At 47.3% G+C, this 286,197-nt stretch overlaps 7 protein-coding genes across 15 annotated transcripts in view; 3 read left to right on the top strand and 4 right to left on the bottom strand.

The window, feature by feature from the left end:
• CHD1L (chromodomain helicase DNA binding protein 1 like) overlaps positions 1-17,535 on the bottom strand; it is a 36,367-nt gene extending 18,832 nt beyond the window's left edge. The window contains exons 1-11 of the mRNA XM_048818403.2: positions 17,324-17,535; positions 13,892-14,004; positions 12,922-13,025; positions 12,315-12,429; positions 9,875-9,906; positions 7,581-7,662; positions 6,138-6,300; positions 5,649-5,804; positions 3,500-3,592; positions 2,881-2,977; positions 1,602-1,675 (exon numbers count right to left, since the gene is read on the bottom strand). Of these exons, the coding sequence (XP_048674360.1) occupies positions 1,602-1,675; positions 2,881-2,977; positions 3,500-3,592; positions 5,649-5,804; positions 6,138-6,300; positions 7,581-7,662; positions 9,875-9,906; positions 12,315-12,429; positions 12,922-13,025; positions 13,892-14,004; positions 17,324-17,420 (1,126 nt within the window). The 5' untranslated portion in view covers positions 17,421-17,535. The remainder of the gene's footprint in view (positions 1-1,601; positions 1,676-2,880; positions 2,978-3,499; positions 3,593-5,648; positions 5,805-6,137; positions 6,301-7,580; positions 7,663-9,874; positions 9,907-12,314; positions 12,430-12,921; positions 13,026-13,891; positions 14,005-17,323) is intronic.
• Positions 17,536-19,059: 1,524 nt separating this feature from the next.
• LOC125621522 (uncharacterized) lies at positions 19,060-49,383 on the top strand. 2 transcript variants are annotated; one of them, XM_048818371.2, is made up of 20 exons: positions 19,060-19,291; positions 19,478-19,534; positions 24,628-24,665; positions 30,269-30,409; positions 32,307-32,369; positions 34,012-34,132; positions 34,676-34,768; positions 35,939-36,099; positions 36,427-36,512; positions 36,947-37,030; positions 38,758-38,820; positions 38,983-39,060; positions 39,189-39,277; positions 40,197-40,233; positions 42,222-42,370; positions 42,551-42,613; positions 43,006-43,081; positions 43,722-43,806; positions 44,047-44,134; positions 47,161-49,383. In XM_048818371.2, exons 1-20 carry the CDS (start codon positions 19,133-19,135, stop codon positions 47,269-47,271), a joined length of 1,842 nt encoding a protein of 613 aa, XP_048674328.1. In that variant the 5' UTR covers positions 19,060-19,132; the 3' UTR covers positions 47,272-49,383. The 2 variants fall into 2 exon arrangements, with proteins under 2 accessions (XP_048674328.1, XP_048674337.1); XM_048818380.2 differs by lacking the exons at positions 19,060-19,291; positions 19,478-19,534 and adding an exon at positions 24,093-24,492.
• A 1,908-nt stretch (positions 49,384-51,291) lies between these two features.
• TMEM39A (transmembrane protein 39A) lies at positions 51,292-82,509 on the bottom strand. Of its 2 annotated transcripts, none has more exons than XM_075118952.1 (9): positions 82,014-82,509; positions 62,154-62,347; positions 60,991-61,213; positions 57,694-57,777; positions 55,890-56,044; positions 55,039-55,387; positions 53,949-54,136; positions 52,951-53,071; positions 51,292-51,789 (listed from the first exon to the last, which is right to left on the bottom strand). In XM_075118952.1, the coding sequence occupies exons 2-9, from the start codon at positions 62,264-62,266 to the stop codon at positions 51,556-51,558; spliced, it is 1,467 nt and encodes a 488-aa protein (XP_074975053.1). In that variant the 5' UTR covers positions 62,267-62,347; positions 82,014-82,509; the 3' UTR covers positions 51,292-51,555. The 2 variants fall into 2 exon arrangements, with proteins under 2 accessions (XP_074975053.1, XP_074975055.1); XM_075118954.1 differs by lacking the exon at positions 82,014-82,509 and adding an exon at positions 64,555-64,582.
• A 28,157-nt stretch (positions 82,510-110,666) lies between these two features.
• Positions 110,667-194,214, top strand: B4GALT4 (beta-1,4-galactosyltransferase 4). Of its 6 annotated transcripts, XM_048818263.2 has the most exons (9): positions 110,707-110,816; positions 145,158-145,306; positions 159,063-159,417; positions 166,006-166,495; positions 168,373-168,605; positions 177,786-177,973; positions 183,324-183,446; positions 192,625-192,729; positions 193,492-194,214. In XM_048818263.2, exons 4-9 carry the CDS (start codon positions 166,222-166,224, stop codon positions 193,631-193,633), a joined length of 1,065 nt encoding a protein of 354 aa, XP_048674220.1. In that variant the 5' UTR covers positions 110,707-110,816; positions 145,158-145,306; positions 159,063-159,417; positions 166,006-166,221; the 3' UTR covers positions 193,634-194,214. The 6 variants fall into 6 exon arrangements, with proteins under 6 accessions (XP_074975022.1, XP_074975020.1, XP_048674220.1 ...); XM_048818256.2 differs by lacking the exon at positions 159,063-159,417; XM_048818283.2 differs by lacking the exons at positions 159,063-159,417; positions 183,324-183,446.
• Positions 149,619-154,263, top strand: LOC142068847 (uncharacterized). Its single transcript, XM_075118948.1, has 2 exons — positions 149,619-152,930; positions 153,599-154,263. The coding sequence occupies exons 1-2, from the start codon at positions 152,567-152,569 to the stop codon at positions 153,883-153,885; spliced, it is 651 nt and encodes a 216-aa protein (XP_074975049.1). The 5' UTR covers positions 149,619-152,566; the 3' UTR covers positions 153,886-154,263.
• Positions 194,215-198,302: 4,088 nt separating the features above from the next.
• LOC125621427 (beta-1,4-galactosyltransferase 3-like) lies at positions 198,303-215,949 on the bottom strand. The gene is made up of 6 exons (XM_048818292.2): positions 214,879-215,949; positions 207,694-207,929; positions 205,839-206,029; positions 204,552-204,674; positions 200,633-200,737; positions 198,303-199,097 (listed from the first exon to the last, which is right to left on the bottom strand). The coding sequence occupies exons 1-6, from the start codon at positions 215,114-215,116 to the stop codon at positions 198,935-198,937; spliced, it is 1,056 nt and encodes a 351-aa protein (XP_048674249.1). The 5' UTR covers positions 215,117-215,949; the 3' UTR covers positions 198,303-198,934.
• On the bottom strand, positions 215,287-284,191 carry LOC125621438 (galactosylgalactosylxylosylprotein 3-beta-glucuronosyltransferase 1-like). 2 transcript variants are annotated; one of them, XM_048818310.2, is made up of 9 exons: positions 283,867-284,191; positions 265,579-265,661; positions 264,879-265,017; positions 258,235-258,438; positions 256,470-256,618; positions 253,049-253,584; positions 250,672-250,968; positions 249,977-250,084; positions 215,287-215,372 (listed from the first exon to the last, which is right to left on the bottom strand). In XM_048818310.2, the coding sequence occupies exons 5-8, from the start codon at positions 256,579-256,581 to the stop codon at positions 249,998-250,000; spliced, it is 1,032 nt and encodes a 343-aa protein (XP_048674267.1). In that variant the 5' UTR covers positions 256,582-256,618; positions 258,235-258,438; positions 264,879-265,017; positions 265,579-265,661; positions 283,867-284,191; the 3' UTR covers positions 215,287-215,372; positions 249,977-249,997. The 2 variants fall into 2 exon arrangements, with proteins under 2 accessions (XP_048674267.1, XP_048674259.1); XM_048818302.2 differs by lacking the exon at positions 215,287-215,372 and adding an exon at positions 240,464-245,753 and having other exon boundaries at positions 283,867-284,189.
• Positions 284,192-286,197: the final 2,006 nt, after the last annotated feature.

Genomic DNA, 286,197 nt, shown 5'->3' with positions numbered 1-286,197 from the left:
GAAACGCTAAATAAAAGCCTCTCTCATGAGAAATAGTTGGCATAAAGCAGGGGTGGGCAACCTATGGCAGGCTTGCCAAAGGCGGCACGTAAGCGGACTTTCAGTGGCAATCGCACTGCCTGGGTCTTGGACACCGGTCAGGGGCGCTCTGCATTTTAATTTCATTTTTAATGAAGCTTCTTAAACATTTTAAAAACCTTATTTACTTTACATACAACAATAGTTTAGTTATATATTATAGACTTATAGAAAGAGACCTTCTAAAAATGTTAAAATGTATTGCTGGCACGGAAAACCTTACATTAGAGTGAATAAACGCAGACTCGGCACACCGCTTCTGAAAGGCTGCCGACCACTGGCATAAAGCCTCATGGATTGAAATGAAAGAAAATATCTCATGTCTCAAGAACATGTCTGGTAACATTGCCAGAAATGATGGGATCCTGCTTACCCTTGCACTTGCACGATTTTCAAGGGGACATATTGCTAACAACGGTTTTCAGCAATAAGTTCATTTCCTGGTGTAGGCTACATGACCTGCTTTTTATTGAATTCACAGTGGTGTAAATCAGGAATACATCTACTGATTTCACTGGAGTTTGGATTTATAGCTCTGCAGCTAAGATCAGAACATATGTGAGAGTCCTGAAGCACAGGGCTCTTCGGAGCCAGCACCACTACAGGATGACTTTTGCATCACGGCACAGTGTAAAGCAAATAGCATTGTATCACCATGAAATGTCAGGGTGCTATAAACCAAGTTCAGGCCCTTGGGTAATTAGCTGTAACTCCACTGAAATTAACAGTGTTGCACTCACTGACACAAGGACTGAATATATCCTATGAACACTAAACCTGCATTCATTTAGTTTAAGGTATTAGAAAGCAGAATCTTACCCTAATCATATAGCAAAGAGGATGGGGGAGTGAGGGAGAGGGTTTGGCCTTCGCTTGTCTTTCATTCAAGGATTTCAAAGCTCTCTGATCTCATTGAACCTCATAACATCTTTATTATCCTATTTTCACAGATGGCAATAGCATAGGTGCCAACTTCTCCTGGTGTCGGTGGGTGCTCAACCCTCCGCCCCATCCCGCCCCTGCCCCATTCCAACCCCTTCCCCAAAGTCCCCGCCCCAACTCTGCCCCCTCCCTGCCCCTATTGGACTCCTTCCCCAAATCCCTGCCCCGGCCCCGCCTCCTCCCCTGAATGTGCCGTGTTCCCCGCCGCCCCTGCCAGAGCTTGTTTTGCGGTGGGAAGCGCTGGAAGGAGAAACAGGGATGCGGCACACTCAGGGGAGGAGACAGAGGTAGAGGCGAGCTGGGGCGGGGAGCTTGGCTGCTTTTTCCCCATGGGTGCTCCAGCCCTGGAGCACCCACGGAGTCAGCGCCTATCATACTGAGGCAGAGAGAACTAAAGAGACTTGCCCAACGTCACACAAGCAGTCAGACACAGCAAGAAAACTCCTTCTGCCTACTAGAAATAAGTCCCCAGTATTATGGTCCCTCCTCTATCATGCAAGGATCAGTCGGGTACAGCATCACTGTAGCTGACAAAAGACAAATATGCCAAGACAGCTGCTCCAAGAATACAAGTATTTCACCTCTATAGTCCATGTAGTCTTGCAGAACATCCAGCATCCGAGTCATCTGAGAAAACAGCAAGACCCGATGACCACTGCAGAAATAAAGTGAAATCCCGTAACTTCAATGTACCTTTTGTAGCAGAGAGATAGACAAGGTTCCCTTAGTTTAATATAGAGGAGTATTTTTAATCCAAGCATTGTGTGATTTCAGTTTCCTCAAATGTAAAATGACTTGCCAAGATCACAGAATGAGTTAGTGGCAGAGCTGGAGCTCAGGTCTCCTGACTTCCAGACCTGTACCATGTGCCTTATACTGTGACAGCACTCTATTCAAGCCAGTTGATACTGTCTAGCATCATTTTTTAGGTGCAGCAGGCCCATGGGTCCTGAGAGTTTTTGTGGCACAGGACCTGGGGACGGAGAGACACGCACGCATCCACGCACGCACACACACACACAGTCTCGCTCCCCAACACTGCTGTACAGCAGAGAAGCAAAATCATCCCAGCCACTTTAAAAGTTTCATTTTTGCTTTAAAATGTCTGTTTAAGCACTTCCTAAGGAAGCTGTCAGAGGGGAACTGCATACTAGTTAAGATTCTCTTGTTTGGTATCACTCTGCATCATGGAGGAGGAACTGTCTCACATCCTGCACCAAAAGGTGATTTGAAGTGTGTCCTGGTTTGGTTAGCTCTCTCCTGGGTGATGATGCAAGTATCTAAAACTTCAATTCCAGATTCTGAAGCCACCAAAGTTAAGTTCCAGAATCTGGGTCAGGATCTTAAATCCCACATCTTTGGCATGTGTGTTTTCCAGGCTTTGATTTGTCCCAATTCTTAGGTTTGGGGATCCCCCCCCCCATGACTATTTTTCATTTTGACTGCATATTTGTGTTTCCTCGGCCCAGAGGAACCGAAGCACAGCATGAAAGTCTGTTCTCTTGGAATCTGTGGCCAAAACAGAAACATCAGACATCATGTAAGATAACTTGTTCTTCCAGGATTTCCAGCCCAAACTTGGAAGACAGAAGAGGTTTGAATAAATACAGAGAAGCAGCCAGTATTCTGGGCTCTTTAAAAGGAAGCTTCAAACCTTTTAAGGTTCCTTGGTCATCCTTAATGTAGCTGCAACATTGTAATTACTTCTGTAGAGAGGTCAGTAATTCAGCATCAATCAACTGGAACACTACAGTGTTCATTTCTTGGTGTATGTGAGTAACAGTCATGGATAAATTAGTTTGCTCTTCCCAGCAAGGCTTATCTAGATTCCCACAAGTAAAGCACAGTAAAACCACATACCCAGCATACAAGAAAGAAAGGAGTTTGTCTAACAAGCACAGTTTCCCACTGGCTTCGATGAGGTGGTCTCCAATTTCGAAGGGCTCTGGTTCAACACCTGGAAGGGAAGAAAGTCTCAGAAGCAGTGCCAGTAGTAGACCAACGATAGCGAGGGCCTCCAGGGTCACCCCAAGTTACCCCAGTGTCGTGTATGGTAATTCACAATTTGCACATCTGTGGCTAAACAAAACTAGGTAATAACCTGGATTCCGGCTTCAAAACTGACAGTGCTTTGCTATCTAGTAGGAACACTATAGTAATGATTCCATGTCAACAAACTAGTGTGAATGCATTGCTAAGGCTGAGAAATCAAGCACTCAAAAGAAAACAACTGCAGAGTTAAGGCTGAAAGCTCAGCCTTGACATAGGCTTATCCTTGAAACAGAGTCCCCTTTATATATCACTATTAGTCAATTAATATGGATTGTAATTTATCATACAACCTTACATACAATCTTCAGGCTTGACTCAATTTTTAAGTGTCAATGAAATCTACAAAACAAGCCATGTTTGAAGAAAATTGGCTCATATCCTATGATAATTTTTGGTTACTTTCAAACAGAGAAGAGTTCTTTCTCACCACTGAATAGGTATGGGTGGGCTACACACTTTCGAAGCTGAATTAAGACATTCTGAAGTTTAACCTTCCTCCCTGCTTCGTTTTCAAATGCATCTGAAACACAAAAATGAAACGGCAAACCCATTCAACAAGAGCTCTGGGGATACACTGTAAATGTAGTGACTGGAATTATCTGGACACCGAGCATAGCTCTACAGGGAAAAGTCTCAATGGTACACTTTACTGTTCAAATTTAGGTTCCAAATTTAACACACTCCCTCTTCATGCACCAACTGAGTTTTTGCTCATATTTTCTTGGTCAAATATTTACCCACTTTGGCAGAGGAAACACTGAAAAGTGATATCTTGTTGGAAATTTTTCCCTGAGACCCCCAGTTAGAGAGCCACAGTCCTTGCCACTTCACACAGCTCAAGGATTTAACATTTTCCAAATTAACAAATCAAGTTACTTGGTATAACGCATGTGGGTACTGGAAGGAAAAGCTGGCAACAGCGTCAAGATCTGCACAGCCACCACCTGTGTTCTCTGGCGCTGCCAACCTTACTTCCCAGCTCTGCTCAGAGTCTGCAAGGGACCAGAGAGACAGGCTGGCCGGAGGAGGGGAAAGAGGCGAGGCTCTAAGAGGGTATGGCATGTTGAGCTTTCCATAAGAAGCTTGGTGCTGCTGTCTCAGCTCTTGACAGCAGAACCATAGGGAGACTATGAGGATGAGGGCCAGAAGAATGAGTGGGCCTGTAGGGAGAAGTGATGCTCAGCGGGGCTTTGGGGAGGCTGTGCGGAGGTTACAAGGGGATGTATGGAGGAGGCTAAGAGTGGAAGGGGAAGAAGATTGTGCGTGTCTGTTGCAGGGGTGGCCTGGGGCAAGCACATTCCCTCTGCACTCCCCATCAGCACTTGAAAGGCTCCCCTGGCACTGTGGCCTCAGCTCTCTGGTGCGCCGAGCAGTAGCACCAGATGAGCGGAGTGTCTCTGCAAGGTCATTAGGACAAGCAAGGGCTTCTCCAGTGCTACGTAATAGATAGCCTCTGCAGACATGTGCATGCTGGTAGTTTGTAGATATAAGGACCCAGGGACTAGAAGCTGGGTCTGCAGAGCCTGGGACACCTGATATTCCCACAGTGCCACTGGGAGGCCATGCAGAGGTACAGCCCGGGAGCACTATGGAGAGTAGGCACCGCAGGAAGTGCTGCCAAAGAGACCCAGAGTGATGGTACCCTGCAGCCCCCTGACTGGCCCAGCACCCTATTTAACCCCAGGGGTTCCCCCGGGAAGTTGTCTGGACAACCACATGGACTTCACCCTGCTGCAATGCCAGACTTTGCTTGATCTCCTGGTCTCCAGTCTCTGACTCCAGCCTGACTCTGACCTGGATTCCTGACTCTCCATTCTAACCCGGTACTACCTCTGGCCTCTGACTCCAGCCTGATTTTGACCCTGACTCTTGCTTATTGAATCTGGCTCTTGAGATCCCTCCACCTCCTGCGTGTCGACTACCGTCCCTGGTGGGCAGACCTCAGCCCAGCTGTAACCGCTAGGCCAGACCTCCTGCGCCTTCGTCCCTCACAGCATAATGTAGCATTCACACAGGAAAGTGTATAAGATCAGAATAAGGAATGAACATCTGAGTGTAATTTAACAGAAATGGTGTGCTCATTTTGATTGGTTATATATTAGAAGTACAAGGGAGTTTGTTATGAAGGTGAAGAATCTACAAGGGTGTTTGGGTGGGTGTTAACACATGTGACTGAAGGATGGTTTACCTGGTGATACTAAAGATATTTCTGAAGATCTTTAATTGTATTTTAATTAGAGGTCGGCCCAAACCGGAATCCTGAGATTGACTGCTTCCACACTTTGGGAAAGTGCAGATCCAAATACCAGTGGACCAAACCAAAAGCCCAGAATCAAAACAGCCATGAACCTTAGGAAAGTTTGCAGCAGGCTTTAAATTTTGAGGCTCAGACTAATCCCCAATTTTAATATTACTTGCTTATCAAATGATCATTCAGAAAACTGAACTCAGCACAATCATTCAGAGCATGCTAATGCATCTCCTATTTCACTACAAGAGCGCATGGATTTACAAAAGGGAACTAATTTGCTTTTAAATAAACTGATTAGGTCCAACCCCCCAAATGCTCTAATTACCTAGATCTTTCATCAAAATAGCCTTGTAGTATTTTCGCTGCAGGGCTGACATCCCATGATACAGAACCACTTCCACCTTCTTAGGCAGCTCTGCCGCGACCTCAGCCTTCACCCTCCTAAGCAAGAAGGGCTGCAGAAGACTGTGCAATTCTTTGGCTATTTGGAAAAAAATGTTGCAATAAATGAATTAAGTGTAAAGGAATGTCTCTAGCACTTTATTTTTTATACAAACATTAATGAAACCTCACCCCATCTTGTGCGATGTAAGTATTTTCCCTATTTTATAGAAGGAGAAACTGAAGCAAACGTGGCTGCCTAAAGGTAGGTACCTAAACACATATGAAAGCACCTACATGCTGATGTAGGCCGCATTGTTTCATAGCTAATCAGTTTCAGAGAAAGCAAACCCCAAAGTCCCAACACCCAATCCCCTGCTCTAACCAGCTTACAGCACTGACCCTCAAGTACGTTTTATGACTCATTACTTGCCTGGCTTGCTCTCCTTTTCAATCCCACAGTAACACTGAACAAACTCTTCCACTTGCTCTTTAGGGAAGATGTCAGGCTCAATAAAACTGAGCAGGGAGTACAGCTCACGGAGACTGTTCTGAACAGGAGTGCCGGTGAGCAGGAGACTGAAGCCCACTGAAAACTGAAATAAGCAAAGACAAAGTAAAATGAACTACAACATGCAAGTGGAATGAAAAGTCACTTACCACACAAACCCCCTTCACTACTCTCCCACACAACCAAAATCTGACAGTTAGTAGAGAGGTACCTGCAGAACTCTGCAACTTCAGTGGAAGCCAGCAAACTCAAGATCTGGAGTAATAAACAAACTTACAGGGCCTGATTCTCCTCTCAAGCACTCTGGTGTAAATCAGGTGCAACTCCTCTGAAGTTAATGGAGTGACACCAGAGCACAAAACATGTATGAGCAAGGGAAGAATGAAGGCCAAATATGGTGCCATTATACTCTTGATCTCTGTCGCACGATATGCACAAACCATGTGCACTGTGTTAAATAACTAGAGCTGGTTGGAACATTTCTACAAAAATCAAAACACCAAAATGAAATTACACAAAATCCACACTCTGCTTTCCTGTTTTCAGAGCAGCTCTCATAATGTTGATATTTATCTGCACTGTGCTATTTGCAGCATTCCCTGTACTTAGACTGGGGAACACGGCTATCACTATGGCAAGTTTAATACTTCATAAAATTCCCACCAAGTTCAAAAATTGGACCTAGGTGAGCAGAATGAAGGTGGGATTGGGGTTATCTTTTAGCATTAACAATGACCATTCTGGAACTAGAAACAAAACTGATCAGAAATAATAGAAAATATTGCCGTGGGCATATTGGATGTGCTCCTACTGGGGCAGATTTGGTTCTGGCACACCTAGGTAAATGGAGAACAACTCCACTGACTTCAATGAAGAGAAGTGACTTAACCAAGGTCACATAGCAAGACCATAGAAATAGACCTGAGGAATCATGACTCATGGTCCCCTGCACTCACCACCGGACAAGACTTCCAAATTCACGGTTACCTCACTTTGTTGTTTTTAATAATTCATATCAGAAATACAGACTCCTGATGCAGATTGTCACCTGGCTGTGATTTAGTTCCACGCCATTTACGGCTTCTTTATATTAATCCTTTTCTCACATTCCTCAAACTTCTGAAGCCCAAACGTGAGTCAGAATGTGAGACAAGTTCCCTGTTCTAATCCATTGGCAGCATAGGGCTCAATCCATCTGCCACTGAAGACAATGGGAGCCTATCTACTGACTTTGAGAGGAACTGGATCAGGCCCACAGATGAACAAACATGATGAGGGCTAGTGATGACATAAATAATGAACCCGTACCCTTTAAAGGGGAGAAAAGTCCTTTAATAGCTAAAAGGTTGTTGGGCTCTTTTTTACCTCTGAAAGGGTTTTGTGCAACAGTGAGTTCTGGTTTTTCAACCTGTGGGCTTCATCCACAACCAGAGCAGCCCAGTTAAACCTGTAAAATAAATTAATAAAAAGTACTGTTTTCAGTTAAAATTCAAATAATTCTTGACAATATGAAGAGGTCAGTATTAGCTGGTCTCTCTACATCTATACTGGAGATGGCCCTCAACCAAGACCCAGGATCTAAAATCCTCTGAATACCGTAGGGGGCGGAGGGCGGAAATCAGATCTTCATCTAACGTTTGCCACTCATGTGTATTTCTTGGTGTAATGGATACCTCATAGCAATCTATATTTCAAGTTGTAAAACCTTTTCCATTCTCCCCTCTCATTACTCTCTGCAACAGTCACCTTTCAAGCCTGAAACTTCCCGGGGCTGTGTGTCTGCCTAAAGATGAACTTTTGGGGATAAAATGAGGGTGGGGACATGGGGGAACAGTTCAACTGCTTTTCACGGAGTAAAAAAAAAAAAAAAATTACACCTTTTTTCCATTATAAACAAATATTCCTGAGAACTATTTTTGAACAGCTGGGGTAGAAGCCGGCCTTTTCGCAGGTTAACAGACCTGACCGAGAAGTACGTCACAGCCTTGTTATGAAGGAAGGCGGCTTTCCACTTGGCCAAGTGAGCCTTTGAAAATCATGCACTGAGGATATACAGTATATCATTTGTTTTGCTAAGCTTGTAAAGCACACTCTTAAGGCAGGCTGGACTGCATCCCCACCCACCTCTGTAATGTGCTCCGAGATCTACAGATGAAAACATGTGAAGTATTATTATTATTAGCCATATTTTTCAGATGGAACAATCCAGGCTCAAAGAATTTGAGTGACAGTTCTTGAAGGGGAAATGAGGTCTCGTGGGTTAAGCACTGGCCTGAGAACCAAGAGACTGGTCCTGAGGCTGATGTTTATGTGATAACAGGCAAATCACTTAACCCCCCCGACATTCTTTACATACTGCGCTGATGGTGTAAATTACACAGAACGGTACGGAATTAAGCAGAAAGTCATTTGGAACGAAGAGGACTGAACTGCATTCTCCGTGGCTTTATTTTTTTTTTTTTTACAATACACACAAAATGTTTCATGGTGTGTTAATTATCAGCTCAAGACATGGATTCTACGATGTGTTCATCAAGCCCAGTATCTTGCCTCTAGAAGTGGCTAATACTTGGTGCTTCAGAGGAGCCCCATCATACACCTGACTAGTTATGAACTGAGGCTGAAGGGATGGGGTGGGGCAGTTTTGTTTTGTTTTGTTTTTTTTTTTAACTCCGACTGAGTCCCTGAAGCATTCATCAGATGGGATTGCCTCCAGAATTCATAACTAAGTGTTTGTATTATAAGGCATCAGCATTGTTGTTATAAGATATCCAAATCCCTTCCCAAGTACAAGTGCAGCATTATGTAAAATCTTCTGTGATCATGACAGAAATACCTGCCGCTGATTGGTTATACTAATAAAATACAGATCTCACCAGAAAGTGAAATAACTACTCAAAGAGCAGGATCTGCTGGACTGGCAATGTGATGTGATACAGTTTAGGTTATGATCCTAACCATACGATTATGCAGTTCACTTTCGTCAGAGTTTGTACCTGTAATCTAAACCAGTGGTTCTCAACCCACACGCGGCCCAGCTGTGTGCTAAAGGTTGTCTGGCCTGCACGGCAGGGTCTGGAGTCAGGGCTGCTGCCTGGCTCCACACAGCAGGGTTCGGGGTCCCTGCTGCCTGCCCCAGCACCTGGGGCTCCCCTCCTGGCTCCACTCTGTGGAGGGGTCTCTGGGCGGGGGATGCTAGGCATAGGGGTCTGTGGGAGGGTTGTGGGGGCACCGTGGGTCTCAACCTGCGGCCCACAATGATAAATAGGTTGAGGACCACTGATCTAAACCAATGCAGCCACTTTTACCAGAATATTACTCTATGTACTATCTTCTATTGGTGCTATTGCTTGCTCCCTAGGAGCAAAAATCCACTCAGTCCTTTTATGCCCGTTACGTGTGACCAGTGCACAACATTTACTTTTTCATCTGCTTGAAAATTGTTCCTTTAGCGGCTGGGGGGGAGGATTGCTCATGTACAATGTGGCTGAAGGTGAAAAGATCCTTCATTAAATGTTGCTCGAAGAAAAATTCTAATAATCAAAGAAGAGTGCAATGACTCATGTGAAACAACAGAACTGGGACCTCACATCAATGTGCCTAAACAGACTGTTGACAGACCTACTGTATAAATTCTAGGAAAATAAAAATAAACTCACAATTTTAGAAATGCTCCATCTTTCAGGCATATCTGTAATCAAACAAAATCAGTGTTACACACAATGCCTTATAGTTACATAGCACCTCTCAACATAAGATATCCTAAAGTTATTTACTAATATAACAAACTGATATATAAACAGTTCACAGACAAGGATCACTTCACCAACCCTTGAACTGCAGCTGCTTCTTGAGTGGAATATGGCAGCTACTTAACAGCATACAACAAGACTACACAACAGAATAGGAGAAAAAGTGAAAGAGAATTGAAACTGCAGGAAGAATTTAGAGCAGGGGTGGGCAAACTTTTTGGCCCGAGGGCCACATCGGGGTGTGAAACTGTATGGAGGGCCGGGTAGGGAAGGCTGTGCCTCCCCAAACAGCCTAGCCCCTGCCCCCTATCCCACCCCCACCCATTTCCCGCCCCCTGACTGCCCTCCTCAGAACCTCCAACCCATCCAACCCCCCCTCCCCCAGCTCCTTGTCCCCTGACCGCCCTCTCCTGGCACCCCCCGCCCCTAACCGACCCCACCACCATCCAACCCACCCCATCCCCTGACTGCCCCAACCCCTATCCACACCCCCGCCCCCTGACAGGCCCCCCACATTTCCCACACCTATCCAACCCGCCCTGCTCCCTGTCCCTGGACTGCCCTGCCCCCTATCCACACCCCTGCCCCCTGACAGGCCCCCCGACACCTCACCCCCTATCCAACCCCCCCTATTCCTGACCACCCCGCCCCCTGCTCCCTGTCCCCCCGGCTAGCCACCAGCAAAGCAAGCACATGCTTGGGGAGGCACAATTCCAGGGGCGGCATTCCAGCTATCCTGGTTTTTTTTTTTTTTTTTTGGCTTGGGCAGTTGTGCTCTCGGAGCTTGGGGTGGCAAATTTTTTGCTTTGGGTGGCAAAAAACCTAGAGCTGGGCCTGCCCCCCAGGACCTCCTACCCAACCTCCCCCAGTCGTTGCTCAGAGCGGCAGGAGCTCGCAGCCCCGCTGCCTGCGTGGTGGTGCAGCTGCAGGGGAGGAGGAACAGCCAGGAAGGGGCCGGGGGTAGCCTCCCCGGCCAGGAGCTCAAGGGCCAGGCAGGACGGTCCCACGGGCCGGATGTGACCCACGGACCGTAGTTTGCCCACCTCTGATTTAGAGGATGGAACGTAATTAATGGAGTTGCAATTTGGCCTAGACACCCAAATTGCTCTTATGGAAAGAGCCCTGGGATCTATAATGACCACAAGTTGCCAGGACCTTAGTTTTAGGTCTCATCGGAAATACAATACAAAACACAAGCAGAAAAGCTCAACCAAGAAATATTAAGAGAGACTCTCAAGCTGGGGAAAATGTTCAGCTCTCTCAGCAAAGTCTTTTCACTTCTGTCATGTTTTCTCACATAATGTTTCTTCCCACATTTGAGAACTAGTGATGTTATCTACCTCCCCTCCATGTTTCATTTTTCCTCCTCATTGACCCTGCATTAAAATAAGTGATAATGATGAATTTGTGGCATCATAATTACTTGCTAATGTCACAAGCACACACACTGTCCACCTTCAAAAAGGAGGAGAAGCTGGGCTGTGTCAAGAAGAAAGCCCTTATTAAAAGCACAGACCTCACCACTGGCAACAGCAAGCAAAGAGAAATACTAGTCAAGTGAATTTATGCATGGATAGGTAGGACTTTCTAAAGCTTGCTCCAGTGTGAAAGTCCCCCTCCCTTTAGTGCCCTCGGGATAAGTATTCTCATAGCACAGACAGGATCGAGGAGCGAGAGTGGAAAGGTGGGCAGGGTCAGAGGGGACAGCATGGGACAAATAGATACAATCTAAGGGGGAAGAGAAAGCGAGAGACCACAAAACAGGGGAAGCAAAGGGGCAGAAGCAATGAAGGAAGGTCAGAGAAATCAGATGGTGGAAGCTAATGGGGACCTTTCACCACTACTAGATTGATGTAGATGTGTTTGTTTATTTTTTTAAAATGGATTGAACGAATGGTGCTAAATCATTCCCGTGAGGAGCGATTTATAATGGAGAAGATTTTTATTTTCCCCTCAGGAATAATTAAGCAACAGAACACTGTTTTAATAACTGCAGGAGAGGCCAAAGCAGCGACTAAGACCAATCTAGTTCTGGCTGGCGCCAATCCTGCTCCCATTGGCACCAGTAAGAGCAAAACTGGGTCCTAATCATGGACTCTGTTCAGCACTCCTTATTTAGCTCAGACGCCTATTACCTTCAATGGGAGTTTCACTGGAGAAAGGACTGAGAACAGGGTTCTATCTCAGTAAGGAATGTGGAATAGGATCCTACAGCAGCCACTGAATGGGACAAAGGGGAAGGTAAATACAAGCAGAAGCTTCCACTAAATGTGATTGTTCTGAGGCTCCAGCTCAAAATGAACCTGTGTCCTGCAAGCAAGTAATGCTCCTGCCTGCTGGCAGGTACCTCATATGTAGTGAGCAGCACGCGGAAATGAGAATGCGCTTTCAGGTCCCACTGCAGCTTGGCCCTTTCCTCCTTGTCTCCTGCATATGCCACATAGGAAAGACCTGGAGCAAATCTGTTTTCATTATAAAAAAAACAAAGTAGAGAGCTAGGCTGAGACTTTCATGTAAATAAAGGACGAAGTCTACTTTGAACCCAGACTATCAAAGAGTGTATAAACCAGAGACGGGCCCAAACGGCAAACTCAGATCCAAATGCCTTGAGGTTTTGGAGGACAGGGTTTGGATTCAAGTCTCTGACTCGAAACCTACCCAGATGCGTTTGGAGCCAGGCTGGATCATATTTTGTGGTTCTGATTGGAGGATTCCAAAAATCTTATGAGAATGGCTACTCTCTCATGACTCCTGATGCTCAAAATGGGAAATCTTGTGATAGCTACCAGTCTCATGGGATTTCCACCATTTTGAGCTGAAAAGTCTTATATAAAGGCAGCAAGATTTTGGTTTTGCCAAACCTGAGCCTCAGCCCTGATTCAGCCTCCAACCTGTACCCCGAGATCAAACCTAGCGCTAAGATATAAGATGATAATATAATTGCTGAGGCTTACCTCTCCAGCTCCTCCTTCCAGTTGCTCAACACGGATAGAGGACAAAGAATGAGAAATGGCCTTTTGTTTAACTTTCCAGTCAAATAAACAAGCAGAGCAATAGTCTAGAACACACATAGACAGACAAAGAGGAGATTATTTTCCAATGACTAGAAATGGACTCAAACCATTGCCCTGTATCTAAACACACCCACAGCCTCCCAGCTGGCCCCTGCAGGTTCTCTACAACAAAACAGGACCAAAAATAAATAAATAAATAAAAATCCAAAATCAAAAGAACTCCAAACTATGGAAAAGTTTAGGTCTGAATGCCACAACTCAGACCCAATAATCCCCTCCCACAAGAATCTTCTCTCCCACAAGGACAGAAGAATATCTACTCTATGTCAATGTTTAAAACAATTCACTTGTTATTTAAGATGCATGGAATATTGTCAGATTAACATGCATGTCAGACTCATTCTCCAAAACTTGCAAGACTTATTTTGAAAAATGTTGTCACAAAAAATCAATATGAAAAATCTACAAGTTTCACTTATCTCTCTGACCCTAGAACTGAACTTCATAAAACTATCTACCCAGACTTGCATCAAAATGACATCACCATTACACTGATAGTATGTTGTTTTTACAGCTTAACAGGGGGGGTCTCATGTATGGCCATCATTACTTTTGTCCTCAATGTTCAATGCAATGTCTCCTGACAGAAGATCATTTTGCCTTAAAATAAAAATAAAATAAATAAAGTCCTTACTGAGTGTTACTCAGGCAAAACCTTTACTGAGGTCAAAGGGAGTTTTGCCTGAGTAACCACTAAAGGAATCAGGATTTAGGTTTTAATCCTTGCAGTATGCACTTCAGAATTTGATCCTTGGTTTGATCATTGGTATTTTTCTTCCTCTCGTAGGAATCACTGGGAAAACAGAAATTTGGCCAAGTTGTTTTTCTACATAGTAATGAAAAAATGCACCTGACAAGTCTTTCCGAGACCCATCTCATCACCCAGGATGCAGCCGCGCTGAATTTCGTAGCACTGTACTAGCCACTTTAGTCCTTCCATTTGGTAGGAACGGAGTTGGATACCTAGAAATAAAAGTAAATGGTGTAAAGCTACATCCTACTGCAATGCACTTTACATGGCATTATATCCAGAGACTATCCAGAAGCTGAAACTGGTGCAGAATATGCCTGCCTGACAACCCAGAGCACATAGCATAGCATCAGTACTTCACCGATGGCATTGGCTGCAAATACATTTTCAGGTGGAGTTTAAGGCACTGGTTTTCACTAATAAATCCCTAAATGATTTGGGACGTGCCGGCTTGGTAGATCACTTCTCTACAAATGTCAAACTGCTGCAACTGAGATCAGTGGAGATGCCTCAACTGGCCTCAAATTAAACAGGAGGAAAATTCTGGAGTGGAATTTTCCATGATGGGTCCTCAACTTTGGAACTCTTCCCCCTCCCACCCCCAGTCTGTTAACCTACCATATTGCTCATCTTTTCTCGCTGGTGTTTGGGGATGGAACACATTGAAGTTTTCTGAGGGAATACTGAAGGTGGGGTATTTTAGGTTACTATAATTATTGGCAACAAATTGAGGAATAAGGTAGTCAAGTAAAGTAGTTCTCAACCAGTGGTCCAGGGCCCCTAGGGGGCCTCACGCAGGTTTCAGTGGGACCTCCGAGTAGGGCCAGCATTAGACTTGCTGGGGCCCAAGGCAGAAAGCTGAATCCCCACTGCACGGGGCTGAAGCCTAGGTCCCTGAGCCCTGCCACCTGGGGCTGAAGCCTGAGCAATGTAGTTTCATGGGGGCTCCTATGGCATGGGGCCCCAGGCAACTGCCCTTCTTGCTAACCCCTAACACTGACTGGCTTTTATATGCAGAAAACCAGTTATTGTGGCACAGGCGGGCAGTGGAGTTTTTATAGCATGTGGGGTGGGGGGGAGGGGAGGGGGAGCAGACCTCAGAAAGGAAAAGGTGGAGAACCTCTGGTCTAGTAAGTTTACTATTACTGGTGCTTTGTTATTGTGAGTTTTATGCATTGTAAAAAGCACCTGGAGCTTTCTGTAGGGATACTTCTTGCGATATGAGTTTTAACCAAAATAGCAATAAATAAACCCACACACTCCCAGATTTCTTTAGCATCCTCCTCTGTAGTCATCAATTGTGCTACATGTAGCTTTGTTCATACTCACTGAAGACATTAATATAACAGACTCTTGATAAGGTGATTTTATTGAACTGTCTTTCTGTCTGCCTACGTTGGGGAGGGAGGATGATTTTGTGGTTAAAGCACAGAACCGGGAGGGCAGAAGAGCTGGGCTCCATTCTAAACTCTGCCAGAAACTCCCCCCATAGTATAGGCCAAAGTCACTTTGAACACAATTTTCAGGATCCTTAGTTGATTTGTTACCCAGCTTGAGACATCTAGGCCAAGATTTTCGAAAGTGGGTGCCTAAAGTCAGGCCATGTATTTAAGTGCCTAAATGGGGATTTTAGCACCTCAGTGGTAATCGGATATATAGTCAGACACCTTAAAATGCAGCCTCGTTTTCAACTCAGGCCATTTATTTAGGGGCTCACATATGGATTTAAGTGTCTAAAGTCAGGCTTAGACTCTTGAAAGTCTTGGTCTCAGCATTTACTATGGTGTGTTAATCATTTCTAAGCAAGCTATTTGCCGGATTTTCTTTTCTTAAAAGAGGGTAGGGCCCAGTAAAGGCAAGTACTGTTTTGTAGCCACCCCTGCAAAGAAATTTATATTTATAGTAACAACATAAAAACAAAAATTAAGGACGCCTGTATTCTTTTCTTCAATGTCTTGGCTTGGATACTGTGACCCCTTAATTCCTTGCTATAATGTGTGAAACCTCTCCCACTGTCTCTGCGAAAGACCCAGAGAATGGATTGAAATATAACTCCCAGCTGTGATGTAGAGTGTGCAAACAAGCAGACTGGAGAATTGCTCTGCAGTAGATTATCCCTTCACTAGCACCTGCCGTCAAAGGAGCAGAAAGCACCTCGCACCTGTTGAACAAGCTTCCGCACCTACTTTGAGGTAGGTGAGAATTATCCTCATTTCACAGATAAGGAAACCTAGGCCCCAACAAGTGAAGTGACTTGTCCACAGGAAGCATAGTAGAAGAGTCAAGAGTGGAGTCCAGGAATTCCAACTCCTATGCTCTAACTAGAAAGTGAAAAAGCAGGTTGATGAACTATAACCTTGGAGGGTTAGAGATGTAACAGGTGGATAAGGGAACCATTCTCTACAGTAGGGAACAGAGAATAGTAGCAAATGTAAAGTCTCATATCCAAACCAGCCTCCCTCCAGCAAGTCTCTATATTATTGTAAGAGTTTAGTGTAAGTGTTAACAGATTGCAGTTGATCAGGACCAAGAAAAAAAAAATAGCATTGTGGCAGATGTTATTTTTTTCAGAGAGAGCAACTGTTAGAAACACTAAGAGAACTGGAATATTAAATGTGGATGTATTTCATTTCCGCAATTCCCTAACATTACAATAATCTTCTTTTTGGAAATGCTGATGGTGGAAAAATAGTTGTTGCTTTCTAGGGTATTGTTTTAGGAAGACAAAACCACGTGGCTGTTATTTTTAGAGCCAGTCACCCTGCCAAAATGAATGAGTGTCCCCCTTTTTAAATTTACTTCCATGCGAGAGGAAGGATTTTGCCATGTGTGTTTCAGTGAGATATGCAACATTTCAAACTTTTTTTGTGTGCACATCTACTTTCTCCAAGCTCAAGGGAGCTGGACAGCTTCCATGGGAAGAGATAAAGAGAGTACAGTTTATTTGATTAAAAAAAAAAAAGTCTTAACCATAAAAATGGGCAGAGTTAACCAAATTCTAGTTTACACCTGTGTAATCCCAGAATAACTCCACAGAACCGAATTCTGTTCTTAATTACAGCACTGCCTGACTGACTAGGTTAGCTAAAAGAACAGGAGGACTTGTGGCACCTTAGAGACTAAAAAAATTTATTAGGGCATAAGCTTTTGTGAGCTACAGCTCACTTCATCAGATGTGTAGACTGGAACATATAGTAAGATTATATATATCTATCTCTGACATACACACATACACAGATATGTTGGAAGTTACCGTACAAACTGTGAGAGGCTAATTGGTTAACTGTAATGGAATTTATTTAGATTTCCAACAATGTAACTGACAGCAAACCCTGCCCCAGGTAATGTATTATTACTATCCAGTTCTAAGCCACCTCTCACTGCTTTAGGGAGAAGCACTGCTTGCAGTCTCACCCCAGTTCACACACCATGTGCCCAGGGCACTGAGACCCTCAGGATCAGCAAATCCTTAACTTACTTTACCCTACGAACAAGTAACTTCTTCCAACAGCTCAAGCCATCCCCACTAACCTGTCAGACCCCATTGGTGCAAGTCCTTCTCTTTAACGCCTGGCCCGCCCGTCCTTGCTGTGGGTTTATTGCACAGGGCCTGGAAGAAATGAGACATCGCGATCTGCAAAAACTCCGCCCTTAGGGTGCTACCCCCTTGGCTCCCCGCAGCGCTGCTCTCCCCACTAGGCCAGCAGGAGTTACAGGAAACCCCCTCTGACCTAGCAGAATGATCCCGGAAGGATGCAGGGAAGAGTAATTATGTCATTGGCTGATTGAAGCACAGTCTCGATGCAGCTCCTCCCTGCAGTCTTGGATTGGCTGGTTTCACAAGAGGACTTCCCTTATTGGGTAGACACAGCTCACAGCTGTTGATTGGATGAGTGGCTTTCCACGGTAAACATCTGATGAAGTGAGCTGTAGCTCACGAAAGCTCATGCTCAAATAAATTGGTTAGTCTCTAAGGTGCCACAAGTACTCCTTTTCTTTTTGTGAACTGCTGTAGTATTTTTCTTGGCACAAGCGCCTGGGGTGCTATTTCCATGCAAGCTAGCTTTGTAGGTGTGCAAAACCATAGCTGCTGGAACTAGGGGTAGCGTTGCTCCCCCTGGCTTGAAGTGGTTTCCATCATACAGGGTTTTACAGTTTGGTTCAGTGGCTCTCAGCACCCCTGTGCAAAGCTGCGTTAGAGATTCAACTCACAACATAGCTGTTTAGGAGGGGAATTTGCAAAGCCCCAGGGTTCTCTGCTTTCTCACCCATTCCAGGTTTCTTGTCTGACGTTTGACATAAAGAGATTAAAACTCGCTTTATAACACACTGCATTTCTCTAGCCCTTTCCATCGGAGCATCCCCAAATTCATCAACTAGAAACCTAGTCATTAAAAAAGTCACAAGGAAAAACGTTTAAAACATTAATCTTTGTGACAATTGTATTTACTATCCTTTTTCTCTGTTTTTATAGATTTTTCTCTCCCCTGTTACTGTGGGAAAAACACATAACGGAGAAAAGTGATAGGGCCTTGAGCCTGCTAACAATTGTGCACCTACTTAGCTTTATACATGTGAATTGTTCCACTGAGATCAATTGGTCTTCACACCATAACGGTAATCAGGTGGTTAATCGAAGGATTAGGGCTATGAGAAGTTTTGAACACAAGTATAACTCAAAAGGGTTGGGGCATAATTGACTATGCAGAGGAAACGGTGAAATCGACTGTGAGCGTGCACTAAGTGCCGCCTACTGCAGGAAGGAGAGAAATTGGGGATTTTTTTTTCATTTACCCCTACAAACCCCTACTACGTTCACTCCCGCTGCAACCTGCTAGTGCAATCCACCACCCCGCGTCCCCTTCAACCTCCGATGAGCAGCCGCCCTCTTCAACCGTCTCTGTGCAACCGTGCCGCGGACCGTGCCGTATTATATGCCCTCTGTGCAACGCAAGCCCACCCCCGCTGCGTTCCCTTTCCTGTGCAACCCTCACCCCGCTGCACTCCCTTATTATCCCTTCCCTTTGCAACCCCCCGCTGCTGTTCCTTTGCCCCCCCCCGTGCACACCCCCCCCGTGCATGCCCTCACCCCTTCCCTGCGCAATGTGCACCCCTACTGTGCAAACTCCCAGCCGCAGACCTTTCTCTCCCTCCTCCTACAATCGCCCCGCCCAGTGCCGCGCCCCACTGCCTTCGCTCTTCCTCCCGTGTCAACCCCTCCCAATTGGCTCGGTATCCCTTTCCTGTGCGACGCGCCTCCTCCTCGCCCTCCCTGCAAACTCCCCGCGCCTCCCCTGGCGCGGCGCCGCCCCCAGCCCCTGAGGGCTGCTGCGGATCGTCATGGCGCTGCCGCCGCTGCTGCTGCTCTCGCTGGCGGCCGCGCTCCTGCTCTTCTATCTGGGCTTCGTGCGGCGCCGCCCCGGGACCCCCCGCGCCGCCTTCCAGCGCCGGGAGCCGGGCCGGGCCGGGGACAGCGGTCACCAGCCCCCGCGGGACGCAGTGAGCGCCGGGCCGGGCTGGGGGGGCTGACCCCCGGCGGGGGAGTGGGGTCGGGCAAAGGGGGCTTCGCCTCCCGCCCCGGCGGTGGGGTTGGGGTGTCTCCCCCGGGGGCGACGGGGCGGGGAGGCTCCATCCCCCCATCCCCGCCCGCAGCACTCCCCCCTCTCTCTCTCTGTCTCTCCCCAGTGGGGTCCCACGCTCTCCGGCTTCCCGCTGCGCCTCTTTGTCCATGTGGCTAACACGGTGAGTACCTGCCCGGTGCTGGGAGCCCCAGCCCTAGAGGTGCTGGGAGGCGCCCGCCCCGCCCCAGTGAGAATGGGATTTGGCACCTGTGTCATTTGCCAGCTGCTTTACAGCTGTTATTGCTGACAGCCTCCCCTTCTCCAGGGAGGCAGCTCTGAATTAACCCCCGCTTGCTTAAGAGAGGGGAGGAGCCCAAGTAAGGAGACCTTCAAGCTTTGTCTTCACGAGGGTGAAGACTATTTTTAAAACCTTTATTAACGCTAACCTCTGTCAAAATCCTAGTGAGGACAAGGTAGCTGTAGAACTACAATGTAGGGCAAAAAGAAAAGGAGTACTTGTGGCACCTTAGTCTCTAAGGTGCCACAAGTACTCCTTTTCTTTTTGCGAATACAGACTAACACGGCTGTTCCTCTGAAACCTGTCAATGTAGGGCAGGTCAACACTTAAAACACTGCAGCAGATGGCTGTAGGGCTTAAGTGAAGATGCTCCTAGGCAGGATGGGAGAAAGCTTTCCCCTCAATGTAGTTAATCTATCTCCCCCAGTGGTAGCTATGTTGGCAGGCAAAGCTCTCAGGTTGACACAGCGCTATCTGTGTTGGGGAAGGGGGTGGGGGGGGGGTTAGGCCAGTATAAATATGTTGCTCTGGGGTGTGGATTTTTCACACCCCTGAACAATATAGTTATACCAATATAGGTCTGTAGTGTAGACCAGACCTTAGTTTAGACATGCTAAAAATAAATCTCTTTTGCTTCCTGTAGACATGGCCTAAATGTTTAGTTCTTAGTTTGTGATAGACTCAGGATTAGAAATCAAGAGATTCTTACCTTCCAGTGCTCTGACCACTTAACATCACTTCTCTAATGCCACCCCTAGAGGCAGTAAGGGATGCTGTCATCATGACTCATTGGCATTAAATAATAAAATCATAGAAATGTTCACCTGACAGGGACCTCAAGTCCTGCCCCCTACACTGAAGCAGGACTAATTAAACCTACACCATCCCTGACAGGTGTTTGTCCAACCTGTTCTTAAAAACCTCCAATGATGTGGATTCCACAACCTCCCTTGGAAGCCTGTTCCAGTGCTTAACTATCCTTACAAGTTAGAAAGCTTTTCCTAATATCTGACCTACATTTCCATTACTGAAGATTAAGCCCATTACTTCTTGTCCTATTTTCAGTGGACACAGAATAATTGATCCCTGTCCTCTTTATGACCGCCCTTAATATATTTGAACGCAGTTATCAGGTCCCCCTCAGTTTTTTTTTTCTCAAGACTTAACATGCCTAGTGTGTTTTTTTTTTTTTTTTAACCTTTCCTCATAGGTCAGGTTTTTTTAAACCTTTTATTACTTTTGTTGCTTTCCTCTATACTGTCTCCAGTTAATCCTCATCTTTCCTAAAGTGTGGTGCTCAGAACTCAATACAGTACTCCAGCTGAGGCCTCACCACTGCCAAATAGAACAGGACAATTACCTCCTGGGTCTAACGTACGACATTCCTGTTAATGCACCCCAGAATATTAGTCCTTTTTGCTACTTCAGCTCATTGTTCACTCATACTCAGTTTGTCATCCATTCTTACCCACAGATTTTTTTTTCAGCAGTATTACCATCTAGCCCCTTTTTGTTGTGCATTTGATTTTTCTTTCTTTAGTTTTTTGTACTTATCTTCATTGAATTTTATCCTGTTGATTTCAGACCAATTTTCCAATTTGTCAGAGTTGTTTTGAATTCTAATCCTGTCCTCCAAAGTGCTAGCAACCCCACCCACCTTGGTGTCATCTGCAGATTTTATAAGCACACTCTCCATTCCATTATCCAAATCATTATTGAAAATATTAAATGCTATTGGACTGAAGACTGACCCCTGTGGGATCCTACTGGATACACCTTCCCCGTTTGACAGCAAACCATTGATAACTACTCTTCTGAGTAAAATCTTTCAACCAGTTGTGCATCCACTGTATAGTAACTAAATGTAGACTATGTTTCTCCAGTTTGCTTATAAGAACGTGATGTGGGACTGTATCAAAAGCCTTACTAAAATGAAGATATAACTCATCTACTGGGTCCCCAAATCCACTTGGCCAGTAACCCCTTCAAAGAAGGAAATTAGTTTGCTTTGGCATGATGACAAATTGATGTTGGTTATTCCTTATAATCCTGTTATCCTCCAAGTGCTTACAAACTAACTGTTTAATAATTTATTCTAGTATCTTCCCAGCTATTGAAGTTAGGTTTACCAGTCTATAATTCCCTGCGTACTCTGTGTTCCGCTTCCTTAAAGATAGGTACTGTATTTGACCTTCTCCAGTTTTCTGGGACCTGACAGATCCTCTTTGAGTTCTCAAAGATAATTGCTAACAGTTTCAAGATGGCTTCAGCTAGTTCCTTAAGTACCCTAGGATGAATTTCATCAGACCTTGCTGACTTGAATACATCTAATTTACCTAAATCCTTTTAAACCATTAAAACTGTAAGAGTGTTGTAAATATCATTTATGATTTGCACTGCAGTACTCTAGCAGCCCTAGTCTGGGATCAGTCCCCCATTGACTTAGGTGCTGTGCGTGCGCGCGCACGCGCGCGCACACACACACACACACACACACGTCAATGCCCCCAAAGCATTTAATAATTTACTTTCTGCATCTGACAGTTGCACTTTCTGATTCTCATGTCCGATTGATTGATTGATTTATATAGTACCAGTCATCTATGAAATGCCTAGCAAAAAGTTGTCATTTGGGTTTCCAGCACTGCAGGGGAAGTTTTATTTGTTTGTTTTTGTTTTTTCATTGGAATAAGAATAAAAATTGCCTTGTGGAAAAGCCATTTCTTAAATGTATGTAAACTCTTGCATGTCCCTTCTTTTTAAAACAAATTCTATGTTTTAGTCCTAAACCTAGTCAGTGGGAGGACACTGACGTGTGTTTTACAATTTAAAACTCCAGTATTTTCCCCTCACTGTTTATAATTGCTGCTTGAAAGAAGAAAACTGGAATCTCTGTTGCATGGGACCAGATCCAGCTAGCTTCACTCACACAAGTAATCATGTTGAAGCCAGGGGGCTAGTCACATGAGTAAAAGTGATCAGGATTTGTCCATTTCTGCAACTCATGCCCTGTGATTCTTTGAGAGATCGCACAAACCTAGGCTCCTGTAACAAGAATGGCCAGTTTAACCGGTTGACTGTCTGAGAAGTACTCTGATCAAGCTTTACCGGTGCTGGTAGGTAAACAAAGCAGTGAACATTGCCAATTTGCACTGGGAAGTTCACCAGTCCAGTTACCTAAGGTTTGTCAGTGAAAACATTTTGGAATAAAACAAACTTCACCCTTTTAGAATGGCCATTTCCCTGTTCTGAGCAGGTTTAGAGGACGTTTATTTAAAACACCAGTAGCTGATCTATACTACTATAATGTGGGGTGCTTTTAGAAGGAAAAAAAAAAAAAGCTCCATGTGGAGACAGGCATTCTCCAGGGCCCCATGACTGGTAAATATTTGCTTACAATACATTCTGAACTCCTTCGGGAAAGCCTGCAGCTGAGGCCAAGTATAAAAACCCCTTTCCACAGGGAAAAAATCATGACCATTCCAGCTGTTTATGACTTTACCCTCAGCAGATGAACCTGAGAATTCACCGTCCAAACAGTGAAATCTCACCTCACCAGTTTCCTGAGAATTTTTAAGCTTTTCTTGGTCCATTGATTTATTCCTACCTCCCAGGCTGCTCCTGATCTCTTCTCTGATCCTGGCACAGCCATGTGATTCGTGCACAGCAGAGTGCTGATAGTAATAAGTGACTGACCCCCAGTTTAAGGTGATCTTGGTACGTGACCAGACAGAACACATTTGCCATTGCCTCAGCTCCAGAATAGGTTTTTGTAACATGTTTTGCCTTTACAACATATTGGTGTAGCAGCTTTCTTTTTAAAGCTATGTACAAGAGCTATTGCCAGAGCGACATAAATTACATCTCCCGTCCCCCTGTTTAATTGTGTGGCTTGTTCCTGAGCATGACAACTACAGGGAGGGAAAACTAGCTACAGGGAATTTTTCTTAATGGAGCTGTCTTTATGGCTAAAGCACAGGACTGGGAGCGAGGATTCTATTCCCAGTTCTGTCACTGTCTCTGTGTGCCCCGGGCTAGTCACATTGCCTCTCTGTGCTTCAGTTTCCCCATATGTAAAATGGGAATGAAAATATTTCCAAACCTCAGAGGAGTATCTTAGGGGTTTAATCTTTGTTTACATTTGTAAAACATGTTGATCTCAGAAGGAAGGAGCTATTGTAAATACAAGTTAATAATTTAGTCTATTGATCTTTTCTACCTTTTTACCTAAACACAGGGAATAAGATGCCTGTAGAAAATTTCAGCACATTTTTCCCTACCCTGAATTCTGTCAATAATTAATTCTTAAGCTCACTCTTGCCCTGTTAAATCAGGGCAGAACATGACCGATCTCTGGAATCGTTAATATTGCCACATTAGCAAAGGCATAAAAATAGAGTTTGAATGCCTTCGTTCCTAGTGTGGAACATTTACATTTCTAATGCTTTACTGAGATCACTAGCTTTGACGAAGGGGAGCAGGTTCACTGGTATATCAGGGCAACAGAGTATTAATGGCATTGTGAAAGCTCCTTGCAATGGATTCAATAAGCTTCATAACTCTTTTATTCAGAGTTTGTTTTGCAGAAAGCTACAAGGATTGTGGATGGAACTTACAGATTTCTTGTGGCTGACTTAACTTTTTTGTTTCTTGTCTGTGAGCACATGGCTTTTGGGATTGTGCCTCTCTGAGGGATGGGTACTGATATGTTTTGGCTAATGAATTGAAGGAACATATATCAGGAATGTTCAGGATTCTGTAAACGTGGACCAAATCTATGGCCTGAAGCCGTTTGACAGTTTCCCTTTAAGTACTGCATGAATGGAATTCTCATATCTTTGGTTTGTATTACAATTTCCTTATAGCATAGAGCTCCCTACAGCAAGCATTCTCAGTTGCGGGAGAGAGGGGCGAAGGCAGAATTGGCTGTAAACGAATTCTATCTGTTTTTCATCCTCTTTTCTTTTCTTGTCTAGGCTTTCGGGCAGTTTTGTGTAGTACCGCTTTTATTAAGGTAAGAATGTGTTCCATATCTGCACTCTGAGGTTTTGCATTGTTAACAAATCTGGGGTATCAGCAGTGACCTCTTTAAAGGGGAAGTCGATGTAATTTGGGATTTTCCTAGGGCCCTGAAGAGAGTGGGCAGAACTATTGAGCAGAGACCCTGGTATTTGCTGGCTTTTTAAAAAATTTTCTAATTTGATGATATTCAGATTTTCTATCAGGGAAGATTTTAACCCTTTCTTTTCACAGCCAACCTTATGCTTGGAAACGTCCTTTGGGTTGCCTCTCTGCCGTCTCATATGTTCTTACTAAAGAGCAATCTCATCTTTCTCAAAGTTCAAGTTATACTGATGTTTTTTTTGGAACAGCCGTGTTAGTCTGTATTCGCAAAAAGAAAAGGAGTACTTGTGGCACCTTAGAGACTAACCAATTTATTTGAGCATGAGCTTTCGTGAGCTACAGCTCACTTCATCTGATGAAGTGAGCTGTAGCTCACGAAAGCTCATGCTCAAATAAATTGGTTAGTCTCTAAGGTGCCACAAGTACTCCTTTTCTTTTTACTGATGTTTTTGTTCACCTCTAGTAGGGGCAGGAGAGCAATAAGGGGCTGTGACAGATCTCTGAGGTACAACCTGAAACTGGGGGACTGCTGTGCCCCCTTAACTCTCCAGCCTGGGCTGTCTCTCATGATGCTTTGCCAGTGACAAGCAGCAAACCCCTCCAGATGTTGTGATCACTCAGTCAACAGTATACAGGCACACACCCAGCTAAATTGCACGAATGCCCTCTAAGCCACTTATGAACTATACAGATGGAGACACCAGGAAATCCCCCCAGCTTTGTACCCCCAGAAATGTACCCTCTTACACTGCTTAAGACCTTCTCTTGAACAATGCAAGCTCATTAATTAGACACTTCATCAAAGGAAATGGACATGCACCAATCTTTGTAATCTGAGCAGATTCCCCAAGCATTCTAGATAAACTCACTGGTTAGGATTAAACATTAAAATAAGTTTGACTACAGAAAGAGATTTTTTTTTAAGTGATTATAAATTATAGGCATAAAGGTAAGAGGTAGTTATGTAAGAAATAAAAGTAAACACACATTCTAAATACTAAACTTTCAGTCTCAGTAAGATTTGAATCAAACAGCTTTTCTCACCCCCACTGGATGTTGCTGACAGGTTATACTCTTCATACGCAGGCTGAATTATCTTCTCAGCCTGGGACCAATCTTTCCAGTTCAAAGTCTCTCCTCTTGCAAACATTCTTCTTGCCTTCAAAGTAGGTGGGGAAGGAGAAGGGTAATCTCATGATGCCACTGCTCTTTATTTTATACTCTCAATTCACTAGCCCAAACATGTCTTAGTGGACCTTAAGTCACAGAGTTGAGCAATCATCATTATGTAGTGCTTGTGCAACTATCTCTTATTGAATTGGAAATCTTATTTACAATTTCCCTGCTGGTCAATGGGCGGTGATGGTCATTTAACTCCCACCTGAGTGTGGGTCATCTCCTTTGATGCCACTGGAGAACAAACAGGGGGTGACTCCCAGACTTGCAACATATTTCAATAACAACCATATAGCAAAATTTTATAACTCCGTATACAATGATGATGTACATATTTTTGACAGAATGAGTTTCAGCAGATCATGACCTTTCATATGCATGCTTTGTATGAAATATAACCATATACAGATGATGAATATGGGGGTTACAGGGTGCTACTTTGAGGTACAATGCATCATGGGTCACATGAGAGTCAGAGCCAAATTGATAATTAATTCTCTTTGAAGTGTTCAGATCGAAGGTTTTGGTTTAGTTTATTCCAGACCTTCCAGTTGCCTTTTCAGTGTATTCAGTCTTGAACATGCCCTTAATTGTGTGCACTTTAATCTGAAGAGGCAGTTGTAATTCAAGCTCGCAGTGCAGTCCACAAGTATTGCTTATAATTTGGTGGGCAATATCTTGCAGATCCCAATACATTTTAAGGTTCTTCCCTGTAGGGCTAAGAACACTTTAAACATGCCTGGTTTTAGGTAGGATCTACAGTGTGGTCTATAAAAAGAAAAGGAGGACTTGTGGCACCTTAGAGACTAACAGATTTGTTTGAACATAAGCTTTCGTGAGCTACAGCTCACTTCATCGGATGCATGCAGTGGAAAATACAGTGCGGAGATTTTATATACACAGAGAACAAAACAATGGGTATTGCCATACACACTGTAACAAGAGTGATCAGGTAAGGTGAGCTATTAACAGCAGGAGAGAGAGAGAGAGAAAAAAACCTTTTGTAGTGTTAATCAAGATGGGCCATTTCCAGCAGTTGACAAGAATGTGTGAGGAACAGTATGGAGGGGAATAAACATGGGGAAATAATGACAGGTTTCAGAGTAGCAGCCATGTTAGTCTGTATTCGCAAAAAGAAAAGGAGTACTTGTGGCACCTTAGAGACTAACCAATTTGAACATAAGCTCAGATAAATTGGTTAGTCTCTAAGGTGCCACAAGTACTCCTTTTCTTCATGGGGAAATAGTTTTACTTTGTGTAATGACACATCCACTCCCAGTCTTTATTCAAGCCTAAGGTAATGGTGTCCAGTTTGCAAATTAATTCCAATTCAGCCGTCTCTCATTGGAATCTGTTTTTGAAGCTTTTTGTTGAAGAATTGCAACTTTTAGGTCTGTAATCGCGTGACCAGTGAAATTGAAGTGCTCTCCGATTGGTTTTTGAATGTTATAATTCTGGATGTCTGATTTGTGTCCATTTTTTCTTTTACGTAGAGACTGTCCAGTTTGGCCAATGTACATGGCAGAGGGGCATTGCTGGCACATGATGGCATATATCACATTAGTAGATGTGCAGGTGAACGAGCCTCTGATAGTGTGGCTGATGTGATTAGGCCCTATGATGGTATCCCCTGAATAGATACGTGGACACAGTAGGCAACGGGCTTTGTTGCAAGGATCAGTTCCTCAGTTAGTGTTTTTGTTGTGTGGTGTGTGGTTGCTGGTGAGTGTTTGCTTCAGGTTGGGGGGCTGTCTGTAAGCAAGGACTGGCCTGTCTCCCAAGATCTGTGAGAGTGATGGGTCATCCTTCAGGATAGGTTGTAGATCCTTGATGATGCATTGGAGGGGGTTTAGTTGGGGGCTGAAGGTGATGGCTAGTGGATGAAGTGTGGTCTAGAGATACTGAATACCTCCAAAAGAAATGCAAATTAACAAGGACAGAAACTGTCACGCTCTTCTACAGTGGATCATTCCTTAAAATCAGGACCCTCATGGACGTTTCCTTAATTTGCCTCCTGATTCCCAGCCCTCACCTTCCCTGTGGCATCTACAGTACTTGATTGCACAAAAGTCACATTAGGACGGTGTTATGGAGACAAGACAAAAATAAACTTTCTTTTGTAGGATTAGTGCAATTGCTTGAATATGAATACATGCCCTCATTTTGTGTCTGTGTTGCTTATTTTCTCTCTGGAAGTGCAGGGCTTTCTAGGACCAAATCTCCTCTGCCTGCCTACAGGTCTCCGTGTTCTAATAATCTGTCCAAGTCACTCTGCAGTTTGGATCTGCTCTCCTTGCATGTTTTGCTCCCACTCCAATTTCAGTGTCACCTGCAGATTTAATCCTTATTTGAATTCACATCACAGAAGTACCTAACGAAGGACATGGGAGTGTTTGAGTTTAGCTGGTGGGGGGGAAAAGCCTCTTCATATCCTAAAAAAGGAATCCCGTACTGGACTATAGATAGCAGGAAGTATATTGCTTGGAGCTTGACTGATGCTTTGGCATTTTTGAGACAGGAGCAGCTTCACGGACTGTCAGGATTCTTAAGTGAGAGACTCTATTTCTAGAGTTGGACAACTTTGATTAACAAAAGTAAACAAAGCAGAGCCAGGATAAGGAACAAGCGGGAAGTGGGGACCTTATCTGTCAAATGAAAAAGTACAGAATGCATAGGACAAGGGGCTTTGATACATTTCTAAAGAAGCATAATATAAAGAACCTTCTTAACCTGGTGGTGGTCTGTCTTCAGCTATATGCAATTACCTTTTTCTTTGCCTTGCAAAGACTTTGATTTTGATTGTAGTTCCTCTTGTTCTGCTTATTCTCAGGCATAAAAAATGGAGCACCAATTGCAGAAGGGCTTCCTACATCTGCCAGACTGCTAAAATGTCTTGAGTTTTAGCCACACATACCTGCTTTTGATGCTCATCTTGATATATATCTCAGTTTCACTACTAAAAAGAAAAGGAGTACTTGTGGTACCTTAGAGACTAACCAATTTATTTGAGCATAAGCTTTCGTGAAAGTGAGCTGTAGCTCACGAAAGCTTATGCTCAAATAAATTGGTTAGTCTCTAAGGTGCCACAAGTACTCCTTTTCTTTTTGCGAATACAGTTTCACTACTGTGTGTTATCAACATTGGAAATGGGGGATCCTGATGCTTGAGGATGTAGGCCATGGTATATATGTTAATTTTTTTTTTTTAACTCCACATCACTTGAAGGTGCTTGTACTTCTGTTTTTGACCCTTATTTTTGTCTTGGGGATGAAATCCTGGCTAGACTGAACACAACTCCCATTGACTTTAATGGGGCCAGGATTTTTCCTTGTGTTACGATTTGGGCGTCTGCAGGTTGATGGCTAAGGACTTGACATATTTTAGGAAGTAGGAGGAATTGCAAAACAAGCAGACTGGGGTAGCTGGGATCCCACCATTTAGGAATGGATCAGGAAATAAGTTGTAAAAGAGGAGGAGAGTTGTACAGAACAACTGGTGTATACCATGTGGACATCACAAGATGGATGCAAGGGTATGGCTCTCTGCAACCCATTTGACAAAATGGCTGAGTGGTCATTCATGACTTGTTCTTCAGCTTTAACCTGACTTTGCCAGATTGCGCAGGTAAATATTCATGACAGGCACAAAATCTGCCTCAGTCTTCGTACAGTGATCACTGGAAGGAAAAATATTTTATTCAACCTAGAAGGAAAAATTTTACTGTTCTCAGGTGAGAAGAACTTTACAATGCTAGTTAAAGCTGATGTCTCCTTTGACAATTTTCATTGATGTGTCCAGCTGCAGAAAGGCATAGATATTGAAGACCTCCTTTGTCATCACACTGTGTTCCACTATGAGTGCAGAAGCAGGCTTTGATCACTGGGGATGTTCGTTTCTAAATGACATTGGTTTCTTCCTGGGACCCTCCTTCTCAATAGTAAGAGAATTGTGTGGGCATCAATCCATGGTGGTGTGCTGTCCTTTATAGAGGATACGTAAAAATATAGATATAAAAGATCTGCTCTAGGAATTATTTTGGGGAAGTGTTATGGCCTGTGTTAGGCAGGATGTCAGATCACAGTGGTCCCTTCTTGGAATGTACAAATTAATGAATAACCTAGTAATCCTTCTGCTCCGCTTCTGCAGAGGAATGTGGTGACAGAGAGAGAATTGTTTTCTAGTAGTTCTGCAAAACAGTGCACATTGTTCAAAAGGAGAACTCTCCAGAAGCATTTTCCTTTTAACAAAGTGTTTGTGAATGAAAACGTTAGGATGGGGCTTACATGCTCAAGCAGTGACTCTCTGTCTCTCTTGCAGGGTGAATAACTTCACTCTCATGCACTATCTTGATATCCATGAAGACCCCACGTTTATTCCAGAGGTTGCTGCTGAGGGAAGAAAGGAAAAGCCTGAGACTAAAAACACATTGGAGATTCTCAAGCAGTTGATGGAGACAAGGTCAGCATGATGTGCAAGGAGTAGGGGGGTTGTATGTATGTATTAATGGAATACTGGGTCATTATGTCATTGTCAGTAGTCTGGACAAGATCAGGTTTCCCAAAACAAAGGGACTTTCTGTATGTCTTAAACAGTGGCCCCAGTCATAAGGAATTTTTCCCCCCATCGTTGCTTTCTGAATTCTAATGTGCAGCATCCTTTCCTTTCCAGTTTTTGTCCTTACTCAATATCTCCCCATGCTATCTCTGCACCTTTGGATACCGAAAGCACCCCTTACTTCATTAACCGTTGTCTAGACTGGGGGGGAAAACTCTTTTTTGAATTTAAGATGCATTTGAATTAAGTACTGTTTGTGCTAGGTACTTAAATGTTTTTAGACCATTTATAGCAACTTTAAAAACATGTTAGCTGCTCATAGTCATAGAATCACAGAATAACAGAGTTGGAAGGGACCTCTGGAGGCCATCTAGTCCAACCCCCTGCCCAGAGCAGGACCAATCCCAACTAAATCATCCCAGCCAGGGCTTGGCAAGCCTGACCTTAAAAACCTCTAAGGAAGGAGATTCCACCACCTCCCTAGGTAACTCATTCCAGTGTTTCACCACGCTCCTAGTGAAAAAGTTTTTCCTAATATCCAATCTAAATCTCCGCCACTGCAACTTGAGACCATTACTCCTTGTCCTGTCATCTGCTATCACTGAGAATAGTCTAGATCCATCCTCTTTGGATCCACCTTTCAGGTAGTTAAAAGCAGCTATCAAATCCCCCCTCATTCTTCTCTTCCACAGACTAAACAATCCCAGTTCCCTCAGCCTCTCCTCATAAGTCATGTGTTCCAGACCCATACTCATTTCTGTTGCCCTTCGCTGGACTCTCTCCAATTTCTCCACATCCTTCTTGCAGTGCGGAGCCCAAAACTGGACACAGTACTCCAGATGAGGCCTCACCAGTATCGAATAGAAGTCAATCCTAAGCTCTACCCTGGGCTGCTGCCCTTCCCCCCCATCGAGTATGTTAGCTGGGTTGACTATGACCAGTGAAATGCCTTTTTAAAAGGTGTTGAAACTTGTTGACATTAGGTTCTGATACAGTTTTTAAAAGCATGTAGTTCCAGCTTACTAGGTAACATGTTTAAAGGCAAGGCCTTAATCACCCACATACTTAGGAAAGTTGTATGTTTGCTTAGAACATACACTGGTCAAATGCAGATTTGTCTGTCTTACCAATTAACCTGTTTTAACTGATTTGTACATGTGTGTCTCGATATTCTAACATATTCCATACCAGAAAATAAAGAAAGCAATATATTAGATCCTTTTTAGGCTTATGGCATGTTGAATTATTCTTTGTGATGTGTTTTAAGTGTGAGCTTTTTGGGGAAGGAACATGGTTTTTGTATAGTCTTCAACATGCCTAGCATACTGTTCGTGCTATGCAAATAATAATACGAATAGTAATTTCTCTGTGGCAAGTTATTCCTTAAACCTTCTTACAGACTCTGGATTTCAGTTGCTGACAGTTCTAATGTGTGCCTATCAGTGTATTTAGGTTTTTTATTTAAAAAGACTTACGGCAAAATATTCAAATGTACCTAAATGATGTGAAACCCTTAATTCCATGACTCAGACTGTTATACCATCAGACCGTTGTACCATTATATAGCGAGGGATTTCTTAACAGCTAAAGACCTCAGCTGTTGTTTTCAAAGGGGCCCAAAGCAGTTAGTTGAATTTCATTTGGATTTTGGCAAAGAAGGTTTTCTGGTTGTTACACTGGAATCCGAAGTAGTAGCTGAAGCTTTCCTGGTCAGGACCTCATCACACCCTCGTTGGCATTGTGAGTCTCGAGGAAGGTTCTTCGGCGGCTGACCATCACTTTTTTATTTCTCTCTTGGCAGGTCTCATCCTGCCAACGCTGGGTTCAGTTTCAAAGGGATCCAGGACTATCTGAACTGCTACCGGTAGGTGAGATTAAATGATTGGTGGAAAGACCTACAATATTAGGGCATCTTGTCTTCCCTTTTCCCCTCCATAGCTTGATGTGGTTCCCTGTACCTAATGGATCTGTGTTAGGAATTTCTCCCCCAAAATTTGGCCTACTACATGTACCTCCTCTTAACTTCATCCCATCACTACTAGTTCTTCGCTCTAATCTGAATAAATCCTCTTCCTAATTGGTTTTTACACCTTTCCAGTAATTGCAAACTCTCTCAAAGTGCTTCTAGGTGGGAGACCTACATCTGAGTTCCTAGCTCTCTGGCTTATCTGTAGTCTTCTCAGTGAAGTAGGAAAGTGGGGGAAGATTCCTTGTTTCACTTGTTGTTTTTGGGCGGGTGGATGGAAGGTCACCACAGTGAAGAGCCTTTGAGGATCCTGAAGAACCTCCACTTACTGTCCCTGCTGCTTGTCCTCCCGGTTTGACACAGTTCCACCCAGTGAGTGTGAACAGACCAGAGGTCACTGGAATAAAAAGGTCAAAACAATTCTAGGGAGCAGTGACCAGAGATTGGCCTGAACAAAATTCTCTCCCAAACTTCTAGGAGCTGTGTGCCTTAGGCCCATCTCTGATGCTAACACAAATTATTCCGTCAGAACAAATGGAAAGGTGGGGCCCACCCCATGGCTTGTGGTGTGCGCGTGCGTTTGCATGCCCTAACCTCATGTAACCTGTCTGTGCATCTCAAGTGTATGCATCAACCTCGTATCTAAGAGCCAGAATTACTGGAAGTGTTACTTCAGCCTTTCCCCCTTAGGGTACACTGACATTCTGAAGGCTCATTTTTGGGGGTTGATCATGAAGGTGATGATGTGAGGCTGTTTGCAGCCTTCATCATCAGTAGGAGACCTGCACAAAAAGCTGACTTCCATGTTGTGCTCTTGAGTTCAGCCCACCCTCTGGCCAAAGCAAGTTCCACTGCCTTGGACCCTTCGCCAAGAAAGTGTAATGGTTCTGCCTGTAGCTCTGTCCTCTACAACACTCCTGCTGATCTTGGTGTTCCCAGGCTTCAGACAGGGTTTCCAGCTCCTGTCTCTCTCTCTCTCTGGGGCCGGGAGTGCTGTGGAGACCAGCTCTCATGGGGAAGGAAGCATTTCATGTTGCTCACTAGAACTAGCTGTCTAGGGAGTGTCACTGATCAGCTCCTGATTGATTGATTGGTCCCTATCCAGTTCTCTGCCCAAAGGGTGATGGCATAACACCTTCCTGCCAGAGGATGCTTTCCTTCAGAACTATGTCTGGAAAGCAGAGAACCATCCCAGGAATCACAGGCGCTGACTCCGTGGGTGCTCAGCACCCACCAGCAGCCCTGCGGATCAGCTCCTCCCCCTCTCCCCCAGCGCCTCCCGCCCACCAGTGGCCCCGTCAATCAACTCCTCCCCCTCCCAGTGCCTCCTGCCTGCTGCGATCAGCTGTTTGGAGGGGGGCAGAAGGGGGCAGGAAGAGGTAGGGCGGGGTGGGGGATTGGAGGAAGGGGTGGGGTGGGGCCTGGGGCAGGGCCTGGGGCAGCGTGGGTGTCGAGCACGACCTGAGAACACAGAAAGTCCGCACCTCTGGTGGGAATTGTAATAGGATCCAAATCTCTAAACTCTCCTCCTATTTTATAGGACTGGGGAGTTGACGCCCTTCCAGGTTGCTAAGAATATTATCTCCTCTCTGGAGGACTGTGAGAAATCCAGCCCCCCTCTCCGAGCAATTGTGCAGTGGGACCGGGAGCAGATACAGAAGGTATGTCTGCCTTTGGTGGGAGTGGGCTTCCTCCTCCCTAGAGTGATAGCAGCCAATGGTCACCTGAATGGGCACACTTTCCCTGCAGAAGAGGATATGAGCGACTAAGGCTCTTGCTCTCATCTGCTGCATAGATGTTCTGAGATCCTGGGTTGTGACTGCTGGAATGAAGTGTGAATATTTCACCCTTCTCCCCTGTTTTCCTCAGTCCCTCCCTCTCAGGGCCATAAACGACTCGATTTCACTTACTCCAGGGGGAGACTAATATTACAGCAGTTGCAGTTCCTACTGAATGTTGCTTAAACCAGGATGTGTTTCTTTGGTGTCCACACTATTTTTCCCACCCTGTGTCTCCTTTTGCTCCATGACCTCCGAACCTAGACATAATCGATCAGTAGCTTCTCCCCTCTCGCCCATGGTGGAAGGGCTCGGGCCCATCATGGGGAGATCTCTTTGGGTTGTATTTAGTTTGCAATATTGATCATGTCCATCTTCTCAGGCATATCCCATTGTCCAGTTAAGAAAATCTTTCTCTCTTTCCAGATGGCTGAAGCCTCCACTACTCGTTACAGGAATAAATGCCCCCTTTCTCTTCTGGATGGAATCCCAGTCTGCTTGAAAGAAGAGATTAAAGTTGTGAGTTTCCCTCATGGTTGGAGTGTTGTATGGCCAGCTCACGCTGTGTAAGGCTATAAGCACTTGTGTATCCTCCAGCTGAGGGACACTCAAAGGAACTTAAAAGCAGTTCAGTTTAAAATGCATAAAAGGAAATGTGTTACACAGGCCAATCACTTTTTTTTTTTTAAAGTATCTCACTGCTTCAGGTTGTTGTTGTTGTTAAGGCAAACATCTCGGTAAGAGATTTGAAAAAAGGTATACGCATTTATGGGAATAAGAGTAGAATCTGCTGTTACAGTAGCTAGACTAAAACAGGAAGACCAGCCCTGGAATATGAGCATATAAAAAGCATATTCCATATCTGGTATTCGAATCGTAACTTCTAACAGCGTGGAGGAGGTAGGAGGGGGCTGGAGGAGGAAAAGAGATACTACTACTTCTGACAAAGCAGAAAGTCAGTAAACTTAATCCTAGAGTTGGAGGATGGGATTTCCAAAAGTTCTCAGCATTGGCCAGACTCTGGCAATTGGAGTCTTAACATTGCGGGGGGGTGGAGTTAGGACTTGAGTTCGTTGGAAAATGCTAGTTCACTGAAGCAAAATGTTTTGCCAAACACAAGTATGTTTCCATTGGAAACCTGCTGGTGTTCCAAGCTCCACAGCTCTGACGGGGCGTCTGCCAGCCCCAGTGGGAGCCAGGGCTCTGGAAACTGGCAGGTTCCTGGCTTCACAGTGTCAGCCCAGGCAGAGCCATCGTTTGCCATCTGGCCAGCAGGTTGGAATTATCATTGATTCTTCTATAGCGCTCTCCACCCAAAGATTTCCAAGCCTTATTCAAAACTGGGTCACTGTTACCTGACTGTCTACATAGTGTTAGTACTCTCCCCAGCCTGATATCTAACTAGTGCCTGTACAGAGCAGTTAGGGAAACAGTAACTGTTCGATTTTAGGTTTTCTGATTTCAAGTAGCCCCCAGAGAGAGCCCCAGCACAAGGAAGACAGTACCCTGCCTAGCGGTAAGGCTAAAAGCAGCCATGGTACTGGCCCAGCTCAGATTTCACCATAATGCCTTGAGCATCTGGGCTAGATGGGCACTGATTCCTTAAAGTTCTGTTCTGCTGTTGGGAGAAGAAGTTGCTGGATCTTATGTGTTCAGTACACCTAATGCACTCTTCTGTTTCTTACTAAGGTGCCTTACCACCACCGAGCGGGAACAGCATACCTTGGGACAGAGCCAGAGACTGAAGATGCTACAGTGACCAGGAAGCTGCGGGAGGCTGGAGCGATCATTATTGGGGTCTCAAACATGCATGAACTAGGGACTGGAACCACTGGCTGTAACCCCAACAGGTAAACAAGTCACGCACACTCCCCCATCCCTCCTTTTTTTGGTCATTCAGGTAAATTTAAAAACCCCTCAGTCACGTAACTCAGCTGTTGAACATTCTCACATCTCACCCGCACAGTGGCAAGGAGAGCATCTTAGCCGTGTGAAGGTTTGAGTGCCTGGCGGGTCGGGGGGGTCTGAATCGAGGCAGCGGGATGCCTAGAGAGTAGCGCAATGTGCCTGGTGCGGGGGAAGCTAGGCTTCTTCTGAGACTTGATTTTGGTTCCTCCCCTGCCCTAAGGTGTGTCCAACCTTTTTGAGAGTCTACGCTGTCTTTTTATCTCCTTCAGATTCCATGGCACCACTAGGAACCCGTACAACCCCTGGCATTTCACTGGTGGCAGCTCCAGCGGCTCAGCTGCTGCTGTGGCGGCAGGTGAGATGTACTGAACCCAGCCGGCGGAAAGGGCCGCTTCAGAAGTTGCTGGAGCCTTTGGGGAAGATTCTGGGATGTGGCAGAAGTTTGGTGGGTGGGTGGAAAGAGGCCTGCGATAGATGCATCAGGGGTGTTTTAGGAGCCGGGCAGAGAACAGAAGATGGCAGAATCCAAGGGGAGGGGCCTGGGAGCACGAAAAGCCAGCTGGAGGAAATAGGCTTTCCATGCAGTGCTTTGTCTGGTGTAGAAGCTGCTGGTTTGTGGTTGGGCCTCTGTAAGGGGATTTGGAAGTCGGTGGGTATTGCCCTTCGTAGAGATGGGCGCTTCAGATGTACCATATGCCCTCTCTTTCCTGTTAAAGATGCTGGGAAAATGGTGTGGGAAGGGCTGTATACAGTCTTTATGGTCCCATGCAAAGACACATTTCTCTGTAGGTCTTTGCCCATTGGCTCTTGGCACTGACGGAGGCGGCTCTGTGAGGATTCCCGCTTCTTTCTGCGGTGTCGTGGGGCTGAAAGGTATTGCCCCCTTTACTTGGCTGGGGATCCTGCGTTTCCTTGGGGATGGTGGGAGCCCACACAAAGGCCAATACCCTCCTGAGCATGAAACTGTTCCCCAGCCCTCTGCAGGGTTGGGATGATAGGGCCAGTTCAGCTTGTGGCTGTAACGAACTGTGACAAGGATTTGACTTCTGAGATCTCTTGTATTTCACTTGTGACTTTAAATTGTTGTTCAGAAACTTAGAGCTTGTGTGACCATGCATCTTACGGATTTTAATTAAAATGAAAATAATCATTTGCAGCCAAACGGGGACATACCAGCTAGGCAGTAAACGTCTCCATGAGTCCAAATGACAATTGGGTCACTCTGTACTCTAGCCCCTCTTGTCTGCTAGCCCCGGCACAGTGACTTGCCCTGGCTGAAGGAGCAGGAATAAGTAGATGTCATTCTGAGCTGGAGAGTGGGGACTTGTTTTTTTTGGAGGGGAAGGGGTTAGAAGGGAAGGAAGCCACAGCATGAGCCCCACTAGCTCTGGGTTCAGGGTCCAGAGGCATCTCTGACATGACATTGCTGGGCCCCATCCTGTTAAGGGTTTGGAATGTACACCATGAAAGTTGTCTCCCTCCGCAAGCATTGAATTTGCCCCTTCTTTCCTGTACTACTCCAGGGAGGAGAGAACTAAGGGGGCAGAGAATCACCAAGTTGTAAATCCATCTACCTCTGTTGGAGATCTTCTGCAAATACCCAGGATTGATTTACAGCCTGTAAATAAATCTTTCCCAACCTAGGAATTCTGTAGTTTTGAATAAGGTGGTCACCCCAGCCCTGTATCTCAAGTTAGGGCACCAGTTACCACTGGATTAGTAAACCCAAGTGAACTTGTACTCCTTTCTCAGGTGGGGCAGGGGGCATGTGTAGCAGGTTATGGCAGAACTTGTCAGAAGTGGGTAGGGAATACTGCTAAGTAGGAAGGCAGTGTTACTGGCAAATAAAGTTAAGCACGTGCATGAGTAGTCCTGTTGACCTCAGTGGGACTGCGTATGTGCTCAAAGTTAAGCATGTGCGTGTTTGCAGAAGGATCTTGGTTCCTAGTAGAAAGGTGGGGGTTAGTCACTTCTGCTCTGTAAAGGCTCCCCAAGGATCTAGAGCTTGGTTTCCAGAATGTTAGTTCTACTTCCCCCTGAGCACATGCGCTACTGGTCCCTCCCCTAAAGTAAACTCTTCCCTAACTGAAAATTGGACTGGAGGCCAGTCTTAGGAAAGCAGCCCTGCTGTGGGCCATCTGGGAGTGGCAGGATGGAACGTCCTACTGTAGGTCTCTTCCATCTCTTAAATGTTTGTGCTGTAATCAATGCTAGCTTCTAGCTGAAGCAAATCCTAAGCCAAAGATTTAGTGTCGTGTCTCCTCCCCCCTTCCCCCCCGCCCCCCAAAACACACACCCCTTGCATTCTTTGGAATCTCCTCTGTGAAGGGTTCTGAACCTGATTGACTTGATGAAGAAATCCAGTCTAGAGCTCTGCGGGACTGATGCCATCTCACTCGAGGCACACAAGAAGAGGAGGGTTGAGGGTATTTAGTCTCATCCCCTTCTAGGTTAATACTAGAGATGGACCTGAACCAAAACCCAGATCCCAAACAAGGAACTTTAGGAAGACTGGGTCTGCCGAGCTGCCCAGCACTGGTCTGTCTCCAGTTAATACTGTTTGTTCCTCCATCTGACCTCTGTGTCTGTCTTGCTTGAAGGTACATTTGGGCGCATCAGTTGTCACGGCTGCCTTCCACTCTCCTACTCCACCGTCAGCCTTGGTAAGAGGGCTCTCGCGCCACCGCTGTGACTTCACACGTGTGCAAGCACAGGGAAGACCCACAGCAGTTGCAAGCCCCCGCATGAGAGTGCGTGTAACTGGGAGTGGGTGTGTCCTGCTCACCTCTTGTCATGTTTGTAACCATTTCATTTATTCTGGACAGGCCCCATTTGTACGTCAGTGACCGATGCAGCCATTGCGTTCAGCATCCTAGCTGAGCCAGATCCACTGTACCCATATGGTGAGTGAGCCTATGTCTCTCCATTATCCCCCTTCTCCCTGCCTGCCTCCCCCATGCTAATGACCTGTTAGATATCTCGCTGTGGGTAGGTCCCTGCCTGACGGTATCTTCTTGTTTGTCCCTTGCAGGACTACAGCAGCCAAAACCATCCCTGTCTGAAATCCTCACCCCTGACCTTAAGGGCTTAAAACTGGGAGTGAACTGGACTTTTTTTAAGGTGCCTGTTGTCTCTTTTCTTTATGGTGCACTGTGTCAGCTGTCGGAGCTCCTTCAATTCAGCCATCCCCTCCCCTAGCCTGCCAGCTAAGGATTGATTGCCGAGGTCTTTCTCCTTGCTGCCCTTAGCACTACAACCTGGTCAGAAACTTCACAACGAAAATCTTTTTTGAGGGAAAACACGGTTCCACTGAAATTAAAATTTTCCAGAAGAAAACACTGATTAGGATGAAACTTTGTACTTCACTGAAGCAGCATTTTGAATGGCAACATTTTGTTTGTTTTGGTTTTTTTTTTAAACAGTTTTTAGCTTAAAATACCATGGCAGAAATGGAAATATCAACATTAGGAAAGGAAGCATTTCCGTTTGCATTATGCTTCTGAATTGACATTTGTGAGAACGCTTCATTTGGTGAAAAACTTCAGTATTTCAGCTTTTCACCCCAATTCGGGACAAAAACAAGCCTTGAAATATGGGGATTTCTCACAGGATGGAAATTCCGTTTTCCAGCCAGCTTTACCCTGCGCCCACTGCCTGTCTCCAGAAGACTGCTGAGGTCGCGTTCCTTCCACCCAAGCCAGACGGAGGGGGGCTGTATACTGGGCTTGATGCTGCAAGGAAGGGTTCATGTGCTGCGTTAGCTGTGCCATGGCTCTATTTTCCTCCCACTCCTCCAGAGCAGCAAATGCAGGGCTGTGTGGTCTTGGAGCTGGGGCCCTCAAAATAGCCGTGGCGTGGGATGTGTTGGATTTACGCCCAAGACTGTGTTTCAAGGAGGAGAGGAGCATGTGGCCTTAATTTAGTGCTCAGGATGGTGGGGAGGCTGGTGTTGGGTTCAGCCAGGGGGAGGAGGGGATGACAATTGATAAAGGCCCTCGGTTGGTTGGTTGGTTGATTTTTTTTCTGTCTTGTCTTTCAGGCTTGTGATGCAGAAATTTTGAAAGTCTGCCAAAAAGGTAGAGCAAATGTTTCTCCATTTCTGATCGCTGCTCCCCCATGTCCCCATAAAAAGCTGCAGTAAAGGATAGAAAGGCCCCGGAGGCTCCAACCTGTGGCAGCCTGCAGCCTTGTTAGTTTGGAGGATAAATGTGTTGTCTATTGGGGGCAGCTGTCCATCACTCAAACTGTATCGTGTTCTCTTGTCTCTCACTTGAGGGGTACTTCTGTTCGTGTAGCTCACGTTTGAGTTTTGGAATTGTAACCTTGGCTAACCTAGCTCCCGCTGGCTGGCTGTAGTGGCCATGGTGCCCTGAATAACCTTGATCTTGCTGGAGTTTTAAAGCTAAGTAGGTTTGGGCTTATTTAGTTCAAATGGGAGCCTTGCCCACTCCCCCACCATTGAAGCTGGCCTTCTAGGCTGCTTGTTCCTTTGCTGTTGGATAACCCAGCATATGCGCCACCATATTTACAATATAATCGTATAGACTTGTCTTCTGAAAGCCTTTCTAGGTTTGCATGGTCTGCTAGCCTAGTGTTAGCGCTTTGTTGCGTGGGAGATGTGGTTGTGAGTCCTGCTCCTGTCAACCCACTATTTGGGACTTCCTAGACTACAGCCAAATCAGCTGTGCTGCAGGGATAGTATCTTGGGGGGGCGGGGAGGGGGACTTCTCAAATCTTGTAAACTAAGCAAGGAAACTCACCATGTTGTAAACTCACCATGTTGTAAACATCACTCATTTTGTAAACTCACCATGGCCTGTGTAATATATGTCATCCACACATCAGAGTTTAGCTGCTGACCAACTCCTCCGGAGTTTTTGTTGTTGTCCTGAGTGCATTTATCCTGTCTATTTCCAACTCCTATTGTGACTGTATATATAAATACTCTTGCAGTGTCTCCCTGTAAATTCTGAATTCAGATTCTCCCTTGCAGTCCTCAGGACCCCCCTCTGCCTCATAACCGGCATTCAATACTTGGATGCCAAGATGACAGCCTCCTTCAAAATACCAAAGAATTTTTGCTTAATTAAATGCAGCATCAAGATTGAGTTTTAGCTACCCAGAAACGAGGAAATTCAGACCTGTTTCCCACAGCAGATTTAAGCCTGCTCCCTTGTGTGTAGCCTCGAGATGTCTTTTGCTGTCATACATTGGGGGCAAATTGTCAGTATATTAATTAAAATGCACACTGTGAGGTGGTCTGAATGCATGAGGGACTCAAACTCCACCTACATTACTACAGGTTGGAAAGCAGGTCAGATGTTTTAATAATATTCAGCTCTTGTATAGCATTGTACAAACACCAATTCATATTTGAAATGTGTGCATGCCAGTGAGGCGGGTAAACTGCCTTATCCTCATTTTACAGATGGCAAAATTGAGGCTCAGATAGCTTGAGTGAATTGTCATGGACCTGTAGTGAGGCTGCAGCAGTCAGGGACAGGGTTCATGAGTCCCAACTCCTCTTTCCGTGTCTGTAACCAACATACATGCAACCACTTAGTGCCCACTCAATTTGCAGCATCGTGTTGATTTAGTCTTTGACTTCAATTTCACGTTGTCCTTTCTGAATGCTCTTTGGATGAGAGCCTCCGACTAGTAACATTGATAGCAACCTCACACTAGTCTAGCATTGTGCATCCCAGCAGATCTGGAAGCACTTTGCAAAGTCAGGGAAGCGTTATGATGTCCTTTTTACAGACTGTGTAACTGAGCTGCAAGCAACTTACCCACGATGTAGTAAGCCAGTGGCAGAGTTGAGAGCAGACCCTTGAGTCCTCACCCCTGGGCCCGCTCTGTCACGTGGGTAGCTGTGATCTAGTGGACAAAAGGCCTGCAGTTTTTTCCTGTAACTAGATGCAGCCAGGTGTTATTGCCCATGCACTGTGTGATCATATGAGCAAAGAGCCTCTTCTCATGTGAGATTAAATCTCGGCCATCTCACTGTAGCCTTCTGAACACGAGGAATAGTGCATTCCTTTTGCTCCTCCTGCTTCGTGCTCAGCTGTAGAGCACCTGCAGGCTTTAGGTGCCTCTGTGGTGGATGTGCCCCTGTCGGAGATGGAGGAGGTGCGGGTGGCACATGTGATCTGCATTCTCAGCGAGATGAGGGATTACCTGCAGCCTGACTTCAACGCCCACTTCCAGCAAATGGTAAGCGCAGATGTTAGCATCAGCCTTACTTGTATCAAGCCATCTGTGTCAGTCACTACTACACATGAGTGGATGGGCTCATGGTGTGTGGGATCTGGGGCTTTCTCAGCCTTTGCCCTGCATGGGAGTGGAAACCAGCTGGAGTGCACAGCCCTCACCCACAGTTCCTTTGTGTTTCAGAATCTGGAGACTCGGCTCAACCTTGCTCTGGCTTCCCAGTTCACAGCTCTGGATTATATTAAGGTGAGGAGCATGCTGTGGAAGAGGGGGAGAAGGCAGGCAAAGAAGAAGGCTTCTCCTAGCCTGGTGAGGTGGTGTGGAGGAGACAGCCCACTTGGGAGCTCTCTGCACCCAGGTAGAGAGCCATGGAGAGACGTTACCCAGCAGTGCTGTCCTCTGCATGAGAACCGACGTAAGCTTAGAGGGACCCAGATGGGGAGGAGTCATTTGGTCTCATCCTCTTGCATAGGGTCCAATCAGTGAGTCTGTGGTGGTGCTGGCTCTTTATCAGGGAAGGAGGCTGTGACCCCCGGTGACAGAGATAGGCACTGCTAGAGGACTCTGTACATTCTGTAAATTGGTGCCTTCTTGGTACATCCCACCTTTGCACTGATACCAGCTCCTTCTCTTTGCAGGCAAATCGGCAGAGGACTCGGAGCATGAGCTTTCTGCGAGAGATCTTCGCCAACGTGAACTGTATCCTCACCCCAGGTATCTGCTCTGTGGGCTGGGCATGGGATTTACTGTGGCCTGGAGTGAGACTCTTGGCATAAATGTGCACATATGTTTGATGCACTTGGCTTCCAGGGTTAATGTTTAATCCATTTGAACTTGCAAAAGTATACCTTTTATACCTACCGTGAGTCAAACATTCTTACTTTGCTCTGCCCCAGCTCTAAGGAAATGTGACTTTAAAATTGCTTTGCAGACCTGCTCCCTTTATGTTTCACAGTCAGAACTTCTCATTTTGCTGACTAAAATAGGAATTGTAACACTCCTGTTAACTGAGCTGTGCTGGCTCTGCAGGGTTACAAGGGAGGGAGTAGGAATCGATAAAGGGAGCTGTAGCTTACGCTCAAATAAATTGGTTAGTCTCTAAGGTGCCCCAAGTCCTCCTTTTTGCGAATACAGACTAACACGGCTGCTACTTTGAAACCTATTATCTGTTGTGCATCATCAAGAAACTCCTTTTCTAGTTGGAAAGTTGTTCCTGATGATGCACAAACCAAAAAGAACTTGGCTCGACTCCAGGGATGAGGTAGAGCAAACGTGTGCCTTAAGGGAGGCACAAGGGGGCTGAACTGTGCCTGCAGGAGATGGTGATTGTTGGTTGCCTGTTTCTCTCATGCAGCCACCGCTTGCACTGCCCCAAGAATCCACGACGCTGACCTCTTGACTGGGAACAATGACGTTCTAACGACACTTCGGACCATGAGGTGAGAACTCTGCTGTTTGCGCTGGGCAGTAAAATGTGTTTGTGGTCAGGCTGTATGGAGAATGCTGGGGAAGCTCACAGCTGCTCCGTCCCTGCCTTTGCCACCTGCAGTGGCTACAGGAGCACTGGCTGTCGAGCAAGAGAGATCGCAGCTGCTCCAGTTTCTGCCTCTTCACATAGAAATGACTTCACTGCAGTCCAACAGTGAGCGTGCAGGTGACTTTTCCCCACTCTCTTGCAGATACATGCAGCTCGGAAACTTTACAGGCATCCCGGGTCTGGTGGTGCCAGTCGGGTACACTGCCACTGGGCTTCCCATCAGCTTTCAGGTAAACACTTATCCCCTTGCTAATGGTAGTATGAGAACTGCCCAGACCACACTACTCTGCAGGTAGACAGGTGTCTCGTGCTGGGTCCCCATAGCCAGCTTATAAAGTGGGTGGAATTTGGTGCCTAAAAGTCTAAGCTTCTGCTCTTGTCAATAGACCTAATACAGAACTATGTATTCTGGGTCATCAGGAGAATGTGAGCCCAGGGGCCAGCGGAAAACACTGGATCCCCCTTCGCTTCCCCATGTCCTCCTCGATTGTTCTCCTGGGGTCTGTCCCTCTCCCATTCCTGTTGCTTCCTCTCCCTTTGCTCTCTTGTTCCCACCTTCACTGCGCCCTTTATTTGTCTCTAGCGCAGTGAGGTGCCCCAACTTTTCCTGTCATGCCCCCCCTTACCAGTAATGGATGTGTCCACGCTCTCACTCCTTTACTGCGCAGTCCACTCAGCAGAGGAGCTTGGGCTGAAGGTGGGGATGGGGGAGGAGCTGGGGCTAGAGGTGGAGCTGGCCTGGGGGCAGAGAGAGTGAGGGCAGAGCTGGGCTGGGAGCGGAACGGGGCGGAGCAGAGCTGGGGCTGGGGCCAGAGCTGGGTTGGGGGGTGCTCCTTCACCACTACCATGGAGGCTGGCCTGGGCCCTACCACATGGCCCCCCGAACGTTCCTGTCACCCCACAGTTTGGGGACGACTGTTCTAGCACCTTCCCCACTGAAATGAGCGACTGGTGTCTGGGGGATATATAGGGGTACGCTTCTAAAATCTGACCAGGAAGGAAGGCCCACTAATTAGGGCTCTAGCCTAGGACTTGGGAGACCAAAGTTTAATTCCCTGCTGTGCCACAGACTTCCCATGTGACCTTGGCCAGGTCCCTTAGCCTCTCAATGCCTCAGGTCCCCATCTGTGACGATGGCGTTAATAGCACTGCCCTAGCTCCCAGGGGTGTCGGGAGGATAAATACATTACAGAATGTGAGGTGCTCAGGTACTACAGTGGTGGGGGCCACATAAGTACCTTTGCTAGATGGATTTGTGGCCATGCTCCCAAGAGTCCTGCTGTGGATTCTATTTCTGTTGTCTTGGGTGGAGTGAGGAGGAAAAGACCGTGACAGGAGGGAGCAGAGATGGTTGTGAGCGAACATAAACTTTTAGTCTAGGCATGAAGCTGTACAGGGTCTGCTTCCCCATTTCAATCTGCACAATAGGGATTTGCCTCAGCAGAGCAGGGGGCAGCTCTGCATATTATTTACAGTACACGCCTGTTCCTCTGAATGGCCTGGGGGACATCCCAAACTTGCAGATAACCAGGTGTTGGGAGAAACAGAAATGCTGTTAAGTAACATAGGGCTAGCTGGGGTCACCCTGCACATTCAGGTAAGCAGGAATTTTGGGGTCAAGGGAATTTGGATAACTGGAATTACACTGTGCTATTATTCGTACTGGGGTAGCACCTAGGAGCCCCTGTCAGGAACCAGGACTCCACTGTGCTGGATGCTGTACAAACACCGAACAGATGGTCCCTGCCCCAAAGAGCTGGCTGACATGTGCTGGAGGGCTCCTGAAACCAGTGGGAACAGTGTCCCTTGGCATTAGCATGGGTGTCTTCAGACCATCTAGCATCTTTGCAACTCATGCTGCTCAAAACAAGAAACTGCTGGAGACTCTAGCCTCATCGCAGTCAACTGCAGCCTGCTGCTTTGGCTGGCTGGTTGTCTGTGACTACAGGTCCCCTGCTGGCCCTCCCCACCCCAAAAGAAAACCGAGAGAACCCATCACATTGCTTGCGAGAGGAGGAGGAGGAAGCTAGGATTTGGAATCAAGTGGGGAGCCATTCCGAGGCAGCGGTGGGAGGATGTGCCGTGGGCTGCAGATGGTGTAGACTAGCTGGTATTTGGCGCCTTTTAGCCTGGTAAGGCAGCAGCACCAGCTGGGGTTCTCAGCCAGGACTGCAGTCTAATCCCTGCCCCATGTTAACAGGAGGCTTGTGCCTTGTGGTGGTTCTTCATGTTGCAGTACTTAGTGCTTCCTCCCGCTAAATTGCTTCCATCCCTCACTGTTCCTTGACTCCTTGCCCATCTACACCTATTCCTGTCCAGCCTCTCTGAACCCCATGCCAGTGGCCCCCGCTGCGTTGTGAAGGTGCTTCCATTCTGCTTCTGTTCTGAGGATGGGCAGGCACATGGAGGACAGGCCAGAGAGAGGGGTGGTTCCTGGTATGGGGTTGGCAGCGCCCAGGCAAGACTAGCTACAAGGAGTTCCTACCTGACCCTATTTCCCATCCATAGGGTCTCACTCTTTCAGAGGCCTCGCACCAGAAGCACACACCTGACCCGCCAGCCGGAGCATCATCCCTAGTTCCCCAGTCACAGTCCCATCTGACTCGGGCACAGGCCGAGTTCCTGACCTGCCTTCCCCTACTCAGCAAATCCACCTCCTGAGCCATTCATGTAAAAGGTCCTCGGGCTTCAGAGCCTCACACACAAGGGGGTGTAGGAATTCCTGCATCCCAAGGGAGGTCAGAAGCACGGGGACAACTAGGAAGGCATCATGGTGCACAGAAACAGGGGCTACGGGAAGGGACAGTCTTTGGGAAAGAGCTGGATGGGGCCCTGTAATTGTTACCTCCAGCAGACAACTGCAACACCTAGGGCCAGCCCTGCTCCCAGCAGACACAAGCCTACTTTCCTCCAGGGACCACCCAGTTTATTAGGAAGCCAGTCATCTCCCAGGAGAGGGCATCCTCTGTCTGTTTCAGCCTGTCTCTCTAGAAAGCTCCCATTTTTCTCCCCACATGTCCCTGGTGGTGGTAACCTTTCAGTGTTGGGACCTGTGATTCCCAGGTGTCATTCAGCTGGGTGCTAGCTAGATTCCAGAGGGTGGCTTCAGCAGGATCCTGACCCCGTTGCTGAGAGGGTTACAAGATTATTCATTGTGTCTGTGCTATTCCTGCTGGTGAAGCCACCCCTCGAGCTTTCTTACCAAGCAGTGCTCTAAAGCCCTGCGGGTGACGGTGACTGTCTCTTCCACTCGCAGGTCATGGCAAAGTGGTGGGACGAGGCCGTTCTTTTCCGGGTTGGCCTGAAGCTGGAGCAGTTCCGTGACATGACCAGGAAGCCGGCCATTTATTACGACATCCTTGCATGATGGGAGCCTCAGAAAGGAGATGCTATGATTGTTCTGGTCTGATCCGACTGAGTGTTACTGGGGAACGGAGTGGCTGCTTTTTATGTTGATCTCAACGTGGGGCGGTGGCAGAAGCAGGGCTGTTTACGTAGTGGAATAGTAGTTTGTTCTAGGATGATATTTATTCCCAGCCAGGGTTAATGCTGCCCTCAGGTGCAGGGACTGTAAGAGGATACCAGTCTATATATGGACATGGGGCTAATGGATGGGTACAGAAACGCCCATTTATTTTTGTAGTTAGGTTAGGTTTGAGGTGTTACATGGATAGGACCAGCCAGGGACACGCTCAGCATGACCTCCTCCATATGGGCTGCACTAGTAAAAATCAGCGATGGGTACTCAGCTCCCACAGCCTTCCATGGGAGGTGGGAGAACATCCCTGGCCCAGTGCAGCCCATGGTCCTTGAGTAAATCCTTTTGCCCTAGTTACACTATAGAAAGGGGGAATGAAACACTGCACTTTCCTGCGTGTTGTGTTTTCTGTTTTGTTTGGGCAGGGGGCAATCTTTGGGTGGGGGAGGCAGTATCCCTGCTGCAGCAGGAGAGTTTTTACACTCAGGATAATTTAATAGGATCTGTCTGCTCCTGGAGCAAATAAGTGGTGCATATGAAGTGTCGTCATAGGACCAGTCTCTCTTGCAGTGTATGTGATAACTAAAGAAACTAAACACAACTCTACAAGAACATAGGAAAGTGAAGTCTTTTAAAGCTGCTTTTAGATTTCTCCTGCTTTGCCGTCTCTGCTGGCAGCATAACTTGGCATTCATTGTTAGTGTGGGTTTTCCCTGGGGAAACTGGGCAATGTTAGGAACTAAGCCCTTCCTAGAGCCTGAGGTTGGGGTGCACAGAACTGCAGAAGCCCAACAAGCACGTCTAACTGCAGCACAGCAGTAGGTAAGATAAGGGATAGAACTACCCAGCCCTTGTGACCTAACAGCCAGCGCCTCCTGCTAAGACACTCGCTAAAGAGGAGCAGTCAAAGCACTGTAAGGGGAACTAAACTCTGGAACAAGGAGATGGCAGCTGTCCCTGTCTAGGAAGGATTTTTACTGGTCCACCCTGTCATGCATCAAAAAAGCACACAAAGTGAACCCTGTTTACCACATTCAGTCACTGTTCTTGTTTCCATGAAGGAGCTAGGCCCTAAGGCCAGTCCTGACCATTGACCACAGCCTATAGGAAAACCACCTGCCTTTAATCTCTCATTGGTGCCTACCTCCTCTACCCCCTGGGATGGCTTGAGGCTTGTGCCTGCCCATTCCTGCACTAGTGCATTCAGCTCAGTCACTTTATCAGAGCAAGAAAAGGCCTAGCACTAAATCTGAGTAGGTGGTAGGGCTTCCAGCTGAGAGACTAAAGAGACCAGGCTCTTTATGTACCCTCTTCCCTAACACTGGCCACAGATGCACTTAATAGAGGGAAACTCCTGGATTCGTTCAATATATTCTTCCTGCTACACCCTCACTTCCAGAAGGTTTTAAATGTAAAGTTGTTTGCAGAAGCTGCTGCTGTGCCAGAGTAGGACAAGAGCCATGCTCCCATTCCCCTGACTAGGAAAGGTGGAGCTTTCACTGCAATTAGCCCAGGGAAGTTTTGTTTAAAAAAAAAACAAAAACAACCCTCAATCCATTTTAATCTTCAAAAGGATTAAGGCTGTGGGTTTCATGGTATTCAAATGGAAAAGCACCACACTGGACCCTATTGTCTCATCTGTCTTCAGTTCCTGCTGGGAAACAGCAGCAGCCACTGCTAATTGCTAGCATCATGGGCAGTTTGAGATAGTGAAACAGCGTTGGGTCTCTGACTGTGTTTCAGTTCCTCTTTACTGTAACTACCTAGCTAAGCAATGAGAACTAGGCTCTGGTATCTTCTGCTGAAGAGCAACTGCCTTATCACTGATCGATGAGTACTTTCCCTACTGTAACTTTAATTCTAGTTTGGTACATTTCTGTGGAGGGGCAGCAAGTGTATGTGTATTGCCTAAAGGCACGAGGAGACTTTACCAGAATGTCCTGCATTGGGATGGTTGTGGATGATTTATTTTCACTCAAATAAACAAGTTTGTTCTTTTAACTCTGCTTTTTGTAGCTGACTGAGGGTCCCTAGTTGCAGTGGTGGCAGATGTAACCTCAAGAGGTTGCTGTGAAGAGGGGTGGGGGGGTGTTGGAAACATATTTGCTCTAATTCAAATTCATGTAAAGAATGTCCTAAGACCCCAGTGATGGGAACCTTCTAAAGGCATATTATAAACTGCCAGCAGCACCTGTGGGGCAGATGGGACCTAAACTGCTTCAAGTCCACTCCAGTGCCATTGGAGTTCAAGACCTGGTTTGAGTTTGGCCCATTCTCTAAACCAGGGGAACTCCTCTTCTGCTCTGCAGAGGAAAAATCAAACCCGTTGATGTGGAGGGGCTCCTATTCCCCTCCCCACCCCTCAATGCTGTCCCAATTTTTCACACTCGCTGTCTGGTCACCCTACCTCAGCCTCTAGAAGAAAATGAAGCACAGGAGCCTTTGCAAGTGGCCACTGCCTGAGGGCTAGATTCACAGAGTGATTTAGATGCTTAACTGCCACTTAAGTACTTAAAATCCAAAATTTAGATCCTCAAAAGCCTCACTCAGCTACCTCCTAACCTTATCGGTGCCCAAATTCCCCTGGCATCTAAAAATCTGTGCACAGCTTCCTCAATCTGGGCACCAGAGGCCCAGGAGGCTCCTCAAACCAGGTATTACCCCCCCGGCTTGATATAGTAGGTGGGCAGGAACAGGAACTTGGGCCTCCCATGTCCCAGAGGAGTGCTCTAGATAGCCTTGGGAAATTAGACTTATTGGTAAATCTCAATTTCACCAACACACACACACTGATTAAAAAAATACTTCCAGTGATGAGAACTGTAATTTAGATAGGCAAAGTAAGAAAAATCTCTTGAATTTAGCAGATTGATTGAAGGCTATTTACTCTATTTTGACAGGTGGTGTTGACAATTTGTGTGAACACCTAAAAGCTTCAACTTTCTGAATCAACAGCAACTCTTATTAAATAATTGTCTGACACCCCCCATAATTTTGCACAACTCTGAAAATGTAAATAGATAAAAGTGCTTAAAAAAAACCAATCACTATTATCCAGTGACATTGTAAAAAGAAAAATCCAGTGGTGTCAACCCTACTTGTTAAACACTAGCATCACTCATTCTCCGGCCTTACTGACCAGTCCATTATTTGTACAAAGTGGTATGGCATCAACAGGGAGTATGGCAAGTGACCAACAGCATAAAATCCCAGATGGGCGAGATGTAGGTTCAAATCCCTGCTCCCCATCAGGCAGAGGGAGATACTGAACCTGGGTCTCCCCCATCCCAGTTAAGTGCTCTTACTCCAGGGCTAATATGGCACCACTATCACTGTTTTTTGTGATGAGCTAGGCGCCTAACTAAAGGAGAAGGGTCATGATGAGAGGTAGGTGCTTCCCTCCAACCTGGAAAGAGGTGCTCATGTCCCTTTGCGATGGCTACTGTTTCAGCTTGCTGCCTCTTATGGATCCCATTTTGGGGCACCTAATGCAGGGCTGTGGATTCTACTAGGCACCCGAGCACCTGTTAGGCAGTGCAATGCTGAATTTAAGTTCCTTTGTGGATTTAGTCCTAGCTTCTGTGCTAAGCCCTGCCACCAACCTTGACCTGCTAGAGCAAAATGCTTTTTCTCTTTATGTCGCCAGAGGGGCATGCATGTCCCAGAGCAGCATGTGCCTGTGCACTAGGCTCTTGGTACTAAGCAGTCAGAGGAATTCCTCTGGCAATCCCCTGGTTTTAGTTCCCTTTGTTGATTAGTCTCCACGACTGGGTTTGTTCACACTTCCATAGTAGGAGACAAGTCCTCTACCTGGTAACAGACTCCTCCTGCTCCCCAAGACAGGGCTTAAGAGACAGTGGCGGTGCGATTGTGTGAGCAAAGCAGACACAGTGACCACACGCACAAGCCTGTTGCTTCACATAACTGTATGTATGGATATAGATAATACGGTATATACACACTGATTTGATAGATATATATAAAATAACACCTTGTTTATAAAGCGACATTTAATTGCCACTTGCCCCCTTCCCACCCCACAAAACAATAGTATACAAAATATAAAATATCTTAAATATTTATAAACAGCGCAAGAAAAAAATAGAACTGTACGAAAATAGGTTTTCTGAGATTCCCTCCCCTTCCCCCCCACCCCTTGGTGCATCTGGCAGGTTAATGTGCCTTGAGTCCGTAGCTGTTGAGGGGGTAAGAGTAGGCCCTGCCCAATACTATCCGGTCCCGAAGGAGCTTAAATAAGACATAGTAATTGCAGAAGAGGATGAGGGCCATGGAGAGGGTGTGGTTCCACTTCTCCGAGCGCAGCAGGGAGTACAGCTGGTAGCAGACGACGCTGCCTTCGATGAGGATAAGCAGGTTGAGCAGCCGTAATGGACGGTGAAAGAGGAACTGCAGGGGGGAAAAGAAAAATCAGCATATTTGTGGTTTGCTCTGGTAAAGAAGCCGACAGAGTATTTTTGTAGCAGTTGTAGGGCCTCGGGCATTGGGGTAAATACTCTGTAATGTCCAGATCAGCTGCTAGCCGGCAACCAAGAAAAATGCCCTGGCAATCTGGATTCCCTGCTTTGAAATGTGTTACTGTGCGGGGCAACAATGCTACAGCGATTCTGGAGAATGGCTAAGGGGCACGTGCTGCTGCTCTGGACTTGACACTGCTTTCCGGTTAGCTGAGCACTGTGAGTGGAAAGCCCCTCTCTCCAGAACCAGCAGAAGCAATTACCCAGGGCTGAAATCCCTTCCCCTTCTCACCCTGACTGATAGCCACAGAGAGTGAACTCTCCTCATTCAATCGTTGGCCTTTTTGCTGTGACTGCCAACAAGAGTGCCCATTTGGGACACAGTCACATCACTCCTAGGAGCTGAACTGAGATTCACCAGTGTATTAAACACCGGCCCCAAACACATGCATACGAACCTAGGTGCACACTGCAACGGACAATACAGGCTCCATCTCTCCCTCCCTCTCTGCCCTCAAAGTACCAGAGCAACTCTGCATTTCAATTCTTTTGCCATTTTCAACTTTCAGGGCAGCAGCAGCTGCCGCCGGGCCACATCTAGAATTAAATGTCTGCAAAACTACAGGGGGCCATATATTTAAAACAAAACTACTTGAACCAAGAGAAAAGAAAATAAAGGGGACCTATAATTAGGAAAGAAAGCCAGGCCTTCTGGGGACTCAAACTAAAAGCAGTCCAACCACCTTAAGTCTTATTCTTTGCTAGTCACTACCCTGCAGTTGTTTCAGTAAGAGGTTTAGCACCAAGAGTGCAACAAATCGATGAAGTATGTGTTCATGGCAGAAATGGAGCTCTGTATCGAGTGCCAGTCTGCAATGCACATTAGAAAACTTTAGAGGGCCCTGAGATGAAGAGCAGGAAATTAAGAAAAAGGGGGGACCAGGCCCCGGCTTTGCTGGATTAAAGAATCCAATTTATTCCTTCCGCCTGACTTTCAATTCAGTCTCATCTCCACCTGCTCTGCTGCAGCAGTGCTCAACCCCCCCTCCCATTCCCCCTCCCAGGAGGACATATCAGGAGAAGAGATACTTGCATAAAAGCGGGCGTGGGAGACGTCTGAAGGCACTGCTACATTATAAGGCCCTACGGCCTTGTACAGGCATCGACTGTGCCGCACCAGCACGCCCTGTGGCCAGATCGTACTTTCTGACCAGCTGAGGAGAAAAAGAAAGACGTGCCATTAGCCTACAGGAGGCAGCGGGTGGTGATGGGAACGGTGGGGTGTTCCCTTGATCAGCTCAAGAGCTCATGTCTCGTGAGAGAATTTCAGTGCACTTGTCAAAAGCAGGTAAGTATCATTATTCCTTTCAGGGAAACAGAGACATGGAGTGGTGACAAGATCACACACTGAGTCTAAGACGAAGTCAGGAATAAGACCAAGCAGAGCCCCATTAATAAGGATAAGATATCACAGATTCTGTGACTTCCAAAGACCTCTGTGACATTTTCCACCTCAGCCCTGGGGCAGCAGGGCCGGAGCTCTCAGCCTTCAGGGGACCCCTCACCAGCTCCAAGCCATGCAGCTCCAAGCCGCCGCAGGCAGCAGGGGGACCCTGGAGCCCTGAGCGAGCAGGTGCTGGGCCTCCCCACAGCAGGGCTTGGGCTCTCATCCTCCTCCCCAGGCTTCAGTCATCCCCTGTCAGCCCTCCCCGCCACGTTATTTTTAATAAAAGTCAGCCCTCCCACCACAAGAACCAAGAGCATCTTGCATTAGCGGCAGTGGGGCTGTTAGGCAAACATCCCACCACCCGGTCGGTGTGAACTAACTGCTCTGGGTGGTTGCAAGAGTGACAGAGAGTTCCAGGGGAACAAGAGCCACTGCTGCCAGGGCACTGCCACGAGGAAGCTGACAGCGCTCAGAGGGTGGGCAGTGCTGGCCCTGGCAGTGCAGACAGAGCAGAACACCCATGACCTTTCCATCTAATCCTAGGAAGAATGGAGACGCTTCCTCACTGTAAACCCAGCAGCCGCATCTTAGAATGCCCTCGTTTAATGGGGAGAGCGCACTGACCCCTCCCGGCCTGCACTTACATGTGCTGTGGGGCGTTGCTGTATGAGCCGTGTTCTAGCTTCTGCCACTTGCCCAGGTGGGCGGCTGATCTGTGCAGCAGGTCGCAGTACTTGGGGGGCAGCAGCTGCGTGGTGAGCATAACGAAGGCGTTGATCCACACCATGATGAGGTGCTCGCAGGACCAGCGCATGTCGTAGTACTGGGTGCTCTGCAAGAGACCGGACGGGAGGTTAGCGCCGCTGGCATGTCACAGCAGAGAGCATAGGGGGGTGCTGTGTACAACCAGCAGACCAGCTCCAGACTTCACAGGCATGCACTGCCAGGCCAGTGAGTTTGGAGGGTTACCACCTAGGAGACACCTCAGAGTTCCTTCTCCTGGGCCTAGAGGAGAATGGGCAGGGGATGATGCAGCCTGTGATGTACTTGTGCATCTCCTCCCCCAGCAGCTGATACCAGAAGGGTAGCTGAGCCATGGAGCGTACATGGACCAGGGTTGCTCCATGGATTGTGGAGCCCTTTCCCTTCATTGCAGCAGATTAATGATCAGACAATCTTAACAAGCTCCAGTCGCACAACAATGGACAACAGAAACTGGGCTGACGGTGAAAGTCCCCGATTTCTTAGTTCATAGGCACTGAGCCCGGCACAATTTAGAGAACCAAAACACAGCCCTGGCACCAACACTGCAGATCTTTGGTTCAGGTCCAGACTTCCCTGCTGGCCCTGTTCTACAACAGGTCGAACCAAAACAGATCCAAACACACGCGCCCCAACCTTTGGCGAAACTTGGGAGGTGAACATGGCAGCTAGGGCCCACTTGTGGCATGACCACAGTTATCTGTCGGTCTGGGGAAGAGAATGGGGGTTAGTAAACGGGGGGAGGGGACCACGGGTGCATCACGTGTATGGCAATACCTATCCGCCAACCAGGAGCGGTACTAGTGCATTCCAGATGCAGCCACACTCCACCATCCAGGCTGCCAAAAGGGGAGACAGAAAAAAGGGGGATTAACCAGTAATCTGGCACGTCAACGATTTCGTGCAAAACTGAGGAGGCAGCAGCGAGGAGGGGGAGAGCCGGGGAGAGCGCCCAAGGTGGACAACAGCTACCTTCACGAAGCACAGCGGCAGGAAGGCCACATAGTAGGCACTGAAGAGGGAGTTGAAGAGAACCTCCTTGATCCTGCGGTTGAAGTCCGCTTTCAGGCACTCCACCTCATTGCGGATGAGGTCCGGGGAGAGGGGACAACTGTGTGAGGGGATGGCCGTAGGGTTATTGAACTGTTCTTTCAGGGACTCCCGCAGGAGCGAGAGGAAGTCTTTGGGTTTAACCAGGCTGCCTATGCCTGAGGTCCCGTCATCCACCATCTGATCCTGCACCAGGTAGCTGCAGTCCGTTGGGAGGGGCTGCGCTCTGCTGTCTTGGTGGAAGCAGCAAAGGGGAACGTAGACACCGAACCTGTGGGAAAGGAGGGTGAGATGGCTGCTGACCACACGCGAGACCAAGTGCCATCATTGAACAGACACAAGCGCACTCCAGGGAGAAACTCCACGGAAGCCAGCGCTGCCTGGTACTCAGAGCCCAATGGTCTCCTCCCTATAAGAAACGGAGCCTCTGCGTGGAACAGAGTTGTCTCTCTAAAATTCTTGGCTAGGAGATCCGTGAGCCCACATCTGAGGTTCAATAAACCCACTTACTACTAACAGTACATCCACCACTTCTCTCCATGGCGCCAGAGCTAATGGCTCTCCTCTCCTTCAGACACCTTCTACCCCACACACTCCTACCCAACTGGAGTTCAGAAGCCAGGAACTCCTCTAACCACACACCCCTCCAACATGGGTCACACGTCAGCAGTTTTTCTCTGTACAACATTCCCAGCATGGCTGAGGCCACGCATTTCCCACCTCCACTGGGGCTCATGGCCCTGTCCTTTCCCCAAGGTAAGGGCAATACTCACGGGTAGCCCAAGAAGAGGAGGTTGAGCACAGAATGGCTGCGGAAGAGATTGACCAGAGTCCAGCAGAGCACCCAACCGCACAGCGTGAGCAGCACCAGGCGCGCCATAATCAGTGCCATGTAGTGAATCACTGACGTTGCGCCCACCTGAGAGGCCTGCAAATTCAAAACCCAGAAGAAAGAATTACCTAGTGCCATGGTATGACTATGTGGCAGGCACTTGATGGGGAGAAAGAGGGTCAGCAGGATTCCAGCTGAAGTGGAGTAACTGCTGCCCTCTTCCCCAGGAACAGAGATGGCGAGGGGTGTTGGGAGGTAGCTCTTCGAGCCCATTCGTTGGTTGGGACAATCCAAAATAATAGTGACTATTTAGAGCCCAGCCTGAACCCACTGCAAGTGACAGGCCAGCACGTCCCTGCAGCCCGCAGCTTCCCGCAGCTCCCATTGGCCGGGAACAGCGAACTGCAGCCACTGGGAGCTGCAGGGGGCCATGCCTGCGGATGGTCAACGTCAGCAAAATGTCTCGCGGCCCGCCAGCTGGTTATCCTGATGGGCCACATGTGGAAGGTTGATGACCCCTGTGCTAGGTTACTCCTAGAACAGGGCCTTTTAAAGTTGAACTGCAAAGTAGGGAACAAATATTTTGTTAGCCCTTTATTGCTCCATGATGACGAGACACATGTTGCATCTTGAACATTCTCTCCCCCTACTCCAGTATATTTACAGACTGCAGTCTTTCAAAGAGAAGATGCATTCAAGATTACAATAAAGGAATTATCTGTGGTCTCTGAAGAGGTCAAAGCAGATTACATTAAGAAAAAATTCTTAGGAGTCAGCAATTGAGCAGGCCATATAAGAGATTCCTCAGCAAGGGGTTTCAAGGCCCCATTATCATAGAAATCCAAGAATGGTCTAGGGGAGGCATTACTGAGGACGATATCTTAAGTGGAAAAGATAGAACTCAGAGACGGAGAAGAGCTTTTGAGGTCCCACTTAATCCAGTCTCCTGCTGAACAGGGCAGGATTGCTCCCTACTGTACATTTTCCAATGTTTTGTCTGTCCCAGCTTTAACTATCCCAGTGGCTAGAGCTTCCAACACTTACTTGTCTTTTCATTTGCAAAACTGTTGGCGGCCCAAGTGATCTTTCCCAGCCCAAACTTGGACCACTTCTGCCCTCAAATACACAGACACAATTCTCAGTAAAATCAAGGAATGTTGTGCTCCTGGGAGGCTTCTGAAAAGCAACCAGAGCTGAAGAAGAGCAGGTCTACCAGCTATGCACGCTTCCTATTTCACTAACTTCTCAGCCTTTATTTTATACCCATTTTAGCCATGACTTTGAACTCCCTTGAATCTCTGACATTTCCCTTGTCTGGAAATCTCTTATTTTCCCCTCTAGAATATCATCAGAATTTAGCCTTGGCTGAGCAACCTATTCTTTCCTTCACTGCCTCAACTATTGCAATTCCCTTCGCTGCTCCTCCCAAATGCCAGCAGCCAGATGACTCCCACAGAGGAAGTGAGACCATTTCACCTCCTTCCAGTTCTCAAAGAGAGAACACAAAGGCCAGGATGCTCCTGAATGCTACAGGGCAGGTGGGAGCCAGGGAGCAGAGCACAGCCCAGAGGTAAAGGGGGAGTTCCATGGGCACCATCAAAGCAGCGTGCTCAGCCCTTCACAGCCATACTGAGGTGTTGGACATTTGGGCTGTTCCTCCCCACACATGAATTCACTCAGCTCACTAAAGACCTCTCTAGGACAAGTATCTAGACGTGGTAGAGGAAGCAACTGCAGAATGTTACCTCGGAGATGAGGGCCCACACCAGCCTCCGTGCCAGCATCACCGTGATGAACGCTGCCAGGTGGTAATCAATGAGGTGAAAATTCTAAAGGAGGAAAAAGAAAAGGTTTTCACCAGGAGAAGGCACCAGTGAAACCTACCTGGCGGGGGTGGGGCTGCTCGGCTGGCTGGAGTGGGGAGAACCAGGAGCTCAGATGAGTAAGCATCAAGTCTGCCAGTTGTGGGGGGAAGAGAAGCTAGCAAATTTGTCACACCGGATCCGCCCGGGGAGTGAGGAAGCAAGACATGCACCATACACAGGTCCTGGCTCCCTTAACAACTACAGCTTAGAAAGAAAACCCTGAGCCAAAGACAGATCTATAGTCCGTAGCATCTTGAGGAGCACTGTGCACAAATTCTCTTGGAAAGGTAACATTACCAACCAGAAAAGGGGTTTCCAAAATGCAGTTCCCAGAACAAGGCAGCCTGTCTTGTTCTTTAGGCAGCAATATGGGCTGTGGAGACCACAAGTTCCAGCACGCAATACTCCAGCTTGATTTGAGAACTGTCATCTCCACAGGCCACAGCTCTGTATTAAAGTTAGCAGCAGCTGCAGTAGTATCAAATTAGATACAGCTTTTGGGGTCCTTGGAAACTGCCAGTACAGCTGTCCAACGGGCTAAGCCTGGGTGCCACTGAACTTTGTGTCTAGTACCTGGAAGTTCCTCGAGTGAATGAGAACATTTGGCTTCTGATAGGGGCAGAGATGAGATAAGTAAGGTAGATTTCACAGAGAAGATCTAAGACAGAACATTCTTTCTTCACAGATAAGAGTAATCAGGCCTGTACTGTAGCTGAATTTCAAAAGAACAGCGAAATAATTTCATTGCCAATAATGTTTATAGGTATGAATACTGAGAGATCAAATCAAAACCTCATGTTTCGAAGAAGGATTACCGCCCACCCCATATGCAGTACTGCTTAACTGGCTAAGTGCATTCTGAGGAGGTTTGTCCAATTTGGAAGCATCAGGCATAAGCCACCACCCTAAGGCAGGATGCTCACCTTGCTGGGCCAACCCAGTGTGACTCAGGAAGGCAATGTTGGTGCTTAAGGCCTACATTAAACTCAGGAGAGCTGAAGTCAGTGGAGATCCTCAGCTGTTGTATATCAGTGTAACTCTGCTGCTGATTTGCTCTGTGACTCTCATGGAAATTCCAGCTATCTTCTTCAATTGGTTTCTGTTGCTCACAGTTGGTTTTGACTACAGGAGTAGCCATTCCACAAGCCAGGAGTCTAACAGACCCTTTGCTCCATTCCAAAACCAAGGTGCGGACTAGAACTGGTAAATATCAGATCAACATTTTCATCTACAATTTCCGCTAAGGGACCTTGCAGGTCAACTAAGGGACTAAGTCTCTTCACCTCTATAACCCTACCGGATTGGCAGATTGTGGGGCTTATTTCACTCATTTATGTCAAATGCTCATCCATCTCTGGATTGAAGGAGCCACGAGGAGAAGCTACGTAATGAGGAGACACGGGCTCTCTGAGGATGGGTGTGATGCTCTGTACCTCAGGAGAACACCCTGCACCATAGGTGCTGACTCCGTGGGTGCCCCAGGGTTGGAGCACCCACGGGGGAAAATTGGTGGGTGCTCAGCACCTACTAGCAGCTCCCCCCCGCCCAGCTCACCTCCGCCTCCTCCCCTGAAGACTCCGGCGCCGCTCCGCTTCTCCCCCTTCCCTCCCTCCGAGGCTTGCTGCGAATCAGCTGTTTCGCGCACGGCAAGCCTGTGAGGGAGGGGGGAGAAGCTGAGCGGTGGCACGCTCGGGGGAGGAGGCGGAGCAGAGGTGAGCTGGGGCAGGGAGCGGTTCCTCTGCACCCCCCGCCCCCAAGGTCACCTCTGCTTCCTACAGCCCTCCCCGCGCCCCGCCCCCGGGCTCACCTCCGCCTCCTCCCCTGAGCGTGCTGCCACTCCGCTTCTCCCCCTCCCAGGCCTGCCGCGTGCAAGCCTGGAAGGGAGGGTGGTGGAGGGGAAATGCGGCACGCCCAGGGGAGGAGGCAGGGGTGGGGATTTGGGGAAGGGGTTGGAATGGGACAGGGGTTGGGGCAGGGCCGGGGGGGGGGGGGAGGTTGAGGCAGGGCCGGGGGGGAGCTTGAGTGGGGCACGAGCACCCACCAGTGCCAGCTAAAGTCGGCACCTATGCCCTGCACCCCTATGTTCATCCTTATAATAGAATTGAGTGGTATCCAATGCAAAGTTTGTCATGTTGGATGTCTTTGGAAGGCTCATGATGCACTGAGCACTGTTGTTGAAGTAATGTTATAGGTTGTAATTTCATGTATATAGTTATGAGGCTGAAAATGTGTCCTCATGGCTTAAAACAAGCCCAGGCAAAACTCTCTAGGAGCAGAGGGGCAGTTCACACCGCATCAGGGCATGTATGGGACAAACCCAGCCCAGCCTCACAGGAACAAAGGACACTTGCCTAGGCAGCAACAAAAGAATCTGTTGGACTCTCAAGTGAGTCACGCCCATCCCCTTGGTCAGTTTGGGACTACAATGAGGTAATGCTCACCTGACTATGAAGGGTGGGGCGGGGGGGGAAGCCAAGAGGCAAGAAAGAACATGATAAAAGAGAGAGATGTTTGCCATGCTCTCTCTCTTCCACCTCCATCTACAGACACCACCACCAAGCGACTGAAGAGCTGATCAAAGGGGAAAGCCTGGCTGAAGGGCAACCAGCCAGCCTGTGGTGAGAAGCATATACATTTGAAAGGGCACTGTAAGTGTTAAGATCAGCTTAGAATGTGTTTTGCTTTTATTTCCTTTGACCAAATCAGACTTGTTGTGCTTTGACTTATCACTTAAAATCTATCTTTTGTAATTAATAAATTTGTTGGTTTATTCTACCTGAAGCAGTGTGTTTGGTTTGAAGCATGTCAGAGACTCCCCTTGGGATAACAAGCCTGGTATATATCAATTTCTTTGCTAAATTGACGAACTCATATAAGCTTGTAGCGTCCAGCTGACCTAACTGTACACTGCAAGATGGAGGTTCCTAGGGTTGTGTCTGGGACCGGAGATATTGGCTAGCATCATTTGGTTGCATAATCCAAGCAGCGGTCGGCCAAAAGTGCTCACTCAAGTAGCTGGGAGCAGTTTACATGCCTGAGGCTGTGCGTGAACAGCCCGGGAGTGGGGGTTCTCACAGCAGAGCATGGTAAGACTGGCTCCCAGAGTCGAGGATTGCAGTGACCTAGCAGATCACCGGTTCAGATAACACCAGGGGAACGTCACAATGGGGAACTCACCAGAGAGGTGCAGGAGGCAGGGTGATTGTAGGGATACCACCAGACAGTCTTGTAGATATTGATGTACTGAATAAAGAGCGCCACTAGCAGGTAGATGAAGAAGAGAAATTCAAAGAGAAGGCTCCCGTCCAGTGGCAGGTCAGGGATCCGGCAGTGACGCACAGGCTCTGGGGTGATCAGGGCCGTTATGGGAGGAGCTGAGAGGCTGATAGCACTACCATTCCTGAAACAGACAGACGCCATTAATTGTAGGGTCAGCATCCTGTGCTGGCTCAAGCTGCCTCCCTAAGGTTTCAGGGTGATACTGAATGGTGCGGGGGGCATGGGATTAAGGAAAGCAGAACCCTGCTGACCAGAGTTTGCATCATTCACACATCTGGCACAGGGAAAGTAGATGCTCCCTGCTCATCTTAACACAGTCAACACTCTTCCCTGGCCTCTTCCATAGATGCCTCTCAACTTCTCCAGGATTATTATAACCATTTCACAGAGGAGGACTAAGGCATAAAGAAGAGAAGTTACTTCCCCAACCTCATACCCTAGTGGCAGCGCATCTCCCCTTATACACCCTTCTGTTCTAGCTTTCCTCCCACCTTGCAGCAGAGGAAGAATCACGCCTATGCTCTGACACATTACAGTGATACAGGATTCCACAGTTCTAGGATTCATGGCCCCCAATCTTGCTGCTGGGGAAACAGATGAGAATTGTGCCTTCCTAGTCTCTATCACTCTGTCCTTTCCAGTGACACAAGGGGAATGCTATGCTTGTGAACATTTTCTCTCTTTGGGACAGACATTAAAATGTAAAACAGAAAGGAGACATACAGGGAAATGGGTCAGTCAGTGGCACAGCCAGGGGGACAATCTAGGAATTCCCTTCTAACCACCAGATCACTCTCCTTCGGAGAGCCAAGAATAGAATGCAGGAATCCTGGGTCCCAGCTTGTGCTCTAACCACTACACCTACTCCCTCCCAGTGCCACTAAAAAGAACTCAAGGTTCTGGTCTACCAATTTGCTGCTTCAGCCATTAGGTAAGACTGCTTCACAGAGCTTGGAACAGAACCCAGGATTCCTGGTTTCCAGGCTTCTGCTCTAACCATTAGAAAACACCTACTCACTGTATCATAGTGTGTCTTGCTGGCCATACTGTTTTGTCCTCACCTGTTTCTCAGACCAGTGCCGTTGCCACAGCTCCCGCCAACCAAAGTCTGGAGAGAAGGCAAAGCTGAACGGCTTAGCTGCTGCCGACTGGGTCCCCTCCTTCCACCGGGCATGACCAGGAACCGATCCACTTCCAGTGCCTCCAGCAGGCTCTGCCTTGAGACCCAGACAACAACCCAAAAGCCTTCCCAGCTCTGCAGGGGAGAAAGAGGTGGGGAGGAACAGCAGTATTAATTAAGCTGAAAACCTCCAGTGATCCACCTCACAGTTGAGACCAGGTCAACCCATCCAGAAAGAAGCCACATTTATTTGCACAGAAACTACTGGCAAACCTGGGACTCCTACCAATACCCTACCCCAATATTGGTACCCTGGGGCCACTGACCCTTTAAAACAATCTTAGGTCCCTTGTCTGCCTGAATGAATAGGATGGAACAGTGCTTACAGGTAAACATTAAGACATATTAGCACTATGCCTTTAAGAAGTGATTGTGTAAATGAATTGCCAATGAATAGTATAACCTCCTCTTGGCTGAGAAGCTGGACAGATGATCTCTAGTCACTAAGCAAAGCAGAATTATGTGCTCTAGTGTAACAGCAAGAATGAAATGAACCTCTCTTTGCTTCAATGTAAGAAACTGTGAAAGATAAACTGCTCTCCATAATTTTCTAAAACAATTTACAGTTGGAAAACAGTTTTTGAAGTTGGTGGAAAATGAGGCTCTGTGTACACTGGACGTCAAACAGTGTCAGCCATTGACTAGTTTACAGCTAGTTTTAGCAAAACAGCATCTCACTCTACTCTGGCAAAGAAAATGACCCCAGAGAGATGTGAATGTCTTACTATCACACTCTGCCCTTATAAAAGCAAGCTTTTTAAATGCATGTGAATTTATTAATTTCTTTAAACTGAAAACTATCATGCGTTTACTTTTAAAAAAAGAAAAATGGATCCACCGACTGTGCAGCTCAGATTAATAGTACAAAGCTGGAACTTCTGGTGCAGCAGTCACTAATTCCATGATTACTGTTTTTAAAATATATCTATGACTTATCCTTACAGAATTTTAGTGGGATTTGATGGTTAACAGATTGACAAATGTGAGCGACAGCTGTAAATTGGAGCCTCAGTCCTGCAAGTCACTCCACGTTGGGCAACTTTCCAGGATCAGGGTCTTGAAGGTGAAACCCAGACTAAAAGCACCTTGACCTGTTTGTAAGTTTCCAAGAAAGTGTACCTTCCAATACCTTTGAGCAAGAACGGAGCCTGAATCAAAGCCCTGCATCTGAACACCCCAAACTTCTAGGAAAATTTGGATCTGGCTTTAAAATTTGCAGATGGCCCCTATCTCTAATTATAAGCCAATTATCACCTCCTTTAAAATCCTAAAGAGTCACAGAGATGCCAAGAAGTATGTTGAGCAAGTCACATCACTGTCATCATGGACACAGCTTACGAAAGAGCCATTCCACCCTAAACATGTCCTCAAAGAACTTCCATTTTGTACTAATATGTTTTATGCACACTCTCCAGCTGAAGGCCAATTTTCATAAAATTTCAACGAGATCGGTTGAGCTCTTTTTTGAGATGACTATTTTGCATGTGCACCTGTAAAGATAGCTTGCAAAAACGAGGGGAAATGGACTAAGACTGCTCCCCTTTTTTAATCTGTTTATGTTTGTACAGTAGAATTTCAAAGTTTTGTCTAGAGTGGAAGAAATTATGGTGCCTGGAGAACTAGTGAAATGGTGACAGGGCTACAGCCAAGAGAGTGAAAGTTGAGCAATCTGGGCTGTGAGAGAAAGGTTTTTTTTTTTTTTAATTGTTATTTATTTAAAACTTTTTTTGGTTAATATCAAGTGAACTGTAATAACCAATTAACATTGTGAAGAATGGAAGCCTCTTTGCCTTTTCAATTCATGCATGAAAACTTGCAGTAGTTTCTTTAGACCTTTAAGAAGTTCTCCTGCAAAATTAGGGACGGCTAGACTTGATCCCCTGTTTCTGATATTTTAAGGTAAAATACAAGCAGAAAAGAAACCACAGGCTTTTTTTTTTAAATCTATTGTAATGAAGGAAAAGAAGGTACAAGCTCAACTGTAAAAAAAAAAAAAAAAGTCCTTTGAAGGTCACCTTAAAAAGAAAATGATGTTGTCTTTTGTGTTTTCTTAAGGCACTAATGATTTTTAGACCTCAAACTTGCCACAGACTTAGCCCTCAGTGGAGCACTTGTGCTTGTGATAGGTTAGGTAAGGCAATTCACTAATAAATGAGTTCTGTACAATTGATGTATTGGCCATGTAGGGGACTTCCCACTGGCCACTTTCAGTCATGAGCATCTGTACAATAAAAAACCAGCATGTATCCTACAGAAGGTATAGTATATACTATAGAACTCACTTGAAGCTTCCTGAGACTTCTTATAAATTGTGAAAGAGGAAGGATGGAAGACTCTAAAACATGAAAGGAATAACTTTAAAAGGCATTTTAAGCAAAACAAGATTATTTTATAAACTGGGGAAACTATTCATCTAATTCTCCCTAAAGGAATGCTGTACGGTAGAGGGCATAATATCCAGGGGTCTGTAATTTAACTATAGGCATTAAAGGGGCACTTAAAAAAATTATTTCCTTGTGTTATCCATTGCATATTCAATAATTCATGCAAAGAATTTAATTTGTGTCTAGCAATTTATGGAGTTTGTTTACTTATCAGCTTGCACACTGAAAGCAAAGCCACTTTCACCTTCTGGCTTTAGACCTTAGCACAGATGCTGGAGGGTTTCCATTGTTAAATAAGAATGTATATGAAAACCCTTTTTAATACACACACCCCCGATCTCTGTTATTCAAGATTTATATGGATATAACTCTATTGACTTCAGTGGAGTCAGTCTCAAATTACCCTGGTGTAAATAAGAGTAAAACTTGCATACCACCCACTTCTTTAATAAACACAAACAGGCCAGATTCACCCCTGGTTTAACTCCAGGGAAGTCAATGCAGCTACATCAGGAATGAATTTGGACTGAAAACTACATTTTGAGCCTTAAACCCAGTGTTCCTTTAAGAAAAATAGTAAGGTTTTTAATTATTTGTTTCATTTAAGGTATGGTTCAACTCTGAAAAGCGCGTAACAGTGCTCATAATCTCTTATTCCAACACACCTGACCCCTACGTGTATCCAGCTGCTCACCTGAGACAAAACTAAGTATGTTCTACTCTTTACTCGTTACCTCTGCAGAACCAGCACAGCTACTGGAGAGCGAGCTGGCGTCTATTCTGGCTTGTGCATCACCAGTAGAATTGTTTCTCAGAACCGCTCCAATGCACGGCCAAAACCTTCTTTCAATTGCAGCTCTGAAACCCAAGGCAAAAGGGGGTCGCATTGAAGGCAGTATTTGTTATGCACAGCCTTTGTTGCTGGTGATGATGTGCAAGCTGAAAAGCACCCAGCTTGGCTCTCAGATCCCAGTTTGAGTTTGCAGGGCTGGCAGTTAGAAAAAAAAACCAAACTTTTACTTGTAAACAGAGTACAGTAATTTGATCTGGAGTCATCAAGAGACAAATATAACATCCCAAGATGCCATTTTCACAGCCACTTTTCAGAGTAGAATTGCATTTTAAAAAGCACAACTAAATAAAAAAGTTGTCTAATATGCTTATGTACTCTCTCAAATAAGAATATTGAGAATTTTTAATTATCTTGTAATGTTGCCAAAAAAACAATTACTAAAAAGAATGGCTTTGGGATTGTCTAGTCCTCATGCCTGAAATCCATGCACTCTCTACAGCCACAGATTTAAACCCCAGTAGGAGTCAAATCAACCCTTTGTCCTTCCAAGGTAGATAGATTCAATATTGTGCAGTTTATGCTAGTTGGTGAGAAGGGAGACATTAACTTGAAGTTCTGAAAAGATGTGAAGATCCCCTGATCTTTGTTGTTGCTGTGCCCTGACTGGCCACCTTCTACCCCACAGGTGGCTGCATGTCAGGGGTGCTTCATGTATATAGTCTCAGTCATAAGAAGTGAACAAAAATGGCAGATATCAGCTCTCTCTGCTGAGACTGTTAGGTACCTGGATTTGACACCATATTGTCCCTCACAGGCCACCTGTTATCCTCCTGCACCATGATCACATGCACAGAAAATGTATCCTTCCTCTAAGCCCCTAAAGAGACATTCCTGTCTCCACCCCATCTCCTTGTGCCCTACAGGCGCATGTGTACATTACAGGACATACACAACTCACAGGTGAGTGTGATTCTCCACTTGGATGCCCCTGATTTCTGGATAAGCAGAGATGACGACCAGGGTGCTGCCATGCCTGTGAAGCTGTGCACTGCTGACCTGATGCCCCTTCCCCCGTCTCCCACAGCGATGCACAACAGGTGGTACCAGTGGAATCACTGAGAAGAGCAGTACCAGCAGTAAGCACAAAAGGAGCTATCAGCAACAGCTGACAGAACGCTATCAGCATTTCCAGGACCCCCGGATGCTAGTCACCAGAACTAGAACCACTGCCAGTGTCCAAATCCATTAGTGCTGGAAGGTGGGGGAAGGGAGATAAGCAGCAAGGAAAAGGAATGAGCAGAGAGAAGACTGGAGACAACTGAGGAAGGAAGAGGAGAAAGACCAGGGGACTTCTTATGTCCCTGTGACAGTTCCCTCGCTTGGGGTAAACTACATAATGTGGCAGGTCCCCTCATTTATTCCTGCAGCATAGCACATCTTATAACCACACCAGGACCCGTGCACGCTAGAACCCTTCCAGTACCTACCCCATATTGCCTTGCCCTGCTGCTGGGAGAAGAGGCTTTTGTGTAATTTCCAAACATGGGGCACTGCATTCACAGGGATGGGGTTCAGAGGATTGGCTGAACAAGTGCAGTTGCAATTCTCATGGCAAGAGACCTTTTAAGACTACATCCATTCAGCCAAGTCTGAATGACAGACTTCATCCCAGGTGCGGCAACCGAATGGTACAGCCACCACCTGCAGAACACTTGGGACAGCTGCTGCAAGGGGACATGAGTAGCTGTACAGGTGAGAGAAGCTCAGTGTATCCAAACCAATGGTTTGTTTGGAATGCCTGTTTTGCATAGGGCAGACAGAGCCACAAAGGTAGCTTCCTACCCAGAGGAGGGATAGAGGAGAGCAAGGAAAAGTCCTCTGGCTTTTGGGAGTATAACAAATAAAAGTCAAGGCATGACTTTTACTGTGCAAATATACAGGTTTCAGAGGAACAGCCGTGTTAGTCTGTATTCGCAAAAAGAAAAGGAGGACTTGTGGCACCTTAGAGACTAACCAATTTATCTGAGCATGAGCTTTCGTGAGCTACAGCTCACTTCATCCGATGCATACCGTGGAAACTGCAGCAGACTTTATATACACACAGAGACCATGAAACAATACCTCCTCACACCCCACTGTCCTGATGGTAATAGCTTATCTAAAGTGATCATCAAGTTGGGCCGTTTCCAGCAGAAATCCAGGTTTTCTCACCCTCCGCCCCCCCCCCCCCCCCACAAACTCATTCTCCTGCTGGTAATAGCCCATCCAAAGTGATAACTCTCTTCACAGTGTGTATGATAATCAAGGTGGGCCATTTCCAGCACAAATCCAGGTTCTCTCACTCCCTCACCCCCCTCCAAAAACCACACACACAAACTCACTCTCCTGCTGGTAATAGCTCATCCAAAGTGACCATTCTCCCTACAATGTGCATGATAATCAAGGTGGGCCATTTCCAGCACAAATCCAGGTTTTCTCACCCTCCACCCCCCCACACACAAACTCACTCTCCACTTTGGATAGGCTATTACCAGCAGGAGAGTGAGTTTGTGTGTGTGTGGGGGGGGGGGGCGGAGGGTGAGAAAACCTGGATTTCTGCTGGAAACGGCCCAACTTGATGATCACTTTAGATAAGCTATTACCATCAGGACAGTGGGGTGTGAGGAGGTATTGTTTCATGGTCTCTGTGTGTATATAATGTCTTCTGCAGTTTCCACGGTATGCATCCAATGAAGTGAGCTGTAGCTCACGAAAGCTCATGCTCAAATAAATTGGTTAGTCTCTAAGGTGCCACAAGTACTCCTTTTCTTTGTGCAAATATACAATCCTTCCATTTCTGTCTCTTCTTTTTCCTCCCCTATTTAAATTTTTTCCTCAGAAATCAAACAAATAATGTTAAGAACCTTGACTATAGCTCCCCGATCATCAATCTAATCCCAGACTTCCATTCATCTCACAAGCCTAATCCCACGCCTAAAGGATCAGTGAAGTTACATTACATACACCTTGAAAAAAAGAAATGCTTTTCTCTCTTCAACAAACTTCTGCAGCGAGCCCTGACATTTGGGTCAATTTCTGACTTGCTTTAAACCCTCTGCACCCCCTCTGAAACCAGAGGGTCTTTGTGCCCAGTTTACAGATGGAGAAGCTTAGACAGAGAGAAGACAGGTGACATGGCCAGCATAACAAAGCTAGGAACAGAAGGTAAGAGTCCTCCCAGTCCCGTGCTCTCACCATTAATAACGCCACTCGCTTTTGTCACTTTGTTGTAGCTAAAATTGAGATGGTGCTTGTACTACATCATTGGACTAGCATCACAAGAGCTAAAACGGAGGTTGTACTTTCATTTTTCCAAACCCATTTTCATGTAGAAATAACCGACAGGTTGTCAGACTGCAAACTAAATATTTGGCTTGCACGGCCCCCAGCAATAAAAACACAACTTTGCAACTCCCACTGGTAATAAAAGAGCACACCTGCCACCTGGAAGCAGAACCCTGTACCCCTCCCCCATTCAGGGAGGCATAACCGGTTAGCAGACCTCTGAAGTCAGCACATTTTCCATGTTCCCGCGCTGCATGGAACACTCGGAAGCAACAGATAAAGAGAGTATTAAACCACCAGAGGGAGAGAAAAATTATAAAGCATAGTCAAGGTCTGACTCTAGAGCCACTGAGCCAGCAAATTTAGAGTTAAGGCTTCAAATCAGTTCCAGATCCAGGGTCAGGGGACTCATGATCAGTACTACTGGATTCATTTTTAATCAGTGACTGAGAATTCCTCTCCCCTTCAAAATTTAAATTCAGAAGTAACAAGCCGACTAATGCAGGGTTCCACCATAAAGCACAATACTGGCAAATGGAAAGAAGCCATCAAGCAGTCTCTGTGTGAGACCCAAAACGGGGAAAAGTGCAGAAATTAATAATGAAAGGCAGACAAAGCCTCATTTGCTGTATATATACACAGTACCAGGGTGGATTTGATTTACATCGGGAAGACTCGATTTAATCATGGATTTCTACATAAAAGTGCATTCTTGTTGGTTGTTATAACCTTAATACATATTCTTCACAACTTAGAGATAGATGAGACCAAGCTGTGTCTCTTTTATGGCCTGCTGCCATTATAGGTTTTTCCTTCTAGTGAGAGAACAGTATGGTATTGGGGGCAGGCAAACTTTTTGGCCTGAGGGCTGCACTGGGTTTCTGAAATTGTATGGAGGGCCACTTAGGGGAGGCTGTGCCTCCCCAAACAGCCAGGCATGGCCCGACCCCCGACCCCTATCCGACCACCCCACTTCTCGCTCCCTGATGGCCCCCCCGGGACTCCTGCCCCATCCACCCCCCCTGCTCTCGGTCCCCTTACCGCCTCCAGTCTCCCCGCCCCTAACTGCCCCCCACCGCCCCATCCAACCCCGCCTCTCCTTCCTGACTGCCTCCCCCAGGACCCCTGCTCCCATTCAATCCTCGCTCCCCTCCCTCTGATCGCCCCAACCCCTATCCAAGCCCCTGCCCACCTCCCGAACCCCCCTGCCCTCTATCCAACCCCCTCTGTTCCCTGCCCCCTTACCGTGCTGCCTGGAGCACCGGTGGCTGGCAGGGCGGCTGCACCAGGACAGACAGCCACACAGCACAGAACACCCAGTCAGGCCGGGCTCTGCAGCCCCGCCACCCAGAGCACTGCGCTGCACAGCGGTGTGGCTGCGGGGGTGAGGGGACAGTGTGGGAGGGGCCGGGAGCTAGCCTCCCAGGCCAGGAGCTCGGGGCCAGGCAGGACGGTCCCACAGGCCGGATGTGGCCCGTGGGCCGTAGTTTGCCCACCTCTGGTATGGTAGATTTCAAATCAATGAAGGCTACACTCAGAAAGACCTCAAGACTTCTGGAATATGCTGCTCAAACAGTTTCACTTTTGTTTCTACTGCCTGTCCCTCCCTTCTCACATTTATCTCCAGACTTCTTCTTCTTCTCCAGATCTATTCTGCCCCCAACAATCTTCTATTCATTGAACTTTTTGAAACTTTGCACTTTAGAGGGAGGTAAGGGACCGACTCTGTGTACACAAATTTGCAGAGGGACAATAGAGTTGATGTCTGTTATTTCTCACCTCTATATATTATTTATTTATTTTGCTGTTAATAAGCATGTTATCTCTGGGGACACAAATCCACAGTTTGAGAACTGCAAAACTAAGCATCTCTGATCGTATCTTCTAGATTGAGCACTGAGTCCCATTGGGTAGACAGAAAGATTAACCTAAATAATCTATACAGAAGCCCCTGGAACTCCATAAGATTGGGTCCCTAATCCATGAACTATTGGAACTCATTTACAAAACTTTTCTTAAACACTACATGAATATATTGTCTCATACTACAGAACTAGAATTTATAATCCCTATTCCATGATGAGATATCTTTGAGCTATAATGTATCTTAATTAAAACTATCTTTAGATTAAATGCTTTTGGAGGAAAAAAAGCATCAAAAAATCCGATTTAATTAAAAAATAAAACAGATTTTTTTGATTTAAAAAAAAAAATCATTGATTTTTATCCACCCTGCACAGTACCACTGAAACGCATCCATCTCTGAGGAGGAAAACAGCCGGCAAGAAGGGCACTGGTGGGGAAAGTATTGGTCAAAGACAACGGGACAAACACCTGCTCTTTAAAACTTCCACGGCACTCGGTGTCCATGCAGGAGACAGGAGTTTGGCTGTGAAAATCTCACCTGAAAAAACTACCCACAGCAAAGTGCATGGGGCTCAATCTAGCTACTCATGGGGCATACTCGCTGCAAATTTGGGACACATCTATACACACCTCATTTTTATACCCCTCAGCCATTCCCTCAGACCACCTTAATGGAGGGGTGTGAAGAAGAGACTTTCAGAGGTGGGGATGGCACCTGGCCATCTTTAAGGTAGAGGGGAAAATGTGGGCGGGTGGGAGGGGGCAGTCTGGCACTCTGACTGAATCCTTCCCTTAATAGAAAAACAAAGCAAAACTTTAAAAGCGGTAAGAGAAAATACTTCAGCAGCATATAATTATCCTGTGGCACTCACTGCTGCAGGATGCTGTTGAAGCAAACAGCTTCATAAAATTGTAATGAAGGATTAAATAATTGCATGAATGAGGACATTTGTAGTTATGCTAGCAAGGACGGAAAAAATTACAGGAGCCATCAGTCTTCATGCCTCAGGGTGTAAACTGATCAACAGCCAACCGTCAGGAAGAAATTTCTCACCCAGAATACAGGGTTACACAATCACCCACCGGCACAGTGGGTTTCTTCAGCCTCCTTTATAATATGGCATTAGTATCTGTCACAGGCAGGATACTGAACTACAGACACCATTGGTTTGTTCTGGTAAGATAAGGAGAAAGAACTGCAGAGCTGGTCTGTTCTAGAACAAGAGTTCTGACAAGTTGCATCATTGGTCTATTTTGGTCTTACAATTCCTATGTTTCTCAATCATAAAGAGAAGGGGACAGGAATGCTCAAGTCTCATCCAGCGTGTGAGATTTAAAATAAAGAAGCTGACAGGAATTACTAAACTAAGAATGTTACCCAAAAGCCACTTGGCGTTGTCATCCGAGAGCTGGAAACAGTTTCAATTTGATACCCAAAATAGCATTTCTATACATAATAATGACATAGTTATAAGATCTGATCTCTCACATCCTACCACGGCTAGGAACAAAAGCCTTATACACTAATAGGAATGAGTAATCCCCTGTTCATCTCACTGATATAAAACAACTGCTTCTACACCTGATAAATTATGAGATCTTAGACCTCAAATGTGCCACTAGTCCAGAGTTGAATGTCACCCACCCCAGGCCTCAATGTAGAATAATTTTGGGGGAAATTTAAAAAACAAAACAAAACAAAAAAACAGTTTTATAAATGGCATTTCTGAAGCAGCTCAGAGGTTAGACTGTTAGAATAAATCCCAGAGAAGACAGATTAGCAGGCAGAGTGCACATGAGACAATTTATTGCCGCTGTATGTGTATATAAACACACAATCCTTGAATTGTCTTCATTCTACAGACTTTAGCAAGCAACTGTACATATACACAGTACCACTGAAACTCACCCACCACTGAAGAGCAGACATGCAGCCCTCTGGTTGACTGCCCACTGCATGAAAACGGGGAGGGAAATTTCAGCTAGGAGCACTGAGAATTTAAATATTGTGCATTATGTGAGTGGAGGGGGAAAAAACATTATTTTTAGAGCCATGACAAAAGATTCTGACCTAGGATCCTGTGTGCTAATTTCAGTCAGTGGCCATTTTTTTATGGCCAAGTTAACTACTGAAAAATTCAAGGTTTACTACAAACTCTGAGAAGCCCCATATATTCCCACCCAGCCTCTCACACAAAAGACACATGGCCTACTGGCCCACATACAGGACTGGTAGCCAGGAACTCCCTGTGTTCTAGCTCTTCCACTGACTTGCTGTGACACCTTGACCAAGTCACTTCAACTCTCTGGGCCTGAATATCCTCATCTGTAAAACAGTGATTATTTTTTGCCTTGCAGGGCGGTAGTTAATGTTTGTACAGCACTATATACAGTAAAAGCTGTGTTATCTAGCCCTGTACCAACTGGAAAGCTCCATAAACCAGCATTTCTAATCTTCATGAAAAGTCTGGTTTATAGACTGGTTGGTGCGGGGCTAGCAGGCTCCCTACCTGGCTCCCCAGAAGCAGCAACATGTCCTTGCTGCTCGTAGGCAGAGGAACGGCCACAAGGGGTTCAGAGTCCAGGAGGGGGTGTGGGGCTGCAGTGCGGGCTCTGGGAGGGAATTTGGGTGCAGGAGGGGACTCAGGGAAGGGAGTTGAGGCACAGGATGGGTTTTGGGGTGCCAGATCTGGGGGGTGCTCACCTTGGGCGGCTTGCCGCAAGCAACAACCTGCTCCAGCTACTCTTAGGCGGAGGCGCGGCAGACGGCTCTGCACACTGCTTCCGCCCAGAGGCGGTGCCCCTGCAGCTCCCATTGGCCACAGTTCCCGGCCAATGGGAGCTGCAGAGCCAGAGCTCAGGGCAGGGTCGGGACAGCACACAGAGCCGTCTGCCGCGCCTCCACCAAGGAACAGCAGGGACAGGTGGCGGCTTATGGGAGCCGCCCGAGGTGAATGCCCCCCCCGATTGGCACCCCAAAATCCATCCCTAACCCCGAGCCCCCTCCTGCATCCAAACTCCCTCCCTCTTAGTTAACCGGCATTCTTCACTTACTGGTACCCCCCATTTCCCCAAAATGCCGGGTAAAAAAGCTTTTACTGTAACTGCTAATTGTTTTTACAAGATTTTCTTAAACAAACAAAAGCAGCATTTCTCCTGTCCATGCCTGTTTACCAACTAGAATTTTTAAGGTAATTCAATCAGTACAACACAAATTGCAAAGCAGAAATCACTAGGATTTTTTTTAATATGCTCAAAATAGGATAAAGAATAATTACAAATCAGATGAGAAAGCTGCCCCCTTTGCTGTTTGAGGACATGCAGTAGGACTTGGGGGATTCCATTCCAATCAGAAAGCTGGAGACTTTCAAAGCTGTTTCAAATTCTAGTGTGTGTGTGTCTGTGTGTGACGTTAAATTTACCTGTAATATATCTAAAAAATCAGAATTTATCTTGCAGCAACTTTGAATGTCCCTGCTTTCTTGTGCAATCAAATGAGAGACGAATTCTCCAAATCCTATTCCATGCCATTAGGCTAAAATTCATGCTGGAGAGTATCAATCCAATGGCAACATCTAGCGACTGTCCATTCACACTTATGGAGACAGTGAAATTGTGACAGGTATTTTTAAACTGTTCTAAACATTTAATTTGTGTAAGGGAGCCTGTATATACACAGTCACGCATGCCGTTGCTCAGATATACATTGCTCATATATATATATATATATATATATATACACACACACATATATGCACACATTCTGTGGGATCTAGATAGCAAATATTTAACTATATAAGACATTATAACTAATCACCTTGTCCTGTGAGGTTATGAATGCCTCCTGCCAGGTGCAAGTGCCTTCAACTCTCATTGACTTTGGTGGAAGTAAGCATTCAGGACCCTACAAAAATCATGTGGCAGGAAGGGGGGGTATCTCACCCAAGAAAAAAACAACAGGTCAAGAGGATTCATTCTTAGGGTAACTCCACTGAAGTGGTAGTTATACCCAGGGACTGATTTGGCCTACCGAGTTTACCTGCATGCTCCTTTAAAGATGTTTACAGACCATGAGGTCCATTGACATTTCTGTTTTAAATCAACAATTCTGAACCTGCCCCCACAGGCACATGGGTTATGCAGCAGCAGCAGCATGTATTGTACCAGTCCACCAGCCTGCCTGGCTTTTACAAGCCAGGTTGCATAATGCATACTGTCTACTTCTCACCAGAAGTCTCTGCTTCCACCTGCAAAATGTTCAGTCCAAAAAGTCAAACAGGGCTGGAAATGACTTAGTAGAATGCACATGCCCCATTAAAGATGTCAGGAAACCTTTCATGAGGCATTGTGATGTCTAATGAATGATTTTGCCAAGTCAAATGATTGAAGATTCATCTATTAAAAAAAATGCACCTGTTAAAAAGTTTCACACTGTACAATGTTTGGGGGGGGGAAGGAAAATGCTTCCCCACTCCCACCCCAAGAGGGGAGCATAGAGCAACAGATCTGGTGGTGGGGAGTATTGTTCAGAAAAGCCAGTGCTGGGGGTTGAGTAATTTCTCCAAAGAGACTAATCGGGGGGAAGGTTGCTAAACGTGGCATCATCACCCCCCCTCCCTCCCTTAGCCTGTGGGAGCTCTCTGAGCAAGTTAAAACTATGGAGGTCAGCATGAAATTGTACAAGTTCCCCAATCATGCTCTGGAAGTCCTATGCTCATCATGAAAGTAGCCCAGAAGGCCACGGTACCAGTGCTTTGTGAAGAGCTGGAAGAAAGCAGGAAGAGACACAGAGATGTGTGGAGACAAGGCTCACTACACACACGGCCAGTGTGGAGATGGGTTGGGTTTGAGGGGCTCAAACTTCTGCTGTAACTGAGAGCAGAATTTGATCCCTGTCTTGTCTTTCTCTGTTAAGCACTGAGCAGTTTATAGTGCTAGGTAAACAACCTCACTCAGCTTACTAAAAGTAAAAGAATTTTAGAGTACCAGGAACAGAGTTTTCTATTCACTTTTAAAAAAAATAGAATGGTATCCCCTTAAAAAAAAATACTAATCTCTATTTGCCTGGGGGCAATGGGGCATATTATTTAATCTTTATAGATATTACAGTAGGGCCCCAAATGTGCTAGACACTTTACAAAAACATAGATGGCACTGAATCTGCTATAGTATAAGGCAGCTCTCAATGGGCTGCTCTGCAGCCCAGAGTGACCAGAGCACACAGCATTCCAACTATCCTTCAAGCCACCCCTATGGACTGTGCAGGAAGGGGAACCCAGAGCTACTGTCCGGAGGTATTTCTCTGGAGCCAGCTAAGTTGGCTTTGCAGCCTCTTTGTCACAGAACAGAACATGGCTGCAGGACTCGGGCCTGTGAAAAGAAATATATTCAAGTACAATGAAGAAAAAAAAAATTACTGCAGACTTAAGGTTGCAAGATCAGGGAATAAAAAGTCCAATTCCAACCATTCAAGTAGTTCCTGCAACCTTAACTCAGCCCTGCTATATATCAATAGTCTGAACTAATTCCGTAACATTAAGGTTCACATTTAACAAGGGAAAGAGGGAGTGGGATGGGAACTGGCCAAAATTTTAAAATTTGGGTTCTTGCACCTTAATCTGCATTTAGGGACTTGAGTAAAAGTGGCTTGATTTCCAGAAGAGCTGAGCTCCCCCAGCTTCTCATAGTATCTGGCTCCTTTGAATACCAGGCTACATTTATTTCGGTCCCTTAGTGTGCACTTAGATGCCTAAACTGAGCTTAGGCCATAAATACACAACAGTAATGCTGGCTGATTTAACACTGCCAGAGCGATCTTAGTTTTCAGATTGTCCTGATTTCTGGGCATAGAACTTGGGACCACAAGGTACTTAGGTGCTTATGTCTGGGGGTTGGGTGCCTACATCCTAATTTTGGCTATACTGTGATCCACAAAACTGCTGCTGAACGCTCTGCATAAACTCGCTCGGCATCTATGTTTTTCAGCGCAACATTTCCTTCAGTATCTATGTTCCTGCCTGCCTCTGGGCAGGCACACTGATGCCTCCCTCAAGGTGTCTGGACGCCTGTCCCCCACCTAAGCCCCAGAGCGATTCACAAATCAGGGGAAGACAAGCATTTGGCCATCTAAGTTACATGTGGGATGCAATCCGGGAGGAGGCGATGGCAGCAACCACCTTATAACTTTTAGTCCATCACTACAGCACTTGCCTAGGATATGGAAGACCCAGGAACAATTCTCCCCTCTCTGCCAGCAGGGGAGAAGAGATGGGAAAGACTCATCTTCAAATCCTAGGAGAGTGCTCTAACCACTGGGATCCGAGACAGCCTCAATCTCTCCTGTTGAAGCTGGTATACTCTGGATAAATAATGAAAGAAGGAGTGGAGCAGGGACACTGGACCCAGAGTCTTCCACCTTGGTGTCCTAACCACTGGACTACAGATTCATTCCCATTTTCTCTCTGTCTAGTCCAATGACTATTTAAGTATTTCTCCACAGTGGAATAGTCATTGGGCCAGAGAGTGCACACATGGGAATGACTCTGGAGTCCAGTGTTTAGGGGAAGTTTGAAATTTCAATGGGGCATATTACAGATCATAGATCAAAGTTCATCTGTTTTGAGTTTTACACACCCACACACAAGTGGTTTGTTTTTACCCTCTCCTAAATCCAAAACACTGGATAGGATTTTGCTCAAACTTTATTAAAAAACATAAAATCTTCCGAGAAGTTCAGCCCAGAAGTTCCCACAAAAAACACAGGAGTAAGAAAACAATGCATTAGAGTAATTTATACCAATATACCAATGTAATTACACCAGTGCAAATATTTCCCTCCTAATGCCCGGCCTAGGCTGGCAAGCTGATCAACTGACCAGTCAATTGACTTCTCATTTAACCACCACCAAATATTCCAGCAAGAATGCCCTGATGTAGGCCCAACCTACCTTTTTTATTGCCATCTATTAGCAACCCTATTTAAAAGCCCTGATCACTTACTTTACTACATGCTAATGCCACCTGTTGGGGGAAAAGGGCAAACTAATTAAAAGTTTCAAAGTAGCGGCCGTGTCAGTCTGTATCCGCAAAAAGAAAAAGGAGGATTTGTGGCACCTTAGAGACTAACAAATTTATCTGAGCATAAGCTTTCGTGAAGCTTATGCTCAAATAAATTTGTTAGTCTCTAAAGGTGCCACAAGTCCTCCTTTTTTTTTTAATTAAAAGTTGAGCCTCTTGATAGGCTAGAATCTTCTAGAAACAATACTGTATGTATCCATATCCTTATGCGTAAACAGGACATCAATGTACATGGCAATTTACAACGCACATTAAATAAGACAGAGAGTCCCTGCCCCAAGAGAATACAATCTAAACTGACTAGACAATCATACAGAAATTCATTCAGAAGGGACTAGGGGAGGGAGAAGTGGGTTCACGGTCATTAAACCTTTTCCCCCAGCACAAAGAGAAAGAAGCACCGCCATTAAGCTACTTGAACGCCTACCGCCTACCTAGAAAAAGTGGATTTAAAAATGATTTTTTCTCCTTTTATAGTTGCTCTGTGTTTGTTTTATTTATTTTCAATTTTTTCTTTTGTAACTATTCAATCTTGAGTAACGTTCACATTTAAATGCTAGCCTAACATTGCTAAAAAATGTAATAATAATTATTCCTTTATTTTTTATAACTTCATTTCACTGTGTTTTGCATTTCTGAGTTAAAACAACTCAGGTAAGTAACTTGGTTTTTGAAATTACACATAAGTATCTATTTAAGACTAAGCCTATTTGAGACGATAAATTCTTACTTGTTTTGTTAGTGTTGTTACTATTCTAATAAATTAGTGCTTTACAATATTCGTCTATATCTGACAATATTTGACCAGTCGATTGGCCAATTATTTTTGGAACCATCAAATGCCCAACCCTGGTCCCATCTACACTGAAACTACATTGCAACCTAAGCTACAGCAGGATCCCATCAGTATCACTAGAAAAGTGATAGCTTGCAAGTGCTATTAATCTAAAGAACTCAAGAAGCTTTACAAGAACTAATTTACCCTCACAAAACCCCTGCTCAAGTAGGAAGGTAAAAATGATCCCCTTTTTACAGATGGGAAAACTGAGGCACAGAGAAGGTCAGGCCCAAATTTGCAAAATTATCAATTTTGGGTGCTCAACTTGAGACAATTTGGACCTTGTTTTCAAAAAAGCACTGGGCATCTGCAACACCAGCTGAAGACAGTCAGAACTGTGGTGGCTCAGCCTTTCTAAAAAAATTAGGCCCCAAAGCCAGCATCCATGAAGGGACTTAGACATTGCAACACTGAGTGTCATGGTGCCTAACTTTTAAGCACCAAGAAAATCAAAGGAACAACAATCAGATCCACAAAGCCAAGCTAAGCACCCAGGCTCCCTACACCGTGACTGTGGAGACAGACGCACCACACAAAAGCAGGGATCCACAAAAGCAGGATGCTAGGTGCTGAGCTGCCTAAATTACCTAATTGGGAGAGGCTGATGATAGGGGTGTGTGATAAGCCTGCCCCTTTCTGAGATAGGCACCTCCCAGATGGATGCCCTAACCACTGGACTGCAGAGTCATTCTCCCCTCTCTCTCTGGCTGGAAGAGTCAGTCATTGGCCCAGGCAGTGACAGATTTCTGTAGTCACTGGCCCAGAGAAAGAGAGAATGGCTCAGCAGTCCAGTGGTTAGAGCACCTATGTGGGAGACGGAAGACCCCGTGTCTCCAATCACTCTTTCATTATTTATCTGCAGTGGAACAGCTTCAAAAGGAGAGATTAAGGGAGCCGCACACCAGAATATCCCAGAGCATCTCTCCTGAGATGAGGGAGACCCCAGCTCAAATCCTTTCTCCCCCTCTAGCAGAGAGATGGGAATTGAACCTGAGTTTCCCATATCTCAGGCAAGTGCTCTAAACACTGGGCTAAAAGGAGGACAGCAGTGCCACCACCTCCTTCTCCAGACTGTTTTTAAATGGGCCCCAATCCGCCAGGTGGCCTCTGAGCACGCCTGCTAGATTGGGTCCCACAAGCAACTTAGGCAGCTGAATGCCTGTATTCTCCTGGTTTACGAAACACTTGGGTGTTTAGGCAGGAGATAGGCACCTGGACACCTAGAGAGAGAGACACCAATGCACATGCCCAGAGGCAGAAACACGCTCCTAGGGAACTTTTCCCCAGAAAATGTAGGCACCGAGCAAGTTTAGGCGCCTACAGAGTTCATCAGCAGTTTTGTAGATCACAGTGGAGCCAAAACTGGGACTTAGGCACATAAGTACTTTGTGGATCCCTCCCAAAGTGCCTCAAATTAAGCACCCAATGTTGCTAGCCACTATTAAAAAGTTCTACCCAGTTGGTTTTCGTAAGTGTACCTACTAAGTCAGTGTCAGAGCAAAGAATAAAAACCAGCAGTGCTGACCCCTAGTCCCCAGCTCTCAACAATAGGCAGCACTCCCATCCTATATGCTGGTTTGGGCTGCAAAATGAAAATTGACAGCTGCTTGAGAACAAGATGCAAGCAGAAATGTCCACATCCTAGAGAATCCCAGTATGATCAGGGCCTAGAGGTACTGGGTAAAATCCTGGGTTCAAAAAAGTCAATGGCAAAACCCCATTGACGTCAGTAGAGTCAGGATTTTACCCATTGGGTATTGACAGGGCCAGACAGTATGGTGCTTTGCGTGAAGATGTGTTTTAAAGTAACACTCAAAGAAATGTTTCAGAGTAGCAGCCGTGTTAGTCTGTATTCGCAAAAAGAAAAGGAGTACTTGTGGCACCTTAGAGACTAACCAATTTATTTGAGCATAAGCTTTCGTGAGCTACAGCTCACTTCATCGGATGCTCACAAAAGCTTATGCTCAAATAAATTGGTTAGTCTCTAAGGTGTCACAAGTACTCAAAGAAATGTCCTAGAGTGGGGAGTAAGAGGCACCAACAAAGCAACTTGAATGGACATAAACATCAAGAATTTTAGGGGGACCAGAATGGGGAGTAAGGGGCTTGGCTTCTATTTCCTGTTCTGCCACTGACATGCTGTGTGATCTTGGAGGCGCCCTTTCCCATCTCTGTACAACAGTTTCTCTATCCAAAAATTCCTGATGGCAGCAGATACACAGTATTCTGGGTTGGCAGCTAAGATGAGGCCTTCTCTCTTAGAACTTCACAATCCACCACTTTGGAGTACGGACATCTCATTCATTCATGTATAATCACCACAGATGGAAGCGATATGAGGGGCCTGCTGTTCACATCCAAAAATCATGCACAAGAGCTATCATACATTGGAAACAAAGCTATCCCTGTTTCAGTTGAATATTCATTGTTAAAGGGACCCCAGAATAGTTAGCATGCAGCCTCCTATAATAAACAGAGTCATCATCTCGACTGCCACTCCACATAATGGAGGATAATCAATACATGGCTTTCTTAGGAGTACAGGGAGTTGCACAGCACACTTCCCACCTTCTGGAGAATGGGGTCTTAGCACAGGTTATATGGGCTTTGATTAATTACGTTTCAACATTTATGATATGTGGCTGTGATCAGTTCTATATATCCCATGTCCTACTCAATCTGTCATATTTTCCTTGATCATTTAAAATGCTGGATAGTGTTCTAAAAAACAAAAAACACCAACCCTAAACATGAGCCCATATGAACTTTGTGGTGTTTAAAATCCAAACACTAACTTTGCAAAAAGCACATCTCTCATCTCTTTTCCAAGCACCCCGCTATCCCCAGGGTGTCTGAAATCCAGAGCTGGAGCTCACTTTTGCAACTTAAGCCTATCTCTAGAAGAGCTGCTGAAATAAAGTTTAAAAAAAATCTCATCAGCCCTCCTGCAACCATGCATTTCAAGGCTTCTTTTAGACAATGAGTACTTGGGCCAGAAAGAGAGGCAACATTAGAATTACTGGTCCCCCTCAGAAGTAGCAGCCTTTCCTCTGGGGCAATAATTTTCCCCACACACCCTGCAGCCCACAGGCATCTAAAGAGTAACTCCCTGGGATAAGCGTGCAGGATCTTCACACATTCCCAGTTTGGGTTTGTAGAAACCCTCCCAGAGCCACAAGCACCCCATTAATGGGGAGGAAAGCCCCAGGCAGAAGCCGTAAAGATGGACTAAAACCAACCCTCCCCACCCACAACTCGCTGTTTAATGCATTTCAAACTCCCAGCAATTCGTGATTAAAGGAACAAAAGTTGCCTTGACAGAGCCATGGCGGAAAAGGGGGCGGGAAAAGGGAGCCAGGGCCTTAGGGTGGAGGTGAGAGAGATGGGGCTCACAGTGTGTTGGGGGGGGAGGGGAAAAGGGCCCCAGGGGCTGGAGAAGGCGCAGGAGCCGGTACTCACACATCGAAGTGCAGATGGAGGAGGTAGTGGTGCAGCTCAGACATCAGCCAGGAGGAGGGTCCCCTTCACACAGGCAGCAACAAAGAGCCACACTCTAGCCCCCTCCCCCAACACCAGCAGCTGCCGCTGCAGAGCCCGGGGTCCCTCCCCAGCCCTGGCAGCAGCGGGCAGCGTGGTGCCCGGGTGGCACGGGCGGGCAGCCTGGCTCCGGCTCCCCACCCCGCGGGGGGACTCGCCTAACACCTACCCACCCTGCCAGCACCCACCAGGGCCAAACGGGCGGGTGCAGCCACCTGCCCAGCAGGGCCAAGCTGCAGGGGGTGGGGGTTCAGCAGCTCCCCGGGGGGGGAGCAGTGGGGAGGGAGGGGGCGGGAGAACCTAGCCCAGCCCCCCCCACACTCCTCCTCTCTCCACCTTTCCCCGCTCTCGCCCGCTCCCTTTTCCCCCCCTCAGCTGCAGCGGCGGCGGCTGCTCCCCAGGAGAGACGTGGCAGTGAGGGCTGATGCTCTCATCACAGGGCGACAGCAGCAGCAGCCGCCGGCCCAGGAAGGGAAAGGGGCGGCGGCCAGGGAGAGGAGCCATGTTGGTGGTGGCAAAGCCTGCTGTGGGGCGTCGTCCCCCCCACGATCCCCTCCCTTAGGCACACAGGACTGGCCTTTGGTGCCCGCTCTGTCCCTCCCCTGCCTCCCCCACACGGGGGGTGGGGGGGGGACCGGGAAAGCTACAGCAGGAGTTCAGCTGTCACTTGGGAAGAGGCAGTTTCCCAGCCCTCCTCCTTGTGAAGAGCCTCCCAAAGGCAGCTGATCTCTAGGAACTGAAAGCCAGACACTGATTTTTAAACAAACAAACAAACAAACTTTGTGTTCCTCAGTCGCTGCCCCGGCCCTCTACAGCCACCCACCCAGGACTGGCTTTCAGGATCTACGAAAACCCCCCAGTATTGCCAAGGCCAAGCACTCAGCTCAAGCACCAGGCCCCGTAATGCCTTCTGAGACTTGCTTACAAATCATGAGATTTAAAAACAAGAATCTAGGCTGGGTTCCTTCTCTTTGCCTGCGGGGTTTGGAGCCTTCAGGGTGTGTTCAGGTCACAGTTTTCAAGCTTCTCTCTGCAGCCATGAAAGCTAGATACTTGTTTTTAAATGAAAGGTGAGATTCTTGTGTGATTCTGTGACTCCAGCAGTTGGAGCTTTAAGAAATACACCAATTATCCTGACAATTACGATATCGTTCTGAGAGCTGGCAACATTAAAACCAGACAGAGCTACTGCTGCCTAGTGTGGCCACACTCTCACCTGGCTGGTTGCACTTAGGCCCCTCCCCCAGACTGAGGGGAGGAGCCACTGGACCCAGTGAATGCGGCGGACAACAAATGAGAAAATAGGGACAGGCGTGAGGGTCACAGGCATAGGCACCGACCCTGTGGGTGCTCCGGGGCTGGAGCACCCACAGGGAAAAATTAGTGGGTGCCCTGCACCCACCAGCAGCCAGGCTTGCCTCCCCGCCCCCACCGCCTCCCCTGAACGCACCGTTTCCCCGCTCCTCTGCCTACCTCCCAGCGCTTCCCGCCTAGCCTCCGCCAAACAGCTATTTTGGCTGCATGCTTGGAGGGAGGGGGAGGAGTGGGAGCGTGGCACGCTCAGGGGAGGAGGCGGGGAACAGGCAGGGCCGGGACGGGGATTTGGGGAAGGAGTCGGAATAGGGGCAGGGGCGGGGCGGGGTTGGGGCGGGGACTTTGGGGAAGGGATTGGAATAGGGGTGGGGCAGGGGTGGAGGCGGGGCAGGGCTGGTGGCAGAGGGGGGTCGAGCACTCACTGGCGGGAGCAGAAGTCAGCACCTATGGTCACAGGGTCAAAAACAGGGAGCCAGAGGGGGACACTGAGCAGAGAACCCCAGACAGTGCCTACTGCTCCTCAAAGGTGTCCAGGGAGCCAGTGGACACGGCCCAGAGGAAGTCTACCCAGAGATGTAAACTAAGGGAGGAGCGGAAATAGGCCCCACAGTCTCAGAGCACCTCCCCATCCAGCATCCTCCTCCTGGTATGGTGGACGGCCAACCTGGCCAATGCTAGGAGGAGGTTGATAAGGAGGTCTCACCTGGGGCCACGGATGGGGTGTACATAAATGAGGAGTTGTGGGGAAAAGTACAGTCAGAACCTAAGGAGAAGATTCTGGAGGAACCAGAAAAGGGGCTGCAACCTGGCACTCTCAATATAAATGTACACCCGAGTCTCCCTCACGCCACTGAAGGGGCAGGTGTCAGGAAGGGGAGTAAACTGCACCAGGTACACGCCCATGCTCACGGCTCCATGAAGCAGCTGCCAACTAATATCCCTGGTGGTCCAGGGAACCAGGGTGGAATGCAGACAGGCCCACCGGGGTCTGCTTGCAGTTGAGCAGGTGCCTCTGCTGAGTTGTCAGAGTGCCTTCTGGGTATAAATTTGGGCAGCACAATAATATAAGAGGCAATGTGGTTTAATGGCCCAGGCAGGTAACTAAGAGGAAGGGAGTCCGGAGTTCTAATCCCAGTTCTGTCACCAAGAGTACATCTATATAAGAAATGCTATAGCTGCATCACTTTAGTATAGAGTAGATATTCACTACAACAATAAAGGGGCTCTTCCATCACTTTAGTAAATCCACGTCCCTGAGAGAGGGGTCAAAGAAAGAATGCTTCCATCGACCTAGCAGTATCTATACCAGGACCTAGGTCATCTTAATTACATTGCACAGGGTGTGAAATATTTCACAGCCCTGAGTGACATAATTAAACCAACCTAGCTTTGTAGTGCAGACCAGCCCTGAATCCCTCTGTGCATTTTGGCCCTGGCAGGTTTGCACATGCTGGACAAAGAATGGGAAGGACAGAGGGTTATGTACATGCTTTCTGGGAGAGTTATCACACCTTCTGAAGCATGAATGGCAAAAGAGGGAGCGGGAACAGGCTTGTGCTTGCCTCACAACAGTTACAAATAGATCACAAATTTTTTCACTGAGTCAATTTTAGCTCTCGTATGAGTGGAAGCAACTCCAGTGATGCCACTCCCACCAACCTTTCCGCTGTCTACACATTTTACTCCCTCCTTTCCTCCTTTGCTTCAGCCAAACTGCATGGCTTACCACCTCCTCTTCCTCCCTGCATGTCCTTTTCCCACTCTTTCCCATTCCCTTGCCCATACCTTAAATCCCTTCTTTAGCTATGCCCTCTAGGCTTTCCCCCTTTTCATTCCTGAATATACACTTCTTTAATGAGGCCTTTCTGTCCTGGTCCTCCTCCCTTGCACCTAGGAAGCACTAACACAAATAACAAAATAAAATGTAAAATGAAAGAAACCATGGAACTCTCAAAACATGTCTTGAATGTGGCTGCTCATTTATTAGCCTTTTGGCTTAATCCCATTCATCTCCTCCACATTGACTTGATTGTGGGGCCTTCAAGGCAGATATCTCTACATATTCTTTAAAGCACCTAGTACACTTTTGCTGCTGTAAAATAATGTATAATAAATCTTGGAACCAAGTTGTGTTGCATTATGAGATGCCACAAAAATAGGGAGTTGCTTATTTAAAAAGTAAAAAAAAAAGTTTGCTCTATAACTCAAAAATGACAACAGAAAATTCAGCTGCAATCTGTCTGCTATCTGCGGGAGGCAATGAAGATCCCACTGATGGAGAAGAAGTGGCAAATTATGATAGGAAAGCAATTTACACCCACTTTGCCCAGGCATAAATGACAGCACAAGGGGCAAAACAATGGAGAATCATGCTTATTCAAGGCATGTCTACATTGCAATAAAATACTCACAGTAGGCCCACATCAGCTGACTCAGGCTCCTGTGGGTCAGGCTGTGGGACTGTAAAACTGCAATGTAGACATTCAGGCTCAGGCTGGAGCCTGGGTTCTGGGACCCCTAGATGGGAGGGTCAGCTGTGGGTGTTTTGCTGCAGTGTAGACATACCCTGAGAAACTTCTCAATGAAGAGGTAATAACCAGTTTAGCCACAGAGTGGCAGCAAATAATTAAATATTGACTATCATAATCTATTGAATTAATGAAATGCCTTGGGAAGCATAAATTGACTTTGTGGGTCAGCTAGTACATGCTGTCTCAAACCAGAGGGATGCGGTTGCAAAAAAGAATCCCTCTGGGTGATCAGCTCTCACAGCAAAATAAAGGAGCAAGCATCTTTACCATATCAAAAGGTTTTGTCATAAGACATATGAATGAGATAGAGAGAACTAAACTGATGTAATCTAGAAAAGAGGAGGCTCGGGGACATAATCACAGGCTATAACTACCTTCATGGTTACATAGAGGTGTGTGGTTCCAGATGAAGCAGGACAGGAGCAATACGCTGACACTAAGGAAGAAACGTTGAGGTTAACTATCCTACAGAGTTTGCATTCTAATCTCTGGTTTTCACATGCAGCAAAACCTTTCACTCTTTGGGCTGAAATTTAGCTGGCCTAGTGTCTCCTTGCTGGTGATTTTTTTTTCCATTAAGTTTGCATACAACCTCTCACTTGTTATTTTTTAATTTGACACTCCCACCCAACTTGTCCCATTGAAAAATAATTCAAACCACACCTTTTAAAGACAGGGTTACCTTACAGTAGAATTCATCCCTTTTCCCCTGCTCTCTTCCTCTTGCTGTGTCCCAGCACCATCAGATGAAACAAAACAGCATTACCACATAGCATCCTATGTTCTGGTTATACATCCATTGTCGCAACACCTATCACCATCAAATCACCAGCAAATAAGCCAAAACCACAGGTCTAGGTTGGATATTAGGAAACACTATTTCTCTAGGAGGATGGTGAAGCACTGGAATGGGTTACCTAGGGAGGTGGTGGAATCTCCATCCTTAGAGGTTTTTAAGGTCTGGCTTGACAAAGCCCTGGCTGGGATGATTTTGGTGGTCCTGCTTTGAGCAGGGGGTTGGACTAGATGACTTCCTGAGGTCTCTTCCAACCCTGATATTCTATGATTCTATGATCCAGTTAGCATGCTACATGGATCCCATGTCCCAGAGTTCTGGCACCAGATTCCCTTTCATGTGCATCAGCTGGAGATGGTTCTGTTTGGCAGATGGGTTTGTTAAGGGCTTTACTTTATGAATTTGCCACAGTGGCCCCTGTCACAACCTGGACAGTCCCTGGTGAGTGACCCATGCCTGGCCCACACTGCACCTCTCCCCCTCTATCCTTGCTTTATCCTTATAGGCCTGGCCTAGAGCTGAGCTGGGCTGTGGCCTTACTGGCCCTCACTTTGCCCAGATCTGTCACTACGCACTGACCCTGTGGTCTTCCTCCTCCTTCTCTGCCAGCACCTCAAGGTCTGGTGGACAGGATTCTCTTTGCCAGTTTGGCAGCTTCTTGGAGGGATACACACCAAAGCCTTCATGACACCTCTCAGGAGAGCTTGAAGGGTTGTGTGTCCCTCATTTCCCCCTGGTGTCAGCCTGTACCATGCTCAAATCATGGGGGGGGGGGAAATACAGGGGCCTAGGGTTGCCAGGCATCTGTTTTTTTACCAGAATGCCTGGTCAAAAAGGGACCCTGGCAGCTCAAATCATGCACTGCTGACTGGGCCATTAAAAGTCCAGTTGGTGGCGCAGAGGAGCTAAGGCAGGCTCCATACTTGCCCTGGCTCTGCACAGCCCCCGGAAGCGACCGGCATATCCCTGCGGCCCCTAGGTGCCGGTGCGATCAGGGAAGTTCTGCATGCTGCCCCCAGTGCTGGCTCCACAGCTCCCATTGGCTGGGAATCGCGGCCAGTGGGAACTGTGGGGGCGGACCCTGCAAGTACAGGCAGCACGCACTAGAGCCGCCTCGCCGCACCTCCGCCTAGGGGCCAGACATGCTGGCCACTTCCAGCAGCAGCACAGAGCCAGGGCAGGCAGGGAACCTGCCTTAGCCCCGCTGTACTGCCAACCGGGAGCCACTGAGGTAAGCACTGACCAGCCTGAACCTGCACCCTGAACCCCCTGCCACAGGTCAGAACCCTCTCCTGCACCCAGATTCCCTCCCAGCGCCCACACCCCACAACCCCTCCCACACCCAACCCCCTACCCCAGCCCTGAGCCCCCTCCCGCACTCCAAACCTCTTGGCCCCAGCCCAGAGCCCCCTCCTGCACCTCAAATCCTTCATCCCCAGCCCCACCCCAGAGCCTGCACTCCCAGCCTGAGCCTGCACCGCCTCCTGCACTCCAACCTCTTGCCCCAGCCCTCAGCCCACTCCTGCACTCCAAACCCCTTGGCCCCAGCCCAGAGCCTGCACCCCCAGCCGGAGCCCTCACCCCCTCCTGCACCCCAACCTCCTGCCCCAGCCCAGGGTGCCCTCTCGCACCCTGAACCCCTCATTTCTGGACCCCCCTGGAGACCACACCCCCAGCTGGAGCCCTCCTGCACCCCTACTCTAGCCCAGTGAAAGTGAGTGAGGATCAGGGAGAGTGAGTGATGAAGGATGGGGGGCTGTAATGAGCGGGGGTGGGGCCTCAGAGAAGGGGCATGGCAGGGGGTGGGGCAAGGGTGTTCGGTTTTGTGCAATTAGAAAGCTGGAAATCCTAGGAGGCCCCTGAATGTCAGGTGACTTGCTTTGATTTGAAATGGTAGTGAGAAGGCAGGGGCCATAAGACAAAAGTGAGGTAGCCCCTAAAAGCAGTAAGGGGGCCCAGTCACCAGTATTCAAGCTCTGGGCCTGCACCATCTCCATCCATTTATTAAAACATTTCCTCCTTTGTGCCCTTAGTTCACCAGCCTCTTCTGGGAGCAGCCACTGACGGGTGAATGCCATCTCATCTCTGGCTGCAGACTCTGTGGCTTTAGTCTCTGAAGCAGTAACTCTGTGCTGCCCAGTAATGATGACTATATATAAAAACACATCATACTAGAATCTTTCCCAACAAATTTTATTGCACCAAATTCTCAGTATAAAGTCCAAAATAGGGCCAATTATTCTGCAAAATTTGGAGTCTTCAGGCGACTAAAACTGTTCTTAGCCACAGCTGGAAACCAAGCAGGGCCGAGATGCTGCCAATGCCCGAGGCCTCTGCAATGAGAGGAAGCTAGTTGTGTGCAATAGGCCCAGGTGATCCTAGAAGATGAACCTGCTGAGTGCTGCAGATGAAAGCAAAATCCCTCCAAAGTCTGCACCAACCTTAGTTGGAGAAAAATTCCTTCCTGACCCCAAATTTGGTGGTCAGTTTAACTCTGAGCATGCAGCTAAGCATCTAGGCTCATAGGATTTACTCTTCCTGCCTCAGACCATTGCTGTTCCTGGACTGATGTCCTGCTTTCAGCCCAGGCCAAGATTTGCTACCCTGAAGGGTGTACACACCACCTCCCTGATTTTATCTGGTCAATTCTGGCCAATTGTGAATTGGGGGGATTCCTTCCTGATCTCTGCTAAAGAACAGCTGAAGCCCTGAAGCCTGGCACTTGATTAATGTAAAAGCGGCCATACTGGGTCAGACCAAAGTCCATCTAGTCCAGTATCCTGTCTTCTGACAGCGGCCAATGCCAGGTTCCCCAGGGGGAATGAACAGAACAGGTAATCATCAAGTGATCCTTTCCCTGTCACTTATTCCCAGCTTCTGGCAAACAGAAGCTAGGGACATCATCCCTGTCCATCCTGGCTAATAACCATTGATGGACCTATCCTCCATTATTTTATCTAGTCCTTTTTTGAACCCTGTTATAATCTTGGCCTTCACAGCATCCTCTGGCAAAGAGTTCCACAGGTTGACTGTGCATTGTGTGAAGAATTACTTCCTTTTGTTTGTTTTAAACCTGCTGCCTATTAATTTCATTTGGTGACCCCTGGTTCTTGTGTTATGAGAAGGAGTAAATAACACTTCCTTATTTACTTTCTCCACACCAGTCATGATTTTGTAGACCTCAATCATATCCCTCCTTAGTCATCTCTTTTCCAAACTGAAAAGTCCCAGTTTTATTACTCTCTCCCCCTACAGAAGCCATTCCATACCCCTAACCATTTTTGTTGCCCTTTTCTGAACCTTTTCCAATTCCAATATATCTTTTTTGAGATGGGGCAACCACATCTGCATGCAGTATTCAAGATGTGGGTGTATCATGGATTTATATAGAGGCAATATGATATTTTCTGTCTTATTATCTATCCCTTTCCCTACAAGTCCCAACATTCTGTTAGCTTTTTTGACTGCCACTGCACATTGAGTGGATGTTTTCAGAGAACTATCCACAAGGACTCCAAGATCTCTTTCTTAATGGTAACAGCTAATTTAGACCCCATCATTTTATATGCATAGTTGGGATTATGTTTTGCGACGTGCATTACTTTGTACTTAGTACATTCTCCTTATTATCTTAGCAAAATAGTTACAAATGTAAAGAAGGTGGAAGCAAAAAAGGGGTTTGGAAGTGAGGAATGCTGGGATGTGTTTATCTCCTTTCCATGGAGCAGAACCGAGGGATGTGGCACAGGGTTATGGTTATATTTACATCTGTAGCGCTGTAAATATCTTTACAAACCCCAGACAAGTCTTACCCTTGCCCCAAAGGGTTTACAGATTAAAGAAGATATGACAAACAACAAACACACACGATCAGCTTCTCTGCCAGCAGTAGCTGCAAGGTAGGCTTTTGGAGTTGCCCTGAGAGTCCCATGAATTTTATTGGTGGGCTCCAATCTCCGCTGTAGCACTCTCTGTACGTATAGGTTCAAGATTCTTATGTACCATGAGACCTATAGAAAATTTTTCTTTATTATAGCAAAAATATTGACACTTGCTAAGCCTTCACCTGACCTCACAATGACAGGGGCACAAGAGAGTAAATTATGGAAATATGGTGTTGTCATAAATATAAAGAGAAGGGTAACCACCTTTCTGTGTACAGAACTATAAAATCCCTGCTGGCCAGAGGCAAAACCCTTTCACCTGTAAAGGGTTAAGAAGCTAAGATAACCTCGCTAGCACCTGACCAAAATGACCATGAGAAGACAAGATACTTTCAAAAGCTGGGGGGAGGTGGGGGGAACAAAGGGTCTGTCTGTCTGTGTGATGCTTTTGCAGGGAACAGATCAGGAATGCAACTCAGAACTCTTGTAAATAGTAAGTAATCTAGCTAGAAATGCATTAGATTTATTTTGTTTAATGGCTGGTAAAATAGTTGTGCTGAATAGAATGTATATTCCTGTTTTTGTAACTTAAGGTTTTGCCTAGAGGGATTCTCTGTGTTTTGAATGTAATTACCCTATAAGGTATTTACCATCCTGATTTTATAGAGGTGATTCTTTTACCTTTTCTTTAATTAAAATTCTTCTTTTAAGGGTTTGGGTCTGTGTTCACCTATGCAAACTGGTGAGGATTTTTAATCAAGCCTTCCCCAGGAAAGGGGGTGTAGGGCTTGAGGGCAAGATGTCTCCAAGTGGGCTCTTTCCCTGTTCTTTGTTTAACACGCTTGGTGGTGGCAGTATAGGGTTCAAGGACAAGGCAAAGTTTGTACCTTGAGGAAGTTTTTAACCTAAGCTGGTAAGAATAAGCTTAGGGGGTCTTTCATGCAGGTCCCCACATCTGTACCCTAGAGTTCAGAGTGGGGAAGGAACCTTGACAGGTGTCATTCCCAGTGTGACACCCCAGTGTTACCATTATTACCAACTCTTAAAACTAGGACTGCAGCTGGCCAATGAGTGAGCACTGATGCATTTCGACTGATATTTCTCCCAGTACATCATTGGCATCTGTCTATTCCCTTACAAAACTCCCAGCCGACTGGAGTCCCTGTTCATCTGTGTCTTCAGTTCAAAGGATTGAATTTCCTAGACTCAAAATACAGATGGGGCAAAAAACACACAACCCCTCAGATCATTTTGTTATTTACAATCAAATAGTCAAGTATTTAACTAAGATGTTTTGCAATTATTAATAAAGGGCAAACAGATCAGGACCAGAAGAGCAATGCATCAAGAGACAAATGAAAAGACAAGACAAGAGACAGATAGGAAACAGACTTTGTGAAAAGATGACAAAAATAGAAATAGGGAAAGAAGAGAAAATGTTTAATAACTTTGTATGGGGACTAGCTCACATCCTCTAGTGCCTCCCACTTGTCACTTGTGCTAAAAACCTTATCTCACCTGTTCTTTAATCTCTGCACTGATGGTACCTCCTCTTGCTAGCTTAATACAGTAATCAATTGCTTCTAATGCTAGTACATTTCCCTTAATGTCTCAGCTCAATGTTTCCCTCCCTGGCTTTGGGCCATTGCTCCTTATTCTATCCCCCTCTAAGGCTGTGAATAATTCTTATTCTCTCATTAAACTGTTCTACAGTAGATTTATTGGCACTCATCATGTTCCCTCATCCCCTGGGTCTTTCTGCTCCAACCCATTAAATAGATTTAGTATTTTTAGGACCTGATTCAGAGGCCATTGAAGTTAATGGAAAGATTCCCATGGACTTAACTGGGTTTTGGATGAATCCCTTAGTCATTACCCACATTTTCTCTCAGGCTGCCTAATTTCAGCCTGTATTGAAGTTCGCAGGTAGAGAGGGACCTGAACCAATTTTTTTAATCTTATCAACCCCAAACTTTGGGGAGGTTTGGAATCTGAACCCCCATCCCTAGTGAAGATCAAACCAAAACCCAGGATATAGACACTCCAAGACACTGGGGTGTGTGAAATCTGGTTCTGAACTTAGCACCTCAGCCCCATCTCTAGTGTTTATAATGGGCACATTATTTAGTGAGTGCTCAGGGAGACCTGGGAACCTCTTTCTTTCCCTCATACTCACAGGCAGAGGGAGTAAACCCAGGACAACTAGGGAATTGTCCCCACTAACCCCTGCGAAGTACAGTCCAGATATCCATTGCACTTCCCTCGTGGGAGATCAGCTGCTTTGCTGACAATCCCCATGACCCTGCTTTGTTATCACTGTATCAACTAGGGACGGGTCTGAACCAACCCCCTAGACCCCAGCACCTAGACCTCCCCGTCTTTGGGAGAAGAGGTTGATATCCAGATCAGGATCTGAATCCTTTGGCTTGGGCCCACCTCTGACACCAACAGAGCCTGGCTCAGAAAGCCCTGGCAGAGCTAGGGAAACTGACACTGTGGCAGGGACTGGCTCTGACAGAACATACTGGAGAGATGAGATCATCAGTATTGACACCCCCTTGATGGGCTCACCTGCTCTGAAGTGCTCCTGACCACTGAGATTACTGCATTTCAACTGATCTCGGGGTAGGGCGCATTGCCTGGTGCAAAGCTGTGTATCTCAGATTCCAGTAGTGGGTTCCAAGGCTGGAGGAGGAGCACTTCAAGAATGGCCCACCCACATCTATGAACAGCTTGGCAGACACAGCAGAGCATTGACAGGCACTTTCCAAAGGGCCCTTCATTACTGAGCACACATTCACCTAAGGGGAAGTTAGAGGGATCCTCCTAAAATGTAGATGCAGAGTGGCCATTCCACCCTGCTCACTAGTGGCCAACAACCAACAATAGAAGATTCAGACTCCTCAGTCTTACAGACAGGATTCTACATAATTTGTCTAAGTCCATCTCTGCTCTCATTTTCTCCTAATTCCTATTTCACTCCCCTATCTGCTTTTTCCTTCTGCCATGCTTTGTGCCTTTGCTCCATTCTGCCCCTTAAAAGCCTGAAGTAGTTCCCTTGTTCCTTTCTGCCAACTACCCTTCGCTTCAGATCTCCTTAAAAAAAAAAAAAAATCAATTAAATCAATCTCTCCTTCATTTAATCAAATATCCCTTCACTCTCTCACTCCTGAACTGCTATCCCACCACTTATGATTGTTTTCTTCATACCCCTTAAGATGTAAGATCTGTTGGCAGCTACAAGGGCCAGGTCCTTATTTTAGGTGCGACGGACCCAGACCTGTGGGGTACAGGAGTCTGGTCCTGCTGGTATCCAGGAGGTGAGCGGGCTACGGGGAGGATCCACAAGTCCGGGATTCCAAATAAGTGCAGGGGGCCAACTAATGAGATAACAGGAATGGGAGTGAGGTCACAGGGCTAAACAAAGGGAACCTGATGGCGACACCGAGCAGAGAATCCTAAACAGCGCCCACTGCTCCTCGACGGCATCCAGGGAGCCAGCATACGCCACCCAGAGGAACTCTGCCCGGATGCGTGAACAGACCGAGAAACGGAAATAGGCCCCATAGTTGCAGGAAACCCCGTCGGCCAACCTCCTCTCCCTGGTTTTGTAGATGGCCATTTTGGCCAGGGCTAGGAGGATGTTGACAAGGAGGTCCCGCGACTTTGTGAGGCCACGGATAGGGAGTACATAGATGAACAGGTGAGGGGAAAAGTGCAACCAAAACAGTAATAAAATATCTAGGAGGAGTCGGAATATGGGCTGCAACCTGGTGCACTCCAGGTACATGTGCGCCAGGGTCTCCCTCAGGCTGCAAAAGGGGCAGGTGTCCGGGAGGGGAGTGAACGGTGCCAAGTACATGCCTGTGCTCATGGTTCCATGAAGGAGCCGCCAGCTGATGTCCCCAGCGGGCCTTGGGACCAGTGTGGAATATAGGCTGGCCCACCAGGGCTCCTCACCCTCCAGAGGCGGCAAGAGGTGCCGCCACTTCATGTTGGGGCGGAACGCAAGGGTGAGGACGTGAAGGGTGTGGAGCACGAGCTCATATAGCTGTTTTCTTGGCACGGTCTGGAACTGAACCGGCTGCAAGTTATGCAGCCGACTCGCAGTAAAGGGGCGGTTTGGTCCACGGGGCAGGGGCCATATGAAAAGGTCCGGAGGGCCTAGGATGGAGGGTGGGCGGGGCGTGCCCTCTCCCAGGACCCAGTTGAGGTAGGCCTGAGCAGCAGGTGGTAAAGCAGCCCTCACCTCCTGAAGTACGTGCTGGGGAGTACAAGGTGTGGAGAGCCCCATGCGCCAAGCGAGCGTCAGGGGGTCCAGCCAGTCTCCCTGGTTGTAGTCCAGGAGGTCTCCGACTCTGGTCCTGCCAGAAGTCACCAATCTCTGGCGCAACGAGCAGGACTCCGCCACCTGCACATGGAACTGGGGGTTGTGTAGCAGGGGCTCCGCGAGGAGATCTGCCCCCTCGGGAGCTGCCACGGACCTTGTCGCCGAGAATAGCTTCCAGGTCTGGAGGAGGTCCTGGTAGAAGACCGACAGCCCAGAGAGGTCTCGCGGAAGACCTCTCGGATGGAGATAAAGGAGCTGCCGGTCATATCGGAGCCCTCGGAAGCGGCACAGGAAGGCGTTCGCCAGTACTCTCCACACCGGACTACCTGCACCATAAAGAAGCCTCTGCGGGGTCTGGAGGCGGAAGACATGGACCTGAGTGTGTAGGCACTTCAGGCCCTGCCCTCCCTCCTCCAAGGGCAGGTAGAGGACCCCTGCAGAGACTCAGTGCACTCCTGGCCAAAACAACTCCAGAATAGTCATCCGGAGGTTGGCCAGGAAACCCGGGGCCAGGATCAGGGTGTTGAGCCGGTACCAGAGCATGGACAGGACTAGTTGATTAACCTCCCTCGAAGGGAAAGGCACCGGAGTAGTCCTGTCCATTTCTGGAGCCGCTCTGTCACCCTGCCTTCTAAACCGTACCAGTTCTCTGGCAGAGACAGATGCGTGGCAGAAAGGTAATCACTGAGATAGAGCAGTGGACCCGCGCTCCACCGGATGGCCTAAAGCTCAGGTGGGAGGGAGCTCGCCTGCCACCCATCCCTGACCACCAGGCCAGAGCTCTTGACCCAGCTGACCGGGGCGGAAGAGGCTGCTGAGTAGACGGCCTGGAAAACCTCCACCCACGCCAGGTCGCCCGGGTCCTGTACCACGAGGAGCACGTCATCAGCATACGCCAACAGGACCAGCCGCAGCTCTGGCTCTCTCAGCACCAACCCCATCAACCTCTGATGGAGGAGACAGAGGAAGGGCTCGATCGTCAGAGCATACAGCTGGCCCGAGAGGGGGCACCCCTGCCATACTCCCCGCCCAAAGCTGACCGGCTTGGTCAGGGTCCAGTTGAGCCTGACCAGAACTCTGCGGAGGCATACAACATCTGGAGAAAGCCCACAAACTGGGGTCCAAAGCCTAACGCTCATAGAGTGCCCAGGAGATACCCATGGTCCACCCTGTCGAACACTTTCTCCTGATTCAGGGATAGGAGGGTGAACAGACCATCCCTACACCCAAGCTCCAAGAGATCCCAGTTCAGATACAGGTTATCAAAGATGGCATGGCCCGGGATGGTGTAGGTCTGGTCTGGGTGGACCACGTCCGCCAGCATGGACCCCAGCCGCAACGAGATGGCCTTCACTACGACTTTGTAGTCGGTGCTGAGGAGCAAGATGGGACGCCAATTCCGTAAGTCATGGAGGTCCCCCTTCTTCGGTAATAAGGCAAGCACGGCTCGCCTGCACAAGAGAGGGAGGACCCCACTCTCCAAAGACTCGGCCCAGACAGTGATTAGGTCTGGGCCGAGGTCATCCCAGAACACGCGGTAGAACTCCAGTCAGTTCATCCATGCCCAGAGATTTATTGGTGGGCATGCGGCGGAGGGCTTCCGAGAACTCGGCCAGAGTGAGAGGCAGCTCTAGCCGGTCTCGGTCGCCCGTGCTGACCATCAGAAGTCCATCCCAGAGCACTCTGCAAGCGTTAGGATCTGTCGGATCGGGGAGAAAAGGACTGCGTAGAAGATCCTGGCCCTCCTGCACATCTCCGCTGGATCTGTGAGGGGTTGCTGTCCTCTGCCAGAAGGCAGGTGACGTGCTTCTTGGTCCCCCCTCCTTTTCTCCAGGGTGTAGAAGAAGTGGGAGCCACGACCCATCTCCCAAAGGAAGCGGATGCAGGAACAAACAAAGACACCCTGGGCCTGATGGTCTTTGAGGGCCCAGAGCTCCTCCCACTTCTCCCAGCACACTCCGCAGAGGGATGGATCCTCAAGGCTGATGGCCAGACGCCTCTCCAGCTCTAAGACCTCCTGTTTCAATTGCTGTATTGTTGCATCCCTCTGTCGGCTGGCGCCCTGGGTGTAGTCATGGCAGAAGAGCCGGGCGTGCACCTTCCCCAGGTCCCACCACCGCAGCGCTGAGGGAAAGGCGTGCCTCTGCCCTCGCCAGGCCAGCCAGAACTCCCGGAAGGACGCCATGAAGCCCACATCCTCCAATAAGCTGTTGCTGAAATGCCAATAGGCCAGCCCCGGCCTCTCTGCACAGAGAGAGACAGTCACGGTGTCTAGATGGTGATACGAAAACGGGGCCGGCCGGATGCTGGAGGAGTGGGCCCGTGAAAGGTGGAAGCGTGACAAGTAGATGTGGTCCAACCGGGAGTGGCGTGACCGGTGGGCCTCCACCCGGACAAAGGTGAACGTCGAGACGTTGTCCAGGTGGTGATTGTGCCAGACGTCCACCGGGAGTGATGGTGCCAGACGTCCACCGGGAGTGATGGTCGACAATCTCCCGGAGGATGTCTGCCGTGGCCGGGCACTGCTCAGTCCCACTCCTCGAGGGTGGTGTCAAAGTCCCTGCCCAGGACCAGGCACTCACGAGGATCCAAGAAGCCAAGGAAGGCAGAGGCCTGCTGATAGAAACGCAGCTGCTCCGGGCCTGATGTTGGGGCATAAACGTTAACAAGGGTGACCACGAGCCCCTCCATGCGGGCCTTGAGGTGCAGCAGGCGACCCAGCACAGCCTTGGTGATCCCTAGCACCTCGGGCTGTAGGTTGGGGGAGAACAGGGTAGCCACTCCAGCAGTGAACTGTGAGATGACTAAAGTACACCCTGTCCCCCAACTCCAGCTGCCAGCTGTCTTCGGCTGTCAGATCCATATGAGTCTCCTGCAGGAAAGCTACAGAGTACCCACCCTCCCGAAGGAAGGAGAGCACCAGGCACCTGCGGAGACCCATCCTACAGCTTTGGGTGTTCAACGTTGCAAAGATGATGGGTGCCATGAGGAGGGCTGGGGGGGATCCTTGCCGGCAGAGAAGCTCAGGGCCCCCATTGGGCCACGCAGCAAACCGTGACCTACCCCATAGGTGAGCAAGGAGTCACGGAAGCTGCGGACCTGCTGGTAGGTTGCGGCAGCCTGCTTCCCGGTCCTTTTATCCTCCGCTGTGAGAGCCCTCACAGCCCGGAGGATTTGATGAAAATCTCCCCCCGTCGTTGGAGAGCAAGCTGCACCTTGTTGCAGGAGCCATGGACATCTTCCAGAAACTCCCGCAGCTCCTCTGGTAGAGTATGGAGGGGGTGGTGGTCACTGGCCCCTGGCCATCCTCCGGCAGGGTTCCTGGCACAGCTCTGTGGCCCACCGAGACGGGCAGGCAAGGGGAAGACCCTCGATGTGGCGCCAGATAGGCTGGTGCCACATGGTCTGCCTCAGACCCCGGCTCAATGGGGGCCGTGGAGGGAAAACAGCAGCCCCTAGTGGGACAGGGGAACATGAAAGCCGCTCCCTGGGGCCATCCTCTGGGAAAGGGAAGGAGATGGCTCCAGGGGCGGCAATGGCATCACAGGAAGTAGAAGGGATAGGGACAGGGTCGGCATCAGGAGTAGGGCAGGGGGTCAGGAGTAGGGGCGGGGCAGTGGTCAGGAACTGGGTCGGGGAGAGGGGCAGAGGCAGGATCCTGGGCCCCAGTAGCCGGGCTGCTGGGAGGTGGCCCCTCTCAGTCGGGCTCAGGGGTCTGGGGAGTGGGAGCTCTGTGATGCTGGGCTCAGGCTCTATGGCAGGTGTGACAGCCAAGGCATCAGGAGGTGTATGGTCTTTGGTGGGGCCACCGCCCGGGAAGGAGGTTAGTTGCCCCACATCAATGAGGGATGCCCCTGGTAACTCAGGTCCTGGCTGCGAGGCACTGGCCGTCAGCAGCCATCAGCGGGATGCCACCTGCGTCCGGGCAGATGGAAGAATCCAGGGGACCCTGGGAGGCAGGAGCAGAAGCAGCGGTTAGGTGGAGGGAGCATGGGGAAAGGGGGGCTGGGGTGAGGTCACCCAGATCGAGGCCCGCTGGCAGAGGGTCATCCTCCCCTTGGGTGACCGGGGTCAGACCCAGGGCCTTGATCTCCTCGTAGATGGAAGGGAGATCGCCTTCCATCACCCTGGAGTTCTCCCCGCCAGCGCCCGAAGCGATCCTTGCCTCGGGGCTCCAGAAGTTAAGGGGCAGGAGGGGCTCCATCGGGGGCCTCCATGGGAAGGGACTCCAGTGGAGGGGCAGCACTTCTCCCCGATGCTGCCGCATTTTCCCCAGCCGGCACCAGTGGATGGAACACCCCCATGGGCAAGGCAGCAAGCTCGGCATTGGTGCCCCCCTTCCTGGTCTTTCAGGGGGCCTCTGCATCGGATGGAAGGAGCGGAGCTCGAGCCTTCCGCTTGCCCCACTTCCCTTGTACTAGGGCCCAGCCCTCCATGGCAGCATCTGGGAGCTGGCTAACAGGTATTGGGTCGGGGGGCAGGGGCGATGGCTCAGGGACTCGGGGAGGTAATGGTGGGGCAGCACGAGGGAGGGAAGATTCCCCCTGGGGCGGGCCCTCTTCTATGCCCAGCGGTATCCCTACTGCACCCTCCTCCACAGGCCCCACCAGATTGCAGGCAGCGGAGGTGGGGCTCTCCCGCTTGTCTGGGCATACTGGGGGGAGGTACCTCTTGGGCTCAAGCGGGAGCAATGGTGGACTGGGAAGGAGGAGGGGTGGCTTCGGGCATTGGGCAGCCAGGGGTGCCAGCGATGATGGGGCCGGCCCCTCCAGAAGTGCCCCATCGCCCAGTAGAGGTAGCACCGGGCCTCCCCGTAGAATAATGCACCTGGTAGCGGGTGCCATGGTAGAGGACCAGGAAGGACCTCTTGATCGCCTCTCTGTCACGCGCCGCCGGTGGCAGTTGAAGCTGCATCTGCCAACGGAACGAAAAGACGTGACGGAGGGCGGGGTCTTTGCAACCCAGTGGGAGAGGGCTCACAACGGAGAGGGGTTTCCCCAGGGTAGTGAGGACGGGTAACAGGGCGGCATTGAGGAGGAAGGGAGGTCAGGACCACTCGGACACCCAGGTCCTTAGGGTGACCAGATGTCCTGATAAAAAACAGGACTGTCCTGATTTTTAGTTCGTTGTCCTGCGTCCCGACCGATGCACGGTCGGGACACCATTTGTTCTGATATTGCGGCTTTGGCCACGCCAGCCACCTTTTTTTTTTTTGCTTCCCCCATGCGTCCCAATATTTTGTCCATTTCATCTGGTCACCCTACAAGTCCTCCAGTGGCTCCAGGGGGACAAACACCCCCCCCCCCCGCCACTGCCAGGCCTTTCTCCACCACCTCCGATGCTAGAAAGAACACGACCTTTCCGCACATCTTGGAGGCTGCTACGATGGCCGTGGTCCCCACCACCCTCGCTAATGCCTGCACGTAGGTTTCTATGTGGGGCGAGGTGGCCACGAGGAGGCAACGGACGCGGTGCTTCCTGGTCAAGGTGGGGAAGGGGCCCCGGCTGCTATAGATGGTAGTGGAGGTGGTGGCCGGGAGAGATGACGTAGCAGCAGGCAGGCGGGCATTTGCAGAGCTGGTGGAGGGAGCAGCGGGGAGGGACGCCACAGCCGGTGGCGGGGCTGCAGCAGTGGGGGCAGCCCCTGCCATGGAGGGCCTAGTCTTTTTAGCAGGGCCCTTACCCTTCTTCTTGCTCCGGCCCTTCCCACCAGCTGGGGGAGCTCCCCCAGAATCAGAGGGGGCAAGGGACATGGCAGCAGTGGAGGTCACCCCGTTGCTCGCTGCTGCCAGTGCCCCAGTGGGGGCGATAGCAGGTGGTTTGGCAGTGGCGGTTGAGGTAGAGGCTAGGGGGAGTGGTGGGGGGGGCACATGGAGGAAGGGCAGTGGGGGCTGCCCAAGGGGTCCCACCCACCTCATCCTTTGCCATAATAAGGGGGGGACAAACGCCAGAGGAAGGGGGGAGAAGGGGAACAGGTCAACCACTCCTCCCCGCTAGGCTGCGGGCAGGAGAGGAGGGGAGAGCTGGATGTGGGGAGCTATCAAGGATGTGGGGTGGGGGTCTGTCACCAACTCAGGACAGGATTCCAACTCCTTTAGCTATCTAGAGGAGAGAGGGTTACAATAGCATTAGGGGGGTGCAGTGATATAAGGGTCAACTAAAACAGGAAGGGCACAAGTACATGGGAGGGGGCATGGGCGCATAGAGCAAAGGGCTAATCAGGGCAGGGGGACCGCAGGCGGAGGGGAACAACCATATTGGAGGTAGGACAAGGAGACCCAGGGGCTAGCTTCAGAGGCTGGGGCGGGGCAAACAGAGCAGCAGAGGAAAACGGGCAGGGCAGACAAACAAACTGAAGCTAGTGAGAGGGGATGGGGCAAAGGGGAGAGCAAAAGGCTGCAAGGGGCAAATGGGGCAGGTAGCAAGGGGAAAAGCTGGGGGTTTGTTGGGGGCAGGGGGTCAGTCCAAGGAGTGGGGAACGTGCACTCACATGTGCTTGCAAAAGTCAGTTTGGGCTGGCTGCTGCTTCAGGCCCAGAAGGTGGTGAAAGTGCATGGCAAGCCAGGTGAGCTGCTGAGTTCCAGAGGCAGGAGCTTGAGGCAGATGGTAAGTGTCCACTGGGGGTGGTGGAGGGGGCAGCGATGATGGGGACAAAGGGGAACACACAGATGGACCAGGCTTCATGCTACACCCCCTATGTCCCCACAAACACAGTCAAAACCCCTACCACAAGAGCACAGGTCAAAGGTTATTCAGTCTTAGAGGCCCCCTCCATGGTAGTCTGCAGAGTCTCCGTGCGCTCCCCAGCAGTAGATGGTCCTCTTCTACTCTTCCTCAGGGCTCCAGCAGCTCCTCAGCAGCAAACACAGCAGCAGCTCCAGGCAACAGTCTGGTGGCCAGGCAGGAAGGGCCCCTCACAGGTAGTGGTGGTGATGACGTCCACAGCAGCAATGGCTGGGGTCCTTAACTCCCCTCCTCTGGGGAGCAGGCCAGCAGGGGCTGGAGCAGCAGCAACCAAGCGTGGGGGGAAGGGGTCCAGCAGCCAGCCAGCAACCAGGTAACAGAGAAGGAGGAGGTAGTATCTGGCCTAGCCAGGGGAAGCAGCAGCAGCAAGAGCCCAGGACCGAGTAGGAGTAGCAGCCTCTCATCTCCTTCCAGGCCAGAGGGCTATAGGAGATACTCAGAGGCAAAGCTTCTGGCCACTGGAGAAGCAGGTTGCTGTTCCCTGACTGACCAGGGCAGGGACTGTACTAAAGTAATCAGAAATGTGCTAGAACCAATTAAGACAGGCAAGCTAATTAAAACTCCTGGAGCCAATTAAGAACATACTAGAATCAATTATTGCAGGCAGACTAATCAGGACACCTGGTTTAAAAAGGACCTCCCATCTGTTAGTGTGGGGGTGCGTATGGAGCAGGGAGTGAGAAGGTGTGCTCCTGGCGGACTAAGGAGTACAAGCATGATCAGGCTTCAGGAGGAAGATACTGTGGTAAGGATAAAGAAGGTGCTGGGGGGAGGCTGGGAAAGTGGCTTAGGGAGTTGTAGCTGTCACACAGCTGATACAGGAGATATAGACAGCTGCTATCCACAGAACTCTGGGCTGGAACTTGGTATAGAGAGTAGGCCTGCATTTCCCCTCCAGCTCCTGTCAGACATTGGAGGAGTTGACCTAGTCTGTGAGCAACACCAGAAGGGAAGGTCTAATTTGGAAAGGGATCTGGCCTGTCCTTAACCCACTAGGTGGGACAACAGAGACTGTGGAGATTGTTCTCCATTTCCCCATGCTGGCCAGTGATAAGGTTAGCTGAGTAAATGGCAGGTTTGAGCCTCTAGCAGAAGTGGCCAAACTGAGGGCTGCCATGAACCTCTGAGGTAAGCAAACCTGCCAAAAAAGTGCAGGACCCACCAAGGCAGAGGAGGAACTTTGTCACAAGGGGATTCTCTAGTTCCTTAAGTTTTTTTTTGGCTCAGGTCACCACCCAGGAATCGGAGAACCTATAACCACTCTGAGCACCTTTTCTCGGCAAATCAGTACAAACTTGCAAGCACAGAGATTTAAACAAACAAACTTTATTGGGGGTGGGGTGGGGGGAGAAAAGGGAAAGGCCAGGTTGAACTGGGACAAATATTTATAATTTAACACTTTTTCCACCATCTATGAGCGTTATGTCGGACCTGCCAGGCTCTGGAATGGGGCTTGCAGCGACACAGGATGTGGGGTAGAGTCTCACTGGCATAGCCGCACTTCCTGCATCGCTTGTCCCAATTCCTGTGGTGGACGGCTCCCTCCAGCGGAACGCAGTACAGACGGGCCCTGTGGCTGAACCTCCAGTCAGCAAATTGGGTGAAGCTTCCCCCAGGGAGGAAGTGGTTGCTGGTGTCCTACTGGCACATGACCTTGAATGCCTTGCCCTGGTCTGGTTTCCGTTTCAGGTTTTCCACGTATTGGCAGTGGATGGGATGTTTCAGGGTCCTCTCCAGTATGGTTCTAACTTTCGGAGTGAGGACTGTGCTCTGTATTCTTCACCTGTGGCACCAGGATTCCCAGCTCCTGCCTTTCCTTGCACCACCTCCAGCGGCAGCTGATACATTTCTCCAGTTGTCACGTGGCGTTGCAGACGTGAATCTAGAGAAGCAGTCTCCCCCGTTTCTTCCAAATTCGCCTTCCAGCGAGCCGCTTAGGTAGGTGGCAACATCTTGATTGGAAGGGGTCCTTGCGATTCGCTTCTTCATGGCATCCCACATAGCACTTTCTGCGATGTTCCTCACCATGGCGTCTGGGCATGTCAGAAGGCATGAGTGATCACTGCAGTATCGCACAGATCACCCATATGAGGGACGCTGGTGCCACCCTGCCTGTGCAAGATGTACACCAGTTCATTGCTGCCTCTCTGGGAAAGAAACATCCACTTCTTCACTAGCTGTCTGATGGTGTTGTCTGCCTTGTTCAGAGGTACCTTTGCCATGGCAAGTCCCCTCAGGACGAATGAGATACGGGGGATCAGGAAGGTGTTCAAGGTGTTGATCTTCTGCCATGGTGCCAGTAGGGAGGAGTCAATCCTGGCCACATCTCATAGGATCTCTGTGATAGTATCCTCAGGTGTCTGCTGGATGTGGAAACCGTGGACATGTCAAGATGTTGGTATGCTTGTCCGCCCTTGAGGAAGATCCTGGGTTCACCCTGGATCTGCAAAGGCGTTGCATAGACCGAGTCTCTTCTACTGTCCTCAATATGCAGGGATGCACACTTCCTAGCGTTGAAGCGGAGTCCCATCCAGTTGGCAGCCTGGCTCGTGATGTCGAGCATTTATTGAAGACTCTCAGGGTTGTCTGCGATCAGGACCAGATCGTCTGCGTAGGCGAGGATATTCATGCTGTTGCCATACAGGTCGAAACTGCTGGTCAAAAATTCTAATGTTTCTGTAAGGTCAGAAAGTGGTATATAACAACCAAGGTTGCTTCATCAGTGTCTTTTTCCTTGCATAAGAAATGTGAATTTATGCCGCTGAGGGAAGATTTTTTTCCTTCATGATGCACAAAGGAAGTTGAAAGTGATCATATTTTTTTTGTCCAATCTCATTGCTTCCTACTGTGGAAAATAACTGACTTCACCAACCTAATGCAATGACATAACTCCGTGTGGTACGTACGATGTCTCTCTGCAGAATGGATGTGTTTTTTTTTTTTTTAAAAGTTGCAGTCCCTTGAAACAGTTATTACTATTTATAGCCAACAGTGTGATGGCTGAAATCAGCATTTCTTATTGTTGGAGCATGTGTTCCTTGATCTTGTCCAAACACTAACTACTGTTAATTATGATTCTACTGTTTGAAAAACTTGACTCACTGGAATGGTTGGAAAAAGACATAGGTGCTAGCTTGCATTCACATGTAACAATTCACCCATGGAGATGGGCCTAGCCTGCAATATACATGTTGAGACCAGGATCTAAATTTTTCTGTTTGGAATCCAAGATTCTTGTTCAGATCCAAAGTTCTAGTTCTTGTCATACACTATCACAGGGGGGCTTAGTATGGATGGAGAATGATTTTTAAGGTGAGAAAAGATGCAATTGAATTGTCTGGTATGGATCAGCTGATCTGGGGGGGGGGTAGGAAAGGAGACTAGTCATACTGTACTATGCTCAGAAGGAGACTAGTCATACTGTACTATGTTTTTCATCTTGCCTGAGCCAATCCTTGTGGGTCTGTGTGTTTACTCAGTTCCTACAGAATTCAGTGAGAGTTTTGTCCAAATAAGGAGTTCAGGATTTGGCTTAGAGAAAATAAACTTGTTTAAAGGGATATCAGCAAACAGTACAGGCTCCTAAATATAGGGTCCAGGGGCAGGGAAAGAATGGGTAAGTGGAAGGGTTTTCAAAAGTGGAAGTGTTTGCAAGTGTATTTACAATTTTAAAAATATAAATGAAACAAGCTTTTTGGAATGTGAATTAATCCTCTGCAGTTTTGCGAACCTATACATGGTAGCACTGCAAGAAAACCAGAAAGAACTAGTTTGACTGTCCATGCTGGGAAAAGTGCAAAAAGTAGGTGTCATAATTAACACTAAAAGAAAAGGAGTACTTGTGGCACCTTAGAGACTAACCAATTTATTTGAGCATGAGCTTTCGTGAGCTACACAAAAAATACTGGAAAATACAGAAGATGGTTTTTATATACACAGACCATGGAAAAAATGGGTGTTTATCACTACAAAATCCAGGTTTTCTCTCTTCTCTTCCCCCCCCCCCTTGTTGGTAATAGCTTATCTAAAGTGATGACTCTCCTTACAATAACAGGTTTCAGAGTAACAGCCGTGTTAGTCTGTATTCGCAAAAAGAAAAGGAGTACTTGTGGCACCTTAGAGACTAACCAATTTATTTGAGCATGAGCTTTCGTGAGCTACAGCTCACTTAATCGGATGCATACCGTGGAAACTGCAGCAGACTTTATATATACACAGAGAATATGAAACAATACCTCCTCCCACCCCACTGTCCTGCTGGTAATAGCTTATCTAAAGTGATCATCAGGTTGGGCCATTTCCAGCACAAATCCAGGTTTTCTCACCCTCCACTCCCCCACACAAATTCACTCTCCTGCTGGTGATAACCCATCCAAAGTGACAACTCTTTACACAATGTGCATGATAATCAAGTTGGGCCATTTCCTGCACAAATCCAGGTTTTCTCACATCCCCCCCCACCCACCCCCATACACACACAAACTCACTCTCCTGCTGGTAATAGCTCATCCAAACTGACCACTCTCCAAGTTTAAATCCAAGTTAAACCAGAACATCTGGGGGGGGGGGGGTAGGAAAAAACAAGAGGAAATAGGCTACCTTGCATAATGACTTAGCCACTCCCAGTCTCTATTTAAGCCTAAATTAATAGTATTCAATTTGCAAATGAATTCCAATTCAGCAGTTTCTCGCTGGAGTCTGGATTTGAAGTTTTTTTGTTTTAAGATAGCGACCTTCATGTCTGTGATTGCGTGACCAGAGAGATTGAAGTGTTCTCCGACTGGTTTATGAATGTTATAATTCTTGACATCTGATTTGTGTCCATTTATTCTTTTACGTAGAGACTGTCCAGTTTGACCAATGTAAATGGCAGAGGGGCATTGCTGGCACATGATGGCAAATATCACATTGGTGGATGTGCAGGTGAACGAGCCTCTGATAGTGTGGCTGATGTTATTAGGCCCTGTGATGGTGTCCCCTGAATAGATATGTGGGCACAGTTAGCAACGGGCTTTGTTGCAAGGATAAGTTCCTGGGTTAGTGGTTCTGTTGTGTGGTATGTGGTTGTTGGTGAGTATTTGCTTCAGGTTGCGGGGCTGTCTGTAGGCAAGGACTGGCCTGTCTCCCAAGATTTGTGAGAGTCAGATGTCAAGAATTATAACATTCATAAACCAGTCAGAGAACACTTCAATCTCTCTGGTCACGCAATCACAGACATGAAGGTCGCTATCTTAAAACAAAAAAACTTCAAATCCAGACTCCAGCGAGAAACTGCTGAATTGGAATTCATTTGCAAATTGGATACTATTAATTTAGGCTTAAATAGAGACTGGGAGTGGCTATTTCCTCTTGTTTTTTCCTACCCCCCCCCCCCCAGATGTTCTGGTTTAACTTGGATTTAAACTTGGAGAGTGGTCAGTTTAGATGAGCTATTACCAGCAGGAGAGCGAGTTTGTGTGTGGGGGAGTGGAGGGTGAGAAAACCTGGATTTGTGCAGGAAATGGCCCAACTTGATGATCACTTTAGATAAGCTATTACCAGCAGGACAGTGGGGTGGGAGGAGGTATTGTTTCATATTCTCTGTGTGTATATAATGTCTTCTGCAGTTTCCACGGTATGCATCCGATGAAGTGAGCTGTAGCTCACGAAAGCTCATGCTCAAATAAATTGGTTAGTCTCTAAGGTGCCACAAGTACTCCTTTTCTTTTTGCGAATACAGACTAACACGGCTGTTACTCTGAAATCTATAAGTAACACTGATAAACCTAAATTTGATTTTGAAAATTCTTCAATCTTAAATGTTAAAATGTACCGGAAGTTAGAAATACTAGATTGTGTTTTTTTTTTTTTTTAAATCTGTCAGTGAATCCACACACACACATCTTGTTGTTTTATCCTTTTACTACCATATGGTTCCAGAAACAAAAGATCTTTTTCCTTGATTTTGATTAAAACTAAAGAAGCAGAAAGTCCATCTCCCTTTAGCAAACATTGATGTTTGGGAAGCAAGTGTCTTAGTTCTATGATTTCTTAAATTTTCAAAATATCTGCTGAACAGCACTAATTTTATGTCACTTAAAAATTTTAAACATCTTAAATGCTGTCATTTTGAGGGCAGTGTTCTAAAAGGTATTTATAACTTTTATTAGTAAACACAATGTACTGTACACTCAGTGCAAAATCAGAGGTCAGCAGCACTCAGAACTCTGCCGGATGCATAGCTAATGGGGTAGATATTCTCCACATGTGCTGGAACCATAAAAACATGCATAATATCTGGGACTGCAAGTCAAGAAAAACTGAAGGCTTATTAGGCATTCAGATACTGACCACACCTATATGGCTTCAATTTATACCTCTGAATTATTAAATGTTTCCAAAACAAATAGAATCATAGAATATCAGGGTTGGAAGGGACCTCAGGAGGTCATCTAGTCCAACCCCCTGCTCAAGGCAGGACCAATCCCCAACTAAATCATCCCAGCCAGGGCTTTGTCAAGCCTGACCTTAAAAACTTCTAAAGAAGGAGATTCCACCACCTCCCTAGGTGACTCATTCCAGTGTTTCACCACCCTCCTAGTGAAAGTTTTTCCTAATATCCAACCTAAACCGCCCCCACTGCAACTTGAGACCATTACTCCTTGTTCTGTCATCTGCTACCACTGAGAACAGTCTAGATCCACCCGCTTTGGAACCCCCTCTCAGGTAGTTGAAAGCAGCTATCAAATCCCCCCTCATTCTTCTTTTCCGCAGACTAAACAATCCCAGTTCCCGCAGCCTCTCCTCATAAGTCATGTGTTCCAGGCCCCTAATCATTTTTGTTGCCCTCCGCTGGACTCTTTCCAATTTTTCCACATCCTTCTTGTAGTGTGGGGCCCAAAACTGGATACACTACTCCAGATGAGGCCTCACCAATGTCGAATAGAGGGGAACGATCACGTCCCTCGATCTGCTGGCAATGCCCCTACTTATACATCCCAAAATGCCATTGGCCTTCTTGGCAAAAAGGGCACACTGTTGACTCATCCAGCTTCTCGTCCACTGTAACCCCTAGGTCCTTTTCTGCAGAAGTGCTGCCTAGCCATTTGGTCCCTAGTCTGTAGCGGTGCATGGGATTCTTCCGTCCTAAGTACAGGACTCTGCACTTGTCCTTGTTGAACCTCATCAGATTTCTTTTGGCCCAATCCTCTAATTTGTCTAGGTCCCTCTGTGTCCTATCACTACCCTCCAGTGTATCTACCTCTCCTCCCAGTATAGTGTCATCTGCAAACTTGCTGAGGATACTGTCTACATCATCCTCCAGATCATTTATGAAGATATTGAACAAAATCAGCCTGAGGACCGACCCTTGGGGCACTCCACTTGATACTGGCTGCCAACTAGACATGGAGCCATTGATCACTACCTATTGAGCCTGACGATCTAGCCAACTTTCTATTCACCTTATAGTCCATTCATCTAGCCCATACTTCTTTAACTTGCTGGCAAGAATTACTGTGGGAGACTGTAAAAAGCTTTGCTAAAGTCAAGGAACAACATGTCCACTGCTTTTCCCTCATCCACAGAGCCAGTTATCTCGTCGTAGAAGGCAATTAATTAGTCAGGCATGACTTGCCCTTAGTGAATCCATGCTGACTGTTCCTGATCACTTTCCTCTCCTCTAAGTGCTTCAGAATTGATTCCTTGAGGACCTGCTCCATGATTTTTCCAGGGACTGAGGTGAGGCTGACTGGCCTGTAGTTCCCCAAATCCTCCTCCTTCCCTTTTTTAAAGATGGGCACTACATTAGCCTTTTTCCAGTTGTCTGGGCCTTCCCCCCAATCACCATGAGTTCTCAAAGATAATGACCAATGGCTCTGCAATCACATCCGCCAACTCTTTTAGCACTCTTGGATGCAGCGCATCCGACCCCATGGACTTGTGCTCGTCCAGCTTTTCTAATTAGTCCCGAACCACTTCTTTCTCCACAGAGGGCTGGTCGCCTCCTCCCCATGCTGTACTGCCCAGTGCAGTAGTCTCGGAGCCGTCCTTGTTCGTGAAGACAGAGGCAAAAAAAGCATTGAGTACATTAGCTTTTTCCCCATCCTCTGGCACTGGGTTGCCTCCCTCATTCAGTAAGGGGCCCACACTTTCCTTAATAAAATGTAAATAACCAGCCAAGATAACAATATTGAGAGAGGAATCACAGTACAATAAATCAGAATAGCTGCCAAGTATAACTAATTCAGTGAGGGCTTAAAAAAAAAATTATATAAATTGCAAAACATAATGGATTCCTCTGAGAACATGTGGCAATTCTTTGGCCCTTGGGCTGCAGTGGGTCACCTAATGGGACTACTCACCTGAGTAAAGTTAAACACATGTATAAACCTTTGCAAGGTTGGGGCCTTATTTAGCTATGATCAGAAAACGATAATCATTTTAACAAAGTCTGCTTTGCTTGAATTGGTGGCAGTGATGCAATGGTGGCAGCTTGATGATGACAACAGGGCTATTATTATCAACTATTATTTGATTAAAATTCAAGTCTGGGGAGACAAAGAATTGTTTGGCCAAAGAATTCCTAATGGGTGCCGCCGACTGGATAATTTCAGGGACGCGATCAGGCTACGGGGCGCCACGCTTCTTTGCATGCTTTAGCGGGCACCGTGACAACCTCTGGGATTGTGGCCCCCGGGGGGAGGCTGGCCCCGGGGGAGCGCAGGCCCGCACCGCAGGCAGCCAGCAGCCAGAAGCAACCCTGCCACGGAGCCCGTTCAGACGGTGCCCGGGGGGGGGGGGGGGCTGTGGGGCGGGACAGGGGCCTTGACACCTTCCCGGGGCTACGGGCGGGGTTAACCCCCCCTCCGTCCCACAGAGCGGCGGGCGGTGGGAGGGGCCCGGCCCGGCCCCGCGCGCGGGGCAGATGATGGCGGGGGTGGCGCGTGCGGAACGGGGGTTCCAGCCCCACGAGGCAAGGGCGGGGGAAGGGAGCGCAGAGGGGGCCCCCCCCCCGGGTGTGGTTGGGGGGCGGGGTCGCTCTATCCCTCCGCCGGGGTCTCGGTGGTGGGAGGCGGCCGCTCTGCCGTCGTCTCTATGGTCGGCGGCACGGGATGCGGGCTGGTACTGGCACCGCGGCGGAGGCAGGTGAGGAGCGGCCCGGTCCCCCGCCCCCAGGGGATCTGAGGCGGTAGCCGGGGACGGTCACAGTCCCGGAGCTTCCCAGAACCGGCCCGGCTGGGGACTGGGCCCGTCACGGGTCACCGCCCCGTGGCCCGGCTCCAAGGAGCGACCTAGCGGGGCGGCGGGGGGGGGGCAGTAATACCGGCCCCCTCTCGGCAACGCCGCTCCCGCCCCATGCCGCCCTTGCACGGGCCAAGCACGTAAAAGCTCCCGGAGCCGGGGCCGAAGCTCCAGCGCGAGGCCCGTTGCCGGCCGCGCTCCCTCGCGCGAGCGGCTGCGGTAACGAGCCCGCGCCCGCGCCCCGCTGTGCGCGCTGGCAGCTGCGGCGTGCCTGCGAAGCCCTGTTTGCGTCGCTCTGGATTTCTAGCGTGGAAATGGAGAGGCGCCTCTCTGGGCACCTGCTTGGGAGTTGTGAAGTAGTTTGGGGCTTAGCGCCACCCCCCACCCCCCGGGGTGTGTGTGTGTGTGTGCGTGTGTACTGGGATCAGCCCCAGCTGTGAATTTGCGGTGGCTTTGCATTGCGGTGTCTCATCAGGAGTTTGGGGTGTGAAGTGAGTGGGCTGTCAGTCTGACTTCAGAAAAGCGAGGGGGTGTGTATTTAGAGGAAGCTGTCGCCTCAGATTTGGCGCAGAGTTTAGACTCTCTGAAAACTAAGTTCCTTCAAAACCCAAGAATAGTATAAATCAGTGATGCTCAGACCTCAGTGGTTCAGAAGCCAAATTAGCCATCAACATTACACTATGGCTCTTTTGGGTGACTTCATTGTTTCATTTACTGTAGTATTATTCATATTTAAACACAAGGGAAATCTTTATATATAAAATTATTCTCACAGTATATAAGTTAGTAACTGAGTGCAAGCTGATAATATAATTGGTTAACAACATAATAAAAGCATTGGTTAACAACATAATAAAAGCATAATAAAAGCATTATTGGCTGGTTAATAATTAAATCACATAGTGTTTTAATATCATGTTCTGCAGAGAGCGCCAGGAGACACATTAAAGAGCCATTTGTGGCTTGTGAGCCGTAGTCTGAATATCACTGGTATAAATGTTTCTATGAATTAAAGAAAGAATTCCCATGGAGACAAATAAGCAATCCACTGCAATATATGTGTAAGGACAACTCATATATAGTGCAGCAATGGGAAAAGGAAATCAACTATAAACAAAAGAGAAATGGTCTTCACTGATATTTCCTTGTCTTGGGAGAAATGCAAAAAGTAAAGCAACAACATAACAATGACAAGTAAATGTACCCTTTAAAATTATTCTACTATGAAGTTATTGGCAAAATAGGAGGGAAATTTGCTTACTAATGATTAACATTTGAATGGTTAGGATATTCAAAGCACTTTACTAGCATTAGCCCTTATACTGTGGTTGGGTAAGTCTAAGTCAGGGATTGGCAACCTTTAGCCTGCAGTCCACCAAGGTAAGCCCCCTGGTGGGCTGAGCCGGGCCGATTTGTTTACCTGCCGCGTCCACAGGTTCAGTCGATTGCAGCTCTCACTGGCCGCGGTTCGCCACTCCAGGCCAATGGGGCGAACCGCCGCCAGTGGGAGCTGCGATCGGCTGAACCTGCGGACATGGAAGTGTTATTTACCCCTTCGTATAACATAATTTCATTGGGTGAGCCCTGTTCCTTAATAGGCAGCAGGTTTAAAACAAAGAAAAGGAAGTACTTCAGACAAAACACAGTCAGCCAGGGAATTTTGTGAAGGCCAGGGGCGTAACTGGGTTAAAAAAAGAATTAGAAAAATTCATGGAGGATAGTTCCATTGATTGCTATTAGCCACAATGGTCAGGGACACAATCCCATTCTCTGGGTGTCCCTAAGCCTCTGACTGCCAGATGCTGGGACTGAGTGAAAGGGGTTGGATCACTCAGTAAATGCCCTGTTCTGTTCATTCCTTCTGACGCATCTGGCACTGACCACTGTTAAAAGACAGGATACTTGGCTAGATGGACCCTTGGTGTGACCCATATTAGGAGCATTCTTATGGGTTGCTGACTGGGGAAATGCCTTGAGAGCCTTGCCTGCCCAGGCCCTTTCAGAAAGAAGAAGGATTGGTACTTTTCCCTTCTCTGTTTTTCTCTTTGGTTTCCTGAAGGCTTAGGACTGACTTTCGAGGGCTATGGAAGCATATAGACTGTTTGGACTACTTTAGCTTCCCCAGTAAGGGGGCCAGACGTCCTGAATAGCACCGTGGGAGGGCTCTGACCTAGAATCTGAGGCTGTAGCAGTATCCACCCTCTCCCCAAGGAAGATGCTAGAGAGGTATAGCCTATTATAGTGACCTATGGGGAAAGGTTAAAAAAACTGGTCTTGTTTAGTCTTGAGAAAAGAAGATTGAGGGGTGACCTGCTAAGTCTTCAAATATTAAGAGCTGTTATAAAGAAGACGATAATCAGTTGTTCTCCATGTCTGAGGAAGGTAGGACAAGAATTAATGGGCTTAATCTGTAGTAAGGGAGATTTAGGTTAGACATTAGGAAAATTGTTTTAACGCTAGGGGTAGTTAAGCTCTTTACTAGGTTTCCAAGGGAGGTTGTGGAATCTACATCACTGGAGGTTTTTAAAGACATGTTGGAGAAATACCTGCCAGGGACAGTCTAGGTTAACTTGATCCTTCCTCAGCACAAGGGGATGAGGGATGGACTAGATGATCTCTTAGGGTTGGAAGGGACCTTATCTTTCTATGATAAGAAGAAAAACCACCTGCACATCTACCAATGTGATATATGCCATCATGTGCCAGCAGTGCCCCTCTGCCATGTACATTGGTCAAACGGGACAGTCTCTACGTAAAAGAATAAATGGACACAAATCAGATGTCAAGAATTATAACATTCAAAAACCAGTTGGAGAGCACTTCAATCTCTTTGGTCACTCGATTACAGACCTAAAAGTTGCAATTCTTCAACAAAAAAACTTCAAAACCAGACTCCAACGAGAGATTGCTGAATTGGAATTAATTTGCAAACTGGATACAATTAACTTAGGCTTGAATAGAGACTGGGAGTGGAAGTGTCATTACACAAAGTAAAACTATTTCCCCATGTTTATTCCCCCCGACCCTCCACTGTTCCTCAGACGTTCTTGTCAACTGCTGGAAATGGCCCACCTTGATTATCACTACAAAAGGTTCCCCCCCTCCCACTCTCCTGCTGGTAACAGCTCACCTTAAGTGATCACTCTTGTTACAGTGTGTATGGTAACACCCATTTTTTCATGTTCTGTGTGTATATAAATCTCCCCACTGTATTTTCCACTGAATTTATCCGATGAAGTGAGCTGAAGTTCATGAAAGCTTATGCTCAAATAAATTGGTTAGTCTCTAAGGTGCCACAAGTACTCCTTTTCTTTTTGCGAATACAGACTAGCACGGCTGCTACTCTGAAACCTCACAATATAAATGTCAGAGATCCAGGAAATGTACAGTTAAGGTGGTGATTCTCACAAAACACAGCCACACAACCTTGACTTTGACATCTTTGATGTCTGCCTGAGGTGTCTCTTAGGGATGTCCCAGTACATTACTCCTTCCTAAGGGTATGTCTACACTACGAAATTAGGTTGAATTTATAGAAGTCAAATTTTTAGAAAGTGATTTTATATAGTCGATTGTGTATGTCCCCACCTAAAACCATTAAGACCATTAAGTCGGCGGAGTGCATCCACAGTACCAAGGCTAGCGTTGACTTCTGGAGTGTTGCACTGTGGGTAGCTATCCCACAGTTCCCGCAGTCTCCTCCGCCCATTGGAATTCTGGGTTGAGATCCCAATGCCTGATGGGGCAAAAAACATTGTCGTGGGAGGTTCTGGGTATATGTCGTCAGGCCCCCATTCCCTTCCTCCCTCTATGAAAGCAATGGCAGACAATCATTTTGCGCCTTTTTTCATGGGTTACCCGTGCAGATGCCATACCACAGCAAGCATAGAGCCCGCTCAGCTCACTGTCACCGTACATCTCCTGGGTGCTGGCAGACATGGGACTGCATTGCTACACAGCAGCAGCTCATTGCTTTGTGGCAGCAGATAGTGCAGTATGACTGGTAGCCATCCTTGTTATCTCCTGGGTGCCCTGGCCGGCCTTGATCAGGTTGGTCGGGGCGCCTGGGCAGACATGGGTGTTCCTGGCAGATCTCGGTGAGGTCTGTCGGGGGTGCCTGCACATAAATGGGAGTGACTCAGGTCATTCTCTTCTTTAAGTTTTGTCTAATGAAGATTCAGTCCTGCGTGGAATATTGGCAGAGGGATAGCTCTCCCATCCAACAGCACTGTCTGCTGCCAGTCTACCCCTCCCTCCTTCCGTGAAAGCAACGGCCAACAATCATTTCATGCCTTTTTCCGTGCGGATGCCATATTGCTGTCAGCATCGTCATCCACCCGCCGCTTCCGCTGCCACTTTGCTCTCTTGCTCACACCATACCACGGCAAGCATGGAGCTCGCTCAGATCACCGCAGCAGTTGTGACCGCTCTAAACACCACGCGCATTATCATGCGGTATATGCAGAACCAGAACCTGCACAAGCAGGCGAGGAGGCGATGGCAGCGCGGTGAGGAGAGTGATAAGGACATGGACACTGACTTCTCTCAAAGTATGATACCCAATGGCTGCGAAACTTTTGTATGCGTAAGGGCAGTTTCATGGAACTTTGTGACTTGCTTTCCCCTGCCCTGAAGCGCCAGAATACCAAGATGAGAGCAGCCCTCACAGTTCACAAGCGAGTGGCGCTAGCCCTCTGGAAGCTTGCAACGCCAGACAGCTACCGGTCAGTCGGGAATCAATTTGGAGTGGGCAGATCTACTGTGGGGGCTGCTGTGATGCAAGTAGCCAACGCGATCACTGAGCTGCTGCTATCAAGGGTAGTGACTCCGGGAAATGTGCAGGTCATAGTGGATGGCTTTGCTGCAGTGGGATTCCCTAACGGTGGTGGGGCCATAGACGGAGCGCATATCCCTGTCTTGGGACCGGAGCACCAAGACAGCCAGTACATAAACTGAAAGGGGTACTTTTCAGTGGTGCTGCAAGCACTGGTGGATCACAAGGGACGTTTCACCAACATCAACGTGGGATGACTGGGAAAGGTACATGATGTTCGCATCTTTAGGAACTCTGGTCTGTGGGAACGGCTGCAGCAAGGGACTTACTTTCCAGACCAGAAAATAACCGTTGGGGATGTTGAAATGCCTATATGTATCCTTGGGGACCCAGCCTACCCTTAATGACATGGCTCATGAAGCCATACACAGACAGCCTGGACAGTAGTCAGGAGCAGTTCAACTATAGGCTAAGCAAGTGCAGAATGGTGGTAGAATGTGCATTTGGACGTTTAAAAGCGCACTGGAGCAGTTTACTGACTCGGTTAGACCTCAGCGAAACCAGTATTCCCATTATTATTACTGCTTGCTATGTGCTCCACAGTATCTGTGAGAGTAAGGGAGAGACATTTATGGCAGGGTGGGAAGTTGAGGCAAATCGTCAGGCCACTGATTACACGCAGCCAGACACCAGGGCGGTGAGAAGAGTACAGCAGGGCGCACCGCGCATCAGAGAAGCTTTGAAAACCAGTTTCATGGCTGACTGGGCTACAGTATGAAAGTTCTGTTTGTTTCTTGATGAAAACCCGCCCCCTTGGTTGACTCTACTTCCCTGTAAGCCAACCGCCCTCCCCTCCCCCCTTTGATCACCGCTTGCAGAGGCAATAAAGTCATTGTTGTTTCAAAATCATGCATTCTTTATTAATTCGTCACACAAATGGGGGGATAACTGCCAAGGTAGCCCGGGAGGGGTGGGGGATGAGGGAAGCACCGGGTGGGGTGGTGGAGGAGGGGAGGACGGAAGGACAAGGCCACACTGCACTTCAAAACTTATTGAATGCCAGCTTTCTGTTGCTTGGGCAGTCCTCTGGGGTGGAGTGGTTGGGTGCCCGGAGGTCCCCCCCCACCGTGTTCTTGGCGTCTGGATGAGGAGGCTATGGAACTTGGGGAGGAGGGTGGTTGGTTACATAGGGGCTGCAGCGGCGGTCTGTGCTCCTGCTGCCTTTCCTGCAGCTCAGCCATACGCCGGAGCATGTCAGTTTGATCCTCCAGTAGCCTTAGCATTGCTAGCATTGCATCCTGCCTCCTCTCATCACGCTGACGCCACCTCTCCTCGCGCTCGTCCCTCCTGTCCTCGCGTTCGTTTTGTGTTTTCCTGGACTCTGCCATTGTCTGCCTCCATGCATTCTGCTGGGCTCTTTCAGCATGGGAGACCTGCATGAGCTCAGAGAACATTTCATCGTGAGTGCGTTTTTGTTTGTTTGGGTTTTTTTTTTGGTTTTTTTTTTTTTGGCTTCTAATCTTTGATAGCCTCTGGGACAGAGATGATAGGGGGAGCGTTGAAACATTTGCAGCTGCGGGAGGGAAAAAAGGGAGATTAGTCTTTAAAAAGAGATATTTTAGAGAACAATGGGTAGACTCTTTCATGGTGAACCAAGCTGTTAGCATTACATAGCACGTGTGGTTTCTTTACAAGGTCACATTTTGCCTCTTATATTGAGGGCCTGCCAGTATGGTGTGAGAGATCACACATGCAGGGCCGGCGGGCAACAGAATTCGGCTTGCAGGCAGACATGGTAAGCCACAGTCTTTTGGCTTCTTTAACCTTCCTAACATGTGGGAATGGTTTCAAACAGCAGCACCCTCATTTCACATACCAAGCACCCGTTGGGTTGGCCCTTTAAAATGGGTTGGCCATTTAAAAGGAGGGGTTGCAGTTTTCAGGTTAACGTGCAGCACAAACCCAACTAACCGCCCCCCCCCCCACACCCAATTCTCTGGGATGATCACTTCACCCCTCCCCCCACCGCGTGGGTAACAGCGGGGATGATTTCTGTTCAGCCACAGTTAAACAGCCCAGCAGGAATGGCCACCTCTGAATGTCCCCTTAATAAAATTCCCGTATTTCAACCAGGTAACCATGAATGGTATCACTCTCCTGAGGATAACACAGAGAGATAAAGAACGGATGTTGCTTGAATGGCACCAAACACCGGGACCACACGCTGCCATGCTTTCTTATGCAATGATTCCAGACTACGTGCTACCGGCCAGGCGTGGTAAAGTGTCCTACCATGGAGGACGCAATAAGGCTGCCCTCTCCAGAAACCTTTTGCAAAGGTTTTGGGAGGACCTCCAGGAGAGCTTCATTGGGATGTCCCTGGAGGATTTCCGCTCCATCCCCAGACACGTTAACAGACCTTTCCAGTAGCTGTACTGGCCGCGAATGCATCCCAAGTCTTCAGGGCAAATTAATCATTAAACACGCTTGCTTTTAAACCGTGTATTATATTTACAAAGGTACACTCCCAGAGGTGCCTTCTCCGCTGTCAAGGTCTGGGAGCCCGGGTTGGGAGGGTATTGGCTCCAGGGTGATAAAGAGTTCCTGGCTGTCAGGGAGAACGGTTTCTCCACTTGCCTGGTGTGCGCTATCTTCAACCTCCCCCTCCTCATCATCTTCTTTGTCCCCAAAATCCTCATCGCTGTTGCGTGAGACTCTGTTGCAGGAGTCCACTTACAGATGTGGGGTAGGTGTAGGGGCACCCCCTACAATTGCATGCAGCTCATCATAGAAGCGACATGTCTGGGACTCTGACCCCGAGCGGGCATTTGCCTCTGTGGTGTTTTGGTAGGCTTGCCTGAGCTCCTTAAGTTTCACACAGCACTGCTGCAGGTCTCTGTGATAGCCTCTGTCCTTCATGCCCTTGGAGATTTTTTCAAATATTTTGGCATTTTGTGTTTTGAAATGGAGTTCTGATAGCACAGATTCATCTCCTCATACAGCGATCAGATCCATTACCTCCCGTTCGGTCCAGGGTGGAGCTCTTTTGCGATTCTGGGACTCCATGGTCACCTGTGCTGAAGAGCTCTGCATGGTCACCTCTGCTGATGAGCTCACCACACTGGCCAAACAGGAAATGAAATTCAAAAGTTCGCGGGGCTTTTCCAGTCTGCGTGGCCGGTGCATCTCAGTTGAGAGCACTGTCCAGAGCGGTCACAATGGAGCACTCTGGGATAGCTCCCGGAGGCCAATACAATCAAATTGCGTCCACACTACCCTAAATTCGACCCAGCGAGGTTGATTTCAGTGCTAATCCACTCGTCGGGGAGGAGTACAGAAACCGGTTTTAAGAGCCCTTAAAGTTGGAAAAAATGGCTTCGTAGTGTGGACGGGTGCAGGGCTAAACCGATCTAATGCTGCTAAATCTGACCTAAAGTCGTAGTGTAGACCAGGGCTAAGTGTTTGTTTAGTGTGCTCTCTTCCAACCAGAAACAAGTATGCTTTTGATCAATGGTGGTGCCCAGAGCATGTTGGCGTGTATGAATAGGATAGCTGATTTGGAGTTAGGATAGGCACAGATAAAATGGCAGGTATTTTTAGAGATGAGTAAGGTCCTGGGGTCCCAGTTTCATTTGGTGTTCCTACAGGGCAAAGTTAAAGTTGTGTGGAGACTCTTGTCTTGCTTTGTTTTCCATGCTGCTCCTTATACATCAAATATCTTCTCAATCTTGGAGCGACAAACCTTTCCTCGTTGAAATCCCTCTTAAATCCCTTCCTCCATGATGCTCACAAAAACTGAGATTTTAAAAATACATAAGACTTCCAAATTGTTTCTCAGTGCATCTTCTGTCGACCTTCTAGTTTATAAACTCATTGTGGCAGGGATTGCTGTTATTTCATTTTCTTGTATGCTGAACACAAAGAGACTTAGATAACAAATAATGATAATGAGGAGTGCAACCTGCACAACTGTTTATACTCTGGACACAAATAGGATTTTTCACTACCTGTGAATTTCTAGCCACGCCCCATAAATGCACATTGGTCTTTTTCTTTCCTTTAAATCATAAATTCCCCCTCTAAGGAATTCCGGTTGTGTTCTACACACTGACTTAAACCAAGTCAATCTGCTGTTGCCTGGAAATGTATTGCCTATTGTCATCTTTATAAAATACTGTCAGTTCAACAGAAACCTGAGCCACCTTTTGCCATGTCCAGCCCTACCTAGCACCTCTATCATCCTGCTGCAGGAAGGTCACAAGTGCTACTATTAAACTAAAATTTAAGAAAAATAGTCAGAGGAGTGCAGAAGGTCATTGGAGCTAGAGCAGACTGTGACTGCTTCTTCCTGAAACTGACAGATGAGTGTCTGTTAGCAGCCAGTTCCTAGGCTTGGTGAGTGGTGATTGAGTAGCTGTGTTACTTACACTCTGCAGACTACTATGGGCACAGTAATTCTAGAACCATGGCTGGAAGTTTTCTATGTCAACCTAATTATGTCAGTGTCTACACTACAGCCTTTCTCCCACTTACCTAAGTTCCCTACTACACCGACATATTAACTTCACCTCCACTAGAGGCATAAAGTTTATGTCAGTATAGTTAGGGCCATGCCATGTCTGTGTAGGCACTGCATCCCTTACATCTATTTTGTCAGTTTCACAGCAGGACCCATGAAATTCACAAGAAAACCCCTGCTTCCCTGGAGAGCTAGGTGGCTGCAGACCCTGCTCCCCCCGTTCTGTCAATTTCAGGGCTCCCTGATGCATGAAATTGACAAGGTTGCCTGGCTCCCAGTGAGTGGGAGAAGAGAAACCCTGGGTGGCTTCCGCCCGCTCTCAGCGTGGAATGGGGAGCAGAGGCAGCCTGTTGGGAGCCTGTGGGGCAGCCAGGCTCCTGGTAGGTAGCGGCCAGTGGAGCTGAGAGACCAGCTCTCCGCTCCCCACACTATCCCTGGCACCTCCTTATTCACCACTGTCATATACAGGCAGTCCTCAGACTTAGGACACAATTGGTTCCTGAAAATTGCATCGTAAGTTGAAACATCGTAACTCTGAACCGCAATCCACTCCATTGCGGGACCGAGCACCATAAAGTTGAAACCAATGTCGTAAGTCGAATCAGCGTGTCAATTCAGAAACGTCATAAATGCTGTTTGTCGTAAGTCGAACGTCATAAAGTCGAGGACTGCCTGTAATTAGGATATGTTTTGCACAAACTATGCCTTGTGAAGTATCATTCTAAAAGTCTTGATCTGCTAGACATTAATATCTCACTGGATTGTATGTGCTATTGTCGTATGTGAAGTTATGAAGTTTGGCTACATATGTGTTACTGAAACATGTTCTGAAGTTGAAAATACCCACAAGTAGCCTTTCAGGTGCAACAGTAAAAAGGCCAAACAATGTTAATGGCTTATTGAAGAAATGCACACAAGCACAAGGATTACCCCAGGAACTATGTACAATAGAAACCTCTCAGAGATAGCACTACACAATGGGAACTGTTTGACCCAGGTCACAGCAAAAGAGCTTTCCAGCAAGTGGGAAGAAGATACAAAAGGGGGAAATGACATCATGATGGTACCTCACTCTCCCTACAACACCACACCTGGAAACACCTGAGGAACAAAGACTGAACTAGGGGAAGTGATGGTCCCAGGCTAAAGGGATTTCTAGCCTGGGTAGGAAAACCCACGCTGCAAAGCAAAGGCAGCTTGTGCCTTAAGACTGTGCCAGTCTATTTATCATTCAGGGTGAGAATTTGCTAATTCATATCCTACCTATCTAGTATGTTAAGCTCAGTTTGTGGTTTTGTTTATTTACTAGGTAATCTGCTTTGATCTGTTTGCTATCACTTAAAATTTATCCTTTTGTAGTTAATAAACTTTTATTTTATGTTTTAATCCAAACCAGTGTGTGTTTGATTAAGGTGTCTGGGGGAAATCTCAGCTTGGTTACAAGTGTGCATGGTCCTCTTCACACTGAGGGAGAGGTGGACCAGGTATTAAACCCATATACTGGCCAGATTTGACCAGGGCAGGATGGTACTGCTCCGAGGTCCTAGGCTGGGAGGCTGGTTGTTAGAGAGCCAGCATGTAACTGCAGCTGGGTGTGTCCCTTCCTGTGTGAATGCTGGCGAAAGAGCAGGCTTGGAGGGCTTTGCAGCTTGTCACAGCAGCACAGTGTGAGAAGAAGCCCAGGCTGGTGGGTCGGAGGGCTCAGTGGTACCCCAGTTCCAGGTGGCATCCCAGGGGCAACCTGTCACACCCACCACCTACACTACTTCAAATTCTGGATTCAGTGCGCAGCCTGTGTAACCACATTGTGCATTAGCAAGGTTCAGACATGTTGGAATGTTTCCCCTCAGCTACCTGACTATAGAAGCAGATGCTACCACAGCTAGAACTCCCACCTCTTAGGCTCATTGGATCAGATAGGAGGCAGGCTTCCAACTCCACCTTGTGGTCTCCTGGTAGGGAGGTGAGTGAGAGGGCATGATCACCTGTGCTTGATGCCTATGGAAACTTCCACTTACCAGCTCCTTACAGAGATGTAGAGGTTCTTATCTCTGATTATGGAGTGGCTGGGCGATTTTTTTTCACAGCCTACAAACCAAATGTTGCTGTTTTCAGTCTTGTTTAGGACTCTTCCTTCTTACCCTATACTCAGAGCAGGATTTTCCATCCAGTTGTACAATTATCTGACATTTTTATCTTTAAAACTGAAAGGGGAAAAAAAGCCAGATGCTTAATCACCATAATATAGACTTCCCTGTTAGTGATCAAAGAACTTCGGTGGGTAGATGCTCATTCCTCTTTGTACTTTTTGTAGGAGTCAGGAATTTGCTTTGTCATCCTTTGTCAAACATTTTCCACTCTTTGTTCTGTAGTGTGCTGCTTGGCTGCTGCCCTCCAACCCAAAGAGAGCTGCATTTCAATAGAATTGCATTAATACAGTTTGTGGCATGTGTTGGGATAAAAGGCATTGCATAAATGTAAATTTATCTCTAAAGTTTTAGGTAGCATTATTTCTAATACTTTTCCCTCTTATAAAAATAGTCTTCTTAGGATATCAAAGTGCTTCACAAATATGAACAAAGTCTCTCAATCCCCCTCTGTATTAAGTAAATGTTATTAACCCCTGTGATGGGGTTCTAGTGGACCAGCTATGGTAACTCAGGGTGAACTGCAAGAATGGGGCAGACAATCTTCATAAAGCTGGTGGATATTCCAATACCCAGATTTACCAAGCCAGCATAAAACAGCTTCTTTATTACTTCACTGGTTACTCAGAAGTCCAAACAACACAGTTCCCTTAAAATGATCCAGCCTCAGGCCTCAATCCAGGTACTCACATCAAATATGATGAAAATTTCTGTAAATCTTATTTCATCATATAAAAGAAACGGTTCTACCCCAATCCCAAAGGATTGGACACATTACCTCCCAGGTTATTGAATATTCCAGATCTTACCCAAATACACGTTACAGCCAATTCTTATTAACTAAACTAAAATTTATTAAAAAAACATGACATGAATTCAGTTCATTTAGGTGCAGATTCATAGCAGAGATGGTGAGCTTTGTGGTAGCAAAGAGTTCCTTTAGAATTCAATTCATAGGTCATATTTCAATGTCCAAATCTCATATTCAGGGTTTACCAGCAAAAGTGGGACCTCAGTCTTGCGACTCAAACTTCCCCTGACGAAGCCTAACCAGATCTGAGATGACAGAATCAGGACCCAAGGATCTTTTATACAATTGCATGTCTTTTGACAAGTTGGAATTCCTCAGGGAACAAAGGATGACTTTGAAGGAGATCCATAATGGGTACTTAGCTATATGAATTAACATAAGGCCATTCGTTTGTTCCTCCACCATTCACAGTACGTTTCAAAGAGAGATGAATACCGAGATATTCCATGTTTACAATTCATTTAAATGATAGGATCTTCTTTTGATCTCTGAATTATCAGAATACAGCATAGACAGGTAGGGACTGTTGATTACATTGTGGACCCTACTCATACATATGTAAATGCACAAAAAAACATTATCTCCTCACATGTCTTCTGTGGGTTATTTATTTTGCAGGATGTTTAACCCTTTCTAGCCAGGCGTCACACCCCCAATGTGAAACTGGTGTGGCAGAGCGAAAATAGAGCTCCTGGATACACCTTAATGACCTCCCAACATTGATCTGAGCTGTGTTTATATTGAATTCTTTGTAAGGTGCACCAAATTATTGATGCATGCTTTGGCCCCAGCCAAAAACTTAGTCCATACTTTGTGAAACAATTTAGTGATTCCAGGGTTTGGTCTATGTGTTGACTTAACATAGCCATTAACGTTCTTCAGAGAGCGCTTACTCTGGCATTCAGACATGAAGGCTGCGAGGTGTTGAACCTCAGTTTCCCTTTGTGCACAGCAGTTCAAGCTTGTAGTGGTTTTTCTGCCCTGGAATGTTTTAGAAATATGTCTATGCATTAGCTGTGAAGCCTCAGCCTTATTAGGCTTTTTAGCACAAGGTGTCTTGTCATGTAATGAGACAGTATAAGCATGAAGGCCTTTACAATATAATGAGTTCTTATGCATCACTCCCAACATCTTCACTGGTTTTTCCAAAAAACCATGCACATTGTACATTTTTCACTTTGTGTGAGATCCTTACAGTGTGTATGATAACACCCATTTTTTCATGTTCTGTGTGTATATAAATCTCCTCACTGTATTTTACACTGAATGCATCCAAAGAAGTGAGCTGTAGCTCATGAAAGCTTATGCTCAAATAAATTGGTTAGTCTCTAAGCCCTGGTTTACACTAGGACTTTAGGTCGAATTTAGCAGCATTAAATCGATGTAAACCTGCACCTGTCCACACGATGAAGCCCTTTATTTTGACTTAAAGGGCTCTTAAAATCGATTTCCTTACTCCACCCCTGACAAGTGGATTAGCGCTTAAATCGGCCTTGCCGGCTCGAATTTGGGGTACTGTGGACACAATTCGACGGTATTGGCCTCCAGGAGCTATCCCAGAGTGCTCCATTGTGACCGCTCTGGACAGCACTCTCAACTCAGATGCACCAGCCAGGTAGACAGGAAAAGAACCGTGAACTTTTGAATCTCATTTCCTGTTTGGCCAGTGTGGCAAGCTGCAGGTGACCATGCAGAGCTCATCAGCAGAGGTGACCATGATGGAGTCCCAGAATCGCAAAAGAGCTCCAGCATGGACCGAACGGGAGGTACAGGATCTGATCGCTGTATGGGGAGAGGAATCCGTGCTATCAGAACTCCGTTCCAGTTTTCGAAATGCCAAAACCTTTGTCAAAATCTCCCAGGGCATGAAGGACAGAGGCCATAACAGGGACCCGAAGCAGTGCCACGTGAAACTGAAGGAGCTGAGGCAAGCCTACCAGAAAACCAGAGAGGCGAACGGCCACTCCGGGTCAGAGCCCCAAACATGCCGCTTCTATGATGAGCTGCATGCCATTTTAGGGGGTTCAGCCACCACTACCCCAGCCGTGTTGTTTGACTCCTTCAATGGAGATGGAGGCAATACGGAAGCAGGTTTTGGGGATGAAGAAGATGATGATGATGATGAGGTTGTAGATAGCTCACAGCAAGCAAGCGGAGAAACCGGTTTTCCCGACAGCCAGGAACTGTTTCTCACCCTGGACCTGGAGCCAGTACCCCCCGAACCCACCCAAGGCTGCCTCCTGGACCCGGCAGGCGGAGAAGGGACCTCCGGTGAGTGTACCTTTTAAAATACTATACATGGTTTAAAATCAAGCATGTGAAAGGATTACTTTGCCCTGGCATTCACGGCTCTCCTGGATGTACTCCCAAAGCCTTTGCAAAAGGTTTCTGGGGAGGGCAGCCTTATTGCGTCCTTCATGGTAGGACACTTTACCACTCCAGGCCAGTAACACGTACTCGGGAATCATTGTACAACAAAGCATTGCAGTGTATGTTTGGCGTTCAAACAACATCCGTTCTTTATCTCTCTGTGTTATCCTCAGGAGAGTGAGATATCATTCATGGTCACCTGGTTGAAATAGAGTGCTTTTCTTCAGGGGACACTCAGAGGAGCCCATTCCTGCTGGGCTGTTTGCCTGTGGCTAAACAGAAATGTTCCCCGCTGTTAGCCACAGGGAGGAGGGAGGGTTGAGGGGGTAGCCACGCGGTGGGGGGAGGCAAAATGCGACCTTGTAACGAAAGCACATGTGCTATGTATGTAATGTTAACAGCAAGGTTTACCCTGAAAGAGTGTAGCCACTGTTTTATAAAATGTGTCTTTTTAAATACCGCTGTCCCTTTTTTTTTCTCCACCAGCTGTATGTGTTTCAATGATCACAGGATCTTCTCCTTCCCAGAGGCTAGTAAAGCTTAGAAAGAAAAAAAAACGCACTCGAAATGTTCTCCGAGCTCATGCTGTCCTCCCACACTGACAGAGCACAGACAAATGCGTGGAGGCAAATAATGTCAGAGTGCAGGAAAGCACAAAATGACCGGGAGGAGAGGTGGCGGGCTGAAGAGAGTAAGTGGCGGGCTGAAGAGAGGGCTGAAGCTCAAATGTGGCGGCAGCGTGATGAGAGGAGGCAGGATTCAATGCTGAGGCTGCTGGAGGGCCAAACCAGTATGCTCCAGTGTATGGTTGAGCTGCAGCAAAGGCATCTGGAGCACAGACTGCCACTACAGCCCCTGTGTAACCAACCGCCCTCCTCCCCAAGTTCCATAGCCTCCACACCCAGACGCCCAAGAACGCGGTGGGGGGGCCACCGGCCAACCAGCCACTCCGCCACAGAGGATTGCCCAAAAAAAAGAAGGCTGGCATTCAATAAATTTTAAAGTTGTAAACTTTTAAAGTGCTGTGTGGCATTTTCCTTCCCTCCTTCACTACCCCTTCTGGGCTACCTTGGTAGTCATCCCCCTATTTGTGTGATGAATGAATAAAGAATGCATGAATGTGAAGCAACAATGACTTTATTGCCTCTGCAAGCGGTGATCGAAGGGAGGAAGGGAGGGTGGTTAGCTTACAGGGAAGTAGAGTGAACCAAGGGGCGGGGGGGTTTCATCAAGGAGAAACAAACAGAACTTTCACACCGTAGCCTGGCCAGTCATGAAACTGGTTTTCAAAGCTTCTCTGATGCGTACCGTGCCCTCCTGTGCTCTTCTAACCGCCCTGGTGTCTGGCTGTGCGTAACCAGCAGCCAGGCGATTTGCCTCAACCTCCCACCCCGCCATAAACGTCTCCCCCTTACTCTCACAGATATTGTGGAGCGCACAGCAAGCAGTAATAGCGGTGGGAATATTGGTTTCACTGAGGTCTAAGCGAGTCAGTAAACTGCGCCAGCGCACTTTTAAACGTCCAAATGCACATTCTACCACCATTCTGCACTTGCTCAGCCTGTAGTTGAACAGCTCCTGACTACTGTCCAGGCTGCCTGTGTACAGCTTCATGAGCCATGGCATTAAGGGGTAGGCTGTGTCCCCAAGGATACATATAGGCATTTCAACATCCCCAACAGTTATTTTCTGGTCTGGGAATAAAGTCCCTTCCTGCAGCTTTTGAAACAGACCAGAGTTCCTGAAGATGCGAGCGTCATGTACCTTTCCCGGCCATCCCACATTGATGTTGGTGAAACATCCCTTGTGATCCACCAGAACTTGCAGCACTATTGAAAAGTACCCCTTGCGGTTTATGTACTCGGCGGCTTGGTGCTCCGGTGCCAAGATAGGGATATGGGTTCCGTCTATAGCCCCACCACAGTTAGGGAATCCCATTGCAGCAAAGCCATCCACTATGACCTGCACATTTCCCAGGGTCACTACCCTTGATATCAGCAGATCTTTGATTGCGTGGGCTACTTGCATCACAGCAGCCCCCACAGTAGATTTGCCCACTCCAAATTGATTCCCAACTGACCGGTAGCTGTCTGGCGTTGCAAGCTTCCAGAGGGCTAGCGCCACTCGCTTGTGAACTGTGAGGGCTGCTCTCATCTTGGTATTCATGCGCCTCAGGGCAGGGGAAAGCAAGTCACAAAGTTCCATGAAACTGCCCTTACGCATGCGAAAGTTTCGCAGCCATTGGGAATCGTCCCAGACCTGCAATACTATGCGGTCCCACCAGTCTGTGCTTGTTTCCCGAGCCCAGAATCGGCGTTCCACAGCATGAACCTGCCCCATTAGCACAATGATGCATGCATTGGCAGGGCCCATGCTTTCAGAGAAATCTGTGTCCATGTCCTGATCACTCACGGGACCGCGCTGACGTCGCCTCCTCGCCCGGTATCGCTTTGCCAGGTTCTGGTGCTGCATATACTGCTGGATAATGCATGTGGTGTTTAATGTGCTCCTAATTGCCAAAGTGAGCTGAGCGGCCTCCATACTTGCCTTGGTATGGCGTCCGCACAGAAAAAAGGTGCGGAACGATTGTCTGCCATTGCTCTGACGGAGGGAGGGGTGACTGACGACACGGCTTACAGGGTTGGCTTCAGGGAGCTAAAATCAAGAAAGGGGGTGGCTTTACATCAAGGAGTATTTCAGGCAGGACTTCACGGAGGGTTCCAATAAGAAATGGTGCACCTAAGTTATTGTTCTTATTGGAACAAGGAGGTTAGCCTGGCCTCTGATTGATACATGGCTAGATTTACCTCGCTGCACCTTCTCTGTGAGTGACTGCAGTGTAACCTAGAGGAATGAGTCCCCTAGACGGGGGAGGAGGCAAATGAGTACAAAACAAATCTGGTCTATTTCTTGTTTTGATCCACTCCATCTATCTTTTACATCTTTGGCTGGCAGCAGACGGTGCAGAAGAACTGCATGCCATCCACATCTCATGGCTGCTCAGCAGAAGATGGTGCAGTAGGACTGCTAGCCATCCTCATCTCTTGCCTGTCCGGCAGAAGATGGTACAGTACGACTGCTAGCAATCCGTATCGCCTGCCTGCTCACCATAAGACGGTTTAATAGGACTGACTGCAGGACTAAAGAGAATGACCTGGTCAAGTCACTCCAAATTTAGTCCCTGCGCCCATGTCTGCCCAGGCGCTCCCAGCCGACGTGGCCAGGAGCACCTCGGACACGACGAGGACGGCTACCAGTCGTATTGCACCGTCTGCTGCCAGAAGGCAATGGGTTGCTGCTACTCTGTAGCAATGCCGTACCGCGTCTGCCAGCACCCAGGAGACATATGGTGACGGTTACCTGAGCGGGCTCCATGCTTGCCGTGGTATGGCGTCTGCACAGGTAACTCAGGAAAAAAGGCGCGAACCGATTGTCTGCCCTTGCTTTCACGGAGGGAGGGAGGGAAGGGGGGCCTGACGATATGTATCCAGAACCACCCGCGACAATGTTTTAGCCCCATCTGGCATTGGGATCTCAACCCAGAATTCCAGTGGGCAGTGGAGACTGCGGGAACTGTGGGATAGCTATCCACAGTGAAACGCTCCGGAAGTCGACTCTAGCCTTGGTACTGTGGAAGCACTCCGCTGAGTTAATGCACTTAATGCACTTAGAGCATTTTCTGTGGGGACACACACACACTCGAATATATAAAACCGATTTCTAAAAAAACGACTTCTATAAATTCGACCTTATTCCGTAGTGTAGACATACCCAAAGATGCCACAAGTACTCCTTTTCTTTTTGCGAATACAGACTAACACGGCTGCTACTCTGAAACCTATCATTGTACATTTTACAGTTCTTGCTATCAGCAACAAGTTAGTTACAATCTTTAGCAATAACATCAGGTTTATCACAAGTGTACATTTATAATTATTTTTGTCATGCCAAGTCTTTGGTTTAGACAGATTATTCTTTAGGTCAGCTTGTTCAATGTCCTTCTTGAATCTTTGTTAGCTTTTTCTTGACCTCAGGGTCTTCCTTAACATAGGCTTTCAGTTTAACCACTTCCTTGATGTTTTGGTATTTTAGGGTTAATCTGTGGCTTTTTGCAAGGTTTAATCCTTCCTTTCCTTCCTGCCCAGTAGGGTCAAAATCTGAACTCTTTGGTGTAACAGAATCCATTGGCTGGCTGGGTACGTCCTCTTTGCTAATGGCTTTGGGCAAGTCTTTCTCTCCCAGTCAGTCAGGTAATTTGCATCAACACAGACACTAGCTTGTTTTCTATTTTTTAGATCCTCAAGTTTTACCAATTCCAAGGCTGGACTCTGTCTTAAAGAGATACCATCCATTTTCACTAGCATGTTAGACCTAATGTTCCTTTGTCCTTCCATTACCAACCTCTGCTTCCACATGGAATTAAATGTCTACAAATCATGTCCAAAATATCTAGAGATAAGAGTTTGCCTGCTCTGCCCTGCATCCTTGTAACCCAATCTTTCCTCAGTACCTGAGTCACAGACTGCTTACTTAAAGAATCAACATGGAGACATTCATGTTCCAACAACATTGTCTCCCCAACAAGCGGGTTAAGCTGATAGTGCTGTTTAAACTCCCTAACAATTTTTATTCCATCTGAAATCTCCGCAAAGCTATCCACAATGGATTTTTTTCAAAACAAATTCAGTGGATTCATTTTCATTTGAAAGACTTTGGCCACTAGGCACCAACACGCTTTCCTCAGAAGAGAGACTGTTTACTACCAACAATCGTCCATCAAGAGTCATGGAAACAATTCCTTTTCACAGACTTCAAAGACTTCACCAAGAAATTCCTTTCCTTCTGCAATATCATGCTCTGCAACAGGTTCTTTCTGAGCTTTATTTATGTCCAGAACCAGCTTTGGCACAACAGACAAATCACCAAACTCTTTTTGAGTTTCACATACATCCAGAATTACCTCTGGCCCATCAGGAGGATTTTCACACAACTCCCTTTCAGGTAAACTGCTAGACTTCCTTGTCACAAGATTAGAAGCATTCTCCTCCTTGTTACAAGTTGCCACACTGTCAGTGGCTAACATAGTCAAATCACCTTCATGCTTTCCTTGTGCCCTGGCTATGATATCACCCTGATCAGACAAGGTTGTCATATCTTTACTCAGCAACTCACTAGCAATATGCAAAATAGGAGCACCAGAACTGCTTGGTCTGTGGGAGCTATTTGTGACCTCAACTGGATGCAACCCAGTAGCAATGTCATCATCCCTACAGATACAAATTTTGGACCACTTCCTTCCTGGGCTTTAGTTGTATCCAGAACCAACTTTGGGTCAACTGATAAATTTTCAACTGTCATAGGCTGACGGGCTTCTTCTCTCTGCTCTACAGACAGAATAAAGCTGAAGAAACATTCCCCTTTAACAGACAAAGAGCTTGGGATATCATTTCCCTTGTCCCAGCACACATGGCTGTTCACAGACAATTGCTTGGAGATTGGGGTAGCTCCCTTCAGAGGCAAGTCATTACCCCTAACACACACAGGAACATTTCCTTCACTGTCACAATTCTCTACACTGGTAACAGGTAAGGTATATGGATACTCATGTTCCACTAACCTTGCCTTCCCAAACTGCTGATTAGACAAAGCTGCCTATGCTCATCTAAACTTACTTTGCTTTCCCCTCCCTTAGCAGTTTAGCTGTTGTTTTCCACAAATAGAGTCTTATTACACTGGGCTACTTTAAGCACATCACTTTTACCTGGGTCAGGCTTACTTTCCCAAGCTTTACTAGCCAACAATTTATCACTCACCAAGAATGTACCCCTTCCTTCCTCAGTTAGGGCTTTAACCTGATGACCAATTTTAATTTGCTCTAGAGAAACACCTTCCTGAGCCTTATCTAATGCCAGATTCACTTCTGAGATACCAGACAGACACTCCAAAATTTTTTCCACATATGCACTGCTTCTTTGCACAGATAAATAGCTATCTTCCTCAGACAGACATTTGGAGAAACCCTCCATAGGCAAATCCTTGCCCCTAGTAGACACAGGTTCAGGATTATTTCTTTGCTGTGACTGGTTTATGTCATCAACTTGACTGAACAAAGTTTTAATATCATCCCCAATCAAAAGATCCTTACGCAATAACTTTCTTACCCCAGCTGTAACTTCATGTTTAACACCATTCCATTCAAGATGGATTCTGGCTAAAGGCATACTTACAGTAAACTCACAAAAAGAAAAGGAGTACTTGTGGCACCTTAGAGACTAACCAATTTATTTGAGCATGAGCTTTCGTGAGCTACAGCTCACAGAGGATTACAATATTCACAATGACAGGTTTCAGAGTAACAGCCGTGTTAGTCTGTATTCGCAAAAAGAAAAGGAGTATTTGTGGCACCTTAGAGACTAACCAATTTATTTGAGCATGAGCTTTCGTGAGCTACAGCTCACTTCATCGGATGCATACCGTGGAAACTGCAGCAGACTTTATGTACACACAGAGATCATAAAACAATACCTCCTCCCACCCCACTGTCCTGCTGGTAATAGCTTATCTAAAGTGATCATCAAGTTGGGCCATTTCCAGCACAAATCCAGGTTTTCTCACCCTCCACCCCCCCACACAAACTCACTCTCCTGCTGGCAATGCCCATCCAAAGTGACAACTCTCTACACAATGTGCATGATAATCAAGGTGGGCCATTTCCTGCACAAATCCAGGTTCTCTCACCCCCCCACCCCCCTCCAAAAAACACACACACAAACTCACTATCCTGCTGGCAATAGCTCATCCAAAGCGACCACTCCCCCCACAACGTGCATGACAATCAAGGTGGGCCATTTCCTGCACAAATCCAGGTTTTCTCACCCCCCCACGCCCATACACACACAAACTCACTCTCCTGCTGGCAATAGCTCATCCAAACTGACCACTCTCCAAGTTTAAATCCAAGTTTAACCAGAACGTCCGGGAGGGGGGGTAGGAAAAAACAAGGGGAAATAGGCTACCTTGCATAATGACTTAGCCACTCCCAGTCTCTATTTAAGCCTGAATTAATAGTATCCAATTTGCAAATGAATTCCAATTCAGCAGTTTCTCGCTGGAGTCGGGATTTGAAGTTTTTTTGTTTTAAGATAGCGACCTTCATGTCTGTGATTGCGTGACCAGAGAGATTGAAGTGTTCTCCGACTGGTTTATGAATGTTATAATTCTTGACATCTGATTTGTGTCCATTTATTCTTTTACGTAGAGACTGTCCAGTTTGACCAATGTAAATGGCAGAGGGGCATTGCTGGCACATGATGGCATATATCACATTGGTGGATGTGCAGGTGAACAAGCCTCTGATAGTGTGGCTGATGTTATTAGGCCCTGTGATGGTGTCCCCTGAATAGATATGTGGGCACAGTTAGCAACGGGCTTTGTTGCAAGGATAAGTTCCTGGGTTAGTGGTTCTGTTGTGTGGTATGTGGTTGTTGGTGAGTATTTGCTTCAGGTTGCGGGGCTGTCTGTAGGCAAGGACTGGCCTGTCTCCCAAGATTTGTGAGAGTGTTGGGTCATCCTTTAGGATAGGTTGTAGGTCCTTAATAATGCGTTGGAGGGGTTTTAGTTGGGGGCTGAAGGTGACGGTTAGTGGCGTTCTGTTATTTTCTTTGTTAGGCCTGTCCTGTAGTAGGTAACTTCTGGGAACTCTTCTGGCTCTATCAATCTGTTTCTTCACTTCCGCAGGTGGGTATTGCAGTTGTAAGAAAGCTTGACAGAGATCTTGTATGTGTTTGTCTCTGTCTGAGGGGTTGGAGCAAATGCGGTTGTATCGCAGAGCTTGGCTGTAGACGATGGATCATGTGGTGTGGTCAGGGTGAAAGCTGGAGGCATGTAGGTAGGAATAGAGGTCAGTAGGTTTCCGGTATGGGGGGGTGTTTATGTGACCATTGTTTATTAGCACTGTAGTGTCCAGGAAGTGGATCTCTTGTGTGGACTGGACCAGGCTGAGGTTGATGGTGGGATGGAAGTTGTTGAAATCATGGTAGAATTCCTCAAGGGCTTCTTTTCCATGGGTCCAGATGATGAAGATGTCATCAATATAGCGCAAGTAGAGTAGGGGCTTTAGGGGACGAGAGCTGAGGAAGCGTTGTTCTAAATCAGCCATAAAAATGTTGGCATACTGTGGGGCCATGTGGGTACCCATAGCAGTGCCGCTGATCTGAAGGTATACATTGTCCCCAAATGTAAAATAGTTATGGGTGAGGACAAAGTCACAAAGTTCAGCCACCAGGTTAGCCGTGACATTATCGGGGATAGTGTTCTTGACGGCTTGTAGTCCATCTTTGTGTGGAATGTTGGTGTAGAGGGCTTCTACATCCATAGTGGCCAGGATGGTGTTATCAGGAAGATCACCGATGGATTGAAGTTTCCTCAGGAAGTCAGTGGTGTCTCGAAGGTAGCTGGGAGTGCTGGTAGCGTAGGGCCTGAGGAGGGAGTCTACATAACCAGACAATCCTGCTGTCAGGGTGCCAATGCCTGAGATGATGGGGCGCCCAGGATTTCCAGGTTTATGGATCTTGGGTAGTAGATAGAATATCCCAGGTCGGGGTTCCAGGGGTGTGTCTGTGCGGATTTGATCTTGTGCTTTTTCAGGAAGTTTCTTGAGCAAATGCTGTAGTTGCTTTTGGTAACTCTCAGTGGGATCATAGGGTAATGGCTTGTAGAAACTTGTGTTGGAGAGCTGCCGAGCAGCCTCTTGTTCATATTCCGACCTATTCATGATGACAACAGCACTTCCTTTGTCAGCCTTTTTGATTATGATGTCAGAGTTGTTTCTGAGGCTGTGGATGGCATTGCGTTCCGCATGGCTGAGGTTATGGGGCAAGTGATGCTGCTTTTCCACAATTTCAGCCCGTGCACGTCGGCGGAAGCACTCTATGTAGAAGTCCAGTCTGCTGTTTCGACCTTCAGGAGGAGTCCACCTAGAATCCTTCTTTCTGTAGTGTTGGTAGGGAGGCCTCTGTGGATTAGTATGTTGTTCAGAGGTATTTTGGAAATATTCCTTGAGTCGGAGACGTCGAAAATAGGATTCTAGGTCACCACAGAACTGTATCATGTTTGTGGGGGTGGAGGGGCAGAAGGAGAGGCCCCGAGATAGGACAGCTGCTTCTGCTGGGCTGAGAGTATAGTTGGATAGGTTAACAATATTGCTAGGTGGGTTGAGGGAACCATTGCTGTGGCCCCTTGTAGCATGTAGTAGTTTAGAAAGTTTAGTGTCCTTTTTCTTTTGTAGAGAAGCAAAGTGTGCGTTGTAAATGGCTTGTCTAGTTTTAGTAAAATCCAGCCACGAGGAAGTTTGTGTGGAAGGTTGGTTTTTTATGAGAGTATCCATTTTTGAGAGCTCATTCTTAATCTTTCCCTGTTTTCGAAACAGCAGTCTGGACTTCTACATAGAGTGCTTCCGCCGACGTGCACGGGCTGAAATTGTGGAAAAGCAGCATCACTTGCCCCATAACCTCAGCCATGCGGAACGCAATGCCATCCACAGCCTCAGAAACAACTCTGACATCATAATCAAAAAGGCTGACAAAGGAAGTGCTGTTGTCATCATGAATAGGTCGGAATATGAACAAGAGGCTGCTCGGCAGCTCTCCAACACAAGTTTCTACAAGCCATTACCCTATGATCCCACTGAGAGTTACCAAAAGCAACTACAGCATTTGCTCAAGAAACTTCCTGAAAAAGCACAAGATCAAATCCGCACAGACACACCCCTGGAACCCCGACCTGGGATATTCTATCTACTATCCAAGATCCATAAACCTGGAAATCCTGGGCCCCCATCATCTCAGGCATTGGCACCCTGACAGCAGGATTGTCTGGTTATGTAGACTCCCTCCTCAGGCCCTACGCTACCAGCACTCCCAGCTACCTTCGAGACACCACTGACTTCCTGAGGAAACTTCAATCCATCGGTGATCTTCCCGATAAAACCATCCTGGCCACTATGGATGTAGAAGCCCTCTACACCAACATTCCATACAAAGATGGACTACAAGCCATCAAGAACACTATCCCTGATAATGTCACGGCTAACCTGGTGGCTGAACTTTGTGACTTTGTCCTCACCCATAACTATTTTACATTTGGGGACAATGTATACCTTCAGATCAGCGGCACTGCTATGGGTACCCACATGGCCCCACAGTATGCCAACATTTTTATGGCTGATTTAGAACAACGCTTCCTCAGCTCTCGTCCCCTAAAGCCCCTACTCTACTTGCGCTATATTGATGACATCTTCATCATCTGGACCCATGGAAAAGAAGCCCTTGAGGAATTCTACCATGATTTCAACAACTTCCATCCCACCATCAACCTCAGCCTGGTCCAGTCCACACAAGAGATCCACTTCCTGGACACTACAGTGCTAATAAACAATGGTCACATAAACACCCCCCCATACCGGAAACCTACTGACCTCTATTCCTACCTACATGCCTCCAGCTTTCACCCTGACCACACCACACGATCCATCGTCTACAGCCAAGCTCTGCGATACAACCGCATTTGCTCCAACCCCTCAGACAGAGACAAACACCTACAAGATCTCTGTCAAGCTTTCTTACAACTGCAATACCCACCTGCGGAAGTGAAGAAACAGATTGATAGAGCCAGAAGAGTTCCCAGAAGTTACCTACTACAGGACAGGCCTAACAAAGAAAATAACAGAACGCCACTAACCGTCACCTTCAGCCCCCAACTAAAACCCCTCCAACGCATTATTAAGGACCTACAACCTATCCTAAAGGATGACCCAACACTCTCACAAATCTTGGGAGACAGGCCAGTCCTTGCCTACAGACAGCCCCGCAACCTGAAGCAAATACTCACCAACAACCACATACCACACAACAGAACCACTAACCCAGGAACTTATCCTTGCAACAAAGCCCGTTGCTAACTGTGCCCACATATCTATTCAGGGGACACCATCACAGGGCCTAATAACATCAGCCACACTATCAGAGGCTTGTTCACCTGCACATCCACCAATGTGATATATGCCATCATGTGCCAGCAATGCCCCTCTGCCATTTACATTGGTCAAACTGGACAGTCTCTACGTAAAAGAATAAATGGACACAAATCAGATGTCAAGAATTATAACATTCATAAACCAGTCGGAGAACACTTCAATCTCTCTGGTCACGCAATCACAGACATGAAGGTCGCTATCTTAAAACAAAAAAACTTCAAATCCCGACTCCAGCGAGAAACTGCTGAATTGGAATTCATTTGCAAATTGGATACTATTAATTCAGGCTTAAATAGAGACTGGGAGTGGCTATTTCCCCTTGTTTTTTCCAACCCCCCCCCCCCCCGGACGTTCTGGTTAAACTTGGATTTAAACTTGGAGAGTGGTCAGTTTGGATGAGCTATTGCCAGCAGGAGAGTGAGTTTGTGTGTGTGTGTTTTTGGAGGGGGGTGGGGGGGTGAGAGAACCTGGATTTGTGCAGGAAATGGCCCACCTTGATTATCATGCACATGTTGTCATTTTGGATGGGCTATTACCAGCAGGAGAGTGAGTTTGTGTGTGGGGGGGTGGAGGGTGAGAAAACCTGGATTTGTGCTGGAAATGGCCCAACTTGATGATCACTTTAGATAAGCTATTACCAGCAGGACAGTGGGGTGGGAGGAGGTATTGTTTTATGATCTCTGTGTGTATATAAAGTCTGCTGCAGTTTCCACGGTATGCATCCGATGAAGTGAGCTGTAGCTCACGAAAGCTCATGCTCAAATAAATTGGTTAGTCTCTAAGGTGCCACAAGTACTCCTTTTCTTTTTGCGAATATTCACAATCTTATTTGGTAAATAATATTCCTCTTTGACAAGATCTGCTGTAACAAGAGTGATGTTAGAAGCTGTAATGTTCCCTGAACAGCTTTTACCATTGATTTTTACATTCTCTGCACAAGTTATGGGGTTACCTTCACCTGAGCTCACAGTAAAAGCATTTACATAAAAGGTGGCAGTGTTGGGGTAAATTTGGTCACACACAGTCAACTGCTTAGAGTCAAACAACATACCAACGTTCTTGCAAACTGAATAGATTCTATCCCCATCTTTGTTGTTGAGAGGAGCTGGATTTTCAGGATGATTCAGTTCCTGTTGTTCCTTTATTCTTTTGAGTTGGAGCTTAAGTCTGTCCACTTTTGCCTTAGCTTCTAGTTCCTGCAATCAAATATATGCTATTCTTTGTTGATATTCAAAACACAGGTGTTTTCTTTCAGTAGCTTCTCCTTCCATATCAGCTATTTTTTGCTTTTGTTCAAGTTCTAGCAGCTGGTTTCTTATTGCAAGCATTTTCGCTGGGTCTGCTTCCTTATCGCTGGCAATTAACAGATTTTTCAGTACCTGCTCTGGGGCCTTTTTCTTAAAAGACAACCCCCTCTGTGAGCACAATTCTTCCAGGCTTTTTCTGTCAGGATCTTGATCATGGGTCACTCACTGTAACTGATTTTTAACCCTTAATCTCTCCAATATCAAAATTAAATTTTGACAAGCATGGGGTTCTGATCCAAAAACCCAATTAACCTGTGGTAATGTGTGTCCAAGCACAACTATGCCACTGTGACCGGGGTCCTAGTGCGGGCCAGCTGTGGTCACTCAGTTAGGGTGAACTGCAAAGAATGGGGCAGACAATCCTTATAAAGCTGGTGGATATTCCAATACCTAGATTTACCAAGCCAGCATAAAACAGCTTCTTTATTACCTCACTGGTTACTCAGAAGTCGAAACAACACAGTTCCCTTAAAATGATCCAGCCTCAGGCCTCCATCCAGGTACTCATATTTTCAAATATGAAAATTTCTGTAAATCTTGTTTCATCATAGAAAAGAAAAGGTTCTACCCCAATCCCAAAGGATTGGACATATTATCTCCCAGGTTATTGAATATTCCAGATCTTACCCAAATACACGTTACAGCCAATTCTTATTAACTAAACTAAAATGTATTAAAAAACAAAAGAGAGAGTATGGTTAAAAGATCAATATACATACAGACATGAGTTCAGTTCATTTAGGGGCAGAGATGGTGAGCTTTGTGGTTGCAAAGAGTTCCTTTAGAATTCAGTTCATAGGTCATATTTCATATGTCCAAATCTCATATTCGGGGTTTACCAGCATAAGTGGGACCTCAGACTTGCGACTCAAACTTCCCCTGACAAAGCCTAAACAGATCTGAGATGACAGAATCAGGACCCAAGGATCCTTTATACAGTTTCATGTCTTTTGACAAGTTGGAATTCCTCAGGGAACAAAAGGTAATTAGGATGACTTTGAAGGAGGTCCATTAACATAAGGCCATTTGCTTGTTCCTCCACCATTCACAGTACATTTCAGAGAGAGATGAATACCATGATATGCCATGTTTACAATTCATTTAAATGATAGGAACTTCTTTTGACCTCTGAATTATCAGAATACAGCATAGACAGGGACTGTTGATTACATTGTGGACCGTACTTATATGTATGTAAATACACAAAAACACAAACATCTCCCCATATGTCTTCTGTGGGTTATTTATTTTGCAGAATGTTTAACCCTTTCTAGCTATGCGTCACAACCACATTTTACAGATGGGAAAAACTGTAACAGACAGAATTAAGCCAACATTTTCAGAAGTAACCTCTCATTTGGAGTGCCTGGAGTTTTTGGATGCCCTAGTTGAAACACCTAAGTCCTGATTTTTTTTCAGAGATGTTGAACAACATACAGCTCCCATTGCCTTTAACTGGGTCTATGGGGGCTCAACAACTCTGAAAACTACACTCAAAGCATCTCATCCTAAAACCAAGGAATCTAAAGCTCACTCTTCAAAATTTTGGTCTGACTTGTCCATGGTCACATACAGTCAGTGGCAGAGCTGAGAATAGAAGCCAGTTGTCATGACTGGGGCATGGGCAGTCTGACCTAGTGGAGGAGTTGGGTTTGGTCAGATGCCAGGAGGTCAGTCAGAGACAGGGCAGACCAAGAGTCAGGTGTCAGGAGGCAGGCAGGGTCAGGTTACTGGGGTTGGGTGTCAGGTTACTGACAGCAATCAAATAGTGAGGCCAAGGATGAACGAGGGTCGGAAACTGGAGTCTAGGATCTATTGCTAGCAGGGTCTGAAGTAGAAGCAGGGAGGTTGCTCAGACTGCTCCCCATCATTGCTTCCTGGTTTTATATACTGGTATCAGCCCACCCGGTGGCTATCAGGGGCTGCCAGTCAGGTCCTTTGGGGAAAGTACTTCCTGCCAAGTCTAGTTTTGTGGGGTCCTCCCAAGCACACCTAGCCCAAGCCTCTAGTGGTGATGTGGAGGCATCAGTAGCCCAGAAAACCCATGGTCTGAGATTCTAGCCTTGCAGGTTCTTACACCAGGAGTCTTGGGTAAAAACAACGTAGGCTTGTCTACATGAACATTAAGGGCAGCTCTGCACTTAAAGCTGCTGTAGCGGTTTAGTGAAGATGGTAGTGCGCAGATGGGAGAGGTTCTCCCATCGGCGTAGTTAATCCACCTCCGTGAGAGGTGGTAACTACGTCGACAGGAGAATCTCTCCTGTTGACATAGCACAGTCCATCCCAGGGGTTAGGTTGGTATCACTGTGCTGCTCAGGGATGTGGATTTTTTCACACCCCTGAGCGATGTAGTTATATTGATGTAAGTTTGAAATGTACACCTGGCCTTAGTTTGCAGCAAGCTGGGTGTGACTTTACCCCATACTAACCAGCTCTGGCCTAACTGTCCATGAGGACACTGCTGACATGCATTAATAGTTTGTTAGGTTTGATCTAGTCCTCTTTGAAATGGGACTAAGTCAAAGCTCACTAACAAACTGTTAATGTATGTCAGCAGGATCCACACAAATTGTTAGTGCATGGCTGGCTAGTGTGAGGTAGAGTCACACCCTAGCTTGCTGCAAACTGATTGTTCATATAGACAAGTGCTATATCTCACTGAATCTGCCAGGCCTGTCGGAGTGCACTTGAAGAGAAGTATGTAGCGCAAAACTCTGTCCTTGATGATGTGCCACTGACTGACTTTCACTAACTGATACTGAGGGCATGTCTACACTGGCAGAACTACAGCGCCGGGAGTTACAGCGCTGCTCAGCGAGCATTGAAGGGAAACCACTGTTGTGTGTTCACACTGTCAGCTGCCTGTGCAATAGCATGTTCACATTTGTGGCACTTGCAGTGGTATTCGGAGCGGTGCACTCTAGGCAGCTATCCCACAGAGCATCTCTTCCTCTTCTGCCGCTAAGAGTTGTGGGAAGGCGGAGGGGGTCGCAGAGCATCTTGGGTCCTCTCTCAGTGCCCTGTAATGAATAGCTTCGCATCCCAGCAATCCCTGGGCTTCTGTCCACATTTGGCACCATCTTTCAACGGTTTCTGTATTACGCGCCCTGCTTCTTTGGGCTGCAGGAATGAATCCCGAACTGTTGACCTACTGGCTGCTTGCTCTGACCAACATGTCATGAGTGGCAGTGGAGTTATTCCTTAAAGTACAAAGGCAAGAGAAGTGCAACATTGATCTCACCACACGTCTTAGCTACGACATGAGATTGCTAGTGGCATTCACGGAGGTGCTGACTGCAGTGGAACACCGCTTTTGGGCTCAGGAAACAAGCACTGAGTGGTGGGATCATATCATGATGCACATCTTGGATGATAAACAGTGGTTGCAGAACTTTCAGATGAGGAAAGCCATGTTCATGGAACTGTGTGATAAGCTCGCCCCAACCCTGCGGCGCAAGGACACGGGAATGAGAGCTGCCCTGCTGTTCGAGAAGTGGGTGGCTATTGCCATCTGGAAGCTGGCAACTCCAGACTGCTACTGATTGGTTGCTAACCAGTTTGGAGTAGGAAAGTTGACCACTGGACTCGTGGTGACAGAAGTCTGCAGGGCCATTAATCTCATCCTGCTGTGAAAGACCGTGACTCTGGGCAACATGTGTGACATTGTGGATGGCTTTGTACAAATGGGCTTCCCTAACTACGGGGGGGTGGGGGGGACGGTCAATAGATGGCATGCATATTCCAATTCTGGCACCAGGCCACCTAGCCACCAAGTACATTAATCGCAAGGGGTATTTCTCTATGGTTCTCCAGGCGCTTGTGGATCACCGTGGGCGTTTCACAGACATTAACTCAGGCTGGTCCGGAAAGGTTCATGACACACACATCTTTCAGAACACTGGCCTGTTCAGGAAGCTGGAAGCAGGGACTTTCTTCCCAGACCAGAAGATCACCGTAGGGGAAGTCAAAATGCCCGTTTTGATCCTGGGAGACCCTGCCTACCCCTTGATGCCGTGGCTTATGAAGCCATACACAGAGCAACTTGACAGCAACAAGGAGCAGTTCATCAACAGGCTGAACAAGTGTAGAATGACTGTCGACTGTGCTTTTGGCGTTTTAAAAGCCCGCTGGCGGTGCCTCTATGGGAAGCTGGACCTGGCCGATGACGATATTCCTATGCTTATAGCTGCGTGCTGTACGCTCCATAATATTTGTGAAGGGAAGGGTGAAAGCTTCACTCAGGGCTGAACCTCTGAGGCTTAGCGCCTGGAGGCTAAGTTTGAACAGCCAGAGACCGGGGCTATTAGAGGGGAGCAGTGCAGGGTCATAAGGATCAGGGATGCCTTGAGGCAGCAATTTGAAGCTCAAAGCCACTGATATTTGTTGCTATACTCAGGAGTGCGGTGCTTGTAATGCTAGGAGGTGATTGGTGCAGACAATGCAATATGTGCGTTTAACATAATTGTACGTTGCTTTGCAGGGCTCTTTTTGCTTTCACTTAGTAGAATGAAGATTGCTTTCAAACCAACAATTCTTTTATTAAAAAACAACAATCAGAGGAGAGAGTCAAACTGAAAAAAACCATCAGCAGTGAGGGGGATGGGGGAAGGGAAGGTCCCAGGAGGAGGAGGAGAAGGGGTCCTGGGATGGCTAAAGATTTGTGTTTTTCCAGGGATCATATCCAACCTTCTCCTTTGGAGTACAATGCAGTGGGTACTATGCTTCAGCAGGGCCAAACTACAGAGGGATGGGTGTTGTGGGTAGTGGGATTCCGCAGTGTTGGACTGTGAGCGGGGAGAAGTGGAATGCCACGGGTATAGACTGGAACCAGGTGATTGATAAGAGGGTGTCTGGAGGGAGCATGAGAAAGAGTTTTGCGACAGCGGCTGCAGGGGAGGGCAGGCACAGATCTGCTCGGTTTGAAGAGCAAGTATCTCCTGGAGCGTGTCTGCTTGGCACTCCATAACCTTTAAGAACCGCTCTGTGGCTTCATTCTGGCATGCCGCGTTCTCCTTTTGGTCCCTCTTCTTGCCGTCCTACCACTCCTTCAATTCCTGTTTCTTGGCAGTGAAGTGCATCATAACATCATCCAGAAAGTCCTCCTTAGTTCTTCGTGGCCGCTTTCTAATTCTGCACAGCCATTCAGCCGCCAATAGCAAAAAGGGAGGCTGGGCTCCCAAGATCATCTCTGTGAAGTTTAAACGCAGCATTTTGCAGAAGCAGTATTGTTTGCAACACAGAACACTGATTCAGTGATTTAAAACACCGCCAGTACTCACACACCTGTCACTAACTTGCTGACCTCAGGCAAGCACACATGAGCCACAAGATGAGTAGTGAGTGAGTAGCCACAGGGGCAGGGTAAATCAGTTTTCCCAGACCCTGCTGAACACTGGGCATGTGTCTTGGGGGGAGCCAGCACTATAGAGGGGGCCTCATAATCATTCCTGTCCCCATGCTTACCACAGGATGTGATCATTATGGAAGATATCTCACTGCTGAGGGTGAGCAGGGACTCAAGAGAGGGTCTTCTCCAAGCCTGCGGCTTTCGCCCTGGCTCCTATGCAGCTCACCTGTGTGCAGCAATGGTCTTCTCTGCCCTCCCCCCAGTCCTGTGATGGCACAGTGGCGTGGGAAAGTTACCATTAATGGGGCAAGAAACAAAGCAGCTCTGCCCAGTATCTCCACAAGAGTTTCCTGGAGCTCTCTGAGGGAGATTCCTGTGAAGTGAGGGAGTCTATCAACAGCCTGTTCTGCCGCTCAGACTAGGCATGCGGTGGGAGACAAGCCTGCTTTCTGCAACCCTCCTTCCCCCCACCAACTCGCTTCAGCTATTCCCAAAATCAAATCCACTTACCAGGGGCCTTCTCTCCTGTTTGCGCGTCGCCAACATCCGACAGCAGTGACTGGCTAGCCTCCTCCGGGGTAGAAAAGAGCTGGCTGTATGTATCTCTGATCTCCGAGTCATCCTCTGAGTCCCCCACTCCACATCCTCCTCCAAGATTTCCTCCTCCTGGCTCAGTCCACTTTCAACTGGCACGTGAGCCACCGAAGTATTCACAGTGGTCTTCGCAGTGGAGGTGGGGTTGCCACAGAGTATCATGTCCAGCTCTTTGTAGAACTGGCAGCTCGTGGGCGCAGCACCGGAGCAGCAGTTTGCCTCCCGCGCCTTGTGGTAGGCGTTCCACAGCTCCTTCACTTTGACCCTGCACTGCAGTATGTCCCGGTGATGGCCCCTTTCTGTCAGGCATCGTGAAATCTGTCCGTAGGTCTCACAGCTCCTATGGCTGGAGCGCAGCTAGGATTGGACAGCCTCCTCTCCCCAAATGCTGATGAGGTAGAGCAGCTCAGCATTGCTCCAAGTGGAGGATTGCCTGCTGCATGGAGCAGGCACGGCCACCTGGAAAGATGTGCTTAGACCACTGCATGGGTCACCGAGCAAACAGGAAGGGGACTTCCAAAATTCCCAAGGAATTTACAAGATGGGGCTGATGGTTGGTCACCTGAGGGCAGGGCAGTAGAGTTTAAACCGATGACCGGAGAGGTGAGAACAGTCCTTGTGGGATACCTCCCAGAGGCCAATTGCAGCACTGTAATCGACCACGGTGTCTACACTGGCACTGCGGTGCTGTAGCCCTGGCGCAGAAATTTATACTCCTCTCATTGGGGTGGGTTTTTTTAGAGCGTACCAACTGTGCAGTTTCTGTGCACTAAGTGGCTTGGCAGTGTGTACATCTCGGGAGTTGGTGTGTACACCTCAGAAAGCTGCTTTAGTGCGTAGAAACTTGCCAGTATAGACAGGGCCTGAGATAGGTGTAAGAAGTGCATATCTTCGGACACAGTGACAGTGTGATGGAGAGGTCTGTGGGTGTTGCTGGGGAGGAGGGCTTGGAAGATGGTGCTAGGCAGATTAACCTAGATAAGGATGATAGAAGCTGCACTTGAAGAATCTCTACAAGGACAGAGGCTATGGGGGCTCAGGTGAAAATCTTTTTTGTGTTTATGAGGCTCTTAATCTTTCATAATGCAGACTTACTGTTATTATTGTTCATTATTCGTATTGTGGTAGCACCTTTGGCATGTTGCCCTCCTGGATCTATCTGAACGCCTCCAGGATAGACTGCTGTGTGCTTTAGAAGATAGAGAGAAGCTCTCCGCACACTCAGAAAGGTGGGGGGGGGGCATGGAGGAGGAGGAGCATGTAGGAAGGGACGAGGGAGTGGCCTGTGGGGTGGAAAAAACCGGAAAGTGTTGACTTAATTTTTTTTTCCGATGCTCCCTGCAGTGTTGAGCTGACTCTTTCCTGGCATGTACGAGGCAATAAAGGCCTCTTTGTGGTGTGGGGTTTCATGGCTGAGAAGTGCCTGCCATTCACACAGGAATCTCCATAACACAGCACAGAGTGACTCCTCTACAGGAAAGAGAGCAGCAGCAGTAAGTAGATCTAATGTGCTTGCTTCCTCTTGGTTTGAAAAGATAAAAGGAGGGGGTGTTGGTTTGGCGGGGGTTGGTGGAAGCTTAATAGCCAGTGAATTCAGTCCCTTTCTGGGTGCAGATTGAAAAGTTGGTTGAAAAGATTTTCTTTCGGAAAAGGTGGAGAGGAAATTTTAAGCTTAGTGTGTAAGGAAGTGTCCTAAAGCGGTGACACGAATTAGAGTTAGCTTAATGGCAAACTAAAACATGTATTGACCTGAAAAAACCTGTGAGAAGGGGCTGGAATAAGCATTTACAGAACTCAGAAGCTTGGACTGTCCTGCATGATAAGCAGATACCATAAGTTAGTATTTCTATTGAGTTGCCTGTAAAGAGATCACCTCCTTCTTGGAAGGTGTGGGCCAGAATGTCATTTTGCTAGTCCGTGCTGCCCTCGGCAATATCCTTGTTTCTATTTTCGGGATCCAGTTTGAGTACAGATGTTGAATCGTAAACTGCAGAATTCTGATCTGATAAACACTGTCCCAAGAACTCCTTTATACTTTGGTCCCTGCTACAGCATGTGTAGACCAAACGTGTTTTTCAGTATAGGTTGAATTTTATCCCTTCTTCTGCAGGTGTGGAAGGTCCTCTTTTAGTGGAACTGGTGTATTTCCACTGAGCAGGGGGTATTTGGCGTCTCCTGTACAGCATGGAGCCCATTTTCATGGAGCTGTCAGCATGCTGTCATGCAAGACATGAAGAAGACAGTGGTTGGAAGGTTGGGGCTAGATTGTGCAGAAAAGGTCAGGGTCAGAGAATTTGCCACTATATGGTTCCCCTAATTGCTCTGCTGCTGCTCCCCATCCAGATTGCTATGTGGGATTCTTCCCCCTCTTCAGTGCTTAGCTGAATTACTTGGGCTGGAAAATGGGGAGAGATCTTTTCTCTGCAGGAGCCCCTTGTGGATACACTAACTCAGTGTGTGAGTATGCAAATGTCACTGGTATGTGTTATACCTGGAGGATGGGCAAAATTAATTTGTTCCTTTTGGCAGGGTTGGCTGCAGTTCTGTATAGAGATGTGGTTTGCAATACATATCCTGGTATTTGTCTGTCTTGAAAAGGAGTGTCTGATGCACATAGTTCTCAAAAATTTGATAGTACTGTTCGTAAAGCCATTGACTTTGGTGTTCTGGCTAAATTCAAATTTGGATACTTATGTTTTACCTCCTTGTATTTTCCCATGGAGTTTCAGTTGCATATAATGGTGTTCTTTGCTTCCTGTCCTAAACTGCAGTATGTTTTTGCTGTGCACTAGTAAACATTTTCCCACAGTTATGATTACACTTCATCGGCAGGGGGAAGTGATTCCTTTTCATATAGTTTGTGAAGTTATTGTACAAAATGAATAAAATGTTAAGGCTCTGCATGTTTCTCAATTATCTCTGCCCACCGTATGCAGGTTTATCTATTGTGAGAGGAGTTTATCTAACTGCAAAGTCAACAGTTATATCTTGGTATCCATATTTATGAGAAATAATTGTCCTGCATTAAAATACATAGATGCTGGCAGAACCACATTTGCAGGGCCTTGGAGGTATGAGTTCTTGCTGTAAAGTTTATATGATAGTATGCTAGCTGACCAGGGCTGGATTAACCTTTTGTGGGCCCTGGTGCCAAACATATTTGTGGGCCCCCTTGTAGTCACTGTGGGCTCCGAGTGTGGGCCTGGTGGGCGGTGCCATAGTATACCTGGTACTGAATCTCAGAGACATATTTCATTTTGATCACTCACACCTCTTCATGACGGTATGCATTGCCATACACAGTTCCCTCAGCCCCCAGTTTTTCACATTGAGCTGTACACCCATGTGGGTTTACCAGTGTCCACAGTGAGTAGAACTTTCATAGTGATCAGGGGAAACTTCCCACAGATTTATCTCCTTCCTCATTCAGACCTTCTATGTCTCCAGTACCACCCTATGTCACCAGTCACCGTATGTGGTTCTGGTCTCAGCTCAATAAAGTTCCACAGCCAACAGATACCTGATCAATTCTGACAAATGCCTCCCTCAGCACACATCCTGCCACATACATACATATAATATAACTATATAAAACTATATATTTATAAATAAAAATTTTATATATATATGAATAAACACATCTCATTACATTTCCTATACATTGCATTACACATTTTTGGATTGGCTTGGTTACTTTGCAGGAACCAATCATTGTCCACGCTTGACTTACTCTTTACCTCATCTCTACATTCCTAACTTATCTTGTTTATAGTAAATGGTTCTTTGGGTGTTCTCCCTCTTATCTTAGCTGGCTCAGTCATTCTGTCTTTTTAGCCTACAATATAAGGTGAATGGGGAAACTGAGTCATGCACAGTCTTTCATTAAAATAAAGAGTTCCCCAGTTCTCCAGTCTGGACTAGTAAATGTGGAAGAAATGCAAAAGAAAATTATTTCTACACAAGTATGTTGGGGTTCCCTCCGCGGCCTCTTTCAACTCAGCGTCCCAAGAACTCTGTCTGACTCCAGACTTCATCGCTCAAGTATCTTTATTTGGCATATCCCAGTGCTACGCTGACTGAGTTAGTCAGACTGAAATTGCGAGTGGGGGAGAAGCAGAGTACATCAGAGCTCCAAACTTACTCAGAAACTCCCTCCTTTTATTTATTTGTATTATATATATATTGTTGAAATAAACTCAGACTTGCTAAGGTGATCGGTGAGTTACAGGATGAATTGAAGCCTAAATCCCCAGTCTAGAGGGAGAGGGTATGCGTGTTCCCACCCTGAAAAAGGTGGCAGCTTGAGGCATGAGACATGAGTGGGGGTACCCACAAGGAGGCCATGAAGGTGTCATTACGGTGAAACTGACACATGCACATTTCAGGTGTGGGTAGCTATTTTACCTTGTTTAAAGGAATACACTCTCTGAAGTGAAATCTGCTGTTAATGAAACCAAGCCTATAGATGACTGTAGTAAATTGGTCTTGGTCAAATGCATTTAAACAGAGTAAATATCCAGTATGTTAAGAGCTATGTAAAGATAACTATTTTATTTAATTTACCATCCCAAGGTTTCCTAGAGCTCTTTGCAAATCACACTATATACAGTGATAACTCACCCACCAACTAAGGGAAACTGTCTCTGGGGAGAAACGTATCAGTTGTTTAATGATGCATAGCAACACAGTGGTTTATGAAAGATAGTGAAGACGAATATTGTATCTAGTAGAAGCTAGAGGGAGAATTTAGGTAGGCAAAATGTAAATATGTGAGCTGAAATTTGGCTAGAATACCAGGGTTAACAATGCCGCCTTCTACGTGAAGGGGATTTTTGATGACCACAATTGGGAGTCAGGACATCATATGAAGTTTTACTTCAGTGAGTAGTACAGTAGAAATGACACTAGAGGAGTAGAAAGATCAGATAAGGAAAAACGTATTAAATGACAACTGAATGGGACTTGAAATTTTGGTGGAAAGTACTGATGTTTCGGCAAGCAACATTAAAGAACAAATGCTACCTTCAAAAAGAACAGGAGTACTTGTGGCACCTGAGAGACTAACTCATTTATTAGAGCATAAGCTTTTGTGGGCTACAGCCCACTTCATCGCATGCATAGAATGGAACATATAGTAAAAAGAAATATATATACATACAGATAAGTTGGAAGTTGCCATACAAACTGTGAGAGGCTAATTAGTTAAGATGAGTTATTATCAGCAGGAGAAAAATACTTTTGTAGTGATAATCAAGATGGCCCATTTAGACAGTTGACAAGAAGGTGTGAGGATACTTAACTGTAGGGAAATAGATTCAATATGTGTTATGACCCAGCCACTCCCAGTCTCTATTCAAACCCAAGTTAATGGTATCTAGTTTGCATATTAATTCAAGCTCAGCAGTGTCTCGTTGGAGTCTGTTTTTGAAGTTTTTCTGTTGCAAAATTGCCATCCTTAAATCTTTTACTGAGTGGTCAGAGAGGTTGAGGTGTTCTCCTACTGGTTTTTGAATGTTACCATTCCTGATGTCAGATTTGTGTCCATTTATTGTTTTGCATAGAGACTGTCTGGTTTGGCCAATGTACATGGCAGAGGGGCATTGCTGGCACATGATGGCATATGTCACATTGGTAGATGTGCAGGTGAATGAGCCCCTGGTGGCGTGACTTATGTGATTAGGTCCTTTGATGGTGTCACTTGAATAAATATTTGGACAGAGTTGGCATCGGGCTTTGTTGCCTTGCAACAAAGCCCGATGCCAACTCTGTCCAAATATTTATTCAAGTGGAGGATAGGTTTATTTATTCAAGTGAAGGGTAGGTTTATTCAATATTTATTCAAGTGAAGGATAGGTTCCTGGGTTAGTGGTTTTTATTGTGTGGTGTGTGGTTGCTGGTGAGTATTTGCTTCAGGTTGGGGGGCTGTCTGTAAGTGAGGACTGGTCTGTCTCCGAAGAGCTGTCAGTTTGTATGGCAACTTCCAACTTATCTGTATGTATATATATTTCTTCTTACTATATGTTCCATTCTATGCATCCGATGAAGTGGGCTGTAGCCCACGAAAGCTTACGCTCTAATAAATTGTCGCTAAGGTGCCACAAGTACTCCTGTTCTTTTTGCGGATACAGACTAACACGGCCGCTACTCTGAAACAAATGCTACCCTGTTAACTTAGTTTCAAACTCAACAGTGAGCAGTCATTTGACTCAAGTTATATCAGTTATAATATTTTGCCCTTGCCTTCTGTTACCCTCCTGAATATTTATTGGTGTGGCATGTCTGCTGGTGAGATTAAGCAAAATGTGGGAAAGTGACTTTTCAGAGCTGAAGTGAAATAGTGAAAATCTCAGCATTTTGTTTCCTCCTTGTTTTCCCTTATCTTTTTCCATTTCTTCCTTGTCTTTTTTCCATCCCTTTTCCTTTTCTTGTTTTTTTTCTTTTCATCTGCTGTTGCCTCCCTCTCTTTGGCCTCTTCGTGACTGAACTTTTCCCTTCCTTTAGCAATTGCTCCTTCACCACTTCTTCTTCTTCTTCGTCTTTTCTTCTCCTCATTCTATTGCCTCTTCACTTCTTAGTAGTTTTCTCTATTCCCCTGGGTTGCTGCATGCATTCTCTCCACCTTCACTACCTGTCCTGATAAGCTCTGAGTGTTCTTTCAGCTCATACGTAAAGGAGCAGGAGAAATGGAGAAATAGAGAGTGGGTTGAGTACTGGTGGCTGCAACTGTGTTAGCATTAACAAATCTCCATACCAATGTTCAGGTCCCTCTGGTAGCTCATTATGAGCACATGGAGACCCCATTATTGAGCTTGTTTTGGTGTTCACTGAACTAGCGTACTGAGAAGTGCACTAGGCTTCCAGCATTTTAGAATGTAATAATGAAAGCCAAAGAATTGATAGACCATCCATTATGCATGCACTGAATGCCCTTGGGTAGAGATACCCATCAGCGAGGAGCAAGGTGAGGTTTTGGGCAATCTCCAGAGAACGCCGGAGGGAGTGGTCAGAAGGGGTTGGTTGGGATCTGTATACCAGGAGTGGAAGCATGAGGAATCTTCAGTGCTACTAATACAATTGTAAACCTAATCTCAGAGTGTTGGCAGCCATGGAAAGTCATGAGAACATCATGACTAACAGAAAAGTCAACCAGGCAGTGACCCTAGCCTGGTCAGTCACCCTAGCAAGTACATGAGGAGGAGAGGAGTGATGGCCAAGCTGCTGCAGGACTGCTTTGGAGTCCTGTAGCCACTGCAGCCCACCTCCAGTCTGGAGTGTGAAGAGAGCAACTGGGAGAGACCTGATGCCCCTCTCACACCCTGAGCCCCATCCCATCACATTGGACACCTGTTCCCTACCTGACACTACTCCACAGATCAGCTAACGGACCTCCAGCCATCAGGGAGACCCACTGCTAGAAGAGCTTCACTTTCACTTGATCACCCACTCCACAGCCACATGCCAAAGGCTGACCTGCCTATCATTGTCATTGCTCATGTGAGGAACAGCTCTGTAACGATGCTGGCTTTGGTGGGACCCAACTGAGCGTACCAATTCAGGAAAAATTGCTTAAAGCAGGGCAGTTACAGCCCAAGGCAAGTTACACCAAGGCAAGCCAAACCAGCCAAAGAGAGAAGACTTCGGTTTTACCCCACTGGCTAACCGTAAGTCACACAAGCAATTTCCTTAGACACTCCAGTTTCCCACTATCACCACCAGTGCCACTCGTTATGGGGACAAATGGTTATGAAAACCAATATCCCAGTAAAAGAAAAAAGGTTCTCCAGATCCCAAAGGACCAAGCCCCAGACCTAGGTCAATATACAAGTTAGATCTTACCCACAAATCAGACTGTTGCCAATCCTTTAGAATCTGGAATCTAAAAGTTTATTCATAAATGGAAAAAGATAGAGATGAGAGGTAGAATTGGTTAAATGGAATCAATTACATACAGTAATGGCAAAGTTCTTGGTTCAGGCTTGTAGCAGTGATGGAATAAACTGCAGGTTCAAATTAAGACTCTGGAGTACGTCCACAGCTGGGATGGGTCATTCAGTCCTTTGTTCAGAGCTTCAGTTTGTAGCAAAGTTCCTCCAGAGGTCAGAAGCAGGACTGAAGACAAGATGGAGGAGTTTTCAGGGCCTTTATATCCTCTGCCCTTGGAAGATCACAGCAGCAAGATCGTTGTCAGTCAAGTGTTTCTTGATTGGGCACTTACTGAGGCCTTGGCTACACTTGCGAGTTACAGCACAATAAAGCCGCCCAGAGCACTGTACCTCACTCCCCGTCCACACTGGCAAGGCTTGTACAGCGCTGTGTCTCCGCGGCTACAGCGCTGCTGGTACTCCACCTCCCCCAGAGGAATACAGTTTGTTGCGCCATGCGGTGCCAGTGTGGCCGCCCAATGTGCTCTGATTGGCCTCCAGAAGTATTAGGAAGTATCCCACAATGCTGGTTCTAGCCACTCTGGTCATCAGTTCGAACTCTATTGCCCTGGCCTCAGGTGACCAACCATCAGGCCCGCCCTTTAAATTCTCTGGGAATTTTGAAAATCACCTTCCTGTTTGCTCAGCCAGGTGTGGAGTGCTGTCAGCGAATCTTTCCAGGTGACCATGCCTCCATGCGCCAGGCGAGCCCCAGTATGGAGCAATGGAGAGTTGTTGGACCTCATCAGTGTTTGTGGGGAGGAAGCTGTCCAGTCCCAGCTGCACTCCAGCCGTAGGAATTAGAATACTTTTGGGCAACTATCAAGGGGCATGAGGGAAAGGGGCCATGACTGGGACGCACTGCAGTGCAGTATTAAAGTGAAGGAGCTGCGGAGTGCCTACTGCAAAGCCCGCGTGGCAAACAGCTGCTCGGGTGCTCCCCCCGCGACCTGCCAATTCTACAAAGAGCTGGATGTGACACTTAGGGGCAACCCCACCTCCACTCTGAGCACCACCATGGACACTTCAGTGCGGGAGGAGGAGGAGGAAAGTGAGAGTGAGGGTGCTGGGGGGGAGGGAGACACCCTGGAATCCCTGGAGGCATGTAGCCAGAAGCTGTTCTCAAGCCAGGAGGAAGGTAGCCAGTCGCAGCAGCTGGTACTTCGTGGAGGACAAACAGAAGAGCAGGTTCCCGGTAAGCGGCTTTTTTTTTCGGGAAGGAATTTTTTCGGTGCGGGCTCTTTGGGCGAGGAGGGTTAGGGCTGCATGCATGCCTAGATGTGGAATAGCGCATTGATGTGGTCTATCACATCACAGGAATCAACCTCGGTAATCTCTTAGAAGGTCTCATCCAGAATGTGGGCAATGCGCTTGCACAGGTTTATTCAGAAAGGCACCGTGGTCCTTGTCCCAGTTAGGCTAACGTGTCCGCGCCATTGTGCCGCGAGGGGCAGGGGGACCATTGCTGCACACAGGCAAGCTGCATATGGGCCAGGGTGGAAGCCGCATTGCAGTAGAAGACCCTCCCTTGCTCCCCAGGTCACCCTCAGCAGCGAGATATCTTCCAGGACGGACTCCTGGGGAAATGTGGGGACAGTGTTCAGTATAGGGGCCCCCTGCGGCTGTTGGCTCTCCCCAAGGCACAGAAACCCAGAGGACAGTACAGCCTGAAACAATCAGTCCCCCTTGACCCTGTGCTTACTCACCATTTTGGGCTCCTGTGGGTTATGTGCTCTCTCTTTGGGATGGGAAAATTATGCTATTGTGTAAACTGTGCTTGCCCTCCTTAAGTTCAGGGGAATCATTACTCTGTCTGGTGTGAACAATGCTGCCTCTGTTAAGTGTTGCATTTTGACTTTACAGATGCAACCTTGAGATCTCAGCCGTCCGTGTTATCACCAGCCGAGAGACTGCAAAGACTCAGGAAGAGGCCACGTAGAAGCAAAGAAGACATGCTGCAAGAAGTGATGCAGCAATCTCTTAAAGAGAATCAAAAAGCGCAGGAGTGGAGGGAGAGCAAAAGCAGGATCCGCCAGGAAAACGCAGTGCACTGGCGGCAAAGCACGGAGTTCCGGCGGCAAAGCACGGATTGGCTGATAAGCATCAGGGAGCGCCAAGCGGACTCCATCCAGGCGCTCGTAGCCATATAGGCGGAGCACTACTGTGCCTGCCCCCACATCCTGCAGCCATTGTCTCAAAACTCTTTCCCTTGTGCCCCCATGTCACCTCCAACCCACTTTTCCCAGCATCCGGGTTCTTATTGCCAGCAGCTGCCTCCAACACCTGTGGTTTCAGCACCCAGCCCTGAAAACTACGACCTTTACCCACTGCACTCAACCCCCATCCTGAATTATAGCCATCCTGAAGTGCAGCACTCATTGCACAGCACTCCAAACAGGAAGGCTGAGTATGATAACAGGACATACGCAAATCTATGATTGAACCATTCCCCACCTCACCCCCTTGCTCTTTCTGTTTCCCAAGCAGTTGTGTTTCTTTTCAATAAATGGATTTTTTGGCTTTGAAAACATTCTTTATTATTGCATAAAGTAAAAGATACCTTAGCCCAGGAAAGAAACAGGCACTGCAATCAGCTTAGCAAACACAGATTCCTACGAACATTGAAGCCACTGCAGTTCACTCCCGTGCAGGGCACCAGACATTACTGGTGGTTTTCAGCCTCAAATTGCTCCCTCAAGGTATCCCTAATCCTTGCAGCCCCATGCTGGGCCCCTCTAATAGCCCTGTTCTCTGGCTGTGCAAATTCAGCCTCTAGGTGTTGAAACTCTGAGTTCCATGCCTGAGTGAATCTTTCATCCATCCCTTCACAAATGTTATGGAGGGTACAGCACACGGATATAACCGGAGGGATGCTGTGTTCAGCCAAGTCCAGCTTCCCATACAGAGATCGCCAGCGGCACTTTAAACGGCCAAAAGCACACTCCACAGTCATTCAGCACTGACTCAGCCTGTAGTTGAACCGTTCCTTGCTGCTGTCAAGGCTCCATGTGTAGGGTTTCATGAACCACTGCATTAAAGGGTAAGCAGGGTCTCCAAGGATCACAATGGGCATTTTGACTTCCCCTATGGTGATCTTCTGCTCTGGAAAAAAGTCCCCCCCTGCAGCTTCCTGAACAGGGCAGTGTTCAAAAGATGCGTGCATTATGCACCTTTCCGGGCCAGCCTGTGTTAATGTCAATGAAACACCCACGGTGATCCACAAGCGCCTGGAGAACCATAGAGAAATACCCCTTCCGATTAACGTACTCGGAGGTTAGGTGGGCTGGAGCCAGAATTGGAACATGCATGCCATCTATCGCCCCTCCACAGTTAGGGAAACCCATTTGTGCAAAGCCATCCACAATGTCCTGCACGTTACCCAGAGTCACGGTTCTTCTGAGCAGGATGTGATTAATGGCTCTGGAAACTTGCATCAACACGACTCCAACGGTCGACTTTCCCACTCCAAACTGGTTAGCGACCGATCAGTAGTTGTCTGGAGTTGCTGGCTTCCAGATGGCAATAGCCACCTGCTTCTCCACCGTCAGGGCAACTCTCAATCTCGTGTCGCTGGGCCGCAGGGTGGGGGCGAGCTCCTCACACAGTCCCACTAAAGTGTCTTTTCTCATCTGAAAGTTCTGCAGCCACTGCTCGTCATCCCAGACTTGCATGACTATGTGATCCCACCGCTCAATGCTTGTTCCCCGAGCCCAAAAGTGGCATTCCATGGTGCTGAGCATGTCTGCGAATGCCACAACCAATCTCGTGTCGTACGCATTACACGACTCGATAGTATCGTCGGACTCCTCATTGTCACTCTGGATCTTAAGGAATAGCTCGACTGCCAAATGTGATGTGCTGGCGAGACTCATCAGCATACTCCTCAGCAGTTCGGGCTCCATTTCCCGCAGACTGAAACGGAACACAAATCGTGCTGCACAGAAACCGTTGAAAGATGGCTCCAAGTGTGGACGGAAACACAGGGATTGCTGGTATGCGAAGCGATGCATCACGGGGCGTTGGGACAGGACCCAGAATGCCCCACGCCCCGTTCACACAACCCACTACGCCAGAATGGGAAGAGGTGCTCTGTGGGATACCTGCCCATAATGCACTGCTCCCAGTGCCGCTGCTAGTGCTGCAAATGTGGCCACGACAGTGCGCTGGTAGCTGCCAATGTGGACAGACTGCAGGTCTTTTCCTACTCAGCTGTATGAAGGCAGGTTTAACTCACAGCGCTGTACATCTGCAAGTGTAGCCAAGGCCTGAGAATAGTTCTTTCTTAAGAAGCTGACCAAATGCTTCACTGGGGGTATTTAGAATCAAAGCACATTGATATTCACATACATAGCCAATATTTATAACTTCAAATACAGAGATGATACACCCATACAGATAGCATAATCATAATCAGCAAATCATAACCTTTCCATTGACACCTTACATGACAACCTTTGTACAATATTTGTTGCAAATATATAACAGTATATGGTTACAGGTTATGTCAGTAACGTCACAAGCTACAAATTGGGTAGCCACCTAGCAAAGCTTCCATGAGGTGCTGGAAAGGAAGCAGCATGGTGGATCAAGAGGTACCAGGCTCAGCCCAGACCTAATCCATATAGCATGTAAAATACCAGTGGCTGCTGGCAGCCCATTTACACTCGGTTCTTCAGCTGTTGCTAACACCAGTGAAGCTGAACTTGCATTAGCAATAATGGGAAATGTTTTCAAAATTCCCTTAGTATAGATAAAGGTTATAGAATTTTACAGGCTTGACAAGCCTGTATGTTTCTAATTTAAAAGCAAGCAGGCAACCCCTCTGCCTCACCAAAAGGCTCACTTTTCAGGCTGCTTTTATCCATCACAAAGATGCCAAAAAAGGAAAAAGCCCAATTGTTTCCCCCTTTGCAGGTCTTCTTTAAATGTTATGAAGCTGGTGCTTCCTCGATTCAAAAACAGTACTGTACATCAAGGCCACTTGGTTGTGAGAATGAAGAGTCCTGAGCTGATTGAAATGAACTTCGGAGACAGAATTCAGTGGTCGCCTAGCAGGAAGCCTATGAATCCCAGTCTTAGAAAAGGCAGACGCTGAACTGTTTCCCAGCAGGAAGCTCAAGGTGGCTCTACTTACATATTGTTCACTTGGCACACGCTTCAGGTGACTATGAAGTGAGCGGGAAGTGTTCCCGGTCTTTGATTATCGTAACATTTCACCTGTCTGATTTTATTCCGAACCAGTGAGTGTGTCAAGATTTACAGGCTCAGGAGATGGTCTGGTAATTCTGTGGCAGAAGAAAGGTGCTCTTGCCAACAGGTCTGACATTGCAAATATATGGGTGCAGGTAATACTTCATGCTCTAAACAATGCAATGGCACCTTCACCACAGAACCGTCTGTAGGGTCACCACCTTGGACACCGGTTAAACAGAGCCACAGCACATAATGGCTGCAGAGCTACAGTAGAACATAGCCAGAGTGGGACTGGGAGCCAAAGAATGGAGTGCGAGAGCGGCTGGACTCTTGGGTCTCACAGGACTCCCAAAGGGCATGCAAGCAGTGTTATTGACCCAGTGTTGACCCAGTGTTGGAGGAATGTCAGTGACTTTCCTATCTGCTGTAACTGTGGCCCTTTCATCACCCAGGCAGTGGCCACTGGTACTCCATGTATCTTCATACCATTTTCAGTGTTATGAGTGGCAGACAAGATGTGCAGCGGCCAGTGTTGCTGCTAATGCAAGTTATGTGCACTGTTTCTTTAAATCCCATAGTACAGAGGTTGGGGGAGGTTCTAGGCAGAAGTTCTGCAGTGAAGCAGAGACAGACAGGCAGCAATCTTTATGGATAATACTGTCTTCCTTATTTTAAAAGAGTTTCTTGTTCATTGTCAGCAGAAAGTGACTTTCTAATTCTGACATTGCCACATAAATTGTGCACTGTTAGGAGTGTTAATAATATTCAAGCCTGTATATTTGCCTGAAATAGAATTTTGGCTCTTGTTTGCCCATTTAATTTTTGACATTTTTATATTCTTACTAATATGTCAGGTTTCAGAGTAACAGCCGTGTTAGTCTGTATTCGCAAAAAGAAAAGGAGGACTTGTGGCACCTTAGAGACTTACCAATTTATTTGAGCATAAGCTTTCGTGAGCTACAGCTCACTTCATCGGATGCATACTGTGGAAAATACAGAAGATGTTTTTATACACACAAACCATGAAAAAATGCATGATTATCACTACAAAAGGTTTTCTCTCCCCCCACCCCACTCTCCTGCTGGTAAAAGCTTATGTGTTCGATTATCATACACATTATAAGGAGAGTGATCACTTTACATAAGCTATTACCAGCAGGAGAGTGGGGTGGGGGGAGAGAAAACCTTTTGTAGTGATAATCACCCATTTTTTCATGGTTTGTGTGTATAAAAACATCTTCTGTATTTTCCACAGTATGCATCCGATGAAGTGAGCTGTAGCTCACGAAAGCTTATGCTCAAATAAATTGGTTAGTCTCTAAGGTGCCACAAGTACTCCTTTTCTTTTTACTAATATGTGTGAACAAAGACACTGTGTTACATCTGCCCACAAACAAATGGGGGGGGGGGAGAAAGAGAGCTAAAGTGTTATTAAGCAAAGTGGGAATGTAATATATGAGCATACACTTGAAGGACAGTCCTGCCTCAAACTCCTCTCCTGAAATAAGGTCAAGCAACCAGTTGGGAGGGGCAAGGGGGATGACGGGGGAAGGTATAAAAAACACTAAAAGGCCAAAGACATACCTGTCCCTGACCAAAGCATAACCTCACTCCTTACCCCTCCCGTGGGATACCAAAGGGGTAGTACTGAAGCCCCCAGACTCACAACCCTCCAAAAAGGAACATGACCATAGATAGTAAGAGGTGGGGCCAAAGGCTTGCATTACAGGTATAATTATGCCTGCTAAGGAGGGGGAAAATAAAACACTGGGAAAAGGCTCTGTGGCGTCAGAGCTATGGATGTGCTTGCCTGAAACTAACCCCAATAAACATCGCATTGCCTGCACTTCGGACTTCTGGTCTTTTGCTTCTGTCTGCATGACAAGAACCAGGGGAGGGAGTGGAGGGAAAGCCCCCTAACATGCACCTAAAAGATGCCAAGCAGATAGAGATGAGGGCCCAATCAGTGAAGTGTATTTGTAATTTCCCACTTTCCTATCTACAGACTAATTAAGTATTTGACCTCTTATTTTTTTTAGACTGAATAATCTGTTTATTTAGAGAATAAGATCTTAAGATACAATTTGTAAAAGAAAAGCATTGCATTTAGAAAGTAAATATAAGGATCTTGTAGGGAGGCAGTGTGGTTCCCTGCCACCTTGGAGAGGGATGAGCTCCGCCGGACACCAGAGTGCGTGGAGCCAGAGCACTCCAAGCCCGCACCCCAGAGGGTCAGGTGCTGGACAGGAAGTATAAGAGCCAAACCCCAGAGCTCACTTGAGAGGCAGCCGCTGGAGAGGCCAGACGCCTCTGGCCCAGTTCCTGCTGGGGAAACTTCAGCAACCAGCGACGGACTTGGAGACTGGCCTGATCGGCCAATACTTGATGCAGATCAGTGTGTGGGAGAGTTGCTGAGCCTACCTGTTGCCAGCTACCCCAAGGATCCAGTGGTGATCGACCCCTGCCCTGAGGACACCACCTTGACCCAGGTACCTCCAGAGAGGGAGTTGGGAAGTAGCCCGGGGGCAGCTGACTCGAGTCTGGCTGCAACACAGCCGGAACCCATGTCAGTGTGTTGCCGCCAGGATCCCCACTGATACAGCAGTGGGCCTTTGGCTGCTGCTAGGGCCCCGGGCTGGGTCACAGTGGAGTGGGAAGGCCTGCGTCCCACCCCTGCCACCCAACACATGGATGGCAGTCCCCCCATCCCTGGCTGCTCAGAGCCTGAAGCCTGGATGTGCTATTTACCTGTGTTTGCTCAGCTCCTACCTGAGCCTTGAACTCCTTGCTGCCCTGCCCTGACCCAGGGCCTGGGCCTGTTGACTATATATACTGCTGCTCAGCCCCCGCCTGAGGGCCTGAGCCTTGAACTCCTTGCTACCCCACCCTGACCCAGGCCTGGGCTTGTTAACTGCTAACTGTTACCTGTGGTTGCTCAGCCCCTGCCGGATGGCTTGAACCAGGACTCCTGCGGCCCTACTGATTCCCCAAGGGCCAGTGCAGGGACTAAGGGAGGCGGTGTGGTTCCCTGCTGCCCCGGAGAGGGACGAGCTCTAAAGAACCCTCTCTACAGATCTATTAACATGAAGTCTCTGCTTTATTAATCTGTATGTCCTAAATATGCTTAATAATTTAAGTCCGATACTTTATATAATTGTTAGCAACCTGATCCTCAGTTCCCTGTAAGGTTAGACCAAGAATGTTGTTTCTCTGACCCTCTTGAACTCCATGATTCTTTGTTGCTTCTTTGTCAAGGGTTTTGAAGAATGAGTTCTTTGCAGAGGTGGAAGGGAGAGGGAAATGTTGCATTGATGGAGATCAGCTTCTCTTGTCAGCACTTGATGGGGCAATACGTTCTGTGGGGTGTCGTTTAGCATGACTGGAGGTAGCACTAAAGTGGGGGAGCTCTTGAGAGGGTATTTGTAGCCAAGGTTATCTAGAGCAGAAATGGAGGGGATTAGCGGAGGCTTGTGGTGGGGTACGATTTCCACAGCTGACTTAATGTGGGGTGAGAAGTGTATAGGGCATGGCATGGGGGCAGAGAGGGGCCTGTCAGCTAGCAAACTAAGTGTGGTTTGCTGACATAGGACATGTAAAGCTGTGGGGTTTACTGAAGGCTGGGGGAGGAGAATGTTTTCAGGGGGCATTATTTGAGGGTATGTTTCTAGTGTGCTCATGGTAAGGGAGACAAAATGGGGACGCTCAGTCAATGAACTATGGGCTGCAGCTGTGGCATGGGACTGTGAGCTCCGCTCCCAACACACCCTCCATCGTGGAGATAATGTACAAGTACCTGAATTGGTTTTGACAAATCAGCATGGACACTGGCCCAAACTTAGACAGTTCAGCAAGGCTAGTGAGGATACGCTGAATTGTTTGTGCGTCAACCTGTTCAGATTCAAGTGTCTACTATGGATGACACTTAACGTTGAACGAGGGATGCCGTGCATAGTTCTTGGGCCCTCCTTTCCTCTGCACAGCTCACTTGAGTCACAAATAAGGAAGAGATGGGAAGAAGTTGCTGCTGCACTGAGTAGGAATCCTGTAGCCATTGCAGCCTACCTCTCTCCCTGCCAGTGCCTGTCCCTCTCATCAACTACTTCTAGTTTGAAGAGCTTGGTTTAATACAAAATATTATTTCATCTACCTTGTCTCTCTTATAGTTTGAAGAGTTGATACTGAGAGTGAGCCTGGAGCACTGTTCTTCCTTCACAACTCCCTTCCCCACCAGCTAAGATAACCTCCTTTCCCACCTAATCTTCTAAAATCTTCTAGGGGAAACGCATCTACCTCAAGAATTAAAGGGATCTTTTCCTCACATTATCACTCAGCCTTTCTATCAGAGGGAACCTATTCCCAACCAATCAGCTCACAGAACTTGTGTGAGTGTGGAAGAATTCATTGATTTGTAGGGAGAGAGAATAAGGAACTGATGGATGTTTTTAGGGAAGAGTATTTTACCCAGAGAATGTTCCAAGTGTTGCTCATAGACTTTAAGGTCAGAAGGGTCCATTATGATCTTCTAGTCTGACCTCCTGCACAATGCAGGCTACAGAATCTTACCCACCGACTCCTGTAACAAACCCCTGACCTATATCTGAGCTACTGAAGTCCTCAACTCATGGTTTAAAGACTTCAAGGTTCAGAGAATCCTCCAGCAAGTGACCTGTGCCCTACGCTGCAGAGGAAGGTGAAAAACCTTCACAGAGGAAGGTGAAAGTCCTTGCCCCAAGGTACTTAGTGTTGCATCCCTGACCATCCTGGCTAATAGCCATTGATGGACCTATCCTCCATGAACTTATCTAGTTCTTTTTTGAACCCTGTTGTAGGCTGCTGGTGCACATTGAGCGAATGTTTTCAGAGAACTATCCACAATGACTCCAAGACCTTTTTCTTGAGTGATAACAGCTAATTTAGATCCCATCATTTTGTATGTGTAGTTGGGATTATGTTTTCCAATGTTCAATACTTTGCACTTATCAACATTGAATTTCATCTGCCATTTTGTTTCCCAGTCACACAGTTTTGTGAGATCCCTTTGGAACTATTCACAGTCTGCTTTGGACTAGGGATGTAAAAATTTAACCAGTTAACCAATAAGCAAGAGTCTTATACTTCTGGGGGAATTCTGTGCGTGCGCAGAATTCATGTCCACTGCAGATTTCTTTTCTTCCCTGCAGAAAAATGACTTTGACAGGGAAGCAAAGGGAAGCTGCAAGAGCAGTCACACACCACTCCCTAGTAGTGCAGGTACAATGTTTCAGGCACCCAGTGGAGAGGTAAATCACCATGGGGCTGGGAACATCCCAGCCAGTGGCTCCTACCCTGATCCAGGATCAGCTGATAGTCCCGGCTTGGTTGGAGGCAGGAGAGGATGGGACTTCCTCTTCCCCTGCAAGGAGTGGCTGGGGCTGGGTCAGACACACCCCCAGAAACTTCTCCCAGCTGCAGGAAGCTCAGCATCCTGCCCTGCTTCCTGTCCCCATCACTCCTCAGCTGTGGAGGAGGGGTCACTGTATGGGGAGCTGCTCCCCCATCAACCCAACTCCTATGCATCCAGACCTCCCTGCCAAGCCTCATCTGATACATACAGAAGCCCCCTAGCCCTTCATACCCGAACCTCACCCCACTGAACCTCAACCCCTGTCTCTGGATGCCTACCCCTGCACCCAGACCACCCCCCATTGAGCTCCCTGCACTCAAACCCCCACCCTGATGCATCACCCTGAGCCCCCACATCCAGACCCTATGCCACTGACTGCCAACTGGCTGCACCCAGACCCCCACCAAGCCCCACTCTCCCAGCACTCCCCTACCCCCCCACCCCCGCTGAGAACTCCCCCACACAGAGCACTCTGCTGAGCCCCAACAAACTTTACCTGGAAGCCCCTGCAGAGTCCTATTGCATCGGGAACCCCCGCAATGAGCCTCTGTGCCTCCAGATCCCCCCACACCCAGACTCCCCACTGCCTGCCTGCATCCAGATTGTCTCACACAGAATTCTATCTCCTCACACTGAGCCCCTCCACACTTGGGTCCTGCCTGGTTGAGCCTGCCTGCCCCACACCTGCTGCACCTGGCACAGAGGGGGATGGCCCCAGGGTGTTTCTGGGGCAGGCCCAGGCCTTGTGCTGTGTCAGGGTTGGGTGCAACCTCTCCGCTGAGTCTGTGTCCTGGGGTGGGGGGGCTGCAGGGTGATCTTCCACCTTCGTGCAGCCAGTGGCCTGTGCTCCCTACTGTCATGCTGGAGCCTCTGCATTTATTTATTGACAAATAAAACTTGCAAAATTTTAAAATATTGTGTGCAGAATTTTTAGGCACAGAATGCTCTCAGGAGTAGTCTTACCGGTTTCGGTGAACAATTAAACTCCGCTGGCTGCTGGGACTCCTTAACGGTTAACTATTTAATTGATAAGAATTTTAATAGGTTAAACTGTTACTATTTTTAAACCCTATTTACATCCCTACTTTGGACTTAACTATCTTGAGTAATTTTTTATCGTCTCCAAACTTTGCAACCTCACTGTTTACCCCTTTTACCAGATCATTTATGAATATGTTTAACAACGCTGGTCTCAGTACAGATCCCTTGGCGACATCACTATTTACCTTTCTCCATTGTGAAAACTGACCACTTATTCCTACCCTTTGTTTCCTATCTTTTAACCGGTTACCAATCCATGAGAGGAACTTCCTCTTATCCCATGACATCTTTGTTTAAGAACCCTTGGTGAGGGACCTTGTTAAAGGCTTTCTGAAATTCTAAGTACACTATATCCACTGGATCACCCTTGTCCACATGTTTGTTGGCCACCTCAAAGAATTCCAATAGATTGGAGAGGCATGATTTCCTTTTACAAAAGCCAGGCTGACTCTTCCCCAACAAATTGTGTTCATCTGTGTGTCTGATAACTCTGTTCTTTACTACAATTTCAAACAATTTGCCTGGTACTGAAGTTAGGTTTACCAGCCTGTAATTGTGGGGATTGTTTCTAGAGCATTTAAAAAAAATTGTCATCACATTAGCTATCCTCCAGTCATCGTCTGGTACAGAAGCTGATTTAAGTGATAGGCTATGTATCACAGTTACAATCTAATTTCTTTCTTCCTTGTATGTTCTGCATCATGAAAAATTAACATAATAGCTATGTGATCATGATGCAGTGAGAAGAGTGTCTTCTGGACATGGAACCTGTGAGGTGGTTGGGGGAAGAAATAAAAAGTTGGATCTATCACGCTGTCTGGAGTGGCTCATGACCATGAGTGTTTACTTCAGAGCAGACTGTCAAAAACAGGGCAGACACCCCAAACTGGTGGTATGTTGGTAAAATGTAATTATACAACCCAGTAACAAATGTGAACTCCTGGATCACTGAAACAGTCTTACCATGGAGTCACAGACAGTTCCCTTAAGCTCTCCAGTCTATCTTGTCACTTAGGCAAGCTGGATTCAGTGATAAAAGGTCACTTACACCAAAAATCACAAAATAGTCAGGTTGCTTGCAATCCCAAGAGACCAGTCACTTACTCCAGCTCAGTTGGTATCTTGGATCTCTCATAAAAGATGCCTGTAGCCAGTTCTGTAATAAACTAACTAAAGGTTTATTAGCTAGGAAAAAGAAATAAGAGTTATATACAAGCATGTAACACAAATGCATTGCAATCTAAATCCTAAGAGTGATAGAGTTGTAGTGATCTGTCAATGCAAAATGTTCCCTCCCCCCCCGGGCTAAACCATGCCAAGCATCATGGGGAACTCTATGGTTGTGTTTAGGAATCCTTGCTCCTCCAAGTCCACACAGAATAAGAGAGATTCAGTTTCTCCTCGTTAGGGATTTTTATCCCTTCTTCTCTAGAGCCCAAAACTGACGGGATAAGTTCATGCGTAGGCTTCTGCTTCCTGGAGGGAGTTAGGAATGCAATCAACAAAGTCTCTGTCCTTTGATGCTACAAAATAGGTCAGTTGCTTTCAATGGGCTATTCTTGTATGCAGGACAAGCACTTTATCGATGCTTCTTTTGTTGTTTGTTGTGTAACACAATTACAGAAGTTTACAATGCAAACACTCATGCATAATTTTGTACCATGGGCTATAGAGATTATAAATGAGAGTAATACATGTAGCATCCTACAAGCTTTTTATCAAGTCTAATCACTAAGCATGTTCTTATCAACTTAACACTTAATATCTGTTCTGATGATGCTAACACACAAGTAAACAAGACTGGTTTCCAGTTATGTATTTGTAAATGTTCAGTGAGGCCTGGGGCCTTGGCATGAGCTGGCACCTGGTCTGCCAGTATCACAGGATCATTGGGAAAGATCTCACTTGAAAAGGAAACTCCCACTCAGAAAAACAGAAAAACTTGCCTCCTCCCGGCTAGTTCTTCAACATTCTGAGAGCAGATGAGAAGAAAGTGGAGGGCAGTGGTCACGAGGTAATAATGCTGAGCGGCTGAGGAAGGAAGGATTTCTGACACTAAGTAAGCATTGTGTGGCTCACTCCTGGGGTGCATCCCTGAGAACATCTTTCCTTAAACTTTAAAGCAAAGCAAGTTTCATTCCTCAGAGGTAATTTCAGCTGTGCCTCACTTTTCAGGAGTATGGCTAGAGGCAGGCCAGGCAGAGCTTCCTGCCTTCCAGTTGGTGTTAATAATTTGCACTAACATAGTCCTAGAGACCCAAAATCAGGGCCCCATTGTGCTGGGCACTGTATACACACATAGTAAGAGATGGTTTCTGCTGCAGCTCATAATCTAAATAGGATCAGACAGAGAGAGGGTGGGAGGCGAAACAGAGGCCCAAAAAGTGGAAGAGATTTGCCCACTGTCACACAGCAGGTCAGTGGGAGAGCTGGGAACAAAACCCAGGTTTCTCGACTTACTGTCTGGTGCCCTACCAACTAGACCATGCTGCTTTTTTAGCACTTTGGCTCTCTGCTTAGGCTCTCTGCTTCTCTGTTAGCACCCCTTGTGCCACATGTTCTTCTAGTGAATTCGGGGGGGGTGGGCATCGGGAGTGCATTGCAGTGCAGCTGAGGGAATATAAAATGACCTCTTGTCTCTGTTTTGTACTAGGGTGAGTCGTGTGATGTTTGCCTTCCAACAATCACTGTACCAGAACTCCATGAATTCCAAAGCAACAGGAGGCTCAGCAGCCTTTGATATCTCCCAGCTTCCTGCCTTATTGTGACATTCCTTCTGGGTCCTTTATTTTCACCCATCTGAGGTGTATGGTGAAAGAGCTGCATCAGGAAAATTGCTGAGAGAGCGGCTTGCATACGAGGGAGGGCCATGGGCTTGAGCTCTGCCATCCTTCACCTTTCCTACAAGTTCAGGCTGCTGCTGATCTTCATCTTCTGCATGATGGTGGTGGCATGGGCCACCTCCAGTTACCTTGTGGACACTGTACAGGAGACTCCCAAAGCAAAGAGCTTGGTGGAGAATTTCAGGAATGCAACCATGCTGGAGAAGGAGAATCAGAAAAAGAAGTCCATGTCAACTGTAGAAGAAGTTCCCACAGTGAAGTCCACCGTGAGTCACTGCCCTGCTCTCTCTCCCTACCTGCGTAAGTGGCTCAGTCTTCAGTATCTTCAATGAATGAAATCTGCTTTTGTGCTACTGATTCCTTGTTTCCCCTCTAGCCATCTTTCACCCAGGTGCTTTTCCTGTGAATCAAACTCAAAGCTAGTGACAGTTGCATAAAAGATAAACTGCGTCCTCTCAACCGTTACATATCTGTTCACCCTAGAAATACTTAAGAAGTATAAAGAGATGTGTAGGACAGTTTAATACTTTATGGGGAGAGGTTGTTGGGTCCTCACCATGCCCAGTGGTGGTGCTTTGGCTAGGTAAACTAAACTAACTCCGGTAGCTCATGAGTTACCTAGATGCTGTCACCCTGACTTCATTCTGAAAGGCTAGCAAAAACCCATCATGCCAACACTGGAAGGAGATGGAATGGATGACATTTCTACTTGCCTATGAGACTAGTTTGGCCCATATGTACTTACTGTCTATGGCAGCCAGTTAGACAGGGGAACAGAAGGCGGGGAAGGAAAACCCATCAGAAATAGCTGTAGCAGCCTGATATCTGGATACTGTGCTCCATTGGCAACTGTAGGTACCTGGTTACTGGGCTCATTATGGGTCCCATACTGTGCTCTTCATTGTTTAATCTGTTAAATCTGCAGTACTTAAGTACAGCCCATCTTCTGAAATGTATATTGCAAAGTGCTGAACTCCAGAATAATAATTTAGTAGGAAATGGTCCTCTGCCCCTACCTGACTTGCTTGCTGGTTCCACTGCTTCCCACCCCCCCTTTTTCTTTTATGCTGAACCCTGCTTTTGTGGTAAGAGATTTCCATCCTCCTCACAACCCATACACTTCCGCTTTCCATCTCCACAGCAGATGTGAAAATCCTAATGGGAAATGAAATGCAGTTTCATAAGTGTATCTTCCTTTGACAAAGACTTTGTGACTGTTTTGGGGACTAATGCTATCCTCCTGGCTAGGGGTCAAATGGACATCTTCAGAGGCTTCCTTAGACTGGCCATTTTTATTAGTACCGTAGCTCCATGGAACTTTGAGCAGCCCATGGAACCTTGAGGTTTGCCATATTGGCCCATGCTACCTTTTTCAGCTTTACTGCCAGGGGGTGATTTCTGCGTTAGCAGCACAAAGCTTCTGGACCATGTCGTCCTCCTTGTATGCCCATGCTCATGCAAGCTGGTTGGGCGATGCTGACATTTTTTCCTGCCAAAAAAATAGTTTAAAAAAATTCATTTTTTCTGGGAATTTTTTTCAGTCAAAACTTTGCAACCATCTCTAGTCACAGTTGTGTGATTTCTTCTCCCCCAAGTGAGCTTTCTCTATATCAGCAGAGGCTATGATGAAAGATCAGCACAGCAGCCACTGAAAAGGTCTAATTTGGGCATGGGAATGTTGGATTAGTAAGAGGCATTTTCTGACCCTAAAATGTTTACATCCTTCAATATCCATGGTTAAAGCCATGATGATTTCCTGCACTTCTACTCTCACATCTCTCTCCACTCTCTCTCCCCTTGAAGCCCATATTGAAACAATGACTATCCTTCTGATTGAGTGGGACTCCTTTTATACATCATTGACATTGCTTCTTCAAGTGAATAAATGCTAAGCAACTCCAAGTATCCACTTCCTCCAGAACCCATGTAATGCCTTTACAGCACTCTCCATTCTATTTGATCTGGGAAGGAAGATAAATTAGAATTTGAGATTGAACCCAAGCTTCTCATGCTGTTGTATGGACTGTGTTGTAAAGGAGGTCAGACAAGATCATCAGAGTGGCCCCTTCTGGTCTCGGAATCTATAAATGCTGGAGTGCAGAGTCACTCCCATGAAGGCACTTAGCTAGTTTGAAACCAGAAATGAATTAAGAATGCTTCCTGTACTTCTCCTGCAGAGGGCCCCAGCAAGCTCAAGTTCAAAGCATCTCTCACATTCGAAGAGGTACGGAAGGAGAATCCTCAGGTGGCAAAAGGCCGGCATCGCCCTGCAGAGTGCTCAGCACTGCAACGAGTGGCCATCCTGATCCCACACCGCAATCGAGAGAAGCACCTGTTGTACCTGCTGGAGCACCTCCACCCATTCCTACAGAGACAGCAACTGGACTATGGTATCTATGTCATCCACCAGGTGAGGTAATCATGAAGGCAAGAGAACTGCTTGCCTGGGGGGGGGGGATAGGAGATTAATTAACTCCTGTGCATCCCAAACTCTTCTGCCCTGCGGATATTTCTCCTGGCTTTGTGATGGTGCCTCAGGGCTGGCTGTCTCCTTTATTGGCTAGAGGACAATGGCATTCCTTTTGTTCAGCGATCCTGTCTGAATTAGAGAAGCTCTTTAAAAATGTCCCACCTTCCCTAACACCAATTCAGTTCTGTCTGTGTTAACAGTGCTGCGAGCTTCAAGGCAAACTGGCTGGTAGCTGCCTCTTGTGCTTTACACAGGATGCCATCCAGCCTGCTCAGAACAAGTCTAATTATTATAGTGCTAACATGGATTTGGCAGCCCTTCTGCATTGGGGCTCACACTGGTGCTAGTACTGGGGAATCTGGACTATTGTTGGTAAAGATGGGAATCTTTTTAGAAAATGTCCTTGATGTAGCTAGAGCCTTCAAAATCATACATAGAAAGCCCTTGCCAGCCTGAAGAAACTATGAAATGTATTGTAGCTTAGTTAAAAGAAAAGGAGTACTTGTGGCACCTTAGAGACTAACCAATTTATTTGAGCTGTAGCTCATGAAAGCTTATGCTCAAATAAATTGGTTAGTCTCTAAGGTGCCACAAGTCCTCCTTTTCTTTTTGCGAATACAGACTAACACGACTGCTACGCTGAAACCTGTAGCTTAGTTAGCATTTCCGACCTAGGCCTTGAGGTGACCATCCTAATATTTGTTACTGAGAAAATTAACTTACCCAGCATGTTAAACTTACACAACCAGGATGAAACGTTCTCAGCCCCAAAATTTTGGGGGTGTTCAGATCAAGGATCTTGGTACATGGGTCTCTTCCACCCCTTCAGATAGTTTATTGATAGTGACAATCATTATTCACATCATAGTACTTGTGTACGAATTCTTGTTGTCTGGAATAAAACACTAAATAAGAGCTCTTTGGCATACAGATACCCTTTGAGTAGCAAAGATGAATGGAATGTGAAGTCCTGACAGTATGTTTGATACCTTCGAGATTCTGTTCACATTCAGTGGCTTTGCGCTAAATTAATTGCTAATTTTGTAGACCATTTTAACTCTTGCTTGGGTTTCTTTCATACCCAACACTGGTACTGTGGTCAGGTGAGCTTGAAGCATCAGTCTGCTCTGGGAGTGGAAGCCAGCAAATGCTTTTCTCGTAACCCAGTCTCATTTTTTCTGGGAGGGCTTTCTGTTTTTAAACTTCCATTCACATGTCTGCTCTACTTTGATTCACTCTTCAGATAGCAGGAAACAAATTTAATGCAAAACTCCCCACCCTGTCCTGTTTAAATAACCTCACAATTGTGTCATAAACCAACAAGAGGTAGGAAATTCTGAATGAAGGCCTATTTCTAGCCTAGGAACATCTAGGAACAGGAGCAGCAGTGATTGGCAGGATCTGCTTTTACTTGGAATATCCTGTTTTTTTTGTTTTTTTCATTGCTCTGAATCGGAGTTTTACAGGTTGGCTGAAGAGGGGGATGTCCTTCCTTTACTACTTTAGGATGTATTAAAGAAGGCCCCAAAGCTCCGTCTGTCTAATCTATCACCAGTGCCAAGTCTTGTTTTCCCTGTTTTGCTGGAGGGTCTTTCTTTTGAAGACCCAGAGATGTGGACTGGGACTCTCCCATATCCTTTATTGTTAGGGGGTAGTGATGGATAGGCACACTCAAAACCAGAATGTGTAAACACAGAGAAGGGATTTTGAAGATCAGCTGTCACTTGCTCTTGTTAACGGTGAGGTCATAACCTTATTAGTTGTCTACACTGTGTTCCAGAAAAAGCAGGGTGGACCACACCTGACTTTTTAATACTAAACATGCAGAGACTGCCTCTTGGGTGATGGGGGAAAGAATCATAGACTATCAGGGTTGCAGGAGGTCATCTAGTCCAACCCCCTGCTCAAAGCAGGACCAATCCCCAATTTTTGCCCCAGATCCCAAATGGCACCCTCAAAGATTGAACTCACAACCCTGGGTTTAGCAGGCCAATGCTCAAACCACTGAGTTATCCCTTCCCCCAAAGGGCCTTTTAAGTCTTCTCCATTGATCATGAAAAGGGCACCAAGCCAATTCTTTTCCCTCTGCAGGTCACCTTTACATTATTTTTAAAATATCATGTTTTTTTTTTAAGGGTGCTGGTGAAAGCCCTAAAGAACAAATCTTTCCTTTGTTCACAAAGTAGGTGCTGCACTGTTTGCCGCAATGTATTCGTCTCCCAGTGTGCCTTAAACTTGCCTATAGGGGGAGAGAGGGGAGTTTAATCTCCATGGATTATTCAGTCCTTGGGTTTAGGCTGAAACTGGCAACAAGAGGGCCAGTTAGAGCCAATGGTAATTGTGATGTGGCTTGCTGCATGTAGGAACTGGACTAGGATGACCTGATCAGTGACACCAAACAGCCTTCAGATGTTAGACTCTTTGTAACTACCAGCCTAGGCTGCATTTGACCTAATATGTAAATGAAAGGCTCCATATTCATACTCAACCTGTATGCATGCCTGCTCTTCCCCCAGGCTTACCATCCCCTGGATGTGAGAAGGAACAACTTTTTCAGACTCCTTCACAGAGCACTTCTCTGTCTCCCTGGATGGATCCTGAAAGGACCCCCTCTTATTCCTCTGAGAAGGGCTTTTAAACTCTTAGGGCATGGCTACACTTGCAGATGTAGAATGCTGTGAGTTAAACCCGCTTTCATACAGCTGAGTAGGGAAAGCGCTGTAGTCTGTCCACACTGACAGCTGCAAGCGCACTGGCGTGGCCACATTTGTGGCACTTGCAGCGGCGTTGGGAGCGGTGCATTATGTGCAGCTATCCCACAGAGCACCTCTTCCCATTCTGGCGCTGTGGCTTGTGGGAATGAGGCGGGGAGTGTGGGGCATTCTGGGTCCTGTCCCAATGACCCGTAATGCATTGGTTCGCATCCCAGCATTCCCTTTGCTTCCGTCCACATTTGGCTCCATCTTTCAACGTTTTTTGTACTGCGTGCTCTGTCTTCCCTTTCGGTCTGTGGGAATGGAGCCCGAACTACTGAGGAGTATGCTGATGAGTCTCGCCAGCACGTCACGTTTGGCAGTTGAGTTATTCCTTATGATCCAAAGTGACAGTGAGGGCTCGACGATGATATCGACTCGAGTAACGCATATGACATGAGTTTGCTTGTGGCATTCACGGACATGCTCACTACCACAGAATGCCGCTTTTGGGCTCGGGAAACAGGCACTGAGTGGTGGGATCACATAGTCATGCAAGTCTGGGATGACGAGCAGTGGCTGCAGAACTTTCGGAGGAGAAAAGACACTTTCATGGGACTGTGTGATGAGCTCGCCCCCACCCTGTGGAACAAGGACACGATATTGAGAGCCGCCCCGATGGTGGAGAAGCAGGTGGCTATTGCCATCTGGAAGCCGGCAACTCCAGACAGCTATCGATCAGTTGCTAACCAGTTTGGAGTGGGGAAGTCGACCGTTGGACTCGTGTTGATGCAAGTTGGCAGGGCCATTAATCGCATCCTGCTCGGAAGAACCATGACTCTGGGTAATGTGCAGGACATTGTGGATGGTTTGCACAAATGGGTTTCCCTAACTGTGGAGGGGCGATAGATGGCACGCATGTTCCAATTCTGGCATCAGCCCACCTAGCCTCCAAGTACATTAATCGGAAGGGGTATTTCTCAATGGTTCTCCAGGCGCTTGTGGATCACCGTGGGTGTTTCATTGACATTAACACAGGCTGGCCCGGAAAGGTGCATAATGCACACATCTTTTGAACACTGCCCTGTTCAGGAAGCTGCAGGGGGGGACTTTTTTCCAGAGCAGAAGATCACCATAGGGGAAGTCGAAATGCCCATTGTAATTCTTGGAGACCCCGCTTACCCTTTAATGCCGTGGCTCATGAAACTCTACACAGGGAGCCTTGACAGCAGCAAGGAGCGGTTCAACAACAGGCTGAGCTGGTGCAGAAAGACTTAGGAGTGTGCATTTGGCCGTTTAAAGGGCCGCTGGTGCTCTCTGATGGGAAGCTGGACCTGGCCGATGACAGCATCCCCGTCCTTATATCCGCATACTGTACCCTCCATAACGTTTGTGAAGGGATGGGTGAAAGATTCACTCAGGCATGGAACTCAGAGTTTCAACACCTGGAGGCTGAATTTGCACAGTCAGAGAGCAGGGCTATTAGAGGGGCCCGGCGTGGGGCTGCAAGGATTAGGGATGCCTTGAGGGAGCAATTTGAGACTGAAAGCCACCAATAATGTCTGGTGCCCTGCATGGGAATGAATTGCAGTGGTTCCAATGTTAGTAGGAATCTGTGTTTGCTAAGCTGACTTGCAGTGCCTGTTTCTTTCCTGGGCTAAGGTATCTTTTACTTTATGCAATAATAAAGAATGTTTTCAAAGCCAAAAAATCCATTTATTGAAAAGAAAATTCATTTATTGAAAAGAAACACAACTGCTTGGGAAACAGAAAGAGCAAGAGGGTGGGGTGGGGAACGGTACAATCACAGATTTGGGTATGTCCTGTTATCATACTCAGCCTTCCTGTCTGGAGTGCTGTGCAATGAGTGCTGCACTTCAGGATGGCTAAATTCAGGATGGGGGTTGAGTGCAGAGGGTAAGAGTCGTAGTTTTCAGGGCTGGGTGGTGAAGCTACAGGTATTGGAGGCAGCTACTGGCGGTAAGAACCCGGATGCTGGGGAAAGTGGGTTGGAGGTGACATGGGAGCACAAGGGAAAGAGTTTTGGGACAAGGGCTGCGGCGGGAGGGCGGGCTTGGTAGTGCTCCGCCTGCATGGCTACGAGCGCCTGGGTGGAGTCCGCTTGGCGCTCCATGATGCTTATCAGCCGATCCGTGCTTTGCTGCCGGAGCACCGCGCTTTTGTGCCAGCGCTCCTCATTCTGCTGGCAGATCCTCCTTTCACTGTCCGTCACTCTTGCACTTTTCGATTTTCATTATTTGAATGCTGCATTACTTCATGCAACATCTTCCTTGCTTCTGCGTGGCCTCTTTCTGATTCTTTGGAGTCTTTCGGCTGATGATAACACAGACGGCTGAGATCTCAAGGTTGCATCTGTAAAGGCAAAATGCAACACTTAACAGAGGCAGCATTGTTCACACCAGAGCAATCATTCCCCCACTTAAGGGCAAGCACAATCTACACAATAGCATAATTTGTCCATCCCAAAGCGAGCGCACATAACCCACAGGAGCCCCAAAATGGTGAGTAAGCACAGGGTCAAGCGTGATTGATCGTTTCACGGCTGTACTGTCCTCTGGGTTTCTGTGCCCTGGGGAGAGCCAACAGCATCGGGGGCCCCTATACTGAACACTGTCCCCACATTTTCCACAGGAGTCGTCCTGGAAGATATCTCACTGCTGAGGGTGACCTGGGAAGCAAGGGAGGGTCTTCTACTGCAATGCGGCTTCCGCCCTGGCCCATATGCAGCTTGCCTGTTTGCAGCAATGGTCCCCCCGCCCCTCACGGCACAGTGGCGTGGACATGTTAGCCTGACTGGGACAAGGACCACAGTGGTTCTCCTGAGAAACCTGCGCAAGCGCATTGCCCAAGTTCTGGAGGAGACCTTTGACGAGATCACCGAGGCCAATTACCGCGATGTGACAGAGCACATCAATGCCCTATTCCGCATCTCGGCATGCCTGCAGCCCTGACCCTCCTCATCCCAAGAGCCCGCACCGAATAACCTCCTTCCCAAAATAAAAGCCGCTTACCGGGAACCTCCTCTGGTATTTGTCCTTCCCCAAGCACCGGCTGCCGCCACTGGCGACCTTCCTCCTGGCTTGAGAGCAGCTCCTGGCTGCATGCATCTAGGGATTCCGGGATGTCTTCCTCCTCCTCAGCACCCGCACTCCTGCTTTTCTCCTCCTTCTCCTCCTGCCTTGTTGAACTGAGCTCTGAAGTGTCCATGGCGGTACTCGGAGTGGAGGTGGGGTTGCCCCCAAGTATCGCGTCCAGCTCTTTGTAAAAATGGCAGGTTTCAGGGGCAGCATTGGAGCGGCTGTTTGCCTCCTGCGCTTTGCGGTAGGCATTCTGCAGCTTCTTCAATTTAATCCTGCCCTGCAGTGCGTCCCGGTCATGGCCCATTTCCATCATATCCCTTGATATCTGCCTGAAGGTATTGTAATTCCTACGGCTGGAGCACAGGTGGGACTGGACCCCTTCCTCCCCCCAAACACCTCGCCATTGCTCCATACTGGGGCTTGCCTGGCGCGTGGAGGCATGGTCACCTGGAAAGATTCCTTGAGAGCACTCCACACCTGGCTAAGCAAACAGGAAGGTGATTTTAAAAATTCCCAGAGAATTTAAATGGCGGGTTTGATGGTTGGTCACCTGAGGGCAGGGCAGTAGAGTTCAAAGTGATGAGCAGAGTGGCTAGCAGAGGCATTGTGGGACACTTCTGGAGGCTGATCAGAGTGCTCTATAGGACCAGTGCATCCACTCTGGCGCCACGGCGCTCCAGTAAGGGTGCAGCAAACGTTATTCCACTCGCTGAGGTGGAGTACCAGCAGCGCTGTAGCCACAGACAGAGCGCTCTACGTGCCTTGCTAGTGCGCCCGGGGCTCCTTTATTGCACTGTAACTCGCAAGTAGAGCCAAGCCCTGAGTGTTTTGATCTCCAGGCTCCCAGCTTTGGCAAAACAACTCTGACACTTCAACCTGGAGACAGGATCCTAGAAGCTAACAGCTTGCCCCATTGTCTTCCAAGTATGCACTTGAGGCTGCTTATCTAGGTTTATTGCATTGCTTTCCTGTTTGTCCTCCCTTCAGATCTGCATTAAGTTAGATCAGTACAGTCTTATAGGAAATTCTATTAACTCACCATAGTTACACAATAAATGTACCTCCCTGATCAGGTCACTTAAATATTCATATAATTATTGCACATCAGTAGTCCTAGATTAATACATTGCAGCTCATTGTCTGTCACAACTGAATCCTATGTGTGTGTGTGTGCTGCTGTGTCTGCAGGAAATATATATTAGTCTAGGGTTAAGTCCAATGGCAACTGATAAAACAATATTGATCCTAATTTTTTAGTGATGGTTTTATAAAAATAAACATTTGTTATACTTATAAGAAGCACACGGGATCTTTATAGGGGAGAAAGCAGCATGCCGCATTTATTGAGAATACAACAGTTAGCATATGCTTTTCATTCACACACACAGTCCTGCCAGTCGATGTTTAGAGTTACGAGACCAGAGTCTGGATCCAGAGCCAGCCAGATTGGTCGCAGAGGGGAGCAGGGCTCTGTCTGTCGCGATCCGATGCTCCTGGAGTGTGACAAGATGAACCCAAAGTCCCATGGCCAAGCACCCTGTTCTTATAGTCTTTTTTCTCTGTTGAAGTCTATGGATTTTGCTGTGTCAGTTTGTGACCGGTTACTTCTTAATTGGTGTATGTTTTGATGTAAACTTTCCAATAGACCTCCGAGAGGGTCATCCTGTCCTGATTCCGATGTAATCAATTGTCCTGCCTTTAGGGGTGCCAGCCTTCACCTCAGGGTCGTCAATTTGCTCTTCCTTCATTATGGATGTGTGTTGATGATTTTGTGGTGTCATTAAGACTCTTTACTCCTTCTTCCTTGACCATCTGGCTATAACAATGGCCTTCACACCTTATCTTTTCCTGATGCATACATTCCTCATACACAAACAGTCTTTTTACAGAGACCTTTGAGAATACGAACAGTGTCTGTTTATTTTGAATCTTCTTAACATAGACACAGTACAAGATCCTGTCTCTTACTTACTTAACCTTAAAACAAAGAAATGTATATTTATCTAGAGTGCCTAATTTACATATAGGAAACCATAGTAGACATTATAACTTATCCTAAAACAAAAGGGTGACCATAATCAGTCATAAGGATTGTTCTGGTCTGTCCCTGCCTTAACATCGGTACAGATACTGGCAGTCTGTCAGATGCATTTCTACCAATGTCCCAGAGGGTCATTCCTTTCTGCTATTCAAATGGGGGGGTGGCTGGTAAAATGAAATCAAGACCTACATTAGTACCTCTTCTCTTATAGTACAATTATAAAATCCTGCTCCTACACATTGATAAAGATGGAAAATAGTCAAGTTCCTTTTTAAAGGGAATGTGAACTGTTATTCTCTTTCTGTTTGCACTGCAGGCCGTTGTTCACACATAGCCACAGGATGTGTTCTGCAGGCTAGCGTGTGGGTGCGTGCGTGCGTGCATTCAAATGCATGCATGCTCATGAGATGGCTGCGTCATTGCTCTAACTGAATTTTGTCACCATCATAGGCTTAAGAAACGACTAACTACAGCTCAAAATTCTTCAGCTACAATTAAAATAAACCTATAGAACAGATCCTTCTGAAAAGGGAAGAGGCACCAAACTATAGCAAAAAGTAAACATGTACAATCCAGTAAAAAATAGAATAGAATAAAATAAAATCCGAAGCCAGGAGTCCCGGTACAGCTCTGTGTATATAAAAGACAGTGTGTGTAGATTGCGAGTAGGGTACCAGACTGTGTGGTAGGAGTACCACATTTTTTCCCTAGCTCTGCACATAATGTGTGACCTTAAGCAAGTCACTAACTTCTCTGTGCTTTAGTTTCTCTATATGGAAATAGCAATACTTTCCCTTGTTGTAAAGTGCTCGCAAATCAATGGAGGAAAAGTGCTAAATTTTAGAATACAGTTATTTTTTATGTTTATGTAACTCATGCTAATAATAACTGCATTTACACTCCACGCTTTCTAAGCCACATGGTCGTTGCTCTTTCATTACTTTGTCTGATGGAAATTCTAAGGCAAGAAGTGATGGGAGTAGAATAGTATCACACAACTTAGGTTACTTCTGGCAGCTAGATAACATTGTGCCTTGTCTGACTCTGTCTATGGCCATTCATGACAGGTAGGGGATGAAGAAACACCTCACAATATTGGCTGCTTTGATGCCCAAATATAATGTCAAGGAATAGCTCTTTGTTTGGTGTGAGAACTTGGTACAGTATAAAGGCTGAGAGCCATGAAGGATACTGTAACCTATGCGATTAGGATGGAATCCAGGCAGGTTGCAAATAACCTTTAATGGGTTTGATGTATGCCTTATTTTCCTTTCCTTATTCACAGGCTGGCAATACCAAGTTTAACCGAGCTAAATTGCTGAATGTAGGATACTTGGAGGCCCTGAAGGAGGAAAACTGGGACTGTTTCATTTTCCATGATGTGGACCTGGTGCCAGAGAATGACTTTAACATGTACATGTGTGACAAACAACCAAAGCACCTTGTAGTTGGCAGGAACAACACTGGGTACAGGTAGGAATGAAAGAGCTTGGAGAACATTTTGACTAGTAATTGCCAGATTGTTGGTAACATTCCCCTTTCTAAAGGACCCTTAGATTGGTGCCATCTCATATGATAGGTGCCCTTCTATAGTGCCTTCCATCCAAGGATCTTTACAAACATAAATGAATCTAGTCTCTCAAATCACCAGTGAGGTAGGTCACTGTGGTTAGCCCTGTTTCTCACATGGGGTAATGGAGGTTCTGAGGGGGCTAAGTGATGTACCACAGGTTATGCATAGACACTGTGGCAGAACCAGGAATTCATTTCAGGTCTCCTGGTCCTGTGATTTTAGCAGGATCATCCTCCCAAAAGTTACTCTAATAAAGTTTCCTCTTCTGTAAGATCTTCATATCAGGCCTACATCTGTAGAAGAGGAAACTGTATTAGAGCAACTTTAGGGAGAATGATCCTGCCTCTCTCATTAGCTGTTTTTACAGCTCATAGCACAGGGGGGTCCTGATGACAGTTGGGCCCTCTAGGTGTTACTGAAACACAAATAATATATCTAGAGTGTGAAATAGGAAATCAAGTCCCACCCGCCTCAAATAAACAAGGCCCTCAAATCTGGCCTGAATACTTAGAGGAGTTTGAGTAGGAATGTTGTAGCCTTTTCTTTGAAAAAGATGTCCTTCCTTTTTTTATGCCATGCCAATACAAATATTAGTGATAAAAGTTGTGCTACTCAAAAGCTGATCTGCAGTGTGTAAAAGTAGAACTCTTTTATACCCTTTATAAAGAGATGTGGGGGAGGGGAGGGGAGGGAAGGGGCAAGGAGAAGACTTTAATGTGCAGATCCTTACATGAGATAAACAGCCGCTTACCATATCTTTCCCAGAGCTGAAGAAGAACTCTGTGGAGCTCCAAAGCTTGTCTCTTTCACGAACAGAAGTTGGTCCAATAAAAGATATTACCTCTCCCATTTTGTCTCCCTTACCACTCAGTCAGTCTAACTCCAGGATTCCAACCAGACTCATAACAGATTTCCGGAAGTACTGTGCCTTGCAAAGAGAATACCAGCCCACTGAACACAGTAGAAGCAAGCACCCCCGTTATTCAAGAGTCAGTTGGATTCCAGAAGAGTAACAATGGAATGACCCTTGAGGCACTTGAATGGCCTCAGATGCCCTAGTTACTGTATCTGTTTTGAGTAATGAATCACAGATGAATTTTTGCTCTTACTAGCGATTTTCTTCCAGTTAATTTTCTAAGCCGCCTTTTGTCCCTGGGAAAGAGCTGTTAGTTTTCATTCACATGACTTAGTGGTTTGAGCCTTGGTTTGGAGGCGGGGGGGAATCCGTCAGAGGGCTAGGTATGTTGTTAAGGCACTGGACTGGTGATCTTGGGTTAGTTCTTGGCTCTGCCACACGCTTCCCATGTGAGCTTGGACAAGTCATTTTTTAAAATCTCTGCCTCCTGTACCCATCTTTAAAATTGGGACAGTTCTTCCCTATATCCCAGCAACTTCATTATCGTGTGAGAGAGACTCCGATCCTATGTTCAGGAGAGCCATGTAAGAACCTAGACAGATAGAGCCCTCGTGCCTGGGACCACGGTCTTAAAACCCCATCGGGATATTGACTAAGCCTTTTGTCCTGCTGAGGTGGCTAAACGCGGCAGTTTACTAGGTGCAGATCTTTCAAACAGGACCCAGGCGCTGACTTTTGTTTTTCCCAGGGCGTGCACCACCCTTGGTTGGCTTCTTCCCTGGAGGCCCTGCCCTTGCTCCGCCTCTTCCTGCCCCTGGTCCGCCGCTCCCCCGATGCTCCCCTCCCATAGGTGTAGTTTGACTGCTGTTTTGTGGGGAGGGGGCAGGAGTGTGCCCATGCATGCACACAGGTGCACACTGAAGCCAGTTTCTTTGGCTCACTGCCTCTCTCCCCCTGCCTGGAGTGGTACCGGGGGTGGTGGTGGGGGGAATGAATTGGCTTAACAGGGGAGCCCCAGCTGCTGCTGGCAGCCAGTTCGGTGCCAGCTGTGGCCGCAATGTCACTGCTCTAGTGCTGCTGCAGCCACCTCCCTGCTGGGGCTGTTGGTGCTGCCGAGCAGATGCCACATGCTGGGCTCCTGCTTCCTCCCCGCCCATTCCCGTAACCCCTCCTCTTCCCTCTCCCCTCCCCCTTCCTCTCCCCACTGTCCCCTGCCCCATCTCCTTCTCTTTCCCTGCCCACTGTCTATTCTTCCCCCCCCACCCCCGCACATACCGTTGTATGGTAAACAGGCAGGCATTAGGACCCAGGAGGCAGCAGCCCGGAGCACTGGAGAACAGCTGCTCTGTCCTGCCCGCTCTGCTCTGCCTGAGCCAAAACATGCCGGGCAGGGTGGGTAGAAGGGGGAGGCCTGCCCTGCGGGCCAAGCAGAGCAAGCCTGCTCTACAGCTCAGTGCTCACAGAAATCGGGGTGAGGGGGGGAGAAGTGGCACATGACTCCATGTAACACCCCCCCACACACACACACACACCTCACCTCTGTTTGAGGGGAAAGTGCCTCCCTGCACTCCCCCAAACTGTGCCCGTGCCCTCTCCCCTGAGCACCTTCTGCTGGCTGCTCACTCCTTTCTGTCCCTCCTGCCTTAAGGGCAAGTGATGGGGGTGGAGAGGAGCAAGCGGTGGAGGCTTCGGGGAAGAGGTGAGGCAGGGGCATGAAGAGGCACCACGTGGGCGGGGCCACAGGGGAAGAGCCAGAGTGGAGGCAGGGCTTCAGTGCAGAGCGCGGGCGGGACCACTGTCCATGGGTGCTGAACATATCCTATTTTTTTTTTCCGTAAGTGCTTAAGCCCCAGAGCATCCACAGACTTGGTGCCTGTGAAACAGGACCTTAAAATGCAAGGGCCTATCTGTTGTACATAGACACTTTTATAGGGCATTTTTTGTAAAAGGAGGGATTTGCCCTAGTGGCTTTGTAGAAAATCTCTCATCTCCTGTTGCTATGTGGTGACTGTCTACTTGGCTGCTGCACTCACCCCAGAGTGGCTACATTTCGGTAGTTCTGTATTTGTATAGTTTGAAATTTGATCTTTGATTCTTTGGGACGGTAAGAACCTTTTCTCCTCAGACTTACAATATTGAATCCCAGAAGTTGAGGATGGAAAACCCTTCTAGCTTCCTGGGGCCAGAACACAGTTGTTGCTACTGTATATTTTCTAGTGTGTTTTTTTTTCCCAGTCTAGTTTTAACAGTCCCAGGTGAGAGGCTTCCACCTCTTCCCCTAAGAAAGAACGCCTCTGAGGTTGCTGGAACACTAATACACGCACAACCGGGTCATTAGGTGGAGTCTATCACTCCTTTCCTATTGCTTTGTTAAAAGCCCATTCACAAAACTCAAAAGAGATTGGCTTTTCCTGTTGTAATAAGCTGTTTTCAGCCTTAAAACCTGTTGTGCAACAGGGTGTCTTGAGTAAAGCAGGTTTGTGGAGCTTCACCTGATGAACAGCGGATTAGAAACAGCTCTTTATTATCCCCACTGTTGTGCACAACAAGTATTCACTGTTCCGCAGATGGGCATCCTGGAATTTCCTCAAGGCTGGGATGATGCCACTTGATTTGCTTCAAACAACAAAATCACATTCACATTGAGGCCCATAGGTTAATGGCTATAAACCCTTGTTTACTGTTCCAGCAAATGTGGATTATGGTGAGCAATAGGGATAATCACTTGGCAACACTATTGCAGGGAGTCCAATGACACATCCAATAGAGAGCAAAATTGGATTGTGAAATGGGTGAGGTGTGTGTATATGAGGCCTCATTATAATTCTGTTTACTTTGCACAGATCTAATGTGACTGGCCTGAAATGAATTCAAAACCTTGAATTGAAGTCAGTGGTTTTTTGGTCCCTCCCCATTCCTTGGCAGGCTTAACCCACTGTCCCATTTCAGATCGCTAGAAGAGCTACTAGTTTTAGGTGCAAGGGCTTATGCTTTCAAATGGGCTTGCACTCAAACCCCTGCATTTGTCTGTACAGATGAGGTACTTGCTGGTCCATCTAGCTGATCAAATCAGTCTGCTTTTCTAAACCACCCATCACTACAGTTTGTATGTGGTGAGACACAGCTAAAATTCCCAGCAAGTTCTATCCAAAATAGGATCTCAAACCCTTTCCCCCCCCATCAATCCTTGCATGCTGCAGCCTGATGATCTCCTTTGGCATGCTGGGGGAGGAGGTGAAGGGAAAGCAGGAAGAGAAGTTGTAAGAAGGAGGAGAAGAAGAGAAAGAAGAGGTGAGACATCAGAGGGAGAGTGTATCCAGCCAGAACAGCGTCTTTCATTGCTCACAGATAGACAAGGCATGCTGTCTCTAGAGAAGCAGACTGCAGTCCCAGAGAGTGACAGGAGTACAAGGGGCAGCCTAAATCATCTGACTGTAGAAAGAAAATAGGCTGGGGAAATAGGTGGGTGGGAGCCCTTATTTTGGTCATTGGTAGGAGACTGTTCCATGCTGGGCACACTAAAGAAATGATCTTGGGTCTTCCAGGCTCAGTTTACTTTGCTTATCTTCTGTATAAACTGCAATGGACACCTTCTTCCAGTCTCTTCAGCTTATGCATTACATCTGCTTAGACTTACTCACCAACATATAATTTATAGCCACTTGCATATCACCTGGCAGGCTGTGTTGTAACCCAGGCCTTGAAGGCCAGAGGAGCGGAGTGTGTCAGAAAAAGCAACTAGCAAGAGGGTAAAGGGGCGAGTAAAGTGTGTCACCTAATTGGTGTAATTTCCAGGACAGAGAAGCTAGAAGCTGAAATTAATCTCCCTTAGAGTCAAGCTCCCTTACACTAATCTATCACTATGTAATTTACACTTTACAGTATCTTACACATCACCTCTGAATTTGTCCTGCAGTGCCTCTAGCTCCGTACCATTACAATCTGTTTTTCATATCCAGTCTTCAAGATTTTACTGTCAAATTGTAATACTACCAATCCACTGATTAGAAAATAGCTTGCCTTCCTTTCAGTATGTCATTGTGTAGCCTTGCTGCCTCCCTTTTCATTTAGAGCTCTTGGGATACAGAGCCATCTTTGACTGGCAAGGACAGGTCCAGAGTTAAAGAGCAAAGTAAAGAATGCTCCAGACTGCCAGTTGGAGAGAGAGTTGTTCTGATTAGTACTCTGAAGTGAATCATTCTTTTTTGGAGCAAAATGGGCCTAAATCCAGGACCTGAACACCTTTGAATTTTGGAGAAAGTTCAGACCTTGATTCAAACTTTGCAGCTTGGGCCCAAGGTTTCAGGGCTGTGTTTCCAGTAGTATTAGTTCTTAAATTTCATGTCACTTCTATCTTTCAGTTTTTTTCACTATACCTTCTTGTCCATTTCTAGGTTGCGTTACCAGGGATATTTTGGGGGAGTAACTGTTCTAACAAGGGATCAGTTTTCGAAGGTGAATGGATTCTCTAACAATTACTGGGGCTGGGGTGGAGAAGATGACGACCTCCGAATCAGGTAACCAAATAGCTAGTGGGAAATGGGTATATATGGTATGGTATAGTATGGTATAGGATGTGGATGAATGGGATATCTGCCTATAATATCCCAAGTGTGATTTAACATGAGCACTTCAGTTCAGATGGAATAGGGAAGGGAATGTACCACTGGAAGTTCTTGAGATATGAAGAGTAAACGAGTTAGGGAATTTGCAATGCGTGTGGCAGGGTATTAGTGACTGATCAGCAGTGTGTTACTGGGTGGTGGAATCGAGATGACAACTGATTATGGCTGTGTCTGGCAGCAGGATACTTACATAGCTGCGCTGTCTGTGTTATGGGGAAATGATTGATTTCACCGAGAGCAGAAGCGTTAATTTTGAGTAGGATTTTCAGTGTTGTTTTCTTCTGGGTATCCAGAAGAGGGGCATCCCTTGAGAATCCTCCTCATGGCTGCAGTGGAAGCAATTGCATCCGTATTCTGCTCTTTGACTCTGTATTAAACATACTACTCTCCTTTGAGCCTCCTCCTAAAGGAAGTTCTGTGAAGAGAGTCTGAGGATGCAAACTGAGTGTGTTTCATTCATTTGACAATTTACTGCTTATTCAGGGTATGTCTACACTATGAAATTAGGTCGAATTTATAGAAGTCGATTTTTTAGAAAGCGATTTTATACAGTCGATTGTGTGTCCCCCCACTAAGCGCATTAAGTCGGTGGAGTGCGTCCACAGTACCGAGGCTAGCATCGACTTTTGGAGAGTTGCACTGTGGGTAGCTATCCCATAGTTCCCGCAGTCTCCGCCGCCCATTGGAATTTTGGGTTGAGCTCCCAATGCCTGATGGGGCAAAAGCATTGTCACGGGTGGTTTTGGGTACATGTCGTCAGTCGCCCCTCCCTCCATGAAAGCAATGGCAGACAATCGTTTTGTGCCTTTTTTCCGTGCGGGAGCCATACTGCTTTCAGCAGACGGTGCAGTAGGTCTGCAAACCGTCGTCATCGAACGACCGCTTCCGCTGCCACTCTGCTTTTCTGCTCTCCTGGTGGTCTCGCAGGTCCTCTGTCTATATGACCATCGTCGTCCACTGCTTCCACTGCAACTCTGCTCGGCTGCTCTTGTCTTGCCATACCACGGCAAGCATGCAGCCCACTTAGCTGTTGTGTCCTGGAAGCAGACGGTGCAGCAGGTCTGCAAAACTGGTCATCCAACCACCGCTGCCCCTGCAACTCTGCTGTCCTGCAGACACCATTACCACGGCAAGCATGGAGCCTGCTCAGATCACCATGGCAGTTATGAGCAGTGATGAGCTGCCAAAATCTTAACAACGGATTCCCTCCTCACCCCACGAGGGGGTCGTTGCCCACCCCTGCCCCCTGGGACTCCTGCCCCATCCAACCCCCCCCGCGTTCCTTGACGCCCCCCCCAGGACATCTGCCCCATCCACCCTCCTCCGCTGTCCCCTGACTGCCCCCAGAACTGGGCAGGAGGGTCTCGTGGGCCACCGTAGTGGGTGCCCACCCCACCTCTAAGAGCCAGAGGCACCTACTGGGGGGGAGGTGGGGAGTCCTGGTGGTGCTTACCTGGGGCAGCTCCCAAGAAGCATCCGGCAGGTCCCTCTGGCTCCTAGGGGCAGGGGAGCGTAGCTGGGGGGGGGAGCAGGGGGAGCGACCGCTCCTCCACTGATCACATCAAAAGTGGCGGCTTAGGCGCCGACTCCCTGGGTGCTCCGGGGCTGGAGCACCCATGGGGAAAATTTGGAGGGTGCAGAGCACCCACCGGCAGTTCCCCGCCCCGTGCCCAGCCCCAGCTCACCTTACCTCCGCGCCGCCTCCTCCCCTGAACGCACCACCCCGCTCTGCTTCTCCGCCCCCCGGCTTCCCACGAATCAGCTGTTCGGCGGGAAGCCGGGGAGGGTTGAGAAGCAGGTGGTGGCTTCCTGCTCAGGCTGAGGGTGGTGGAGGGGAGCTGGGGCAGGGAGCGGTTCCCCTGCTTGCCCGCCCCCCGCCCCCGGGTTACTTGCTGCAGTGCAGGCGGCCCTCCTCGTGCCCCCCCGCCCCAGCTCACCTCTGCCTCCCTGGGCCTGAGCAGGAAGCCTGCCCCAGCTTCCCACGCGAAGAGCTGATTTGCGGGAAGCCTGGGGTGGGGGGCGGAGAAGCAGAGCAGGGCAGCGCGTTCAGGGGAGGAGGCGGAGTGGAGGTGAGCTGGGGAGCTGCCGGTGGGTGCTCTGCACCCACCAAATTTTCCCCTTGGGTGCTCCAGGGCTGGAGCACCCATGGAGTCGGTGCCTAAGGCGCCACTTTTGTCCGGTTAAATTTAGAAGCCCTTTTAGAACCGGTTGTCCCTCGTGGAACAATCGGTTCTAAAAGGGCTTCTAAATTTAACAACCGGTTTTAGCGAACTGGTGGGAACCGGCTCCAGCTCACCACTGGTGAATCAGCATTGTAAACATCTCGCACACTATCATGCAGTATATGCAGAACCAGAACTTGCAAAAGCAGGCAAGGAGGCGACGGCAGCGCGGTGACGAGCGTGATGAGGACATGGACACAGACTTCTCTCAAAGCATGGGCCCCAGAAATTTGGGCATCCTGGTGGCAGTGGGGCAGGCTCATGCCATGGAATGCCAATTCTGGGCCCGGGAAACAAGCACAGACTGGTGGGACCGCATAGTGTTGCAGGTCTGGGATGATTCCCAGTGGCTGCGAAACTTTTGCATGCGTAAGGGCACTGTCATGGAACTTTGTGACTTGCTTTCCCCTGCCCTGAAGTGCAAGAATACCGAGATGAGAGCAGCCCTCACAGTTCACAAGTGAGTGGCGATAGCCCTCTGGAAGCTTGCAACGCCAGACAGCTACCGGTCAGTCGGGAATCAATTTGGAGTGGGCAAATCTACTGTGGGGGCTGCTGTGATGCAAGTAGCCAACGCGATCACTGAGCTGCTGCTATCAAGGGTAGTGACTCTGGGAAATGTGCAGGTCGTAGTGGATGGCTTTGCTGCAATGGGACTCCCTAACGGTGGTGGGGCTATAGACGGAACCCATATCCCTGTCTTGGGACCGGAGCACCAGGGCAGCCAGTACATAAACCGAAAGGGGTACTTTTCAATGGTGCTGCAAGCACTGGTGGATCACAAGAGACATTTCACCAACATCAACGTGGGATGACTGGGAAAGGTACATGATGCTCGCATCTTTAGGAACTCTGGTCTGTGGGAACGGCTGCAGCAAGGGACTTACTTTCCAGACCTGAAAATAACCACTGGGCAGTGATGAGATGCCAAAATCTTAACAACCGGTTCCCTCCTCACCCCACGAGGGCATCGTGGCCTGCCCCCGCCCCCTGGGACTCCTGTCCCATCCAACCCCCTCCTCTGTCCCTTGACTGCCCCTGGAACCAGGCAGGAGGGTCTTGTGGGCCACCGTAGTGGGTGCCTGCCCCGCCCCTAAGAGCCAGAGGGACCTGCTGGGGGGTGAGGTGGGGAGTCCTGGAGGTGCTTACCTGGGGTGGCTCCTGGGAAGCATCCGGCAGGTCCCTCTGGCTCCTAGGGGCAGGGTAGCGTAGCTAGCAGGGGAGCAGGGGGAGCGGCCGCTCCCCCCACTGATCACATCAAAAGTGGCGCCTTAGGTGCCGACTCCGTGGGTGCTCCGGGGCTGGGGCACCCACGGGGAAAATTTGGTGTGTGCTGCAGTTCACCTCCGCTCCGCCTCCTCCCCCGAACGCGCCATTCTGCTCTGCTTCTCCACCCTCCTACCCCCGGCTTCCCGCGAATCAGGTGTTCGGCAGGAAGCCGGGGAGGGCTGAGAAGCAGGCGGCGGCTTCCCACTCAGGCCGAGGGTGGCGGAGGTGAGCTGGGGCAGGGAGCGGTTCCCTGCGCGCGCCCCCCCCCACCGGGTTACCTGCTGCAGCGTGGGTGGCCCTCCTTGCGCCCCCCCCACCCCAGCTCACCTCCGCCTCCCTGGGCCTGAGCGCGAAGCCAAGGCCTGCTTCTCAGCCCTCCCAGGCTTCCTGTGCAAACAGCTGATTCGTGGGAAGCCGGGAAGGGGGGGCGGAGAAGCAGAGCGGGGCGGAGCGTAGCTCAAGGGGGGAGACGGAGTGGAGGAAAGCTGGGGTCAGGGGTGGGGAGGGGAGCTGCCAGTGGGTGCTCTGCACCCACCAAATTTTCCCCATGGATACTCCAGCCCCAGAGCACCCACGGATTCGGCGCCTAAGGTGCCACTTTTGGCTGGTTGTTAAATTTAGAAGCCTTTTTAGAACCGGTTGTCGGCTTCTAAATTTAACAACCGGTTCCAGCGAACCAGTGCTGTCATAAATATAAAGGGAAGGCTAACCACCTTTAAATTCTTCCTGGCCAGAGGAAAAAAACCTTTCACCTGTAAAGGGTTAAGAAGCTAACATAACCTCGCTGGTACCTGACCAAAATGACCAATGAGGAGACAAGATACTTTCAAAGCTGGAGTGGGGGAAAACAAAGGGTTCTCTCTGTCTGTGTGTTTTTTCTTTTGCCGGGACCAGAGCAGGAATGCAGGTCAGAACTCCTGTAAAGGGTTAATAAGCAATCTAGTTAGATATGCGTTAGATTCTGATTTGTTTAAATGGCTGATAAAATAAGCTGTGCTGGAGGGAATGTATATTCCTGTTTTTATGTCTTTTTGTAACTTAAGGTTTTGCCTAGAGGGATTCTCAATGTTTTGAATCTAATTACCCTGTAAGGTATTTACCATCCTGATTGTACAGAGGTGATTCTTTTACTTTTTCTTCAATTAAAATTTTTCTTTTAAGAACCTGATTGCTTTTTCCTTGTTCTTAAGATCCAAGGGTTTGGGTTCACCTATGCAAATTGGTGAGGATTTTTATCAAGCCTTCCCCAGGAAAGGGGGTGTAGGGCTTGGGGGGATGTTGCGGGGAAAGATGTTTCCAAGCGGGCTCTTTCCTGGTTATATTTTGTTTGACGCTTGGTGGTGGCAGCAATAAAGTCCAGGGACAAAAGGAAAAATAGTTTGTACCTTGGGGAAGTTTTAACCTAAGCTGGTAAAAATAAGCTTAGGGGGTTTTTCATGCAGGTCCCCACATCTGTACCCTAGAGTTCAGAGTGGGGAAGGAACCTTGACAGGTGCGAACCAGCTCCAGCTCACCACTGCCGCTGGGGATTTTGAAATGCCTATAGTTATCCTCAGGGACCCAGCCTATCCCTTAATGCCATGGCTCATGAAGCCATACACAGGCACCCTGGACAGTCGTCAGGAGCTGTTCAACTACAGGCTGAGCAAGTGCAGAATGGGGATAGAATGTGCATTTGGACGTTTAAAAGCGCGCTGCCGCAGTTTACTGACTCGGTTAGACCTCAGTGAAACCAAAATTCCCATTGTTATTGCTGCTTGCTGCGTGCTCCACAGTCTCTGTGAGAGTAAGGGGGAGACGTTTATGGCAGGGTGGGAAGTTGAGGCAAATCGCCTGGTGGCCGATTACGCACAGCCAGACACCGGGGCGGTTAGAAGAGTACAGCAGGGCGCACTACACATCAGAGAAGCTTTGAAAACCAGTTTCATGGCTGACCGGGCTACAGTGTGAAAGTTCTGTTTGTTTCTTGATGAAAACCCGCCCCCTTGGTTGACTCTACTTCCCTGTAAGCCAACCACCCTCCCCTCCCCCCTTTGATCACCGCTTGCAGAGGCAATAAAGTCATTGTTGTTTCAAATTCATGCATTCTTTATTAATTTGTCACACAAATGGGGGGATAACTGCCAAGGTAGCCCGGGGGGGGGGGGGGGGGGGAGAGGAGGGAAGCACCAGGTGGGGTGGTGGAGGAGGGGAGGACGGAAGGACAAGGCCACACTGCACTTCAAAACTTATTGAATGCCAGCTTTCTGTTGCTTGGGCAATCCTCTGTGGTGGAGTGGCTGGGTGGCCAGAGGCCCCCCCACCGTGTTCTTGGCGTCTGGATGAGGAGGCTATGGAACTTGGGGAGGAGGGCGGTTGGTTACACAGGGGCTGCAGCGGCGGTCTGTGCTCCTGCTGCCTTTCCTGCAGCTCAGCCATACGCCGGATCCTCCAGTAGCCTTAGCATTGCTAGCATTGCATCCTGCCTCCTCTCATCACGCTGACGCCACCTCTCCTCTCGCTCGTCCCTCCTGTCCTCGCGTTCATCCCTCCTGTCCTCGCGTTCATTTTGTGCTTTCCTGGACTCTGACATTGTCTGCCTCCATGCATTCTGCTGGGCTCTGTCAGTGTGGGAGGACTGCATGAGCTCAGAGAACATTTAATCGTGAGTATGTTTTTTTCGCCTTCTTATCTGCGCTAGCCTCTGGGACGGAGATGCTCGTAGCAGCGTTGAAACATTTGCAGCTTCAGGAGGAAAAAAAGGGAGAGTAAAATTGAAAAAGACACATTGGCCGTTTAAAAGGAGTGGCTGATGTTTTCGGGCTAACGTGCAGCACAAACCCAACTAAACCCCCACACACAATTCTCTGGGATGATCTCTTCACCCCTCCCCCCACCACGTGGCTAACAGCGGGGATGATTTCTTTTCAGCCACAGGCAAACAGCCCAGCAGGAATAGCCACCTCTGCATGTCACCTTAATAAAATTCCCCTATTTCAACCAGGTGACCATGAATGATATCACTCTCCTGAGGATAACACAGAGAGATAAAGAACGGATGTTGCTTGAATGCCAGCAAACACCGGGACCACACGCTGCCATGCTTTCTTATGCAATGATTCCAGACTATGTGCTACTGGCTTGGCATGGTAAAGTGTCCTACCATGGAGGACACAATAAGGCTGCCCTCCCCAGAAACCTTTTGCAAAGGCTTTGGGAGTACCTCCAGGAGAGTTTCATTGGGATGTCCCTGGAGGATTTCCGCTCCATCCCCAGACACGTTAACAGACCTTTCCAGTAGCTGTACTGGCCGCGAATGCATCCCAAGTCTTCAGGGCAAATTAATCATTGAACATGCTTGCTTTTAAACCGTGTATTATATTTACAAAGGTACACTCACCAGAGGTGCCTTCTCTGCCGTCAAGGTCCGGGAGCCCGGGTTGGGAGGGTATTGGCTCCAGGGTGATAAAGAGTTCCTGGCTGTCGGGGAGAACGGTTTCTCTGCTTGCCTGGTGTGCGCTATCTTCAAGCTCCCCCTCCTCCTCATCTTCCTCGTCCCCAAAACCCTGATCCCTGTTACGTGACACTCCCTTGCAGGAGTCCACGTACAAATGTGGGGTAGGTGTAGGGGCACCCCCTAGAATTGCATGCAGCTCATTCTTGAAGCGATATGTCTGGGGCTCTGACCCCGAGCGGGCGTTTGCCTCTGTGGTGTTTTGGTAGGCTTGCCTGAGCTCCTTAAGTTTCATGCGGCACTGCTGCGGGTCTCTGTGATAGCCTCTGTCCTTCATGCCCTTGGAGATTTTTTCAAATATTTTGGAATTTCGTCTTTTGAAACGGAGTTCTGATAGCACAGATTCATCTCCCCATACAGCGATCAGATCCAGTATCTCCTGTTCGGTCCAGGGTGGAGCTCTTTTGCGATTCTGGGACTCCATGGTCACCTCTGCTGATGAAATCTGCACGGTCACCTGTGTTGATCAGCTTGCCACGGTGGCCAAACAGGAAATGAAATTCAAAAGTTTGTGGGCTTTTCCTGTCTACCTAGCCAGTGCATCCGAGTTGAGAGTGCTGTCCAGAGTGGTCACAATGGAGCACTCTGGGATAGCTCCCGGAGGGCAATACCATCTAATTGCATGCACACTACCTCAAATTTGACCCGGTGAAGTCGATTTCAGTGCTCTTCCTCTCGTCGGGAGGAGGAGTACAGAAATCGATTTTAAGAGCCCATTAAGTCGACAAAAATGGCTTCATTGTGTGGACAGGTGCAGGGTTAAATCAATCTAACGCTGCTAAATTTGACCTAAACTTGTAGTGTAGACCAGGGTTCAGTCATCAAGAAGCCTTAGGGCTTCAACTCTTCAAACCGTGTTTAGCTTTCTGACTGCAAGCTAGATGCTCTTTCAGCTGCTTTGGTGACAAATAGCCCTGGGTACTTCTCAATTCTGTGGCCACGAAATTTGCTTTCGCATTCTCCACTTGCAGGAGGATTATGCTCCATAAACTTTTATTTAAAAAACAAAACACCCAAAATGTTCAAAGGTGGGTGCCTGAAGTTAGGCTCTTAAATGCATGTGAGGAACTTCAGGTATCTAGTACTTGCTGTTGCAAGGAGACCCTTCAAAATGTAAAGAGGTTAAACTGATGCCATGATGTGTGGTGTTTCAGTCTGCAGACAGCCTGAAACAATAGGTCTGAGAGGTGCCAGCTGCCCAGTGAGTGCAGTGAGATGTTCATTCTGTACCCGAACGATGAATGTGAACCTATTGACTTCATTGGGGTCAGAATATCAATGTTATTATTTCCTTGCCCATGTGTCTTGGTCCTTCTAACAAACTGCCAGTTTGTGTGTTTATCCCGTTATGCTGAACTGCCTCCCCTGTTGCCAAAATCCACAAGGGTCCCCTGCCGTCCTAGTTGAAATCTTTAGCTTCCCTCTAACTTCTTCAATGCCATTGTGTTTTCAATGGGAAAGCCTGCAGCTCATTGAAAGTGGCATAAAATAATGTGACTTTAATATAAAAATAAATAATAGAATTAAATATGCATTCCATCATACAATCAAGACAGACTAGACTGTGTTGTTTTTAATTTTCCTGATGCTACCCTGGAATTTTCAACTGTCACCCGAGAGCCTCAAAATCCAGCACCCTGGCCACAGAAGTCAGGCCAAGTTCACTGTAGAATGAACGAGGCCTTGCCATAGACTCCCTGGATGAATACAGCCAACATGAAACAGGCTGCAAGGCTAGAGAGAAAGACTGGCTGTTTAAATGCTCTGTAGTATAATGTGTTTAAACCCCCAAGTAAGCCATACTAACGTAACAGTTAATTGCTTGTGGTCAAAAGGAATGGATGGCTGGAGCCGTAACTGAGTGTGCTGTGGGAAAATAGACATTTGCTAGGCTCCCTTTCTATGGTGGAGTGTGGTGTGGGGGAAAGAGGAGGGCGTGTCTGAGTTCTCTGGGGGTGTGGCTCTCTGTTCTGTCTATATACGTGTGTTAGCTCCCCATCCTCTAGATGCCCTTGACAAGTCTGTGACCCCCTTCCTGCCATGCTTAAAGGTACTGTTCTGCTCACTGTAATATTATTACTTTCAGGGTTGAGATGCAGAAGATGAGGGTGATGCGGCCATCCCCTGCTGTAGGAAAGTACACTATGATCTTCCACACAAGAGACAGAGGGAATGAGGCGAATGGAGAAAGGTGAGTCAGGCCTAGCATTCCGTTCTACACCCTCTCGCCGTACGGGGAGACCGAAAGGACTGATGGTGCAGCCTCTCTCCTGCTAACACCATCTGGGAAAGTGCTTTCTGAGGTGTCCTTCTCCTGTGAGCCTTATAGGAGAAAGAGGCTAACTAGCTAGGCTTGTTCCTGGAGACCATTGCATGGTATCTGAGCACCTCTTAAAATTGTGCACATAAATCATCCCCCCGCCACCAACAGCTAAGACAGAGTTACAGTTAAAGGCACATATCCATCATTTGGGTGCACATTATCTTTCAAGCCTCAAAGGTTAGAAAGCCAGGAGTTTTCATGAAATTATAGGCTACCTGTACCTGTGAATCTGATCCTGCTGAGAATCACATGAGAATAGATGTAAAACTGTGTAAAAGGAACACAGTCTGTAAAGTGCTTTCACTTAGGGGGGAGGGATAGCTCAGTGGTTTGAGCATTGGCCTGGTAAACCCAGGGTTGTGAGTTCAATCCTTGAGGGGGCCATTTGGGATCTGGGGCAAAAATTGGGGCTTGGTCCTGCTTTGAGCAGGGGTTGGACTAGACAACCTCCTGAGGTCCCTTCCAACCCTGAGATTCTATGATTCTCCTTCAGATCCACCAATAGCCTAGGTGCAGGGTAGAGGTTGATGCTCCTCTGCTGTGAATTGTAATGGCACCTCCAGCTCTGGAGTAGGGGTTTCTCAACTCTACCGTCCTATAAATATTTTTTTCTCTGATTTATATCCTTAGGATGAAACTCTTGCGGCAGGTGTCCCAAGTGTGGAAAACAGATGGGCTGAACTCCTGTTCCTATACACTGCTCTCAGTGGAGCACAACCCTTTGTACACTAATGTCACAGTAGATTTCAGCGTGCCACCCAAGATCTTGTAACATTGTTTCCTGTAGATTCTAGAAGACGGAAATAGATCTTCCTCTTGCGGTAGCTGCTGCAGTGACTGGAAAGGCAGCGTTGTGCCTCAAGGGGTCCCCCAGCAGCACAGAGACAATGCAGAGGAAATAGCTTCTTTCATCCTTTCTAATTGTTTGGTTACAAATTTGTTTTGTGGCAGCGCTGTGCGTTAAGCTGGAGACCTGAACTGACTGAGTGGATATGTCACCGTGCCTGTTAGTTTGTTTTCACTGGGATATTTAGAAAGTCTACTTGTTCGGGCTGTTGGCTTTTCATTGGCCTTGTTGGGAGCTTAAACTGCACCCACTGAAAGCTTCAGCTCCAGTAGCTGTTTCCAAACCTTCTGCCATTAGAGAGCAGGACACAGTGTTTTCTAAAGGAGTGAGACTGTTATCATACAAAGCACAAGAATATTTTATAGCCTAAAGTCTGGTTTAGAAAGGCTGATTTGATCTCAGCCTGGGTAAATAAGGAAAGGGAGAGGGAAGTAATCATGTTAACTGCAGCCACGTTGAAGAGAATTTAAAAACTCTCAATAAAATACAACCCATTTCACTCCAAAGGATTCCCTTGTCCTTCATCAGTTTAATTCAGTACCTAGTGGGAGTGCTCAAGAGTCCTGTGCCTATATGAAAGGCTCACTTATTTCTGCAGCAAACCTGTAATACAGACAGTAGTATGGTTATCACCTACTGTGCCAGTCTGGGCTGGGCATTGAGGGAATACACACAAATAAGTAGTGTAAAATGGATTGAGACTACCCACAGTTTCTTGCTTCCTAGACACTGTTAGCCTGGTGCTCGGTGTGGTATAAATACCCAGTAATGACTTGGCTTTTTGTAGTTCTTGCTTTAGAAAAAATGGGGTGGATTTGTGGATAAACTGGTTAGCAGTTGCAGTAAATCGCAAGTTTTTCAACTGCAAATGTATGGGAGTGGTGTAAGCCCCTTCTCTACAGCAGCAGACAGCACTGTGTTGACACTTGCCTGATGGGTAGATGTTGGTTGCAATCAATAAATGTAAGATCATAGTCTTCTCAAGAAGAAAAGCTTTGATTCTGATGTTTGTTATATTAATTCCTCTAAAAACAGAGGAATTTATTACCTAGAAACTTAAATATTAAAAACCCTCTTACGGTAGCATGAAGTCTAAAGAATTATTTCCCAGCTAGTTGCTAACCGTATTCATTCTGTCCTGCAGAGGAAAGACTCAAGAACAGTGTCCATCTTGGCCCCTGAATTTGCCAACTGCATCCATTTGACCTTCAGACTAGCTCTGAAATTACTAATATTTTGGAATGTAGCAAAAATTGCTGAGATTTTAAAACCAGTGACAGATTTTTCAGTTCCACTGTTTTCTGTTGTTGCTGATGGTCAGGCAGGTGTTTTTTTGAGGGGAGCGGGGAAAAAAATTCCATCTCTCCCCTCTGTAAAACTGTCCCAAAAGCAGCTGTTGCTCAAGCCCACCCGGGCTGAACAGGAGGACTGTTTACAGTGAGGTCACAAAGGGGCAGGACCTCCCAGACACTGTTTCAGTCTGAAAAGTTAGATTTTTTACACTCTTACCTTTTTCCTCAAATCAAGCAAATGGGCCAAATTTTACATTTCAGTCATTCTTGCTCTCACTGTATTGTGTGCTTAGAGTGGTTTTATAATGGGAAAAGTGTGGAGGGTTTTCCTAACTTATTCCTTAAAACCAAGGATTTTAATTGTGTTTTAATTCTGCCAAAACGCAAGAGACTGCATCTTGAAAACTTGAGACAAAAGGTCAATGTTTGGAAAATTAAAAATGTGTGGAAGTGAAAATTACAAATGATGTATAATGGAAATAGCAGATGCTTGCTATCATTAATGCTATAAAAGCTATGAGACACTGCTCCACCATGAACACTTTGAAAAGTAAATTCCATCATATGCTGCCATCTGCTGTTTCCCCCTGAATACTGCCGCAATAACTGCTCAAGGAAGCTGCAGCTGTCAAAAGTATCTGTTTCATGCAGCAGAGATCAGCAGCCCAGAGGAACTCTGTGCCACCACAAATTGTGTTGTGGCTGTGACACAAGGACTTCCTCATTTTGGCACTAGTAGACCTCATATGGTGCAGAGTATGATATAGTCTGTAGACTGAATACAAAGCGGCTGCTCTGGAGAAGTGGTTTTTAGAACAGACTAATCTCTAGTGCCACCTAATGATCAAAGGAAATTAAACTGTAGTTGCATTTAGTTTGGTTCACTTGTCGTCCGTCCGTCCCCCCCCCAGAATGCTACCACCAGTCTATACTGAACAGGAAGGCAGAGTTAGCAAGTGCAGAAGACTGTAGCCTTTATTCATGGTATTTCTCTGCATGCCAGTGCTTATGCTCTTTCTAGTAGTTTCTGGATGCCATTTGAGAAGTTGGTTGGTGATAATTAAGTCCTGTTTTAATAGGCACAGGACATAAACTAGAGCAGCTTGGTAAGGCATAGAGAAGGAGCAAACAGCAGAGACAGTTGAGACACTGAGGCTTTTAATCCTAACGTGTGTGGATGCAGACCCTGCTAGGGGAAAGGAAATCAAAAAATAGGGCCTTCCCCTGAGACTGCCAGTCCTTACACAGCCAGTCTGTTGATTATCAGGACACAGTACAAAGCCTGTGTCTGTGTACTTCTGCCTTGTTTAAAGGGGGGTGGGGGGGAAGAAATTCAGTTTGTATTAAGAAACAGGACAGGGCAATTCCAAGTGGTGCTTTACTGCAAATGTATCAAAAGGGTCCCTTTTAGACATTGATTTAATCTATCTGGGTGGTGTACACAGTCCAGCTTCAACTGCTTCTCCTTTATCCTGGGTAAAAGCAGACAGCTCAGTACTACAATCTGTGTTCTTATTCCCATTAATGCTAAGTATTTTTCCTTAACATGTCTCTTCCCACATCCTACAACAGAAAGAATCCAGACTGGAAGGCAGTGTGAAATGAAAGATAGGGGGCTTACTTTAGCTGGCAGTTAAAAAGATTCAACAACCTAAGAGAGTGACTGGTCTAATTAAACTTTCTTTGTTAGTGACTAGTCCTGAAGGTCACCTCAGAGCTGTTTAGCAATGCTGCATTCCTCTTCCCCCAAAGAGATTAACACATTTAGCAGTGTGACCTCCAGACAACACACACAAGGAGTAGGGGACTGTTTAAATATCAGCTGCTTAGAAGATGTAACTCTGTAAGAAATTGGTTTTGAATACAGTAGGAGCAAAATTACTTTAGATTTATGACAAGGCTTGTGTGCAGTCAGCTAAGAATAAATGGCTGGTTCTAGGGCCACAGTGACACTGTTAGAATCCATAAGAAAGGCCATACTGGGTCAGACCAAAGGTCCATCCAGCCCAGTATCCTGTCTTCTGACAGTAGCCAATGCCAGGTGCCCCAGAGGGAGTGAACCTAACAGGTAATGATCTAGTGATCTCTCTTCTGCCATCCATCTCTGTGCTCTGACAAACAGAGGCTGGGGACACCGTTCCTTACCCATCCTGGCTAATGGGCATTCATGGACTTAACCTCCATGAATGTATCCAGTTCTCTTTTAAACCCTGTTATAGTCCTAGCCTTCACAACCTCCTCGGGCAAGGAGTTCCACAGGTTGACTGCGCTGAGTGAAGAAGAACTTCCTTTTATTGGTTTTAAACCTGCTACCCATTAATTTCATTTGGTGGCCCCTAGTTCTTATATTATGGGAACAAGTAAATAACTTTTCCTTATTCACTTTCTCCACACCCCTCATGATTTTATATACCTCTATCATATCCCCCCTTAGTCTCCTCTTTTCCAAGCTGATTCAGAGGAAAGGTAGTGAAATGTACTAGCTGTCTCATATGATCTGTGAAAACTGAAAGATGGCCCACTGGATGGCTGAAAGGACTGGTAAAGGGGGAAGATAAGTGCCTTTAACTAGGTTGTTAGCCCAAGATTAGTTACTAAAGTATTAAGAAGTGGCACGTGTTGCAGAACTAGATGAGAATTCACACACTCACTGGAGAAAAGTGTCCATACCACAAAAGTGACAGGTTCCCCCTTTATTGCAGTTTCAGAGCTAGGCCAAGGACTGAACTGGCTATAGACTGAACTCCCCACTTATTCAGATTTCTTCAGGGCAGCGTTTAGGTGGCGGCAGGAATTTAGCAAGGCCTGCATTGTACTTCTGAATGGATGAGAACTTCAGGCTCCCGCTGTCCAGCTCTCAAGGCAGTGCTGCTGCCAACAGCAGCACAGAAGTAAGGTTAGCAGTTCTGCAACTCCCCCTTCCATAACCTTGCGACCTCCCCACAACTCTTTTATGGGTCAGGACCCTTACAATTACAACACCATGAAACTTCAGATGTATATAGCTGAAATCATGAAATTTACCATTTGAAAAATCCTATAACTCTGAAAATGACCAAAATAGACTGTGAATATGGTAGAGCCCTACCAATTCCTGCAGCTGAGGGGATACTAGTAGTGTTCTAAGTGAATAGATTTATAATTTGATCAGCGCTGGCAGGCCAAAAAATGCAGGAGGCCCATACCCAGGTTCCTGCTCTAACGATGACTAGACAAAACTTTCTGCTATACCAAGCCACTAGACCTCCTGTGGAGAAGCTCCTGTACACAGCAAATGGTCACATAAAACAGGAACCATAAGATGGCTGTTAACTTTCAAAATTTATATTTAAACTTCCTGAAGAATATTTACAAATGTAACAGTTGGAAAGGGAAATATTTAACACTAATGGAAAAAAAAATCTTATTTCAAAAAAGATTGCAACCAGAGAATCTCTTTTCCAGGGAGACGGGACTGAGGTTGCTTTCAGACAAAACACAGAACATGTCCTCAGTGGGTTTAATCCCAATTACCATTTTAAAACAGTAAGCAGTAGGATATGCAGAGGTTATGTAGCTGGCATTCAACTAACTATCCAGCTAATGGGTCATGCTGATTTAAGCGTGCACAGCTTAGAGTGGAGTTGTCTGGTGATGAAGGATGTACTCCTCAAGGCTGCAACGGAAGGGGGTGGGGGTGGGGGGGGAGGCTGGCTCAGTAGCATCACATTTTACAGCGCTTAAGGGATTCTCTACAATAAACTGAATCCAGTCTCTTAGTGGTCATGCCTCATTCCTGAAGACTTTTCTTCTAACCCTCACATGTTTGGAGGAAAGGTGAAGTGCACAGCAGGAAACAATTCCTCAATCTTCGTAGACCTCTGATTCCTGATTAACTATAGGCTGGAACCTCGTGTGTTGCACAACTTTCAGGTGCTATACCAATGCTCAAGCTCTATTCTTTGTTTTTCTCCTCTGGAGGCAGCGTGGGAGCATTCCCAATGTCCACAGTGATGTTGGTATAAAGAAGGTGCTTCTTCCTTGAAAGGAGTTTGAACTCTACAGAATTCATTCCATCATCCTTCCATGTTTTTCTGGTGTTGTGCAGTGGAGCAGGCCTAAAGGGAGGAGAGTACCTGTAGTTAGATAGTCCCATCTTTGTCCAGTCAGTTACAATACAACTCTTGAAAAATACACAACACACTCTGTTTGTGAATATGATTAAGTGGCTTAATCAGAGAGAAGAGAGGCACTGTTGGGTAACACTTGAAGTAAGATGTAGACAGGCAGATAGGGAAGCTGTTCCAGGTGGCAGCAGCTTTACAGGTAAAGTCTGTTCCACCAAAAGACCTCAGATTGTTCCTTCGCACAAAGGAAACCTGTTCTAGACAAGCAGAAAGAGCAGAGAGTGGAGCAGGGACATGCTGTGAGGTGCAGGAGACTGGAGTAATTGTGTGGTGTTTACGAACGAGGACCGTTTGGAACTGGAGTCTGAAATGAATGGGGAGGACCAGTGGCATGTGAGAGTATAAGGATGATGTGGCCATGCCGATCTGTAGGTCTGAAAAGGCAGTGGCAGCACCATACTGCACATGTTGGAACATGGAGAGATGGAGCTTGAGGAGGCAAAGGTGGCAATGAGGATTTCAGAGGCAGAATGGAGATGCAGGTGGCTGTATGTCGATTTGCGAACATGTGAGAGAAGCTGTTAAAGAGCTTAGTCTTAAGGATGAGGCAAGTGGGAGGGCTGAGATGCCAATGTAGACAGCCTCCACCCCAGCATAAACACCTTCCTCCAGCTCTTGGTATGTAAGTAGGTTCTTGGGGATTTAAGTTAAAGATAAAGGTTCACCTTACCCATGTCTTCTGAATTCAGCGCTCCGATTTCACATTTTCACTGGGTCTGCATACAGCTTAGTTTGTTTGTCTACTGCTAGCATAATACTTTGTTACATAAAATCTTAAGACTTATTTTGTCTGAGATGTACATAAAAATCTTGAGAGGAGGGAAAACATAAGAGAACAAGCTTCAAGGCTGATTCTTAATGTTTCCAAGATACCTTGAGGTAACTAATCTGGAAGTTGTCTTGTTTCTTCATCTGAATATTTTAACAAACTATTACTGTAGTGTCTGGAGCCCTAATCATGGGCCAGGACCCCACCATGCTGGCTCTGTACAAAACTCTTGCTAGCAACTGCCAATCAAAAGAATGAGCTTACTACTAAGGACTTCAAACAATGTGATGAACTAGTATTAAAGCATCTACACTTTAAAAATATAACCACTGAAAGAAAGTAAGGTTCAGTTGTAATTGGCTTTTGACCAGACAATATTGCTGATATCACAAATGTTCTTTTATCCATGAGTCCAGAGGCTGCCAGCAGGACTGCAGAAATTTAAAAGTTGTAATCTAAACAAATCAAGCAAATGCTTCCACCCAGTGAATTTCCCAAACTCTGTGCTGAACAAAGTCAGAGACAGTTTCTTTAAATAGCATTTAAAAGCGGGATAGTGATAGGCACAGTCCAAGGAGCTGCTTTCTGCCCTGCATGAGGAGGAAGTTGCTAGCACTCAGTCAGCAAGCTCTTCAGACCAGGGATGGCCACACTGGAATTTGGACAAATGAGGACAGGGCCCTCCTACAATAGTTACCTTCTTAGGTGCTCTTCACTCCCTGTGTGTTGCTCAAGATCCACCATTTTGTAGCGTCCAAGATGAATAGGGGTCCTGACTATTTTCATTCCTGCTAACTGAATCCTTTAAAATGAAGACAGAGCAAAAGCTAGGTTTATATACAAGAATATGAAACTTTTTTGGGGGGAGGGATAGCTCAGTGGTTTGAGCATTGGCCTGCTAAATCCATGGTTGTGAGTTCAGTCCTTGAGGGGGTGGTCCTGCTTTGAGCAGGGGGTTGGACTAGATGACCTCCTGAGGTCCCTTCCAACCCTGATATTCTATGAATACCAGCTCTAGGCTACACAACGTACAGAGATGTTTCCTGGCAGAAACGCAACCGAAGCAAAACATACAACAGGGCTGAAAAGACAGTACTTCAAATTCAAGAAGAGGAAGTAAGATTATGGTACTCAGTGGTACCTCCTGAATTAGGCATAATGCACCACTGGACTTAATGGACACCACTCATGGAGACTGTGATGGGAACACTTATTTTACTTAGAAGTAGTGTGGTACATAAATGTGAGCAGGCCAGCAGCAGTGCATTATGCTACCATTCAGATGACCTAGGGCAGTAGAGTTCCAGAGGCTGTATCAACTGCTGTGTCTGAATGCCCAGCCTAGGGAACTTTACAAAAAATTATTCCTAGTGCTACTACCACTTGTAGTGAATCACTGCCAGTTTTGGATAGATCTCAAGTGCAGAAAAGGCTCCAATAGCCAGACCCGTTGCTACTACCAGGTTTGTTTAATTTGCTGAAGATTTAGGCAGTTTAGTTTGGCAAATTAACATCTTTGAAACTTCTTTTTATTCAATTTCTTTCATTAAAAGTTTCATTTTAGAGATGCTGCTATCTACCTCTAGCACTAAGCTGCACTGCAACATTCCTGCTCCCAGGCCCTTGGGAAAGGCCAGAGTGCCAACAATATTTAAATTTAGACTAGAATTATCAAAAGATAAACCCAGAAATGGTATTAATTCATTAAGGGAGTATGTCTTAGCATTTGGTAAAGTACCATTACCTCAACCTGGGCTGTAGCAAAAAAGTTTGTATGTCTGCATTAAAAAAAAACAAAAACATACATTAATTACACTGCACATTCAAACAGAAAAATGGACAACTGCAAAAAAGCTGAGCTAACTTTGCTGTTGAACTCTAGTCTGGCGTTGCAAGACTAATTGTAGTAATGCAACTTTAAATACAAAAAGCTATGTTAATGCAACAATGAAAACCCCACAAAATTAGCATAAAACACCCCAAAACATGGTCTGTGCTTAATGTTAATACTTAAATGGTTCCTGTTCAGATATTGAAGCTCATTTCTCATAGGAGGTGAACGAGGAGGATACTAGTGCCTGAGATTAAGGTTCAAACACAACTAGCTGATGCTGTTGAACCCAAGTTTGCTTCATCTGTACTGACTGCAAAACTGGTCAGCACTGATTGGCCAACCTGGCTCTTCAGTTGTGTTTAATATAACAAAGCTTTAGAGAGAAGACAAGGCCAGGAAGGGTTCACGCCATATTTCCAGTTTTATTTTTGCTGTTCTACAGCATAGGTGCTCAGTCCTTTCTAAAACTCAGCTCTCTTTTAGGGGTCTCAAGCTGGTCACTCAAAAATTGAGGCACCACAAATCACTACAAACTTTTGTAAACACATGCCTGTACGTTTGTGAACAAAGAATCATTATTAGCCTCCACCACTAATTGCAATGTGCCCCTCAAGTGGATGTGGTTATCAATTTGTAGTACATAATTCTCACAAGAGATTTACTTTCCTTCAAGGAAGGTATGCTTTGGGGTCTACTCAAGTGAACAGTGCCCCTGGAACAGATTTTTTTTTTTTTAAATAAAGGAATACAAGGAAGTGCACCCTAATGCACAGGACTCTGGTATGGCACATCTCACCACTGGCACCCCACTTGAGACCCACGTTAAGAGCTGAAATAGTGCAGAAAGCATTGGAGAGGGTCTTCTGTTTGTTTTTAGAAATTCAAGATGCACTATACCCTGATATTCCAATCATCAAATAGTACTTTCATTTAATTTTAAAAGTAATTATGTTCCTATAATAAGATTTCTCTGATCAAAGGAATTAACTTTTAAACACCTAACTTTCCATTCTCAGGAGCACAATGCTTGGGAAGACTCCCACAGTCCCTGAACAGAATGTTCCACTGAAAATTACATAACCTGTCACACTGCGTAAGAGCGGGAAATAAATGTATGATTTTTACTGCCAGCTGAGTAGTATAACCTCCCCAACAGTTTGCCTCAATGTCCGCTACTAGAGCTGTACCACTGGTGAATTACAGCTACAATGTTTGCTAGAGTAGACAAGGCCAAGGGGTCTTTATTCTGTACTCTACAGAGCTGCACTGGGCACAGCAGCTGGAATTAAACGCTCTATATTCACACCCATAGCACGTCACCTTCCTAGCAACAAAACATCACATTTTGCCAACACTGACTCATAGGTATTTAAGGCTCTATGATATGTCACTACGTGTCTGACAGTTTAAAGATAGTAATGTAAGGAATCCAGATTCCTAGCTCCCCAAATACTGTGTACTTACTGAAACAGTCTTTCAGGTGGTAAATGCCATGTCCTGAATCCCCTCCTATTTTTAAATCTAAAGCTTCCCTAAAATCCCCTAGCTAACTTCTAGGTTTTCTACCTTGTCAGCCTAGTATTCTCTCCTATGGAATGATTAATTTTGGTGAGAGTCAACTATCAGTCACTAGTGGTTTATACAGCTCTTGGAAGAACTCCAGAGACAGCACAGGGGTATTCAATGCAACATTATCTAGCTCCTGAAGTCCAAGCTATCTGAAGAAAGCTTCTAATTTTGTTTAAAGTATCACTTTTGTACAATAGGAAGTTAGATCTAACATGCCCTGACCATCAATTCTGAATATAATGTCTCCAGAACTGAATTCTGGAAAGATGTTGATACACTGGAGAAGATTCAGAGAAGAGCCACCAGAATCATTAAAACATTACAAAACATGCCTTACAGTGATAGGCTCAAAGAGCTCAATCTATTTATAGTTTAGCTTTAGGGGGGGGGATGGGACTTCATTACAGTCTGTAAGTATCTCCATGGGGAACAAATATTTAACAGACTCTTCAACCTAGCAGAGAAAGTATAACTGTCTAGTTTCAACTTCCAGGCACTGGATTAATCTGGACTGGAAATAAGGTATAAATTGTTAATGATGAGTGTAATTAACAATTGGACAATTTACTAAGGGCTGTGGTGGAGTCTACATCACTGACAATTTTTAAATCAAGATTGAATGTTTTTCTAACAGATATGGTCTAGGACAGGTGTTCTCAACTTTTTTCTTTCCGAGTCTCCCTCCCCCCGAACATGCTATAAAATACTCCACAACCCACCTGTGCCACAAAAAATGTTTGTCTACATATCCAGTAGATTAAAAGCCAGGGCCAGCATTAGGGGATAAAAAGCAGGGCAACTGCCCAAGGCCCCATGCCACAGGGGGCTCCTCAAATCTAAGCTGGCTTCATCCCCGTGTCAGGGTTCAGACTTCATCCCCAGGGAGTGGGGCATGGGCTTCGGCTTTTTTCCCTAGGCCTCAGTGACTAGCGCCAGCCCTGCTCTCTGGTTTATTTCTGGTTGAGAACCACTGGTCTAGGAATTATTTTGGGGGAGTTCTGTGGCTTGTATTAAGTAGGAGGTCAGACTAGGTGATCATAATGGCTCCTTCTGGCCTTGGAATCTATGAATCATAGCACTATATAAAATTAAAATTGTCCAGAACCTATTAGCTCTTTTATAGTTCCTCCTCTGGGCTAATGGAGACCATGCAATATGTTGTTACTTTTATATTTAGTTCTATTTTAAATGGCCCAGTTCTATCCGTTAGTACCTTGCAGCAATGTCATCATCTTCACCACGACTGCCCCAGTAGGTGTTTGGAAACCCATTTATCTTCATGTAATGCTCTGGAGTCAAAGCAGACACACCTCCAAAAAAGGACCAATATGGCAAACTGGAGAAGAGAAGAACAAATTGTCAAAATGGAGAGTTTGTCACTTTACAAACTGTCTTACACTGCAGTGATGAGTCACATGCATCTTGGTCTCAGCTTATTGTACTTATATTGCACAAAAAGCTGGATGATAGTTCTTTCATATTTATGTGGCAAGTATTGAACTAGAAAGATAACCTGTAGAAAGTTTTAGTCACTGAATAAGTGGGATATTAAGACTTCAGTGCGGAAGATCAGACTGGTAAATTCAGCTGAGATTCCTTCTAACCAGCAAAATTCAGAGATTAACTGTTCTGCAACGGACAGGCATTTTTTCCCCCACTGTGAGGGAAATACCGTACTCTGCTCACAGAAGAAGGAAAGAAAATAATTAGCCATCCATCACAGGAAGATGAGTTTCAGTTTGCTTTGAATAGCTGCTGAAGGCAAAAAAAAAAAAAAGGGTGGGGGCTCATAAAGGACTGGGTTTGCCCTGGTATGTCATAAAATGATCCATGATAATTACATAGCTGCAGAGGAGGGAAGCCATAGTTGTTTAAAGTGATGTAGATTATGATTTCATCAACATCTCAGTGTTCAGATTCCTACTCAGCAGCAGTACCATGTCACATTTACAACAAGGAGTCCAGTGGCACCTTAAAGACTAACAGATTTATTTGGGTATAAGTTTTTTCATGGGTAAAAAAACCCCACTTCTTCAGATGCATGGAGTGAAAATTACATACAGGCATAAATATAGTGGCACATGAAGAGAAGGGAGTTACCTTACAAGGGTGGATGAGGAGGTGTCAACACCAAGAGAGGGAAAATTGCTTTTCTAGTGAGCCAGCCACTCCCAGTCCCTATTCAAGCCCAAATTAATGGTGTTAAGTTTGCAAGTGAGCAAAAAGCATGTCATATTTGTGCTCTGTTCTGCTTAATGCTCTCCATCCTTCATCTAGGGGAAGGATCTGTCTTTCCGTTTTAATATGGGTGCATGGGGGAGCGCGGCAGGAATCATTTGACTAGCTAATCTGACACATCCCTTCCTGCAACAGCCGCCCAGGTGGGAAAACACTGAGGTAACATCCTTCAGTGTCCAGTCCTAGGCTATACTATATGTTCCATGAAAAGGAACTGCTTATAAGATCATCAAAAGCATCCATCCCAAAAGCAGACCCTTACCTGTACTGGAATTTGTCTATGGCACTGGCAATGTGTTTGGGGTAGTATTCATCACAGACATAGAGGTTATAATCATTTTCAGGAATGAGGTCCACATCATGCAGGAGCAGACAATCCCAGTCCTCATCCTTCATGGCTTCCCGGACACCAACATTAAGGAGCTTTGCTCGGTTAAAAGTAGCATTCCCAGCCTGGAAAAGAAAACGTACAGTTTACTCACCAACTCCTGGAATGGCTTCAAGGGTCTAAGGCTGCTCACACTGAAGTCAATGACAAAACTCCCATGGATTTCAATTTGAGTGAGACTGGAACCAAGTGATGCTGGGAAAAGCTTTCAGAAGTCCCTTAAATGCTTTTGAAAATCTGACCTACTGCCTTAGCAACTCTATGAACTTTGGGAAGTTGGAAGTCTTTTGCCCATGGGCATAAAGAGAAAAGGGATTATAATCTCTGTAGCAGACTAAATGTAGATCTTCAACTATACTTCCCTGCACACAGAGATTATTGCCCTCATCCCTCTTTAGAAAGAACCCAGAAATCAGAACACATATGCTAGTTACATACAATTGAAAGATACTCCCTAATTAGCCATCAGTTTTCACCACTAGTTAATTTCCCCTCTCTGGGGATCCTTCACAACACCAGAACTCATCAGTAACACCAACTGTTTGGCCTACGTAGGTGTGACCCAGAGCAGGATCAAATCAGAGTTTGTATCTCACTCTTGTCTAGGCAGACAGTAAAGATATCCGATTTCACTCTGGCACCTCCTTCTGACTGACTCAGAAGCAGCTCCAATGAATTTGAGAAGCAGCCATATTCAGTCCTCTTTCGCAGGAAAGATTATCACCCTTTAAATTTCTCCCTCCAAAAAACAAACATGGAACAGTATCTAGTGCTAAGATACAATAAGCGCTTTAGAGATACAAAGAGAGTGGGTTAATTATGTGCCATTGTACGTTCATATTCACAAACTCCATATTTCTCATGGTGGGGGAAAATTGTGTCTCCACTTTTCATTTACAGCCAAACCACTCCTTAACTCAGAGGTGGACAAACTACGGCCTGGGGCCCGCATCCAGCGCTTCAGATGTTTTAATCTGGCCCTCAAGCTCCCGCTGGGGAGGAGGGTCCAGGGCTTACGCCGCTCCAGTGAGGGAACAGGGTGGGGGGCTTTCCCTGCTCTGCGCATGCTGTGACTCCGTGCAGACCCCAGAAGCAGCAGCAGCAGGTCCCCCCTCCAGCTCTTACATGTATGGGCAGCCAGGGGGCTCCGCCTGCTGCCCCAAGCAACACCCCCCAGCTCCCATTGGCTGGGAACCAAGGCCAATGGGAGCTGCAGGGACAGTGCCTGCAGATGGGGCAGGGCGCAGAGCTGCTTGGCCGTGCCTCCGCGTAGGAGCCGGAGCATGGACATGCCGCTGCTTCCAGGAGCTGCTTGAGGTAAGCGCTGCCCAGAGCCTGCACCTCTGATCCCCTCCCACGCCCCAACCCACTGCCCCAGCCCTGATCCCTCTCCCACCCTCTTGGTACCAGCCCAGAGCACCCTCCTGCATGCCCAACCCCTCATACCCAGCCCCACCCCAGAGCCCACACCTCCAGACGGAGCCCTCACCTCCCCCCCTCCCAATCCCCTGCCTCAGCCTGGAGCCCCCTCCCACACCCTGAACTCATTTCTGGCCCCACTCCAGAGCCCTCACCCCCTCCCGCACCCCAACCCCCAATTTCGTGAGCATTCATGGCCTGCCATACAATTTCCATACCCAGATGTGGCCCTCGGGCCACAAAGTTTGCCCACCCCTGCCTTAACTGGAAATCTCAGCAGCAGTGACAGACACACATGGTTTTGATTTACCTGGTGAATCAAGTAGATGCTGTAGTGAAGCTGTTGGCGCTGCAGGAAGGGATGTAGATAATAGAGAAGGTGTCGTAGGTGCTTCTCCTGGTTCTTGTGTGGTACAATGATGGCTGATTTGTAGCGAGCCAGGCAGTGAGGAGGGCTATAGCAGCCTCCAAACCGAACAAAGGGATTTTTTTTTATTATCCTTCTTTCACTGGGGAATGCATTGAAGGTGATGGTTAATGGACCAACTGTAAGAACGAGGGAAAGGGGGGGGGGGGGAGAAAAAAAGTGAAAATTTGGTGGATTTGAACAGTGATTTGGTTCAACCTCAAATTCATCAGAATAAAACCTCATACTTCTACTGCTGGAAACACTTGAGCTATACCCAACAGGGAGCAGTATAGTGGGCATCTGTCACATTACGGTTTGGAATCCACAAGGGAGGCCTTTCAGTGGGCTGATCCACAGTCCTGTTCTTCCGACATTTGCTGTTCTTCACTCACATTAGAAGAGAAGACCCAGACTCCTGTGAAGTACCTTGTGTAAGCAGACCACAAGGGAGTCTCGACAAAAGGCAAGATATTTATCATTGCAGGATGGTTGTTTCTCCAACTACTCTTCTACAATCATATCTGCCTTCTTTACTACCTTTTCCCATTTATGGATCAATGCCTCATTTCAGGCAAGGGCTCAAGGACAAAGTGGTCTGGAGGAATCGTAGTGACTACAAAGAAACTATTTTGGAGAAAACAGAACTTAAAGGGAGCAGGGGCACTTTCTCTCACGGCAGCCCATGCCACCCAAAGATAAGTTCCCCTTCTGTTCTAAGGGCAATCTGATATTTAGTAGTAGGTGGAATATTTCCTCCTTTCAGAGTTCACAGCCAGCTCTCAGTCCATTCTGTTGTGAGAATGGGCTTTGCCACCTTTTTAGTGTCAGGAAATCAGACCATTGCTACTTTACAAATAGAATCATAGACTTTAAGGTCAGAAGGGACCATTATGATCATCTAGTCTGACCTCCTGCACAACGTAGGTCACAGAATCTCACCCACCAACTCCTGTAACAAACCCCTAACTTATGTCTGAGCTACTGAAGTCCTCAAATCGTGGTTTAAAGACTTCAAGGTGCAGAGAATCCTCCAGCAAGTGACTCATGCCCCACGCTGCAGAGGAAGGTGAAAAATACAAAGGCTTTGTAAAGATTCATAAATTCAGCCTCACAATACACCTGTTTGCTACAGCAGGACAGTATGAGCTCCAATGATTTTGGTGGCTTCTTCTCCCGCCCGCCCCCGATGAAACCCAAAGCTTTCCTACTTATTTAAAAATCAAGGAACCAGATATCTAACTAATGGAGAACTAGGAGTACTTGTGGCACCTTAGAGACTAAAAGGTGCCACAAGCGCTCCTCGTTCTTTTTGCTGATACAGACTAACACAGCTACCACTCTGAAACCTAATGGAGAACTCTGATTTTTGACTCTGTTACCAAGAATTTTCCTAACCAACTGCTGCCATGTTTGCTTAATTGCAACAAACAGAATGGCTGTTCTTCAGGTAACTATGCTATGGAGGAACAGCTCGAGATCATACCTACCATGGCTAGGTGATTACTATGATTGTATTAGCTGCTTCTATGGAACTCTCAGCTTCTGTCTTTAAAAACAAAACACTTCATTCCATTACTGTTTTTAATCTGTACATTTCTATTATACTGTTTTTATATTTAAAACAAAAAAAGTTAAAGTAACTGTTTTCATATGTAAGTACTAACTATTGCTCCAGTGTCAGTTGGCATTTGTCTAAGCGATACTAACAAAATGTATCTATATTCAGATTCAGTTGCATTTATGGGAGTCACAACAACAAAGGGTATGAGGTTTTTGTTTTTGTTTTTTTTTTTTAAAGAGATGGTGTTGTTTTTTTCAGTATAATCAGGGCCCTGCATACTGCAGGACTAAATTCAGTAGCGCCAATCTGTAAATTCCACAACAGCAACTCCTGCTTTCTAAAAATCAACCTTAATTTATTCTACTGATGTGCAGTATTCTTACATTTTTGTTCTTCCACCCCCATGGCTCATAGATGAATTTTGGAAGCATTTTCCAACCATGATTATTTTAGAGAATAAAAGTTGTTTGTCATGCTCTCCTGGCCATGTGGCTCCTCAGTTCCTATAATGTTGTTCAAGCAACCTAGCTCAGAACCTGCTTCTTTCCCTGGCACACATGGGGAGAAAAGAAAGGAAGCCTGTAAGCTGCATCTATGGCTCGTATCCCTAAGCACTTCTGGCTCCCCCACACTCCCTGGCTGCAAGCTGGACTTCAGGTCTGGGTCCCTAACCCCTGCCTCCTAGCTCCATGGAACAGCATAGGGAGCAAGCACTGTAATGCAACGAACTCCCTCTTGTGGGGAAAGTAAAGGCAGCTGCATATGGTTCTCTGCAGAGCAGGTAGACAGAAAAATCATTGTGGTCCAACAGGAGCAAAAACAACAAATTTCAGGGCAGAAGTACTGAAAAAATGCCATAGTCCACAGTCAAAATGAATGGATTAGTTCACACCTTTCAGAGCTATTATTTCAGCTCTCTGAACACTTGTGCAGACAGCACTTCATCAATTTACATTTTCAAAGTTCTCTCTACAACCATGAATGCTATAAACAATATTTTATTTTTCAATCAACATTCAGATTCTGGAGCACAATTCCATGGCAAAGGATGAATTCCATAGCAAACTCTGCTGCCACAGAAGACAGGGCGCTGAGCACAGTGCACTCTTGTACCATAGAAGGAATTAAGACGCTCTTGCCCTGCCCACTATCATTCATTCTCTCTCAGACGACACTATTTACATAAAGACCATGCTTCCAACCTGTGCTCCCTTGACCACCACTGGCTGACAGAATGTAACAAAGGCAAGCAGCGAGGAGTTCAGGTAGGAGATCCTCTCTTGAATCACATTACTTATGAAATGATTTTCAGAACAAACAGGTTAGAGTACTACTGAATCAAAATCTATACAGTGTTATGGCCCCAAAGCTTCCTGAGCCTTTGCTCTGTATCTAACATTACATGGAAAAGAATCTTTTAACCATGTTTAGAGACGTATAATGGTCAACCAGAACAGGAAGCTTCTAGCTGCATATATAAAAACCAGAGCCCCCCAGCCCACCCCTTTAGCTCATCAGCACCACTGCAGGACATATTCTCAGCCTGCTTTACTTATTAGGCAATGCGTTCAAACTGAGAGGTTTTTGCTGGATTTGGCTGAATCGAATTCATTTCGAGGGAAATGTGAGACCTTTCAGACCTCGAGTGTGCACACCTTAGGATCAGATGACCTTACAACGGTCCTCTTGGTACACATTTAATCTGGTGTAAGTGGATGCAACACCATTGACTTCAACAGAAGTTTTGCCATCAGCAAGATCTGCATGATTCAACCTGTCAAAGGGGAACTTAAACAATTAGATGTAAGCACTACCCTGAATGGAAATAGCTTGTCCTCATGGGGAAATTTATTGATAGAACTATACCAGTATGACTATACCACTACAGGTTTCAGAGTAACAGCCGTGTTAGACAAGTACTCCTTTTCTTTATACCACTATAGTTATACTGGTATAACTCCCTGTGTGGACACCCTGAATCCAAAGTAAGAGTGTCCACATGTGCAGTTACATCAGCATACTGTAGGGTGACCACCTGTCCTGAATTGGGCAGGACAGTCCCGAAATGCAGAGTTCAAGTCCTGGTGTGAATGACTCCAGGACAGCATGTGTCTTGGATTTACTGCGGCGTCACTCCACGGCTGCCCAAGATTCCGGGGTGGCTCCAACCTCTTCCTCGTGTGTGCGCGCGTGCGGGGTGGGGTGGGGGGGATGACACACAACACGACACGACCAAGGTGGGCCTTCATCCCCCCTCGCCCCCCCAGCAGCCAGAGCCGGGCAGTAGTAAGAACCTTTCAGGGAGCCCGGGCTGTTGTGGGGAGCTCCTGACCCTCTACCTGTTCAGGACGGGGTGCCTGAGATCACAGCGGACCAAGCTCCCTGGGTGGCTCTTACTACTTCCCGGCTCTAGCTTGGCCTGGGCCACGGAGGTGGGCAGGGCTCCTGCATGTGTCCCACTTTTGCCTTTTGAAAAGGTGGTCACTCTAGTGCACTGGTATATCACCAGTTATGTCACTGTACTGGTACAATTATTCTGGTATAGTTCTGCCAGTACATTTCCCCATATAGACAAGCCACATTGTTTAGATGAGGGAATAAGAAGCGGTAAAGGAGCATTAGCTAAAGCACCAAATCCTAATGATGGAGAATGGGCCGAATCCAGAAGTGTGTCCAAGCTAGGTCTCTCAACTGCAGCTAAAGGCTTAACCCCAATTCATAGAAATGCCCTTGCCTATTTTTTCCCCTTTAAATACAAAACAAAAGTACGAACCCTAATAGAAAAGTATCAGTTTGACACGACTGCAGGGACCACTCACTAGTACCATAGCAGATGGTCATGCTCCCAAGAAGGCTATGACAGATGGGAGTAAGGAGGAGGGACTATTTTCAAAGACATTGGACCAAGTTTGCTCCTGGTATAAACCTATTTAATTCAGCAGGTACATGAGGGAGGAAATTTGACCTATCAAGTTTTCCAGAGCTAAATCTAATCATACAAATCTAATCTAATATTACAAGCAAGGTGCAAAAACACAGGACTTTGAAGTTAAATGATAAATAGATGGATTCAGTTTGACTGGGCTCAAGTTGAGCATACAACTGTAGGTTAGACAAAAAAAAAAAGAAATAGCAGGCAGCTGACTTTTACTTAGACAATCTTCAAGATGGAAATAAAGTTACTTGTTCTGTATAGTAATGAAGACACTGAACATTTACCACACACATAAATAGAGAAAGGGCTACACTTCATAGAAGGCCTAATCCAAAGCCCATGGGTATGGGAGTCTTTCCATTGACCTCAGAGGGATTTGGATCAGGCCCAAAGTGACCTATTACCAGTCTCTAACTTGGAGCTTCAAGAATTACATTTGAAGTCTTATTTAATGGAGACTATGAAATAAGTATTGGAAGGACAGATATTCTATTCCATATGTGATGTTTTTAATTTCAATGGGACTCTTGAGAGAGGTTTTTATTAATAAATAATTTGTGTATCTATTTTAGTTCTAAGGAGGAGAGTAAATGCCTTTTACAGTAGCATACATTTAAAAGAGTTCATTTGGATGAGGTTTGAACACAATAGATCATGAGTATCTGGAGAAACAAATTTCTTTTTATGCACTAAAAAAGTGTTATTGTTTAGAAAGTTAGTAAACTAAAGCAGAATCTTATTTCACACACTGCAGGTGTTCCAACACCACACCAGGTTGCTTTCTGCAGCGTGCATTTGAAACAACATTATAATTCTAGTTTCCTCAAGAGGTTTCCATAAATGCTAATTACTCTAGAGTATTTAATCTATTTAAACTCCTTCTTTAATTTGCTCTCATTTTGGTAGCTCCATAGAAAACATTATTCTCTGATGGCTGAAAGGCAAGTTGTACAGTGCTCACCGTTTGTTTGGAGGTTAAAGATAAAGTAAAGCCTCCTATTTAAAGAAAGCCTTTTAAGAGAGGAGGATTTTTGTTAGGGTTTGCTGAAAGTGAGTGCAAGCGTCCATTCGCTAGTCTACAACTTGGCTCATAGCGACTTAAAATTTTTACTATCTATCCAGGCCCCCTTAAGTGAATCAGTGAGCTCTAGTCCGCTCTACACCTCAAGAAATAATAACTGGCATCTGTGCCAGTAGACTAACGGACAATTATTTCAATGGCCACGAGGAGAGTTGTTCACAGAAGTGGCTGTTTCCAAGAGAGGATTGAGGCATACAAGCAATACAACACGAGTGAGAAATCATGCACATTGTCACTGAGATTAAATGAAATAAACACAGGCAGTGTGGTGGCAGAGGGAGAAACAAAGGACGATCAAATATTGTTATAACCCCTGTAGAGCTAGTTTAAATGCCCAGCCAGATGAGTAAATCCATGTTTTCTAACTAAACCAGGCAACTGTTCAAGACAGCGGTATTGTGCCCACACATTAGTTTTTTCTTTAAACAGAACACAATTATGTGTGAAGCAAGGTTGTGTATCCCCTCTTGCCATGCTGCCTGATCGCATTTGCGTCACTACATCTCAGAATATCTGGGCAGCTATCATCTCGTGCCTCAGCAGTGGCTATTGTACATGAAAGACGTACACAGATTATGGCATTTGCAGCACGGGGGCAATAGACTGCGGTGCCCTACCACACAGAGCTGGGAGGACTGGCTAAACTGGTTACACAAGCAGTTAGGAAATGTAAAAACGTTTCCAGATTGGAACATGTTGTGATGTAGCTGAATGAGTGCTACCAACAGTGAAACAAGCAGTTTATTTTTTAAAACCAGTGTCATCTAGCCTGTCTCAGAGTTCTACCTGATTGGATGCAGGTAATTTTGCAATCAGGCAGAAGTCTGAGAAAGGCTAGATGACACTGGAAAATATTGCATAGCACCCAATCTACACTATAGCTTGTACTGCAGCAGTTACAGTGCTACCTACACCACTGCTGGAAAACTTTCAGAATTTCCTTGTGTACATAAAGGTCCTCTCCAAACAGCAAAACAACAGCATTACAAACTGGCAATAAGAATATGGGCCAGTCAAGGCCTCTAGGAATGTAAAACACTTAGCTGCCATGGTTACTGTGTTTTGTTAGTCTCTAAGGTGCCACAGGTCCTCCTTTTCTTTTTGCCAATACAGACTAACACGGCTGCTACTCTGAAACCTGTGTATTAACTATGTTATGTGTTGACAAAAAAAACAAAACCACCCACACACCACCTATTTAGCGTATACAACGTAACCAGCTAGAGCTGGTTACAAGCACACTGTGAAGTTTAGCATAAACAGGGCCTAAGCATACATTGAACAAAACCATCTGCACTGTTTGATAGCACCTGACACAGTCAAGAGTCAGTAAATTTCCAGTATCTAGATTTAGGATGAAAGGGAGAGATTAATTTAACCCCAGAGTGGACATGTTAGTAGAAGCTTCAAACACTATAGTAAATTATTGACAAATACGTTTAACTTTTGTAAAGTGAAAAGTGTTATTACACTGATGCACTAGTTCAGACACTAGCAGTTTATACATACCAAATATCGGTGACTGGGCTGTGCAATATGGCATAGTTTCTTCATTAGGAGCTCGGGTGAACAAGCTGAGGTTTGTATACACATCCTGTGTTTTTGAGTAATCCCAGGGCTGAGGTGCATCTAAAAATCCCCGAAACACACTTGATGCTCCACCTCGGTACAAAATCAGGATAAATATGGCTTGAAATACAGCTAGAAAGAGCAGAAAACAAGGATTTTCAACACGAGACAGGGACATGGTTTTAGGCCATCCACTGGAACTAGTCTTGCTGAGAGTTTAATTCTCTAGAACAACTTCACATTTTAACTTCAGGGCTACATTTGTTTATGTAAGAATGTTTGTCCTCTTCAAAGGGCTCAGCAAAACAATTAACGTCTTTTGACTGCAGCGCATATTTCAAGCATGGTTTCGGTTATGTGCAGTCCAAAATGCTAAACTTTAGCGATCTTCTGTGCATCCCTCTTCATTCTTCGTCAACATTCAATCTGCACAGCTAATAAAGAGAAAAGACAACTTGCTACAGTAATTCCACCACAGGATGTCTGCCAGTTTCCCTACTAATTACCACGGACAGTCAACTTCTGGTATACTAGGGCCAGGCCGGGTCTGCCTTCCCATCAGTAGCCCGCTCCCTGCCACGGCAGAAAACCATCTCAAACACGGCTGCACGGCGGGGTGAGCCCCCTTTGCGGGCGAGAGCTGGCTGGCGGCAGCCAGGCCGCACAGACCCGGAGCGAGCCGCGCCTTAAGGCGAGGGGAGTTCGGGCTCGTCCCCACGCCGGGCGGCTCCCTGTGTGGACGCTCCGATCCCGCCATAGCGCGGCCGGGTTTCACTCCGGATCCAACTCCAGGAGAACGCGGCGCGCTGACGCCCGAATCGCAGCGTCTACACAGTCAGCAGCTGCGTGAGGAGACGACTCCAGTCAGAGGCGGGCGGGGGGGAGGAAAGTCCAGGGCGGATACACCCCCCATGCGGGGGGGGGGGGTGTCGGAGCGGCCTGCGGGGCCTTAGGGCAGCCCTAGCGGCTGCTTCCCGAGCCCCCCGGCGCTGGGTTACGGGAGGGGCCGCAGCGACCACCCCCCTCACCAGCGGCGGGAGCTGGTACGGGAAGGGCCGTCGCCTGTCTCCCGCCACCGCCAGAGCGAGCCCAGGAGTCCGGGCGGCACCGCAGAAAGCCCCTCACCTGCCCGAAGAGGCAGCACGCGCCCCCGCTAAACTGCCAGCGCCGCCGCTCGCCGCGCTGGCCACGCCCCCTTCCCGGGCCGCGCCCACTCCCCGTAAAACCGCCCCCCGGTCTCGCTCCTGTAATTTGCATAAAATAGACCCGATCCGCGCCGCCTCATACTCGATGCGAGACCACAACGCCCAGCATGCAAGGCGGCTCTTCAGGGACTACAGCTCCCAGCATGCAACGCGAGCGAGGGATTAAAACTCCCCAGTGTAGGTAGAAGACCCCCCCTGCCCCTTGCGCTCAGATAGAACAGTGCATGCTGGGATGGGGGCGGTGGTCTGTAGGGGTAACCCTCCAGATTGAAAGGGGTAACCACATGTGGTTATAGATGTGGGGCCCGTGGGCTGACTATGTACATCAGGCCCCATCACACTGGGACGGGCCCATCCCAGGCTGAAAGGCACCGAGAAACACTTATACAGAATTCGCAAAAAGAACAGGAGGACCTGTGGCACCTTAGAGACTAACCAATTTATTTGAGCATAAGCTTTCCTGAGCTACAGCCCACTTAAATAAATTGGTTAGTCTCTAAGGTGCCACAGATCCTCCTTTTCTTTTTGCGAATACCGACTAACACGGCTGTTCCTCTGCAACCTGTCATTATACAGAATTGCCAGCTAGTGTGCTATTATGATGGAGCCCTTCACTAGGCCCTCCCGCCCCGGAGAGGGCTGGGGTGGGGAATGGGCACAACGAGACATGAGCACCAGGCTGGATGGTCTAATCCTGCTGTGAGCAGGTAGCATAGCAACACCCGAGCCATCACAAGAATGCCACGCCTGAGCATTCAAAATCAAGAGTCAGGCCTCCAAAAATCATGAGCCTGGTTGAACCGAGGTGCTGATGGATACAATGGAAATCATGTATTTGGTGTTTGTTGTTAGTACTTCAAGCCAGCAGGTGTGTGACAGCACTCACAGCACTCCTAGTTTCAGTACCACTGGACTGAACATAAAATAAGGTTTAGATTTCATTTTATTTATCTTCTGGTTTTGGAGCCTTTAGTGTGCACTAGCTTCATGTTTTCAAGCTTATCTCTGTGATCATAAGGGCTAAAAACTTACTGGGGGAAAAACAGAAAAGAAAGCTGAGAGGCTCATGTAATCACATGATTCCCACAGCTAGAGTGTATTTGGTCAGGTACCCACTCCAGAGGAAAAAGCTAGGCTGATTGGGGAAGCAGCCACAGCTGGGGCCACACCCCAATCAGGCCACACCTGGCCCTGTTATAAGGGTTTAGGGCGGAGCTGGGGTAGAGTCTCTCTCTAGATGTAAAGAGAGAAGGACCTGGCTGTCTGGGAGTAGAGCAGTGCTAGGGAAAGGTAAGAGGAGCTGGGGAGCTCTAGCCTAGTAAATCCCTAGGCTGTGGGCCTTGTTAAAGGCCAGAGCAGGTAGTGGGTTTGCTGAACTGCAACCTGGGGTTAGGCAGCGGCAGCTAGTCTGACTCCTTTGCCAGTGATGAGTTGCCTTTGCAGATTGCAGTTCTCCCCAGTGAGAGGAGGCTAGATGATGACTGGCAGTAGCCACTGAAGTAAGGTGGGTGTAGAGGGTTGGGGGTTCCCCTGGGAGGGGAGACTCAGTGTGTAGGGGTACTGCAGTGGGTAGAACCCCAGGGTAAAGGGGTCTGGGGGGGGCCTGCTGATGGTGAGCCACTGGCCTGCTGATGGTGCTCTGAAGCTGGAGTTAAGCTAATTCCCAGGATGACCAGTAGGTGGTGCCACACTGGTGAGTTGTTGCTTTGCTACATAGAGTTTTAAGAAAAACACCAAATATCACAAAACTCATGATAAAATCATAAGTTGGCAATACTGCTCCCACTAAATTATGGATTCATTTTTATCACTTACTCTAGGATTGCTTTAGTGCCAGAAGGATACTAGGTTTCAGAGTAACAGCTGTGTTAGTCTGTATTTGCAAAAAGAGTATTTGTGGCACCTTAGAAACTAACCAATTTATTTGAGCATAAGCTTTTGTGAGCTACAGCTCACTTAATCGGATGCATACTGTGGAAAGTACAGAAGATCTTTTTATACACACAAAGCATGAAAAAATGGGTGTTTACCACTACAAAAGGTTTTCTCTTCTCCCCCCCCCACCACTCCCCTGCTGGTAATAGCTTATCTAAAGTGATCACTCTCCTTACAATGTGTGTGATAATCAAGGTGGGCCATTTCCAGCACAAATCCAGGGTTTAACAAGAATGTGGGGGGGGGGGGGGTAGGAAAAAACAAGGGGAAATAGGCTACCTTGCATAATGACTTAGCCACTCCCAGTCTCTATTCAAGCCCAAGTTAATTGTATCCAATTTGCAAATTAATTCCAATTCAACAGTCTCTCGCTGGAGTCTGGTTTTGAAGTTTTTTTGTTGTAATATCGCAACTTTCATGTCTGTAATCGCATGACCAGAGAGATTGAAGTGTTCTCCGACTGGTTTATGAACATTATGATTCCTGATGTCAGATTTGTGTCCATTTAGTCTTTTTTACGTAGAGACTGTCCAGTTTGACCAATGTACATGGCATTGCTGGCACATGATGGCATATCACATTGGTGGATGTGCAGGTGAACGAGCCTCTGATAGCGTGGCTGATGTTATTAGGCCCTGTGATGGTGTCCCCTGAATAGATATGTGGGCACAATTGGCAATGGGCTTTGTTGCAAGGATAGGTTCCTGGGTTAGTGGTTCTGTTGTGTGGTATGTGGTTGCTGGTGAGTATTTGCTTCAGGTTGGGGGGCTGTCTGTAGGCAAGGACTGGCCTGTCTCCCAAGATTTGTGAGAGTGTTGGGTCATCCTTCAGGATAGGTTGTAGATCCTTGATAATGCGTTGCAGGGGTTTTAGTTGGGGGCTGAAGGTGACAGCTAGTGGCGTTCTGTTATTTTCTTTGTTAGGCCTGTCCTGTAGTAGGTGACTTCTGGGAACTCTTCTTGCTCTATCAATCTGTTTCTTCACTTCCGCAGGTGGGTATTGTTGTAAGAATGCTTGATAGAGATCTTGTAGGTGTTTTGCTCCAACCCCTCAGACAGAGACAATGCGGTTGTATTGCAGAGCTTGGCTGTAGACAATGGATGGTGTGGTCAGGGTGAAAGCTGGAGGCATGTAGGTAGGAATAGCGGTCAGTAGGTTTCTGGTATAGGGTGGTGTTTATGTGACCATCGTTTATTAGCACTGTAGTGTCCAGGAAGTGGATCTCTTGTGTGGACTGGACCAGGCTGAGGTTGATGGTGGGATGGAAATTGTTGAAATCATGGTGGAATTCCTCAAGGGCTTCTTTTCCATGGGTCCAGATGATGAAGATGTCATCAATATAGCGCAAGTAGAGTAGGGGTGTTAGGGGACAAGAGCTGAGGAAGCGTTGTTCTAAGCCAGCCATAAAAATGTTGGCATACTGTGGGGCCATGCAGGTACCCATAGCAGTGCCGCTGATTTGAAGGTATACATTGTCCCCAAATGTAAAATAGTTATGGGTAAGGACAAAGTCACAAAGTTCAGCCACCAGGTTAGTCATGACATTATCGGGGATAGTGTTCTTGACGGCTTGTAGTCCATCTTTGTGTGGAATGTTGGTGTAGAGGGCTTCTACATCCATAGTGGCCAGGATGGTGTTATCAGGAAGATCACCGATGGACTGTAGCTTCCTCAGAAAGTCAGTGGTGTCTCAAAGGTAGCTGGGAATGCTGGTAGCGTAGGGCCTGAGGAGGGAATCTACATAGCCAGACAATCCTGCTGTCAGGGTGCCAATGCCTGAGATGATGGGGCGCCCAGGATTTCCAGGTTTATGGATCTTCAGTAGTAGATAGAATATCCCAGGTCGGGGTTCCAGGGGTGTGTCTGCGGATTTGATCTTGTGCTTTTTCAGGGAGTTTCTTGAGCAAATTCTGTAGTTCCTTTTGGTAACTCTCAGAGGGTAATGGCTTGTAGAAAGTGGTGTTGGAGAGCTGCCAAGCAGCCTCTTGTTCATATTCCAACCTTGTCATGAGGACAACAGCACCTCCTTTGTCAGCCTTTTTGATTATGATGTCATTTGTTTCTGAGGCTGCGGATGGCATTGTGTTCTGCATGGCTGAGGTTGTGGGGCAAGTGATGCTGCTTTTCCACAATTTCAGCCCATGCACATCGGCGGAAGCACTCTATGTAGAAGTCCAGTCTGCTGTCTTTACCTTCAGGAGGAGTCCACCTAGAATCCTTCTTTTTGTAGTGTTGGTAGGGAGGTCTCTGTGGATTAGTGTGTTGTTCAGAGGTGTGTTGGAAATATTCCTTGACTCGGAGACGTCAAAAATAGGATTCTAGGTCACCACAGAACTGTATCATGTTTGTGGGGGTGGAGGGGCAGAAGGAGAGGCCCTGAGATAGGATGGCTGCTTCTGCTGGGCTAAGAGTATAGTTGGATAGGTTAACAATATTGCTGGGTGGGTTGAGGGAACCATTGCTGTGGCCCCTTGTGGCATGTAGTAGTTTAGAAAGTTTAGTGTCCTTTTTCTTTTGTAGAGAAGCAAAGTGTGTGTTGTAAATGGCTTGTCTACTTTTAGTAAAGTCCAGCCACGAGGAATTTTGTGTGGCAGGTTGGTTTTTTATGAGTATCCCATTTTTGAGAGCTCATTCTTTATCTTTCCCTGTTTGCTGTAGAGGATGTTGATCAGGTGGTTCCGCAGTTTCTTTGAGAGCATGTGGCACAAGCTGTCCACACAGTCTGTGGTATGTAGACTGTAATGGATTTTTTACCTTCAGTCCTTTTGGTACGATGTCCATCTGTTTGCATTTGGAAAGGAAGATGTCTGTCTGTATCTGTACAAGTTTTTTCATAAAGCATGTGATGCAAGGGGTGTTACAGATATTTCCAGTCTAATTGTTTAATCCCTTTGGGCTGGATTCTGATCTTTATGGAGTACATCCATCAAAGTCAACAGGTGATATGGATTTACATGTGTGTATCTGACCAGAATCTGTCTTGCTGATCATGAGCTGGATTCTCCACTGCCTTGCACCTTGTGTTACTTTACAGTTGTGTAAAGTGAATGCACAGTAGATGTAAATCTACCAGAGCGAGATTCTCTGCTCCTGTTTCATTCTCAAAGACCTGCTGAATGACTGTTAAAACTGAAAGGTTATTTAACCTTTTGGACTGCTTTGTTCATATGGCTAAGTTGCTTGCAGCCTGAGTCCCCAGCATTCTGTTTTCCTCGTGTTCCCTCAATAATACCCCTCCCCCCCAGAAACATGCAACCTCTGACTATGATACAATCAACTTATAGGTTTCAGAGGAACAGCCGTGTTAGTCTGTATTCGCAAAAAGAAAAGGAGTACTTGTGGCACCTTAGACTAACCAATTTATTTGAGCATGAGCTTTCGTGAGCTACAGCTCACTTCATCAGATGTATACCGTGGAAACTGCAGCAGACTTTATATACACACAGAGAATATGAAACAATACCTCCTCCCACCCCACTGTCCTGCTGGTAATAGCTTATCTAAAGTGATCAACAGGTGGGCCATTTCCAGCACAAATCCAGGTTCTCACCCTCCACCCCCCCACACAAATTCACTCTAGCTAGCACCAGCAGGACACCAGGGGGGGTGGAGGGTGAGAACCTGGATTTGTGCTGGAAATGGCCCACCTGTTGATCACTTTAGATAAGCTATTACCAGCAGGACAGTGGGGTGGGAGGAGGTATTGTTTCATATTCTCTGTGTGTATATAAAGTCTGCTGCAGTTTCCACGGTATACATCTGATGAAGTGAGCTGTAGCTCACGAAAGCTCATGCTCAAATAAATTGGTTAGTCTCTAAGGTGCCACAATCAACTTATAAACATTTTAACATCAATATTAAAGACAAATAATTGATGCCCAGACCCCCACCCTACATGCCTTTGCCCAGAGGTTGCTAGCCCATAGCCAGGTTGATATCTCATCTTTGCTACAGACTCAGCTGGTTACATAGTTTCTGAGGATAGGGTTGCCAACTTTCTAATCGGACAAAACCGAACACTCTTGCCCCGTCCCTGCTCACTCCATCCCTTGCTCTCCCCCACCCTCATTCACTTTCAAAGGGGTTGGGGCAGGGGGTTGAGGTGCAGGAGGGGGTTCAGGGCTGGGGCAGATGGTTGGGGTGAGGGGTTTAGGGTGCAGAGGGGGATTGGGACAGGGGATTGGGGTGCTGGAGCGGGTGTGGGTTCTGGGAGGGAGTTTGAGTGTAGGAGGCGGCTCAGAGCTGGGGTTGGGGTGTGGGAGGGGGTTCAGGGTGCAGGCTCCAGCTGGGCAGTGCTTACCTCAGGCAGCTCCCAGAAGCAGCCGGCATGTCCCTCTGGCTCCTATGCAGAGGGGCCAGGGGCTCTGCATGCTGCCTTCTCCCACAGGTGCTGCCCCCGCAACTTCTGTTGGCTGCGATTCCCGGCCAATGGGAGCTGTGGAGCCAGCGCTCAGGGTGGGAGCGGCATGCGGCGCCCCCTGGCTACCCTGTGCCTAGGAGCCAGACATGCCATCTGCTTCCAGGAGCTGTGTGGAGCCAGGGCAGGCAGGGAGCCTGCCTTAGCTCGACTCCACTGAACTGCTGACCGGACTTTTAGTGGCCTGGTCAGCAGTGCTGATTGGAGCCGCCAGGGTCCCTGTTCGACTGGGTGTTCCGGTCAAAAACCAGATACCTGGCAACCCTATCTGAGGAGTTTGATCTTCTGAACAGGCAACCACACCAGAAGTGTCTTGTCATCTGTCTCCAAGTCTAGCAAACTAGCTCTCTGTGGAGTTGCCTCCCTCCCTGTGGAGCTGGCCTCTAGATAGTTCTCAGTCTCTCTGTTCTGTGATGATCACTGTATGTCTGTAGGCTCCCACTTAGTGTTGTGGCTGCTGGGGTGTAATTGTCCTGTTCCTTTGGATCACTTGTATCTCATGTGTAGTCACTGCATATGACCTGGGTACCACTGCACCCCTCAACTCCTTTCAGCTACTCTTTCTGATATTTCAGTGGCTGGATCCTTACAGGACTGCCAGTCTCCAGGGTCGGTAGGTCCTTGGCTAACCTTTCGTACTCCACAACCTGCTTTCTCTGATTGTTGGCCAGCTCCTCTCGATAGTTTCTCCATCTTTCAGGCTGCAACAGGTCTGCCCTAACTGATAACATGTTTTGGTCCTTCATCCCATTAATACCTGTGCTGGATTGTTTTGGAACCCCTGTGATGGGGTATTCCTATATGCCAAAAATGCTAACAAAGGGACTGAAGCAGAAGAAACAGTGGGAACAGAAGAAGCAGTGGGAAAGCGGGATACCGGGAGGAAGCACAGGCAGGAATGTCTGTGAGGGGAGGGCTCCTGCCTCATACTGGGAATGAGGGGCGATCAACAGGTTATCTCAAGTGCTTATATACAAATGCACAAAGCCTTGGAAACAAGCAGGGAGAACTGGAGGTCCTGGTGATGTCAAGAAACTATGACGTGATTGGAATAACAGAGACTTGGTGGGATAACTCACATGACTGGAGTACTGTCATGGATGGTTATAAACTGTTCAGGAAGGACAGGCAGGGCAGAAAAGGTGGGGGAGTAGCACTGTATGTAAGGGAGCAGTATGACTGCTCAGAGCTCCGGTACGAAACTGCAGAAAAACCTGAGTGTCTCTGGATTAAGTTTAGAAGTGTGTGCAACAAGAGTGATGTAGTGGTGGGAGTCTGCTATAGACCACCGGACCAGGGGGATGAGGTAGATGAGGCTTTCTTCCGGCAGCTCACGGAAGCTACTGGATCGCATGCCCTGATTCTCATGGGTGACTTTAATTTTCCTGATATCTGCTGGGAGAGCAATACAGCGGTGCATAGACAATCCAGGAAGTTTTTGGAAAGCGTAGGGGACAATTTCCTGGCGCAAGTGCTCGAGGAGCCAACTAGGGGGGGCGCTTTTCTTGACCTGCTGCTCACAAACCGGGTAGAATTAGTGGGGGAAGCAAAAGTGGATGGGAATCTGGGGGGCAGTGACCATGAGTTGGTTGAGTTCAGGATCCTGACATAGGGAAGAAAGGTAAGCAGCACGATACGGACCCTGGACTTCAGGAAAGCAGACTTCGACTCCCTCAGGGAACGGATGGCCAGGATCCCCTGGGGGACTAACTTGAAGGGGAAAGGAGTCCAGGAGAGCTGGCTGTATTTCAAGGAATCCCTGTTGAGGTTACAGGGACAAACCATCCCGATGAGTCGTAAGAATAGTAAATATGGCAGGCGACCAGCTTGGCTTAATGGTGAAATCTTAGCGGATCTTAAACATAAAAAAGAAGCTTACAAGAAGTGGAAGGTTGGACATATGACCAGGGAAGAGTATAAAAATATTGCTAGGGCATGTAGGAATGTTATCAGGAGGGCCAAATCGCACCTGGAGCTGCAGCTAGCCAGAGATGTCAAGAGTAACAAGAAGGGTTTCTTCAGGTATGTTGGCAACAAGAAGAAAGCCAAGGAATGTGTGGGCCCCTTACTGAATGAGGGAGGCAAACTAGTGACAGAGGATGTGGAAAAAGCTAATGTACTCAATGCTTTTTTTGCCTCTGTTTTCACTAACAAGGTCAGCTCCCAGACTGCTACGCTGGGCATCACAAAATGGGGAAGAGATGGCCAGCCCTCCGTGGAGATAGAGGTGGTTAGGGACTTTTTAGAAAAGCTGGACGTGCACAAGTCCATGGGGCCGGACGAGTTGCATCCGAGAGTGCTGAAGGAACTGGCGGCTGTGATTGCAGAGCCATTGGCCATTATCTTTGAAAACTCGTGGCGAACCGGGGAAGTCCCGGATGACTGGAAAAAGGCTAATGTAGTGCCAATCTTTAAAAAAGGGAAGAAGGAGGATCCTGGGAACTACAGGCCAGTCAGCCTCACTTCAGTCCCTGGAAAAATCATGGAGCAGGTCCTCAAAGAATCAATCCTGAAGCACTTGCATGAGAGGAAAGTGATCAGGAACAGCCAGCATGGATTCACCAAGGGAAGGTCATGCCTGACTAATCTAATCGCCTTCTATGATGAGATTACTGGTTCTGTGGATGAAGGGAAAGCAGTGGATGTATTGTTTCTTGACTTTAGCAAAGCTTTTGACACGGTCTCCCACAGTATTCTTGTCAGCAAGTTAAGGAAGTATGGACTGGATGAATGCACTACAAGGTGGGTAGAAAGCTGGCTAGATTGTCGGGCTCAACGGGTAGTGATCAATGGCTCCATGTCTAGTTGGCAGCCGGTATCAAGTGGAGTGCCCCAAGGGTCGGTCCTGGGGCCGGTTTTGTTCAATATCTTCATAAATGATCTGGAGGATGGTGTGGATTGCACTCTCAGCAAATTTGCGGATGATACTAAACTGGGAGGAGTGGTAGATACGCTGGAGGGGAGGGATAGGATACAGAAGGACCTAGACAAATTGGAGGATTGGGCCAAAAGAAATCTGAGGTTCAATAAGGATAAGTGCAGGGTCCTGCACTTAGGACGGAAGAACCCAATGCACAGCTACAGACTAGGGACCTAATGGCTAGGCAGCAGTTCTGCGGAAAAGGACCTAGGGGTGACAGTGGACGAGAAGCTGGATATGAGTCAGCAGTGTGCCCTTGTTGCCAAGAAGGCCAATGGCATTTTGGGATGTATAAGTAGGGGCATAGCGAGCAGATCGAGGGACGTGATCGTTCCCCTCTATTCGACATTGGTGAGGCCTCATCTGGAGTACTGTGTCCAGTTTTGGGCCCCACACTTCAAGAAGGATGTGGATAAATTAGAGAGAGTCCAGTGAAGGGCAACAAAAATGATTAGGGGTCTGGAACATATGAGTTATGAGGAGAGGCTGAGGGAGCTGGGATTGTTTAGCCTGCAGAAGAGAAGAATGAGGGGGGATTTGATAGCTGTTTTCAACTACCTGAAAGGGGGTTCCAAAGAGGATGGCTCTAGACTGTTCTCAATGGTAGCAGATGACAGAACGAGGAGTAATGGTCTCAAGTTACAGTGGGGGAGGTTTAGATTGGATATTAGGAAAAACTTTTTCACTATGAGGGTGGTGAAACACTGGAATGCGTTACCTAGGGAGGTGGTAGAATCTCCTTCCTTAGAGGTTTTTAAGGTCAGGCTTGACAAAGCCCTGGCTGGGATGATTTAACTGGGAATTGGTCCTGCTTTGAGCAGGGGGTTGGACTAGATGACCTTCTGGGGTCCCTTCCAACCCTTATTCTATGATTCTATGAAACATCCTTGTGTAACAATCCCTTAGCTGTTTTCACAGCTGATTCCACCTTACCCTTACTCTGTGGGTATGCTGGGGAGGTGGTGTGGTGGTCAAACTCCCATTTGCATGCAAATTCTGGGAATTCTTCTGAGGCAAACTGGGGTCTGTCATCAGTGAATAGTGTCTGGAATGTCGTATCTTGCAAAGTGGGCTTTCAGTTTGCTGATCACTGACTTGCTTCTTGTAGCAGGCAGGGCATCAGTCTCCCAAAACTGTGAAAATTAGTTCACTGTAATCAAATACAGCTGTTCTTTGAAAGTAAAAAGTCTGCTCCACCTTTTCCTGTGCTCAGGTGAACAACATATATGGCAACGGAGCCTCTTTCTGCTGGTGGTTATCACATGGCTGGCAGGTGTCGTCACATCCTTCTCTCAAGAAGCAGAGTTGTGTAATCTTTCTCAGCCAGTAAACACATTCTCAAGCCTGTCTAAGACCGTTGTCAATGCCCTGGTGTAATATGTATTTTTTTGCATAACCTCCTTACATAATGAGGTGTGCCATAAATATAAAGGGAAGGGTAAAGACCTTTAAAATCCCTCCTGGCCAGAGGAAAAATCCTTTCACCTGTAAAGGGTTAAGAAGCTAGGATAACCTCGCTGGCACCTGACCAAAATGACCAATGAGGAGACAAGATACTTTGAAAAGCTGGGGGGAGGGAGAAACAAAGGGTCTCGGTCTGTGTGTGTGATGCTTTTGCCGGGGACAGAACAGGAATGGAGTCGTAGAATTTAGTAAGTAATCTAGCTAGATATGTTAGATTATGACTTCTTTAAATGGCTGAGGAAATAAGCGGTGCTGAAAGGAATGGATATTCCAGTTTTTGTGTCTTTTTGTAACTTAAGGTTTTGCCTAGAGGGATTCTCTGTTTTGAATCTAATTACCCTGTAAGGTATTTACCATCCTGATTTTACAGAGGATGTAATCTTTTTACTTCTTTTACTTCTATTAAAATTCTTCTTTTCAGAAACTGAATACTTTTTCATGGTTCTTAATATCAAGGGTTTGGGTCTGTGGTCACCTATGCAAATTGATGAGGATTTTTACCAAACCTTCCCCAGGAAGTGGGGTGCAAGGGTTGGGAGGATTTTGGGGGGAAAGATGTTTCCAAACAACTCTTTCCCAGTAATTGGTTAAATGTTTGGTGGTGGCAGCAAAAGTCCAAGGGCAAAGGGTAAAATAGTTTGTACCTTGGGGAAATTTTAACCTAAGCTGGTAAAAGTAAGCTTAGGAGGCTTTCATGCAGGTCCCCACATCTGTACCCTAGAGTTAAGAGTGGAGAAGGAACCTTGACAAGGTGTTAACAGTTCTGTCCTCGCAATAAGATTCCATTCTGCATGCTCAGGTCATCTTTAATTTGAAAATATGGTTCTGCTCCTACTGGTACTGTTTGTTGTCTTCTGGCCACCCTCTTAGTATCACACTCTTGACTGCCTGTAATTGGGTGTCCTTTTTAGTAGCCTCATTGACTTCTATGAGCTTTGCTGTTGATACTGGGAGATAGCGCAGCATGTTAATGGATTCAATGTCCTGATCCCCTTCCTCCAGATCACTGATGCTCAGTATATATGCCCTGTTCAGGGTGTCAACTAACACAAGTAACCATCCTGGACAATATCCATTTTCTACCTGATAACACTGCAGAAGCATCAATATGTGCTGCAGTCTCTTTGGAGCACTAAAAAGGGGCTTTACCATGATTATCTCTAGGGGTTTGTGGTCTGGTTGCACTATTATGGGGTGGCCATAGGTGTACTGATACCACAGCTGGAAGCTCTTTCTCTATTTGGGCATACCCCTATTTAGTCTCTGAGAAGGCTCTTCTGGCATAAGGGACTGGCTGCTCCTGCAGAAGAGCTTCATCCAGTCTTTTTGCTGATGCATCACGCTGGAGTATCAGTGGCTCTTCTGGCTGGTAGTACTTCAGGATAGGGGCATCCCTTATCAATTGTTTCAGCATGCCAAATGCTCCTGGGGATCTCACCAGTCCCACTCAACATCCTACCTCGTAAGTTGACATATGGGTCTTGCTACTGTTCTGTGAACAGAACTTGGACAGAAAATGTATCACTCCTCTGAAGTGTTGTACCCCTTTCACATCCACCAAAGCTGGCATGTCTCTGACTGCTTTGATCTTGTTGGGAGCTGCTTTCAGTCCCTCTGCCATGAGCAAATGTCCAAAGTATGACATCTCATGCTTTCTGAATCATGTTTTTTTGGGTTGAGGTTTACATTCTTCTACCCTAAAAGCGGCAAAGAGTTCTGTGGCACCTTATAGACTAACAGATGTATTGGAGTATAAGCTTTTGTGGGTGAATACCCACTTCATTGGATGCATGACAGATGCATTCTCTACCCTGAATCACTGTACAAAAGTTGATAGTTTTCTGACATGGTCTCATTCAGCTTCTGTAACATTGCTTCTTTCACCTACAATTAGGATATCATCTGCAATTATTTTCATTCCAGGCAGTCCTTCCTGCACTTGAGTGAGGCTTCTGTAGAACACCTCTGGTGCTGAGTTTATGTCCATTGGCATGCACAGACCTCTGTAGTGACCAGCATGCGTGACTCTCTTTATCCAGGCTTATGCGCCAAAACCCATTCCTCACATTACAGGCCAGAAAGATTCTGGCTTTGGAAAGTTCTGGCAAGATGTCCTCAACGGAGGGAAGTGGACAGTGGCATCTTTTCAATGCCTCCTTCACTGGGTTTGGGTCTGTATAGATTCTTAGTTTGCCCCTGATTACTTGTTTACCCCTGCCAGACTATAGGGGCCTTTACAGGTGCTATGATACCCCTGATCTGCAGATTTTGGAGCTCCTTAAATACTAGATTTTGTAGTACCACAAAGTAGTATTCCAGTGGCAAGCACACAGGTCCCACTCTGGGGTCTACTTCCAATCACAGCTTTCCTTCACATCCTCATATGCTCTTAAAATTGTTTCCCTTGTCTGTGGGACTCCCCCTTTTGTTTCTTGCTCTGCAGCTCTAAAATTCTCATGCTGCACCCTAACCAGATCCATGGTTTGTGTGGCTGTATTCCTCAAAAGGGATCAGAGGTGCTTACTATCTACTGCCACAAACTTCAGCTGGTGATCTGTTATTTTTTGGACTAAGAGTTCACATTTTCCTATGGGCTGCATTATGCTTTTATTATACATTAGATTGTGCTTGCTCTTTGTAATGAGTGTCTTTGAGTCCAATTCACCCTGAGGAATCTCACTGCAGAGGCCCCACAATCCAGCTGAAATCGCACAAGGAATTTCCCTATTAACATTGTTGCACGCACAGATTGGTATTGTCCTCTGTTGCTTTCCTGTCCCGACAATCTAATATACTTTAGGCTCAAGGAGAGTGTTATGATGTCATCCCCACTGTCTGATGTGCCATCCCCCTCTTGTACAAGTCTGAATCATTCTGAGAACTTCCTCTGCTCTTGCACATACTGCTAAAATGGTTCAGCTTGCCACATTCCTTGCAATGGCATCCTACTGCAGGGGACTTCTCGTAGGGCTTTCATACTTTTGCTTGAGGCTTCCACTGCACACCTCACATCTAAGCTGTGGAGCAGCTGGTAACTCCAATTCCAGCAGGTGGTAATTCCAAATGCCACAGACTAGCCTGTCCCAAATTAGGGAGTCAGTAAAGTCCCCAGAATTGCATGTAGCATCCAATGTGTGTAAGGCAGTAATGTAGGAGTCTATCCCCTTTGGACTTGTGTCTAGTGGAAAAACCTGTGTTGCTCACAGGTTTGTTTTTCGGGGAGCACTAGGTCCCCAAGGCTCCTAGGGTTGGTGTGAGGCTTGAGGCAGTGTGGTGAGCTTCCGAGGGCGTCTCTACTTTGTTTCCCAATAAGGTAAAACAATAGTTTTACTTTCCTGCTGCTGTCATCCTCCTGCATGGCCAGGTCTGTGTACAGCTCCAACTCCTCTCCACCAGGTCCTTCGTAGGGCTAGGTTTGTGTCGTCAAAATCCAGGGCTCCAGGGGGCTTCAAACTGAGTTCCATGGCTCATGATCTTTCCGTCACAAAGACGGGTGCTGCTTGCAGGTTAAGCTGAAAGGTTATTTAACCTTTTGGACTGTTCAGGCTGGAAGCAACTCGGCCACCTGGACGAACTCCCCAACATTCCCTGTTTTCCTTGTGTCCCTGCAATAATACTCCCTCTAGGGAACACGAGTCTTCTGACTCCAGTTCCACTGATCATGATACAACTCCCACAGGTGTGATTGGAATGTGCATCACTAGCACTTTGCACAGGTATAAACGAGGACACAAGATGGGATGCAGTGGGGAATCTCCTTCTACCCTTCCATTTCTCTACAGCGCCAATCTCTACATCTTAATGTTTTATTCCCTCATCCTCTGGCTTAATTTGTCTGTTCATAAATCATTATTTCTCTTCTAAATCCTAGAGAAAGCCTTGTGCATATCATGGCAAACTGGACCTAAATTCTGGGACACTCTGGGACAGCAGCCAGGAAATTCAGGGATGGTTTCATTTGTTTACAAACCTCCATTCATAATGAGTTAAATATGAATGAGTAAGATCAGTACAGTAACCACTGCATTATTTATTCTGACATAAAATTCCTTATCCAGAAATGTACTGGAGGCAGTCTGGGACTCTGGAATAAGCATGGTGTTTGTTGTTGTTAAATATGTACATTATTATGGTAACACCTTTAAGACCCCAGTTGAGACTGAGGCCATACAAATGCATACATCTTGGTGCTATACAAATGCAAAAGAGGCATGCCCTCATGGCTTACAATCTAAAGGCACAAACAGATGAAGGGTAAAGAATATAACCTACAAGGAAATGAATGTAGGATATAAGTGGCACAGCTTTGTTTGGGTTTTTTTAATTCAGTGTAAAGATGGGGAAGATTGTCACCTGCTTAGCCATCATCAGCAGGCTGCCTTTTGTTGGCATCATAGTTTCTTAGACTTTAAGACCAGAAGGGACTATTACATCATCTACTTTGACCTCCTGTCTCACAGGCCACTACATTTCATCCAGATACCCCTATACTGAATCCAAATACTTTAGTTGGACCAAAGCATTTCCTCCCTGAGGAAGCAAAACTGTTCTCTGCCTGTGGCACACAGGAGAAATCAAGATGCCACTAATGCCCAAGGCCCTGCAATGGCAAGGAAATGATTAGGTGAGAGATGCCCAGATGACCCAGCAGGTGAACTATGCCCATGTGCCAGCAGAAAGCAAAAAACCCAAAAGGTGTCTGTCAATCTGGCAGGGGGTGTTGGTGGGGAAATGACTTCACATCTCCAGCTCTGGTGATCAGTTTGACCCTGAGCATGTAAGCAAAATAGATCAGCCAAGCATCTAAGAAAGAGAATTCTCTCTACCATCTCAAAGCACCAGCCCACCCCATCCAGGTGTCCTGCCGTCAGCTGTGGCCAACCTCTGATGCCTCAGATGACAGCAAAACCCCTTTCTCCCAAACCCTAGAATACATATAGCCAATTATGCACTGTGGACAAAAAAATCCTTCCAAGCCCCTGAAGGTGACTGTCTGAACCATAAGATATTCTATTCAGACTCTTAATGCAGAGCTGCAAGTGTTATGAGCATGGTAAAGACAGTGCAGGTAGTCCCATAAGTGCTGACTCCATGGGTGCTCCAGGGCTGGAGCACCCATGGGGGGGAAAAATAGTGGGTGCTTAGCACCCACCGGCAGCCCTGTGGATCAGCACCTCTCCCTCCCCACCCAGCCCTTCTGCCTGCCGGCAGCCCTGCCAATCAGCTCCTCCTCCTCCTCCCTCCCAGCACCTGCCCACTGTGTTCAGCAGCATGCAGGAGGTGCTGAGGGTGAGGGGTGGGGGCAGAACAGGGCAGGAAGAGGTGGAGCAGGGGTGGGGCCTGGGGCAGCAGGGTGGGGTGAGAGTAGAGCATCCCCTGAGAAAAGAGCAAATTGGTGCTTATGGGTAGTCCTGTATTCGCCATGGCCCATGAAGAAAGAAGGTGAACAGAGGAATTCATAGTCAAAGATTCCAAGGCCAGAAGGGACCACCATGACCATCCAGCACCTCCACAGGCTGCAGAATTTCTCCCAGAAACTGGATGAAAGCCTCTTAAGTGATGCTAATTTTGTCACGAAGACTCCAGGCAATGGTGAATTCACCACATCCCTTGCTAGAATGTTCCACTGTTTGGTTTACCTTCACAACTAGGATATTGCATCTTATTTCAAGGTTGAATTTACTGAACTTCAACTTCCAGCCATTGGATCTTGTTATGCTTTTGTCAGAAGGATTGAAAAGCCCATACTCTCAGATGTCATCTTCACGTGTAAAGATCTAGATACAGTAATCAACACCTCCCAACCTTGTCTTTGATAAGCTAAATAAGTTGAGCACTTTAAGCCTCACTTCATAAGGCATGTTTTTCAGGCCCTGGATCATTCTTGTGTCCCTTCCTTGAATGCTCTGCAGTATTTCCACCTTCTTCTTGAAGTGTGGACACCAGAACTGGACAAAGTTTTCTAGTAGCAGTCTTACCCATGCCATGTACAAAGGCAAGATCTCTACTTCTACTTGATATGCCCTTTTTCTCATACCCAAGGATTGATTGCATTAGCCCATTTTGCCTCAGTATTGCACAGATGGCTCACATTGAGTAGTTATCTGCAATGACCCTTAAATCCTAATCTGAGCCACTGCTTTCCACCACAGCAGCTCCCATCCTGTAGGTATAACCTGTGTTCTTGGCTCTCAGAGGTATTACCTTACATTTGGAAGTGTTAAAATCCATTTTGTTGGATTGCAACCCTTTAACCAGGGAATTCAGATCCCTCTAACAGTCACCTCTCCTTGTTGTTTACTGTCACCCCAAAGTTGTCATCTGCAAACTTTACCAGCAAAGATTTGTCATCATCTAGATCATGGCAGAAGTGAGTTTGAAGGAGGATAAGGTTTTGCCAGAAAATCGTTCTACAATGATGAGCAGTGAAACAGTTAATTTCGACATTAAAAACAACCATCTTTAGGCTGAGGTGAACAGGAAAGTTCACTTCTGTCAGAGTTCTTGTTTCATACTGATTGCAAGTTCATGCAGACATCACTATTTTTGTTAATTCAGGTCATGTTCTCAAGGTTTTTCTCCACAATCATAATGGCTACGAGCGTAATTTGTTTTTAAATGAAAGCTTAGGGCCTGGAGCACAATTCTACAGCAATGGTCAATGCCTTAATTAGAGAGAATGTGGTCTAGGGTATTGTACATTTACATTGGACTCGGGACTACTGAGTTCTTCCTGATTCTGCCACTGACTCATTGTGTGTGACCCTGAGCCAAATCACCTTCATTGTCTGGGGCATCAGTGTTCCCATCTGTAAATGGGGAATAATACTGCTACACTGGGATTCCTCTTGATATGGGTGGATCAGATTATCACCACAACCTGGTGACATTTTCATTGAGGAGCGCAGGCGTGTATTTACCTAGTTTTATACATCCAAGGCCTCACTTCCATCTCTTGCCAATTTTATAGCAGTGCGGCTACTCTTGCTTGACCCCAAAGGATGAGTTGAATGTAGATACCTCTTTAAAACACAGTATCAGATATGCCATGTTACTTGATTCCCTCTGATCTGGGCAATAATATCTTGATATGATATATAACAGTAACACTGCTGTGATTACAGGATGAATTTCTTTACTACAAGGGCTATAGCTTTTACTGAAAGTAAATTTGAGGATCTGTAGGAAATGGCACCCTCTGCAGGGAATCCTCAAGGAGGCTGAAACAAGCAGAACTGGATTTTCCTGCCTGTGAATTCCACTCCTCCTGCTAATAACCCTCATTTTCCTGTATTACGTATCCTTTTGTGGTCAGTAAAACAAAGACATTCACTGTTCTCTTGAAACCCCAGCTAATTATTCCAACTGCCTGATTCTCCCTGTTGTGAACTCTGAAAGGAATTCCTCTCTGCACCAGTCCTGAACCCAGCACATAAACTGTACCTGGTGGCCTATGCCTCCTCTCTCCTGGGACTGCTGGAGACAACTGGATCAGGACCTGAGGGGCAGATTAGAGCAGACGTGAGGACTGTCCAAACTTAGGCTTTGGCTGCAATGGTCCTCATGCTTTTGTGTCACTCTAGAATAGATAGGGCAGAGGAACATCCTAGCCATACCCTCTCTCCTCCACACAGCCCCTTAGAAGGAACCCTGGTGGACCAGTCTGTAATCCACTCTGGTCCCATGGCCTGCTGGGGATATTAGCTGCTGGCTCCTTCATGGATCTGGGAGCATAGACATGTACCTGCTGTGGTTCATGAATTCCCCTTACACCAGTCCCTTTTGAGATGCATGGGAGACCCTGGTGCACATATAAGTAGGGTGCATCAGGTTGCAGCCCTCTTGTGGCTCCTCTAGAACCTCTTACTGAGGTTCTGGCTGCACATCTCCCTGCACCTCCTGATCCACTTACCCTCCATCCGTGGCCCCACCAACTTGCAAGACTTCCTCGTCAACCTCCTCCTGGCACTGGCCAAAATGGCCATTCATCACAATGGGAGGAGGAATCTGGATTAGGGGTTGGTGCTCTGAGACACTGAGGCCTGTTTCTGCTCCCTTGTCCAGGCAGAGTTCCTCTGGGCAGTGTCCACTGACTCCCCAGATGTCTTTGAAGAGCAGTGGGCAGCATTAGGGTTATCTGCTTGATATCCCACATTGGACCCTGATTCCTTACCTCTGACCTCACTCCTGCTCCTGTTTCTTTCATTTGTTGTCCCCCATACTTAGTTGAGGCCTGGGTCCAGTGGTTCCTCCCCCTCAATTGATCGGGAAGGACTTTAGTTTTGGGCAGGCCTAAAAGGCTCAGACTCAGCCAGCCTAAAATGGCCATCACACACTCAGTACTTGCAGTGATAATCACCCTTGATTAGTTCCCAAGCACTACCAGCCAATGGGGAAGACAGCAGCCACCTGGCCTCCACCTCAATCCATGTGTATACACTTTGAGGAAACGAATGCATTAGTGGCCAGATTAACACCATGCCAAGCAGCCAGCTAGCATATGCTTACTCCTGTAACCTTCTGCCAGGTGGAATCAGCAGTAAAAAGGGCTGGGTTCAATATCTAGGGGTTCCCCTTAACAGTACAAAACAGAACCAGCTCAAGCCCCCACCCAGTAATCTGGGGAAATTAAACACTGGTCTGTAGCGCCTCTAAGAGGCAATACTTTCCCACTCACAAGTCTGTGTATAGCAAAGAAGAGCTTTAATAAAAAGGGGAAAGGAACCCAGCATTAATTTGGGAAAACACCACAGCCATTTTTCAAAAGCATATGACCATGAGCAAACACCCACCCCAAAGGACGCTGGGCAGTGTCCTATGCCTCAGTTTCTCACCTTGTAGTGTGAAAGCCTAGGGACAAATGTTCCTTTAACATGCCACTCCCCTATCCCTCCACTGCCCCCCACTCACAGTTGCTGTCCTTGGTCAGCAAAGACCCAGAGTTCAGAGGTGCATTCACGTGAGTTCACCTCCCACCCCAGGGAGGAAAAGCATTGAGCAATGCCTCCGCCACTGCACTGCAACAGGCCCCTGTTCTCTCTGCCTTCGCTGCTGCTGCTGCCACCATGGGCCGCTGTGCTCTGTTACGGCTGTGTCTGTCTCTGCTGCAACGTCAAGTCCTGAGGTTCCACCACTTAACCCAGCTCTCCGTGATTTCAAAGCATAGTGTGGAACCTCACGGTTAGTGCAGATGGTGCCGTCTCTTACATTGCAGCACTGCCCCACAGCAGATCTAAGGCTCAGCAGCTGGTTATCAGTGATTTCAGCTCCAGTGATCACTGAATGAAAGGAGGAGGCTCAATTGAGCCTGACCAGTCTAAAGGGTGGAGAGAGAAGGGTCAAATTGTGTCTAGGACTCCTTAGGCAAAACCCTCTCCACCAAGTTGAAACATCTCTCTCCCCCTTTCACTGGGATTTAGCATCCCTACCCCCTGCGTAGCAAGTGAGGTTCAGATTAGGCTAAGGACCGTTCTGCTGTCCTTCGCTCATACAATCAGGATAACACTAAAGTGATTTGTGATCCAACACCATCCAAAATTGATCACTTTGGCAAAGCAGCTCTCTCTGCTGAATACTGAGGCAGAGTAGGTGTGTTTATGCAAATACAGTCTGTTCCTGAAGTCTTCCCCCAGCTCATCACTAGATGTCAGGGGAGAGCTCATTTAGACCCTGCTTACACCCTATGCATATTATGGGTTGTGTTAGAGCAGGGGTCTCAAACACGCAGCCCACAGAGTTGTTTTCCTGTGGACCACCATAGGCACTGACTCCACAGACAGCCTTGCTCCCCCCAAGAGCACTGTGTCCCTGCTCCTCTGCCTACCTCCTAGTGATTCCTGCCACCAAACAGCTGTTTTGCAGTGCTTAGGACTTTCCGGGATGGGGGAGGAGCGGGGATGCGGCACACTCAGGGGAGAAGGTGGAGAAGAGGCAGGGATTTGGGGTGGAGACTTTTGGGAAGGGGTTGGAATGGGGACAGGGAAGGGGTGGGGCCTCATGGACTAGATAAGCAGTCTGAGGTGTGAAGTTCAGCATGTATGATTCTTTGCTGGGAGTAGTTGGGAAGAATGTTAAGTGGCAATGTATTTTGTATGAATAGTTACTTTAAAGTTCCTACCATTACAGCTATGTTGATAGACTGTTAGTGTAGATCATCATCAGTGTTACTGACCACATAAGGAATAGTTACAGATGTTCATATTTTTTTAAAACCCCTCTTCACATTACAGTTTAAAAAAGTTAATACATTGACTTTTAATAGCACACTATTACTCTTCATTTTTTTTCATTTTTGACTATACTTTTGTATCATATGAAAAGCTTTCAGTGATGTGGCCCTCGGACCAATGTATTAGTCCTCATGTGGCCCTCGTGGTGACTTGAGTTTGAGATCCCTGTGTTAGAGCTTGTTGAAGGTCTAACAGCTTCCTCCCATTCAGGTGTAACAGCTGCCTCTCATTTAGGATAAGTAACAACACCTTTATGGAAGCACATAGCTGAAACAATGGGAACACCACTCAAACCCTAGCCACATGGGAAGGTCTGAGTAGAAGCTGAACCATGTGGACCAAGTGGTTTTCCTGGGGACTGACTGACAGCAAATGCAGAGGCTGGGGGCGTTGACTGATGGAGCTTGTAAGTCTGCTGTGAGAAGCTGAGAAAGAAGCTGCACAAAGCTAAGAATACAGTCACAGAGGCACTGGTAAAGTGACCCTGGAAAAAAGTTGAGCACGCTTTTGGGCTAAGTACTGGCTGGAAAGGGGCTTAGAACTGTGAGCTAAGAAACTGTCTCCTGTTATGAGTCCCTGCGTTTTGGTGGTTTTTTTTAAACAGGCTTCTGTACATTCTTTGTAAATAAACAGGATTGAATCAAAGAAATACCTGACTCATCATCCATTTCTGCTCCTAATTGTACCCCACAGGACCCCAAAAACTGGCTAATTGCTTGGGTCAAAAAGAGGTAACACTATAACCCTGTACTGTCAGGATGTTTGAGTCACCTGGAACCTTTGCCCCAAGCTCCCATTAAACCAGAAGCAAGGTCCCAGCCATTTTCACTTTAATGACTGAACCAGAATCCTTCCTCCACACATCCTGCAAATAGTGAGGAAGTTTGGAGTTGGGATCTACATCTGGGTCAGAACTTCACAGCTCCGTCCCAGACCAAACCGCTGAGCCACTCACCATTTCCCACTGTGAATGCTGCTTTAGAAACCTGCAATGTCTGGAAAGAAAAGTTAACTTAATTATTTTTTTTAAAACCGTCAACTGGCTCCACTGAAGTGTGCTAGGAAGATGGCAGGCATTTTAAAATTGCCTGAGCTCGGCTGCAGTGGCGTGCGGGGGAAAGGGGGAGAGAAACAATATTAGAGTGGCTATTTAAGCACCAGGCGCAGGGCTATCTTCACAGCCAAAGGTCTTTCTCATTTTCATGCAGCTGCCTGAAAAACTAAACACGTGTGTCTATCTATAAAATGCAGAGCTTCAGCAGAGCCTGAAATTAAGTTTGTGCAAGGGACTGTGGACGTCCCAGGGGGCCTTCACCGTCCCCCCTCCTTCCAAGTGTAATTTTGCCTCGAACTTGACAGGAGAATGAGAAAAGTACCTCACACCATTTAATGAGATTCATTCTTTCACTTTCTCTCTCTCTCTCTCTTTCTCCCCATGGGACTATACCAGGCCTTGTTCCCCGTTAAAAACAGCACAGTGGTTGTCTGCCTTAATCCCAGGGGTGCCTGCTGAATGCAGAGTCCAGGTCTGGCTCCTTAAAGGCGAGGTAGTAACCAGCTCAGTTAGAGGTGTGTTCTCAGGGGATGAGAAGTGGGTTCTGTCCATTGGATTTTGAGTGAGTTATGTACTTGAGGACTTCAAAAAAAACTACCCCTAGGTGGATTGCCTGTGTCTAGTTTGGCTTGCCAGATCTGATCCACACAGGCGGTTCTTTGCAGTGAATTCTGAGTTCTGTTGGGAAAGCATAGGAGGGCCATTGGTGCAGCGAGATGCAAACTGCACGGACAGTGAGGGCCGCTGGGCTCAGGAGGGGTGGGCAGCTGGCGCTCCCCCCCATAGGGATAGCGTCAGGGAGAGTGGAGGGCAGCTTTAATCCCTTCACTGTAAAAGACCACAGCTGCCTGACTCATGCAGTGCAGTCCTCCTTTGGGGATCTTGTTTGTGTGGGCTGCATGCTCCACAGTTCAAAGGAGGTTTTGGCTGCCTTACACTGCTGCAATCTCCTTTTGAGAGGCTTTTCCACTTCACCAGGGTATTTGCTGACTTCTGGCAATAGACCCTATAGCAGGGGTGGCCAAACTGCAGTGTGTGGCTCTTTTATAGTTAGTGTGGCTCGCAGAGCCCCCTAAGTCCCCACTCTATTCTCCACCTACCAGACTGGGGTGCAGGGAGCTCGGGGCTTCTGCCCTGTGGCAGGGTGGTGGCACTATGGGCTTCTGCCCTGCAGGGAGGGGGGGGTCTCAGGGCTTCAGCCTCACAGAAGGCACCTGCCAGGCCCCAGCTTGGGGCTTGAGCAGGGCTGAAGTCCCAAGCCCTGGCAGGTGAGTCCAGCTCTCAAACTTCTTAAGATTATCGTATGCAGCTCACAGGGTCAGTAAATTTGGCCATCCTGATGCTATAATCATAGCTGGCAAGTCCCATGTTGCTTCTTTCATGACCTTTCTGCAGATGTGAACATGTGACATAACTAAGTGGGCCTTTGCCTGGGGGAAGCTCCAGCTCCAGGCCTCCAACTCCATGGATTCTTCACTGCCTCTCTCCCCGTTCCGGGCTTGGCATTGCAGGGACGGAGAAGGGAAGGGGGAAGTGGAGCCCACCTGAGCTGCTGGGCTCTTTTCACTCCCTCTTCCCCAATCCTGTAAGAATGGTGCCTCTGCTCCTCAAAACTCCTCTGGGCTCCTGAGGGGAGGGGTGAGAATATTTCCTGCTTCCTGCAGCAGCCCTGATTAGCTGCCCTTCTCCAAGAGGCAGGGCAGTGGGGAAGGCAACTAATCAGAGGGGACTTCTGACCCCACCCTCCCAGGCAGGGCTGAAGTTCTCCCATGACGGTAGGCGCCTCTGGATTCATCTTGAGGCTGGCTGCAGTGGTGGACAAAATCGTGTTACTCCTGATGATAAACTCCTAGGAGTGGGCAACACTTTTATCAGTGATTATACTACTGGTTCAGGAAGCCCTTGTCTTTCTGTCAAAATAGAGCCCACGTGCCATGTATTAATACAGAGCTTGTCTAAGTGACCATCTCCTCTTCTCCCCCCCCCCCCCCCCCCCCCGGCCGCCACAACCTGTGATTGTGTGGAGCATCTCCTATTCATCAGTTGGACTCATCTGCTCTCCCATTCACCATCACTCAGCCCTCATCTCCCCACCCATTCCTGATCACACAGCCCCCACGTCTCACTGATTTGTCAACATACAGACCCACCTCCAACCCCTCATTCACAACTGTACAAGCCAGACTTCCTCTCCCATTTGCAATTGCCTTGATCCAATCCTCTGATCCACAGCTGTGGAACACTCTTATGGAAATCACAGCAATTGCTTGCATGGGAAAAATAATATTAAAGTAGTACATGTATTTTTAACTTATTTTAATCTGATTTAGCAGGTGGAAATACTGAGGAGTATTAGAACCATGAAAGAAGCCAGCTCACCACAGACCAAGTGCTCTGTGGTCCACAGTTTGGGATTTACTGCCTTAGCATTTCTATGCCAGTCCCGTAGGGCCTGAGATGGGCCTCCCTTCTAGAATAGTCAGTGAAGTAAACCAAAACATATACAAAATGCAGTGTGAAGAAGAACTGAAGGGAGAGAGATTTCAGATGGAGAACCACCAGGTTTTCAGCTTTATGAATCTTTTCCTGGTCTCTCCTGTTCCACTTTGTGATCTGGAGCTGATTGTCCTTACACATCCATCTCCCACTCATCCACTTCCTTAATTGCATTGCCCCCTCTCTGAGTGAAGACAGACAGGCAACTCATCAGTAATGGCTTCTTAGGGGTAAGCAATGCCAACCCTGGTTGCATCTCTGAGCGGCTCTTTTATGGGTCACTTTAGTTTTCAATGTTGCCAGCCTTAAGGACCATGTCACCTTAAGAGCAGGCTAGGGTGAAGAAACCATGATCTGAGGAATTTAGACAATGTAATAATCTTTCCCTCCATCTTAGCCCTGACCCCCATCACACCGGCAGCCTCCACAGCCCTGGAGGAAAGAAATTGTATACAATCTTTCCTCCCTCATGGGTCTAGCATCAGATGAAGACCTGTACTCAAGAGAAGGCCCTTGGAAACCTTCTGACTTAGAACAGAGGCTCCCTCCACAGTATATTCTCTATTATAAAGTCACTGCCTTTTCTTGGAAGGAGGCAGCTGCTTGCACTGTAAGCAAGACCACAGTTCTATACTGACTGCTTCACAGCATGTTTAATGCCCCAGTACCATTCACTATAAACAAACCACCATTGCAGATGACTTCCTGGCCATTCTTTCTCGTTAACATTCTTTTCTGCTAGTACAACTGGAAAGGTTAATAATATTCCTTGTTTGGTGATTCCAATGCATTGCAGAGAATATGAACATCAGACACTATATGCTGCTTAAATCCAGGGGCTGTGATGCTTTCCCCACATCGTTAGTACAGCAAGCCAGACCCACAGTTTCCCCTGTTGTTCCAGTCCTGTATCCACCCTTCCCAACTCCAACTAGGCATCTCAAACCTGATGTACAGCACTCACTGCTGTCCCGCTCCTGGGACCTTCCTGAAAAGCTGCCATCCTAACATGTGGCACCTCTTGCTCTTCCAGTCCTTGACCTTCTCATAGCTCTGCAAATGCACGTGAGTTCCTACTAGCGCACTCTGCTACCCTTAGTCTCTTCTATGAAGAAACAACCAGTTGTACAGACTGATAGAAATGTCTTGTGATTACCCCAGACTGGACTGTAGCCTGATGCAATTATTGGCTCTACCACTGAGGCCTAGCCATGTTGGTTAGGTGTGTGATTTTTGCCACCATAGCTGTGCTGGCAAAAGTCCTTCTGCTGGTGTAGCTTATTGTGCTTGGGAGACTGATATAAGCTATACCAGCAAAAGGATTATTTTTTTGCCCTAGAAGGCCTAGTCTACACTTAATTTTAAACCAACATAGCTATGGAACTCAGGGGTCTGAAAAATCCACAACCCGGAATGTCCTAGATAGGCCAGCCTAACCCTCAGTGTAGACACAGCTAGGTCAATGGAAGAATTTACTTGAAGTTTACTTGGTGCTGCATCAGTGCAGAGGGTTGGACTTGATGACCTCCTGAGGTCGCTTTCAGCCCTATATTTCCAAGAGTTTGATTCCATGAAGAATGCTTCCATCAACCTAGCTCCATCTCTCAGGGAGGTGGTGTTCCTACAGCAACAGAAAAACCCCTTCCTTTGCTGTAGGCTGCATCTACCCTACAGTGTTACACTGGCACTGTAGCTATGCCATTATAGTTCTTGTAGTATAGACATGGCCAAAGCTGTGTCTCCACTACAAGGATGTGCCAGCATAGCTACACTGGTATAGCTATAGTGGCAAATCTTTCAAGTGTGAACAAGTCCTCAGGCCAGGTCTACACGAGGAACGCCTTGCTGGTATAGCTACACTTATATGCTATGCCGGCAAAGTACTTCTAGTGTGGACACAGCTTATATAGCTTACTCCAGCCTCCCCAGCGAACGAAGCTATACAGGACAAAGCACCGTTTTGCTGGTATAACTGCATCTCCCTATAGGCTTTGGCCAGCACAGCTCTGTCAGTCGGAGATCACACCTTGTTACACCCCTGACCAACACAGCTATGCCAGCAAGAAGTCTATCGTGTAGAGTTGGCCTCTGTCTCTGTCTGTTTCCCATATGTAAAATGGGGAAAATAATATTTTGCTTTCTCGCAGGGTTTCTGTGAGAATAAAAAATCCACCAGTGCCTGGGAGATGCTCAGTTACTATGGTGATGAGGGCCATATAAGAACCTCAATAGAAACATTCACTAGGTACTACGCTCAAAGCAACTCCATTGTTTTACTTAGGGCCCTAAGCAAGGCTTGAACCAGATTCTACAATTCTCCTTAGCTAATGGGTTACTGAACAATGTCTCTTCCTCTTGGCAATGACCCTGCCCTCCTAGTGGAGGAGCACCCTGGCTCCATGGGAAAACGAAAGATCTTAAATCAGCCCCTTTATTTCCTTTCTCTTGCTCATTGATTTATACCAGAAACAAAGGAGGCAAAAAGGTCACTTTCTCTTTTTTAATGCTGGTGTCAGTCTAGTGCTGGTGAAAGGAGCTAGACTATGTGATGACTGGGATTGGTGGGTTGGGCCCACCAGAATGAAAGGCCTGCCCACTCAGGTGAGGGAGGGACCGCAGAGCTCAGACAACGGATAACCCTAGATACTGATCACCTCTGAATCCAGGATAGGTATAGCATAGGCAATGGCAGAGAAAGGCTTCCCTCATGACCCCCCCTGCCAATGTGCCACACCCCTACCCTGGAAGGACTCTTTCTATGAGCAAGTGGGGAGTTCAGTCTCCATGGCCTATTCACTTTTTCACCTTCAAACTGAGATGGCCAAAATGGTGGTCTGTTGATGATGTGGACACTGACCTGAGACCCTCCAAACTTTGAGGCCTCTCTCTGTTTCTCTATTTGCCACCCATGGCGTTCTCTCGTGTCTTCTGTTCAGATATGTTTCATCTCTCTTCCGCTTTCCCTTTTACACTTTCTCCCATCAAAGTGAGCAGTGGGAGTTTTGCTACTGAATTCCATGAGAGTGGGACAAGGCCTATCTCTACTCAGATATTTTTTAGTGGTCCTTTTCTCAGGAGCTTCCCAGAATTCTATGGTGGGCATGTTCTGACTGAGGCAATCATTTGCACATGATCGGCCCAGGCTGCAACTGCTGGAAGAGTGGGGAAACTTGACACACTCTTAATGCCACCTGTACCTCTCACATAAAGCATCTTTCTTTCCCTTATAATTTACTCCCCTCATTTACTGTGCTTCTGATTATTTTGCTGATTAAAGACCTCAGTTAAAAAACAAACAAACAAAAAAAAAACAATCCAGGGAACAAGAACTATATAACATTTCAGCAGTGAATGCAAGATCTGCCATTCCTCAGTGAGATCTAGAAGAGTGTGGGATAACAGGGGAGGAGGAAGGGGGGAAATCCTTCATAAACATGTCAGATGATCCAGGCTAAAAACCAGGAAATAGGCAGAAAAGGACGATCATTTAAATAGGCCAACAAATAGATAAATCTGCCTGCCTGCCCAATTTTTTGGGGGGTGGCTCAGTTCCACATAACATGTCCTGCTCCAATTCCCCCAGCCATGAAAAGCTTCAATGCATTTTGAAAGCCCAGGGCTTTGTTTTTTTATGGTGTGAGGGGAAAATTATTTTCAAGGTGTGATCAAAGGGTATTTTTAGGATTATTCAAGGACTCTTCCTGTAGAAATCCGAATAACGACCCCCCCCTCACACACACACACACACACTGTACAAACACTTGTGCTTTAAATCCTGTTCAGCCTCAGTTCCTATTGCCTCCTCTTTCTTTGAATTCTATCCAGGCTGCCTGTGTCCTGCCCCTCCAGGGGAATGAGGCTTGCTCCGGATTGGACACAGTCACTTCTCCGCTCACGCCACCAAACATTCTTCTTAAAGTTCAGTCCTTGTCACTTTCACTGCTGTTTAATTGCCATTTACTGTCTTCCCACTTCCAGTTCCTCAAGGTTTGTTTCTTGATGGTGGTGTTCTCTGTCCCACTGACCTTCCTCACAGAGGGTGATCAGAGACTTATGGTTGCTCACTGTCCATTCCCCTCCACTCCTTAGAGATCTGGCTCTAGACTGGAGTCTAGAGAAGAATTCCATATAAACAGTCTTGGATCGTATATCAACTCAAATGCTTCATGCTAGTGCAACAAGGATTCCAGTGCTGGGGACAGGGCTTTAAAGTCCATCCGGGCACTGTCCCTTGCTTTCCAGTATCGGAGAGAACACATAGCAAGACAGCCTATGAGGCACAGGAATTGTAAGGTCCTACCTCTCCCTGGCATGGGAGAAGGTGTTTATCCAAAGAACTCAGCACACGAAGATTTGACACTGTGGGGCCCCAGTTTCCAAACATGGAGCCCAGTTCTCTGTTGAGGTTCTCAAATCAGCACCCAGGCACCCAATTCCTTAGAGGAGTTATGTAAGTGCCTCCTTGAGCTCTGAAATGTAGAATTAAGTGCTCTCACTTAGACACCTGTCCAAGTGTGTGTAATGGACAAGAGTGTCTCAGACAGACAGCCCAGCCAAGCATTGCATCTTCAGAGGGACACCCCCTCACGCTGGATTTGTTTTCACACAGTTTTGAAAACAACCCTGTCTTATGCTGATGGATTTTTCCTTGTGCTTTTGTGAGATCTCCCTTCTCCGTCACAGCCGTGCAGAAGCTCAAATTTCATGTCCTTGCTGGGAGACCCAGGATGCACACTGGGTGTTCTGTCCCCTGGACAGCCCCGATGCTGTTGCTTCAGCCAAGAGACTGTTTCTAATGAAGTCATCTTCCAACAAGTGGTTGAAAACACAGGACCCAGGAGAGCTCTTGCAGGGAGCCAGAGATTGGTGGCCAGTGCATAAAGTCAAAGGTGAAATTCTGTATGGTCATGGGGCACCATATGAGCTCTGACCCTGGTTTTTTTTCTGACCCTGGTTTTTTTGGGGCAGTGGGGGTGTTGGTAGACATGGCCACAACCTGGGCACTCCTCCAAGGTTTCAACAAAGTGCAGAGCAGACCTGGTGAGGTGGGAGGCTGCTGTTGACCCATTTCAGGAGTAAACTCTCCCCTGTACCCCTGCAGAACCAAACAAAAAATGGAGTAAGGTGTTGGATGCAGACCAAATGCCTCAAGATTGCATCTCACACACTGTAGCAGGAGACCCAGTTCTGAGTGGTGTCTTCCCTCGGCTCAGTTCAACACTGTTCCATTTCATGGGATAGAAAAAGGGACAGTGGGTGTATTCTTTAAACATGCTATAGCCTGGGACAAGTCCAAGAGCTGGAGGGCACGGCTGAAGCATAGCTGGGTACCCTCTATGTTACAAAGTGCGATAGCTGGGTCAAGGGGCAATTTGACATCAAGCATAGATGGGTGTTAGCCAGGGTTAAACCATAGTTCTCTAATGCAGCATAATCATTTTTCCCTGTCCGCACAGGCAAGAAGCAGCTACTGTATAACAAGTACAGTGTTACATGGGATCCTTAAGGATGGTTATTTTATATAGCATGTGAAGTCTTGACTCTAATCAAGACACAGGCCCAGAAGGGAGATGGATGATATCAAAATGTAACAGTAGATTAGACAGAACACCCAGGCAGTTCTCACACATGCCTGCTGCAAAGGAGAAAAAAAAAGGGGGGGGGGGTGTTCTTTTTTGCTACTTAAGATGCAAGAAGGGGGCCAAAAGGGTATCGTAAAACAGAATATTTTCTCCCTTCCCTTTTGTTTTTTAAAAGAATAGAAGGAAGGCATCCCTGTTTTTTCTGGAGGACTTATTGGGGGGGTCTCAGAAATGTGGCTTGTGAGCTTTCTTAAGCTCTTAATTCACAGGGCAGTGGGAACTGTATGTTTAACAGTAAGTGCTTTTCTCTGAAGTGTGTTTGTAAATGTGTATTTAATAATAATACACACTCTCTCATATGCTGATTTTCATCACTAGATCTTAAAGCATTAACTAACACAATGTTTTTAAAAGCCTTTTAAGGAGGTTGAATGATAACCACTTCTCACCCTCTGTAATTAGTTGAGAGGAGATTCGGTGTTTTGCCTCTTAGGCTAGAAGGGCTGGATTGGACCTCTAAGAGAAGCCACGGTGGCATTAAGCCGTCTTTGTGTGTTCCTTATCAAGAGCTGCTCTGGGGCCCCTAATCTAGATAACCCTAGGAATTCCCCCCATTTCTGACACAAACCCTTTCTACTCCCACCCCACCCCAGCATACCCTCTGTGCCAAGGTTTGTAGGTGGTTCTCAAAGAACAGCCTTATAGCTGTCTTCTGCAGTGCCTGCACTGAGAGAATCCTTCACTGGCCAGATATGGGTTTTTTAAGGCCCCTTTATGTCATGCCTGCCTTTTTGCCTAGCATAAAGGGGTTGGAGTGGGGGCTAAGGACCTCACTTGTGGTCCTTAATCCTACCAGTTCTTCAATCCTTCATAGAGTACACAAGGGTGAACAAAATCAGAATTTCTAGTGCAGAAACCAGAGGAAACCTTTTAAACTTCCAGGCCTTTCTTTATCCTTCATAAATAAGGAAGACAAAGACATGGGGATAATTGTTTTGCCCTTTTTATGTCCCTTTCACCATGGATAATATGGTGTTCCTTCACAGATTCACACCACACTGCACTCATCTGGTGAGACATCATCAATGGTACGGGGGCATGTGATAAGGAGGAAGTAGATGGTATTCATGGTTGCACCTGCTGGAGGGAGGTCTACATGACTTGTATGTCACTTTGCACCATGCCTGTGGTATCCAAGAGAAGTGCACCCCTGCTGCAGCCTGTGCCAGGAAGCCTTGCAAGTAGTCTGCCTGGGTCCTTATTCCCAGCATCTAAGCTACCACAGTGAAGGGGAGGGAGACTTCAGGGAGACACTGGACTCTGCTGGACAGATCTAACCCCTACCAGGGCCAAATCCCCAGGCGAGAGACACCACATGTTTAATAAGAGACAGAAATATGCCTACTACTATAGCTGCAGAAGCCTGAATCAAATCAGGGGGAAATATGTTACCTTTGTCTTCTCCACACCAGACTCTACAAACTTGAGTCTAGGTACGCTCTGAAACACAACAGGTCTGATATCAGGGACAGTGGTAAAGAACGCAGATGGGGGATCACAGATGTTCAGCCCAGTCACCACTGGTGGTGCTGGGTTAAAATTTTAAGTGGGGGCACTGCAACGTGGCCTGGCTCCCAATGCACTCCCCAATACAGTCTCCCTTGCCTGAGGCTGCTAGGCTTTTCAGTGAAGTGTCTTCACACCAAATATCTGCTGCTTTGGAGATCCCTACTGGAATGGGTGGTACATACAGCCTGGAATATTGGAGTAGTTGCCCTTGAATGGACCATGAAGATGTTGAGTCCATTTCACTGCTGGTGCAAGTGGGCACTGAAGTCAACAGAACTGCCCCTGTTGGCACCAGCTGAGAATCTGGTCTACACAAGCTAGATAGGACAGTCACAGAAAGGGACAAAACTCTTTCCAGTAGTGAAGCCACTGGCGGTGCATGAATATCTCAACCCTGTCTGGGTGGCAGATCGTTTCTTAATGATCTGCAGGAAACCATCCCTTAGATAGTATGTGTGGCACGGGCCTGGCATTTGTTACAGAGGATGACTCAGTGCCTGGACAAGGGAAAAATGAGAGAGGGAGAGAGTAGCATACCGAAGAGAGAGAGTGTCCCTTTTGGTGCACAGTAGTGGGGAAAGGTATAACCAACACGACTTCCATCCATAATGGAGTATGCTGCACAACAGAACATGTAGCCAGAACAGTACCTCTCAGTCTGTTTATGTAGGGGGGAGGGGGTTATGTGGCTGCCTATGACCATGAGATCTGAGTGTCTTCCATGACAAGTAAGTGACAAGCACCATCTCAGCTGATACACCAGGGACTAAACTAAGGATCCCCACAACTAAACACAACAGTCTCGATAGCTTGAGCTAGAGCCAGGCTGAAGCAGCCCCAGTCCTCTGTGTCTTGGGCCCAGAGAGGGACGTGTAACACACTGACTACCGCTGGGTTACAGAAGCACAGCCCTGGTGTACGCTGTTGCTGTGCGCAGAAGCTGAGTTTTTACTCTACATTTCCCACCGGTTCAGCAATGATGGGAGTGATGGTGTGGACAGGGCTTGAGGCAGCATTATCAGCACCGGTTCAAAGCAGGTCTAGATGACACAGTGATTAAGACACTGGCAGCTACCACCTTCTTGCCTAGGCTAGAGCTTCCATTATGGTTACCACTAGTAGAGCTGAACTGGGGGCGGGGAATTTTTGACAAAGCAGCTCAGTGTAGTCAAAAACTAGGGGACAAAGCTGCTGACACAGGGAGCTTATGCACAGGGTCTCAAGTCACTCAGCATGCTGCTCATTGCAACAGGTGTGTGCCATGGCAGAAAGAGCTGTGTCAAATAAAGCAGCTTGACGGAGGGGGCTCTGCAGTGATTGGAGGGAGAAAATCCTCTCCTGTAGGCTGCAGTGCGGTTATGTACCCCTCCTGTGACTGCTACTGTCGTCCCTGGTTTCTAGCAACCCCGCACAGTTGCTGCGTCACTCCCTGCATTGGCAGGACATTGGCCACAGGACCCTGCAATTGATGAAAATCTCACAGGATCAGCTGGATTTGAAGGTTTTTTCCTGCTGTAACGGTGGAAATCTTGCCAGATGAGTCCTGTCATAAGATTTAGGTCCCATCAGAACCAGAAAAACCCTTTTGGCTTTGGTTTTGACATGGAATCAAAACCTCAGGGACAGATCTCGATCCATGAATTCACACCCCAGGTCACCTGAAATCCAAAGTGTGTTGGGTGTTTGTCACACTAGTCCCTTCCAATAACCACCAGCAGGCACTGGCACTATGTTCAGCACCAAGAGCAAGCCACTGAGGTCATTCAGTCACTGTCGACAGAACCATTCTCGACAGATCTAATAAGACAGGGGTTAATAAATAAATAAAAAAATAAATAAATAAAAACTGGGGGTCGGGACTCCTCAGGGGGTCACGAGTTTCTTACATAGGGGGTCGTGAGCTGTCAGCCTCCACCCCGAGCCCTGCTTCGCCTCCAGCATTCATAATGGTGTTAAATATATTTAAAAGCCTTTTTAATTTATAAAGGGGGGGCGTCGCACTCAGAGGCTTGCTGTGTGAAAGGGGTCACCAGTACAAAACTTTGAGATCCACTGTAATAAGAGAACAGTCTGGGGCAGGTGTGTTTGTGGACTAGGCTGAACATAGATGTTTACAGAGAGATATTAACAAAAACAGTACAAAGGTCAAAGGCACAGGGATACTCACAGCCTGGGGCTGTCTCTCCATTTACACCTCCATTCTTAGGTCTGAAAATCCCTGTTTGCCTTCATTACCTAGCATCGGCCTCTCGGTCCTGGTATGCCAGACCAAAACCTACAAGGAAAAACACAGCGAGTTCACAGGTGCTTTGGATTCCATGGACAAATCAAGACCAGAAATCCCAGTGTGTTAGTTCCTGAATAGTTAGGGTTCTGAAATGTGTTAGGTCTCTGGGTGAAAGCGACATGAGTCAGAGCTGGAGTCAGAGTTTATTAGAGCTCTTATGCCCAAAAAATTAATATGCACATAAATGAAACAAACAACAACAACGAAGAGAGCTCTGACACCAGATCAACCTTCCCCCCCACAAGCCCTGGAATTGGGGAAGGAATCAGGATCTGAATTCTGCAGCTGGGACGCACCTCCAATATGATAATTATAATGCATAATAACCATAATGCCTCTTTGGACTCATATGGCTTTTCATCTGCAAAGCACTTCACAGACATTAACTGATTTGCCTAACTATTGTTTGGTGCTGATGTGCTTTGGTGCAAGGTCAGGTGCAATGGATGATGGAAAGAACCGTGACAGGGGGAACAGGGGGTTGAAATGCTGGGGTGGAGGGAGGGAGTATATCGGAGGTTTCATGTAGACCCCAGAAGGGAGAGCTGTGCTTTGAAATCCCTTGTCATGCTGACCTTTGTGCAGTTGGCTGCTTTGGGCTCCAGTCCATCCATAGTCACCAAATCCTTCAGCAAGCTGCTTTCTTGGTAGCCTCCTTTAACTCCCTCCAGCTTGAAAGTGGCTTGAGGTCTCTCCAAGATCAGTCTGATGCTGACTGCAAATCCAGCCATGTCAATAGCAAAGGGCCGGTTAGGGTCAAAAACCACTTTCCAGCCCACCACTTTCCCCGCTGGGCTCACTATGGGAGACTCGTACCTCAGACCCCCAGCGAAGGCCACTGGCCATACGGATACCCTCCTCGTATAGCGCATCTGTGTGCCAGAGAGAAGCAGTGCAGTGAAAGGTTCAATGCTGTCATTTCACCCCCGCCTCCCTATGTGTACCACGCCCCTACTGCTCTATCCCACTTTGACGCCTTTCCCCCAGCATCACCTGCGCAAACCACCCTGCTTTTAACTCCTTGCATCCTTCTCCTTTTCATTCTTTGCCTTCTTTCTTCTCACTTCCACCCTCCAGACTGCCCTAGGCTTTCCCTCATCCTTTCCTCTCCACCTCACCCTTATGATCACCCCAACTCCTCCTGCCCACCAAAGTGCTTTGTTTACTTTGTACTTGTACCTTCTCCACACCCTACTCTGATGCTCACATGCCCACCTTCCCATCCCCCAGCTCTTTCTTCACAACGCTGAAATCAAAGCAACCCTGTTCTCATCACCCCACCTTCCCATCGCCCCCACTCTCCCACTCCCCTCACTCCCATTCATCCCCTTCATCACCCCATTGCTAAGAAGTAAATCTCTCCTTATTCATGACCACAGCAGCAATCTCACCTTCCTCCGTTTTACGGACACTGGGTGCCTACCACCTGTGCCTTCCTATGGAACCAAATGGCTCTTGGCAGGATACTCTGACCACCAATACTATGGGCCAGGGAGGTGACATTGCAATGACCTGGAGGTCTGAGGTCAGTTTTACCTCCCTCTCCTCCTCTTTCTTCCAATCATTCTCCTCCGCTCAACACCTGACTGTTCCACCGCCCTTTAACCTCCAATCATCTGCCATCTACTGTGCCCCAGAGAAAGAGGGGGAAAGACAGAGTCCTACCCTCCTCCCAGAATGTTCAGATTCTATCTAACCTCTTATTGGCCTTGTGTTGATTGTTCCATAGGAACATGAACATTCCCAGTGCTGTTAAACCACCTAACCCTGACCAGGCCTTCAGGTTCCTACTAATCACACCAACTGACTCCACCCTACGACTGACTCAAGCAGTCTCCACAGCCAGCCACCCTCTTCTGACACTCCCTTGTCCTCATCCCCAGCAACCTGCTCTGTGCTCTCACCCATGCCATCCATGGCCACCTCCTAGAAGTGTGTGGGGCTCCCTAAGAGTGCCCACAGGGGATGCAGGCAAGGATGAACTTATGAAGGATGATGAGGCTTCTTGCCCTACTCAAGGGGACCAAAATAACTTCTGAGGATTGGAAATGGAGTCTATAGGATAACTTGGGCACTTGTGTTTCAGGTGGTGCCCTACGCTTTGGTGAAGCTTACTGGATGATCATCCCCTTGAGTTTGCAATAGACTGGAAAACTCAGAGCAATTGGCTTTCCCATGAAATTTCTGATTTGGCTTCTTGGTTCTAGCTGGGCTGGAAATACCATGAGGATAGCCCTTTCTCATTGCATGCTTGCTCTTCTTCTCCTAGCTGGGACCAAGAGTACAGCGGAATGAGGAAAGGGAAACAATGGTGGATTGGAAAGTTGACCAAACTTTTTCCAACCTCCATAAAGTGCTCAAGGGCAGGTTTGAGTTTTGAGTGAAGTTTTTGACTGGGGCTTGTTTAAAACAAATCAGTTCACCCTGACGCTCCACTGGTCTACAGCATTCACTCTACAACCCCTCCCAGAACAGACTTTGTAAGAGGAGCCTTTCACCATGGGCACAAAGGCTTAGCACCATATCCTAGCACCAGCATGGTCATGTGACTTAGCAGGGGCTAAAGAGGCATGGAATTGTCCATGCAGATCACAGAGCAGCTGTGGAGTTGCCCTGCATCTGCATCCCGTGGCTGGAGCACTCCTTCCTCACTGGGAAAAAATGGCTGGTACATTTGCCTAACTATCAGCTCTCTGATCTCACTTGCCCTGCACCCAACCACCTTGCATGTGAAGGCAGAGGGAGCCCCTGTGGAGTAAAGCTCCATGGCACACACTGATGTGGAGCCCTTGAGAGGGGCTACCAAATCCTCCTCCCCCTTGGTGCAGGAGAACCATGCTAGTACCACTGGGTCAGGGTCCTTTGTAACTGCAGAACACAGGGCAGGTTCTGGTCTTTATGGGCGACAGCTACATTTTGTTCTTCTCTTTCATGAAGTGCAATGGCTCCTACCTCCTCAAAGAGCTCCAGGCTGTAGGTGTTATCATCATCAGCAAAGTACACCACCCCTTCTGGTGGCTGCGTGTTGTTGAAGCTGTCTCTTAGCCAGTGCAGCCCCAGGTTCCTCTGCAGTGTCCCTCTTGGCTTGTGGGATGGGATCCAGGATCCGCCCATCTTCAGACTCTGTGGGCTCTCCACATTCAGGTGGGTGAAGTTGAGCCCCGCCTTCTCCAGCAGGTTGGACACCAGGTTGGTCCTCCGGGGTGAGTCCTCCACCACCACCCAGTGCAGGTTCTGCACATGTAGGAAGGTGTTGGCTAGCCGGGTCAGCTCAGCCTTCTGCACTGGCCGGGTGTAGGTGGGCGTGATTACAAAGATGGTCGGGAGAGTGTCCGACCAGGGGGGAGGCCGGGAATACACATAGTTCTGGATGACTTTTTGAGCCACCCCCGAGGCTTGTTGCCAGCTACATGATGGGAGTCCTTCTTCCCTCAGTGGGGATGTGCCGTTGAAGTGAGCTTTAGCTGTTGCATTTTCATCTGTCTCTTCTGAGGCGAAAAGAAGATGGAAGTCAGAGACTAAAGCACAGCCTGATCACTGCTCCATTAGGTGACATTTGATAACTACCTATGATCTATCTGGGGCAAGGGCCCTGGCTCTACAACATTTTCATTCTGCAAACCACTTCATAAGAGAACGATCCTTTCATAGGCCCATTTCTCCCCTCCCCCTACTGCTTGGCTCTCAAGAGGTTTCACCCTGAGGATTACTTGTGGTCCATGGAGAATAGACTGAGAACCACACAGGTGGGACCTTTTTGAATGTGTGAATGGTAGGACCTGCGCTCCTCCTGACCTAGCCTGTTCAGAGCTGGAAGATGTGCCAAATGTCAGCGGAAAGGAAATTTTGCCTAGACTTCACTGGTGGCGCTGTCGGTACGAGGTAAGAGTAATCTCTTTACATGCAATTGACAGCCAACAAACATGAAGCGTGTTAGATATGCCAGAACTGTGCTAAACTTACATTCCTAAAGCTGAAATAATTTGTATAGGGGAAGGGTCGTGAACCAAACTCTTGGGTCTGAACATCCCTGACGTTCAGGGAAATGTGCTAGAAAGCAGAGTTTCTGCAACTTTATCATATTGTGCATCACTTCTTCAGATGGAGAGATTCCCAGCCATGCCTCCCCTCCCAACCTTTGAAACTACAGTAACTATATTGCTTGGTTACTTGAAAACCCTGCATCAGCTCTAGTGAAGAGACTACATGGAAATAAACAGCTTTAATGTGTTGAATGTGTCACCCTGTTTTGTAATTGTGCTCTTTGTTTCCCCACCCTGATTTAAAATTAATTAGGTCTTGGAAAGTGGAAACTCTACATGAGTCTTAGGCAGGGTGTGTATATATATATATAAGCCCTGGAAACATCTCCATTTTGCCTCTTTCCTGCTCAGACCTCTGGACTATGATGAACTTGTACTAATGGGAGCATTCTAACCAAGGGACTGAGGACCTTCCAATGATTTGGAAGCAACCAGAGACTTAACAAGCCAGCAATTTATTCCATCACTGCTACAAGCCTGATCCAGGTACACCAGTGGAGGAGGTCACTGCAGCAGATTGAAAAATGGAAAATCATTTTTGTGAACGATTAAAAAAATTCCGAAGTCATTTCCTTCTGCAGTTTTCAAAAGGGAAAGATGATAAATGTTTGTGCCAGACCCTCAGGGGACAATCTGGAATTGTGGTGGTATTTTGAGGTACAGAGGGTCACAATTTTTATTGGAAATTTTTCATTAAAATGCATTTTTTTGTTTTTCATTTTTCTCCCTTTCTCCCCTCCCTACCCCCGACATTTTACCTCTGCAAAAAGAGAGGGGGAAAGGACAAAAGGGGGAGAGGGGGAAAAAAAACCCATTAAAGAAAAAAACAACCAAAAAGTTCATTTTCCAAAAAATGTATTCAAATTTCCAAATTTAGAAAAAAAGCTATTTTTTGTTAAAAAATCCGGTGGTTGAAAAATTTGGATTGGATCTACGAGTCACTATAATCTACGCCCTCTCAGCGTGGTGCTCTGTCCCCCTCTAGTGACGGCTAGCTATTAATGAGTCTGCCAGAGCACCGACTAACAGAGCAGGCTCTCTTCGCTGAAGCAGTAGAGGTTCATGCAGTAAGATCCAGAGGTCCCAAATTCAATCCCTGCTGCCGATGACCCGCCCAGAGATGCTGACGTTACACGTGGGGGTTACACAATGGTATTGGTTGGTGGCTGACCCGTCACTGCTGTGACTGAATCAGCCCTGTGGCCTAGATGGAAAAGCTCTGTGGCCCACCCACGCATTGCAGAGGGGTGTGAGAACTGGAGCTCCCCTGTTGTTGTTACCTCTTTGCTGAGTGGTAGCACACTTTGGAGCTTTGCAGTGGGCCATCTTTTGGTTGGAAGAGGAAATTGGGGACACAGGCTCCAGGTATTCCCTGGTAGTCTATCTTTATTCACAAAATGGACCTCAGTCCTGTTTACTTTGAACAGAGAAGGCAAAAACAACAGCAAGCTGCACACAAGCAACTCCATTCGCAGAAACCAGCCAAGTCAACACTATGTACTATAACCAGAAAGCAGCTCTCTCTCTTACCCATAGCCCCTTGCCCATAGCCCTACCCTCAGCCTGCGGGCTGATCCTGAGTCCTGCCTGTTCCCTGTATTTTACCTGGCATGCCCTTTAGGCTAAAGTTACATGGCAAGACTGTATGAAGTCCATTATTCTCAATCCTAAGCATGGGCTAGCTCAGGTGGGCCTGGGTGTTAACTCTCACAGATTTGTTTCCTAAATTATTCTGCCAGCCCAACACCATTGTGCTAGCAAAAAAGGGGATTAATGGCACAGTCAGGACTCCAGGTGTGTGTTTAAAGCCCCATGCCATCTAACTCTGCTCAGAGTAGGGCTACAGGATAAAATGACAAAACATCAGCAGCTTCTGTACACAAGAGCTGCACCGCGGCAATGCCACGGTGGGAGGGTTTACAGAAAAATCGCACTGTAGACTAGTTGCTCTGCTGCACAAAAGAATTCCTCAAGCAAACTGGCCCAGATCCTCAAAGGTATTTAGGAACCTAGAGCCCACTGAAATCAATGGGACTTATGTGCCTAAAAACCTTTGAGGATCTGGGCCATTCAGCCATAGTGTCTAGAGTGGGCTTCTCTCTGAGGCTTCCTCCAAACAACGGAGAGTGTTCTTAAGGACTGTCTGGCTGATTGCAGAAGCCAAGCCCTGAGGGGTCCTTTGGGAAAGTTTCTCTTTGTTTCACCCTTTCAGTGAAGTGTTTCCCATCAAGTGCTCACATCAATAATTCCTTGCATGCATTTCAGGAACACCCTGGCCGTGACACTGTTATGATAAAACTGTAACCGTGTGAAGAGTCGCTTGCACTTACTTCTCAGCAGGATGAGGTAGCGGGTGGCTGGGTACTGATGCCACAAGGTTAGAAGAAGAGCCCATGGCAAGATGATCAGGAGTGTGGTCAGAAGGTTACGTCTCCTTAGCATGCTGCAAAGAGCTTCCAACGCCCAGGCATCTCCCTACCTTTCAGAACAGAGTATGGAGTAAGTCACCTGGTGCTTGAACAGAGAGTGACAGACGCCAGCAAAGGCTAGCTCAGTGCTATCAGATACGCAGCTAACAGACTAGGTCCAGCTCACCTAGGGCTGGATCCTGAACGGTGCTGAGCACTCTGGCCTCGATCCAGCACAGCATTTAAGCCCCTGTTTAAATGTAAGCACATGACTAGTCCCATCACTCTCCAGAACTGAGCCATTAAGGTATTTATCTGCCTGCCACAACTGGTTCAGATATTACAGAGTGCAAGCTTCCATGTAATTTTTTTTAAAGAACAGGTTTCTATCCTTGATGGTTGTGAAGAATACCTCCCAAATGTGAATTTAGGGTACCCAGTTCACAGTTGTTTGCCTTCCTGAATCTGCAGGCAATCTGAAACAACAGCCAAAAGAGAGCTGTTTGTGAACCCATTCAACCCTAGGGGGTAACTTCTAAGCCTTGTAGTGACACTTCAGCTAGTTGAAAATTTGACTCTTGAGGTACCAGATTTGTAGTATTCCTGCAGTTGTATGCAAGACCTGAATAACTGCAGAGCAAATGGACAATGGATGGATGCAGCAACAGGCTGAAAGATGCCTCCTATTCTTTATTCTAATTTAATTTTAATTCAACTCCCTTATACGTATTAATTCTGATACAGTCTTTACTGTCACATCCTGTTTTTTGCACAGGTCAATGTTTCTTTTTATCCCCCTCAATCATTGTTTGACCTCCGGAATTATATATGACACATCATCCAAACCATGCACTACATATGGAATTATTAATCTCATCATGGGCTTTTCTATGGCTCTCATCACCATAGAATCTGAGTGCTTCACAGGTATTACTGAATTTACCTTTAAAACATCCCTGTGAAAGGAAGAGAACTGAGGCACAGAGTCATTAAAGCCCACATTTTCAGGAGAGGCCACTAATTTGGGGTACTTCATTCGTTGAGTGTCCAACTTGAGACATCTTGGGCTTGAATTTTCACAGTTGCTGAGCACCTACCAAAGGTGCTGGAACTAGGGGTGTGGGGGATGCTGCTGCACCCCCTGACTGGAAGTGGTTTCCATTATATACAGGGTTTATAGTTTGGTTCGATGGCTCTCAGCACCCCCACTGTACAAATTGTTCCAGCATCCCTGGCAGCTATAGCTCCCGTTAACTTCAATATGGGTTGCGAGTGATCCACACTTGGTCCTAGGGTTCTCAGGTTGGGCAGCCACTCAACAAAGTATCCAAAATTAGTGGCCACTTCTGAAAACATTAATGGAAGTGACTTGCTTGCCATCACACAGAAAGTCCACAGCAGAAACAAGAACACAATTCAGATGCCAGTTTTGGGTCATAACCAAAGACCATCCTTTTTCTTCCAGAAGTCCCCTGCCTCATTCACCATGCAACTTCCAGCATCTCCTTTCAGCTCTATGGATGCAGAAGCTCCCAGTCCCATTATTAAATGAGCTGCCTGTGCCATGCCACAGGCAGCAAAAGCCAAGCATAGTAATGGAGATTTAATCCTTCTGCAGCACAGCAATCCATGCACACACACTGAGTTGTACAGCAGTCACACTGCCTCTTGGCAGCTGAAGACTCACCACTGTCGCTGTCAGCAGAGTGCCTCAGTGTTGACCGGTTTTGAGACCAGCGTGTGCCAGCCTTTGTTCCCTTTGCCCTCCTGGGGCTGGTTCCTCGGGGATTCTTCTTGGGTGCTGAGTGCATGTAGTGAGCCCTTCCCAGTGGACCTCTTCCCTCATGCCTATCTACCAGACAGTGGCTGCACCAGTGCTCCCCCTGGAGGCCTAAGGGAATAAAATTTTCATTAGCCACAAAGACTGAGGTTTCCCCTGTGCAACAAAAGCAGCGACTGTGACCATGCTTCCTGAGAACCATAGAGCTGCTGCTATCAGCGTGGCCCCTGAACTCCCAATGCTCCTAGCCCCGCTTTCTGCTCTTCCAGGTAAAGAGCCTGTGGAGGGGCAGTGCCCTGATACCAGTATGGTGGAAGAGAGCGAGCTTAGCACATTAGCTGAGTGACCCGAGTGCAAGTCTCTTCTCCACCACAGATTTCTTGTGTGACCCTGGGCAAGTCACTCAGTCTCGCTGTGCCTCTGTTCCCCATGTCTGAAATGAGGATAATGGCTCTGCCTTAGCTCAACATGGGTGGTGTGAGGATAAACATATTACAGCTGCGAGGCACTGTGATACTACAGTAATGGGGTCCATGTAAGCACCAGAGATAGCTAGCCAGGGGCATGACAGTAAGTGTTGTAGGTTTGAGTCCTCCTGGGACCAAGTCTTTAACCTTTTCATTACTTTTAAATGATTGTTGTTGTTGTTATTATTATTCGCAAAAAGAAAAGGATGCATCCGATGAAGTGAGCTGTAGCTCACGAAAGCTTATGCTCAAATAAATTGGTTAGTCTCTAGGGTGCCACTTTTATTTTTGCGAATATAGACTAACACAGCTACTCTGAAACCTGTTATTATTATTATTATTAATAATAAATAATAACAATAAATAACTCCCACACAGAGGTGAGATGGGAGTTGTTTCCCTTCCTCATGTAAGCAGAGTCAGAATAATCTCTACCCTGACATCTGATGGTGAGCTGTGGAAAAGGACTTCAGGAGCTGATCTCGTTTGCATGGGCACACCCACCATACCCAACATGATGGACTGCCTGCCCAAATGGTCACTTTGGCTGCTGTGGGATCCCCAGTCTCTTTGTTATCGGGGCAGGAGTAATAAAGGGTTGTTATCCTGGTTATGTGAAGGACAGTAGAACTGTACTTGGCATTTTATAATGGAGGGCCTCACCCTCAACTAAGCAACACTCGCTAGGCAAGGGACATGGGTTCCAAAACCCAGTGAATTAAGAGACTGGGGACAGGTATGTGTATCTGATAGTGTAGGTACTGTAGGAACAGCTTCCCTGACACTAGGAACCATGAAAATAGAGGCAGTCACAAAATAAATTCAAGCCCTAAAATGGAACAAGGGCTCTGAGTTCTCGTTACACCTGTAGGCACCTAGCTCTCTGTTGGCCTGTTCTCGGGTGGTCATATCTTATCTCCCTGCTTGAGCTACCTGTCATTACAAGGGTCTCTGTACTGAGGTCTTCTCAGGCAGTCTGTGTTTTCCCCTTACATAAAAGAAAGACCTGGCCTTTATTATACAGGAACTGTTTCCACAAGGCAGCCCCATGACTGCCACAAACTCAGATTGATTCTGGAGTGAAGGAGAAGACAGGAGGAGGATGCAGCTTTGTTACCAAGAGCAAAGAGGGGAGCAGATCAAAGTTAGGAGAACACACAAATTCTGCTTCTAATTCCACATCCTCACAGCCTGCTCCCCAAACCCTGCAAACATACTGAGCCAGGGTCTCCAGGTATTCTTTGTTCTTTTATTTCTACATGCTCATTCTCTCTTTATCGGTTTTCTCGAGTGCCCAGTACTGCAGAACCTAAGCACTGCATGAGACCAGCACAGTCAGGTCCCTAGTGAGCTTCACAGAGGATTCTATTCTTCACCCTTATTGAGTTCTAACAAGCCCGGCTTGCATTACACGTCATTTCCTCTCTCACAGCTTTCCCTCTCCTTCATTTTTCTCCATCTCTCTGTTTCATTGACTCCCTGTGGTGTGGCGGCTGCCCCACATAGGCAGGAGAAGGGTTAAGGCAGCCTTGGAGAGGCTGCACAGAACCCAGCCAATCGGAAAGGGCTCACTAGGAGAGCCAATCAAGAGAAGGCTTGCTGGAGCAGCCCATATATAAAGGGCTGCTCAGCAGAGCAAGGGCAATCTCTTCCTGGAGGGCAAAGGGGAAGGAGTGCTGGAGATACTGCAGTGCTGGGTAGCAGAGCAATAGGGGAACTCTTATCTGACCATGGCCAGACTGAGGCCCTGAATCAAGGACAGGGAAGGTGCTAGAGCTATGGGGGAAGTGGCCTAGGGAAAGCAGACGGTGGGATTAGGAGGAGGGGCAATAAGTGGCTGCCTCTTATAGGGTCACTAGGCAGGGACCCACAGTAGCAGATGGGCCTGGGTCCCTCCCTCCCCCTTTACCCCTACTTGCCAATGAGGAGAATGGTCTAAATCCAGACTGCAGTTTGTCCCTGAAGCTAGGGGCTAGACTAGAGACTGAAGTTGGCCGCTGAGGCAAGTGGAAGGACCTAGGACTGCTGTCCCCCGAAAGGGGGGAGACAGTGGGTTGGGGGCACAGCCAGAGGGTTGTGTCCCAAAGAGGACACTGGGGTCTGGGAGCGATGCGGGTCCAGCTGATGGAGACGGTGGAGGAAGTGGAAGTAACAGCGAGTGAGACACCGCTAGTAAAAGGCGCCCTGGGGGTCCAAGAGAGCTATTTCCTAGCACGACCAGCAGAAGGCGCCGCAGCAGTGAATTGGCACCATTACACTCCCCTTTCTCCAGTCTGCATGGTTCTCAGGACTAGAATTGTCCTTTGCCAGCTCCACACTGCCAATCATTGCAGCTTGATCACCTGATTGTCCACTTCTGCCACAAGTGCTCATGTAGTTTCTTCCGCACTGCCCCTCCCCAAGCTAGTCAATGAACTCAGCACCCTCATCTGTCCTCCTCCAGATACCTCATTGCGACCCACTTATACCACATTGCCTATGGGAGACTGCTAATGGACAAACCGAGGGCCAGTGGGACCTACTGAGATCTATTTGATATATTTATTTACATCTTTAATTAAAAACAATCTCTAATTGGCTTGGAGTGATCAGTCTGTGCACACAGCTAGCCTGTGTAACTGTGTGTTCCCAGCATTGTTACCTTCCTCCTCCCATCTCCATTCCCTCCTTTTTATTGCTACACCTATTTGTAGTGATTTTCTTAAATGAAATACATAGATCACAAGGCCAGATGGGCTCATTATGATCATCTAGTCTGATCTTCTGCATAACACACTTCACCCAGCAGTAAGCTCTATGGGGAGAGGACTTCCTTCAGTTATGTGTTTGCACAGCTCTTCTTGTGATGCAGAGAGGGACCTATTGATACTGCTGTAATACAGATTGTATTATTATTAATGTTCTCTCTAAGTTTCTCTTCCTTATTCTTTTCCTTTCTGACTATCCCTCTCTCCCCCTCTTTTTCTAGTGCCTGCTGCAATCCCTAGTTGTATTATGCACCCCTAACAACATTAGCTAGATGGCTGATGGATGCTTTCAATATGCTGCTTGTAACCTTCTTGAGCTGTTTTCCAATTACACATCCCTCTGCTTAATTTCATCCATCAATCTTCTGTTTTATGTGCATGAGCAAACCCCCCTCCAGAGCTAGGTTTGACTGTTTCTTGCATTGTCTGACAGGAGCAGTAAGAAGCATCTGGCTGTAGCTCAGCGCACCTGATGTGATCGGCTCCCCTACTGTTGACCATCACCAGCCTGTTTAACTCCCAGAAAACTTTTTGCTACTGAAGTGCAATATTAACAGTGGGCAACTTGGATTTTGGGAGCAACCTAAGGCGTCCCAGGCTGGACAGTAACCTCGGTTACATCTACACTGCACACCACTTGCAGCAGGGCGTACAGTATGCATAGCTACATGCTGCAGTGAAAAGCTACACCATGTGGAGCTACCCATGTTCATGAAAGGCTCTGGTACGGGGGAGGCAGCAGAAAAGGCTCCAGCAGCGGGAAGCTGTTGGGACGTTTCCCAGCTGCCTCCTTATTGCCAGAGTCTCCCCACTACTGAACCCTTTCCCTGAGGTGGGGAAAGACCCCAGCAGCAGGAAAGGCAGCTGTGGGACACTACGCCGCTAAAAATAGCCGTGTAGATGGGGGAGGCACTGCGTGGGCAAGTAGAGAGCCTGCAGCGTACATGGCCAGGTCCATACCCACAGGCATGTCTTAACGCTACTTGCCTGAGTTGGGCCTTACGGTCTATGTTGCTGTTTATACCTGTGCTAGGGGGGCTTGCAGCGTCTGTACTCTCCATGCTGCCAAAACGAGCGTGCAGCCTAGACAGCCTCATTGCTTCCTCAGATGACGTACAATGGTAGGCATCTCAGCGGAGGTTGGGATAGTCCTCAGGAGAACTGGATTAGGTGGAAGCCCTGGAGGACCCCAGCAAAGGGCTGGCCATAGAGATGGCTCGAAAGCAGACTCAGGTGGCTAAGGCTAGGGAGAGCCAGGCTGGGGAGTGAGATGTGGGAGGGCTGTGTTAGGGAGAGGCCTCAGCGGGCTGGGGTTTTTGAGGCAGCTGCCTATGTTCAGGAGCAGTGTTAGGAGACCTAGGTCTGGGAGAGCCTTGTTGTTAATCTTCCTCCTTTCTAATGACTCTAAACTCACAATAATCAGTGCAGGGCAGAGGCTGGGTCGGCAGGCAAGGTCGCAGGCTGGAAAAAGAGACTGTGGAGGCAGCACAACCAAGGAAAAGGGGGATCATACTAATGAAGAAAAATACAGAGCCCAGTCCTAGCACTTCAGCTCTACAGCCCTTTCCTGGCATTAATTAACCCTCCAACTCCCAGGAGTTCCATTCCCTCCATTCGACAGAGCAGGGCTGCAGTGCAGCGTTAACCAGCATTTGGAGGGCGACACTCTCCAGTTCACGTGGATCACCTGCTCCGTCTGTGAAACACTCTTATCACTGGTGTTGGAGCAGGATCCATTCTCTGGCCCTCTCCCAGGAGGAGCAAGGGGCTGGGGAAGACATGGAGAAGAGAGAAGTCCATGGGGAATAAAAATGAAGGGAAAACAGATAATAGTGGAGACAAACTGGGACAGAGAAGGGACTGGCGCGAAGGAGAGAACCACATCAGAAAGGAAATAGTGACTTGAAAAGAGCCTGAGCAAATACATGGGCTTTGCAGTCTGCCCTGGAGATCAGTAAATTTAGGCCTGGGTGCTCAGCCCCCTCAAGTCAGTGGAAACGTTTTTGGGGAGGACACGTCCCTCTGGCAGAAGGAGGGTAGTGTGGACATGAAAAACCGCAGCAATTAATGGGGTGGCTGTTCTTGACCTAACATAGGTTGATTTAATTGGGTCATGTAGACAAGGGCATAGACCATCACCCTGAAAGGGGAGTGGGTTTCAGGGACAGTGGCCATTTACCAGTAATATCCAGCCACCTGATGTATAAATCTAGGGTCTGTTAATGCAAATGCCCCCGATCAATCTCAGCTGATCAAGCCAAAATTTTCAAAGATTCCTGGTAATTTTGGGTGCCTTCGTTTTTGGCTGCATGTTTGTATGATGTGTGCGTCTGCATGGGAGTACTTGAGCAGAGCTGGCGGCAGGGCAGCACGGGGACTAGGCAGGTTCACGTTTTGTGTGCACAGGAACTTTCTGCAGTATTGCGTGTTAGGCTACGGAATGCAGGCTGTCTCTCTCCACTGACCCTGGAGCGCCTTGAGGGCATCCATGCAGATTTCAGGAATTCCGCAACTGCCAGTGTTGGGGATGCAATGCTGAAGGCAGAGCAGTGAGCCTTCATTATTGATGAGGCCAACCTCCCTTCAAACAAGGGATGCATAATTCATGGCAACTCTTGTATCTGTGGTGCTCAGCAATAGCTCTGTCTCAGCTTACTGAAATCGACAGGCAGTTTGTCCCCTCTAACCCATTATTTTGCATCTCATCCCCCAGTGTCAGCAGCTAAAGTGTCAACGTGTGCTGTTTAATACTGGTTATGGCTGAGGCGCTGCAGTATTTCCCTTGATTAGACCATCTCCTGTCTGTTTCAGATGCACAAGTAAAACAGGAATGGGGAAGCACGTAAGTGGATGACACAGGCTTGCTGTGCAGGAAAGCTGCAGAACTTAGTGTATATGACCATGGTAATGAGGCCCACTTATACAGGCCTCCTTCTCCCCTGTGGGACAATCCTCTCCCTGAGGCAGTGCTGAATGAATGAGGACCATTGTAGGACTGACATGTTGGCTTAGCGCTAAAGCAAGCACTAAGGGTTCATTTCCAGGATGGGATGCCACAGCCTGTGGTGGGATGGGAAATGCGAGGCGAGATTCGGCTCTTTGGCTGAGCGGCAGCATTTTCTTCCCTGCACTCTGCTGGATCTGGCTATCTGAGAAGCCAACGGGGGGGAAGGATGCTGCATGCCAGGAGATAGGATTTCATGAGAAAAACGGGGCAGGGACTGAGTGTACCCTAACCCTTCCCAGGACGGGCAGTATTCCTCTAGTGTACTGCACCCCTAAGGAAAAGGGATGCTCTTGTGATGAAGAGACAGGTGCTTTGGGTTTTAGTCCTTACCCTGCCATTGATTTTCTGGGTGACTTTGGGCAAGTCACTCCTCTCGTCTGTAGGAGGGGATAAATGATCTTGACCCAAGGGAAAGAGATATGAGGCTGACTTCACTGAAGAGCTTGGAGATCCTGGGATGGATGCAGTGCTAGAAAATGACAAAGCAATAAATAATATGGAGGAGGAGACAATAGTGGCTGGATCTAGAGCTAACACTTATGGGGACTGGATGCTCGCACACATCTAAGCTGCAGCTTTCAGTGTGTGCGCCTTTGAGGTGGGAGTGGGAGGAAACCTCTCCCTGGGAGGGAAACCCTACATCTTCTGCTTCCCCCCTGCAAGGCTTCATGGAAAGCATGGTCCTTTCCCTGCCTGCTTGGTTAATCTCTTTAACCCTATGGATCTGCGGTGTCAGCCCAGAAAACTAGCTTTTCTTTTGGGAACTCACTTAGTGTCATGACCCTCACCCACCGCTGGCCACCAGACCCTGCCCATCAGATTTGTAAACAGCTCTGCATGGCTCCTTTCCTGAGAGAGATGTGTCCCACACATGCTGATCATCTCTAAGCACTGGCTTCCATTCAGAAGAAAAAATTTGGAGGCAGTGCTAATGAAATCTGCAGGCTAGTTCCTGTGGGGTCCAATGCTTTTGTGCTAACACCTGCAACTACCTGCCATCTTAGGTAGAAAGGGAACAGGCAGGGCTTACCTTGGCTATGAGCAGGGATGAACAGCAACTGGTTCAGGTAAGTGCTGAACTGAACTTGTGTCCCAGACTCACGCAGAACCTTCCTGGGGGACAGAAAGTTCTGTTAAGTTTCATTTTTAAAGACAGGCTCAATCCAAAAACCTGATCTGAACATTAGAGTCAGACCCAAATCTCCCTAAATCCAAACCGCACAACTGGCCCTGTCTCTGCAACTGGCCTAATCAGTACCCCTGGAACTTTGGGAACATTTGAGTCTGGTTCAGAACATTGCAGCTTTGGACTCAGTTTTAATTTTTATGCTTAATCATAAACAGAACTGGAATGAGAAGTGCCAAGATACACTGAGCAAAAGTGACAGTTCAAAACCAAACAGACGCAGGAGGGACTAGATGGTCCATGAGAGAGCCAGGTCTCCTGAGAGCCTAACTCAGTGCTGCAAACTGTTTGGAACTGTCTCACCTCAGAGGACATGCATTTTGGGGTGCTTCTCTAAAGCAAGATTTGCCCTTTCTGCTGCCAAGACTTTCAGAGTGGAGATCCTTTTTAGGCAACAGTGGCTATTATGGAGTATTCATTCTGGATGTGTTGGCATTAAGCAGCCCCAGTAGATGCATTATTAAAAGATAGGAAATGGGTTTTGTTTGAGAGGCAGAATAAGTCTTTTAAGGAAGCAAAAAGCAAAACTGAATAGTTCCAGTGTACTGGTGCATTTCACCCAGAGCTTTCCCTACTGTGTTGACACATGATGTCTGTTCAGCAGGAGTGCTAGCTGTCATTGCACATATGGGTTGTAAAGAGGTAAAGGCAAACCCCAGGACATTTGCTTCCAGAACATTATCAAAGGCTGAGAGGAATTACTCTCAGAAAGAGATTAGGCATTATTTGGGAGATAATTAAATAGCACGAGTGCCCTTGATCACAAGCTCCTTGTTGAGATACAGGATCCAGAGGCTGACACGGCACCTCTAGCAACAGCCAGGATGCAGAGATGGGCTTTGATCTTAGCTGCCTCAAATGCAAGCCTCCAGAGGACATTGATTTATTCTGCTCATTTCCCCCTACTTTCAGAGGCAGTGTGCAAACTCTCTTACCTAGTGAGCCTTCCCATCACCCCCAGCAAGTGCCAAGGAAATGGAGAGAGAAACCCTGCTTTGGTTAAAATAATGCAATACACTCCTTCTGGATGGCAAAATCATATAGCAAACAAGAGCCATTGGTGCTGGTTCAGCAAGAACATGCATACCTTTAGCATGTCAGGTTTCAGAGTAACAGCCGTGTTAGTCTGTATTCGCAAAAAGAAAAGGAGTACTTGTGGCACCTTAGAGACTAACCAATTTATTTGAGCATAAGCTGTCGTGAGCTACAGCTCACTTCATCGGCGAGCTGTAGCTCATGAAAGCTTATGCTCAAATAAATTGGTTAGTCTCTAAGGTGCCACAAGTACTCCTTTTCTTTTTAGCATGTTAGCCACCTACTGAAGTCAACAGGGGTGCTCACATGCCCACAGATATGCAAATGTTTTAGAAACCTGCTGAATCAGGGTCTGAGTCCACTAGAAAAAACTGAATTGTCCAAAGGAAATGATTGTTTGCCATGTGGCATGGGGTAGTAATACCCTGCTGCTTTCACTGGAGAATGATGGTTGAATTGTATGATCAATAAAGCATAATGAAAATGAAAAGTTCGGCTTGAAGCTTTTTTGTGGCCAGACCTGGAATATGACAGAGAAGGAAAACTAGCTAATAATTGTGTAGTAGCCAGCAAAACATGTCAGAAATGGTCTGTTAGCTATAGGAGTGACCACTAGGCCTTGCCAAAGGCTACACATTTATTCCAGAAGGCAAGGAATAATATACCAAGGAACATTTCTGCTGTGGAGAATACTGAGGCCTTGTGAAGTAGACTTGTGGCATACAGGTTACCCAAAGAGCTGGTTTTCAAATCTTCCTTGGGAAGAATTCGTTAAAGCACATTAGATCTGCTGCTTATTGTCTAGCATCACATTTTTAGGTGTCAGCATAATGTTATCTGGCCAAAAAATGTGGTATAGGGCAAATTTTCTGTTATAGCTACATGCCAGTCCACTACTCAGAAAACTCCAGCAGAATTAAATCTTTAACGTCAGTTATAGAGTTGATCTACGTAGGTTGGGTTTAACCAAGAGACTGGGATGAAAAACAGCATAAACAATGTACAGTATTTGCCCCTGAGGATGTAGGGGAAAGGAGTTGTCAGGGATGTAGTGGAGCCAGTGGTATACCCAGCAGAGGTAAAAAGAAAGGGACCCTGAAAAGGAAACTGCTGACCATGTCATTTTCAGGAAGGAAAAATACTACTTCTACAAAGCAGAACCAAACAAAAACATTACTACAGGGGTTAAATCTGTGCCTGTCTGTTGGGAGGACAGGGCCATAAGCAGATTCAAGACGGAAGATCTCAGAGTGAGACACAAACTCTGCTCTCTCATGGAGACTTTATAATTTCTTTCTCTGTTGTTTTCCTTTAATTGCAAATACATGTAATCCAGACTGAAAGTGTTTGTTTTGCTCCTTGTACATAGAGAACATAATTTCCTTGGGAAGTCAACAGTACTGTACTATGCCCAGAGGCACATTTGTGCACCTTCATGCTTTCATGTGCTCACGAGTTGGGGTAAGGGAGGAATTTCCATCAAGCTCCATCCATACACAGCATGGAAAAAATGGACTAGGTAGATTACTATTTTTTCCTAAAACGTCCACTGTAGCCTGAGACAATGGCCAGTGCTGGACCAGATAAGAACGGCCATACTGCGCCAGACCAAAGGCCCATCTAGCCCAGTATCCTGTCTTCTGACAGTGGCCAGTGTCAGGTGCCCCAGAGGGATGCCCCAAGATGGCAATTTCTATGTTCCTTCCACCCATTAAGCCTACAGAATTATCTTTGCACAGACCAGCCATCACAGTACTCTGTATACAATAGGCTGATGGTAGGAAACTACCAAAAGATTCTTCTCCCCCAACTTTTGCAGCTCTTCTCTCTGCTTTCTATTCATAGAACCACTGGTAACCTCACCCAGCAAGATGAAACACATTCTTTGGTACACCTTGTCACACATAGCCCTGGCCCCTGTCTTCAGATGCTACCAAACTGCTGAACTGCAGGCGGAGAACTGATCTTGGGCAGAATTACTCGGCAACAGGGACTCTTCAGCCAGAGTTGAAAAATGAACCAGGCTTTCCTGGAATCTCCAGCTATACTTGGAGTCCTTTTTCAGAGGACTTAAAAAAAATCAGTTCTCTTATATCTGAGGCAAGATAAACAGCAACCTTCTACAGAAATGAGAGATGGGCCAGAGCTGCAAAACTCAGATCTGGATTTTAACTTCCCCCATGTTCTGTCTAGTTTGTGCGTCTGTCTGTATCAGAGAGTGGAATTACTTAAGTGCCAATCAGCTGTTGATTTCATAGAATCATAGAACTGGAAGGGACCTCAAGAGGTCATCTAGTCCAGTCCCCTACATTCAAGGCAGGACTAAGTATTATCGAGACCATGCCTGACAGGTGTTTGTCCAACCTGCTCTTAAAAATATGCTGGTTACAAACACCATTGGCAGCTTAGAAACACTAAATTAGAATCTGGATCTCAAATCTCCCAAAGCTAAGGGGTATTTGGATCTGGGGTTTTGGTTTGGCCCAAATCCATTCTGGACCAGAACCTCGCCAAAGATTGGGGGTATTTAGAGGCAGGGTTTTGGCTTTGGCAACCCATCTCTAAATGAAAACCGCAACTCAGGAACCCTTGTTTCCTCCTGATATCCCCTCTCCTGCAAGCACACTGCAGCACATTCTCTCTCTGTCTTATTCCCACTGTTGGCCCACCTCCTGCTTCTCCTCACTCACCACCCCTTTTCATATTGCCCTCTGGGGCAGGCAGGCGGATTTCCCTGGAGCTTTCTCCTGATGTGCCAGTCCAACCTAGGCATAACACTAACTTCCGAGTGTCATTTTTCCTGGAGTGGATTTCTGGTTTCAGAAAGTCACATCCACTTTCCCCTGGAGCAAGCATGCAGTCCTGGGTGGGGAATGTAGGACAGACTGGCATCTCTGGAGGTTAGACCATCTGGATAAATAAGCAGACAGTGCCACAGACAGAGAAGCAATGAAAGGCCCCTCATTCCTCTCTTAGGATAGGCTCTCAGAGTCTGCATGTTCTGTTGACTGGTGAACGGTTTTGTCTGCAGTAAAGCATCCCTCCTGGGTACTCTTCATCTTATTATGTCTCTCCCTGCAGTGGGACAGTTAGTGATCTAATGTGCAACATCAGAATAACTTAGAGGTTGTTTTCCCCTCACACACTCTCACACTCTGCAGTGGTGATTGTGGTGCTTCGCCTGCTGCGCTTCACTATGTGTGACAGATCTCTCCCTATCGCCAAGCAAAGGCAGGGCTAGGGCACAAGCAGCTGCTCATGTGGAAATGTACAAGTCAAGTCAGTCAAACGAGACCCCCCTTCTGTGCAATCCCCCCAGAAATACCCCTGAATGCCAGTAGGAAGTGGATTGCGCAGCTCTCGGGGGGGAAATCTGGTGCCTGGATCCTGGTGGTCATCTGACTCCCACGTCAGGGAAGCCCACCAGGCACTGGAGAGGAGTATTCAGGGCCACATTGTAGTGGGCCTAGAACTGGCCTAGAAGGGCTGGGGTGGGGAAAAGGATGCTCCTCAAAGAGCCTGGGAAGCAGCATGTTGTGAGGGGAACCCTTGAGCCAAGGCCCCGTGCGCAAAGCTCTCCCTGCAGCACATATGATACAGGAGTCCCAGGAGGGACTACTGCACCTCTGCACTCAACTACTACAGGCCTGGGCCTTCCAGGCACCCTCTAGCCCCTACCTCTGTCAGGGCCTTGGCTAGAACTAGGGGCCTACCCAACTCACAGCCATGAAAAACGCGTCGTGGACCGTGAGAGCTGGTCTTCCCCACGAGATCGGGCAATTGTAGTAGGGGTCACGATATTGCCACCTTTACTTCTGCGCTGCTGGTGGGGGCGCTGCCGTCACGGCTGGGTCCCTGGCCAGCAGCCGCCGCTCTCTAGTGGCCCGGAGCTGAAGACAGCACTGCTGCCAGCACCAGTGAAGTAGTAAGGGTGGCAATACTGTGACCCCCCTGTGATAGCCTTGCGACTCCCCCCACGACTCCCTTTTGGGTCAGGTCCCCCCCCCCCCAATCACAACACCATGACATTTAAGATTTTTAAAACCCTATGAGTGTGAAATTGACCAAAATGGACTGTGAATTTGGTCGGGCCCTAGCTGCAACATTCCCCACATTCTGGCACGTAATCTGTGTTTGACTCTGGAGCTACATCTGAGATTAATCTGGCCCACTAGAAGCACGGTGAAAAATCTATGGACCAAATTCAACTGAGTCGTGTTGGCTTATGCCAGTGGTGAACATGGTCCTTTGAGTGTGTGTGTGTGAACAGCTGGATCCATGTGCAGCACCTACAGAGAGTGTGCATCAGGGTGTTGCATGTATGTGTAGGAAACGTGTACCATGCATGGAGTACTGCTAGCATGGTGATGCTGAAAGGGAGCAGTGACATTATGGGGCTTGCTGCAGGGACTCTGGATATCAGAGGGAAGGGCACCTCTCTGTAGTGTGGTTATGGTGCAGAGGATTTGTGTTTAGCAGAATGAGGGTATGAGGGGGACTGGATACTCACATCAAGATCCATCCATCCTCTCCAGTGATGGGTCTTGGGCTGTGGGGAAAGTCTAAGAGGGGAAAGCAGTATTTGGTGTTTATCAGACTCAGAATCCATGATCCTAATGGTCCCTTCTGGCCATGTAGTCTGATCTCTTGTATAACATGGGCCATAAAACTTCCCCAAAATAGTTCTTAGAGCAGATCTTTTAGAAAAAGACCCATTCTTGAATTAAAAATGGTCAGTGATGGAGAATCCACCATGACCCTCAGTAAAAGATTCCAACAGTTAATTACCCTCATTGTTTAAAAAAAAGTATGCCTTATTTCCAGTCTGAATTCATCTAACTTCAGCTTCCAGCTATTACATCATGCTATACCTTTCTCTGCTAGACTGAACAGCCCATCATTAAATATTTGTTCCCATGTAGGTGTTTATAGAGTGTAATCAAGTCATCCTGTAACCTACGCTTTGTTATCATAGAATATCAGGGTTGGAAGGGACCACAGGAGGTCATCTAGTCCAAACCCCTGCTAAAAGCAGGGCCAATCCCCAATTTTTGCCCCAGATCCCTAAATGGCCCCCTCAAGGATTGAACTCACAACCCTGGGTTTAGCAGGCCAATCCTCAAACCCCTGAGCTATCCCTCGCCCCAAAACTGAATAGATTGAGCTCCTTGAATCTATCATTAGAAGGCAGGTTTTCTAATCCTTTAATCTTTCTCGTGTCTCTTCTCTGAGCCCTCTCCAATTTATTAACATCCTTCTTGAATTGTTGACACCAGAACTGGACACAGTATTCCAGCAGTGGTTGTACAAGTGCCAAATACAGAAGTAAAATAATCTCTTTACTCTTACTTGGGATTCCTCTGTTTAAGAATCCAAGGATAGCATTAGCTCTTTTGGCCTCAGGATCGTAAAGGGAGCTCATGTTCAGCTGATTAGCCATCACTACCCCAAATCTTTTTCAGAGTCCCTGCTTCCTAGGATACAGTCCCCCATCCTGTAAGTATGGCTACATTCTTTGTTCCTAGAAGGATACATTGACATTTAGCCCTATTCAAATGCATTTTGTTTGCACCCAGCTTACCAAGCAATCCAGATCACTCTGAATCAGTGACCTCTCCTCTTCATTATTTACCACTCCCCCAATTTGGGTCATCTGCAAACTTTATCAGTGATGAGTTTATGTTTTCTGCCAGGTCCCTGAGAAAAAATGTTAAATAGCACAGGGCCAAGAACCAATCTATGCAGGACCACGCTAGAATCAGTGGCTGAGGATTCCCTGTTTACAACCGCAGTTTGAGACCTACCATGTTAATTTGATCTTTCTAGTTTTTTTTTTTTAAATCAAAATGGCATGTGGTACAAAGTCACATGCCTTTCAGTAGTCTAAGTATATAATATCAGTAGTATTACCTTTATCAACCAAACTTGTAATCCAAAAAGATATCAAGTCAGTTTGACAGGATCTATTTTCCATAAACCCATGTTGATTGGCCTTAATTATATTACCCTTCTTTAATCGTTTATTAATTGAGTCCCATATCAGCTGCTCTATTATCTTGCCCAGGATCAATGTCCGACTGACTAGGCCTATCCTTATCCAGGTCAGCCCATTTACCCTTTTGTTTCAGCTCCTAGAGTCATGTCATTACAAGAGAATCTCAGCTCTAATTTAAAAAAAGTAAAATTTAAGCTCTCGTGGTTGCAGAGCAAAGCCTGGAAATGTGAACTTAAATGCTCAACAGCAACAAAAGTCAGCAGACAAATAAAAAGAACCAGAACAGATTAGTTTACCAAAATCTCATGATTTTAAGCCAATTGCATGATTTTTAATGCTTGGGGTTGGCAATACTGTTGTAATTTATGTCCCAAGTGCACCACGGGATTGCACAATTGCACAGCATGAGAAAGAGGCCTCTCTCCTACTGTACCTGCTTAGCTAATGGGTTTCATGAGTTGAAAGAGTAGGCACTCATATGCCTAATTACTCGGAGGCCCGAGCGTGCCACTAAACCTTCAAAAGCAATACAGTGTTGCTGACCCCAAGCATTCAAAAGCTATGAGTCAGGTCCCCCCAGTAAAAATCACAAGATTGGTTTGAAAACCATGAGAATGTTTTAAAAGAACATGTTTTGGGTTCTTTGTATTTGCCTTGGGGGTGCTCTCACTTCATGTTTTCAAGTTTTTCTCCACAACCATGAGGGCTAGAAACTTACTTTTTTTGGTTTAAATAGAAGCAGAAATTCTTATGTAATAACAGGACTCCAGAGCTGGAGCCTTCAGAAAAACACCAAATACCACTAGAGCTGGTAACACAATGGGGACTATCAGAGGAACTATGAGAGTCTGGTAGGCTCCTAGCTGCTGCAACAGAAGAGGGGCAGGCTCTCCACTGGTGCAAGAGGAGATGGGCCATCCAGAGATGTTACGGGATGGACCATCATGTGGTTAATGGCAAGTGGAGGGGAAGCACTCAGCCGTTTATCAGATGGAGACATTGAGGGCTTGTTGGAAGTGGAGTGACAGGAGAAAGGAGTGAACTCTGACCTTGCTGAGGTCCATCTGGCATTAGGTAGCACCAGCTGTGTGACAAACACTTCCCCCTGTCCCAGACTCCACCAGAGAATGTTTTTACTAGCTGCAGTGGGTCAGTTGTAACCCCCTCTTCCTGATGACCTAGGCTGACAGGGAGCTGTAGATCGCAGCTAACAAAGGAGGGGAACTTCTGGCTGACTCAACTGCACTTTTAGAAATCGTCAGTCACAGCTCAGAATGGACTCATGCTTGACTGTGGCAGCTGCTCCCTGTGGGCTGCATAGAAGATGCTCAAGGATAATCAGGATTTCGTTTCTATTTGCTTGAGGCTCTGGTATTGGTCACTTGAGCCCCAGTTGGGAGATCTGGTTGTAGGAGGATTTTATATGTAGGCCTGGCTTGACATGAGTAAGTGGACATGGGTGAGGTCTCATTTCTTGGGAGACAGGATTAGGGAGGTAAATGGATCAGGAGTCTGGAAAAAGAATGTCTGTATTAGCTAAGATTATGGGGAACACCCAGGGAACCACTGACAATGGACAAGAGAAGCCTGAAATGTAAGATGAGGTAAAGAGTAAGTCATGCATGGACAGGGCATGCTGTCCAGGGATTTGTTCCTACAAAGTGACCAAGCTAATCCCAAAGCATGTGATGCAGCATGTAAATGTACATCAAGGAAGAGATTTGCTATGTAACTTTGGGTGTATGGTACACCCTATACCTGCCCTCTATGCTTAAGTCTGATCAACTCAGCATAGCCTTGCTGTATGCCAAATAAAGGAACCTGAGTAACAAAACTGGAGTGAAACTGAGTTCTTGACGAACCGAGTAGAAGAGATCTCAGGGAAACCCCAGTGGTACAATAGGTTGATTTAAAAAACAAAAAACCCACTTAAATATTAGCAGAGAGATGATGTACAATCAATAACTGACCAGGAGAAGAAGCCCAGAAATAGGAAACTGCTAGGACATGTATCAAAGGAGTGCAGAAGGATACTCTTGTCCCAAAGTCCCCCAACCGGGAAGGCTTGTTGACAGATGTGGCGCTGTAGTGTGTCAGTGTAGACACTCCCTCCCATTCGCAGAGGTAATCAACCTCCTTGAGAGGCAGTAATTAGGTCAATGGAAGAATTCTTATGTTGACCTAGCGCTGTCTACACTTGGGGTTAGGTTGACTTAATGACATCTCTCAGGGGTGTGGATTTTTCACACCTCATAGCAATGTAGCTGAGTTAACCTAACTTTTTAGTGTCGGTCAGGCCTGAGTATATCCACTAATCTAAAAAACAAAGGTAATTATTGTTTATTCCTTCTTCTCTGGGTCCAGCAGGTAGGGCACCACTGGGCACCAGGATTTCTGGGTTCTCTTTTCAGCTGTGATTTCTTCTGCAACTTTGGGCAAATCACTTCTCTTCCCTCCGTACCTCAGTTTCCCCATCTCTACAATGAAAACAATAGTGCTTATGCACCTTTGTGAAATGATTTTTAAGAACTAAGGCTGTAAAACACTAGTGTTATTACTAAAAAAATACATAAGGAGCAAAAAGCGTCATCTTCACACCTTGACAAGAAGCTTAAACTACGTGAAGGGTACAGGTTTCACCCATGAAGATCAATGTGCAGTCAGATTGGGGAAGAATAGGCTCTTGTAATAGCCCCTTACCTCCAAACAGCAGGGATGCTGAGATGTTAAGGACTCAGCAGTTTAATCAGAATCATTCACTTAATTTTAAGCACAGCCTGTCAAGGTTTTTTGGTCAGACTTCAAGAAGACCTTGCCAGTTCTGGGGCTGTGGGTGGCAGGATCTTATTCTGCTCACAGGCACACAGATAAATGTCATATCTGTGGCATGAGAACAACACCACTCAGTGCTTTTCATCTTCAAAAGACATTCATTAACCCCCCAAGAGGCTCTCACTGCCCCACTTGGGATGAGAGCATGATTATCCCCATTTTAGGGAAGGGGAAACTGAGGCACACAGGGGATGGATTTGCCTAAAGTTATAGAGGGAGTCACTGCCAGAATCAAGAATAGCCCCTCAGAATTCCTGGGTCCCAGCTCTATATTCAGACCACTGGACAACACATCTCCCTGGGGTTTATGTGCTCCTTTTATGCACAGGGATGAGATGGGGGGAAAAGGACAGAAATATGAAGGGATGGGAGAGTGGGTGGGAGAGACAGGAGAATATAACAGAGAGGAGTCTGAGTGAGAGGGATGTGTTGAAGTGAATGAGGGTGAACAAGTGGGGAAAAAATGAGGAGGAATAAATAAAGGGAGAAAGAGCAAGAGATTAAATGGGAAGGAAAGCAGAGGAGAGAGAGAGGGGAAGACACAGGAGTTGGCATCCGAGTTATCTCTAAAGAAGAGAAGACTGAACTTGCCCTCTTTCTTTCCCGATCTTGCCTTAAAATTGAAGGAATGTGGTGGCACAACATCAGCTCTCTGATTTATTAATTCCATCCCATCCCACCAGCTCACAGAACAAAAAAGCGTCTGTGTTTGCTCCAGAGGAGTGCATGAAGGGCCTTATTCATGTCGGAGCTGGAGAGAGAAGCCAGCAGATACAGGAAAGTCATCAGTGCCTCGCTCCTTTTCACCTTTGTGTGGATTGGAAAAAAACCCACTGAGATGAAAGGCAACAAAGCATGATGTATCAGGAGAGAGAAAAAAACCAGATCACCAGCAGGGTCAATCAGCATGGGATTCTCAACAAGAGAGCAGCCACCTTGGGCCTGGCTGCACCGGTAAGGGAGCCATCTCAGTGAGGTTGGTTGCATGAGATGACTGGTTCCCTTGCTTCTCCTTGTGACGGCTCAGCTTGGCCCCCAGAGGACAATATTTTGGCTGGAACTGCTCTGCCCCACCCATGAACAGCACTCCTTGCAACCACAGTTGCATTCGGGTAGCCCTGAAGCACCTATCCCATACAGCCCACTCTTGTGGGCTACCATTAGACAGATACAAGGAAAGTCAGATAATTCACTAAATCTATGGGCCAATAAAGGAACCATCATCTTAAGATTTGGTTGGTTACTAATCTATAGCCACTTCTACCTGAGGATCTTAGAGCACTTTGTGAATAGCAATTACACCTTGCAAAGCCCCAGAGGTAGGTTAGTGTTATTCATGTTTACAGATGGGGAAACTGAGGATCAGCGAAGTGACTTGTCCAAAGCTATCCCATAGGCAGGTTCTGGCATAGAACCCAGTATGGCCCCAACAAGGAGGTGTCATGGGATTTCTAATAAACATGAGGGTTAAGAGGATACCAAACTGTACAGCTGCTCTGAAGCATGGCACCTGCAGCAGTGCACTGCCCCCTAAAGCCAAACCAAGGGTGGGTTCTGCATCGATGCAGAGGAAAGCAACCCTGCAAAACCATTGCCACTGGCGCTCAGGTTTTCTTTGGCGGTCTCCTATACATATATTGGCCAGGATCAACCCTGCTTAGCTTGCAAAAAAGGGGACACGGCACTGCCTGACATGTTAAACTCATACACAAGTATCTCCACAAACCCAATTGCTCTCCATACCCAACATAAGCTTTCAGACAGACATTAATTTTTTAATGATCTTTTAACAAGAGTTTAAATTGTTAGAATGTTAACTCCCCTCCTTCCCCACCCAATCTCATTACTCGGCTTAAGTTACAAGGGCAGGGAGTAGCCAAAATAGCTGCCATGACCTCAGTGCAGGGGGGTAACAGAAAAATACCAGGACAACACAGTTTGACTTTGTATCATTCATAAACCAGCACCACAAAATGCTTCCAGGCTGATAATAGCCGTTTCGAGCAAACACGAGTGATGCCGGTTGCAGCAGTCAACCAGTTCGGATCAAATCAGAACCAACTTGATCCTTCTCCAGAAGCATGACCTGAACCCAACGTGAACCTGTTCTGAGGCTTGAGAAGAAGGTTGAACTGAATTATTTTCCCATTCAAGTGAACCCAGGAATTGCCAGACTGGATCAGTCCTTTTGAGGTCCATCTAGGCCAGTATCCTTCCTTCTGACCAGATGCTCCAGAGGAAGGAGCAAGAAGTCCTACAAGGGACAATTATGGAAGCTTCTTCTTAACCTTAGGCAGGTAGTGAAGTATGAGGGTTCATAGCCATTCTACATTTGCGATTCTATTTAACATAAACAGTGGATGCTTCATTAGGCATCTAAATGGCTCATGCTTTTCAGCATCCTGCTAAGCTCTTAGCTTCACAGCTATGCCTGCAGCACAGCAAAGAAAACCTGCGGCTGGCTTGTGCTGCGGGACTTGGGCTGCTTCACTATTATGTAGGCTTCCAGGCTTGGGCAGGACTCTGAGCTCTGGGACCCTCCCACTCGGCTCCAGCCTGAGCCTGGAAGTCTGCACAGCAGTGAAGCAGCCCAAGCCCTGTGAGCCTGAGTCGGCTGGCACAGGCTAGCTGCAGGTGTCTAGTTGCTGCACAGACATATCCACTGAGATCTGATGGCAGTGAATTCTTCTGGTTCAACTGTGCAAGAGTATTTCCTTTTATCACTACAGTCACTGCCTTTCAATTTAATCAAACTTCCCCTTGCTCTTTTGCTATGAGAAAGGGTGAACAGAAGTGCCAGTCTACCTACTCTATGCCATTGGTTTCCATATGCCATCATGTCCTCTCTTACATTCTTCTCTCTGAACTAAATACCCCCAATTTCTTATACAAGCTGGACCTCAACCAAAAAATCAGGGCTCTGAATCCAAACTCTGCATCTATACTCAGGAAATTTTTGGCACTAATTTGCACACTCAAGAAGTTTGTATCGGGCTGTTGTTATTTCCTCCCGAAGGCTCCCCAAGCACTTCACAAACTAGACACAGACAGCACCACTAAGAGGCAATTGCTCAGAGTATGGTCGGGGGAGGAAGGCAACTAAACAGTACAGCATGTTCGGTAACAGTGGGGAGGGGAAATCTTTGCCAGGAAGAGTGGGACAAATTCCAGCTCTCAAGAAAAGGATGATGGAGCCTTAATGTCCCTGCAGAGAAGAAGGGATTTTGGTCTAAAAGACTCACGTACATTAAATTGCATGGATCTCATTTGATTGAACTTAGGGTTTGTTTACAATTACAGCGCTGCATCTGCATCAGTGCAGCGGTGCTATTGTAGCGCTGAGTGAAGACCAGGGGTTCTCAAACTTCTGCCTTGGTGACCCCTTTCACACAGCAAGCCTCTGAGTGTGACCCCCAGGTACAAATATAAAAAAAGTGTTTTTTACTGTAACACTATTCTAAATGCTGGGAAGCAAAGCAGAGTTTGGGGGTGGAGGCTGACAGCTCGCAACCCCCAGGTAATAACCTCGTGACCCCCTGTTTGAGAACCCCTGGCGAAGACGACACTTATGCTGACTGGAGAGCTTCTCCCATGGGTGTAAGTATCCACCTCCCTAAGAGGCGGTTTCTAGGTCAACGGGAGGAGCCCTCCAGTGGGCAGAGCTCTGTCTACACCTGCAGTTAGGTCGGTATAACAACATCGCACAGGGGTGTGGAGTTTCCATGCCCCTGAGAGACAGTTATACCGATATAAATTGGTAGTGTAGACCATGCCTTAGAAAGATAAAGGATTGAGTTCATTAAAAGCAATTCAGCCACAACTAGAGGTATTTATCAGAGGTGGGCTGAATCCCCTACATGGAGAATAGTGGGGTCTGTCCAGCTTACCTCCCAGACAAGAATGAGGTTTACACAGTTACACACCAATGGCTGAGAGCAGGGTTAATACGAATAAAAATGGAGTATTTATTCGTAGTACCATAGTGATTAGGGACCCTAGTCACAGACCAGGAGTTCTGGGGCTCACCTGTGCATTGTATTAACTATTCTTCCATTGAACCAGATGCTCCCAGCAATTTTTAAACTGATCATTTTGTTAAAGTCATGATGAGCTCAGTGGCCTTTTGCTACTTTCCAGCCTTGCACCCGGGCTGGGAGTCTGATGATCTGGGTTGTATTCCCACCTCTGCCACTGTGGGACTTGGGACAAATCTTCACTGCAGTGTGTCCGTGTATAAAGTGGGGATAGTCATACTGACCTGCAGAACTTCATGAGGAGAGAGAGGTTGCAAGGATTAACTCTAATGTGTGTAAAGCACTCTGTGATCCTGATGGGAGGCAATAGAGACAGGCCACGCATTATTAAACTTAGACGCTAGTCCCAAAGGACAGACTTTAGCAGGTTTCTTATAAGCATTAGTGGCTTTCATGATGCAGGTAAGGATTTCTCCTGCCTCCCCACAGACACAGGCTCTTGGAACAGAAAGTCCGAGCTGGGAAACAAAAGAGAACCTGCTGTGGAGAGGTAGGGGCATGAGCCAGAGGGTCTGGAAGTAGCCATGCTGCAGGTGCTGATGATAGGAGTGAAGCGGGGCTGGAAGCAGTGGCCCTGTGGACACTGGCTATGGGTTGTAGGGAGGTTAGAAGCAGGGGTGCTCTGGACACTGGCCCCAAGAGGCACAGCAGGATTAGAAGTAGCTCTGAGTGCTGGCTATAGGCATGCAGGGGCCTCAAAGCAGGCTCAAACTCGATCCTGGCAAGACTGTTTTGGGTGTTGCTGGAAGCAGGGTTGAAGCGGATGGTGGAATCAGCCTGCAGCAGCTGATATGAAATACAAAGTACACCAAGTGCTCATGAACACTGGAGAGGCTGCTGGATGTAGGAGCTTGGGGGTGCTGTGGTAAGTAGGGAATGGAAGCCTTGCAGGGAGTGCTGCTGAAATTAAGCCATGTTTCACTCCCACCACAGATACATCTACACTGCAATCGGGTGTGTGACTGCAGCTGGGGTAGGCATACCCACCCTAGCTTTAATCTAGCTAACAGCTAAAAAAATAGCAATGAAGAGGGATGCAGCAGCGTGAGCACTGCATAGGCTCTACGCGCCACCTGGAACCCTGGGTACAGAGCTTGTGTTGCCAGCCTGCCCCAGGGCCTGTACTGCTGCATCTTCACTGTTATTTGCAGTCTGCTAGCTAGATTGAAGCTAGCACAGGTGTGCCTACCCCAGCTATCTCACCTCCGACTGTGGTGTGCATGTACCCCAAGAGGCAACATACTGGGTATGCCTTTGCTGCCAGGAGTTCCTGACCCGTGTGGACATGCTGTTGAAATGAAGGGAGCGTCCTTTCAAAATCACCATGGGTATGAGTGCAACAGGGGCCAGCAGCAAGAAGTTTTAATGTGTGTGCAGAGTAGATGGATTTGTATATTAAAACAAATACCATCTTAATCATCATTTGCTATTTACGTCACAGTCCTTAAAACTCCCCTGGCCCTACAGGGCAACTGCTGCTAAATAACCCTGAGTCCGGAAGGAGGATGGAATGTAAGGGCCCCAGGGCTGTGTACAGGGGAAGTGTGTTTCTCTAGGTCTTTTAGGGAGAACTACTTCTTCCTGAGTCCCATACACCTCACTGGATCTTTCAAACAATACCTTAAAAACCAAAGGTCTGTGTGTACTATTTGCACCTTTTAAAAATCCCCTGTCCCTTTTCATAAGAGTAGGCATTTGCCCCAATGTCCTTGGCCCAAATTCTTTACCTCCTGCTCCACTGCCATGCAATGTGTTGAAATGCAGCCACCTCTGGAGTGAAGGACAGCAGCCAGCCTTGTAATGGTGCTCTGCATGAGTGGCTTGTGTAGTGCTCTGGGTCCTCATATACAAGTGTAAATAATTTATTAATTGTTTTTATTACTTGGCTCCTTTGCCATTTGGAATATAGCTACTGTGCTATAATTCAGTGTCAACTGATTTCTGAAAAAACACAATATTGAGTGCTCTTGCTGCTATACATACCCACCATGCAGACTAACTGTTCTGTGGAGCCTTTATTCAGTGCAGAGTTAAGTGCATTGAAAGTGGCTGCTACTGTTCCCAGGAGACCGGTTGAGCGCCTTTACCCCTCGCGGGGCGCATACAGCAGCTACTCTGTGAATAGCACTTAGGTATTGTGGGTCACATATGACATTAACAACTGCTTCCCTGTAATTCACAGATAACAAAACAAAAGCTGTCCTAATACAGTATCTTGCTCCTAGGCTTGGAGGAGAGAAGAGACGCAGCGTGTGGCTAGAAACAGGTTCTGCTTTTCTAATGCCCCTTACTCCTGACCTGCAGCACCACCTGTTGTTCCAGTCCTGGGCTCCCCACACAGCTCTGCCAATGCTCCTCACTCCTGACATGCCGTCTTTTCCCCCTGCCCAGCTATTCCACTCCTGGACTCCACAGACAGCTCCGTTAGTGTGCTTCACTCCTGCTTTGTAATCTTCTCTACGACTGCAGGCCTGCCTTCCCCTAACCCCCTGTCAGTGTACCTGTCTCCTGAATTACAATGGTCTCTCCTCTGCTGGAATGCCATGCGGCTCTCTCAATGCACCCGTCTCCTGACTTGTAACGCCCACCTGTCCTAGGGCCTCTCACAAACAGACTGCTGCTTGGCGACCGGCAGAAACGAGGCGGAGGTCTCCAAAGCCGTTCTGCACATTAGAACCAAACGGGATTTGAACCCAAGTGGATGTGGTACCAGGTTAGAGCAGAAAGCGGCTGTACTCCTTCACTCATGCACAGGCTTCTTTCCTACCACTGTCCTGCCATAGGGCAGGAAGTGCCTGCAGAAGCTGCATGTGGCCAGCTGTATATTTATCCCCAGTCACTACTGCTGGGCGGCATACATGCTTGGTTCTGCACTGCTGCTGACCGGATCTGCCCCTGCCTCCCCCTGCACTCAGAGACTAGCCCCTTCCAGGGAGTTACTCAGGAAACAGTGCCACTTCCCACACTTGCAACACCATGGGGATTCCCTCCCCTGACTCTTATACCTTTGGTGCTAACATCGCTTTCCCATCTCTCCCTGCTCCTGGTTCGATGGACTGATTGGCAAGGCTAGGCAGGAGAGCCAAGCACTTTCCATCCTCACTTGGGAGGCTCCATGCCAAACGAAATTGCTCCTAAGAAACCAGCAAATTTGCAAGAAAACACCCCTTTAAGAGCAGAGGTGAAAAGGGCTAGATGTTTTTCTTCCCCTTAACACCTCCCTACCCCCCTTCTCCCACCTTGAAGGCCCACTCACTGTCTCTTCATGACCTGTTCAAATAAGGATTTGGACCCACTACAAAGGAATTTGACATCTTGCATTTGTGGTGTCTTGGGTTTCTCTGGGTATACCTACACTGCAAAAAAAAAAAAAAAAAAAAGACCTACAGCACCGAATCTCAGACCCTGGGTTAATTGATTTGGGCTTGTGGGGCTTGGGTGACGAGGGTAAGAACAATAGTGTAGATGTTCCTGCTCTGAAACCCGGCCAGAGGGAGGGTCTCAGAGGCCAGGCTCCAGCCTGAGTCCAAACAGCTACACTGATTTTTTTGTCCCCATAACTCAAGCCCAATGAATCAATTGACTTGCAGTCTGAGACCGTATTGCAGATTTTTCTTTGCAGTGTAGACATACCCTCTGTGTCATCGGACCATCTTCTTCAGGGGGCTGTAGCCTCTCTCAAACGGAGGCGGAGAGGGAGTGTTGCCTAGCAGTTTAAACAGAAGACTGGAAGCTTGGACACTTGGGTCCTGTCTCCAGTTCTGCCAACAATTCACTATGCATCGTTGGGCAAGTCATTTCACCTTGGTTTCCCCATCTGTAAAACAGGAATAATAGCTTCACAGCCCCACTGGAAAGGTGAGTTAGTGAATTTTGGTACCATGATCTGAGATCCTGTCACAGTTACTTCGATGCTACGGTGATAGATGGAAGATATGGACCCCAAGCTAGAAAATTCCAATCTGGATTTTGAACAGCCCATATGTTGGGGGCGTTCTGATCTGCAGTTTTAGTTTGGCCCATTGCAAAGATGAGGTTGCTCTCAAAATTCAGACCCAGATTTGGATTCCAAGCACCGCTAAAGTTTGGGATGCCTGGATCCAGGGTCGGCCCCACTGCTACTCCGAGGTTTATGTTATTAAACGAAGCGCTTGTGCGGCGCGGAGATGGCAAGGTCATCTCTGCTCCCCTGATCCCACGCCTCGCGCAGGAAAGGACCCGAGGTCTCGCTCTTACCTGGGGAGATGCGCGGGCGGGCGGGGTCTCACCATGAGGCTCTCTGGGAATCCAGAGCGATTCTGCACCTGAACGTGTCCGCCGGGCTGGCTCGCGAGCAGCTCCCACCGCAGGGAGGAAACGGGTCCGGCCCGGCTACAAGGCTCGCCAGCGCCCTCCCCGCCGCGTGCCAGCAGGTGCCCTGAGCGGCAGGAGCTCGCCAGGGGTTCGCCCGGCTCCGGCGTGGATCCTGCTCAGCCGCCCACGGGCTGGATCGAGCCCTTTTATAGGCAGCGCCGGGAACGCAGCTCCGCTCGTGGCAGTGCGAAGGAGCCTCCTTAAGGCAACCCTGCCGGAGGGCGGTCTGCAGAGCGGGGAGGCACCGGCGTGCATCCCGCTGGGCCACCTTAAGAGGGGAGCCGGGGAAGGGGTGCGAGGGGGGCAGACGAGAGGAGCGGAGGGGACCGGAGCGAAATGCGGCACGCGGCCCGGCCCCGGGGGTGCGGAGCCGCCGCGCGCCCCTGCGCAGAGAGGGAGGCGGGGGGCGGGGGACAGAACCAGGGGAGCCAACCCCATCTCTCCCCTCCTCGCCCCCACCAAGGAAGGGAGTAACTCCACTGATCACTAGCCCATATGTACCACCCCACCCCCCCGCTAGGGGTGCAAAGCCGCATGGGGTCTGTCTACACCACACACTAAGCCAGGCCTCTGACTCAGTTTTGAGCCCAAACCTCCCTTCCGTCCCCATAGAGATCAGTCTGGCTGGCTGTGCTGAGTGAGCACTCAGGACCTGGGTCCTATACTCTGCTAGTGGGGTGGGTCAGATCCAGCTGTGACTTGGGTCCAAGCCCTGCCATTTTGCAGTGTGGACATGGCTCAAGCCACAAACCTGAGTCAGAAGGTCTGCAGAGCACAGCATGGACACATTAGCACGGGTATAAGAGCCAGGTCCGCCAGTTGTAAGCCCAGGTACAATGCAATGTGGATGCTCAAATGCAGGCTTGGAAACACCAAGTCAACAAGCCCAGGTCCCACAGAATCATAGAAAAATAGAATCATAGAATATCAGGGTTGGAAGGGACCTCAGGAGGTCATCTAGTCCAACCCCCTTCTCAAAGCAGGACCGATCCCCAATTAAATCATCCCAGCCAGGGCTTTGTCAAGCCTGACCTTAAAAACTTCTAAGGAAGGAGATTCTACCACCTCCCTGGGTAACACATTCCACTGTTTCACCACCCTCCTAGTGAAGAAGTTTTTCCTAATATCCAACCTAAATCTCCCCCACTGCAACTTGAGACCATTACTCCTTGTTCTGTCATCTGCTACCACTGAGAACAGTCTAGATCCATCCTCTTTGGAACCCCATTTCAGGTAGTTGAAAGTAGCTATCAAATCCCCCCTCATTCTTCTCTTCCGTAGACTAAATATCCCCAGTTCCCTCAGCCTCTCCTCATAAGTCATTTGTTCCAGTCCCCTAGTCATTTTTGTTGCCCTCCGCTGGACTCTTTCCAATTTTTCCACATCCTTCTTGTAGTGTGGGGCCCAAAACTGGACACAGTACTCCAGATGAGGCCTCACCAGTGCTGAATAGAGGGGAACGATCACGTCCCTCGATCTGCTGGCAATGCCCCTACTTATACATCCCAAAATGCCATTGGCCTTCTTGGCAACAAGGGCACACTGTTGACTCATATCCAGCTTCTCGTCCACTGTAACCCCTAGGTCCTTTTCTGCCGAACTGCTGCCGAGCCACTCGGTCCCTAGTCTGTAGCTGTGCATTGGGTTCTTCCGTCCTAAGTGCAGGACTCTGCACTTGTCCTTATTGAACCTCATCAGATTTCTTTTGGCCCAATCCTCTAATTTGTCTAGGTCCCTCTGTATCCTAACACTACCCTCCAGCGTATCTACCTCGAGTTTACAATGTAATGTAGACATAGCCATAGATACAGCAAAGTGTCAGTTTCTGGGTCTCAGGGCTGCAATAGTTTTTACTATACCCCATCCAAATCTGCTCCTCCATTCATTCTGCTCCTCACACCAAGGGCAGGAGTAACTCTTGTATACCGCCCTCTATCAACTCCACCTGCTGGGGGCAGCAGCCCCCTATGTTGGTACATGTGTCATAGGAGAGGCAGAGTTGCCAGTTCCGCCGATTCAAAAATCAGAAGTGCCCCCCACCCCCAAATTACGAGATAATATATTTCTATCTATGGTACTTATGTGGCCCTGTTTCCATAGTATCTGAGCACCTCACAGCCTTTATGCGTGCTGGCTGACTTGGGGCAAGTCGCATCCCCTTTCTGTGCCTCAGTTTCTCCAAATGTAAAATGAGGCTAATGATTCCAACCTCCT

Source organism: Caretta caretta, chromosome 1, assembly GCF_965140235.1.
Source record: "Caretta caretta isolate rCarCar2 chromosome 1, rCarCar1.hap1, whole genome shotgun sequence".
Taxonomy (NCBI): Eukaryota; Metazoa; Chordata; order Testudines; family Cheloniidae; genus Caretta; species Caretta caretta.
The sequence above is the reverse complement of the archived record's forward strand: the minus strand, read 5'-3'. Positions and strand labels throughout refer to the sequence as shown.

Coding starts and splice junctions, on each gene's coding strand:
- LOC125621522 (XM_048818371.2), top strand. CDS start 19,133: ATGGCGCTGCCGCCGCTGCTGCTGCTCTCGCTGGCGGCCGCGCTCCTG. Junction 19,292..19,477: donor ACCAGCCCCCGCGGGACGCA/GTGAGCGCCGGG, acceptor GTCTCTCCCCAG/TGGGGTCCCACGCTCTCCGG. Junction 32,370..34,011: donor GACTATCTGAACTGCTACCG/GTAGGTGAGATT, acceptor CCTATTTTATAG/GACTGGGGAGTTGACGCCCT.
- TMEM39A (XM_075118952.1), bottom strand. CDS start 62,266: ATGCCCGGTGGAAGGAGGGGACCCAGTCGGCAGCAGCTAAGCCGTTCA. Junction 61,214..62,153: donor GGCACTGGTCTGAGAAACAG/GTGAGGACAAAA, acceptor TGTCTGTTTCAG/GAATGGTAGTGCTATCAGCC. Junction 54,137..55,038: donor TGCCGCTGTGCTTCGTGAAG/GTAGCTGTTGTC, acceptor GGTCTCTTGCAG/AGCACCCAGTACTACGACAT.
- LOC142068847 (XM_075118948.1), top strand. CDS start 152,567: ATGAGGGAAAGGGGCCATGACTGGGACGCACTGCAGTGCAGTATTAAA. Junction 152,931..153,598: donor AACAGAAGAGCAGGTTCCCG/GTAAGCGGCTTT, acceptor TTGACTTTACAG/ATGCAACCTTGAGATCTCAG.
- B4GALT4 (XM_048818256.2), top strand. CDS start 166,222: ATGGGCTTGAGCTCTGCCATCCTTCACCTTTCCTACAAGTTCAGGCTG. Junction 177,974..183,323: donor AGGAACAACACTGGGTACAG/GTAGGAATGAAA, acceptor GTCCATTTCTAG/GTTGCGTTACCAGGGATATT. Junction 192,730..193,491: donor AATGAGGCGAATGGAGAAAG/GTGAGTCAGGCC, acceptor TTATATCCTTAG/GATGAAACTCTTGCGGCAGG.
- LOC125621427 (XM_048818292.2), bottom strand. CDS start 215,116: ATGTCCCTGTCTCGTGTTGAAAATCCTTGTTTTCTGCTCTTTCTAGCT. Junction 204,675..205,838: donor ATAGACAAATTCCAGTACAG/GTAAGGGTCTGC, acceptor TCTCTTCTCCAG/TTTGCCATATTGGTCCTTTT. Junction 199,098..200,632: donor AGTGAAGAGCACCTAAGAAG/GTAACTATTGTA, acceptor TCCTCCCTTTAG/GCCTGCTCCACTGCACAACA.
- LOC125621438 (XM_048818310.2), bottom strand. CDS start 256,581: ATGCTAAGGAGACGTAACCTTCTGACCACACTCCTGATCATCTTGCCA. Junction 253,585..256,469: donor CTACCTCATCCTGCTGAGAA/GTAAGTGCAAGC, acceptor TTTTCGCCTCAG/AAGAGACAGATGAAAATGCA. Junction 250,085..250,671: donor AAGCAGCCAACTGCACAAAG/GTCAGCATGACA, acceptor TTTTCCTTGTAG/GTTTTGGTCTGGCATACCAG.